This window comes from Ceratotherium simum, chromosome 9 (assembly GCF_057802395.1).
Source record: "Ceratotherium simum simum isolate JZ-2026a chromosome 9, ASM5780239v1, whole genome shotgun sequence".
NCBI classification, from domain to species: domain Eukaryota; kingdom Metazoa; phylum Chordata; class Mammalia; order Perissodactyla; family Rhinocerotidae; genus Ceratotherium; species Ceratotherium simum.
In genome coordinates this window covers 53979931-54248741 of record NC_141908.1, presented here as the reverse complement: position 1 = coordinate 54248741, position 268811 = coordinate 53979931, and the positions used below count along the sequence as shown (strand labels likewise).

Below are 268811 nucleotides of genomic sequence, written 5' to 3'. Positions count from 1 at the left end.
TTTAATTTATGTCCCCCGCCCAGAATATTCCCTCAACTTCAGCCACAGACAGATCCACCAGCCTTTGGCATCTCTTGGTGACTGCCTAACAAAACATCTGAAGCAGAACATATCCAACACTGAGTTCTTAACCTTCCCCCACCCTACCCTCAAACAGACTCCTTCCACGGTCCTTCCTAAATCAATTGATGACAACTCCATTCTTCCAGATGCTTAAGCCAGAACAACTTGATTGTCATCCTTGATTCCTCTGTTCTCACAGCCCACATCCAACCCATCAGGAAATACCGTTTGCTTTACCTTCAAAATAATGCAGAATTCAGCCACTTCTCACCACTTAACACTGCTGTCACCGTGATCTGTGCCCTCATCATTCCTCACCCACATTTCTGTATTTGCCTCATAACTGTCTGCTTCTGCCCTGCCCACTGCAGCCCACCCTCTGTAATACAACAGCTAGAGTGATGCTTTTCAAACATAAATCAGGTACAGCACTCTGCTGCTCCAAATCCTGGAGTGGCTCCTCATTGCCCTCAGAGCCAGAGTCCTTACAGTGGCCTACAAGATGGTCTGTTCCCCAGTCCCCATCCCCTGACGTCTCTGACCTCATTTTCTACCACATTCTTTTTTTTTTTTTTTTTTTTTTGTGAGGACGATCAGCCCTGAGCTAACATCTGCCAATCCTCCTCTTTTTTTGCTGAGGAAGACTGGCCCTGGACTAACATCCATGCCCATCTTCCTCTACTTTATATGGGACACCACCACAGCATGGCTTGACAAGCTGTGCGTCGGTGTGCACCTGGGATCCGAATCGGCGAACCCCGGGCCACTGCAGTGGAGCGCGCGCACTTAACCGCTTGCACCACCCGGCCAGCCCCTCTACCACATTCTTTTATTCGGTGAATGTTTGAGTGCTACTAGGTGTCAGTCACGGTTCTAGGCACTTGGAATATACACCAATAGCCAAAAACACAAAAACCCTTGGCTTTGTGGAGCTTATGTTCTAAAGAAGGTGGGGGGAAGGTGTTGGGAAACAACACAATAAATAAGTACATGGTATTTTAGAAGTGATAAATGCTAAGTGGAGAGAGAAACAGACATACCAGTTTTGCTGGAGAGCGTGTGGAGTGACATTCCAGTCTCCTCTCTCAGATTGACCCAATCTGAAGAGATGCTAAGAATCCCATGGCTATTTTTATTTTAAGGTACACATTCTAACAAATATGTTTGATGTAGATTACATGATATTAGATAAAAGATTTCATGAAGACAAGCTGATGTATTTCTGTAACAAAATTTGACAACTGAATGATATATTAAAAGATCAAACTCATGTTTGCTTTGACTTGAGAAGAAAGGTAATCTCTTGTCTCTGGTGGGTACTGTTAGATATAGTTTTGCTAATTCTACATCTCAGACTGTAGCGTTTAATGCTTGACACTAAGAATTTGTGAATATAATTATGGGAGAATCCTATTTACTCCTAGGCCTTCATCTTATATAAATATACACATGCACAAACATAGACGTACCCCCAAAAATACCTAGAAAACACAGTTATTAAAGCAGTTAGTTATACAATGAAGACAAATATTTAGAAGAAGAAAATTTTTAATCTGACATTTCTAGATTATCTTGACCACAGGATAATAGTTACTTTTGAAGCAAAGATATACCATTTTATTTGTGTCTGATATAGTTATGAAAAACATTTAAGTTTTTAATAGATACAGTTACGTTTTTTCTGTAATTCTCTCACATGGTTTAAAAAATAACGGTGCAGTTCTTTCCAGACTACCTGTAACTATAGATTGAGACTAGGTGTTCACTGAGGCAAAGAGCCTAGAGATCCTGGAGAGCTAGCATCCTATGTGAAAAGAAAACCTTACAAAATGTAGAATAAAGACCTTTCTGGAGAAATAAATAGTTCTACCATTTAAGTAAATGGTGGGTTGCCAATTACATATATTGCCATAGGAAAAATGTGATCGGTGAACATGTTTCCAAAATTAAAGGATTTATTAGTTTTAAAGGCCATGCGACATTGGAACCTAGAATAAACGAGAAAATATGCATGTTTTATTTCTGCTGTAGCAGTCCAAAGCACCAAATCAAACATTAATTGTAAAATTATCAAATATGTCACAGCACTCAAACTAGAAGTGTTCTGTTATTCAATAATGGACCAATGAGTTGCATCTTCTTTCGTTGAATGTACATGCAAATGTTTCCAATGGCTTTCTGAGAAGAGGATCTCATTAGTATACCTTTGTCACAGTCACAATGCCTTTCCTTGCCTCTTTATTTTGCTTTAGATTTTACATTTAAGACCTTATTCCTTGAGCTAGAATTTTTTGAACAAAACAGTTGCCATGGTTTTGTCATGCATTGCCTCAATTACTTGGGAAAGTATTTCTGATTCTAAATCTCATTTTTAACCATGTCAATTATGTCAAATAAGAGTTGGTTGATTTACTCTATTTACTTAATTTTACAGTAGGTTTTGCTTTCTGTGAAAGTAGACAAAAGAGAATGTTCCCCCAAAAGAGCACCTTTTAAAATTATTTTTGCTTTAATAATTTTTTAAAGCATGTAAATTAAAAAGAGAAGCTATTTTCCATAGCCTGACACAAAAATTAGGCAAAAATTATTTAATGAGGTTTACTTAGCAGGATTAAGATGACAGAGTTGTCTATTATGAGTTTCTCATAATTAGGAACAAATGCATTATGTGATGTTTATGAGGACAGGAGAAAATTTGTCAATACTATTATCTTCAAAAGTAAACCCTTCTGCATTATCTGTTAATGCTTTATTATCTATTTTGTTTGATTTGTTTTTTCCACCAATAATTTATTTCTGTGTAATTTAAACATGTAGCTAAGTTCCTCTGTCCATTTCTGGGAGGTGTGCTTGTAAAAATTCATTGTCATAGGTTCTAATTAACCTCAGTGGAAAAATGTGAAAAAATGAGTTAGGTAATATAACTATCCTAGCATTCATTAATTTGGGCATTTAAAAAATTATTCACCAGAATTATTGACTTTCCCCAATTGCTAAATTTTTAGGAAAATATTTCCATGACATCTTAATTTATTCAGCTCAGCTAACGGTCTCTGAGGTGACTTCTAGCACCAGGAGGCAATCTGCTGTATCATAAACAGCCATGTCAATAGCCTAAGTTAACATATAAGCAAAGCTCTTCAGATCTTTTTCATGGCATTGAAGACCAATTCAAATAAAACTGGCTACAATTCTTGTTTATGGACTAGAGTATATTTGTAACAAGGTAACATTAGATAATTTTGAAAATATCTAAGATATGCTTCTGTTGTCATTTTCATTTATGTGTCCTATTTATCTGTAGACGCTGTATAAGCACTTCAAAAGCAGTGAGCTTTGAAATTATTGAAAATGACATTGACCTATAATTTAAGAACTTACATAAAAGATATTTTTGTATGCCTCCTACAGTTATCTAGTAGTGCATAGGCATGTATAGTTTAAAATTTTTTAACCTCTTGCTGAAAGTTCCCCCCAATCTTTTACCAGAATTCCTAACATAAAAAAGAAATTAAGTTTCTCCCATTTCTCTTGCTGGTGAAAGTACTTATGAATATGGGCCCACTAAATGACAGGCCATGGAGGAGAAGAATTTAGTTAGTAGGTACCTAGTGAGCACCTACTGTGTGCTGAGGTGTTAGACTATAGGGACCACAGTAGAAATGAAGACTAGGATCCTACCTTCAAGTAGGATCGATTTGCAAAGACAACATATGTGTTACACCTATGACAGGAAATAATCACAGTCTACAATTTATGAAACAGGTTTTGTAAGTTCAAAAAAGGAGATAAATCACATTAGATTTGAGCTTCCCCTCAAATTATAAATGGGATTGAGCTAGAAAGACAAAGGGTTAGATAAACGCAAGTGTTACATTCAGAGGAGAGTGCAGAGACAGGAAGAAGAGGGTTAGGAGTGAGAAATGGTGTTGCATAGCTAGAATAGGGCTAGCTTATATAGGGTTTTGAAAGATGATTTAGACTAGAAAACAAGAAAACTATCGACTTGCAGAAAACAGACGTGAGGAAAGTGGTTTAAGACACCGACAACAATAGGAAGGCTGGCCACGTGGAAACCGGCTAACAAGCTGCGGTGATTCAGGCATGAGTTGTAACCAGGACTAGGAAGAAGAGCCAATAAGGAGCAAAAGGAATAGGTGTAAGGAATGTTTTGCAAGAAGTACCTGTAGAACGCATACACCAATAAGGGAGATGATGAAAAACAAAAAAGAAGACCTCATTTTTCAGGCTTGAAAGACTAGAGAATCATGGTGGTGTCACTTATAAGAACAAGGAAATGGAGAAAGGAAGCCACTTTGGAAAGGAAAAGTGATTAGTATTTTGGAGGTTAAATGTAAACGTCGAGGAAACACATAAAAATATAATAGCCTCGGGGCCGGCCTGGTGGCGCAGTGGTTAAGTGCGCGCGCTCCACTGCGGCGGCCCGGGGTTCGCCGGTTCAGATCCTGGGTGCGCATTGACGCTTGGCAAGCCATGCTGTGGTGGTGTCCCATATAAAGTGGAGGAAGATGGGCACTGATGTTAGCCCACAGCCAGTCTTCCTCAGCAAAAAAACAGGAGGATTGGCAGATGTTAGCACAGGGCTGATCTTCCTCACCAAAAAAAAAAAAAAAAAAAAAAATAGCCTCTATTGAATATACATTGTTTACTAAGGCATCTGCATTTATCTCATTTAATCATCATCACAACCTTATTATATTAGTAGTATTGTTTTAATAAGAAGAAAGAATTGATGACACAGACTTAGAAGTTGATAATTAAAATCCAGAGACTAAATTATCTTTATTTGAAAGATAAGATGTAATGGGAGACAGGCAAGTCTTGAATCATACCAGATGATTATAATAAGAAAGAGAAAAGGCAAAGTGGTCAGAAGAGAACCAGTATAGAATAATAATTTATTTCTATAGTGGTCTATAATTTATTAAGTACTTTTACAGATACTAACTTACCAGAACCTCTGACTGCTACGATGATGGCATTATCCCCATTTTAGATAAGAAATCAACCTCAGGGACCAGCCTGGTGGTGTAGTGGTTAAGTCTGCACGCTCTGCTTCAGGGGTCCGGGGTTCGTGGGTTCAGATCCTGGGCATGGACCTACACACTGCTCATCAAGCCATGCTGTGGTGGCGACACACATACAAAATAGAGGAAGATTGGCACAGATGTTAGCTCAGGGCTGATCTTCCTCACACACACACAAAAAAATCTCCCCTGAAAAATGGAACCCTGCTGCCCTGTACAGTTGGGTTTCAATGCTCCAGTGTGCACTATCCACATGATCTAGGAACCCAAGCTGAAAAATTAACAGGATACCTTTGGGGCACAAATGCAAAATCTCTACAAGTGAACATTCCTGCAATCCAGGTCATAATCAAGTGTCACAGGAAAAAAATTTACCCCACTAAAAATGAGCATATGTTAAAAAAAAAAAAGACAAAACTATAAACCAGGATTAGCAAACAGTAAATGGGAGGATTAGAGCACCAAGAACTGGAGCTACTAAAACAACAATCTGAAAGAAAATAAGTATGTTGAAATGATTAATGAATAAAAGAAGAAATCAAGACCCTAAGAAAAGAATAAGATAGTAAGAAATCTTCCTTAGAACAGGAAGATTTGAAAAATAATCAATAGAACTTTTACAAGTGAAAAAATACACATTGAAATTAAAAAGTAAATGAATATGTTAATTGTAGACTAAAAACAGATAAAGAGAGAATAATAAACTCAAACTAGACCTGAAGAAATTACACAGAATGTGGAAACAAGAGAGAAGTTAAGCGATAAAGAGTAGAATAAGAAGCTCCTACATCTGTCTAATAGGAATTCCAGGAGGAAGTAATTATAAGAACGGGAGAGATTATATTCAAAGAGATAATAACTGAAAATTATCTACAATAAATGAAAGACAGGAATTCTCAGATTCAAGGAACAGTTTATATAAAACTAAATCTCTACCTGGACACATCACGTTAATACTATAGAACACCAAAGACAAAGAGAAAATCTTAAAGGCAGAGAAAAGATACTATCCCCCAAAGGAATAGGAGCCAAAAAATGACAACTGACTTATAAGAGGGGTCAGAAGAATAATGGAATAATATCCCCAAAGTGCTGAAGAAATGCTGATATTTGTTAACACTGGGTTATTTACTCTACTTTGTGTTTAGGAAAGTTTCCAAAGTAAAAAAAAAAAGTTTAAAAATTAAGAAACACTGGGGCTGGCCCAGTGGCATAGTGGTTAAGTTCACATGCTCTGCTTCGGCGGCCCGGGGTTCGCAGGTTCGGATCCCAGGCACAGACCTATGCACTGCTTATCAAACCATGCTGTGGCAGGCATCCCACATATAAAGTAGAGGAAGATGGGCACGGATGTTAGCCCAGAGCCAATCTTCCTCAGCAAAAAGAGGAGGATTGGCAACAGATGTTAGCTCAGGGCTAATCTTCCTCACACACACCCTGAGAAACATTTTGCAATATTAATAATTCATTCATATTACTCAAATCTGTAAACATCAGGTCTAGATGCATGCAAGAATTGATACCAGTGCCCTTTATATTGGCAACTATATGGACATTGAACACTAGAATTGCAGTAAAAATTATAAAATATCAATAAGATTTTGTTAAAATTTCAATGTATTAAAATGATGCTTACTTAAATAATTGATGTTTGAAATTCATTAGTTATAATTCTATTTTACCTTTTCAAAGATAATTTTACTATTATAGGAGAAAATAATTTTTGAAAACAAAATTTTAGTTTTCGGTTTTTGCATTTATATAATTTTCCATTTTGATGAAGTTATATTTGAATTCTGTATACTTTGAATAATTGCTTTTAACCCTTTATATCACTACTATAAGAAGAACAGAAATTACGTGAAAATCTTATTACAACAACCTAATTAGTGATTTTATTAAAATGAAGGCCAGAATAAATATATCAAATGTCATAAATTTTGTTTTAATTTTCTTACTCATGTAAATATTATTGACTGATCAAACATCCAAAATATGTGCAACAATTATTACATACAGTTATCTTTGATATTCTGCTGACTCTCAGTCATATAAAAATAGCTTTACCTGATTTTTTTTCCATCATGGAATATATTTGTCAAGGCAGGAGGGTAGAACATATTTTATTTAATAGTTTGTTATATTAGTTTATAAACTTCAAATATCTGGACAACTGACATATGTTTGTACTTGGGCCCCAGACCTTAGAAATGTTACAGGCAGGCCTACCTATAAGGCCTCAGGTTTCAAGATGCTCTTCACTGTCTTTCATTTTTGCATGCACACTGGCCAATTTTCATCATCTTGAACATTGCTTGTCACTGTGCCAATGTGGGGAGGAAAAAGAGAGAACTCTTGAGGATCTCAAACCAGCAATTCCAGAGATCACAAATGTCACTTCTACTCACAACCAAGAACTAGTCACGTAGCTTGACCCAGGCACAAGGGGACCAGAAGTGGAGAACTGGGAGGTTTGGTCAGCCCAGTGGCGTATTATTTTCCTATTTTACAGATAAGGTAATGAAAGTGTAAGTAACCAGGGTCACACGGTTACACAGGCAACAGAGTCGGAATCTGAACACAGGCACTTGGGCTCTCGGGCCTGCGTCCTTAACCCCTGTGCTACACAAATCCTCTGGAATTTGAAGAAATTTTGGGACGTGCTCCAGACATGTGCAAGATGTGAAATCAGGGTTCAAGTTGATCTCAACTAAGATAGTTCTCAAGGACACAAGAAACCCCAAGTAATATCTGAGAGTAATTTTTATGGTGTCTGGACCCTAGAACTCTACATCCAGCCAAATTATATTTTATATGTTATTATAAACGTTACTGAGGACATAAACATCCAAATGTCTCTGGAGGTTGATTCTCTCAGCTCTTTCAGCAGCTTAGCAAGAAGCCTATTCAGCAGGTCTAAGTTAGCTCAGAAGAACAGGTTAATGCCAGAGGCTGAGCTCTGGAGGCTCCTTATCAGCCACTTCCAGCAGGAAACCCCACAGTTACATCCACCCATTGTTCCTCGGTCCTTTCCATCTTCCCTATGGATGTGTCAAGCATTTCGGGGCCTTTCCTCCTGGAAACTGGTCCACATGAGTGCAGTCTAGCCATGCCGCCCCAAGAGCACCCTTCTGTGGAATAATGAGAGCTCAGGGCACTGGAGCCCTGTGCTACTTCTCTGTAAATTGTTTTTCTCAATAAAATAATCTTAAAAATATATCACACGGCACCAGTGACATGTGTACGCATTCACTACAAGACACACTTTTGAACACCCAGGAACCCAGAATGTACACCACACACACACATTCTTTCTACAAAAATTACCCAGGGAAGAAAAAAAATCAGAATAAATAACTTACAAAACAAGAAGATCTGTTTTACCAGAAAGAGTTGTGAAAAGTAAAACCAGTAAAATGTGTAGTTAAGTACAAAATATTTGTGAGTTTAAGTAGAACAGTTTAAAGAAGTCTTAAAATGCTATGGGCATAAAGTACAAAAATTAATGATCTGGAACAAAAGCTCAAAATGGTTTCAACAAATCGTGAAGGGTATGGTGGGATACCGGGGAAGAATGAAACTGGACTACAATTCTTATTTTGTTCTGAGGGCTGATAATTGTCCCCAGTATGCTCCCCTGCTTAAATAGCAATAGAATTTTTAGTGGCACTTGGCTACCCAGCTACAGATTACCGTATCCGTCAGGCAGGGTCCATTCAGGAAAACTGAAACCATACTAGGTATTTAAACAGAGAGAACTTAATATAGGGAAGTAGTTTAATAGATGTTGGAAGACTGAAAAGTCAAAGAGTGAATATTGAGGTAAAACAGAAGTAATAACCTCAGGAAGCAGCCACAACTCCTAGGGCAGGGGGGACAAGGAGAAGAAATGGAAGTTCTAGATCCTAAAGGCACAGAGGAAGGGTCCCCCAGAGCAGTGACTCAGACCTCTGAGGAGAGGGTGATGAGGTTGGTTCTTTGAGTGCCAAAAGAAAGTGGAGACTGGAACCAGTTGATGCTACTGGGGTGCAGGACCATTCCCAGGGCGACATGAAAGGTATAGCCAGCAAATAAGGAAGAAGCAATTCCCTGCTCCCCTTCTCCTATCTGCCAGTTTCCCTCCACTCCCTCTTCTTGGTGGAACTCGTCACAAAGTCAGCTGACAAAGGAGAAATGCACTTTGCAGAGTCCCACTCTCAATATCAAAAACCAGAGTCTAGAAGGGTGGAAATGGATCAGAAAGACAACAGCTCAGTAACCGGTACACCTGCTATTCCCAGCCTCCCTTTTCACTGGTGCGGGCAGGCTATGAAGGTCTGGCTCATCGAATGAATAGAAATCATATGTGCAATTCCTGGGTCGTGCCCTTCCTCTTTTCCCTCTCCTCTGGCTGCAACGTCCACGCGGAGAGGAGCCACAGCGACCACCCAGATGAGGTTGACACCGTACAGATGGTGGAGCAAGAAAATTAAAAGTCTCTGTCCCTGAAGTTATGGAGTCACCATATACTGATAGAGAAACACAGACTTCAATAAGCTTCTTGAAACTTTAAGGCAATTTAGAGGAGAGAAAAGGAAAAAACTGATACAGCGGAAATCATGAAATTGAGTGAATGGGGGAAACAACAATAGAACGTAATAAACAAACAGTTGAGTGAAAAAGCAACCAATCTCCAACCATATCCTCTGTACAAGAGATACACATAGGGCCGGCCCCGTGGCTTAGCGGTTAAGTGCGCGCGCTCCACTGCAGGTGGCCCGGGTTCGGATCCCGGGTGCGCACCGACGCACCGCTTCTCCGGCCATGCTGAGGCCGCGTCCCACATACAGCAACTAGAAGGATGTGCAGCTATGACATACAACTATCTACTGGGGCTTTGGGGGGAAAATAAATAAACAAATAAAATTATAAAAAAAAAAAGAGATACACATAAAACAAAAAAAAGTTTGAAAATAAAGAGATGAAAAAATATGTTAGGGAAATGCAAACCAATAAACTTGGAGGTAGAGCAATATCAATATCAGGCAAACTAGCGTTCAAAGTCCAAAGTATTAAATGAGACAAAAATATTTACATTAAAAATGGTAAAAATCTATCAAAAATATAAAGAAGACTTCTCCTTCTGAACACATCACCAAAATATGTTGTAACAAAGTGAACCATGGATAAACTGGATCACGAGAATTTTTAATTCTTGAAGAGAAACTGAAAAGAAACTGGACTTAGCTTGTTACACAACCCAATTCCAACTCAATTTGATGTTCCAGTCATACTCTTAGACAGGCTAGCCCAGAATTTGAGAATGTATTCATAATTATTGGTGATTATCCACTTGAGTCTATGAAGCCTTTGTGAGGAGAATGGGTTTTCCCGTGAGGAGATGAATATTTCCACTGTCAGTATTCTGGGAACAGCTCAGCCCAGGCAGAGACAAGGCTGTGGACTGGAGGGCGAAGTGTCCCAGGGAATGGGAGGCATAGAGATGCCTGGGGTGAGATACTCCCAGCTCAGGTGGGCAAGAGTGAGGGGCCCGGGGAAGGTCTGGGCCTGTGTAGAAGTAGGGTTGTTTTTGTTGCTGTTGTCTTGTTGCTTTGTGCTTTTTGTGTTTTTTTTTTTCCTGTATGGTGTTTTTTCCATGATCCCTGGACCTTCAGGAGACTCTGACTAAGTCTTTTCAAATGTTCCCACTTGGTCTCAGCTTTCGCTGTGGGTGATTGAGGCAAACCTGGTGCAGGGAGAGTGCGGCAGCCTGGACACAGTCCAGCACCAGCGGGCTGAGGTGACCAGTGACCATTAGAGAGCCCTTGCGGCCTCTTAGCTCCCACACATCCTCAGGTCCTCTTTGGACTCTGTAATCAGATGCAGTTGCCATTGGCGTTGGCTGGGCCTGGTGCTCTGGGTCTGCAGTCGCCTGTGGTCACCCTGGCCAGAGAGGCTCCAAGCCCAGGACCTCACCACCAGCCCACCTCCAGCTCCAAGAGGAAGGAGTCCCAGGCAAAGTGCCCACAGCCCCTGGGCCGGGCTCCTTCTATAGCCAGATTTTCTTCTTTGCTCAATTTTCTGGGTGTAGGGGGAGGCAGTAGTATTCAATTCTTGATTTAGAGGAGCTCTTTAACCTGTGTAAAAGTGGCTATTGGGTACACAGGAGGGAAAGCCCCAAGTCTACCAGCTGTGGGCTCATCAAGAAGAGTCCTGGGGTAAACGCTTGGTCCCCAAAGTCCTTTGGTTTGTTTCTTGCCAACTGCTCCCTCACTGTGCGTCTGCTGTGGGCCCTTAGGGCTGTGATTATTGGCAGGGTTAGGTCAGGAGTTAGCACAGACGTGGAGAGCGCTGGGTGATTTCAGCACTTTGCCGAGCCTCTTTGTTTTCCCCAGAGGTCACGAGATGAGATGATTTTGCTTCACGGAATTCCAGAAGAAAGGACTGAAATTCCAGACTGGAGACCAGACTGAGCTGTCATGGGTGGTCCAATCAGAGAAACAGTGGGAGCAGGGGAATTGGATGACATGAGATGACAGATAACGGGGGCTCATTTGGGAGGAGAACAGGCTTTGGAGGCAGTAGAGATGGCTGAAGTCTAGGTAGGATGTTATGGGTTCCCTGCTGTGTCACCTCCACTCTTCAGCAAAGTCACAGAGTATCACAGAATGTTGAATGTGTTTGGAGTTCTAGGACAATGGAGAAGGGATGGAGCTTCACCTCTGGGTCTGGTCCACATCTGAACCAAGAAGGAGATCTAGACTCAGGAGCAGCAGCAGGAGAACATAGTGGGTGGAAGTAGGGGGGGCTTTTGAATTCACACAGATCCTTGAATTTGGGTTCAGGCCAAGTTTCATCAAGATTTCTGGAGAAGCACAGAGGCCCTAAGTAATGAAGAGTCTAAGGATATTTCTTGTGGTGGGCCCCAAATTAGCTTAACTCCTGGATCACAGGGACTGAGCAGGAAAACGATGGCACACTTAAGTAACGTGAGGTGAAATTAATAAAGGGACTATAAACGAAGGGGTGAGCAGGGCATGGGGATTCTACGAGTTCGGTAATTGGGGCTAGTTATAGTGAGAGCAAGGAGAGTTACTGAAAGCCAGTGGCAGAGAGAGCCGTGTGGAGAGGGCTGCCAGACAGATCCTGTGATATTCAGTTGAGAGCTGCAGCCAGCCCACAGTTACCCTCCAGGAAGGGACCTGGACAAATAAATATCTCCACCTCTTACTCCACCCTCCCTCCAATCTTCCGTCCGCTGGCCAAGCTCATCCAGAAGCCAGAGGACAACAGAACCTGTTCTTGCAGTCTATACAAGTCAGACCCCCAGAGCACAAAATAAGATGGAAATGGGTGGACGTTGGACCTGGGGTAGGGGAAGGAGAGCAGACAGAAGATAATCGTGCACAACTCCTATAGGTTATCTAGTTTTTCAAGCAGGAATATCAATGAATCTGAAAGAAAGAATGCACTTGCACTTCATATCTGCTATTTATCAAGCATTCTGTACCAAAAATTTACAACATTAAAAAAGAATTCTGTTCACCGTAACAACCCTGGGAGGCAGATATTGGTGTTACAGGTGAGAAAGCCAAGGTTCAGAGAGGTAAAGAGGCTTGCTCAAGGTCACAGAGCTGATAAGTAGCAGAATTAGGGTTCAAGTCCAGGTTGGCCATAGAAGGAAAGGAAGGCTTTGGGTTGATACATAAAATCCTATTTTCCCATTTCTAATGAGAGGGAAATGTGTCTACTTTACTTAAATGGTTGTTCTACTAGCTGGGAGTGCTTTCATTAGGGATCCATAATTTTGGTTTTAATGAAGTGTTTTTGTAATGAATTTGCAGAAGACTTGGTATGTCTAGCACAGGAGCGGTAGGCACTATTAAACGAGGAGACTAAAAAGGCTAGTAAGTATCTTTAGCTTAAAAGGAAATTTGATTTTCTTAAATATGAAATTTTTCTTTTAAAAGAACGGTACAAGAATTATAAATACAAAATGATTTCTCAATTAGGCAAACATTCGTACTTCCCTCTTAGATAAGGCTTGCGTCCTGCATCATTCCATTCCCTGGGATCTTTCAAGGGGAGAAAAAGACAGACCTACTCATTTCCATTTCATTTAAAGACAAATAGAACAGTGTGTAACACTTGAGAGAAGCCAAGTTTTCATTTATACCATAGCTGGTCTAGAAAATTGGAATTAGTTGGAAAGTAAATATTAAGACTGAAATGCAGCTGGTAGCACGTTTACTTTTCAGTACATTTCCTTCTGTAATAGGAGTTAAAAGCAAATTTCACTTTTGAATTAATTGAACAAAACGCCACCTAGTGGTAGCTGAAAATATTTTACAAGTTAAAAGAATATAAGTTTCTTTTGGAAAATGTGAAATCGATTCACTATCAGTTTATTTTATGATTGTTATTAACATATTAAAGGGTTTACATAGTTGAGTTTTTTTTTCCTGGCTATAACTGTAAAAAGCTGGGCAGATAAAATCCTGTTGCATCAATTATCATTGAATACTCCTTTCTACAGGATAGTCTCTACTATGAAGCCCAGAAAAATAGCCTTCCCACATTTCAAATTTTTCATTTTCAAAACTAGCATGTGATGATCGTTTGTTTTATTAGATCCATCAATGAGCCCTGCAGTGGACCTTCTCTGTAGAGCCCCAATAGTTGCCTCCACTCTTCTCAGAGCTTCTATCCACGCGCCCATCTCTCTGAAGGATGTGGCTGTGCCTGTTACTTCACAGAGAAAAGAGAAGCCATCAGATGGGAACTCACTCAACTTCCTGTCACTAAAGCTATACACTTGCCTCCTGTTAGGATCGAAGAGGTTTCCCCTCCCTCTCTGAGCTCCAGCCTAAGGCTTCCATCTGAATCAGGGTCTCTCTCCTCAGGCCTCCTTAGGCTGTCCCTCTACCTGCCATCTCCCCTCCTCTCCCACTGACTTATTCCCAGCTTTGTTAAAATGGGAGGTCTCCTCCACCCTAAAAGCAGACAAACCTCAAACCTATTCAGTGACCGCCTCTATCTTTAGCTCTGTTTTCCTTCTTTACAGGTCGTCTGCACTTGCCGTCCCCAGTTCTTTATCCGCCATTCATTCCTTAACCAAATGGAATCTGGACTCTCAAGGCCTCTGCAGCATTTACCTCAGGCGTCCGTTCCTTCCCTACTGAAGTGATTTTCTCCCTTGCCTTCTATGTCATCACACTCTCCTGTTTCCCCACCCCTCTCAGCTCCTGGAAGTGTTGTCTTTGTCTGCTCACCCTCTAAACACTGGTGTGCATTGGAGACAGCCTTCAACCCTTTCATCCGTTTTCCCTGGATGTTTAATCCCCTCCCACAGCTTAATTTATTGGTGTCCTGAAGGAGTCTGCAACCCATTAGGGCTTGCCACATGTACAACCACCTTACTGTTGTTCAGAGTATTTATTACATTCTTTTAATTGTTCAATTATACTCTGCCTTGTTGTAAAATGGAATCGAGGTGTAACTGTATCTACAAAAGTAAGAACTATGTGCTATGAGTTACACTGAACACTTTAAATGAATTATCTCATTTAATTCTCACAACAAACTCATGAATCATGTTCTAGTTATTTCTTCTATTTTGCAAATTAAAGCACTGAGGCTCTGAGCAGATAATTTTCCCAAGGCCACACAGTTAGAGAGTAATGGAGATAGGATTCTGTAATGGGATAATGTTTTAATATTAAATTATACAATTTTCATTTCTTTACCCTCCCCTTCCCCTCCTAACCACCAAGCAGTAATAGTTTTCTAGGTGCATGACCTACAGAGGAATGATGGAAACAGTCTAGAACAAAGAAGTTACAGCTCAGTTTTGACTTTCAAAACAGACATTTTAAAGCCTGTGGTAGAACAAATAGTAATGAGAGGCCTGGCTTTCTACTGCAGGAACTAAGCACTTGAAGGAAACAAGGATTCTTGCTATACCTCCAAACACTGAAAATTAAGCTTGGAAAATTAATCACAGAGTGGACTGAGAACCATCAAGAAGAGAAATTGCAGAACGTGACATAGAGGTCATGCTTCCTGGGTTGGGAGGAGCTTGGAAAGATTTGGGGGGATCAGGACACAACACACATGAGGGCCTATTCCTCGACCCCCACTTTGGGGCCAGAATTCTCATGTAAGGGAGTGGTGATGACCAGCAGATAGGTTTGGAGAAACTCCGAGCAGACGGGCTTCTTTCCTGCTTCCCAGTACATGGCAAAGAAAGTTGCAAGCCTCCTAGAGATACCCTGTGTATGGGATGGTGCCAGGACCACATGACCCCAGGATGTGGATCAGCAGTGGATGAGAGAGCTGTTTAGATTCATGCGCCCCAGGGAAGCTTCACAGAGGCTCAGACCCTCCAGAATGGGACAGGGAATGCAGCCAAGAGCTCCTGGACTCCAAAGGAGGGGCACAGAAGTACTGAGAGACTTGGGAGCCTGGAAGAGTCATAGGGTCAGGACAATGGGGTCTCAGAGAACCTGGAGGCAAGACTCATCAATATGAGCAGCAGAAACCTGTGTACAGTGATCAAGGGCCATGTGGCTCTAGGCCACAAGAGGGACAAGACCTCAGAGGATACTGGCAAAGACAGAAGGACAGCTCAGGGGCTTGGCCATCCTTCCTCATTGCCATTATGTAATCTGAGGTTCCCTCTGAGCCAAAATGTCACTTGAAAAGAACAGGATGGAGATGGGCAAATCCCCTGAAAAATGGAACACTCATGCCAAAGAAACCTAGTAAACTTAGCAGAGACCAGTGTTTAGGAGAGAGAAATTTAGGAGAGAGTGAGGTAAGAGTCTAGGTGTGCAACTGTCAGGGCATGGAAAAGTCCCCCACGTCACATGTCCTCTGGAGCTGTCTTTGTTTTTCTGCTTTGTCTCTTGGAGTGACCAGTCACAACAAGCCTGTTCATATGTTGAAGGACATACTGGAGTGGGATTCTCACCACTGCTGTTCATATTATTTTTGGTTTTTCCTCATTTTATTCTTTGTTTGGGGGTCAAGAATACTTCTTGGGTAGTAAGAAATAAAGTTTAAAAGCTAATTAATTTGAAACATTGGCTGTGAGAGTTTGTCTTTGCTGAGTATTTCTGGACATAAACAACTCAGGTTAAAGTAGAAGGCACTGGCTCCTTCTCTCAGTGTCCATTGAGTTCTTCCCTAAAATGCTAAGTTCCTCTCCTAGCATATGTTCTGGGGTATCCTTACTAAATTTTCCATCAATGCAAGTAAGCTGTGTGTGTATATTCCTCAAACCAAAGGAACCTGAGTGATTAGAACAATACAGAAACCAGCATCCTGAGCAAGTCATAGGGAACACCCCTCAGGGGGTGCAGCAGACACAGTGGTTGTCTAACTACTGGCATTCCCGTCCCTCCTCTTTGTCCATTGAGTCCTGACTTTGTTCAGGAGTCAGACATACATGTGCTTCAAGGAACTCTGGCCCCTACCAAAATCAATGTCTAAATGTGATTACTTTAGTGATGGGCTAAATTCTGTCCAAGAATAGGTACAGCAATGGCTGGGGAGGTGCTGGGAGGGGTTAGGAATGGCATCTATATTCATTTGCTATGGCTGCTATAACAAATTACCACAAATAGGGTGGCTTAAACAACAAAATTTATTGTCTCACAGTTCTGGAGGCTGGAAGTCCAAATTCAAGATGTCAGCAGGGGTAGCTCCTTCCGAGGGCTCAGAGGCTATTCCAGGCTTCTCTCCTTGGCTCGTAGATGGCCATCTTCACGTTCATATGGCTTTCTCCTTGCGTCTTCACACTGTCTTTCCTCTGTGTGTTTTTCCATGTCCAAATTTCCCCTTTTTATAAGGACATCAATCATGTTGAATTAGGTCCCCTCCTAACGATCTTATAGTAACTTGATTACCTCTGTAAAGATCACACCTCCACAGAAGGTCACATTCTGAGGTACTGGAGGTTAGAACTTCAACATATGAACTTTGGAGGGACACAATTCAACTCATAACAGTATCTCCTCCAGCCTTTGTTTTTGTTTTGTTTTGTTTTGTTTTTGTGAGGAAGATCAGCCCTGAGCTAACATCCATGCCAATCCTTCTCTTTTTGCTGAGGAAGACTGGCCCTGGGCTAACATCTGTGCCTATCTTCCTCTACTTTATATGGGATGCCGCCACAGCATGGCCTGACAAGCAGTGCATCGGTGCGTGCCCAGGATCCGAACCTGGGCTGCCAGTAGCGGAGCGCACGCACTTAACCGCTATGCCACGGGGCCGGCCATCCTCTAGCCTTTGGACATCATTGAGTCTGTACGCACCAGGCTGCCTTGTCTTTTTATTATGTCCCTTGGCAGGACCTGAATGTTCTGTCTCTCTGACCCAAAAATGTAGGCTGATAACTGGGGGACTTACCTTCATCCTGAGATCTCAGGTTACCCTTCCATGGCTACGTTGTGGGCCATCCTCACCCAAAACTGCTCCACTTTGGAACTCTTATGCTCAAACATCCTTCTCTCTGGCCCTAAACTCATATTCCTTCCACACCTCACTTTAATCACTCTCACCACACATGGTCCCCTCACATATTTCCTATCAGCCCCTCCTCCTTCGCCTTCACTGTCTTCTCTATCCAACTAAGATACCATGTCTGTCACTTCACTCCCATTCTGTCTGAGATTCTAAACTCATGTGCCTTAAATTTCTACTGCCCTGCCTGGCAGAACCCCAACCCTGCATTCCATTTGCCTGCCTACCTCCCTGTACTGACATCCAGCCTGGGGAGCATGACCAGAAGCTCCACACACAGAGGAGGTTGGAACTCCTGTGACTCCATGAACACCAACGTTGGCTGACCACTCAATGACATCCTCAATCCTTCTTCCCATAATTATTTAAATCATTCCTATTCTCTCTTTTCGTGAACAAAAGCCTTCCACTGACCTAGTGTCCCTGTCTACTACCACCCTATTACTTCTCCCCTTCTTTGTTAAACAATTTTCAAGTGATCTGCTTCTTTTATCTTCCATTCTCCTTCCTTTATATTCATGAGCCCACTCCTGTCTGGCCTTTACCGACACCCTTCCACTGAGCCTGCCATTGCCCAGATTTCCAACTGCCTTCATGTCGCCAAATCTAATGAACATTTTCCATTCTTTATTACACTTGGCATATTGGAAACATTTCATACCACTGGCCTTCCCTTCCTCTTAAGAAAATCTCTTCTTTTGACTTCTAATCACTACAGTCTCCTTGTTTTTCTTCTCCCTCTCTGTCTCCTTGATAGGCTTCTATTCTTATACTCCCCAAGTCTCTATTCTAAGACCCTTCTATTTTTTCTACTCTAGATGCTCTCCCGGGATGATCTTTTCCACTACCAATGGCTCCACTTACATCTATACACTGATGATTCTGCATCTGTATCTCTATCTTGGATCTGTCACCCGAGCTTCAGACCCAGATGTGCAACTGCCCCATGACCACCTCCACTTGGGCATTACCCAGGCACCTCAGACTTATCGTGCTTATCAACTGAACCTGTCCTCCTCCCTCATAAAATCTGCTCTTGCTCTTGTTTCCCCTGCCTCAGCAGATGGTACCCCCATGGGTAATGGCTCTAGAGGCAGACTACTTAGATTTGTAGCCCAAGTCCACTACCTTCTAGCTGGTAACTTTGGGCAAGTTACTTAACTTCTTTGTGTCTTGGTTCCCTAATTCCTAAAATTTGAATAATACTAGTTCCTACATCAGAGGATTGTGGTGAGTTTAAAGGGAAGAATACACATGAAATGCTAAGAATCGTTCCTGGAACATATTACATTCTCAGTAAGTTTGAGCTATTGATATAACTGTCCAAGTAAGAGTCCTAGGACTCAACCTTGATTTCCACATCTAATGAATCATAAAATTATTTTGATTTTATCTCCTTAATATTTCTTGAATCTTGAAAGGGAAGAAGTTATCAATAGAAGTGAGAGTAAACATATCTCTACTGCCACTACCTTCATTCAGGCCACAATTATCCTTCAGCTGGACCACTGTGACCACTTCCTAAAGGGTCTCTCATCTCCAGCACTGCCCTCCACCTGCACTTTTCCACACTGCAGCCCAAGTGGTCTTCATAAAACACAGACATAATAATACTTAAAACCATTCAGTCTTATCCTACTGCCTTCAAAAGAAACACACACTTCTTTGTAGGAGATACAAGGCCCTCATGAAGAGGCCTCTACCTACCTTTTCAGAATCATCTCTTGCCATTTTCAACTTTGCCTTCTAAGTGTTAGCTATAGGGAGCTGTTTGCAGGTTCATGAAAGTGACATATTCTTTGCATACATTGTTACTCCTCATCTAAGCTCTCAGCTTAGAGATCACTTTCTCCAGAAAATCTTCCTTGATCAACCTCCATATATGGTTGTGCAGATTGTGCCCTGAACAACATCTCTAGGGGTACTATACACACACACACAAACACACACACACACACAGAGTCATGCACCACTGGACGTTTAGGTCATTGACGGACCACATTTACTATGGTGCTCCCATAAGATTAGTACCATATAGCGTAGGTGTGTAGTAGCCTATACCATCAAGGTAGTGGGCTATATTTGTGTAAGTACACTTTATGTGATGTTCGCCCAATGATGAAACCGCTTAATGACGCATTTCTCAGAACATGTCCCTGTTATTAAGTAACACATGACTGTGTATATCACATATTCTTTATCTATTCACCATTGAGGGATACATAGGTTGTTTCCATATCTTGACAATTATGAATAATGCTGCAATGAACATGGGAGCACAGATATCTCTTTGATATCCTGTTTTCATTTCCTTTGGATATGTACCCAGAAGTTGGATTGCTGGTATTTCTATTTTTAATTTTTGGAGGAACCTCCTCCATACTATTTTCCATAGTGGCTACACCAATTTACATTTCCACCAGAATATAATATACTTTAATCATAAATCTGGTTAATAAGTCAATATCTGATTCAGAACAGTAATTAGAAGGGAAGAACATGACTGATTCAGTCAGGTACATTTAAGCAGGAGGAAGACACTTTATAAATTAAAACAAAAAATAGGAAAAGAAAGAAAGAGAGACAGGAAGGGAGGGAGGGAAAGAGAAAAAGGGGATCTGACTGCCTGAGGAAAGAAAGGATATGGAAAAACAATAAAACGCAGACACAAGAATTTAAGCAGCATAGGAATCCAGGGCCACTGGCAAAGGATGACCCATTGTGCCACCCTCAGTAGACCAGGAGGACATTCACTGCATTATGGTACAGTATAACCATTGATGTTCCCAGTGACGACTCTGGGCCACAAAGAAACAGTTCAATGATGCTCAACCCATTTGGTTCATGGTGTTAGAAAAGTATAAGACAGCTTAGAAGAATATCCATGCAATATAGAAGCCACAAGTCAACATGACAACATACCAAAATGAAAAGCAAAATCCATAAAAGCATGACTTTACAATAAAAGTGGAGGGGTGTTATTGAAGAGACTGTCCCAGGATAGATACCTTCGCCTGAAAGGGTTGATAATTGAGCCTAAAACCATGGTTCTCAACCAGGGGTGATTTTGCCCCCTGGGGGATATTCAGCAATGTCTGGAGACATTTTTGGTTGTCACAACTGGGAGGTGGCTACTGGCATGTAGTAGATAGAAATCAGAGATGCAGCTAAACATCCGACAATGCACAGGACAGTCCCCACTCCCCAACAAAGAATTATCTGGCCCGAGGGTGCCGAGGTTGAGAAACCCTGGCCTAAAGTATCTCTTGTTCCTTTTTTAAAAAATTTAATTCAGCACGAATAGAGGTTGATAGAGATCTGAGAGTAGTGGTGTAGAGTTGGGAAAATGTCACAGGATGTGGATAGTGTAAACTGTTACACATTCTACAAGCCCACAAAGTGGAGTTATTAAAAGAATTTCCTCTATCTTGGAATAATTTCAACTTGCATATTAAGCAGCTTAATTTGTCCTTTTCAGATTTTTTTTCCTTAGTGAACTGTGAAATTTATTAAGCAACCAAAAAGGTGACATTTTGGTCAGAATAACTTGTAGCCTTTTCTGACAAAGCGGAAGGCAGTGCTCTAAGCTCCCTCGTTGAGTCACATCCTACTAATCAGCCAATTTCTCAGGACACCACTCCTGGGCTAAGGTAGTTGGGTTACATGGATGATGCCACATGCATCTATGTCAAATGCGGACAGGCCTTCGGCATTCTGAAGCTGGTGGAGTCTTGGTGGGGGGCACAGGGGCTGAGGGGAGACACTTTCCCTTTTTTGAAGAAGGTGGTGAGGGAGGAGGGCCTACTCTGCAGAAAAAACTCCCCCCCTTGAGGTAACTGAATATCTACCCAAAGGAAAATGATAGAGGGGTAAAAGCAAGGGGATGGGTCTACTTTGTAATTTTTGCAAAGATTTCAACAGATAATAACAAGTCAAAAGAAACGTGTTGAAAATGAGAATATATAAATAGCACTAACACTATTATCTCATAAGTCATAAAACCCATCTCCATGGAGATAGGGGTCCTCACACTGGTCAGCATTCTATTATTTCTGTTTTGCGGTATAACCTGCAGAACTAAATTTAGAATATCTACTTGTTCAATTTTAGGTAGGCCAAAAAGGTAACTTCAGGCAGAACATAGCTAGACTACTATGTAGTAGGTTGTTGTAGAAAAATCATCATGAGCTCTGTTGCAAAAACAAGATTTGACTCACTTATGAATTTCTCCAACTATAAAATGAGGAAAATAAATGTCTGTATTGGAGAATTGTTTTGAGGATTAATAAGTTACATTAATTACAGTCCTTAGCACACAGTAAGTGGTACCCGTAACATTAATTGAGCACCTATTAAGTGTTAAGGACTTACCTAAACATCGTTTGCCATAAAGAAACTAGACAAAGAATTAGCTGCTTTTACAAACTAACTCTGCTATGTTTTAAGATACAGAAGTTGCGATAGCATCTATATTTTCAGAAACTTTATTTTATTTTATTTTATTTTTGAGGAAGATCAGCCCTGAGCTAACATCCATGCCAATCCTCTTCTTTTTGCTAAGGAAGATCGGTCCTGAGCTAACATCTATTGCCAATCCTCCTCCTTTTTTTCCATTTTTCTCTCCAAAGCCCCAGTAGATAGTTGTATTTCATAGTTGAACATCCTTCTAGTTGCTGTATGTGGGACGCCGCCTCAGCATGGCCGGACAAGTGGTGTGTCTGTGCGCGCCCAGGATCCGAACCCGGGCCACCAGTAGCAGAGCATGCGCACTTAACCGCTAAGCCATGGGGCCAGCCCATCAGAAACTTTATATACTCAATTTACAGACACCCTTTCTCTCTTTGTTTTCCACTTAGAGTACTGAAAAAAAGAATCCTATTTTTTATGGTTGGTTTTTTGTTTTAAGTCTTTCTTCTTCTCTGGCTTAAATTTTAAAAGTGATCACATTTCTTTATTTCATTAAATTAATAGCTGAAGACTAGAAGACAAACTATTCTAGGGCGGGCCCCGTGGCTTAGCGGTTCAGTGCTCGCGCTCTGCTGCTGGCGGCCCAGGTTCGGATCCCGGGTGTGCACTGACACACCACTTCTCTAGCCATGCTGAGGCCGCGTCCCACATACAGCAACTGGAAGGATGTGCAACTATGACGTACAACTATCTACTGGGGCTTTGGGGGAAAAATAAACAAATAAATAAAATTAAAAAAAAAAAAAAAGAAGACAAACTAGGGCCGGCCCCGTGGCTTAGCGGTTAAGTGTGCGCGCTCCGCGGCTGGCAGCCCGGGTTCGGATCCCGGGCGCGCACCGACGCACTGCTTCTCTGGCCATGCTGAGGCCGCGTCCCACATACAGCAACTAGAAGGATGTGCAACTGTGACATACAACTATCTACTGGGGCTTTGGGGGAAAAATAAATAAATAAATAAAATTATAAAAAAAAAAAAAAAAAAAAAGAAGACAAACTATTCTAATGATTTAGATTGGGAGCACTGCCGAAGAGGAAAATTTACTGCACTGAATGCCATTTGATGCCCGTGCTTCTGATACACCTGCGGGCCCGGTTTGTGTGTCTCAGCCAGAGACTGAAGAAAGAGGCACAAGGGTTAGGAGCAGGTCTAGTCTGCAATGGAAAGGCAAAGATGGAGCTTGGAACAAAGAACTAAGGAGAAACACTGTCAAGCAGGAACTTGCTAGCAAGTTCCAAAAACTGTAATCCAAACAGAAAACTGCGTTCTGGGGACCTGGCGTGTCCTCAGCTCTCAGGATCCTTGGTTTGGAGAAGGAGCAATTTCAAAGTCATCTTCTTGCTGCTGTCCGGGCAGCCAGTGCCCCGGGGAGTCTTAAAAGCATCTCTCACTTGCCCTCTTTTAATAACAGTGCGTTATAGATGTGATCAAAGAAGACCTTCACCAAGTCAGATTTTAAAATAGATTTTCAATCGATAATTAAAGAGGTACTTTGAAATGCCCGTAGTTTACATTATAAGATACAGTAGTCCCCGCTTATCCGCAGCTTCACTTTCCACGGTTTCAGTTACGCTGGGCCAACTGCAGTCCAAAACCAATAAATGAAAAATTCCAGAAATAAACAATTCATAAGTTTTAAATTGGGTGCTGTTATGCATAGTCGGATGAAATCTCTCGCCCTCCCGCTCCGTCCCGCCCGGGACGTGAATCATCCCTTTGTCCAGCGTATCACACTGTATACGCTACCCGCCCATTAGTCACTTAGTAGCTGTCTGGAGTATCAAATCAACTGTCGTGGTATCGCAGTGCTGTGTTCAAGTAACCCTTATTTTACTTAATGATGGCCCCAATGTGAGAGAGTAGTGATGCTGGCAACTTGGAAACACCAAAGAGAAGCCATGAAGTGCTTCCTCTAAGTGAAAAGGTGCAAGTTCTCAACTTAATCAGGAAAGAAAAAAAATCCTATGCTGAGGTTGCTAAGATCTACGGTAACTTTTATTACAGTATATTGTTATAATTATTCTATTTTATTGTTAGTTATTGTTGTTAACCTCTTACTGTGCCTAATTTATAAATTAAACTTTATCATAGGTATGTATGTATAGCAAAAACATAGCATATAAAAGGTTCGGTACTAGCCATGGTGTCAGGCATCGACTGGGGGCCTTAGAACGAATTCCCCCTGATAAGGGGGGACTACTTTTAAATGTAGTTTATAACCAAGAAATCTGAAAGCTATGGACAGATTACTGAGTGATCTACTGCAAATTATCTGAGGAATTCTGGGATGTCAAGCAGGGCCCAAAGAGAGTTTTGTTATAGTGCTGTAGGCCTGTCAGGAGAAAGTGGGAACCTTGAATTGAGATTCAGTAGAGTTTCAAGCTCTCAGATGGAGAGAGGGGATGGAGGGGGCAGGAGAAAGCACATCATCTACCCTAAGAGGGGAAGAACCGAGGAACGTGAGCTGCATTTGCAGACAGAGGCTCTGGACTGGTGTCCCACACACAGCCTGTTGGCCCAGCCCTGGAAGGAAGCTGACATGCTGAAAGACCCTGTGTAGTGGGTTGAATTGCGGCCCCCAAAAGATGTCCGACTGGAACCTCAAAGTGTGACCTTATTTGGAATAAGGGTCTTTGCAGAAGTAATTAAGGTAAGGATCTCAAGATGAGATTATCTTGGATTAGGGAGTGCCCTAAAGCCAATGATGAGTGTTATAGAAAGTGATGGAAAAGGAGAAGACACAGAGACACAAAGAAGGAGGCCATGTGAAGATGAGCCAGAGAGTGGAGTGAAGCAGCTGCAAGCCAAGGCATGCCAAAGATTGCCAGCAACCCAGAAGATAGGAGAGAGGCACGAATGGATTTTCCCTCAGAGCCTCCAGAAGAAACCAACCCTGCCCACACCTTGATTCAGACATCTGGCCCCCAGAACTGTGAGAGAATACATTTCTGTTGTTTTAAGCCATCCAGTTTGTGGTAATTTGTTATGGCAGCCCTACCGCATACCCTGTGTGGCCAGAAGTGCTGCACTCACTCAGAGAGAAGTTCCTCCGAATTTGGCTGAAAACTGTCATACCTGAATAAAACCACCAAAAAAGAAGCTGAATGCTAACTCTCAGCAGACAAGCAGAAGGCACGCGGAAATCAGGAAAACCAGCTCCTGCACAACCAGGATCACCACCTCCAGCAAGGGTCTCGGTGCTGGGAGCAGAGGCTGCTGTGACAGTGGTTATTGGGGTCCCCTGAGATCTGGGGAAAGGAGCCCAGGTCTCACAGAAGGGAAGAGTGGACATCAAGCCCTAAGGTGGCCAGGGGAGACCAAGAACAGAAACTAGCGCTGGCTAGTTAGCTGACAATGTCACACTTTAGGACAATGTGGCTAGGAAGCTGCTACTAGTTCTGCTACCTCTGAACACTTATTCAGACTGCACTGTTGTCGCAGTGAATAATTTCTCAACGGTCCCTTCTTCTTTACATTATTGCTCAAGAGTTAAAGTCGCAGGTGGCAGCATCCCATTGCTGAGCTCGGGGCCCCAGCTGCCCATGCTAACTCCTGGGGGATGGAGAGAAGGGTTACCTGCCTCCTTCAGGTTCTGTGATGGGAGCGGAGCTTTTCCCCACCCAGACTCACCCCATGGAAGACTCACTCAACATAGAAATAAAGTTTGGATGCGGGGTAGCCAAAGGAACTAACAAGCATCCACCATAGTGAAACTCGCGCAATGGAAACAAAACCGGGTAAGGGCTGGAACTCCAAACGCCCAGACCTGCTTCCCTGCCTGACATGGTCTGGAAAATGAGGGAAAACTTCATTGATTTGGATAACAATGATTTTAAATTTGTTTCCATTTCAACTGGGCAAGGGTGGACTGGAAAATACCTTGTAGGGCGTACTTGAACGGAAAAACGCACCTTTCACCTAACGCCGGAGGCCCGCGGAGGACAGGGGCGGCTGGGAGAGCGGCGGGCGGCTGTGCGCATGAGCGCGGCATAATTTAGACTCTGGGTCCACCTGCTGGTGCGGTTCTTCTACAAGTTCTCTCTCGTGGAGCCTTTCCTGCGCAAGGGTCGCATTTCCGAGCAGTGTGTGGGATTAGAAAAAGTGGGCCCAGATGCAAAGCATAGCGTGGGTTCCCCAAATAAGAGTGGGGAGGGGTGGTTAATCAAAAAGGCAGTTCTTGGTGGGTGGGGATGGGAGACTGGAAGCTGGGTGTTTTTTTTCATTTCAGGATATGCAAGGCACCTCAGGGCTGAGGCCGAGGATTTCAGTGGTTCTGAGACTGGGTGCAGAGTTGACACCGTGTCTCTCAGGGGTCTGCACCTCACCCTTATGGCCGGGACAGAGGACAGACGCCTGCTAGAGGCTGTGGTCCTGCAGGGGCCTTCTTGGAGGGGCTTCCTTCCTCCCCATTTCTCACACTTCTCCTCCCAGGGCCCTGTCAGCAGACGAGACGTTGCCTCAGCCGGTCTGTTCTCCTTTGTCTGATTCGCGGCTTCTTGGCTACGCTTCTCTCCTGCCCAAGACTTGTGTGTACAGCCCGGATCAGCCGAGTTTGATCACTGCTTCCTAGATTTCTGCAGCTTCCCTTCTCCAGCTTGAAGGCCCTGTACTTCCTCCCACCACTGCCAGGGGTCACCTTAGGGCTTCCTGTGTCTGTGCCCCACATCTCAGAGACACACCAGGGGTGATATTGCACAAGCTGAGGTTGTTGCTTTGGGACTAACACCACCAAACGACGTCAATGAATCCCTTGGGGTTGCTGCAGACAGACAGGCAGACAGGCCTCCTTGGCTGTCAGTGCCACGGAATGGCCCATCACGGCAGGTTAGAGAACAGTGCGACTGGGGCCAAGGCCCCTGGGTCTGACCACCCTCATTCACAGGCACAAGCCCAGCCGCAACCAGCTTTCTTAGAAATACAGTTTGGCTATGATTTAAAAACATAATCTAGGTTTAATTAAATCCAGCAAAATGTGCAAATCTTAAGCGTAGGGCTTGGAGAGTTTTTTGTGTGTGTGTGAGGAAGAGCAGCCCTGAGCTAACATCCATGCTAATCCTCCTCTTTTTGCTGAGGAAGACTGCTTCTGAGCTAACATCTATTGCCAATCCTCCTCCTTTTTTTTTTGCCCCCAAAGCCCCAGTAGATAGTTGTACGTCATAGTTGCACATCCTTCTAGTTGCTGTATGTGGGACACGGCCTCAGCACGGCCGGAGAAGCAGTGCATGGGTGCGCGCCCGGGATCCGAACCCAGGCTGGCAGTATCCGAGCGCGAGCACTTAACCGCTAAGCCATGGGGCCGGCCCCAAGAGCTTGGCGAGTTTTTATGGATTTATGTACCCATGTAACCAGCACCCAGATCCAGATAAACATGTGATTGGAGTTGGGAGTGAGAGTCACTTAGAGCCACTTCTCCAAGATGGGGGGGGGACAAACCTAAGGCAGTGGTTCTCAAACTTTAGCCTTCGTCAGAATCATCTGGAGGGCTTGTTAAAACACAGCTCACTGGGCCCCACCCCAGAGTGTCTGATTCAGTGAGCGTGAGGTGGGCCGAGAATTTGCATTTCTAATAAGTCCCCAGGGGCCGGCCCTGTGGCTTAGCGGTTAAGTGCGTGCTCTCTGATGCTGGCGGCCCGGGTTTGGATCCCGGGCGCACACCGGCGCACCGCTTCTCCGGCCACGCTGAGGCTGCATCCCACATACGGCAACTAGAAGGCTGTGCAACTATGACATACAACTATCTATTGGGGCTTTGGGGGGAAAATAAATAAATAAATCTTTAAAAAAATAAAAAATAAAAAAAAAAAAATAAGTTCCCAGGGCTGCTGATACTGTTCTTCAGGGCCATACTTAGAGAACCCCAGTGCTCAGGGATTGCCAGAAAGTGTTACTTAGGTTGCCTGGTATTTATAACCATACAAAGAAGGAAAGCTCATTAACAGAACAATTTTAATTAAAATGAATCAGCCAGGTACTTGGCTGATGGTCTTTAAATTCTGGCCTTCTATTGGCTGACCCAGAACCCTTTGATCCAGTCTCTGTTGCCAGCAAAGGAGTCAACAAAGTTCTAAGCATAGATTGGATCAGTACATTGCCTCTTTGAGACTCTTCACTGAGAATTAATCAGTGCTGAGTAGCCCAAGAGCTTGAAAGGATCAGTACGCTTTTAAAGACTAGAAGACTCATTCCACCCTTTTATAGTCAGAGAAGGGATAGTGATAAATTGCTTTGAGATCCTCAGAAGGAGATTAACCTGTCAGCATCTATTGTTAGGGCATTTTAAACATTTTTTAAAGGAGCACTGTGACATAAGAAATACATATTTGTTCTTTGTCTCCAGTTCCTGACAACACAGCTCCTAAAACCCTTGGAATCTGTGGAGAGTGATAAGTGTCTTTTGTGTGCTCATGAGATGACTGGTGCCCAGGGGCCCCTAGATAGCTTCAGGATGGGAGCTGGTCCACCAAGACATGAGTGATTTCTTTGTGTTTTCTTAGCTTGGGCTCCGCCAGCCAGTGGTTGTTCTGTGAGCAAACATTTTGGCAACTCTTTCTTTAGAAAGAAATGCATTTGCAGATAGGATCTGCACTATCAATTGTGTCCTCAGTGCCTCCAGGGCTGATAGGAAAGTGACCAAAATGAAAAACTGCAATCAGATGGATCACGAGGCTTCATCTAAGCCTCACACCAGGGCAGGACCAGGGCTGCTTCCGGGTCCTTCCGAGGCTGTGGCCACGAGTATCAGCAATAGTGAAAGTAGACTCAACACTAACCGCCTGGGCACCACCCTGAAGACAGGACCAGTTGGGGACAATCTGCCCTGGGAGGCAGCCGTGGCTCTGTCCACTCCCACGGGGCCCTTAGGGCAAAAGGCAACCAACACATGCAGCTGCTTCTACTTTCAAACATTGCAATTCTTTGGTCTAGTGTTAACCTCCTTTAAATCTAAAAAACAAAGTCTCCAAAAAAGAGAGTCATGTATTTTAGAATGTGAAATGAAACAGAGCAGTCGCGTATGACCCCTCCCTCCCACATTTAGGATTCGTTACTAACCTGTCCCTAAACTCATGTTCACCACAGTCCTCTTGGGGTCAGAGGCTTGCAGCTTTGTGAGACTGCTCTCTCCAACACCAGACAGCTCCCATGGGTAAAGAGCATGTCCTCACGCTGAGCTGGGGTCTGCCACCTGGGGCCTTCCACCCAGGGCTTCTGGAGCACATCAGATGAAGTCCTAGCCCTCCTGCACAGGACAGTGCTTCAAGTGTCTGAAGACTGTTATTTCGTCTTCTCTGAGTCTCCTGTTATTCAGAACAAGCATTCTGAAGGCTCTCAACTGTTCTTCAAATTACATGGTTGCTACACCCTCACTTTCTTCTTGCTCTCTACCAGAGACTCTCCATCCTGTCCAAGTGCTGAGTATGTACTCTTGATGAGCACTGAGCAGAAGACCTCAAGATTATAATCTTCCTTAATTGACACTACTGCTAGCATCGCAGTCTAATCTTTGAAAGTTTTATGATAGCCTTGCCATTCTATACTAGCTCAAAATGAACTTGTGGTCAGCTAACCCCATGCCACTCCCCAAAAACTCAGGCTCTTCATTATGTATGATTATTTGAGCCAGAGTATGGGACTTTATGTGTGCATGGTTAAATACTAAAAGACTGATTCTCGGGGAAAGGAGGCATCTCATCTAAGATCCCACAACTGGTAGCTCAGGTTTTAGCATATCCTTCCTCAACAGCACATCAAAGTCTTTTTCAATCTTGACTCTATCATCCAAAAAATTATCAGGATCAAAACGAAACAAAAATTTTAAAAAGCACTTGAATGATTCAGGCATTGTATAAGTGCTTTTTGTAAATTAACTAATACAGTCCTCATAATAACTTTATGAGGTAGGTCCTGTTACCATCCACATTTTAGGGTCGAAGAACCTGAGACACAGAAATGAATAACTTGCCCAAGGTCACAGAGGTGATAAATGGCAGAGCTAGGATTCACCCCCAGGCTGTCTGGCTTCAGAAGAGGTGTGCTTAACCACGATGCCTCTCAGAGCAACCTTTCCAGTTTTCTGTCTTATACAGATTTATAAAAATGTCTTTGATTTCTTTTTTTTTTTGGTGAGGAAGATTGGCCCTAAGCTAACATCCCTGCCCATCTTCCTCTACTTTGTATATGGAATGCTGCCACAGCATGGCTTGATGAGCAATGTGTAGGTCTGCGCCTGGGATCCGAACCCGCGAACCCAGGGCTGCCAAAGCAGAGTACACGAACTTAACCACTGTGTCACCGGGCTGGCCCCTGAAAATGTCTTTGATTTTAAGAGTGTGGTTGTTTATTTATTTACTGAGCACTTGCTGATTCCCAGGCCTTATGCTTGGCACTGAGTACACACGTACAGGACAGACAAGGGGAAGGTTGGGCACAGGGTGATTTCAGTCGTGAGTGACAGAAGCCTGGCTCAAACGAGATTAAGCAAAAGGATTTACTGGCTGATATATCCAAAGTATTAGAGGAATAGATCTTGGTTTAGAGGCAATGGGATCTAGAGGCAAAGATGCTGTGGCTAGGGGATGGGTGGGATTTGTTACCAGTAGCAGATGAAGGAAAGTCTGCCAGGCGGAGGTAAACAAGAGCCGCCTATGGCAGACGGAGGTCTTGGGTTACAAGCAACAGAGGCCTGTTCTGGCTACCTCAAAGATAAAGGGAATGTATTAGAAGGTCTGGGGTGGCTTGTAGAGTCATAAAATCAGCTCACCAGGAACAAGCACTAGGGCCGCTAGAGCGATCCAAAGGGCATGAGGTTAACTCACAGGCATCTTCCCTAGAATGAATCAGCACCAAATTTTTTTCCCTCATGTCTCTCCACTCAAGATTAATGAGATACCTCTACACACCAATTAGAAAGGCTAAACTTAAAAAGACTGACCATACCAAGTGTTGATGAGTGTGTGGAGGAACAGGAGCTCTCATACACTGTTGGTGGAAATGTAAAACTGCACAACCACTTTGCAAAACAGTTTGGTTATTTCTTAAAAAGTTAAACATGCATTTGTCATCTGACCCATCCATTTTACTCCTAGGTATTTACCCAAGAGAAATGGAAGCGTGTGTGTATACTAAGACTTGTACACGAGTGTTCATAGCACTTTGCTCATAATAGCCCCAAACTGGAAACAACACAAATGCCCATCAAAGGTGAATGGATAAATAAACTGGTATATCCATACAATGGAATACTACTCAGCAGTAAAAAGGAATGAACTACTGATGCACACAATGACATTATATAAAATTCTAAAAAATGCAAACTAATCTATAGTGACAGAAAGAAGGTTAGTGGTTTTCCAGGGGGAGCATCTAGAAGAAGAAATTATAAAGGAAAACAAGAAAACTTTTTGGGGTGATGGATATGTTTATCATCTTGATTGTGGTGATGTTTCATGGATATACACATATGTTAAATATATCAAAGTGTACATTTTAAATATGTACAGTTTGTCATATGTCAATTATACCTCAAAAAAGCTATTAAAACGTTCTCTAGGGCCGGCCCTGTGGCTTAGCGGTTAAGTGCATGCGCTCCGCTGCTGGCGGCCTGGGTTCGGATCCCGGGCGCGCACTGACGCACTGCTTCTCCCGCCATGCTGAGGCCACGTCCCACATACAGCAACTAGAAGGATGTGCAGCTATGACATACAACTATCTACTGGGGCTTTGGGGGAAAAATAAATAAATAAAATTATTAAAAAAAAAAAAAACGTTCTCTACAAAGTCTCCACTAAAGACTTGGAAAAGAGATGATAGTTGTCCTCCTCTCTGCCAATCACCACTACTGGAGAAATTACTAAATGGATGCTAATTTCTTTCTTTCTGTTTTTTTTGGTGAGGAAGATTAGCCCTGAGTTAACATCTGTTGACAATCCTCCTTTTTTTTGCTGAGGAAGATTGGCCCTGGGCTAACATCTGTGCCCATCTTCCTCTACTTTATATGTGGGATGCCTGCCACAGCATGGCTTGATAAGCAGTGTGTAGGTCTGCACCCAGGATCTGAACCTGTGAAGCCCAGTCCACCAAAGTGGAGTGTGCAGATTTAACCAGTATGCCACCGGGCTGGCCCCAGATACTAATTTCTTAATGTGTCTTTGGTAAGTTAGTCTTTGGAGATGTGGGCTTTAGTGGATGTGAAATGCCTTGGAGGAATACAACATTTAGTTAATGATTTCATACAGCCCAACATATTTCTACATAGGAAACTAGTGAATCAGTAAATCAGAATTTTTATGTTTGTAGGAACATTAGAAATCGTCTAGTTCCACTTGACATTTAGTAAGTGAAAAATCGAGAATCAAAGAAATAATTTGCCTACAGCTATTTGGCTAGTTGTAAAAAAATCATGATATAATTCATTTAAAAATTATTTTACTGAGAAAATGACAAGCCCCCTAAAAATAAATAACAATCTTGCCAGATTGTTCAATTTGTTTGACTGGTTTCTGCTTCTTCAATAATCTCACTGATTTATCCAATCTAGAGACACTCCTTTCCCACAGGAAAAATGGATGGGGAAGATGTGTCAGTCACTTGACTAATAGTGCCTTTCTGAATTTAGCTGTTTCTCCACCAAGGCCTGGATAAGGATTCCTTGAACATGGTGGCCTGGTGGTGGCTCCCATCCTCCTTATGTCGATGAACTATTAGGTAGAGTAATCATGTTTGTCTGATTTTATCCTTTGGCCTGTTTTTTAATTGATAAGGAACAACAAAACATATATCCAAGAGGAATTTCCGACAATCAGATAAATATTATTTGAATAGCAATAGTCATCAAAGTGCGTTAAACAATCTCCAATATAAGACATCTGGTTTATTTCAATAGCAATTTTGGCACAAGTTCAACTTTTTTCTATTAAATTTTGGGGACAAGTGGTTAACCTTTTGCAATACAATACAAAATAAAATAAAATGATAGTTCTAAAGCATACCTTACACAAAAATTGATTTCAGATGTATGGAAAATTTAAAACCATAAAAGTACTAGAATAAAATATAGATGAATATGGATTATACTTCTTTTATGGCATATGCTCAATACACGTCCCCTATTCCCTTCGAGAACTGCCCCCCTCATGATAACCCCCTAAGAGCTGGTGACTCCGACACTCCCTGGACACAGCTTATTCGTCACGGGCGTGGGGAAGAAGCAGGCCAACCTACTAGATGGACTGTGTGAATTAGCTTCTCTTTCCCATGAGTTGAAATCGGGCACAGATGCCAGTCCACTTTTCAGTGGTGCTGGAACTGGGGTGCCAACAGTATGGATAAACAATTCATCAGAGAAGAAGAGAGAAGAATGAAGCGGGTGCTTAGAGAGGAGACAGCAGGTAAGATCAGAGAAACGGGACGGACGCTTTGGTTCCAGGTAAGGTTTTGGTTCCTAGTTCTGGAATCTCATGTGGCCTGGTTAAAACTCCTACCTCTAGGTTCCAGTTTAAATCCCAAGTATGACAATGAATTTCCCTTCAATTAAGCCAGCTTCTGTTGCTTGCAAATGAAAAAGCCTAGACCGAAGCAACAACCTTGGCAAAATACTAAGTATATCACAAGCAGAACCCCTAAAGAAAAGTTTTTAAAAAATATGTCCTCATAAAAATAAAAAAATTATCTATCTAAAAAGACTCATAAACAGGATTAAATTAAAAGAAAAATTGGGGACAGAGAACTACACATATATGACAAAGAGCTACATTCCTATCATTGAAAATCCATAACAAAAGGTAGATATACTAACAGAAACAACAGTTAAAATAGGCCGTTTCCAATGGAAGAAATACAAATGACCGATTTATGTATAAAATGTTCAAGTGCAAAATAACAATGAAATACTATTTTTGGTCTTAGGCAAAGTCTCCTACCCGGTCTACCACTTGCAGTTTTGCCTTCACAAGTCTTTTCCTAACACGGCAGCCAGAGGGCGCCCTTTGGATCATAGGTCAGAACAGGTCACTCCTCTTCTCCAATCCTTCCAACGGCTTTCCTTCTCATCTAGGGAAAGCCACAATTCCCAGGACCATGTAGCAGCCACCATTACCTCACTAACCACATCTCTTCCACTCTCCCCTGTGCCCCCTGTGCTCCAGCCTCCGGCCTGGTTGCTGTTGTTTGAACACACCAGGTGTGATCCAGCCTCTAGAACTTGCTGTTCCCTTTGCCAAAAATGCTCTTCCCCCAGGTATTCTCGTGCCTTGTTCCTTTACCTCCTTCAAATCTTTGCTGAAAAGTCACCATCTCAGTAAAGGCTCCCTGATCCCTGTGCTTAAAAGGGACACCCCTCACCCCCTGCACGGCCTGCCCCCTCCCGTTTTATGTGTCTAGCACTTACCACCTTCTGGTATACAATACAACTTACTCACTTCTTTTAATTGTCCGTCTCTTCACATCTAGGATGCAAGCTCCACGAGGGCAGAGATTTATTCCCAGCCCTTAGTACAGAGCCAGGCACATAGCAGGCACTCAATAAACATTTGTTGAATGAATGAATAAAAAAACGATAATATCGGTGTTGTGCAGAGTCTGGGAAATGACTACTTTCATACACTATTGATGAGAATGTAAATTGGTGCAGTGTTTCTGAAGGATAATGTGGCAATTGGGATCAAAATCTTAAAAATATGTATCTCTTGTGTAACATTAATTTTACTTCTAGAAATTTATCATAAGGAAATAATATATTAGTTAGAACCCTTTTGGTTGCAAAAAACAAGAAGCCACTTGTGCTAGCTTAAGTAATAATGGTGGAGTGATTTATTACAAGGATGCATTATAAGCCACATTACAAAAGAAGAAGGGAGAACGCATTACGTGGGACATTTAGGCATCTCTGCCACACCCACTGTCTTAACTCAGGCTCCTCAGGAAACAGATGGAGACAGAGATTTGCATGCAGAAAGTTTAGTGAGCAGTGCTTTTTGAATCAATACTTTTAAGGGAGTGAGGAAAGGAGGACTGGGCAGAGGGCAAAGTTGAACTGTGATGCAGTTGTAATCAAGGCCACAGTCAATGCCACGGAGAGCTCTGGAGTTGTCCTGTATTGATGCAAGGAGCCCAGGTCTTTATGCCCACATATCAACCAATCATTGGATGCAGGCTGCCCTTGGAGAGGTTGTGTGATCTTGCTCTAAGCAGCTCCTTTAGTCCAAGGTTAAGTTCTGGGAAGTGACTCAGCTAACAGCCATCAGCAACAGACATTCCCGACATCTAGGGGAATGGGCGGGTCAGTCATGATGGGGAGGATCTGGGCAGCACACCACAGCATCTACTCTACCTACAGAACTGAAAGAACATTTACACCCCTCTAAGCCTTAGAATAAGTGGAACCAGACGCTTGGATGCTGTCAGGGCTCTCTCTCTCATATATTTTTGTCCCCATGAATCTCTTTCACTCTGGACTATTTTCTGTTTCTTAGTCCACATGGTCAAAGATTATTTCCAGCAGCCCCTTACTTAAACATTACAGCTTCATTCTCAGAGAGAGGGTAACTCTGAATGGCCCAGCTTGGGTCAGTGTCCATCCATGGACCCACCAAATGACTGTGGTAGGGGCTAAAGTCACACGGTACTAATATGTTGTAACCATTTGGATTCAAGGAGGCAAAAAAGGGGCAAATCCATGCTCGCATATGCCACACCTATAGAGTTGGAGGAAAAAAATCTCAAAGAATCTAAAGTACTTACTATAAAGTAAGATTTTCTGGGAACTGGTGTGAAAGAAAAACCTGACGACTTTGCAAAGCTTATTCCACTGAACTGCAAACAAACGAAACACGGAAAAGCCAAATACTCAGCAGTTATAATTAACCTTCTTATCTCCTGGTGCTCCTTAATCCTCTGCCATACGACCATGCTGTAAGTACAAACTTTAAGCAAAACCTTTCATTTGCTTTTGCCAAAATATAGGCTGGAGCAGGGCAAGGTAAACCACTGGCCAGAATGTTCTTAATATCCTAGCACGCTCCCCACTAGGAAGTCCAGCCCATAGGCAGCCTATTTGAAATCCCTGTATTAGCTTTTATATTTACATTAATATATTCAACTAACATTTGCTGAGTGCCTATGTGCTGGGAAATACAAAGACACACACAACAGAACCCTATCCTTAATGAGCTAAGAAAGGTAGAATGTGTGTGCATATGTGTGTATATTATTCACAAATACATATTTTATATATTTGCATATATATACTCAAATTATTATAATAAAATGTAAAATATATTTAGACCCATATTTGGACTTGAAGCACAGAGTTCTCTGGGAATTAAAAGAAAGATTGGTTGGGGCCCAGCCCAGTGACGTAGCAGTTGAGTTCCAGTGCTCCGCTTCTGCGGCCCGGGTTTTGCAGGTTTGGATCCTGGGCGTGGACCTGCGCACCACTTATCCAGCCATGCTGCGGCAGGTGTCCCACATATAAAGTAGAAGAAGATGGGCACAGATGTTAGCTCAGGGATAGTCTTCCTCAGCAAAAAGAGGAGGATTGGCAATGGATGTTAGTTCATGGCTAATCTCCCTCCCCCCCAAAAAAAGAAGGATTGGTTGCTTCTGGGTGGGGTGGCTTCATGGAGAATTTCATTTTAAATGATTTTTTTGGGACCTCAGCTGAACAATATCATTATATATATATTTACATATATATTTTATGTATCATTATGTATGTTGTTTGTTTTAACCAAGCACCTGTATTAGCATATCCTTATACTGCCATGGGCTGCACAGGCTTGACAACTAAAAGGAGGCCCTAAAAGAAGAACTGGCATTAAATATTTTCAGTTAAATGAAACTTGAACTCCCAACTTTGGGGGAGGGAAAAGAAGAGTGAGGTTTTAAGGCCCTGAGGGTCTGGGAGATTGGGAAGAACTGTAGAATATTGACGCTGTCTGGCCTGACTCCCTGATTCTAGGAGACGTCTGGGTCCAACCCTGATTACAATAAGACAAGCAAACACTGGTTCTTCCCTGAAGGAGACTGTACTGTAGGAAAAAAAAAAGCTGGAGAAATGAATTAGCCGTTTTGTTCCATTAAGGGATAAAAATATACGTTGAATGGTAGAAAGCCTAACGTTTCCCATCTTGGGGGGGGGGGCGGTGTGTGACTTTTTGGACTAAAGGGAGACTTAGCTTCACTTTAGAGGGAGAAACTTAACCTAATGCACTGACGATTGACAAGGGTGGAGAACACAGAGGTGTGGCCATGCTGAGTGAAGACCGGATATGAGAGCTTTTTCTCATTCTGGATGTTTTCTTCATTTTGTTAGGATTAGCACTTTATTTCACCCTGTCTCTGGAGGTTATCTTTCTCCCATTTGCATTGTTCCTCAGAAGAAACACAGGAAATACAGGAAGACATACCCTAAGACAGCTGGTTTCCCCTCACAGTTCAAGAGGTACTAGGCACTTACAACATTTTTAAAGCCTAGGAATCAGGATAACCCAAGCTCAGAAAATAAGGAGTATTAATGAAGTCATTCATGGATACAATAAACACTCAACAGGAGGTTGTTTATTCTACCTCAGATTGGAATTTTAAAATCTCACTTGTCAGTAAAATAAATTTCATCCTGGCACTCATCTGCTGAAGAACTATTATTTATTATTATTATTATTATATTTGGTGAGGAAGATTGGCCCTGAGCTAACATCTGTTGCCAATCCTCCTCTTTTTGCTGAGGAACATTGGCCCTGGGCTAACATCCATGCCCATCTTCCTCTACTTTATATGGGACGCCGCCACAGCATGGCTTGACAAGTGGTGTGTCAGTGTGCACCCAGGATACGAACCTGTGAACCCTGCACTGCCAAAGTGGAGTGTGTGCACTTAACTACTGCACCACCGAGCCAGCCCTGACAATCTTCCTCTTTTTCTTGAGGAAGACTGTCCCTGAGCTAACATCTGTGCCAATCTTCCTCTATTTTGTATGTGGGACGCTGCCATAGCATGGCTTGATGAGTGGTCTGTAGGTCCACACCTGGGATCCAAACCCACTGAACCCCGGGCCACCAAAGCGGAGTGTGCAAACTTAACCACTATGCCACTGGGCTGGCCCCAAGGACCTATTATCTTTTTATTTCTTGTAATTCTTGGGTGAACAATCTCTGGGCATTCTGGTGACACTGATGGTCCAATGACGGGCAGGTTCTAAGGACCCCTTTCCCTTCTTCCTCTTCCTCTCTCTACTGCTTAGCCAGCTATCTTCCACCAGAACCATTATCCAGAGAGATGTGAGGAAAAGAGCTGAAGGTTAACCCTCCCTCAGCATTTTAAAAATTTAACCCCACTCCAATTATGTAACGTTTCTTTCATTTGGCCTGCCCAAAACATATATAAAAAATTTCTATCAAAGCACTTTGCAAAACACTGAGTTCATAATAGATGTTTTAGGTATACATGTTGTTTGCTTTATTAATTGGATTTCATCTTTTTGTGTATCTGAGCTCCTGGTACACTATCATCATCAATAAATACTTTGTCAAATGAATAAATGTTTAATTCCTAAACTGGATTCAAATTGGAGTATCAACTGTAAACTCAATTTTTTCAATAGCAAAATATTTGCTTATGGTATTAGGCTAATTTTTACAATAAAGGGTCATCAATGAACAAGCTATACCAATGCATACGAATATGCCAATGATAAAAATTTGTCTGTGGCGAAACTTTTTTTGTGTGTGTGAGGAAGATTAGCTCTGAGCTAACATTTGTTGCCAATCCTCTTTTTCGCTGAGGAAGATTGGCCCTGGGCTAACATCTGTGCCCATCTTCCTCTACTTTATATGTGGGATGCCTGTCACAGCATGGCTTGATAAACAGTGCACAGGTCCGCCCCCAGGATCAGAAACTTCCAACCCCGGGCCACCGAAGCGGAGCTCGAGAACTTAACCACTACAACACCAGGCCAGCCCCTGGCTAGACCTTTTTATAGAGAAAGCTGGGTGTTCTAGTTAACCAAGTATTGCAGTGCTGAGTTGGAAGACCTGGATTCCAGGATTTACCGCACAACGTAGCTGTGAGGTTCAAATAAGAAAATGTATGCAAAGCATTTCACACAGTTCCTGGCACTCATTTTAAGCTGGGAACAATGTTTATTAGAATTTTGTCTTAGCCATCTTTCTTACCATCTCACCTTCTAATGAAAAGCCCAGATTTCTCAGCATTTTTTGTGGTGCAGAATCGAGATCATGGGCAGAGAAAGACTAGAACTGAGAGGCAGGAGGAAGATTGTTGCTGGAGGGGCCAGTTCCTGGATCCCCTGTAGAGTGAAGAATTTAGGTTCCAGTTGAAGGTTAAGGAAAGGAAACAGAAACCAGAGAGACCAATCTGTGGAGTAGGAAGTTGGGATGAGGGCAGTGCAGGAAGGCCATATAGGCTGAGGAGTGGCAGAGAATATGGGAGGTTTGAGAGTGCTCTTCTCCAGAACAGCTGTGGGCATGATAGAAACAAAGGAAAGGGGATTTGAAGACAAATTCCTGTGTGGTAAAATGTGGACACCCTATAACATTGTTTGTGAAATGCAAGTAAAGACTACAATTCCTTTTTAATTACTTTTGCCAGATGGACTTTTTATCAGAATGCAACTCTCTGCTGAGACTAGGCCATTTGGGGTCCTGGAATATATTCACCTGATGATAAGCTCCATCGCTAATAGTCAGTTATTAACATAATTACCACTTACCCCTGAATATTGTTTATGTAAATATGCTCCTATAAAACCTACCAGTTCCTCACACACAGCCAGACTTGAATCCCAGTTGAGGTTCAACTGGAAACCCTAAAACACATAGAAAATAATTTTCCTGATGTTGAATCAATTATATATTTTGAAAGATATTTAAATTATTTTGAAACAAAAACACGATGACAAAACAGATGGCTGATTTAATGGAAAAAATCCAACCGTTTAGTTGGCGTTGCATAGCAGGCAAACACACTTTACAAAACCATTGATTGCAATTTTTTTTTTCTATAGGTTGTGTCGGTGATGCCGCCATGTCTGTAGATAGTCTGGGAAGCAAATATCTGTGAGGTTAAAAGAGTCGGGCATTGCTCTTACGTTTGAGAACAGATTATTTAGTAAGGAGAGGACTAGTTGGCACAGGACTTGGGTCCCTACCTTCACAGAAAATTTGGCTTTTACTGAATGCTGAGGAAGATAGTCCCGATGGAGAGAGGAAGAAAAACCATACTTGTTGAATGTCCACTCTGTGCTTTATTTAATCCTCAGAACCACCCTAAAAGGCAGACATGTGTGAGTCGCCTGCCCAGCCCCTTCTCTCTCCTCCAAGTTGTATTTCTGGAGAATTTTTCTTTGGGGAATTCACCTCAGCCATGAGGTTTGGGAGGATTAATCCACTCAGGTTCAGGGTAGCCTGTGACTGGCCTGCACTCACCCCCTCTCCCTGGCCACAGCAATGATTCACAGACGGGCACGTATCCCCGTTCAGGCCAATGAGAATGAGATATTTCAGGACTTGTGCAAGATTCTCTCTTCCCTTGGATGGAGCAGTAGGACTATGTGATATCTAGAACCTCTGAAGCCATTTTGCAACCACCAGAGGAGAGTCTTGGAGATGCCGTGAGCAGGGAGACCCTGTGTTATAGGAAGACAGTGACTGGAGAAATGGGAAACTAGGTCCTTGGAGACACTTTTTGCACTGCTGGATCAGCCTTCCCTAAAACTCATCCTGACTCTGAGCTTTTCCATTACAGAGCCAGTAATTCCCTTTGTTTGTTTAAGCCAATTTGAGTTAAGTTTTCTGTCAATTGTAACCAAAAAGCTGCAAATCAAGTGATACAGAGAGTGCCTCTATTTTACAGAGGAGGAAACTGAAGTGCAAAAAGATTTAAAGCTGCCTCCAATCACATAGGTAAGTGAGAGGTGAAGCCAAGATTTGAAGCCAGATTTTTCTGACCAGTCTTCTTCAAGACCTACTGTGGTATTGGAGAAGTTCTAGGGAGGTAGCGGATGACAATTCCCCACCCTCAACCCTGGATTCAGGCAAATCCAGTGTTTTATAAGCTATATGTTTTAGAGGCTATGCTTCCACTCAATATTAAGAGGAAACAGAACATTCAAAAACTCTCTCTTCTACCATGCTTGGTTTCTACGTTGTGGAAGGTCCAATCTAGTGCTAGCCCTTTCATCTCTTTATGGCTAATATTCTTTCTCTATTTCTATTTTTTTTTTCCCCAAAGCCCCAGTAGATAGTTGTATGTCATAGTTGCACATCCTTCTAGTTGCTGTATGTGGGACTCGGCCTCAGCATGGCCGGAGAAGCGGCACGTCGGTGTGCACCCGGGATCCGAACACGGGCCGCCAGTAGTGGAGCGCGCGCACTTAACCGCTACGCCACGGGGCCGGCCCTCTTTCTCTATTTCTAACTCTCTAAAGTTTAGCCTCATTTTCCCAGGATATCAGTGGTTTTGAGTGACATATCCTGGAACTGCTTGAAATCTAGGCTCACTCAAAGTTCAGACCAGAATTGTAGAACTTGGTGATAATTGCAATAATAGGTGGGTAGAGCTTGAATTAAGAGCCGTTGTAATTCAGTTTCTTTCCCTTTAACCTATTCTCCACACAGATATCAGATTCATCCTTCTGAAGATCAGCCCTGACCATACCACTACACGAATATTTGCCAATGTCTACACCAGCAGTCTGCAAAGTAGAGCGTGCATACCCTTTGGGTAAGACTTCCATTGTCTTGTGGAAAGAAAAAGTAGAACTTCTATGTATAGTTATTAGTTATTTTTCTAAACGAGGAGAAAATTAAGCTTTATTAGTATTTTATGTACATATTGACACAGATTCCCTTATTCAGTTTGTATGTTGGAAAATCCCACATCACATGCATTATATTCAAATTATTCCGGAGGAAGAAAGGGAGTTCCACTATGGGGTGGGGTTGACAATGCAGTTGACATCTTTTCTCATTTGGCTCATCGCAACTTATCGCTATTTCACATGGCCAAGATAATTGGATTTATGGGTTATATTATATGCTTTTTAACTAATCTAATCCTTACCAAATGGACAGCTGCCTTAAAAAGATCCTTTCAAAGAAACCATGCATTGAAATTCATACTAATAATACAAGCACAAGGCAATGTAAAAGAAATGGCAGAACTGACATGACTCCTACACTTGGTGCAAGCTCTTTGACAGGCACATTATGAAGCAAAATAATGATGATATAATAAGATCTGGCTAGAAGTTGACGAAAAAGTTAGAAATTATCAAGAAGACTTTAAAATATGGATTTATATCATTAATGATAAACTTCACCTTAAGGTTATATTGTGCCTTAAGTTATTAGCTTAAAACAGCTTATAACAATGAGTATTGGGGGGGTACTCAAAATTTGTTACTGGAAAATAGGGCAATAAAAAATTGGAGACCAGAGTTTTACATAATTAATTCAAACTCCTAGTTGCCTCGAGCACTTGTAGAAAGCCAGCAGGGTTCAGATAACATAATAAGCATCAACGCAACAGCTTGCCTTGTACATATGTCTCCAACCTAAGTGTCTCGCCTCTCCTCCCACGAGTCCTTGCTACAGCCAAATTGTTCTGCCTGCAATTCTTCTCTCATGATCTGCCACCTCTTTCCTCAAGACTTTCATCACTCTCTTCCCTCTCACCTAAACCCCGCCTCTCCCTTTCTCTCTTCTGTTTGCCTAATTCCTGTCCATACTTCAAAGCACAGCTTCACCCTTCATGAAGTCTTCATCCATTTCATCAGCTGGAAATAATCTTTCTCTCCTCTGAACTCCCATAATATTTGTCTGTACCCCTTTTTGGCCCTTGCCATTGTCCCATTTATAAGTCTTATCCCCAGAGACTGCAAATTTTTAAAGATCTGGATACACGTTTGATTTATCTTAGATTCCTTTGCCAGAATCTAGCCCAATGCCTGGCACATCATAGGTCCTCAGTAAATATTTGTTGATTGGATGAAGGATGGATGGATGAATTCCAATTGGCATATTGCCCTAAATGTCTGATACAAGTCCTATTTTACAACGGTATACAATAGAGCTTTATGAAAAATCTATCACAGGAGTAGACAAGGTTTGAGCCCAGATTGTGATTTTAATCATGGAAATACACTTCTCTCTTTTTCAGCTCTATTTAATCAGAGATTGTGTAATTCTCACCCAGAATTCATAGCTATTTTGCTGATTTATAACTCACAATATAATCAACTGGAATAAGTCATCTTATTGTAGACACCCACATTAACCAGAAAAACCATGGCCATGTTAGGGAGATTTGATTTGTAGCCAAATCTGCTTATACTCTCTTGAAAACAAAATCTGGCAGAAATCCAAGTGCTCAAGTCAAATAGACATTTAGCTACACTGTGCATTAGATATGCCTGGTGACCTCAGAAAAATACAAACAAATGGAAATGGTGGCTTAAAGTACTATAATACGATTGTACTTCAGAACAAAAACTTTTACTTGAAAGCAGCCATAATCACTGTACATTTATCTAACATGTATTTGAAAACATATTTGATTTTAAGCCTATAAAAAAAGTCCAAAAGATCTGCTACACTATTTACCAGGAAATAAGTATTCTTTTAAATATGTATTAAAAACAGACTTTTTTTACCCTTTCTTTTTTCTTGGCCACTCTGACTAGTGGTCATTTTGACATGTCAAAATAAATTCTATCACAAAATTTAAAAAATAGGACTAAAATGCAGCTTTTAGATGATTCTAAGCTAGGGTTCAGCGTAATTCCTATGATCCCATCACCTACTGAACTAAAATTTCCTCTTCAAGCTGAGCAATTAACAAGAAATCCATTATCCTTGATCAGAAATAGAAAACCTTTTCATTCTGCTTTTGAATTCCAAATTTCCCCCCGTTCATACCTACACACACATACACATCCGCTTCTACAAATAGCTTCTTTTCACTTTGGAAATGATATAATAAGAAATGAGCAAACACTGCTCAGTAATATGCAATTCCTCAGTAATATGCAACTCCAAATCTGTGCCTAACCAGTCAACAGCCACCTCCTCTTTTAGCATAATTTTGGTGGGATTATCTTCTGCTATTATAAGAAGCATCATGTAGGGAAATTGAGAAAGTTTTCAATTCTTAAGGATTCTTATATATTTTTCAAATTTTACTTCATTTCTAAGATCCAAGATTATGCCTATGGATATAATTTAGGCACCTTCTGGTGGTCAATAGAACACAATTAACTCTCCTAAATATTGATTTGAATTATTTAAGCTTAAAGTCCAATTTTACAGCTCATGACATATTCTTTTTTTTTTCCTAAATAGTTTTATGGTGTAAATCCTTACATCCAAGGCAAATGCTGCTTCCGTTATTTGTATATACATGGCTTTGCCATGTGAAAGTGCTATTTATAAATCATGAAATGCCATACAAATATCAGGTAAGGTATTAATTCAGAAAGTCTCAGATAAAAGAGACGGGGGTGGGGGGTAGAGGGAGGGGAACTCATTCAGATTAAGTGTTTAAGGAAAATGTTATTAAAAACAGACCAAATCCATTCTAAACAAATTCACACTATGGAAATAAATACTTCAACTGGTAACATAAATATAGAGATAACCAGGATAGAGAGAATGTCACATATTGTAAATATTTTAAATAAATAATTTAAACCTTAATCAGTATAACTGATGAAGAGAAAATGTTTCTATTACATTAGTAGAAATATACTCTATAATTTTTTCTTCAACAGCAAACTTCTGCACTATTTTGGGAACTGTGCTAATAGCACTGGTATTCCTAGTGTTTAAAGCTGTGTTGACATGATAAAGTGCTATAATTTTAACTTGTTTTTGTGAGGCAGAAACCGCCTCATTAATTTCTGCTTCATTCAAAACTGAGGAACAAATCAGTGTTTACCAATGGGAACAAAGCTAAATGAGTAACAAAAAGAAAACCCAAAACACTTGTGATAAGCCATTAGTTTAAAACGTAGAAATTTTTTTTAAAGGGTTGTCTAAGTTCTGTTTAGTCAACAAAACAAACAAAAATGAGAAACCATTTTAGTAAATTTGAAATGGATTGTTCAGTGCGTGCTTTCACTTTTAATCCTGTTAAACCTGAAAAAAGGTTGCTCTCTGTAAAATAAATATAACGTTAGTATGACATACTGCAGATGAAATCACAGTTATCAATATTTTTATAAAATATGACTTCTTTATTACTCTAGGTATTTACGAAACTATAACATATGACTCTTAGACTTATGAAATATACCAGCACTTTAAATATATTGAATATTCAAATAAAAATGTCTTCTGTTTTATCCATAATCCAGTTAATTTAAATGTCTTTAAATACTGCAGAATGACAACTAAACCTAAAAGGGACATTAGAAATAACTTAGTCCTATCCCTTCATTTTACAAATGAGGAAGATAACACCAGAAAGGGTAAGACATGTGGTCTAAACATCTGAGTGACATAGCCAAAAAATCTGGCCCTTCTGGGTACTTGCGTGTTAAGCACAAAATTAAATCTTTGAATGAAAACATCAATGTTTTGAAAAGTCAATTCATTCTTCGCTCTTTTTAATAAACAATCTAAGGCACCACCCATAATAATCGCCCCCAAGTGGTTAACGCCCTTCCTTACATTGAATCTGTAGCCGACAGGCTATTGCTTTATGTCCAGCTAAGTGAGAAAAGAAACACACTCTCTTCCTCACTGGATAACACAGTATTATAGAGGAACACTGTTTTCAAGACATAGCACTTTGATCAAGTATAGAAAGCATTTTGTTAAAGCATCAAACCATTAGGAAGTCAATGAAAGGAATCACTTGTGGAAAGCTACAGGCTTCAAAAGGGAAGCACCGCAACATTCAGCTGTGTTGTTTCAAACAGTATCCTAAAAACATCTCTCTCCTTGGGGGGGAGCAGGGAGATGTCTGTGTGTTCTGGGTGTGGGAGCGTCAAGACTTGTATAAAAAAGAGGAAGGGGAGGGGAAGATCCCCACCTGAGCCCGAGCTGGGTCTACCACTAGGATTCAGCTGAGTTCGGCCACAACTAGTGAGTGCAAAGCTGGTCCAGTAACTAAAGCTTGTCTGTACAGATGGGAGGGTGAGCCTGAGCAAAGGGCTGTTAATTTCCCTCTGACTCACCCCCCCAGGATAACCTCCCAAGGGACAGAGAATTACCAGCAACCTGAGCTGTAGCACCACAACCTTGATGCTCTGGTACCTAAGAGAGCTTGACAGAAGAGAGAAAAGCTCTTCTCCTCTCTTCACCTGATCGGACAGTTCTGAGTAGACAAGCATGTGAATAAAGACTTTTGAAACAAAATTCAACTTCCCAAAGTACGCAAAGACCCAAACACACAAGATGGCTGAGGACAAAATAGCCCGTTGTTACTCTGCTTCTAATACTAAACAGATTTTTTCTTTGTAACTTCAAAACCATGTACCCTCTAAATTGGTGGGGGCTGCAGAGTAGGGAGGTAGTCAGGGAGAACACCAGATGCCTAAGATTTTCCTATTATTTCTGCCACTAAATAGGTGTACACATTTGGGAAAGTAGTTTGACCACTGGGCCCTCAGTTTCCTTATCTGTAAATCGGGGGAGTTTGGTCCCTTGTTCACAAGTCCATGCTTCTATGTGAAAGGGGAAAATTTTTAATTTTAATTAAAAAAGCAAAAACTTTCTGAGATTACAAAGGATATCTGGGAGCTAACCTAGGGTCCCCGAATAGTCTAATTGTGTGAAAAATTTCCGGTGAGTGTATTCCTGGACATAAGCATTTTTCCAGGAAGAGGAACAGTATTTCCACTAGAACCTCAAAGGGAAATTAGGTCTCCAAAATGGTTGAAGACCACTGGTTGAGACAGTAAATGGTGTCTTTAGTTTCTGATTTATCTGGTTGCAGAGCAGATCAGCAGCAATTTTACATGGTTATAAAATCTGTCCCACAAAGCCCTCTTGAGTTTCTCATTTATCTTCATGAGCTGTGTGTTTGTAATTTTTCATGAGCAGAAAGGCTGTTCAAAAATCAAGAGTCCTTTTCATTAAAGATTTTAAATTCTGGGGATTTCAAGATTTATTTTGATATTAGTGACTAAAGGAGAGCCATTTTATTACGTCAGAAAATTTCAAGCATACAGCATCTTAAACATTTGCCCATTCATGTTGAATTATTTTACTATTTCTTTTCTCTTGAGTTAACTGACGTGAAACAAAAGGCTTGGCTCCTCCTTCCAACCCGCTTTTCTTTTTCCTCTGTTTGAATCTGCTGTGAAATGATGATGAATTAACTGTGGTCCTACTGAAGTAGTAATTTTCATTTTTATAATGATTTTGATCCTCGGGATAAATTAAATAGAAGATATTAATATAATGTTCTTAAAAGAATTAGTTGAAAATTAGAGAGAAGAGGAAAATGACATTAAGGAATCTAAGGAAGTGAAAGAGGAAAGACGCAAGTAGGAAGAAATGAGAACCAGAGAAAATCTACATGATCAGATACTGAAGTAGTACAAATCGCTAAGCAGAGAAACAAGAAAAAAGGAGGAATTTTGTAGACAGGGGACAAATATAGCAACTATAGTATACTGAATTTTTGAATACATTAAATGAAAACGACAAAAAAACATCGTAACTGAGCTTTTCAAGAACATCTTTTGGTTGACAATCTCAAGGCGTTATATGGCTTCTCGTTAATTAAGGCAAAGACAGAGGGAGCAGAGAACATCACAGAAAGAAAGATGTTGCCAGCGATTATCAGATAAATGCAAAAAGCTCAGGGGAACAACCTTCTGTGGTAAAGGAGAAGTGCCAATCAGTGAGAAATGCTGATTTTTCCTGAGAAAAATCAAAGAGGTGTAAGGTGAAAGGGAGAAAATGAGGTTTAAGCATTGGCCTTGTAACAAATTATGTTAGCTAATCCCAGATGCTTTTTAACCGACTCCTGTCTCCTCACATACGACAATCTGATCAGGACTACTGCTAGTGGCTCTTAAGTCCAAATGGAAAGAAAAGCAACGTTCAGTGCCTCTGCTCGACTCCTGACCCCCTTCCCGTGTCCTGTAGCTCCAGGTCACGGGCTCCCGACTCTCCGTTAACCCCGAGGGCGCCAGGGGAGAGAGATATCCTCAAACGAACCCGATCCCCACATGACCCTGGCTGGGTCCTTGTATCCTTAGAGCATCCTCCTGTGACTCTTCCTCTTTCGAGTAAGAGCTCAGTTTTTCTCCCCTCAGCACCTCCTCAAATCCCATTCAACAAAAACCCTGGAATTTCAGCTGAAACGCACCACGCCCCCGCCCCAGCCGGGCCGCAGGAGGCCGCCTCGCGAGCGGCCGGGGCGGCTCCTACCCGCCCAGGGCAGGAGGGGCGCGCGCCCCCAGTCCCCGCGCGCGCCCGTTGCCATGGGAACGCACCCGGCTCGGGCGCCCGAGGTGGAGGCGGGCGGAGGCGCAGCGGCGGATCCACTGGGAGACGCTCTTGCAAGATGGCGTCTGCGAGACCGCGGGATGCGGAGTGAGCGCGCCCCGCCGGGGGCCCGAGGCTGCTCCTCTCCCCGCCGCCCCCGCCGCCGCCGCCGCCGCCGCCACTGCGGCGCCGCCTCTCCGCCTGCCCTTGCGCCGCGGCCGAGCCTCCCCGCCCCGCAGGTACCGCCGCCCGCGCGCGCGCTCCGCGTAGAGCACAGATGGCAGCGACAAGTGCCGGCTCGCCGAGGACTAGCGGGTCTCCCGTTGTCCGGGTGCGCCTGACAATAACGCGTAAATAACTTTTTCTTGCAGCGGCCCCCTGCGTCCCGGCCTGCAGCCTCCCCGCGCGCCCGCGCCCCCACCACGCCCCTCCGGCTGCCCGCTTCCTCCGGGGTGTGAGCGCGTCGGGCCGGTGCGGTGATCTCCGGCCCACCTGGGAGGAGCGCGTGGACCGGCGGGCGGCGGCGAGCAGTTGGCGAGCGCCTTTACGATGGCCCTGACCCTGTTTGGTAAGTGCAGCCCTTCGCCCGCGCCGCCGCAGGTGGGCCCCGCCCCGGGGCTCTGGGGCGGGGGCCCGGGGCGCCCGGGGAGGGGACGCCGCGCGCGGTGTCGGGCGCGGGCCGGGGCCGCGGAGTTGGGGCGCCCGGGGCGCCGGGCTCGCTCCCTCGCGCCTCTCCCATTGTTTCCTCTCCAGGCAGGGCCGATGGGCGTGTGCTCCCCTGGCCAATTCGGGGCTGGGAGGCTCTGAGGTCCTGTGTGTTTTGTAAACGGAGGATTCTTCACTAAGATGCCAACTTGGGAGCGAAGTTAGCTGGTTGTTTCCAAACCTGCGTTTCTCAAGTCAGTAAATAAAGATCCTGGAAAGTTTATTTATTTTGAACAAGATGTCTGTGCATCCCAACCTCCCTGTAATTGCCAAATGCATGTCTTGATTCCTATTGGATTTGGGGTTTTTTTTTGTCTCAGTATATTCTGTTGCAAACAAGAACAAGTGGTTAACTTATTTAATATTTGTTAAAATTGAAAATGTTTGTTCTCATATTAACGAATATGAGGGCAGACAGAAGAAAGTTGGTTACTGGAAGATAAGTAATTTCTGGAGAATATCTTTGAGTATTTTAGGAAAGAAATGTTATTTCTGTGATGTAACTGCTGCAACACTATTGTTTCAGTGGTTAAGACTTCAAGGTGTTTTTTTTCCCCCAGAGTCTGCAATGACAATGGGTTGGGAAGAAGAACTGAAAAAATACGTACACTGTTTCCTTTGACAGAAACTCACTGTGGTACATATGTACCTCACTTTAAGAAAACTCACTATGTGAAAATTTAGATGTTTGAAGTGTTCAGTTTTTCAAAGAAGCAAAGTACAGTGATGTTAACTGATAGCTACAAGGACAGGCTAAGTTACTCACAATATCAAGTTTCCAGTTATATTTTAATATGTCAATTGATCAAGCACGTTATAGGCATCATATACCACAAATGTTTTTTGATGTAAATACTTGTCTATTAATCTGTTGGAATCAAAGAGTTGCTTTTATTTAACTCTCTTATTTTATATATTAAATTTAGACCCAGAGAGCTTATTTCCCAAGGTCACATGGCCCTTTTGTGGCAAAACTGAGCTTAGAAGACAATTGCCAGTCTTCAGTCTGGGGCTATATTTACTTTGCCCAAATACTCACAATACTAAAAATTACATTTATTTGCTGTTGGTTCTCCGTAGGTGCTTTAAAAAAAAAGTTTCTTCTTTCTCTGAAAGAAATAATGAAAATGTCATTGTTGTTTTATAATGCCTTATATCTAATCTGCATTACTTACTAGAAGTATTTTCCTTAAGTGTGGACTTTTTTTGTACAAAAGCTAAAAGTGATGGAAGGTTTTACTCATAGTTGGTTGTTTCTTTTGAAGGATTTATCTTATGCTGTTGTAGCTGATACACAGCAGTAAGATTTCCAGAAGTAAACTTCTCTTTAAAGCTATTTCATTTTTTTTTTTTTTTTTGTGAGGAAGATCATCCCTGAGCTAATATCTGCCAATCCTCCTGTTTTTGCTGAGAAAGTCTGGCCCTGGGCTAACATCCGTGCCCATCTTCCTCTACTTTATATGGGACGCTGCCGCGGTACGGCTTAACAAGTGGTCGGTGCGCGCCCGGGATCCGAACCGGCAAACCCCAGCCACCTCAGCGGAGCGTGCACTTAACCGCCTGTGCCACTGGGCCGGCCTCTCTTTAAAGCTATTTCTGACAAAATCCATTTTCCTTCCTAAAAGGAAGGAAGTCTGCGTTTTCAAGGTTTGTTTTCAAAGGTAAGGTTTACAAATCAACCACTTTTAGAATGCTGAAATTCCCGATGAATAAAACAAAACGAGTGTGTGATAAGGCTCTTTTAAAAGGATTCCTAAATTATTAAGTCTTCAACTACTGAGGTGGAGATGAGGAAAGAAAGAACGTGGAATTTGACCTCTAGAAGAAAGTATGAGAAGCCACTCCCACCCCTCAGAATGAATCAAGTATCTTTAAAATTTTAAAGTCAACTTGTAGGAAAACAGAATTTAGTTTAGAAAATCCAATTTGGTTACAATTTTTAAAAACGTTTCTCTATTGTAAGGCAAAGTACACCTTTGTGCCGAAGCTATTCTTTCAGTGATGATAGAGGGGGAGCTGTTCTCAGGAGTGCGGTTGCACACCACTTATCAGTCATCTGAGATACCTGTTCAATATGTAGATTCCTTTGCCAGAGGAATGCCATAATCTGCATTTCTTGGGGAAGGGGATTTTAAAGGGACTCTCCTGTGATTCTTATGCACAGTCAAGTTTGAGAACCTTTGTATTTAAGATAAATACTAGATTTGATCACATTTGTCCAATTCAAAAGAACTTTTTGTATATGTTAAGAGCAGTCCCCAAGGGTTAGAAAAAATGGATTTTATTTTTATTTTATTTATTTATTTATTTATTTTTTTAAAGATTTTATTTATTTATTTTTTCCCCCCAAAGCCCCAGTAGATAGTTGTATGTCATAGCTGCACATCCTTCCAGTTGCTGTATGTGGGACATGGCCCCAGCATAGCCGGAGAAGCAGTGCGCGCCCGGGATCCGAACCCGGGCTGCCAGCAGCAGAGCGCGTGCACTTAACCACTAAGCCACAGGGCTGGCCCTGGATTTTATTTTTGATATTACTACTATTTGACGAGTTGGTCTTAGAAGTACCGCATATCTTTTTATATTTACTCTTAATAACCAACTTACAACAGAGGCTCAATGAAGTAATACAGTTCTGTGAGATGGTGGTGAAGAGAAGGTAGAAACAAGAAACTAGGTAAGTATGACTAATGAGTCATCAAAGTCAGAGCTCGTCGGAGTTTGTTCGTAAGCCTCCCCAGAGTAACCACTGCCAGGACCCTAGGTCATGTATCTTGGGTGTGTTGGTTAGGCCAGTGTCTTAAGTTTTCTTGGGCTGCTGTAGTAAAATCCTGTAGACCAGGTGGGTTACACAACACATTTATTTCTCACAGTTTTGGAGGCTGGGAAGTCTGAGACGAGGGTGCTGGCAGATTGACTGCCTGGTGAGAGCCTTCTTCCTGGCTTGCAGACGTCCATCTTGCTGTGTTCTCACATGGTGGAGAGCGAGGGAGAGCAAGCTCTCTGGTCTCTTCTTATACTGGCAGTAATCCCATCATGAGGACCTCCACATACCATCACCTGAGGGGTTGGGCTTCAGCAGATGAATTTGTGGGGGACTCAATTCAGTGCATAGCAGCCAGCAGTGGAGTCTAGTTTCTTTGCTTTGTGTTTCACATTTCTGTCCAGGTTTTTAATAATTGTATAGATTGTTCTTTTTATAGAAAGTTAGTGGAAGTTGGCTTCATTTTTAGAAAATGTAAAATATGATTTTACATTTATATACATTTAATTTTTTTCTGAAGTCTGTTGTAGGAACTCAATAAAATACTTGTCAAATTAAGCTGAAGAGTGAAGACCGTCTTATCTTGTCTTCACTGTTAATCACCTTTGCTGCTTAAAAAGATATTTTTAATGCAAATTTCTGTTTTATTCTGTGATAGAAGAACCTGACTCCAATCCTTCCTGATTTTACAGTCTCATTTGGAAGTTGAAAATGTGCATTTTATTTATTTTTTTTGCAGGAGAAGATTCACCCTAAGCTGTTGACAGTCTTCCTCCTTTTTTCTTCCATTTTCCCCTGCAAAGCCCTAGTACGTAGTTGTGTATAGTTGTGAATTCTTCTGGTTCTTCTGTGTGAGCCGCCACCACAACATGGCTAGTAACAGACGAGTGGTGTGGTTTTGCGCCTGGGAACTGAACCCGGGCTGCTAATGCGGAGCACGCGGAACTTGAACTGCTAGGCCGTCAGGGCAGGCTCCTCAAAAATGTGTATTTTTGAAGGTTCAGGAATTTGCAAGCATTTTTCTTCACATTTGAGATGAACCCACCCCTCAATCATCAGCATCGATATGAATAATTTTTAAATCCTCAAATCATAAAAATTATCCAAATGTAGTTTATATCTCACTCACCTTGCTGATTCATTCAACGAACATCTATAGCAGTGTGCAAGAGGCATGGTCCCTCTCTCCTTATAATTTACATTCCAGAACTATAGTGTTTGCACTTAACGACCTGTTTGCAGATAGACTTCGTTAGAACTTCCCCAGCAGAGAAGCACATGCCCTCTAAGAATTGCTGGGCTAGAAGGAAAGTCTCAGATCATCTAATTTAGGATGTTTTAGCTGGTGCACTTGACAGAATGTCCTGATTGGCCACACTGATAGAGCCCTAGGACAGAGCTGGGTGAAAAAACATCCTGCCAGGTTATCCCTTGGCAGGAATCTCTGTCATTTCTATCTAAATGGGGCTGTGGTTTACAGCTCAGACAAACTGATGAGACTGGGAACTCCATTGCAATCCAGCTGGGCTGGCTGGACCCTGAATCATTCTCTCCTCTGCCTGGGTAGAATTAGCTCTGGCGTTGCCCCCCTCCTCCTTTTTCTTTTTCCTCTCATTACCATTTAGTCACTTTTATCACTGCCATCGATCAGTCCTAGTCCTTAGCATTTCACTGTAATTTTTTACCTTTCCTCAGACTCTCTTACTGCCACGGAAATCTTTTCATTATGCTACTTTATTCAGTGTCTCTCACTACCCTCACACCTGCCTGTGGGCATCTTTGTAGAGGTCCTTGGGAGCAGTTAAATGGCAATGGCACATTCTTTGTGATGCAGTTAGGAAATTTTCTGATTTCCCATAACCGTTCTGACATTAAAATTTACTTTTAAAAAGACAAGTCGGGCCAGCTCAGTGGCCTAGTGGTTAAGTTTGCACACTATGCTTTGGTGGCCTGGGGTTCGCAGGTTCGCATCCCGGGCATGGACCTACACAGCACTTATCAAGCCATGCTGTGGCAGGCGCCCCACAAATAAAGTAGAGGAAGATGGGCACAGATATTAGCCCAGGGCCAATCTTCCTCACCAAAACGAGGAGCATTGGGAAGAGATGTTGGCTTAGGGCTAATCTTCCTCACGAAAAAAAAAAAGACAAGTCAGCTACACATTTTCGGTATGATTTATTTGACCGAAAGCTAATTTTATAGGAAACTCCCACTTGAATACGCTCTCTACTGACATTTTTATTTTTCAGACGTTGCTCAAGAAAGACTATGAGAGGGAGTTACCTAAGCAGCTGGGTGGTCCAGTGGTGAGAGCCCAGCTACTTTTCTTATACTGTTTCATCTTTTCAGCTGTCGGTAAAATCACCATCCTTATTTAAATACTTGTCCATATTCCTTCTCTTACTGGTGTCAAAAACTTAATATTTTAACTTTAAGTTTTTTTTTTTAATGTGTGGCGATTTGGTACAATGTAAGAGAGATAAAAGAATTGTTGTTGCTGTAACTCTGATAGTCACCATCTGTGTACAGTGTAAAAGGAATATTGGTGATGCAGTCTTTTGAGTCATGTCTGTCCCTGCAAATAATCACCCTATAAGCAGCCTAATCTTTGAAGATAGAAGATAGTGATATGTGTCATTATAAAAATTTGACAGATTTGTCGAGAATAGTTTCAACTTTTATTTATTTATTTTTTTGTGAGGAAGATCAGCCCTGAGCTAACATCCATGCTAATCCTCCTCTTGTTGCTGAGGAAGACCGGCTCTGAGCTAACATCTATTGCCAATCCTCCTCCTTTTTCTCCCCAAAGCCCCAGTAGATAGTTGTATGTCATAGTTGCACATCCTTCTAGTTGCTGTATGTACGACGCAGCCTCAGCATGGCCGGAGAAGCGGTGCGTCGGTGCGCACCCGGGATCTGAACCCCGGGCTGCCAGTAGCGGAGCGCACGCACTTAACCGCTAAGCCATGCGGCCGGCCCCGACTTTCAACTTTTTATTTATTTATTTATTTTTCCCCCCAAAGCCCCAGTAGATAGTTGTGTGTCATAGCTGCACATCCTTCTAGTTGCTGTATGTGGGACGCGGCCTCAGCATGGCCGGAGAAGCAGCGCGTCGGTGCGAGCCCGGGATCCTAACCCGGGTCGCCAGCAGTGGAGCGCGCTCACTTAACCACCAAGCCACGGGGCCGGCCCTCAACTTTTTAAAATCAGTATTTCTCAGCACTTTTTTAAATCATCCTCCATAAGAAGGCTTTTAGACGTATTTTCTTAATTGTTCTCTCCATGAAACTTTAATACCAGGGATATACTGTCTGTGGACTGTATGTGTATCTGCTTGTATATGCACAAAAGAGTAAGACTTTTTTTTTTTTTTGTGAGGAGGACCAGCCCTGAGCTAACATCCAATGCCAATCCTCCTCTTTTTGCTGAGGAAGACTGGCCCTGGGCTAACATCCATGCCCATCTTCCTCTACTTTATATGGGATGCCGCCACAGCATGGCTTAACAAGCGGTGCGTCGGTGCACACCCGGGATCCGAACCGGCGAACCCCGGGCCGCCGCAGTGGAACGTGCGCACTTAACCGCTTGCGCCACCGGGCTGGCCCCTAGAGTAAGACTTTTTTGACCCCTGAAAGCCAATTTTTGCCTCCTTGAGGGCAGTATTACCTCCATTGAGAATACATGTTTTAAAGATTTTTATTTATTGTATTTTTTCTCCCCAAAGCCGCAGTAGTTAGTTGTATGTCATAGCTGCACATCCTTCTAGTTGCTGTATGTACGACGCGGCCTCAGCATGGCCGGAGAAGCGGTGCGTCGGTGCGCGCCCGGGATCCGGACCCGGGCTGCCAGCAGCAGAGCGCACGCACTTAACCGCTAAGCCACGGGGCCGGCCCAAGAGAATACATATTTTAGACTAATCTAAAGCAATCATGAGAATTAGGCAGAAAAATACTGTTTGGTCATGCTTTGTATGTCATATAATAATAGTTCTGAAGGAATGACATTAATAAGTTATACATTTTTCATCAGATTAGTTTAACCTAAGAATTAACAGTTTACTATCATCTTGAGAGCGGCCATAACAAAGAGTTCCTTGCTGGGGCTGAGGTGTGGAGCTTTTCTCAAAGTCCCTCTAGTAATAATAATATCCTTTGATATGGGTAATTGATGTTTTCTCAATCTTATATGAAGTATCAGTAACAGCACCCTTAAAACTTTATCTGCAATATATAAACTAAATGAAGCCACTGAACTTTCTGTGTGAACCCAGTGCGAGACAAGTCCTCGAGCCTGGCCTTACAACCAAATTACCGGTGATAAGTCATTCTTACGTAGAAAATGGGTCCCATAAATGTTGTTTTTTATTTATTAATATAATCCTACTATCCTTTAAAAAAACAGAATAGGAAGAAACTAAGAAAACAGGATGGTGTGATCATATTTTTACATTGAAAGGTCATATTGAAAAACACCATGTTTGACAAAGTTACAAATATACATTCCTAATTTGGCTCCTTATTTTTAAAAAACAGAATGAGTACTTTGTGAATACACTAAAAACCACTGCATTGTATACTTTAAAAGGGTGAATTTTATGGTTGTGAAATTATAGCTCAATAGAGCTGTTATTAATAAAACATATCACCAGGGGCGGATGGGAAATCAGATTGAGTAGAAGGAAAATTTACTTCATGTAAACTGTCAAAAACAGAAAATGCTGTTTTTAAAAGAGTGATTTTATATTCAGGAACCTTTAGAACTTTTCATGTCTTTAGAAAGTTTTTTCCTTTTAGTCCCCAAGGAACAAAAAACAAAATTGGAAATGGATAGGTTAAAAACGCCCCTACCTGTTTTGAATGGTTATTTTAAATTTAGAAAAGTAAGCGCTTCTTGGAAAGAGTTAATGCCGACAATTGAGTAATTTGTGGGAGAAGGAAGATGAGTCAGGCCAGGCCTGCTGCCAGCTGCTTAGTGGCATGGCATGGAGCCACCCCATTGTGTTGTATCCAGCTGCACTGAAAGTTGTTCCTTTCCCTTTCCACTCTGACTTTTTACCTCTGGATTTCATTGGACTGTGTATATTTCACGGTATAAAGCGAGTAGAAGAAGGATGTATTCCAAGAAACATATCTCTGCTTGAATAGATTTTTATCGCCACAAACTTGACATTGCAAAAACTGAATGAATCCTCTTCTTTAAACTGCTAATCTTTCCTGATTTTCCCATTTCTGTCATTAGCACATGTCTTCAGCCCTTATAGTATATTCTTTCTGTTTTGTAACTTTTATATAGAACTTGGTTGTCATTTTTCAGCTCCTTCGTGGCTGTGAAATTACGTGGTCAGAGATGATGTTAGGATTTGAAGTAGCCTGTGCTAGGCAGGTGAGATGACAGGTAAGTGGTGTGGGTGTAAACGTCTGCCTGACCAAAATACTTCCCCTGCAGGCCTGCCATGGTGAATGAATTTTATACCATTATATTAAAATCAAAGCATGATTTTCAGCATGTTACCTGTGAGGAATAACATGCTAAATATAAATACTTATCTTCATATAGCATGAAAGAGTGATTTTAATTTATGGACTCAAGATCTTCAAGTAGTAAGACACGGCAAGCATTTTGGCTGAGGGAGCCACACTGTAAGAGGAAAGAAAGTGGCAGAAGTTTTTATTTAGAGGGTGGCACGTTACTAAGAGGGACCTGTAGGGGGTGGTGTAATAAGCAAAACAATATAAAAGCCCAGGACATTAGGATTAGGGGGAAGGAATGGATGATACTATAGACAGAAGGAAACAAAAACAAGAAGTGTACTATTTCGTAATTTTTCTGAGGAGTAGCTGTGAGACTTGGTATGTGTTTTCCTATTTCGTGATTTGTTTTCTCCTCTGTTCTATGAATTGAGGGCCTCATATGTGCCAGGTATATATTAGTTCCTGTCCTCAAGGAACTTCTGTCTGCAGTGGAGGGAGACAGACAATAAAAAATGGATAATGTGCCAGACGGCTAGTGCTATGAAGAAAAATAAAGCAGAGTGAGGGGGATGGGCTAGCTGTGTGGCCAGGTGGCCCAGGAAGGCCTCACAGCTAAGGTGGATTTTGAGCAGAGACTTGAAGGAAGTGAGGGAATGAGTCATGTGAAGTGGGCTTTGAGGCAGGGATGTGCTGGGCAATTCCGAGGAACAGAAAGAAGGGCAGCGTGGCTGGGGTGGAGTAAGCTGGGGGAAAGTAGTAGGAGGTGAGGACAGGGAGGTACCTGGGGTTGGAGGAGTGTTGGGGTCACAGACTCTAGGGCCCTACAACATGGTAAGGTCTTCAGATTTTACTCTGAGTGAGATGGGAAGTTCGTGGAGGATACTTCCCTAGCATGCAGTGTAAAGTAAATGGCTTAGATTCTGGAGTCAGAGAGCTACATTTAATCCATTTTCTGCCAAGTGTCAGCTATATGTTCCAGTCTCATTTTCCTTATATGTAAACAGGGGCTGTTAGTTCCCTTCTCTGATTCAGGCAGAAATAAATGAGATCATGTACATAAGATTCTTAACACAGTGGCTGAAGATACATAGTAGCTAGTATTATCACTAATATTATTGTTATTATAAACATTAGCAAAGATCCAAGATAGCAGCAGAGTTTCTCCATTTGTTTATTTAACATGTCTGTTGACCCACTTGAAAAACTGGTTCTGCAATATTTGTTTATGTGTGTGGCTAAATAATGCCATGTGCCATTGTAAAGTTTGTCTGAGGATGCTCTGATAGAGATCTGGTTTAGGGATACACATGGTTCAGGAGACCAGATAGACTTCTAGTACCGGACACTTGATACTTTCTGCTGCTCTCTGAAAATGTGGAAAATACACTGGCCAACAGGCAATGCTTGCTTCTCCTTTGGGAGGTAATCCGGAATATAATCAGATCTGGCCTCTGCCCTCATGGCACTTAAAATATATCAAGGACTGTAAGCTCAATGTCTAGCACATAGTGGGTGCTCAGTGCAAATTTATTGAGTGAATAAATGAATGAATGAAGAATAAACATATAATGGACTATCACTCTATATACATATCCTGTGAACAGCCTTGAATCAGTTTAAACATTTGCTTTCATTTATCTTTTTTTAATCCTTTATTATTTTGGGTTATTCTTGTTTGTTAGAGTCTATAATTGGAAACTTAAACCTGCCTCTTGGAAATTGGTTAGTCTAACAGTTCACTTCCCTACTTAAAATCCTCCAGTGAGTCCCCATCATCATTAAGATTAAGTCCAGATTCCCTAGTTTGCATATAGGGTGGTCAAGATAGGACCCCTGCTTACTCTGCTTACCTGGCCTCATCTCTTATTTTCTCATCAGAGGCTGTGCTTCAGCCATACTGAACTACTTGAAGTTTCCAGGAGGGATTGTATTCATTGTGGCTTTGGCACCATCATTTCCCAAGCCCTTCTTTGCCCTCACTCACCTCTACCATCTTGAAAAACTCAGCTTGAATAGTTATCTCTTTTGAGTAGTCTTGGTGAGTTACTTACACCTGTTCTGCATCCGAGGTGCCCTGTGCACATCTCTGCCCTACCACTTACCACGTGGCGATATAATAGTTACTTTATATTCTCCTGTCTTCTCCATTAGGTGAAGGGAATGCTATGGGAATACTATGGATTTTGTATCCTTAATAGCAGCCGCATGTCTGATACGTCCCAGCTACTTGATGGATGTTTGAATGAATGTTGGATATTACAGTAACCTACTGTATTTCTTAAATTTTGGAGTTAATTTTAAGGCCTGGATTCATATTTTAAGGCCTCTATTTTTCATTATTTTTTGTTTATTCATTTTTTTTAATGACTAAATGTGCCATTATGTTGTCCCTTGGTTCCGTACTGTAATATAGATTCCCCAACTGGAAGCTCACAAAGGCTTGAATGAAAGCGAAATCTCTCTGGGAGCAGATTCTTTGAGGTTTAACTATAGTATTACTAACCACCAACAGATGTTTCTAAATTATTTGGCATAATTAGATAACAAATTCCACTTTATTAAACTATTGTTCCTTTTCATTTCAGTAGTACAAAGGAATTGCACATAAATTAGCTAGGTTTCTTCCTGTTTTACCCTCACAGTAGGGAACATAATCAAATTGAATAGGAATTCAGTATGAAAATGGCTAACTTAACCTTTTAGAGGTCTGAAAATAAAAACAATAAAAACAATATAATCTTTCTCTCATAATAATAAATTTGTGTGCTACATGAACGTTCCTATTAGTTTTCATATGTTTATTTGGAGAGCAGATATAAACAACGGTTTAAACATTCATATTTTTAAATGGATAAAAGAACATTTTTTTTTACTTATTAATACCTCTCATTGTTCCAGAAAGAATTTGAGGTGGTTTACAGAAAGATACGATGCAGGAGGACTGAAAACAATAAGCATGGGAGTTCGTTTTTCTGTCTCGTATCATTCGTTTCTTCCTCTCCCCTGCATCGGTTCCCTCTGGTTCCAGCCATGCTGTCCTGTTCCGTGTGAGGAAGCCTGTCCCCAACCTTGGAGCCCTTTCAGCACCATCAGGAGTTGTTCGTGGCCCTCCTCTTCCCTGAGGTTTATTGAAAGAGCATTCTCTGTGCCCCACCTCCTTTTCCTGCATGCCTGCCCTTTTACCCTCGTCTACGCCGTCTCTTCCCAGCCACCGTGTTCTGTCATAGTTGGTTATGAGGGGTTTGTGAATGTCATTCATCTCTAGTGAAAAGAAAGGTTGACAACTGTCAAAGGAAAAATTTTTTTGACACTTTGTTAAAAGAACAAGGAAGACTTGGCCCAAGACTATGGCAATAGGTGTCAAGACTCCCAGTAGGAGGGAGAGATACAAGAAGATCCCCCCTCCGAATACAAGAAGAAGGGGGGATTTATAGGCAAGACGCAGATTGAGGGGTCGGTGGGTGGAAAATTACCAAGAGGAGACAAGGGTAGGGGGACTTCTTGCTAAACTTACCTAGCAGGATTCTTGCTGAGGGCAGGCCAGGGTGATCAGATATCAGGGTAGGGGATGAGGAATTAGATTAGTTATCAAGAGGGATCAGATATCAAGGTGGGGGGATTGTCTCTAAACTGACTTAGCAGAATTATTGCTAAAGCGGCTTTGCAGACCTGGCAAGTCTGAGGGCCAAGGTTGAGCCCTCAAGAAGAGGGCTGAGGAGCCTGACCAAAGTTTGGTCAAGGAGAGCCTCGTGTCACAACTGCCACTTTATGTTCTGCTTCTGTTTGACTGGACGTGCTTTATCAGTTAATAGCCAGTCAGCGGGGACTGCTCCTCAGTCCTCATATTTGATCTTTCTGCAGTATTTGATCTTTTTGATTGTCCCTTTCTTCTGGAAACTTCTTTCTCTTGCCTTTCCAGACATTGTGTTCTCTTGCTACTCCTTTTCTTCCCTTTCACCATTCCTCAGTGTCCTCTGTTTGCTCTCCTAAATGTCAGTGCTTTTCAAGAACTGACCTCCCTTCTCACTGGGGAGTATACAGGCTTCAACAGTGAGCCCTGTGGAGCATTCCCATGTCTCCATCTGCAGCCCTGCCCTTCCAGACCCTCCACGTCTCTAGCAGGATTCCTGCAGACACTTCAGACTCCACCTGTCCCAGCCCCAATCTTTACCTTTCCTCCTTCCGTCCTCTCTTCCCTTGCCTCTAATACCCAGTCAGCTGCTAACTCTTGCAGCTTGCTCTTTGCAGTAGCTTTCATATCTGCTCGCTCTTTGTATTCCACCTCTTGCTCTGCCCTGCCTTTCGGTACTGCAGTCCGTACCCCCCGCCCCCTGCCACCCATTCAAACCCATTCAAAAGGAATCCCTTCATCTTCGAATCCTTCGTCATTTTATCTGTGACTTTCCTGTGACATTTGTCAATGTGTTCCTTTCACAGTAGTTACATATCTTATCTTTATCATACCTTTCCTAGGCTGGTGGTTTCTGTAATAGGAGTCATTCTTTCTCATTTCTGTACTCACAGTGCTTAGCACAGAGCTTCACACATTATAGGTGCTCTGAAAATATTTGTTAAGTGAACAAAATAGTTCATAAACCACGTTACTTCTGTAGTTTAACAATTTCCAGGGTAGAAATATAAAGCATTCTTTAATTTTTTCTATAACTTTATATTGCTTTAAACTAGGTTAAGAATGGTAAACATCTCTCAAAATCTCGTATATTTTTGTTGCCTAATTATCTTATTTTCAGTCTTTAAAGGAAGAAATATATATATTCCTGCAATCTTGTTGCATATCAACGTTGTTTACTTTGGGATTGGTTGCTTTTGTCAGCTTTTTTTGAAAGTTTCTGGTGAAATTCTGGTTGGGTTTATACTGCTATATATTCTGTAAAATTCTTCATCCTTCTTTTAACTTTCAAAGCAGAGGAGAAGGGACCCTAAACAGTGTCGGCAAACACAGGACTGTTGATTCAGGTTGATTTGCTGGCTCTTTGAATATTGCCATGTGTCCAGCATTTAATGGGAAACAGAACCTTCCTGGTGAGGGAAATGGTGGGTCCTTCTGGTTTGATAGTTCTCTGCTCTTTTAGACTTTTTCAGGCCATTAACAAAGAGATGGTGAAGGGAAGCCCTTCCTTTTTCAAGCTCCCTTTCAGACCTTGGTGGGATAGCCAAGTTCATAGCATTTTTTGCATATTAGTTGTCCATTTAAAGAATGGCGCGTGAAGTGTTTTTAACATTGCTGAATAGAAGTCGCTAAGCAGTAGACCAAAAAACTCACGATAATGATTGTTTTTCAGAGTGTGCTGAAACCCCCAAAGAAAAATGAAGTCAGTGGTTTATAGGACATTTCACGTATTGCTAATAATATTTCATTTAATTGTGAAAAAAATTGACAAAACTGACTTTGCCACTCCTGTAAGTTGTTTTGGGTGTACTACCTTTTTAGGTCTTTGGATGGCATCTGTTAATCTCAGATTTGGATGTTATAAAGATGCTCATTTTATATGTGTGCGAAATATGTAGTTCAAGATGAGAACCATAGAAATGCAATTCATGTTTTTTTATTCATCATAATGTTTAAAAGTTAACCAGAGACCTCTTTTAAGTTATATTCCTTGAATGAGAAGTGATTCTCAACTTGTCAGTTCATTCTTTTAGTTGAAGTTAAAAGGATAAATTATTTCAAAAGAACAAGAAAAGGGAACAGGATGGATTAATAATACAGTAATGAAAGAAGGAAACAGACGTCACTAGACAATAGGGAGACTCGTGGAATACTCAGAGGCCTGTCATCCTGAATTTTCCAGACAGATGGCTCTGCAGTTCTCTGGAGAGACGTGGGCCTCTTTCTTGCGCTGCACACCCCCGTCCCCCCCATCTGCTGTTCTTAGGTCTCTCCAGACAGAGGAGCTCTTGCTCTCTTTTAGTGTTTCTCTCTCCCTCTCCCCCCCCCCACCCCGGTCACGCGCGCGCGCGCGCGCACCCCCACACCCCCACCCCCCCCCCACCACGACGTGTGCCAGCTCCGAGAGGATGGGAGGAAGGAGCAGTGACTGCACACTCAGGTCCCAGGACTTGATCCTTTGGGTCAAGGTGCCTTTCGACTTCACTCCTCTAATCGACATTTTTCTCCTTTCATCTTGTTTTTCAAGTATAATAATTGACCTTAGGAAAAACAAAAGTGTTTGAAGATTTAAAAAATGATTTTTTGAAGTAATTTTCACTTAATCAAAAGTTGATAAAAGGCTCAACAGAAAATGTCCAGTGTTTTTAGGTCTTATCTATTTTCTGTTACCAGGGGAAGAAGGAAAATATATTAATATTGACTAATTTGCGAAAGATCTGTCCCAAGGTAGTTTTATTCATTAGTAAGGTTACATTTAAAATAAATTTGCAGTTTTATTTATTTATTTATTTATTTTGTGAGGAAGATCAGCCGTGAGCTAATATCCAGGCTAATCCTCCTCTTTTTGCTGAGGAAGACCAGCTCTGAGCTAACATCTATTGCCAATCCTCCTCCTTTTTTTAATCCCCAAAGCCCCAGTAGATAGTTGTATGTCATAGTTGCACGTCCTTCTAGTTGCTGTATGTGGGACGCGGCCTCAGCGTGGCCGGAGAAGCCGCGTGTCGGTGCACTCCCGGGATCCGAACCCGGGCCGCCAGTAGTGGAGTGTGCACACTTAACTGCTAAGCTACCGGGGCCGGCCCTGCAGTTTTAATATGTTGCTTACTATGGATTTTCAGCTGCCATAATTAGGTGGCAAGGTACAATTTTTAAAAGTTGATATATTTATTTATCTTTTATTTTAAAATTAAACAGGAGGCTTATGGAAATATAATTAAACTGCATTTAACTAATAATCCCTAGATTGAGAGACCAAGAATTTATGGTAGGTAAATTTCATATAAATTTTTTTTATTGAGAAAATGCAGCAGCTTTTAATAATAAATAGCATAAAGCAGCACTTTTTCAAACTTGTGATTTTAAGGCAGACTTAGATGTGTTAATATAAACTGAAATTAAAGAAGTCTACCACTTTAAATCTCATGTTCTGTATTTCAAATTTATTTCCTTAAATTACATCCATCTGAAACTTTTTCCTAATTACAAAAATACATTGTTACTACTGAAAACTTGGATGAACTGATGTATTTAACACTATATTTATTATCTCTTTATATACTGTCTCTTTTCTAAAGAATTCAAACCAAAAATGAAGCTTAATAGGCTTGATATTTTATTTTCTAGTGCTGTATTATAAAAAGATTCACAGCCCCTGAGAAAGCTGCTATAGAAATATATATTTTTTTAATTTTATTTACATATTTATTTTCCCCCCAAAGCCCCAGTAGATAGTTGTATGTCATAGTTGCACGTCCTTCTAGTTGCTGTATGTGGGATGCGGCCTCAGCATGGCCGGAGAAGTGGTGCGTCGGTGCGCGCCCGGGATCCGAACCCGGGCCACCAGTAGCGGAGCATGCACACTTAACCACTAAGCCACGGGGCCGGCCCTGCTATAGAAATATTATCTCTCATATTGTCACAAGGCAACTAAATATATTATGGTAGTTATGTTGTGAATAATCACTTATAAAACTCTAATACGAAAAAATCATTAGCGACACTAGTAAAATGGTATGCTCTGGGCTAATTTTATTAAAACAGTTGTGGAAAGTTGTAGAAATTAAAAATGCTGTCAGATCTTAAACCAGCTTACACTTGGCCAAAGTAATGTTCTCCCCATCTCCCCCAAGTATCGAGTCATTTTTTTTCCTGCCGTAAAGAAACTGTCAAACCATTAACACAGAGCTCTCCAGTACTTCCAACCAGTGTTATGCTTGGGGTTCCCTTTCCAAAGCAGAAAGCTCTCTCAAAGGTTTGCATCTCGGAACATAGTTAAAAAATATGAATAGTCTATAAACCTCCAGGCATTGTTGCATCATCAACCAATAGCAGAATTGGGATCAGGCGCCTTTTAAGTAGAAAATTGGGGAAGACTCCTCAGGCGGTTAGCATTGCTCCATAACATGGTGAGATGTGAACCTGGATGCCGTATGCACTGCCCCTTTCCCCGCAAAAAAGAGTACCAGGAAACGAACCCTGAAGAAAAAATTAGGGAAGTTAGAAAGAAAAAATGTACACCAAAGGCCACAACTCGGATGCCTACAGTGCATAGACAATAGGGTATGTTGAGGAATTTCCTGATTTTAAATGTTGGCAGTTAATTTGGGCCTTTAAAAAAGCGCTCTGTGGGCCAAAGAAAACACGTCTTTGGGCTGGCAGTGAGGCAACCTGAGGCCACTGGGTAAATTTAGAATATTAATATTTCCTCTTTAATATTATGTGAAATAATAAAACCATACTATTTCTAAAGCCTAAAGAGAATCATATGAATATGACTGGGGCGTTTTCTTTCCTAATAGTCTTTCAGTTTTTCTGTTTATTTTTTCGTCTTCATATGTAAACTTTTGCTTATAAGACACTTTTTTGTAAACTTTTGTTTATAAGACACACGGACTCAGGCACACACCAACACAGTGGATCTATGGACGTATCTATTTATTAATTCCACTGAATTTTAGAATTCTTGATAACTTTTTCGATTTAGTTTTTATAAACAACGAAAGGCCTCTGTTTTGCAAGGCACTGTTCTGTGAATTTGCTGCACTACAAAATTAGGAGAGTTGTTCTAACTTCTCCACTGCCTAGATGCTTTTTATAAATTTAATTTTATTTATTTTTTCCCCCAAATCCCCAGTAGACAGTTGTATGTCATAGCTGCACATCCTTCTAGTTGCTGTATGTGGGACGCGGCCTCAGCATGGCTGGAGAAGCGGTGCGTTGGTGCGCGCCTGGGAACCAAACCCGGGCCGCCAGCAGCAGAGCGCGCACACTTAACCACTAAGCCACGGGGCCGGCCCTAGATGCTTTTTAAATTTCTTTGGTATATAAGATTCTCAAATTTTATTATCGCATAATGTATCTGTCTCTCCAGCCTAACTCCTGAGGATGTTGTAAAGATCAAATGTGACGGTTTGGCTATGAATATTTTTAGTGCTTTAGAAGAAGGATCTTACCTCAGATCCACAAATGCGCTTTATTATAGTTATTGGTATTTGGACTCTGGGAAATTAACCTTTAGTGAATACTTTGATTTAAATTAAAGTAACGTTTTGAATATTGAGACTGTTCTATTGAATGTTCATGATGATTTGCTTCTGGAGCTACACTGGTGAATAGAGTGAAAACATTTTCTAGGGAATCCACAAGATGGCGCTTGCCAACCTGTTTCCTCTGTTTTTCCTTAGCTTAAGGAAATTCAGCAGCAATTTAAGAACATCTAAATATTTGTGTATTTTAAATGCTAAAGTTTGGATTTCCAGAAAGCTTGACTCCTTAAAATTGATAAACTTCAATTTAACATTTTGAAGAGTGCTCATTCCTAGTAGAGGAGCTAAGAGTCTTTCTTGAAGATTTTAAGGTTATTTTGAAAACACACTGGGATCTGTATGATACGAAGGGCTGCCTTCATTCACTTCATTCGCCTTTAAACTTATTTTTATTTTTATTTATTTATTTATATATTTTTTTGTGAGGAAGATCAGCCCTGAGCTAACATCCATGCCAATCCTCTTCTTTTTGCTGAGGAAGACTGACCCTGAGCTAACATCTATTGCCAATCCTCCTCCTTTTTTTTTCCCTTTTTCTCCCCAAGGCCCCACTAGATAGTTGTGTGTCATAGTTGCACATCCTGCTAGTTGCTGTATGTGGGACACCACCTCAGCATCGCCGGACAAGCGGTGTGTCGGAGCGCGCCCGGGATCCGAACCCGGACCGCCAGTAGCGGAGCGCACGCACTCAACCGCTAAGCCACAGGGCCGGCCCCTAAACAGTTATTTTTAAAGAACTTATGTGATTTGTGAGACGTGTCTATATGTATAGTTTCTAGACAATTTAAAATATTGACATTTATAAGGACTTGGCCATTAGTAATTGTTCTGTTTTCTATTTAAAAACAGGAAGATATAGTTGGAATATAGTTTGGAATTTCTAATTATGAATGAGATTTAATAAGTAGAATAGTAATGAAGGGCACAGGAATCCACCCAGTTATAATATGGATTACATTAGGCTTCCTTTTTACCCCTATATGTTTAGCATTTAATTAATACTGTTTTACATGTTTACTGTTTACATTAATATTGTTATTAGGGAAGGAAATTATATTGAATTTATGTTGAGATTGGTAAGGGAAGTTTTATATTTGTTTATTGTTTTGTGAAATCCTGTCCGTAATTTCAGTGAAAAGAGCTATGTCCATAAAAGACTAAGATAGGAAAATAAATCCAGTAAAATTTAGTGCAAATTAGATTTAGGTCTGCAGCATTCCATAGTCTGATTTTTCTCAGCCTCATCATAAAAGTGGTCAAGCAGTAGGAACAAGCACATATCATGGCGTAAGACCACTAAAGGGAAATTTCTGTTGAAAACTGTCAGACTTGAAAAATCTAAATTGAAGCTTATAACCAAATATTTTAGATTGTTGTGAAAGTACTAATTTTTTCACCGTTCTTATGAAGGTTTGTAAAGAAAGAATCTATTATATATGAAGAAAGAATCACTAAATGTTTCTTTTTTAAAACAATTATTGTATGTCCTGGCTGCGAAGCTTGCACGATAAATGTGTTCTGTGGGTAGGCTGCACATTGAAGCCATTCCTTTGTTAGCTTGCCCTTTCCTATATCAGGGGTTTAGTGTTCTGTTTCAGATTGCCATCATTTACATCATACTGTTTTGCACGGGATCTCCTTTAAAAAGGCTTATAAAACACAATCTCTTTAAAATTCAGTAATTTTCATTGAATTTATGTAAACATTGAATTTAAGCTATATTAGTTTCTGAGCTAAGGAACTTCTTGAGAAACATTGGTCAGGGAAATGTAATATGGGAGCAGATGGAGGGGATGTACACATAGCACACAGAGCTGATTCATCTACTGGCATCTTTAGATAATGAGATCGTAAGATTTTATTTTTAAAGTGCTTTGATTGTTTTTCACTTGATAAAATGAAGATTGTGCTTTCAGATATACCCATTTCCAGTTATTTTTTCCTAGAAATTCTAAAAAACTTCTGAAAATGAAAAAAAAAATCAAGCAATAAAATTCCTTTCTTTTTCCCTGTCTTTAGATTCGTAGTCCACATTTGAGACCAAGTGAAAATTAAATAGCTCAAACAGAAATGTGTCCTTTGTGGGTCTTTTCTAGCACATCTTTAGAAAATGTAGACATGTGTAATTGTCAAGGAAAGGATTTGTCTTTTCAATTGGTCAACTGGTTGACTGACTTGTTTTTTCTGAGTGTATGAGTTCTAAAGCTTGATTCTAGACTTCGATACGTGTTACTCATTTCTTCTTCTAATCTATGTTAAATTTGTGTGTGGGACCTCTGTGAGATTTTTTTGGCCCATGAAAGGCACCATTTGAGATAATTATTGCTCCCTCCTCAATAATTGATCAGTAGAACTACTGACATTATATTAAGAACAATGGAACTGTAAGGAGCCATGTTTATTTATTCCTCAAGCATTTTTTTTAAAGTGTAGTATACATACGGAAAAATACATGATATGTAAGTGTATTTAAGCAAAAAATTAGTAAATAAGTATAAAAAATTAGTAAAATATAGAAGTTATAAGCTTGATGAATTACTTCAAAATGAACACATCTGAGTAACTACTACTCAGGTCGAGAAATAAAACATTACCAGCATCCTAGACAGTTCCTTTTGGAACCCCTCCCATCTCTATCCCCTCTTGCCTTCCCAAAGTTTATCACTATTCTGACAGCTAACACTGTAGATTAATTTTGCCTGTGTTTTTTTTAACAGCTTTTTTTTTTTAGTAGTGGTGATGAAATGCTTTTTAATACTAGAGTCTTTAATAGAATCCAGTTCAACCAAGTAAAATGCTTCTGAATCTTATGGAGGGAGGGGACTGTATATGTGAGGAAACACTATTTTTAAAATGTATTTTTAATTATAAATTTAAAAACCGAACACCATATTTCCTGTTATGTAACTCTCTCCACTGCTGGAAGATATCAGTAACACGTGAAGGTATGTGCTGTTGCCTCAGAAAAAGTGACCTACAGCAACATAACCTTGCATTTCTTTTCACACTATGCCACTAAAGGCAGAGGAGAATAAATCCGTGGGGTTAGGGACTGCTGGGGGACACTTCTGGGTCATGAACTGATAGAACCATAAGCATGACATTTCTTTGAACTAAATGTTGTATCTTTTTTTTTATATATAATTTTATTTATTTATTTATTTTCCCCCCAAAGCCCCAGTAGATAGTTGTATGTCACAGTTGCACATCCTTCTAGTTGCTGTATGTGGGATGCGGCCTCAGCATGGCCAGAGAAGCAGTGCGTCGGTGCGCGCCCGGGATCCGAACCCAGGCCGCCAGCAGCGGAGCGCGCACTTAACCGCTAAGCCACGGGGCCGGCCCTAAATGTTGTATCTTAAAAATTAGTGTGAATTTTGATAGTCTAGTCCATAATTTGTCCATTTTTAATGTTATTCCATATCATCAGATCATATTGCTTTCCTTAGTTAATGTACAAAATGCTGATGAATTGAGCTGTCTCTTTTGGAAAACTGCATTGAATTAAATAGTGTTCAGACTCATAAAAATCTGTTAACACGAATGAAGAATTTTTTTTTAAATTTCTTTGTGAGATATGTTTAGGCGGTCATCAGGAGGGATGCTGAATAGCCTGAGCAGTGTTTTTATGCTTCACATAGTGAGAGTTTCAGTAGATGCGTTATCTGCTGAGAAGTTAAATTGCTTTGTCATATGGAAAACTGAAAGTCACATATTCACAAGTTAACATCTTTTATTGTCTCAAAAAATATTTGTGAAAGGAATGTTTTCAGTGACAAAAGAGAATGGTTCTGTGAATGATACAGTGGCTTCTGGGGTGCTCAATGGCCTTGATGCTGAGAACCTTCACAAAATTCTTCCTGTTTTCTTTTTAGGCCAATCTCTGGGTATATGCCCATGAATTTTTTAGTTGATCTCAAAACTCTTACTTTATCATCAAACACTTTGCAAAATGACGTCTGCATAGATGTTATTATTATAAATATGTGAACAAAAACCAAATCATTAGAATTCTTATCCAACGTGAAGTTGAAGAGCCAGATGAGCTTCCTCAGTCAGTTGCTTAAATAGATCTTTGAGCACTTTAAAAGATATCAATTGATGATGTCACCTTTCTCTAATTTGGATTCCTCCTTTTGCCAAGTGTGGATTAGACTTTATCCAAAGCACAAAATTTGGCCAGATTTTACATTCCAAGGTGATTCTCAAACTGACCTGTATGGAAGCTTTAAGCAGTTTTTAAATTTTCAAATTAGCTTGAAGTTGAGCTTCTTACTTTATTGTTCCTAGCTAAGACATATTTTCTGTTTAGTTAAAGAATATCTTTGGGGTTTTTCCTTCAAAATTTACATGATTACAAATCACTGGAAGAGTGATAGTTTCATTGCAGGTTTATATATATATATATAAGAAATATAAAGGGTTAGGTTCATTTGCTAGTTCGCAACAGTTTACCCATTTAAAAAAATCATTATTTTAGTACATCTTATGTTTTTTAGATGACAGCTGCTAATTATTACTGATTCATTAGTTGTGGTTGAGGAAAAGCATAGCATCCTAATCACCATTAGGAAACCAGGTACACCTCATCTGACTTTCTTTTTTTAAATCATTTGTACTTCCAAATGTACTTTAAGCTTAATTCAACCTTTTTCTTTTTATGATGCATGCGCCCACTTGAAAACAGTTTTAAAATCATAATGAATACAGGCCGTAAAACTTAACATGCAAAAACAGGACTTCAGATATTTTTATGTTGTGGGAACTTGTGATATCAGAGAAGTGGAACTAAATGTAGTGTTTATAAACCTGATCAAATGCAGTTGCAGCGGGAAATTGAACTAATATGTGGGAGTGTGTGGGTTTTGGGTTTTTTTTTTTGTTTCAAATAAATAAGCAAAGAAACCAAACATTGGTTCCGAGGGTGAAAACTTTTTTTTTCTCCTGAATCTTGCTGTTGGGTCCTTCCCCCTTCTTGGTGGACTGAAGATAGCAGGGTTGTGTTGGTCAGTGCCTGTCTTTTTCTCCGAGCGTTAGCTTTTATTGCTCACATAGGCTTGACGACAAGAATAATACTCTAATAACATAAACATGCCAATAGTTCCAGTTATTTTTTTGTACGGAAGCATTTCTGCTCTTAGGGCTTTCATAATCTCCCGTTCCCCCAGAGAAGAGAGTCAGCTGGTGAATATAAAAATTCCCAAATTTTAAATCTCGACATAAAATTGCTTTAAAAAGATGTGCCACAGGGGCTGGCCCGGTGGCGCAGCGGTTAAGTGTGCACACTCTGCTGCGGCGGCCCGGGGTTCACAGGTTCGGATCCTGGGCGCGCACTGGCGCACCGCTTGTTAAGCCGTGCTGTGGCGGCGTCCCATATAAAAGTAGAGGAAGATGGGCATGGATGTTAGCCCAGGGCCAATCTTTCTCAAGAAAAAAGGGGAGGATTGGCATTGGATGTTAGCTCAGGGCTAGTCCTCCTCGCAAAAAAAAAAAAAAAAAAGATGTGCCACATTAATCCTGTGTATATCCTAAATATTGCTTTATACCACTTGGGTTACGGATGACCAGAGCCTTCCAATAGACAGGTTTCCTGGGTTGACTGTAGAAAAAAAAGAATGGAGGACTGAGAATCTGGCTTGAGTGATGTTATTAAGTCGATTTTGCCTTCTTTTAAGATAAATACTTAGCGTGTAATCCAGAAAACCTCCCATTGCTTGTGAGTATTTTATCAAATGAAATAATTACTCTGCGTATCAAGCACAAGTTGTTATGATTGATGATGATAATACCTCTCATTTTTCTATATCACTTAATTTTGTTTCCAAAGCACTTTCTGTTTCAATGTAACCCCACTGAATCCTATGTAAAGTATGCTGGGTGTTCATAAAATTCAGAAAATGGCAAGTCTGGGATTGAAATGGGCTCTCCTGGTATCCATGAGCAGCTCTATTTTAGCATTTCTCACTCTGCATTGTGGTTTTTAATCTCTTTCTTCAACCCTAAACTATGGAATTCTCAAGTATAGGAACTGTGTCTTACTCATATTTATTTCTGTGTAGTTTAGCCCTAGGTCTCATCCATAGTTGGTACTTAATACATGTTTGATGGGTGGATGAATAGATGAATGAGGTTTTATCTGATTGGTAGTGATCTGGATTTTCTTCTCTTGAGTCACTAAAAGTTTGGCTATCATTTTGATTTTCAGAGTATTTTGAAAACATTTTATTATTGTAGTCAGTCTGGAAGGATAGGAAATAGTATACTGAGAACGGTTTAAAATTATCATGTATTGTTAACTACATTTCACACTAGCAGAAGTTATTTAAGATGTATTTGAAATCTAGAATCTTTATTGCGTTTTGACAAATGCAAGGGCAAAAAGAAGAACCAGAAGTAATGATAAACTAGAACTGATTAGAGATGTATTTGAAGCCTGGAATTAGTATTTACAAAATGGATGTGTCTCCTAATGTGATGCGGTGGGAAGTGTGAATCATCATCTGTGTAGTAGGCTCGCAGAAATGTTTAACCTGAATTAGGGCTGACTCCATGAGTGTGTGACCTATACAGTCGCACAGGACTCTGCACTCAGAAAAATCTGCTTTTGGTGTAAATCTCTGCTGTTGCCATCTCGAAAATCTTAATAATTTTTGAATCAGGGACTTGAAAATTATGTAGTGGGTCCTGATCTGAGGCACAGGGAAATAATCACAGAGATACAGAATGTGGGCATTCTAGTACGAGACAAGTGGTCCAGATTTTTAAAAAATGTCATTGTCAAGAAAGATTTTTTAAGAAGCTAGAGGAGTGGGAATGTTCTTGGTTAAAGAACACTGTGGAGACCTGGTAACCAAATGTGATGCCTGAACCTGGATTGGATCCTGGATCAAAAAACCAAAAAAACCCAAAAGGACATTTTTTACATAATTGGGGATATTTGATGATATGTTTAAACCTTGATATACCATTAGACCACCAGGGTGTTTTGTACTCAATGTTAATTTTTGAGTTTCTTTTTTGAGCAGTTCTAACTATCTAAAGAACAAAGGAAAAATATTATTACTTATTTTTTTAATAGAACAATATCTCGCAATTACTGTGTGAGTTTCTTTATAAATCCATGATACACTAAGGGGTTTTTATGATCTTTTTCTTATATCTGAAGCATTTTGCCAGTTCATCATCCTAGGAATTATATTATCATTACTTATCAGTCATTCTCAATTATGATAAAAGAAAAAAGATTAACAAGAAGACAGAAGAATACTGCAGTTGTGAAATACGTGATCACTGTTGTGTGATCCTTCAGTTTTCTTTTTGCGTTGCCCAAAGTATTACATCATCTTTCAAGAAGGTATAAAAGAAGCCTGGAAATACTGTCTTTGTAGTTGTGTTTTGTTAAAATTTCATTGAACACGCTTCATTGAACATAATTGGAAATTTAGAATTTTTTTGTTTTCAGCCCATAATGGCAAAGAAAAATATTTTGACAGAGGAAGACATTTCACAATTATTAGATAAATCAGAAGATGAGCAGATAACAGCACTCTAGACTCTAATGATGATGGTTAAATTTATCATACAGAAGAAATTTCAGCATATAAATCATTGAATGGTGATGTCCAAGATCCAGGGTGGGCAAGCTGGCTTACTGCCTGTATTCCTAAGTGAAGTTTTATTGGGAACAACCATGTCTGCTCAATTACATATCGTTTATGGTTACTTTCCTACTATAAAGGCAGAGTTAAGTAGTTGAGATACAGGTTGTTTGGCTTGCAAAGCCTAAAATACTATCTGGCCTCTTACAGAAAAAATTTATCAACTAATGTCGTAGGTGAATTTTCTCAAACTCAGGAATTGATGATGAATAATATGTGTCTAAGGAAAAAAGGAAATAAGGTATTCAAATCCAGTCATTCAACAGGAAGGATTTTGTTGCATCATATTTTGCAGCAAGAATCTGAACCATCCTGTTTTGCTAATAAGACAGTTGACGTTTTTTCATCCTTCATGATGTTTATGCACCAAAATAATACCTGGTGCAGTTCTTAAGTGGACAAATACCTAAGACAGATGTCTGTACAAAAGTGACGGAAAGGAAATAGATGATGTAGAAATGAACAAATTTATGGGCTTGGTGGTTTTAATTAGTTTTGATAAATCTAAAAATGAAAGTTTTGCAATTATGAGTGAAGAAGATGACTCTCCTCTCTTGAACAAAATTAGGAGCCATCTGAGTTTTTAAAAGTGTTTTGTTTTGAAGATGCAAGTAAGTGTAAGAGGAAAAACCAGAAACAACAATAAGCTAGAACGTTAAAATGTTTTTGAAATATGAAATCTTCATTGTATTTTTTTTTGTGTGTGTGAGGAGATCAGCCCTGTGCTAACATCCGCCAATCCTCCTCTTTTTTTGCTGAGGAAGACGGCCCTGGGCTAACGTCTGTGCCCATCTTCCTCCACTTTATATGGGACGCCGCCACAGCATGGCTTGCCAATCAGTGCGTCGGTGCGCGCCCGGGATCCGAACCAGCGAACCCCGGGCCGCCGCAGCGGAGCGCGCGCACTTAACCGCTTGCGCCACCGGGCCGGCCCCTTCATTGTATTTTGACAGTGCAAATACAAGAAGAAGAACCAGAGCAATGACAAGCTAGAATCTGTTAGAGATGTATTTGAAACCTGGAGTTAGTATTTACAAAGTAGATATGTCACAGGCTCATGCATGGCAGTCGGTGGGCAGTTGCATTCAAAGAATGCTGCCTGGGGGCCAGCCCCCTGGCATAACGGTTAAGTGCATGGGCTTTGCTGCTGGCGGCCCGGGTTCGGATCCCAGGCGCGCACCGACGCACTGCTTGTCAAGCCATGCTGTGGCGGCGTCCCACATAAAGTGGCGGAAGATGGGCACAGATGGTAGCCCAGGGCCAGTCTCCCTCAGCAAAAAGAGGAGGATTAGCATGGATGTTAGCTCAGGGCTGATCTTCCTCACACACACACAAAAAAAGAATGCTGCCTGTTTGGGGCATATGATCTTCAAAACAGGAAAATATGGAATAAAATTTGGGCTTGCATGTTTAAATTTTTATTAAATGTCTAATATGTTGTTTTTCACTGTCCTTTTATTCTTACATCTGTAAATTATTCATAAAGTAACTTAAATATACAAAAATAAAAAAGTTTCATGGACCTAGGTAGTAAGTGGTGATGACTAGTTTTCCTGGCTCACAGAGGGCTAATTTCTTGGGCATGATAATGGTTTTGTGGTTGTGTAGGAGAGTGTTTTTATCTTTGGGAGATACATGCTGAACTATTGATGAGTAAAGTTTTGTGATGCCTGCAACTTGCTCTGAAATTGTCTGGGGAGATATGTAGAGAGAAGAGGGAGGAGAAGGTAACAAATGGGGCAGAACGTTAACGATCAGTGATTTTAGGTGAAAGATATACTGGTGTTCTTGTACTATTCTTTCAACTTTTTTGTAGGTTTGGCTATTTTCAAAATAAAAAATTGAGAGAAAAATTCACAGAAATGAAAATTTAACTCTCAGATGAAAAAGAACCATTCTCCCGCATTCTAGCCCCCCCATATACTTTCCTTTTAGAAGGAACGCTTGCATTTATGCTATAAATATATATATATATTTTTAAGGTTTAGTTTGGCTTGATTCTAATGGTATCAGCATTTTACTGCTGAGCAGTAGAGGCATGAAATGGTGAATAATATGCATTTGTTTGCCACTCTGAGTTTTCTTAAAACTTCTTGTGCTTTCAGAAGATATTACATTTACTAATAAAATTCAGAAATTATTTTCCTTGTCTATTAGGCAAGTTTTTTAGAACAGTTAACTCTAGCGGGCGATCTAGCTTGTGTCAATATGTTCTATGTCCTTTTTATCATTTCTTATGGCATATTCACATACAAAATCAAGATAATTTTCTTTAAAATTACAGGCACATGTTTTGTACTGAAAACTCAAGTTTTTGAAATTGTTTATTTCATATATATATATTTGTGCATCAAAGAAACCAGTCTCATATATGTGTGTATTAATGATATGAATAAAATAATATTATTTTACCTTTATTTTTGAGCATTTCATTGTTGCTGGGAAAACATGATTAGCATATTTGCATTGACTTTCAAGGATATACCAAATATTTAAAAATTTATGAGAAAACAGAATTTGATCTAATTGTCACTTGTGAACTGTAAAAATTCATTTTTGTTGATATATTACTAGAATTTTAAAAGCCTTATTAGAGATAAATAATTCTCTCCTGCAGACTGATAAAGGCACATGAAAATGTTTTTCTATTGCTGTCATTTCTCTGTGCTTGATGTTGGTTTGAATCAGATAAGTCTTTTTTCATTTTCCAGTGACAATGACCTTTTGTTTTCCAATCCTAGTATTGAGCATCCTTGAGGGCATTCTAACAATGTTAGTGCAGTAAAGCATGCAGACAGTATTTTAAACAAAATGCTTGTTCACAGCTGCATGACATAAATCACTCAGTCTGCTTTTCGAATAACAAATAAGATTGCTTATTAGAAAGCTGCATCAAGTCTGGAGTGAAACAAAAGAAGATTATTTAGATGTTTAAACACAAACTGATAGCTAACTCTTCATTTTGGTAAACCTATTAGACTATATAACATTTCATGGGTGAAGTATCTTGGGCATTGGCACAGTGTTCTTTCTGAGTACTGAAGTAGAATTGGGGAAAAGAAGAAGTGATATCTTTTAAATAAGGACATTTTGGAAAATTCTTTAAAGTATGGCATCTTGAGAAACCGTGGTAGTCCTCGGTTCCCATTAGAGCTGGTAGGAATTCATTGAGTTCTAGCTCGTATACAAGATCCCTTGTACTGCTGTAACTCATACATTTCTTCATGTGACTTTATCCAGTACCTGTTTTTCCACTGTGCTCCATGCTTGATTTTATATATATAGAATTGTCATTTTTTATATATAAACACATACATATATTATCATTTATATGTCACATATTGTCATATATATATAAAATTGTCATGTGCATGGGGGTTGAAATCATATCAGATAAATGTTGGCTGGATTCAAATTGGACAGCGGGCTCCACATCACATAACACTTTTTGTTAAACTTTTTGCCATTCATCCTACAGAAAATGTTCAGTAGCTTAGGAAATGCTCATTGCAGAATGACAAAAAGCAATGTTACTCTGTAATGGGTTAGGTTATGGCATCTTACATGTTCTGAAAACTGTATATGAAAATCTTACTAGTGACATCTACATTTCTGTTCCTAGAAATTTCCTTAATATCAGGTACCTCAAGAATCAAGTTAAAAAATTTTTTTTGCTAATAATAATTAATAACAGCTAATGTTAATTTGTCCAATTGACTTGCCCAAGGTCAGACTTAAAATTAGTAAGTGCTAATAGAAGCAGGTTTCCAAACCCCCAGAGCCCACGCTTGTAACCACTACCCTGCACTGCCAAAGCTAGTAACACAAAGTGAGGCATGTTCTCATAGTCAGTCCTGAAACTCACACCAGTCTGGCAAACAACGTATAATTCCTCTTCCTCCTAAGTACCCAGGGGTGAAGCGCCCAGGCATCCTTGTTCTTTTGCTTATTTGATATGTTCATGGAGAAATATCCCAGAACATTGTTTCAATCATTAATTTTCCTGACCCTGATGGATATATTGTCAGCTTCTGTTCCAGGTTTCTGCCCTTCCTAAGAAAATTGTGTTTTGTGACAGGCCTTTGAGCAGCCTAAGTTGGTCCATTGCTGTCATGCAAGACCACAGTATTCTGTGGAATCTAAAATACTAATAACTGTGTTTCATATGCGTGTTTTCTGTTTTATGATCTAGCAAAATGTTGAGTCACTGTAGTTCTGTGTACCGTATGTTGAAGCATGGGTTATGATAGGAAGGAGGCATGGTTGGACAGCAGCCCAATCAACTCTGGAAAATACCGTTTTCCATTGCTGCAGATATTGTGCATACTAAGAGGTTATATTTTTCTATTTCTGGTTTTCCATATGCATAACTGAGTCAGAATTTTTCAAACCTTCTCTCTAATAGAGTTATATAGCTTAATTCCTCAGTCTCAACACTGAACGTATTACACACAGATGAACACCAACCTGACTTTATGGCCTCCCTTCCTTCCTCCCAGTAAGGAGAACAGTTCCAAGGTTCACCTTGCTTTCTCTGCCTTAACTTCCATTGTTTGTCTGAATGCTGCATTGCTAAAACTAGGGCTACAACTCTGCCACCTACTTCCCCTTCTTTTTTCCTTTCCAATCCTAGATCACTCATTTTTTAAATCACTGTTACCAAACCAGGTTAATTTTTGCCCGCCGCCCAGAAAGCCAAACACCGAGACGACGAGATTGCAGAGAGAGGGTTTAATCACAAGGCAGCCAAGCGAGGAAAACGGGAGAACAAGTCTCAAATCTGCCTCCCCAAAAATAGGGACTCTGGGATATTTATGGGGTAGGGGGCAAAGCAAGGTGGTCTGAAGTGTGGAGATAGGTGACCGGAGGTGAGGAGAGGTGAGGTAATTGATGATCTGCGCAAGCGTAGTCAGACTTCATGCCTCTTCATAGGATGCATGTTCACAAAATGGCATTGTTGGCATGAGGGTGGAGTTTTTAACCCCTTAACGTCAAAGGGTCGCTTATCAGACATGTGCGCGGGCTCAGTTGATGGGTTGGTGGTCTCAACCGGCCTGAAGTGGACAAGGGGCTCTAATTCCTGAAAAACAGCTCAAACATCTATTACTATGGTGACCCAGGCTTCAAGAAGATGTTATCTATAGGAACCGAGTGGGAGTCAGATAGCATATTGCCTAAATAGCATAGTTAACAGTGGGCAGGGGAACAACCAAAAGCTACAATCAGTAATTGCAAAAAGGAAAAGAAAACTTTAGTTCCTAGCCACTTCATCATCAGTGGCTGTTTGCTGGTTTCATCACCCCTAACAAAAGTGATCCATGGTTTAAATATTATAGGAAGTGAAAATTTCAAGATTGTAGAAAGTATATTTGCATATACTTTTTTTTTTTTTGTGAGGAGGACCAGCCCTGAGCTAACATCCAATGCCAATCCTCCTCTTTTTTGCTGAGGAAGACTGGCCCTGGGCTAACATCCATGCCCATCTTCCTCCACTTTATCTGGGACGCCGCCACAGCATGGCCTAACAAGCGGTGCGTTGGTGCGCGCCCGGGATCCGAACCAGCGAATCCCGGGCCGCCGCAGCGGAGCGCGCGCACTCAACCTCTTGCGCCACCGGGCTGGCCCCATGTTTGCATATTCTAACAGGAATTTTTAGCTTAGGAAAATTTGAAATTGGGAAGGGATTAGTGTTCTTGACCGTACGGGACTCCTTAAAATTTAGCAGCCAGTAAATGCCCTTGTTACTAATCAATCAGGATGATGAAGCTTCAGGATATCACCCTACTGTGGGCCTGAAAGGAGGCACTTCTTAGAGTTGATGGATTTAATGAGGTGGAAACTCTCATTGGACATGGGAACCAGAGAATATCCTAAACATTTCATTGAAGGTTATACTCAAGCTTGAGCTACAGGGAAACAACAGAGCAAGAAGACTTTAATAGCATCATGAATGAACCTGAGCATAAGGGATATGGCTTATCTCTGCTATCCTTGGAAGCTGATCTTGACGTTAAAGAAACATCTCAGGGATTTTATTATTCACTCTTCAGCCTAGTGATAGTTGTTGTATCCTTGTGGGCTACGCTTGAAATATTTCCTCAAACATCTACATTCTGCCTCTGAGAAGTTGTCCTGGCCTTTCTTCTGCTCACATGAACCTCCTTAGGTTGTCTCCCTTCAGTCCCCAACCCAAAGGGCTTTGTATTTTGGCTCCTTCTTATTGCCTTGATGTTTTTAAATGTAGTCACCTGGCTTTGCATTGTTTATCTTGTTTCTAAACTAGCATCCTTTTATGATATTGTCAGTAGTGGTTAGGAGCATGCGATCTGGAGTCACATGATCTCTTGCTCAAGTACTGGCTCTGCTGCCTGTGACTAAACAAATGCCTTGATCTCTTCCCAGTACTGGTTTTCTTATCTATAAAATGATGATAGTAATAATACCTACTTTATAAGGTGGTTGTGAGGCATAAATGAAATAAGTGTAAAAGCATTTAACAAAAGCCCAGCACATTGTAAGTGTTCAGTGCAACAAAATGTACTGCTATCTACTAGTTATTGTCTTAGGCCAGTGGTTCTCAAACTTTTTAATTTCAGGACCCCTTTACACTCTTAAACATTATTGAGGGACCTAAGGAACATTTGTTTATGTGGGTTATATGTATTACTGTTTACTGTATTTGAAAGTAAAATTGAGAAATTTAAAAAAAAGATCAATTGATTTAAAAATAATAATAAACCCATTACATGTTAGCAAAAACAATATTTTATGAAAAATAGCTATATTTTTAAATGTAGTGAGAAGAGTGGCATTCTTTTCATTTTTACAAACCCTTTAATGTCTACCTTAAAAGAAAGCTCATATCTGTAATCATCTGTTGCAATATGTTTTGATTGTAGTATATGAAGAAAATCTGATCTCATACAGATATGTAGTTGGAAAAGGGGAAAATATTTTAATAATATTTTCAAATAGTTGTGGATATTTTTTCATACTACACCAAAACTTGACAAGTGGTAGTTCCTTAAAGGTAAATTACAGTGTAGACTCTGAAACTATTTCAATGAACATTTTCTACTCTGTTACGTTAAAATCCATTGGTCTATCGTGTACTTTGACTGGATCTTTTACCCACGCTTTTGTCATTTCAAAAATGGTAGTACATTGAGTTGGGCAAATCTTCCAAATGTTAACACATTTTATCATACAATATATCAACAAATCACTTTGTTTAATATCACCATCGATTTCATCAGAAAAGTCTTTAAATATTAACAAACTGTCAAGCTCATGGTCATGGATACAAATTTCCCTAAGTTATAATTTTCACTTGAAAGCTTGAATTTTATGACTGGCAATGAATACTGTCAGTTATTTTCCTTGAAGTGACAAACTCACTCTGTTCATTTTCAAGAAAATATCTGCCAGATACCCAAGTCTGCGTAGTCCTAGTTTGTCAGTCATTCTTTCCGGTGAAATGGTGTTTATGAAAATTGCAGCTAGTTCCGCTCACAGCTCGCATAATCTCACATGTGCTTTTTCTCAAGACACCATCAGACGTCAGGATGCAGCAGATGTGCCTAATGGTCACTGCCTGTTTTGTCACACAGAATATTAGAAAGACACGTACTCAAATGTCGCGATTTAGTAAAATTAATACTTTTTAAACTGCTTCATCAAGGAAATTCTTAAGTGAAACTGAATTTTTTGTTTGTTTGTGAGGAAGATCAGCCCTGAGCAAACATCTGATGCCAATCCTCCTCTTTTTTCTGAGGAAGACTGGCCCTGAGCTAGCATCCATGCCCATCTTCCTCTACTTTATATGGGACGGCGCCACAGCATGGCTTGACAAGCAGTGTGTCGGTGCGCGCCTGGGATCCGAACCGGCGAACCCCGGGCCGCCACAGTAGAGTGCGTGCACTCAACTGCTTGCGCCACCATGCCAGCCCCCTGAATTTTTTTTTATTTTATTTTATGTTGGACAATCCAATTTTTTTAAATTGATGTTTTAATAGTTTATAACATTGTGAAATTTTTGGTTGTACGTTTTTGTTTGTCCATCACCATTTACATGTCTCCCTTCACCCCTTGTGCCCACCCCCTACCCCCGTTGCCCTTGGTAACCACAATACAGTTTTCTCTGTCCGTGTGTTGGTTTATATTCCACATATGAGTGAGATCATACTATGTTTGTCTTTCTCTTTCTGGCTTATTTTGCTTAACATAACACCCTCCAGGTCCATCCATCTTGTTTCAAATGGGACGATTTTGTCTTTTTTTTATGGCTGAGTAGTATTCCATTGTATATATATACCACATCTTCTTGATCCAATCATCAGTTGAGGGACACTTGGGTTGCTTCCACTTCTTGGCTGTAGTGAATAATGCTGCAATGAACATAGGGGTGCAGAAGCCTCTTTGAATTGTTGAGTTCAGGTTCATTGGATAGATTCCCAGTAGTGGGATAGCTGGATCATAGGGTATTTCTATTTTTAATTTTTTGAGGAATCACCATACCGTTTTCCATAGAGGCTGCACCAGTTTGCATTCCTACCAGCTGTGTATGAGGGTTCCTGTTTCTCCACATCCTTTCCAGCATTTGTTGTTTTTTGTCTTCATGATTATAGCCATTCTAATGGTCGTGAGGTGATATCTTAGTGTTGTTTTGATTTGCATTTCCCTGATGATTAGTGATGTTGAACATCTTTTCATGTGCCTATTGGCCATCTGTATATCTTCTTTGGAGAAGTGTCTGTTCATTTCCTCTGCCTGTTTTTTGACCGGGTTGTTTGTTTTTTTGTTGTTCAGTTGTGTGAGTTCTTTATATATTATGGGGATTAACCCTTTGTCAGATACATGTTTTGCAAATATTTTCTCCCAGCTGGTGGGTTGTCTGTTCATCTTGATTCTGGTTTCATTTGTCTTGTAGAAGCTCTTTAATCTGGTAAAGTCCCACTTGCTTATTTTTTCTTTAGTTTCCCTTGTCTGGGTAGGCATGGCATCCAAAAAGATTCCTTTATGATCAATGTCAAATAGTGTGTTGCCTATATTTTCTTCTATGAGTTTTATAGTTTCGGGTCTCACCTTCAGGTCTTTGATCCATTTTGAGTTAATTTTTGTGAATGGCGATAGCAGATCATCCACTTTCATTCTTTTGCATGTGGCTGTCCAGTTTTCCCAACACCATTTATTGAAGAGACTTTTCTTTCTCCATTGTTATGTTCTTAGCTCCTTTGTTGAAAATTAGCTGTCCGTATATGTGTGGTTTTATTTCTGGGCTTTCAATTCTGTTCTATTGATCTGTGTGTCTGTTTTTGTACCAGTACCACGCTGTTTTGATTACTGTTGCTTTGTAGTATGTTTTGAAGTCAGGGATTGTGATGTTTCCAGCTTTGTTCTTTTTTCTTAGGATTGCGTTAGCTATTCGGGGTCTTTTGTTGCCCCATATGAATTTTAGTATTCTTTTTTCTATTTCTGTGCAGAATGTCATTGGGATTCTGATTGGGATTGCATTGAATCTGTAGATTGCTTTAGGTAATATAGACATTTTAACTATATTTATTCTTCCAATCCATGTGCATGGGATGTCTTTCCATTTCTTTATGTCATCATCGATTTCTTTCAATAATGTCTTGTAGTTTTCATTATATAGGTCTTTCACCTCCTTGGTAAGATTTATTCCTAGATATTTTATTCTTTTTGATTCAATTGTAAATGGTATTATCTTTTTGAGCTCTCTTTCTGTTAGTTCGTTATTAGCATACAGAAATGCAACTGATTTTTGTAGATTGATTTTGTACCCTGTGACTTTGCTGTAGTTGTTGATTATTTCTAATAGTTTTCCAATGGATTATTTAGGGTTTTCTGTATATAAAATCATGTCATCTGCAAATAGTGAGAGTTTCACTTCTTCGTTGCCTATTTGGATTCCTTTTATTCCTTTTCCTTGCCTAATTGCTCTGGCCAAAACCTCCAGTACTATGTTGAATAAGAGTGGTGAGACTGGGCAGCCTTGTCTTGTTCCTGTTCTCAGAGGAATGGCTTTCAGCCTTTCCCCGTTGAGTATGATGTTGGCTGTGCGTTTGTCATAAATAGCCTTTATTATGTTGAGGTACTTTCCTTCTATACCCATTTTGTTGAGAGTTTTTATTGTAAATGGATGTTGTATCTTGTCAAATGCCTTCTCTGCATCTATTGAGATGACCATGTGGTTTTTATTCTTTGTTTTGTTGATGTGGTGTATCACGTTGATTGATTTGTGGATGCTGAACCATCCTTGTGTCCCTGGTATAAATCCCGCTCGGTCATGGTGTATGATCTTTTTAATGTATTGCTGTATTCAGTTTGCCAATATTTTGTTGAGGATTTTTGCATCTATGTTCATCAGTGATATTGGCCTGTAATTTTCCTTCTTTGTATTGTCTTTGTCTGGCTTTGGTATCAGGGTGATGTTGGCCTCGTAGAATGAATTAGGAAGTGTTCAATCTTCCTCCATTTTTTGGAATAGTTTGAGAAGGATGGGTATTAAATCTTCTTTGAATGTTTGGTAAAATTCACTGGAGAAGCCATCTGGTCCTGGACTTTTATTTTTTGGGGGGTTTTGGATTACTATTTCAATCTCTTTACTTGTGATTGGTCTATTCAGATTCTCCATTTCTTCTTGGTTCAGTTTTGGGAGGTTGTATGAGTCTAAGAATTTATCCATTTCTTCTAGATTGTCCAATTGGTTGGCATATAATTTCTCATAGTGTTCTCTTATAATCCTTTGTATTTCTGTGGTATCCGTTGTAATTTCTCCTTTTTCATTTCTAATTTTATTTATTTGAGCCTTTTCTCCTTTTTTCTTAGTAAGTCTGGCTAAAGGTTTGTCAATTTTGTTTATCTTCTCAAAGAACCAACTCTTTGTTTCATTAATCCTTTCTACTGTTTTTTGGTCTCAATTTCATTTCTTTTTTTTTTTTTTTTAACAAAGTTTTTTTTTTTTTTTTAATTTTATTTATTTATTTTTTCCCCCAAAGCCCCAGTAGATAGTTGTATGTCATAGCTGCACATCCTTCTAGTTGCTGTATGTGGGACGCGGCCTCAGCATGGCCAGAGAAGTGGTGCATTGGTGCGCGCCTGAGATCCGAACCCAGGCCGCCAGCAGCGGAGTGCGTGCATGTAACCACTAAGCCACAGGGCCAGCCCTCATTTATTTCTGCTCTGATTTTTATTATTTCTCTCCTTCTGCTGACTTTGGGCTTTGTTTGTTCTTCTTTTTCTAGTTCTGTTAGGTGCAATTTAAGGTTGCTTATTTGGGGTTTTTCTTGTTTGTTAAGGTGGGCTTTTATTGCTATGAGTTTCCCTCTCAGGACCGCTTTTGCTGCATCCCATATGATTTGGGGTATGGCACATTTTCATTTTCGTTTGTGAAACTGAATTTTTTTTTAAGTGATGACTGATACACCCCCCTGAAAGAGTCTCAGTGATCCACAAGGGTCCACAGACCACACTGAGATTTGCTGCTCTAGGCGTTAAGGATACAGTGGTGTGAAAAACAGACAAAAGAATCCCTGCCCTCTTGAAGCTTCCATTCTAGTGGGAAGAGACAAACAAAAAGCAACGTAATTTGGTAAAATGTTAGCATTTTAGATAGTGATAAGTACTAGAAAGAAAGAAACCCAGGAATTTATGAATTGTCAGGGGATTTTGAACTTTTCTGATAGGGTGACAGGGAAGGCTTCACTGAGAAGGTGACTTTTGAGTGAGGAACTGAAGCAGGTGAGGGAACAAGTCATAGAGTTACCTGCGGGGAGACACGCAGTCCGAGGGAACAGTAAGGTGGAAGTGTGTCTCGTATGTTTGATGAATGACAAGGAAACCAAAGAGACTAGAGAAGAGTGGGTGAGGGGGAGAGAAGTAGGAGATGAACTCAGCAAGATAAGAAGGACAGATCTTGTAGGTCTTCTAGGTCAGTGCTTCTGAAAAATCAGGTGCATGCACAAGACCTGGGGATCTTGTGAAAATGCAGCTTCTATTCATAGTTGGGTCCTACAGTTCTGCATTTCTAACAGATTATGAGATAATGCCAATGTTGTGGTCCTCTTTGAACAGCAATCCTGTAGGCAGTTGTAAAGAGTTTTGCTTTTATTCTGAGTGACACAGGAAGCCATTGGAGAGAATCTAGTGGAAAAGTGTCATGTTCTGACTTATGTTTTAACATGATCAGCCATAAATATTAATAACAGTAGTGGGTCTGTAATCCCTTATCCAAAACCCTTAGTAACAGATATGTGTTAGAATTCAGAATTTTTCAGATTTTAGAAAGGTAATACATTTTGTAATATATATATAGTATATTTTATAACACCCAGCAGTGTCTCAAACATCACTCTGTAATCACACATTAATATTTCTGCAGTGAAACAATGAACAGTCACACTCAATGGAATAAATAACGACTGAAAATATTCTCAAATCCATTCAGGTGAAGTTTTTGCCATCAAATGAGTTATAAAGAATTTAAAAAGTACTTTCAGGTTCAGCTCAGACCAGGATTTGCTGCCAAATGAATTATAAAAATGCTTTCACTTTTCAAAGCGTTTGGATTTAGAATTGAGAAAAGGTGGGCCTTTGTTGCTATTACACTTGCAGTTAGTTGCTCCTTCTGTCTCCACACTGCAAGAGCTTGTTTAACACAAATAAGTCCATGCGCATGTTCATTTTAGGCCTTGTTGGGTGCGGTTGTTGGCAAGAGAGACCACAACCCCAGATCTTTTATGCTCTGGGTTCTGCTCTCAAAGGAAGTAAAATAGGTACCTATCAATTTGGAATACAAGTTCCCATTTCTGAAGAGTTTTAGCGTCTTGGCAGCCTATACTGTCATGTGTACAGTCAAAGCACAGTTAATTAAAACATGCTGAGCATTTTATTATACCTTGGGACAGTTAGCATGTGCTTAGAATTACCCAACTCTGCTCATTTGTGGTAGACACAATATTACTTCCATATCTGACTTTGCTTTCTTTCCTACAGCTGTGAGCTGTCCTATTCCACATTTGGTTCTGCATCTTGTAATCTAAAGCATACTTTTCTGTGTTCGTCAGAATCCACTTTTTTTTTTTGGTGACTTTTTCCCAGAGAAGTCCAACTTAAAAGAAATGCATTAGGAAATTATCATAAGATGAGGAATGTGATCTTTTCCTGTTTCGTTATCTGTGATGTCAGAGTATTAATAATAGGAGTGTTATTTCTCTTCTCCATAGAATTTCATTTAAGGGCTAGTACACCCTGTGTTCTGAGTACCTGTTCTCTTGATAAAGTTTGAAAGCACTGATGTAAGGCAAGACTTGGAAAGGTTGCTGTTTTAATACTTGCTGGCAAATGACATATTGACTCACATCACTAGGGAATCCTCTATTCTATGAATCTCTCAAAAAACAATGTACATTCTAATAAACACATTAGATTGCATACTCCTAAGCTGAAAATATGGTGATAGATTCCTTTTCCAAGGGCAAGGATCCAAGTGAGTCACTGCTACCAAACTATGTTGGTGTATGGGAAATGCATGGGTTGGGAATAATTCGTCCCAAAGGATGAATAAGAACAGGAGAAAAACATTGTTTTCAACTTTTCCTTTGAGAAAAGAACAAGAAAGAGAGATACTGTGTCTGCTGAAGGAGGTGTGGGCATTTGAGACAACTGAGTTCTAGTCCTTAGGTAACTGAGTAGGAAGATCCCCACTAAAAGTATAGTTTTAGATGGTTATTTTCCAGAACTTGTATTTGTAAAAAAATAAAAATTCTGCGAAGAGTTTTCGTGTGGTTAACGTTTTTAATTTCTGTAACTTCAAGTGCTCTGGATGGTTAAAAGTCTTAAGTTGTTGGATATGGAAAAAGTATTCATTAAGTATACTTTGTGTGTGTGTAGTGAAATGTATATACTGTATAGTATATTTTTTTAAGGATGAATCACAGGACTTCATAAAAAATTAATTTATTACAGTTTAATTTTACACATGTGAGATGCAAAGAAATCGAGTAGAAGGGTATGCTTGACTGCCATTGTTGGGTTTTGTGTATTCTATTTTTCGTGGTGGGGGGTTTTAGAAAATGTATCATGTTATTAAAGGTGAGATTTTTTTACTTACCTAACAAAATCCAAATGGGAGCCATTTGGAGATGTTGAGTAGTTACTGAGAGGCTTGGTAGGAAGGAGCTAAATCTCTTTTCAGAGTTCTCTGTTAGAAACCTTGTGGTTAAGTGGGCATATCCGAGAACTTGGTGTTAATATGTCAACATGTTAGGATAAACATTACCAGAAATTATCAGATCCTTTAAAGAGAAAACCTCAGAGAGATATGACTTGTAGTCTAGAAAAAGAAATAGTAGGTTGGAAAATGACAACCTTTACCTTTGAATTGAGTCAAATGACCCACTTCTTGTATATAGCTTTTTGTTTCCAAGAGTATAGTGAAAAGATCTGAGTAAGCAGAAGGACTTTGTTTGTGTAGTCTGTCTGGGAGGTCTGCCAAGTTGGTTAGAGGAAACATTGCCTAGGTCTTTAATAAAAGGTCAAGCTTGAGTTTTAAAACGGAGAGGTTTCCAAGTTTGGTTCTCATTCCATTTAGGAGGGTTTATTGACCCAAGCTATGGGTTCGTGGTGAAGAGTTGAGCACTGCATTTGCAAAATATTTGTGTTTGGAGGTCTTTGATGAAGTTACATGTGAGCACTGTAGTTACACTGTCTCAGAAGTTTTTTTCCATATATTAACAGTTCTGGGTCATTATTCTCTGAAGAATTAAAAACAATTATCTTTGGTTTTAAAAATGGTTTATTTTTGTGAAAAGTGTATTATGACACATCAGTTTTTAACTTGAAACAGTTTTAAATGACTTCATTTCTTCCAAGAGTGAATTGAACTGACCTCATTTGGCCATGACTTTGCAGAGGGAATTTTAATTATCTTAGTTGAAAAGCTTGCTTTGCAGATTTTGAAGCATTTTCCAGGAAAGAAGTTTAGTCAGGATATGAGGTACCTGGAAACCTAGCGAAGCTCTTTTTTATTTGTTTCTTCATTAGGTTAGGATTGTGTATGTTATTATAAGCCTTTTAATTTTTTACTGCGAATTTTTGTATTCCAAGGAATGTATTTCTTTTAGAGTAAGAAGTTTAGTTGTTTTCTTTCAAATGTTAACAGTAGTAATTGTTTGATATTTATTGTGAACTTTATGCCCTTGTTCTTTTAAAAGGTCACTTTATAGTAAAATGGGGTTTTGTGGCCACAAGCATCCCATTATCTGGGTGTGCCAGAATGTGGTACAGAAACAGGCCGGCAGCATGAGGGGTTTATTAGGAATGCCTCGCATTTTCTGATGAAAGCAGGGCAGGCAATCTCTTGCCAGTTGGTTGAAAGGTGAGTCTTCATTTGAAGGGAAGGCATGCTCTTTTTCTTGTCAATAAATGTCGTTCTTTTTACCGAAATCAAAATTGTTAATTTTCAAACCAAAAGCAATCTGAAACCAACATGCTTTAAAACATTAATCACATAGTTTTTGAGTGTTCATGCGTCATTAGTCTAAACCTCGTTTAAAATGCAACGTAGTCCTTTTTGAGAGAATCCATTATATTGTTAAAAAGTTGTAAAAGCCTTTTTGGTTTGAGCCTAAAACAATAAACAGCTTAAATTTAACCTTCTAGTCTGTTCTAGAATGAACTATTTATTTTTTAAAATAAAAAATTAAGCAGATTTAAACTTCGTCAGAGGAATATTGTTCTAAAACCAAAGAATTCATAAGACATAACTATACATTGATACACAAAACTATATAATAAAAAGAATGAATTTTTTGTATGTGGTTTTCAAAGGTCAGTCATTTTCAACTACATCCATAGATATACTGAATGTAAATAGGATCTAATTGGAGAGAGCATAAAGATTTACTCAATCATACACTGTTTTAAATAAACCTAAAAATTTAGAATAGGATATTTATAAGTAGATTTAATCTTGCCAATCAATAAATGAACCACTTTAAGTACCTCCCCATTAGCCCTAATATTGTAAATTATAATATCTTATCAAAGATAGTATCCTAGATATATTATGCTAAGATTTTTTTAATCATTGACTAAAGGTACAGATAAGTATCTTGAAATTTTTAATATTTATAGGAAAAATGAATGTCCTGAAAATATTAATATTTAGAGGAAAAAAGCACAAAAGAAAATTATAGGCAAAAACAAGTTTAACACTAAATCTTGTCTAAAATGTGTATCTTTGAGTTTAAAAAAGCAAGAAAAAATTGGAATCGTTTTTCATAAACGTGATAAAATTTGCAAAATTAAGATTTCCTTGACTTGTGATTCTAGCAATTAACCAAAAGTAAGAGAGAATTTAATTAAGAAACTGTCGTGTTTTCCATAATGAATGCTTGCCATTCAGCAGGGAGAAGAGGTAAATGAAGACCTCCAAAGAGACTCTGAGGGGGAATTGAGAGACTTTAGAAGGAGATTCTACATTTATTTATTAGGTATAAATTTGCCAGAAAGCTTGTAATTGATTTCTAAGCCTCTCAGACTGGAAATATGATTTCTCTGGTAGTGTATTCATTTCAGGAGCCCACTTAGAACAACTAGAACTTCCTGTGGAGTTCCTTAAATGGGACTTTTCTCTACGTGAATCAGTGTCCATGTTTTTCTCTTCTTATAAATAGTTAACTTATACTTTCTGTTTTTAATAGTTTTTTTGCTCCCTAGCACAAATGTAATATATTCATTATATAATTAAAAAACTACATAGATATATAAGAAAAGTAAAAATTACCACCTTTTGAGAAGGTGAGAAAATCACCTAGAGAAGCCTTTTTCCTCCTCGTTCTGGGAGAGGAAAATGCCCAATGACCTAGGGCATCCATTGTATGTATTAAGTTAACTTCTCTCTGTTCTTCTAGAATGACATTCTAGAAGTTATCTACCATTCCTAGGAGAACTGAGAAAATATCACTCAAATTTTCTGTGTTCTGTGGTTCACATGGGGAACCTCCATGAGAAGGGCTGATCTAGAGATCACTACTGTTACTTAAATTCATATGTGCCATTCTAGATCTTTCATACCCTCTCTCCTTGTCCCTCTGCCCCCGTTTGTACACATACACATTGACATAATCACATCTTTTCTTTCATTTATAAAAATGCAATCATACTGTACATACTAATCAACTTGGCCTTTATTTTCCATATAGTTTAAAGATCTCATGTTTTTCTGAATTTATTTGTTTAAATTTTTGCTTAGAGTCACAGAGGAGAATGTCTCAAACCGAACCTGTCTTCTTACTCTCCCACTTGTTTGGACATAGAGCTGTGCCTCCACTTTCCCAGGTCTTGCCTACCACCTGTGATTTTTGAGCCCATTACTCTCTCCCTCCTGTAAGGCTTTGCTCCATCAGGTTTGCTTGCTGTTTCTTCTACCTTTGGCCTTCCTTCTGCCTGGCTTGTTTTCTTTGACTTGTGAGACTTGACCTGGGCCCTGCTACAGTATTGCTCTCAGACTTCTGAGTGTTTAATGGGAAGTAAGTACAAAGTGGAGAAAAACACATGGTGCATTACTTATGGATGTTCCCTCGACAACTCAGCCCTGGTTCCCTCCAGTGCCTGAGTCTCAAGTTTTCTTCAACATGCTTTTTTTTTTGGTGAGGAACACTGGCCCTCAGCTAACATCTGTTGTCAATCTTCCTCTTTTTGCTTGAGGAAGATTGTCACTGAGCTAACATCTGTGCCCGTCTTCCTCTATTTTGTATGTGGGACGCCGCCACAGCATGGCTTGATGAGTCGTGTGTGGGTCTGAGACCGAGATCTGAACCTGCCAACCCTGGGCCGCCAAAGTGGAGTGCAGGAACTTAACAGCTGTGCCACTGGGCTGGCCCCTTCAACGTGTCTTTTATTTCAGCCACTTTGCATTATATGCAGTTCCTCAAACACTTCCTGAACTTTCTTGTTTCTGTGCCCTTATTCACTGTGTTCCTTCTTTTAGAATGTTGTTCTCCCTCTTCCTTCCAGTCTCCTTCCCTTAGCCCCTTGACTAAAAATCATCCGTCGATGAGAGCCCTTGTCAGATGATACCGCCTCTGGTTTGTCTTTCTTGACACTCTGGCCAAAGGTAATTCCTTCTTTCCTTCCATTCTTTCATCAGTTCAGCAAATACTCACTGGGGCCCTATTCTTGTCAGACATTTTGACAAGATGATGGTTATTATACTCTTATGTATTACTCTTATTATATTACCTTGTTTGTAAATAATAACACCCATCTTATTTTCCTTACTGCCCTTGAAGGCATAAACGATATCTGGACCCACCTTGTAACTAACACTCTTATTCATAGAAAGTGTTTAATACATATTTATTGAATGAATGAAACTTTCTGATTATTTCAACATTTCTGTATGCCAGCATAACTTTGAAGTTTATGTAAAATTATTTTTTGTGTAGATATGAAAAGTATTACTGACAGTTAAAAGCAATGGAGAAAATCTTTTAATGGATTTTGTGGGTGTGTTCTTAATTTAAACACTCATCCATACCATGCTAAGATTATTTTAAGCAGCTGTCCCTGAGTTTTTTAAGATGGTTTTAGGATGAGCTGTCGCTGAGTCATATGTTGTCTGGCTGTCATTCTCAATCAAGCTCTAGTGATGGAAGTCTGTCACATTTATGTGCCTGGTCTGGGTGGATTTTCTGACAGAATCAAAACGAGGTGATGAGAGGAGCCCTTGAGACCTCCAGCTGAAGGCAGATCACAGACGTCTGGTGTTATTGGCCCTTGATAACTTCCTTTGAAGAAGCTGAAGGACTTTGAACTGCTAAAAGAACTCATGATTTCCTCTTATGTTCTCTTCTTAGTTAACTTTTATATTTCTTCTGTTAGAGGAAATGTATCTTACCTCACCTTACTCCATATCCTAGACATGCCAAGGAAATCATGATTTAAAACAGCTGTTCTCAAAGTAAGTCTGGGGAGCCCCTGGGGGCCCCCAAGTTTTCTCAGAGTTTCCACAAAGTCAAAACTATTTTAATAATAATAATAAGACATTATTGGCCTTTTTCACTCTCATTCGTTCTTGGTATCTAGTTGAATCTTCCAGAATGTACATGGCATGTGATATCACAACAGATTGAATACAGAAGCAAATATGAGAATCCAGCTGTGTTCAATTAGACCAGACATTAAAGAGATTTACAAAATGTAAAAAAAAATTTTTGTTTTGAAAAATAGTTATTTTTCATAAAAATGTTATGTTAAGATATGATAGGTTTATTATTTTTTCATAAATTAACAAATAAATACTATTAAAATTTGTTTTAATTTCTAATATGGTTAATATCGATAGATACTAAAAGCTCCTTAGAATCCAGGTCTTTGAAACCAGAAAGTTTGAGAGCCACTGGTTTAAAAGATTTAAAGAGAATAGACTTTCTAACATTAAAAGGTGAAGTCCTTTTGATGTAGTCAAGGTGTCTTCAAATTGGAATATATCGTAATTGATTCTATCAGTTTCCAATTTTTGGGCATTTAAGTTGAATCCAGTTTTTTAGTCTTAAAAGTAATAGTGTGGTAGTATTATTCTGTATTAATATTTTCTTAACATCCTTAATTATTTTACAATAAATTCCTAGAAGTGGAACTACTGGGTCAAAAGGTATGCAGAAGGAACTGACATGACCTGTTATGTAAATTTGGGAGCCTCCCGTATTTTTCTATTAATCAGTGCCCTAATTAGCAGGTATCTTCCTCTTTAGGTGGTCTCCTCCTCCAAGTCTGAATGCCGGGACGCTTACTCAGTCCCAGGGTGGTCCATCCTCTTCCAAATGCCCCAAAGAGAACTACAGTATAATAGTACACTGTGTATCTTCATTCTCTGTATCACTTTCTGTCAGTGTTGAAGACCAGCCTTGTATTGTTTGTTGATAGTTGCTTGTCTAACTACTGCTAGGATGCCCTTTTTGGTCAGACCTGGCCCAGGTCAAAGTAGTGACCCCAGTTGGAGGTCAGGATTGCAGTATGTTTGTTTACATGCTTATATTCAAGGATTCAGTGCGCCAGGAGGCTGAGGTCAGAGACACTTCTGGCATCATGCTGGGCCGGAATCTGTCTTCCCTAATAAACCCATAAGCCCTTTGGTGACCCTAGCTCACCAGTTTCAGTTAATCCATCTTCAAAAGTCATTTTATTTCAGGGGTCTCTCTGCCTTTTCTTGGCAACGGAACTTGGTTTGGGCTGTGTGTTTCTTCTGTGGCAGAACTCCCTAACTTGGAATCTGAGGAATCGAAGATTGCGGTAATGTTTCTTCTTCCAGAAGGATTTAGGGTACTGGAGAATTGGTCTCCCCGACTCTAGCAACTAATTATACATATCAAGAGGTTGAGGCATGTTTTTCTAAGCCATCAACTTCCCCTCCCAGTGGGCCCCTTTCCTCTGAGTCCTGAGGACAGTGATGCCCGCCCTTTGCCTAACATGGTCAACAGAAAGATCCATGCCAAGGTAACCTGAGGTCTCTACCCCTAAACATAAGAAAGACTGTCCTAATTTTTAAATGTTCCCCTTCCAAGAGCATCTCATTTAAGCTCTGCCTTAACAGCTGTGTGTTACACACTTGTAAAGGCTTGTGATAGCTATTGCCAGTTGCTCTCCAGAGAGGTTGTGCCAGTTTATGCCCCCATCAGCAAAAACTGGATTGCTAGGAAAAGACTTCTAAAACTGAAACTGTGCTCTTAAATGTCAGTAATTAGAATTGTTTTAATATTAAAGGAAACTCAGACTTTTCTCCCAGTATTTCTTGGTTATTTGGCCACATAATTGTTATCTGTAGCATCTTAAATAAAGTCTTCTATAATAGAGTAGCTAGATGTACAGGGAAGAACAAAATAATAAGAAGAAAATGCACGGCTGAAATCATTAGCAATGGCCTGAGGCTAATATGGTAATATCATTGTGTTTTTAAATTCACTTTTGGTAAAAGCAGGAGAGGGTACTCATTTAATAAAGGTCTCCTGAGTGCAAGGTGCTTTATGTATGATACCTAATTTAATCCACACAACAGACCTGTGTTGTTACTATTCCCATTTTAGATGAGACCGTTAACTCTATTTTATAGATAAAGAAATTAAGATTCTGAGAGGTAGTAAATTTCCTAAAGTCACACAGCAAGTAAAGATTGATGTTCCCCTAAGAAAACCCTGTCTAGGACTAGATACATAATTCCCCAGAGACAGGACTTGAAGTATTTGCCTCTTTCTCTCTCACCTTCTCCAAAGTCCAAGTCCAGAAGGCCCTCACTGCTCAGGTACAGGCTTTGCATAGGGTTTGCAAGGAGTTAGGGCCAACTACGAAGTTAGAGGGCACTGTCCCGAAGCCTTTCCTCACCTCTGACACCAACTGCAAGTTGGAGGGGGTTCCCCCAAACCGCCCTCAGTTTCGATAGTTCTCTAGAAGGACTCGCAGAACTCACTAAACGCTGTTATGGTTTATTACAGGGAAAGGTTACAGATTAAAATCAGCCAAGGGAAGAAGTACGTAGAAGGCAGGGTCCAGGAGAAAGGTGGAGCTTCCCTTGTCTTCTCTCTGTGGAGTCAGTATGCATACTTTTCCCGCATTGATGTGTGACAATACACGTGGAGTATTTCCAACCGAGGAAGCTCTCCCAAGCCTTGAGTTCAGTTTTTATTAGGGCTTTATTACGTAGACATGGTTGATTGATTATACTGTGTGACCCAAAGCCCCACCTAAGTCATATTGTTACTCTGACTAGCCCAAGGTTCCCAGGCAAGGAAAACTCTCTCTTAGGAGCCAAGGGCAAAAGCCAGACCTCTTTTGGAACAAGGTTAAATTCTTTACTACACTGGTCCCAGGCTGGTTGAGGGCCTTCTGGCTTCCTGACCACACATCGTGACTTCCACACGGTGGGTCAGGAGGTGCCTGGTCTCTGCAGCTTGTGCTGTTCAGACCCTGGCAAGAGGCCGAGATGCACATGGAATATGGGCTAGTGCCGAGAGAGTGAATATACACTCTCCCGTTAAACCCTGAACCAATTTAGGATTGAATGACTATAACAGTGTTCATATGTCATCAAAGAAATCACAAAATAATTTGAATGCTTACAGGCAAAATTTTCCTAGTATTAAAAATATATAATTGAATTAATTATAATTTACTTATTAAGACAAACCTCAACATAATTAACCCCCCCCTGAACACACACACGCACACACACACATCCTAGCAAAGTAAATATGTATGTATCTGTGTTTCACTGTGGGAAGGTCGTATTTCATCCTAACTTTATGTCATTACTAGGTGAATTCACCTGAGTTGGCAGTTTTCCTAAATAATTGCTCATTCATGTACAGTCAATCCTCATTATTCACGATTCTGCTTTTGCAAGTTTACTTACTTGCTAGCATTTATTTGTAACCCTAAAGTAAATACCTGTGACACTTTCATGGTCATTTGCCAGCATTCATAGAGTGGCAAAATATTTGAGTTGCATGACCCACAGATTCCCACCTGAGGTTGAACCAGGCGACTCGCTGCCTTCTTTGTTTCAGCTCTCATACTGAAAACAGTGTTTTTTTCATAGTCTATTTAGTGCCGCATTTTTGTGTATTTTTTATTGGTGATTTTCTTGTTCAGCATACTGCTGAAGTGCTCTCTGGTGTTTCTAAGTGCAACAAGGCTGTGATGTATCTTGTGGAGAAAATAAATGTGTTAGATAAGCTTCACTCAGGCATGCATTATAATGCTGGTGGCCATGAGTTCAGTGTTAATGAATCAACAATATATACTAAGTAAAGTGTCTTTAAACAGAAACACACATGAAATAAGGCTGTGTATTGGTTGGATGATGAAAATGTACAGAGGCTCGTAGGAACCTAACTTGGTTTTCCCCAGGAGCAGTGGTTCAGTATTTGTCAATTCAGTGTTTGTGGTGACTTTATAGAATGTAACTACCACAAATAATGAGGGTCAACTGTATTTGCTGGATTCCTTCATCCATCATTCATTTATTCATATAATCTTTTATTTGTTTTTTTGAGAAAACATATTCGAACACTTCTACTGGGTGTCAAGCATTTTCTACATGACTTAGGATTTTCTTTTATGTTCTTACACCTATCATTAGTAGTTTTGCTGTAGCCCTCTTACTCACAGTGTTTGTGTGGTTTATGATAACACATCATAAATGAAGTGTGGGGTTGCATTTTAAGGTTGGGAGTTGGAGGCTGAACGTTTTGAGTCTATGACCATTTTTACTTGAGCTACATATGCTAGATTGCGCCTTCTCAATAAACGTTCCAGGAATTTTCCTGCCTCCTTGGAGACCAAGATTTTTAGCATCAGATTCCTTAATGGGTTCATGTTGGATGCCAGCAGAGCCAGGTGATGTGGCTGGCCACACCTTCCCACACCAAAATGCTGTGTCTGCTGGTTTGGCTACCTGGCCTTGCGGGCAAGGCTTTTGGGTGGCAAAGTTATTCCTCAGCTGTGCACTCCTGATGAGAAGCCACACCACGCTGGCCTCTCTCCTTTCTCTAATTCCTCCATCTCCCTCATGTGTTTGTGTTTCCATTTCTTTCCACTGCCGCTTCACACTGTCTCCTACATCTGCACTCAAGCAGAGTGAGGGGAAATGGGCTTGAAGAGCAGATGTTTGCCTCATGTTCTTTGTGGCTCCCTGGATACACTCTCTTCCATTGGAGTATTTCTCATTTCCTGGCTTTGATTGTCCAGGATGTATGAGGACTGAGATCTGCACCTTGCTGCTCTTCTCTCCTGATGTTAGGGAAACCAGTTACACTGGAATCCCCCAAATGCGATGGGGGAAATACAGAAATACGCTTTTGAGGATTAAAATTATCTGGTCAATTTGACTGAAAAAGAAAAATTCCAATGATTTTAGGGATCTTTCAATGAAATAATCATGGAATTAAGCCCAAAGAAACAAAGACTTTATTGACTTGTGTCTCGGTGACTATAAGAAATGAGTGTCAGCGGTAAAAATTAATTTGGATGTTTTTATGTGATAAGCAGTTGAATAACTATAATAACTTTCTTTGAACATCTTTGTGAAACTGAACTCCAAGAAAGTAAGGACCAAGACTAAAAAACCTTTGAATGCCTTTTAGTGCCTAGCACAATGCCTAGCACAAATAGACCTCAACAAATATATATTAAATGAATTAATAATTAAAATATCTCATTTAAAATATAAATATTCAGTAATGTTAATTTGATGTTTATTCTTTCAGATACAGATGAATATAGACCTCCTGTTTGGAAATCTTACTGTAAGTATACAAATAATTTTAAATTGGGTGGGTTATAGTGCTTTATAAGTAATATAAAAATATTAGGATCATTAGTTAGGAAGGTTCATTCCATTTTGTTCCATTACTGAAAAGTTAGTTCACAACAGGATTTGGCAATAGCATAGAAGTAATTGTGAGGAAACAGGAGTATTTCTACCAAGTCTTTGTGTGGTTTGCGTGTCTAGAATGCATCTCATCCCTCAGAGCTTGCATGGAATTCCATATCCAACTTGAGACCTCTTATTGACAATGGCTGATAAAACTAATTTGAGGAGAAGCTAGCTGAAAATTCAAGCAATCTAATTGTTCTCAGATCCTGATTATTTATATGAAAAAGGAATATATAAATGATGATGTCAGAAGGCCATCTTGATAGAATGAATGGGTGAAAAGAGGCAAAAGAAGTGTCTTGTTTTTTTTTAGGCAATTGCTTTCCCAAATATAAAAGAGAGACGTTTGAATTCTGTATTACTCTTTAAACTTTGCGTTAGAATAAAAATTTCTTCAAAGAGCCTGGGTTCTTAGTGCTTTATTTTTTTTTCCCTTCCTTGTTTCCTAGAGAATATTGTTTCATCAAGTAAAAGATAGTTCAGATTTTTTAAAAGTGGAAATAGGGTTAATATAACCAAAGTAGTTTTAAAAGAAATCCACGAATGCACTATTGCAGAAACTGGCACTGTAAGTTTTTATTTGTTGTCTATAGAGTTGGGTAAGCTCACCTAAGAAACGTGTGCTTTAAATATACATTATTAACATCTTTGTAAATGTTATTCTAATTTTGATATTTGTAAGTTGCTGAAATTTGCTGGCTGAAGGAGCAGCAATTCAGATTCTTGTTGATTTCATGTTCCCAGAACAATAGATAGTTTTAATAGGTTGCTACTTTGGGCTAATTATAGTAAGCAAAATAGGAACAGTCTCTAAAAATATTGCCGTGGATGCTTTTCCTCCTACCCCTGCTGCTGCCTTTTTGTTTCTGGGGAGTATAGTTCAAAGAATGTATAAAAATGAGTAATGTTCTTTACCTCCAAAAGGTTTTGTCTCATAATCTCGTTGGCAGCCAGTCTATTTAAAATTCTTCTTTGCATTTTCTAGTTTCAGTTTATCTTTGTTCCCTTTGCTCTGACTTGCACTTTGCACATTTTTATATCAGAGCTTTTATGAAGCCTCAGGCTGCTATTGAATCATGGTGGTTATTTTCCCTCCTGAAGAATATTGATTACTAAATGTAATATATGCAATTTGTATTTTCTGTATCTTCAGATGTCTTACAGTAGCTATCATTTGTTTTTTTTTAAAAAGTGGCATGTTTCCTTTTTTGGTGACATTTCTGCCACTAAGTCTTTTTTTTTTTTTTTGTGAGGAAGATCAGCCCTGAGCTAACATTCATGCTAATTCTCCTCTTTTTTTTTTTGCTGAGGAAGACCGGCTCTGAGCTAACATCTATTGCCAATCCTCCTCCTTTTTTTCCCCAAGGCCCCAGTAGATAGTTGTATGTTATAGTTGCACATCCGTCTAGTTGCTGTATATGGGACGCCGCCTCAGCATGGCCGGAGAAGCGGTGCATCGGTGCGCGCCCGGGATCCGAACACGGGCCACCAGCAGCAGAGCACACACACTTAACCGCTAAGCCATGGGGCCGGCCCCTCTGCCACTAAGTCTTATAGTTTCTGTTAGTAACTTCAGTGCCTGAGTTCCTGCCCCACCCCCCATCGTTTTAATAGTAGAAACAGGGAGGAAATTATTAGAATAGACTTTTAATCTTACCATCAAGTGAAAAAACTACCAATTCAAGGAAATTTTATGATTAAACTATGTTAAAGCCAAGTGGAAAGGTTCATTTTTAAAACTGGTCATGTCAATTTTTCTTATAAAATCATGGTATTGTCTTCCAAGAATGTGAATATGTGCAAATTTTAACTAATAAGAAAACATGTAAAAATTGCATTCTAATATGGAAGTAATTGCTATGATGATCATATACATTGTTAAATGTGTTTGTCAAAATTCTGATCCTGAAGAAATTATGATTAGGTTGAGTTTTTTAATTTGCTTTTCGTTTGTTTGTTTGGTCTTTGCCATTATCAGACAGTTTTGCAGTTTTATATTCCGCTAGCTGTAGATAATCTCCAGTAAGATATTTATTAATAGTATCCTAAAAAGTTCGTCTGTTTAGAAGTCTGTGCATTTTAATGGGAAAAATTTTAAAGACTGACAGTCCCGTCCCATTGACACCCTTATTTCATCAATAGAGACTGGAATTTTTTTTTTTTTTTTTTTTTTTTTTTTGGTGCAGAAGATTGATCCTGAGCTAACATCTGTTGCCAGTCTTCCTCTTTTTGCTGAGGAAGATTAGCCCTGAGCCAACATCTGTGCCCATCTTCCTCTAAGTTGTATATGAGATGCCGCCATAGCATGGCTTGATGAGCGGTGCGTAGGTCCCCGCCTGGAATCCGAACCAGTGAACCCCAGGCTGCCAAAACAGAGTGCGTGAACTTAACCACTGCGCCACCAGGCCGGCCCCGAGACTGGAATTTTAAATAACTGGGGTAGTAGGCCCTGCCCAGTACCCTTAATAATTGAGCCATTTTGTTTAATTCCGAGTCTAGACCTACGTATGTCTTGTTTAGAACTGATAATTGGCAGTAAATTTTATGACAGTCTTAGGGACTGACAAACCGTAATGCAGTCATCATCTTCTCTGTGATGTGACTTTAATTTTTGTAATTAAAAAAAATTTCTCAAAATGGTAGTGAAATCTAAATGGATTGAGATTTTTAAGAAATCAGATATGTCAGTCCACATAGGGAGGTACAAGCAGAACAAAAACTATTCAGAATGTTCTGGTTGTTCACTTATTATGTATTAAATCTATAAAACTAAAGGGGACAGTTAAATTTTAATGTCGAGACGCAGCATGTTAAGGTTTTTTTTTCTGTCTTTAGCATGGTGGGATCTGAATAGCTTTTCACAATGAGAGTCTATAAGAAACTTATTTTTACTGTGATCCTTTAAGAAACTTACTTTACCCATGCCTCTGTTCTGCTTTCTGATTTTGGTTCACTTGAGTTTGTGGAAATGTAATTCTAAGACCTTACAAGTACAAAACAATAGGAAAATAGAATTAACAAGAAGTCTAAGTTGAGGTCACTCTTTTTAAATAAATAGTTTTATTGCTTTTAGATACGTATTGCTTGAATTAAAACAGAGGCCTAACATGTAATAAATGAGGCAAGCGAGTCAGGTGGGGGTGACTGTGAGAAAGTAGAGCATGGGTGCCCTGTCTGTAGGGAGTAGCTCGTAATTAGCTTCATTTTATTGTGGTCACTTAAAACTCTGGGTCCGATGTTGTCACATCTGCTGATTTTTCAAGAGAAGCTGGAATTCTCTTCTGCTTTGGTTGTTGTTAAATCTCTTAATTTTTAAATGTTAAAAACAAATTTAAATTTAGAAAACAGCAAGCAAAACACTTGCGAGCCAGTTTTGACCTCAAGATACCAACTTGTGATTTCTGAACTTGATTAACAATGTATTGTCTCTGAGTACTGAGAAATTCATTAATAAATATATAAGCAGTGACACTTCTAAGATGATTGAAAAGTGTTAACTACTTTAAATTATATATCTTCTCATCTTGAATTTAACTATTAATTTTTGGTGAATCATTTAATGATTGTGCAATTGAAATTTCAGCTGAGTTCCAGTTTAAATTACTAAAAATTCTAAATTGAGAAGGGCCTGAATTAATTAGTCTTTATTACTGTGTATAGTTTTTTAATGATCCTTTTGATAGGTGTTCCCTGAATTCGTATGTTATATTCAGTTATATAATATCCAAAGGCCCACTTTATGTATTATTTATAATAGACTAACCATTGGTAGCCAGTGAGGTGGCGTTTGTCTAAAAATTTCTTCTCTCCGTGAAACAGAACTGTACCCTTTGAAACTCTGATTAAAACAAAGGGTGAAATTCTCATGTGACAATTACTCCTTTTTTCACACTGGCTTATCTTAATGTTTGCTTACTGAGTAGGTAGATGCATGTCTGATGATAACCAGATACCACAGTGTTTGTACTTGGAATCAAAATCAACATTTTGCTTTCTCTAGTAACTTTTAATGTCCTTCTTGACTACCACTCAATTCTCATAATTGAGTTTCCATAGAGGACAGCACTTTTCAAAGCATTTTCTTGATAAAGGAAAACAACTGATCTTTTGAGAATTAACTGATAAAGCAGAAATGTGAACTGAATTTTCACGTCTTATACAGTTACCAATATGAAGGAATGGCCCTGAAGAATCCTCCCTTTTTGAAAGTCATGTTTGAGCTTCTCTAGGGAGGATGGAGATTTACACATATCTCTGGGTGATACACATGTGCTCTCACTGTTGGGACCAGACACGTTTGGTTTCAGTGCTCTCCTCCTTCCCTTCCCCATCTCAGAATTACTCCCTTCATATCATCTCTTTAATCTATAAAAATGTATTCACAGGAATATTTTTGAAAAACTAACTCTCACAATAAAATATGAGTATCTAAAACTATTTTAATTTATTACCTCTGTTAGAGATTTTTGCAACCAGGAAGAAAAGGCAAAGGAATACATTTCTATCAGTAAAATTTCAAACATTATTAACTGAGACTGTGCTTTGGTTTTGATTTTTTGAACAGTAAGTCTGTATCTTCTCAGTACCTTTTAAATTATAGCATTACCATGGTGTTATGTTTTGGTGATAAACTCAAGATGCATCCTGGTAACCAAATATTATGGTAAAGAATTTTATGTATTAATATCAGTCACCTACATGTAATAATAGCTAATCTTTGAGTGTGTACTATGTGCCAGGGACTATTTTAAGTCTTTTACGTATCGTAAGTTATTTAATCCTTTCAGTAATCTATGAAATAGAAACTATTATCCCCATTTTACAAATGAGGAACACTAAGGCACAGTATGCAGTGTTACTGGCAGAGCCCCAGTGTTCAGACCCCAGGTGGTCTGGTTCAAGAGTTCAAGTTCTTAGCCACAATGCTATATCGCCTTTACACAGCAATACAGAACAGTGATGTGTGTTTGTGGATGTTCTCAGTATATATATTGTGTATATACATATATGTGGTTTAGTTGTATATATTGTCTAATTGTATATATTTATATATGTTCCTATGATATGTATGAATGAATATGGTCAGAGATGGAGTCTATATAATGATATCCAGTTGAAATCTAGTCATTCTTTATCTGACAACCTCAGATGTCTGGGTAGTTTTATGTTATGTTGACAAAATGTTTTAAGTATTTAAATATGGTCTTAAATTTAATTATATGTGATTATATATGTAGAAATAGAAAAAAAATTCCCTCCCAGAGATAAACTTAGACATATATAAATGTACTTTCTCTGATAACCACACATTGTATTCATTCTTTCTTCATTTCAAATCAAAAAGCCTGACTTGAGGCTAGAATGTCATGGTATCAGTATAATTTTCACTGATCCATTTTCAGACACCCTAAAAATTATCCTCTCCTCGGCAAGTTATATCAGTACCAGAATTCTTTCTTTTGCTGCATTTGCCCTAGTTGAAGCAGTAGTGGTAACTTTGACTCAGAAATTTTGTTTTTAGGGGAGATTATCTTTGAAGATAGATGTTCACAATATAAAAATGGGAGAAAAACAGCATATCTGTTACTTCTAGCCTATAAATCCTAAATTTCATTTCAAGTTTGACACTTAATAGTGTGCTTTGAAAATATATAACCATTATTTGTTTATATCAGAGACATGCTTTATGTAATACATCCACAAAAATTAGGGAAAATGAATGACCAGATTATGGAAAACAGAGCCAAATATCCAGTCGTGATTGGTTATAAGGTAAAAAGACACTTGTGTGGATTATGATTTTTCTATTTGTGCTTGCTCCTGGGCTTTCGCTAAATTTAGTTTGGTTTACTTTCTTGGCTTTGTTTATAACAAATTTTAATATAATAAAAAGTGGGACTGCACCACAGTTTTATTGTAAACATAAGAAAGCAGCCAGTTTGTGATTCCTAATATAGGCTGATGTTCTGCGTAAGAGACACTGACATCTTTTACTTTCTGCCTTCGCAGTGTATCAGCTGCAGCAGGAAGCCCCGCATCCTCGGAGAATTACCTGTACTAATGAGGTGAGCGTGATGAAACGGTTACAACAAAATGTCTCTCAATCCTCTCTTCCCCAAGCTTTGCCTTTCCTGAGTGGCTCGGTTATTTGTGGGATTAACCGTTTATGCTAGTTAGCATCCTAAAATTATAACTTGAATGCATTTTTCTTAACATTCTTCTCACTTGAAATAACTGCTGCTTCTTAATGGACTGTTTGAATATGACAGCGTAGTTTTAAGTGATGTTAGTATTCTTTTTCAGTTAATTCATACATTTTTCTTCCATTTTTTATGTTTTATTCTTTTTAAAGCAAAGTTTGAAGGCATCATTGTACCATTGTTGAAGTAATTTTTCCATTAAAAAAAGATTTAAATCATGATTTAAAAAATGGGCAAAAGACATGGACAGTTCACCAAAAAAGATATGTTAAATGACAATATATGAAAAGATGTTCAACTTCATTAATAATAAGGGAAATGCAAATTAAAATACATGGAGAGCCAGTTTCCCCTTTCACATTGACAAAAGTTCAGAAGCTTAGGATATCCTTAGTTGATAAGACTGTGAGGAAACAGACGCTCTCATATATTGCTGATGGGAATGTGAAATGCTACAACTTGATGAGGATTTTGTAATATCTAACAAAACTATACCTGCATTTACCCTTTGACCTACCGGTCCAAATTCCAGGGATTTACCCTGATGAATTACTGTACAGATATAGAATAACATATGCTCAGAGTTTGTCGTTGTAGGATTATTTGTGATAGCAGAATATTGGGAAAAACCTAAATGTCTGTCCACAGGAGACTGACTGACTCAACTGTAATACTAGAAAGAATAAGGAAGATTTCTGTGAGCTGATATGGAATGATTTCCAGATACAAAATGTGTGTATAGTAATTATGATCCTTTTTTAGTAATAAGGAAGGGAAAATAAGAAAAAAAACAAAGCTTATTTTTGCAAAAGAGAAACACAAGAAGGATTAACCCAGAGACCAGTGTAAAGTTAACCATAAGGAGCGGGTGAGGAGCACTGTGGAGGGGTTAAGGATGGAAGTGAGACTTCTCTGAGGATGTGTTTTTATATAGTTGTGACTTGTGAACTATGCAAATATTTCACATATTCATACAACACAATTAAATAAAAATGATAAAAAAGCAAACCCTAAAACTGAACACGAATAGAAACAAATGAACTTAACAAATTTATAACATGATCACCAAAAATTAAGTAGCTTTTAAACATATTATTCTGACTGTACAAACTTAGAGGGAAATATTTTAAGAACCATAACCTACAAAAAGATCTTTAACCCTACTTAGTAGTTTGTTGTTGTTAGTGGTATTTGTGTAGTAATTCTAAAATAATTTTGTGTGTAATATAGGATAGAGCGCTGTTTCCTACTAAAAGGAGCCATTGCTCCTTAGAGAATGTCCTCATCCCAGAACATGGGCAGAGAGATCCTGGAACATTTTGTTATGTCAGAAAGCAAGAAAGGCTCAAAAACGGATGGGAACATGTCAAAAAGACATAAGAGCCCACTTGAAGGGTTCCACAGGCAAAATTTGGGACAATTTGACATCAAAAAGAATAATGATAGTAATGAATTATAGTACATTGAAGGAAAAGGGAATCTATAAGTCCATAATGATACTTAAAAGAAAAAAAAAACCTAGCCCAGTACAAAGAGAAAAAAAAGAAGGGGGAAAATCTAAAGTTGCTCTTTACAATAGAATGGTGGCTAAAAATATAGAAAGAATGATACTGATTTACACTAATAATAATTGAGTTAGGCAAAGATCGTCATTGGATATTAGAACCATTGAGTGAAAGATGGCAGGTGAACAGGATATTCATACGGTCTCACCAATTATTTGTGAATTGCAAAGAGAAAAATACATCTTTATAGTGGAGAGATCTGGCAGTCACATTCTTAGCCAGGTGATCGAATTTAGCACTATCTGTGATGGGACAAACTGACGTGTCTCCTGAAGTGATGCAGTGAGACATATACAACGTCACATATAGTATTTCTGCCAAAAATGTTTAACTTAAATCTGTTTATGAAGTATGAATCAGACAAATCCAGAATGCGTACATTCTGTAAGACAGCTGTCCTAGGCTTGTAAATAATGTCATTTTCCTAAAAGAAAAAACAGGGGTGGGACTGTTCTAAAATAAAGGAGATTAAAGAGACATGCAAACCAAATGCAACGCATGCACCTTGATAGGGTCCTGGAGCTAGATATGTATCTCTCTATCTCTGTCTCTATCTCTCTCTCTACTTAAAGCTATATACATTTTAGGTACAATTGGAGAAGTCTGAATATATATTAGGTAATATAGAATCATAATAACTTTCTTAGATGATATACTATTAAAAAGAATTGCTTCTCCATTGTTTAAAAAAATGTTGAAATGCATTTTGTTATTGTGACATCTGATTTAAAAAAAACATCCAGTAGCTCTGGAATTATTTAGTTAGTCATAAAGAGAATCAATTTAGGGGCCAGCCTGGTGGTGTAGTGGTTAAGTTCACATGCTCCGCTTCGGTGGCCCAGGGTTTGCAGGTTCAGATCCTGGACGCAGACCTATGCACCACTTATCAAGCAATACTGTGGCAGGCGTCCCACATATAAAGTAGAGGAAGATGGGCATGGGTGTTAGCCCAGGGCCAATCTTCCTCAGCAAAAAGAGGAGGATTGGCAACAGATGTTAGCTCAGGGCTAATCTTCCTCACACACACACAAAAAAAGAGAACCAATTTACAAAATTAGGCAGGGATTTCAAGACACTATCTTTTAAATGTCCTGTTGCAATTCAAATACATGTAGATGTCCAGTCTGCATAAGTATATGTGTGGAATGAGTGTGTGCTTGGTGATTGCATTTCCTTGCTACCGTGCTGTGATCAAGGATGATGAAATAGTTTTACATGTAGTGAGAATTTTTTTTTAAAATGCTATTTAATAAAATGTTCTATTTTGTTTCGTACTCTGACCAGGCACAACCTTTTAAAATTTGAACTGAAAGTGAGATATTGGCAGTAGTTCTGTGAAAAGTCCAGAAGTATTAGTAACACAATTATCTTAATGAGAAATATCTATATTTTGCCTTTCTCAAAAGAATTTAAGACCACACAAATGAAGACGTAATAAAAGGAATAAAAAAAGAAAAGGTGAGGAAAATAAAAAAGAAACAACAAATATGCTAATTGATTGCAGTGCTGATTGAGGATCAGTATAATAGTGTGAAAGAAGATCACAGTAATAAGTACATAACTCTTATGTACTGATCAGAAAGGCTGGTAGGATCCAGTTTTTACCTGAACTAAATTATTTTTAAAAATCATGTAGGTTATTATGTGGAGTACATTTATGGATGTTATATACAGTGATCAATTGTAGTTTCACAGCCTGTGCAAAAGTGGATTGATGGTTGTTTTTTACAGCAGTTGCCACAACATTATGGAGCAACAAATCAGTGAAGCTACTTTTTAAAGGGCTAAGCCGATGTGGTCCAAGTGTATAGCCTTCTGGTGATCTGCCTGATGCAAAGGTACAGCATGGACTACTAGGAGAGTGGATGGCTCTTAGAGTTTCTGCAAATGATTTCTCTTGATTTAGTTCTGTGAAGTGGTTGACTGAATACTGCCATACCCTAGACCGTCATGTTCTATGCTGTTGGCTAAAGGAAGGCATGCAAACATTGGGAAATCAGAAGAGCAAATGGTACAATTGAGATTTTCTTACTTAAATTGAGGAATCTATTCATCGTTTTCCCTGTGGTTAGTTTTCTTTCACAAGAAATTAGCAATCATATTCTAGTGGCAAATTGGTGGGCACAGAAAGCTGCTCCACGTGCAAAAGAATTTACTGTGGACTGGCTCTTCTTGCAGATTGTAACCGTCCTCACACATTATTCGAAACTGATGATCTATTAGTTACTTAAGTTTGACTGCTTAATAAAGATTAATTTATGCATGCATGAAATCTGTATATTTATTTTGGAAATCAGTGATGATAACAACTTGTTTCTATATTTGACCAGTCTCTCTAGTGTTCAGTGTCTTCCTGTTTTCACCAGGTGATAACTAAAGGGCAGTTACTAAATAGGGGAAGTGGCTTCCTTTTAAAGAAATGACATTCACACTCAATATGGTTCTAGTGATTAGATTTATAAATATAGAAACCGAAAGTATTTATAAGCCACTAGTGCTAAGGGTCTACTTATTTTGAGCAGTCGTCAGTCCCATTAAATTCTTATAAAACAATCAGATAACTTAGATATCTATTTGAAATGAAAATAAAGGATTAATCAGTGAGGTGGAGCTAACCTAAAAATACTTCTTGGAGAAAGAAAGTTTCCGTGTTAGTCTTGATTAGATGATAAATGTTTGGTTTGGAAGAGCTAAAGGTTCTTGGGAGCGATGAACAATAAGGATAAAAATGTAGAGAGGAACCAGCTGATATTCAACCTCAAATATTTAACTAAGGAATTGGTTTGGGGACATTAAGCACTAAGTGGCCGCAATGTCTTAAAGGAGAAAAAGCAACAGGATTTAATTACCACTGAAATGTGGAGAGAAAAAGAGAAAAGTTAATACAATAGGTAAGTTGATGGTTCTTTTAAATAAAAGTGATTAATTATCTATGGATGCTAATTATAATTATAAAAATGGATCCAGTGCCTTTAAGGACATTACTACAGTTGTGAGAAAGAGAGAACTGACTGTTCATTTGTTCTCTATGTGCACATTTCCATTCCCTTTTCTTCTAACTGTCGCATTGTATCACAGATCGTTAATTCAGAGGCTGCGGAATTATGCTCACCCAAAGGAGCATATATGTAGTGACTAGCCATGTCTGTGACCTTCTCTCGTGGTCTAAGCCCTTAGTTCTGGTGATGAACTTCATGTTCTGCTCTTTCTCAGCTGAATTTCTGTTAGCATTCTTGAGACCAAGATGTGTAGCACCTTATTTTAAAACCTGCATTATTCAACTGTTCAAACAAATCATAAATTATTGGAGGCAGAATGCTAAAACACAATATATCTAATAGTAAGAAGTAACATAATTTGACAGAAAGTAAAATTATATCTAATGCATTTTTTCTAATTTCAGAAAATCGTGCCACTTGTCATTGTGAATGCTAAAACATAGAAGGCTTTTTATTAAAGGCTGTTGTTAAGAGAAAATTTTGAAATTTAAATATAAATAATCCTTTTAAGGGGAAGGATGTCCAGGTCCACAACTGAGTATTTTAGGCATGCTTTAGAAACCAAGCAAATACTTAAAAGCTTGAAAATGATTTTTAATAATACTGTTATGATGCAGTTGTATCGTATGGTGGAGTTAATTCTGAAGTTAACACATAAAGTGAAAGTCTTATAGAATCAGAATTACCCTTGGAAATCCCTTATCACCCATAAAGTAATGGTACATATTTTTGTTTATACAGCTCTGTAGCAATATAGATATGTATAAATATATAATTTATTCAGTGAAATACAGTTCATAGTAAATATAAAATATATCCTTAGGTGATTTTTAACTATGTAAAAAATGATTTTCTTAGTTTATGTCAAACACCTGGTTGAATTCAAGTAAATGTATATATGTGTGTGTGTGCATGTGTGTATGTATACAGAGAGACAGACACAGGTATAAATTGCATAGGCATACAATATATATATTTAGATAGAGATATCAAAGAAGTTCTGTATCTTTAATTGATTCATACTAATACTATATAAATCAAACCAGTTTGATATTTGACCATTCTTAAACATGAGGCTTTGGAATGGACACACTTTTTTTTTTCCTGGCAGCCAAACAGTGGGAATGTAGTTAGAACTTTTAAACACATAAAACCAAGTCTACTCTGTGTGACCCATTTTTGGAGTTGGTGTTGCAGGAGCTGGAGAGCAGTTTTGAGCATAGCTCCTCATTATTGTAACAACCGCAGTTGTGTTTTTCGAGGCTGGGTGGTTAAAGCTGACTCAGGCTGGACAAAATACGCCAAACTCAAATCAGGGCTGTTAGCGTAATGAGAAATGTAGAGAAAGTTACATATTTTATATTGTACTCTAATTTTAGCCACAATACCAGTTAGATGTATATTTGATATACATTTTGCTAGCACGTGTTTTTAAAAAGTTTCTCTTCAGATCTGGTTATAGAAGTAGGAAATTGCCTGTAATCATTACTTACCTGTCTCACCACAGTGGATTATATCCAGCACCTGGCTATGGTGTGCAAGAAAGACTGTTAAGTGTTTATTGAATGAGTAAATGAGTCGTGTAATTTATTTTGCAACACAATGCTCTTATTACATGGTTTACAAAAACGTGTGTATTAATGTCTGTATCTCTTAGAGAGGCTCCAGTTCTTTCTGTGACATGTATATATTTATTCATTCAACCGGTATTCTGTGAGAGAATGCTATCTGCTACGTCTTCAGGATTCAAGTCAAATAAAGCAAGACCCCTCTCCTCAAGGAGCTTACTGTCTAGGTGGGGAATGGAGCAGTAAATCAGCCATTGCAGCAGAGTTGGTGGCATTTACCTCCTTACATGTGTGTGGAGTTCCTGTGGCCCAGTGCACAGTACATGAGGGAGAGTGGCAGATGAGAGCAGAGTGCTGAACAGGCAGCACTAATACAGACTTCTGTGTTCTAAGCTTAGGAGTTTGGACTTCATCCTCATACCTGTGGGAAGTGAACCTGTTTTTTGTGTATGTGTAAGATTAGCCCTGAGTCAACATCCGATGCCAATCCTCCTCTTTTTTGCTAAGGAAGATTGGCCCTGGGCTAACATCCATGCCCATCTTCCTCTACTTTATATGGGACACCACCACAGCATGGCTTGACAAGCGGTGCATCAGTGCACACCCGGGATCTGAACCTGCGAACCCCAGGCCACCAAAGCCGAGCGCGTGCACTTAACCACCGTGCCACCGGGCTGGCCCCAGTGAATGTGTTTTAAGCAGGAGAAAAACGTGATCAGATTTAGGCTTAGAAAGCACCTTCTGACTGCAGTGTGGAAGATGGGCCAGGGGGAAGGGTGGACATTTTAGAGACAAAAAGACAGGTTTAGAAGGGATTACAGTAATCCTAGTGAAAAGTGATAAAGGCATAGAATAAGACACTGGTTCTGGGAATAGCCAAGAGAGACGGGAAACAGGAGTCTGGAAAGCAGTAGAATTCACAGGACTTGGTGACAAGAGAGTCATGGTTGAATGAGAGGGAAAAGTCTAGTAGATGTTGGGGAACCAGTCAACTCCCTCTCATGACCCTCTCTTATGTCATGCTTGCTTGGCAAAACCACAGCCCTGTTTAAATCTACCTCTGCCTGCTCTGCACCTACTCCCAAGAAACTGAATGTGGCTGGAGAAAAAGAAAGTGCTGACCAGGCTTCGCGTTACATTATGAACCTCAAGTTGGTACTTAATGCTCCCTGAGAGTCCTACTGCGCTTTCCTAATCCATTTCACCCTTCTCGTTTCCCCTCAAACCTCCAATACCTTACTCCCTCTCCTCTCAGGTCATAATCTTTGTCTCCTGCTTTACTCCTGATTGAACCAATCAGAAGAGAACTTCCACCACCACATCTACTCACCTATCAGCATTTGGGTCCACATAGTCTGCATTCTTGCCCATTATCATAGATGGTAGCCAGCTCTCCACTATACTAGATCCCATTTCCTCTCATCTACTCAAAGACATAATCCTAGCAATTCCCCCCCACCTCCTGCCACTCCTCCTCCGTCATCAACAGTTTTTCTCTTTATGCAAGATCATTTTCATCAGCCCACAAACATCCTATTATTTCTCCCATCTTAAAAACTTCTCTTAACCCTACTTTTTCCATCTGCCCGGCCCAATTTCTTTGCTCCTCTTTGTCGAAAACATTTGAAAGTGTTGTCTGTACTTGCAGTCTCCAATCCTGCTTCTCCCATTTTCTCTTAAACCCTCTCCAGTCAGGCTGTTAGCCACTATCACCCTTGAGAACCACTTCTCAAGGTCACCAGTGACTTCCACCTTGCTAAATCTAGTGGTCGGTTCTTCTCTTGCTTATCCTGTCAGCAGCTCTTGACATAGGCAAGGATGCTTTCCTCCTTGATACACTTTCCTCACTTCATTTCCAGGACATTACGGTCTTTTGGTTTTTCTCCTGTCTCCACAGTCTCCTTTGCTGGTTCGTCTTCTCTCTCTGACCTCTTGATCTAGTGCTCCAGGGCTCAGTCCTTGATCCTCATTTCTTCTTGACCTGTGTTTACTCCCTGATGATCTTACTGGGTTTAGGTTTTAATACAACTTATATTTCTAGTCCAGTCTTCTCTGCCAACGTTCCAGACTGTAGACTCAATTGCCTGCTCTACATCCTCCCTGGGAGGTGTAATAGACATCTCAAATACAACGTGTGGAAGACAGAACTGAGCTTTGCCCTCGTCCCCAAACCTGCTTTTACCACAGCCTTCCACAGCTCAGTTGATGGCACTTCCTTACTTGCGGTTACCCAGATCAAAAACCATGCATCATCCCTGAATTTTTTTTTCTTTCTCACTACCCCACAATTAATCCATCAGGAAATCATATTGGGTCTGTTTGCAGAATATGTGCAGAATATTTCCAGAATCCTACCACTTCTTACTATCTCCGTAGCTACCATTCAGGTATGAACTGTGGAAACTGCTGGATACCCACCAAAATCCATTCTTCCTTTCTTGGGAAACCTGGCTAGACTAAATTTCCCTAGCTTCTTTTAGATAGTTATGTCTGTGTGTCAGTTTTCTCTTGTAGAATAGAAATGAACTTTAATGCCACACCCATTAAAACTTTCTACCTATTATTTTCCCTTCGTCTTGGATTCAGATAAAAACAAGGAGATCTCAACAAGGAGATGGTGGAGTTACAAGATGGAAGATATCTGGTTGTAGGACAGTTGTCTTTCTGACCTGAATACTTATCCAGGAATGTCATATAAGCAAGAAATAAACTTCTATTGTGTCTAGTTATTATATATAAAAGTCGATTTGTCATAGTAAATTATTCTGCCCTAACATACAGTAGTCTCTCAGTTGTGTAACTGAAATAGTTCTTAACTGATCTTTCCCCTCGTAGTCTATTCTCATCACAGAATGTTCTTTTTAAAACTCTAATCAGATCATGTCACTCTTCTACTCAAAACTGTGCATTGGCTTCCCATTTCACTCCAGAGTAAAAGCCAAGTCCTTACAATGGCCTATAAGGCCCTGTGGAGTCTCCCATCCACTTCGTTTTGCTGTGTTCATCTCCTACTATTTCCCCATCCCTTCTTCTCTCCCCCATTCTGCTTCAGCCACACCAGCCTTGTTATTCCTCATGTACTCCACCAGTATTCCTCTCTCCGAGTCCTTGCACTAACTCCTTTTTCTGGAATGTTCTTCTCTCTAATATCCACGTGGCTAATTCTTACATATCCTTCAAGTCTTCTCAAGTCTTCCCTTCTCAATGAGACCCATCCTGATCACCGTACTTAAAATTATGCTTTGACACTCTCCATCATTTCCAATCTTTACCTATTCTACTTTGTTTTCATAATACTTTCCATTTTGTAACAGACTAGATAGTTTACTTATTTAGTATGTTTATTGCTGTCTTCCCTTCCTCAGGTAGGGCTCTTGGTCTGTTTTGTTGATCAGTATTTCTCAGGTGCCTTGAACAATACTTGACACATAAGTAGGTGTTTATAAAGACTTAAGTGAATGCATGGGAGGTACAAAAGCACTTGTTTTACACTTAACTCTGTGTTAGAGGACATATTCTGCTAGGTGGGAGTGTACGAGTTTGGTACAAGAGTGGGAGGAAAGCACTTTAATTGAAATCGTAGCTTCACTGCTGATCACCACTATGTGCTGACACAGCCTATAGCTCAACTTCTGATTCTATGAAAACAAAGATTATCGTGCTCGTATATCTCTTGGGTGTTATGATGATCCCTTATTTAACACATAATATGCTTTGCAGCTGGAAAGCGTTTTTTATAAATGCTGAGTAGTAGTACTGAATTATTAAAACCCACTATTTTAAAATCAACCTATCACTCAAAAGCCTTTTTTTTTTTTTTTTTACCATATTTTACTTTTGAAATTGTCTTTTAAAAAGTGTCATCTTTTGCTTTTGTTGAAAAATCTGTGTTCGTAAGCAGTTGGGTAGTAAGATACGCTTTGGTGTCAAAATCTGTAATAACGTTGATGGAGAAGTACATTTATAAAGTTGGAGATCACAACTACAATTCCAAAAAGAACCCCTTTACCAGTTAACTGGTATATAAACAGATTAGTAGTTTCCACCTCTTTATCCCTCCTACCTAGAAGGTACTTGAATCTAAGGTGGGAAAATGGTGAATACAAAGAAGTTTGTTTTTAAAAATTTACCTATTATCCTTTTCTAATGCTGTCTACTAATTAAAAAAATAACCGATCTCAAGAAGCTGAATAACTGGTTTTCAGCAAGTCCCGACGTAGTAATTACAGAGCTTTACAAAACTCTAGATATTCCTTATTGAATTTGTAAAATCTGACAGTAGATAGAGAGCTAACCTAGTTGGCATGCTGAAGATTAATGGTTTTCTTAGATAAAATCTGAAATAGAATGGAAAGCAAGCTGCATTCTTAGTACTTGTAACTTTGGTCTAAATACCCTCAGGAATGCCACAGAATTGAGGAGGAAGGCAGGCACCTAGAATTTTATCTCACTATGAATGGAGAATAAAAAGTTAACAGTCTTTGTAAGTTCCCTGACATTTCTGACTTCATTTTTCTCACCTTTTCCCTACAAGTCATTTCCAACTTTGTAGTTCTTTGGTAAGCACTTACTCTCACTATGCTGGCAGTACTTTTTCTTCAAGTTTTTGTAAGTTAATTTTTTTGGTTGTTGAAGCTTAACTGTTATCCACGTTGATATTTTCTACGGTGTAAAATGCAATGAGAAAAAACAATAATTTAGAAAATGTAGTGAAGAATTTGTGCTTCAGTGGAAAACTGCATTGTCTATGTGCAGCGTATCCTTCCAGGTTATCTGATTCCAGTCTTTCATTGTCTTTGAGCTGTTTTAAAACTCCTCTCCGTCCTCCTTCTTTTCCTCCCCCACCCCTCCCCCCTTCTCCTCCCCCCTTCTCCTCCCCCCTTCTCCTCCCCCTTCTCCTCCTCTCTCCTTTCACTCCACTCTCCCTCCCTCCCCTCCCCACTGACATTAACATAGGAAATTAAAATAGATCCAAAGCTGGAGTTAACGATTGACCGACTTACTAGCCTTTAATTCAGAGTCAGCCACTGCAGGAAGCAAATACCAAATGTGTATTTTTCTCTCTTTCCCCCCTTCTATGCCTCCAAACACCTGAGCCTTTTTAAAAAACAATGCAAAACAGAATCTTGACACTTGAGAGTGTTTTTTTGTGTATAGCCTTTATATACATACTCTGGGCTGCTGCCTGAAAAAATAGTAATATGTGTCCAAGGTCATATTATTTCTTACAGTTTCATGTATGTATAGCCTAACTTTTAAGAAGCATCATATAGCGTTCTAGACTGGGTTTAAAGTGTCTACCTACATGTACTGTTTTTCACAATGTTAACAAGTAAGGAGATGATGATTTCTTGTGACTTCTGACCAAGTCAGGACCACTGTTAGAAAAGAGCATCATTAAACATTTTGGAAATTTTCTAAATGTTCTAGTTCATTATTCTAGTGGCATTGCCTCCAGAAGTACATGTTCTTTAAATGTGAATAAATTTTTTGGAACAGCTGTTTTGAACTCTAGCTGTGGAACAGAGTTTCCCTAGTGAAAGAAGTAATCTGAAAGCTGAACCTATGGCGTCGTAGGGGAGGAGGGAAAGGAATTCACATCTGTAATGCTTTTATTGTTTGTTTCTGCTGTTGTCACATTTCCTTTGGGGAGTAAAACACTTCTTTATTAAACAAGTTCTTGTTTTTGTGGAAAATAAGATATGAGAAATAAGACTTTAATTTGAAAGAGGGTGGTTTGGTGAATTTGATTAAAATGTTTTATGTATGACGAAAATAGGTCATTACTTACAAAACTCTACAGTAAATATTAATTTAAGGAATTTCATTGATATTTAAAATATTATAAAATGACATCTACAGTTTAGTTATTTATTGAATTCTTATATTGTATAATGCACTTTAAGTTATATTCAGTAATGGTAGATTAACTTAAAGTTTTCTTTCTATGGTGGCGTGACATTCAACATTTAAGCAAAACAAGCTACAAAACATTTTATGAGCACCTTTTATTTTTAGTTAAAAATCTTTTCTGTTCTCCTTGTTCCCCATTTTTCCTACCCATGATATGGTTTCATGAAAAAATGTTAACTACTAAATATAGGAAATTGGAGAATGCAAAGCATGTAATTCAACACAAGTACTAATTTAAAATCATGACTGACTTAGTCACATTCACTTCAGCCAGTTTGAATCTGTAAAAAGTCCCTTGACTATTATTATGAATTTTAAAAACTTAGAAACAAGCATACAAATGTTTGTGTAAGCATAAATACATTTTTATTTTTTGCATGTAACATTTAAATTCCCAGTTTGATGTATTTGCAAGTAACCTAAGTTGGGATAATTAATAATCATTTTAGTATTACTGACTAACTCTTTAATTGATTATCAGAGTAATGCTACACTATCTGTGAGTTTAAAAAGACTATTCCAAATCACTACTGAAGTAATGATATCTTAGACATCAGCAAAACATCTAAATGTTATTGTAGGGGAGGAAAAACTCCTCTACCCTCTTAGGTTCGGTGTCTGGGGCCTACAAATTAAACTGACAAAAGGGATATTAACAAGAGGGAATGTTTATTTCGTATGCACACAGGGGAGAAAGGGCTTACAGCAGATAAGTGAAAACCCCAAAGAGGCAATTAGACCCAGGATCTTATATACCATCTTAACAAAGGGTGATAAAGTGTGGAAAAGAGACTAGACAAAGGAAAAGGGATTTGGGCTTTTCAGGGTGGTGGTAAGTTGTGAGAAGGTGATTAGGAAATGTGTAGTAAATAGGGGTTGTTTAGTAAGGTTTATTATGCAGACTCCAGTCATCTCAGGGGGTAAGAGTTGTCTCTGGAGTCATTCCATTTTCCTCCTATTACAGGAGAGGAGGACACCTTTACAAATTGAAATTTCCTTTATAAATGTAAATTTCCTTTATAAATGTAAATTTTCTTTACAAAAGGGAAATTTATGCCCTGACAGAAAGAGGGAGGGCAGATTGCTCTTCTTATGTCTGCTGTTTCTTAATTGCCTTCAGCTGAAAATAATCCTTATGCCAAAGTGGCATGTTTTGGCGTGGTGACATATTCTGATCCTCTTCACTATCTACACAAGAGAGAAAAAGAATTAGTTCAAGTTCTTGGTGTCTTTTTTGGTGAGGAAGATCAGCCCTGGGCTAACATCCGTGCCCATCTTCCTCTACTTTACATGGGACGCCGCCACAGCATGGCTTGACAAGTGGTGCATTGGGCCATGCCCAGGATCCGAACCCGTGAACCCTGGGCTGCCGAAGCGGAGCGTGCAAACCTAACTGCTACACCACAGGCCCGGCCCCCTAGTTTAAGTTTTAATTGACATTTCCAGTATAGAAATGCAGAAAAGATGTAGTTTGTTTGTGAATTTTATTTTGGGCTTATTGCTTATTATAAAAAAGTACTGTGTTAATCATCAATGTTTACCTAATTTCTTTTAATTCAAAATTCTTTTGGGTAAAGCAAAATAATTATTCAGTAACATAAGGCCAAAATCAATTGTGCTATAAAGATGATTACTTAGGCAATCAATGGAAGCATATTGATTTACAGGACTTAATGCAGGACTATCAAATAAGTAATCAGGGCCAGCCCCAGTGGCCTAGTGGTTAAATTGGGTGCACTCCACTTTGGCGGTCCAGGTTCAGTTCCTGGGTGCAGACCTGCACCACTCATCAGTGGCCATGCTGTGGTGGTGGCTCACATACAAAAAGAGGGAGATTGGCAACACACGTTAGCCCAGGGCAAATCTTCCTCAGCAATAAATAAATAAATAAATAAATAAATAAATAATCAATCAATCAGTATTAGTCTTGGATTGCCACACCATTTGTGGCCACCAGTCCCTCAGCCACCACCACTTCTTTGTATTTGTCCAGGATTTTTGTCAGTGAGTAGAACGTATTCAAGAATCTTCCTTTCTTTTTACCTCAGTCCCATAGGTCCAATCAAGTACTTTACCTTCAGCCACCAGCAAAGATCCTATGATTTGAGGGAAAGACCATGATCTCCTCTTCTCAAAATGTTGGGGGACTCTGTTGAGGGACCCCATTCTAATGTGTCAAGGCTCCAATATTAGATTGCACAAAAGTTAATCTTGTGGTATTAGCTATATAAGTAATGCATGAATGCATTCTTTATTAAAAAATTATATTACAGATAATACTAAAGTCTCTTTTTTGCCCTTCCCATGGGCCCCCTCAGTTCATTTCTCCCCCACCTTCCTAGAGGTAGCCATTTGAATTTGGTATCTATTTTTTCAGATCTCTCTCTATGCTATAAATATTTATTATAGTATTGTGTGTGTGTGCGCTTTTCCTAAACAGTGTTACACTGTATTATTATTCCATAACTTATGTTTGTATTCAGTGGTTTGTCTTAGTGACTTCTTCATGTTAGTCCCTTTAGATCTACATCATTCTTTCAAACTATACCTATTGTTTATTCTATAAAGCAGTTTAGTTATTCCCCATTGGTGTATATTTGTTATTTCCATTTTTAAAATGACTACAAACAGTGTTTCAGTGAACACTCTTATACATTTCTTCATGTGTACATGTGCAAGTGTTCCTCTAGAGTAAATAACTGCTAACTGGTAGTAACTGCATAATTACACCAACACTTATGTGCCTTATAGAATTTGGCAGCTACTAAGTAAACAGTTTTTTTACTTATCTTAACTAGCTAAGTTATGTGCCATCATTGAATGGGTCTTATATTTTCCTTCATGCTGCTGCACTCCACATTTTTAGTTGAACAGAGAAAGATATTAATTATTGTAAAAGAGGGCTTGCTCTTATAGCATTTTAGCCAATTGGCTTTCCTTAATTAGGATGGTTACTCATATTTAGATGAAATCCAACTTGGGAAGAAATCACAATGAAGTACTTAATTAAAAACATTCAGGTAGTCATTATGGAGGAAAGCCTCCTAGAAGGTAAAATATTTCAAGATTGTTTTAAAGTTTATCCTCATTGTTTTCATTCATCCTTATGTAAATACTGAGAGTGCACATTTTTAGTTTGAATGGACACTGCAAAATTATCCTTCTGGATAGCATTTTATCATATAATACTGTAGAACCTTAAGTTAATTCTTTAAGTTAAGACTTAAGCATTGAATTTTCATCTCAAAAGCAAAGATTTGCTCTCAAGCAGATGCATGACCACACTCTAATAAGCTTTGGACCTAAAAATAGAATAACCATCATCTGTAGCCGTAGGGACCAACTGGCATATTTTTAGTACACTGAGTTTCTTATGAGCAGAAAAATTATGCAATAAGACCAAATCAGGTAGAATTTACCTTGAGAAGATCAATAACCTGACTACAACCTCAGCAGAGAACAGAAGATTCCTGAAGGGTAAAGTATTATATAATATAATTTTCAGGAAAAGGTAAAATCATATTTCTCCTACAGATATGAAGATGACACATGTTAAAAAATTTATTTACTCATATGATACAAGGAAACCAGGCAGATATAATCAATTCAAAGGAAAAGTCAAAATAGCACAAATTTATATGGAGTCAAGGAATGTTTAGATGAATTGCAAATAGAGACAAAACTGGTTTTTCCACGGCGGGGCAGGCGGGGGCAGGGGCGGGGTGTGTAGAAAAGTGGTCAGTTAAACCACTACCACACAGGAAGAAGTTATCTACCAGTTATCTACCACCTTGTTCCAAAATAGCTCAAAGACAGTGGAGTGGGCTGGATAAGCTAGTAGTGTATGCTGTAGATAATGCATAGTTTTTCAGTGAAACACAAAATTTTTTTCTACACTATGAATAAATATCTCAAGTTTGCTGAAAACGGTACCAGATCTTGATGACCAGTAGGTAGGTAACCTAGACTTGGCAGTCAGGCTCGGTACAGAGGCAGGGGAGGTAGTCACTGAAAGGACGGACTTGGAGTTGCTTTGGGAACTGCCATATTGAACTAATTCAGATGAGTCAGTGTCAAATAGACAAAGGGTTTGGGCCCTTTTTGCTATTCCCGAGTAAGAATCCCCATTTGAGCTTGGGCTCCACCACTCTGTGACCTTTAACGAGTTATCTAACCTTGCTGATACTGAGTTTCCTCATCAAGAAAGTGAGAATGATAAAACTGTCTTAGGAGAATGAAGTGGAATAATTCATATCTCATTGTGAGGATTAAATGATCTTCAAATGTAGTTAAAACACATAGCACAAACTCAATAAAATTCCATTCCTGTGATTTTGCAGCTAGGCCTGGCTTCTTGTCGTTCAGGACCCAGTTTAAATGTCGTCTTCTCAGAGAGGCCTTTCCTGACCACCCAACTTAAATACCTCTTTAGCCCTCCTTTGTACATTACCCATTCTTATTTTCATTGTAGCACTTATCACCATTTCCTGTTTTCTTGTTTCTTTCTTTAAACTTCTTTATTCTCTGTCTCTTATCATTAGAATGTAAGTTTCAAAAGGGTAACAATTTTTGTCTTATTACAGTGATATGTCCCCCTTCCAAATAGGACAGTGCCTATCACGTATTTGCCATCTAGTAAATGTTTCTTGAATGAACAGGGCAAATACGCCCTTTCAGTCTACCCCAGTAGGAATTACTTAGCATCTTTTCTGCTGGCCCAGTTTTTAGCTACAGCCCAGCACACTCAACGTGAAAAGCTAAGGGAGATGAACTGTGATGAGGGAAGAACTGATGGGAGAGCAAAAGGGCAAGATTATATCCAGTTGTTAACAGAAGGGGTTATGGAGTAACAGGAAGGAGAGGATGAGAGAAAGCCACAGTCTGTTCTGACACAATTGTAGCATTAAGCTTTTGGATGTTTTATTTTACTTTTTGGATAAAGTAATGTAAATATTTTTTCAGATTCATAAAATTCTAGAAATGAAAGATAATTTAGTCCAACTCTTTTTTACATACACGGTGTTTTATAGATAAGAAACAGGTCTGAGAGATGAAGTGACTGATCCAAATGCCACAGTTGATCTGCTGAAAGAACTGGGACTCCAGATTGCTTTCCTAATCTTATTCTAATTCTTTTTCTTTTTTTTAAAATTTTATTTATTTATTTTTTTTCCCCCAAAGCCCCAGTAGCTAGTTGTATGTCATAGCTGCACATCCTTCTGGTTGCTGTGCGTGGGATGTGGCCTCAGCATGGCCGGAGAAGCAGTCTGTCGGTGCGCGCCCGGGATCCCAACCTGGGCTGCCAGCAGCGGAGCGCGCGCACTTAACCGCTAAGCCATGGGGCCGGCCCTCTTTTTCTTAATATATGCTTTAGTTTGTCACATATACAAGATGTTGAGTAATGTTCTGAATATTTGCATTTTCACAAATATCCTTTTTTTTCTTTCCCAATAGGTAGAAAACAGACCAAAGTATTATGGAAGAGAGTAAGTATGGATTATCAGAAAATATTTTATAGATTGGAATATGTAAGAGAGAAAGGTAAATGGATGCTTTTAGTGAAAATAAAAGCAAGATGGAGATATTTAAATTGGGATGAGTAGAATTAATTTTTCTGATTATAAGTGTAATCTAGTTGGTGAAAATACAGAAAATAGACAAGTATAGAGAAGAAAATAGAATGGGAAAATGTATGTGCAATAATGTTAAAATAAAGATGTAAGCCATATAAGTAAATAAAAATCCTGGATGTATATGAGGAAAAAATATATATAAAATATATATATACACTACCCAGAAATAACTAATGTTAACAATTTGAAGTATTACCTCCCCATAAAGCCCCAGTAGATAGTTGTATGTCATAGCTGCACATCCTTCTAGTTGCTGTATGTGGGGCGCGGCCTCAGCATGGCCGGAGAAGCGGTGCGTTGGTGTGCGCCCGGGATCCGAACCTTAGTGGAGCGTGCGCACTTAACTGCTAAGCCACAGGGCCGGCCCTGAAGTATTACCTTTTGAAGATCTATTTTCCTAAGGGTTTTTACAAAATTGAGATATTATACATAAAATTTTTGTAGCCTGATTTTTCCATTTAATATTAATAATAAGCATTTTTCTATTTTATGAAAAATGTTGTAATAATTTTTAAAGTCCTTAATTCTTCTGATTGTTAATAAAAACAGAAATATTGCCCTTTGGGGAAATGAATAAAAATCACCTCTAATCCCATCATTCCCCAAATAAAATCATTTGTTTTTCATGACTTGAGATTGTATCAGATAAACAATATTGTATATAACAAATATTTTTAAATTATTTAAAATTCTGTTTAAGTTTCAAAACTCTTGTAAATAGAACATAGGCACTTATGCATTGGGGGAGCCACTGCTGTTCTTTATGGTTGGCCTATAATTTAGTCATTTCTCTGTTTTTGGCATTTAGGTTGCTTTTAAACTATATTATTAGAAGTAACACCATAAGAAACATCATGGTGCATAAAGCTTTTTCTGGGGTAGAAATTTGGGATCAACTGATATGAATAGTTTTAAGGTTCTTTAAATATTGTTGTCAAGTTTTGTTCCAAAATTTGTTTCCTTGAGTGGGATTTTCTTTTAAATTAATTGAGTTTTTTAAAACAGATATTAAATTGTACTAACTTTATTAATTGATGTCATATAAACTTAAAATAATATACCAATATGCTAATCGAATAGTATGTGTTACTACTAGGGATAGGTTACCATCTTCTTGCTTCCAGCAGAGTCAGAGTGGACCTCGTTCTGAAAGACCAAGGAATTTATAGAGATAAGAAATTCCGGGAGGCCATTGACCTAGCTGTTCTAATTGTCATGATTTGACCATACCTACCATGAACTGTTTTAAGACTTAAATTGAGAAAGACTAAATCATTTCCATGAGAAAAACTCCCCAAAATTGACGCTTGCCCCCTAGTAAGGTTCCTAAATTATTTGGGTGCCGTTTCAGCACCATTTAAATTTATCATTCCAGATTCAAGTGACTTGTTTTTTTCGTACCAGTAAAAGCTGCAATCAGTTTCATTTGAGCAGTCACTCAATTTAGTTATCTTTGAGTTACTAGAAGGGCATAATGTATGTATAAGTTCTTTGTATGTTGTAAATCACCATACAAATATAAGATGGTTTTATATTGTTAATATTAATCATCAGTCACCACTGACATTTTTTCTTTTTCAGCATTTTATGTCACAGTGTTGTAGATGAATCTACTACGTTTGTGTAAAGAGTGTGTTATGTTTATTCTTATTCCTTGTTTTTTCTTTAATCAAAAATAGGGTTTTAGCAGGGAGTGAAAGCCAGTATTAGAGTTGTTTGCTTTTGGCTGGAGTATCCAATGATGCAGATTATGCACATTATTGGGCAATCATGCCAATTAAGGGCAACCCAGGGTCCTGGAAAATTGCCAACTTAGATTCTGAGCCAAAATTTTAGAGCAATGCCACTGGTGTGAAGAAAGGAAATGGGACACATTTCTGTATATTTTCTAGCATGTCCATATGGTCAGATGGCTACATAGGAAGGTAATTGTCCTCTTGAGAGAGGTGGTTGATCTTCCCTTAGACGGATGTGAATTTTGATTTCATGGTAGTTAAATGAATTGAGAGCTACTTTGGTGCTGTTCATCTCTCCACCGAGAAGCTGGCCAGGGGCCAGGCCCAGAGAAACACAAGCACAGTTAAACCCAACTGCTCCCCTTCAATTATATGGCAGGACTTTGTCTGGAAAACAACAGGAGAAGGTGGGGGGTTTGTTTTGTCTTGTTTTATTGGAAAAGGTGGAAAGCATGCAGTTTCTGAGTTGACTTTGTTTCTTAGGTTTCATGGCATGATCTCCCGAGAAGCAGCAGACCAGCTCCTGAGTGTGGCTGAGGGGAGCTACCTCATTCGGGAGAGCCAGCGTCAGCCAGGAACCTACACTCTGGCTTTAAGGTTGGTTATGGACCTGTAATTATAACTGTACTTCATTTAAAACCCTCTTAATAGAGGGCTTTAAATTTTAAAAGCATCCAGCATGTAATTGAATTGGTTCTTGTTTTCTTGGGACCTAATTACCATTTTAATAGCTTTGAGACCCTTAAAAAATTCCTAGTGAATGGGAACACACAGTAATTAAGAATTGAAAAACTTTTCAAGTATTTTTATTGTAGCTACTTTCTTCTGTTTCTTACCGTTCTCTCCCATCTGTCCTGCTGTGTCAGCTCCCATCTATTTCTTGAATAAGGAAAGGAACTAAGAGAAAAGACCTGTGTAACTCATAAAATTAAAGCCAATGTAATGTCTCTTAGGTTGGCTTTTGGTTGAAGCAGCTTTTCTTGGGAGCTCTTGGCTCTTTCCTATCAACTGAACTTTGCCTAGCATTTTGGCTGTTCATAAATTTTAGTACAGTGCCCAAAAACAAATATTTCCATTAACCCTGCAGTAACATCAGAACAGTAATAAAACAGCGTGCTTATCCATTGTGCTTACTTCATGCCAGGCCTCTAACCTCATTTAATCTTCACAACAACTTGAGGATGTATGTACTGTTACCATCTCCACTTTACAGATAAGGAAACAAGGGACCTAGATGTTGAGTAACTTGGCCAATGTCATACATTTAATAATTCATGTAGCTGGTATTTGAACCCAGACAATCTGGCTTCAGAGTCTGTGCTGTTAATCACTCTATGTTGCTGCCATTCTAAAGGCTTCGAATAATTATCCATTGTCTTTCTTTGTTCATTCTTTCCTTTGTTCCTTCGTGCATCCATTCATCCATTTAGAAAAGACTTCAAGATAGAGAATTCCTAAGAAAGAGGTCATAGAAATGACATTTCTTTTGGTAGCAACAGCCACAAAGAGAGAATATAAAGATGATGTTATTACTTAGAACTCTAATATGACCATGTCTAACTTCTTCTCCAGTCACTTATGCCTGTTTGAGCAGGGACTGTTCTTATTCCCAGATTAAATATTAATCTTTCTGATAAAAAGAATAGTATAATTCAATATTCTTTCATACTGAGTTCTGGATCAATTACATACTTGGAGAATAGAGCTTGTTACAGGAGTTCATGGAAATTTGCTTTTTATGGAAAATTATAAAATGTAAATCCCTCTTCAATTACCTAATTAATTATATTGTTTTTGAGATTTAAATTGTGATATACAGGGAAAAAAAATCTGGGCTGGGAATTTAAATACCTATTCATCTTGCCACTAATTGAACTAGAACACTGATTTGGGGCAAATCACAGAATTTCTTGAAGTTAGTTTCTTCACCTGTCTACCCCCAACATGTTGTAATTCTGGGATTCTGCAACACCACATTTCCAAATAGTCTGGTCGTCTGAGTGTCTGGAGTAAATAAACCTTGATGCTAAGGCTGGTGGACGAGAATAAGGACAAAGGAGGTGGGGTGAGGGGAGAGACAGAAATCTGCAGAGCGCTCTCTTCCTTTCCCCTTTGTTGCCGTCTCCCCTGCCTCCTCCAAGATCGCATAGTAAGTTACAGAACTGGAATTTGAACTCAGTTTTGCCTCAATGCAAAGTCCAGGTACTTTGTATTATACACGTTGCCTTTTGTAATGGCTATCATGTAGTTTTCACTGACTGACACCAGCAGACGCCCAGGGCCAAGGATTTAGTTTGGAGAAAAGTAGCACCCGAACCCTCCAAGCTCCTCCTCATTCCCACCCTCTCGGCCTCTCTCATGCCACTCAAGGCTTCAAGTTTATAATCACTTCCCATCCACTTTAGCCCAGGACGTCCTAGATTTGAAATTGGAGGGTAGGTGAACCTGAGACTCATGAGAGTGCTGTTAATTCACAGGTCCCGGGTAACATACAGCCTGCCTTTTGTTATTGAAAAATCACCATAAAATTGACAGAAGGAGAAGAAAGAGTAGTGAGTAAAAGTGGTTGTAGTGGGGATAGGGAATTTGTGAATATGCATTTTGAGTAATTTATATGCTGAAATATGATTTTCTTGTTCTGAACTAGATGTATGTCAGGGAAGTGTTAAGCTGAATATGAAATAGAAGTTACGTTGATGCATCTATTATTCTTATCTGATACTCCCCATTTCAACTAATGATTCTCCTAATTCACATTAATTTTTTTGTTTTTAACATAATGCATGATCCATTGGGGGAAGCCAGTTTGATACTTTATAGCCATCAGTGTTCATTATGCATTTACTGTGTTAACCAAGGACCCTAATATTAGGAATAAGGTGCCTTGAACTCAAGTTGCTCCTTAGGCACCTGAACCTCAATATGTCCAAAACTGAACTCGTCAGTTTTCTTCCCAAATATATCATAACATGTATATTCCCTTTATAAGCTGGTGACACTGTTATTTAGTCGGTCCATAAGACGGAAAGCAAGACACCATTTTTCTTTTTTCTCTTAGTTCTATTTTAAGATGTTTATATTCAGTCAGAGGCCCCGACCTACATCATATCAAACACTATATTCCATAGCAAATATATATTTTTTGCTGTTAAGATTAATGGTTTTTTTCATATAAATTGCTTTTGAAATTAAGTTTAGTTTTCTAGTTTTCCTTTTGTGTTTTGGAGTCACACCTTTGTTTTTCATATTTCATACCTTTTCATAGACTCTGGAAAGCCCAGGGTACTATATTATCTAATAGTTAAGAGGACTTTTTCTTCTTGCTCATCTCACACAACCAAACTTAACAATCTTTTATTTCTTAAGTATTTCTCAAATTCTCCCCTTTTCAACATCAAGCCACTTCCTGAACTAGTTCAATAACTATCTAAGAAATCCCTCTGTATCCAGCCTTGTCCCCTCTAATGTATCTTCCTCAGTGTCAGAAATGATCAATCTTGAAATCTGATGCAGTGATCAGCAAAATTGTAGTGTTGAGTAGGGCACAAGGTTTCAAAGAACACACCTCCCTCCATGATTGGTGTGTCCCCCATACTTGTGGGGGCCTAATCCTTCACTGAGCATCTTTGTGTATAATGTGAGGTATTATTTAGGGGAGTATGTATTGTATGTGTGCTGTCACAGTACTAATTTTCTGCAATCAGGAAAGAGATTCTCATGGTATGGCATGGAAGATCGTCTGTGCTTGATATCTTACTTTCCCCTTCCGCATCAGCTTCTCCCATACTCCATCTCAGCCTGAATCTTAGGCCAGACCTTGTCTGACTTCTGCCTTTGCTCATGTTGACCCTTGGTTCAGGAAAAATGATTGTTGCTCCATGAAAGTTTTTTGTGCAGTGGAAGCATACAGACAGGCATCCACGTGGTTGGAGTGTGTAGTTAAAGATAAGATGCTACCTCAGGCACCAGATTAGACCTCATGAAGCATGAAGTGTTTCATAGTGACTTCGGGATTTTCTGTATGTGGTTTTGACATTTGCGTTAGCTATAGTTTATTGAGATGTTGTGGCATAGATCAGTTCCGAGTAACCAAAAATAAGAAGTTTGGTTGAAAACATTTTTCTTCATGATTTTCATAGTTTTAGAACTAATTCTTTAAAAAAAATTTTATGTCATTCTATAATTTTTCTCACTAAAAGTTATTAGGTTCAATGTTGTACATGTAGAGTGACAAATGAAAATGAGTAGGACCAGTGCATGTTTTGTATTATCCTTTTTATTAAATGTTAAGTTTATCAAAAGAATACTCGCAAGAAATATAAAAATTATTAAATATCGTGATACTATAATTGTTAAGTGCCCAGCATGGATTTTAAGAAACAGCCATTGCCTTGGGCGTCCCCTGTGTCCTGTCCATCCCCTCCCTCTTCCATCCTGCTTCCTTCTGGCCCTCACATGGGCAGCCTACCCTGATTAGCATCCCCTTGCTTTTCTTTATGGGTTTATAACATATGTTTTCATCCTCACATAATATATTATTTTGATTTCATGACTTTTGAACTTTATATAAATAGAACATGTAGAATGTATTCAATTTTTTCACTCCATTTATGTTCCTAAGATTTATCCTTGCTGTAGAACATGGCCATAATTCATTCTTTTTCATTGCTATATAATAATCCATTAAATAAATATAATAGTTTATTTATCCATCCTGCTATTGATGAATATGTGTGCGATTTCTAGTTTGGGGCTATTAAAAACAGTCCTGTTGTGTATAATAATCTTGTAAGTGTCTCCTGGTGCATGTTAAGATTTTCTCTAGAATATTTACTTATATGTGAAATTGCTGCTTTTGCTTTATTAGATCTTTTGCTTTATTAATAATGACAATTTTTCCAAAGTAGTTGTGCCAGTGTTTACTCCACAACAGTGTATAAGAATTCCTGTGTTTTCCTTTTAGCTTTCACTTAATGCTGTCAGACTTGATGCCATCTGATGGTGTCTGGTGATTAATTTTCATGTCTCTGATTCCTAATGAGATTGAGCATCTTTTCTTGTTTATTGACTGTTTATATTTTCTCTTCTGTGAAAAGGCTGTTGAGACCCCTTACCTCTTCTTCTCTTGGGCTGCATGGCTTTTTCTTGTGGATTCATAAAAATCATTTGTTCTGGAGACTGATCATTTGGTATATATGAATTGAAATATCTCCTCCAAGTTTGTGACTTGTACTTTATTTCTATTTATGGTGTTTTTAATTTTAGCTGAAGTATATAATCCATTTACATTTAATTTAATTACTGATGTATTTTGGTTTAAAATATTACTTATTAGTTATTTTCTATTTGACCCTCCTGTTTTATGTTTTTTTGTCTTTGTTGACTTATTTTGGACAAATCAATTTTTTATTAATCCATTTTTTCTCTCTATTAAATTGAGTTATATATTCTTTTACTGTTCTTTTAATGATTAAACTTGAGATTACAATACTTGTCCTTCACTGACTTATATTTAATATAAATGATTACTTTTACCACTTTCCCAATAATACTGGAATCTTAGAAAACGTTAAACTCCATTGACCTCCCTCCTGCCGTCTATGTTACTATTTTCAGATGTTTTATTTCTACATATATTATAAAACCCCACAAGACCTTATTGTCAGTATTTGTCTATATTTACTCATATATTTATCCCCTCCATTGTTCTTCACTCTTTCTTTCAATTTTGTGTTTCTCTTGGGATTATTCCTTCTGCCTGAAAAACTCCTTTAGTGTTTCTCTTAGTGAAGGTTTATTCATGATAAATTATTTTCTGACTTTTCTAAAAATTTTCCCTCTGAACTTCTAACTTCTTGCCTTTTATCTCTCTGAACTTTGGTTTGGACATTTTCTATTGACCTATCTTCCAATCCACTATTCTGCTATTTTTGATATGCTGTAAATCCATCCATTGAATTCCTAATTTCATATACTGTGTTATTTAGTTCCAGAATTTTCATTTGCTATTTTTTTAGATTCTAATTCTCTGATGAAATTTTCCATCTTTTCCTGCGTTTTCTCCATCTTTCTCTATATGTTCTTGAACCATGACCTATCAAAACAGTTTGCTGTAAATAACTGATAGAATTACATAAGCACTGTACCATAAATTCTTGGAAATAGTGTAATAGGAAGGTGAAAAGACTAGTGGAGAGCTAAGATAAGTGATCATATGAAATGACCTTTTAAATATCTGTTATCTATTTTCTCATTGCCACCACTGTACCTGGTAAGAATCTAATGATTTCTGCATGTAAGTCTATATCACAACCCATTCAGAACAATTTTTCTCACTATTTTTATCTGAAAATTTTATATCTTTTTAAATGGAATTGCCGTGAGTGCAAAAAGGTCTTTACTAACTCAACAAACTTATAAATAAAATTTTGATCCTAATAGCTATTTACTTTTTCTGCGTTAACTAAAACGTGCAAGTAAGTGGATCATAGCTGAACATTAGGATCTCACTATTATTCCGCCTGAGCCATCCATTTAATGTGGGGCATACTTGCTTGCACTTTATCCAAGAATTTTCTTGGAAATATTAAAAACACCTCTTTATATCAATATTGCACAGTTAAGGTGGCATCAGGACTAAAGTTATGCATTACTTTGACTTATTGTGTTGTCAACACTGGTTCCGTTTGATATAAAATATCCCTTTTTCTTTTTCTCTTGTTCATTCTTACGAAGAAGAAAAATACGATCTTATGTATGTATTTTATTAAAACTAGAAAAGAAAGCTGGAATAAGAAACATTTAAAACACTAATGACTTAAACAGGAAACCTTTCAGTGTAAAGTAGAGGTTGAAAGAGAAGAGGAAGGTCAGAGAGAATAAGGAATTGGGATTTAAAAAATCTATCACAAAATAATTGCAATTACTTACTCTCAGTGTTAGAACTTTGGAAATGAAGCTGTACTATAGATTTTAGAGTCTGACAAACGTGAGTTCTCGTTGCCTGACCTTATTATATATATTTAACCTCTCCGAGCTTTAGTTTCCTATTTGTAAAATGGAGATTATAATTCCATTATTTCTGAGAAGAGACCTTTTAAAAGTCTGTAATTAGCAGCATCCCACTTTCAAGAATCAAATTCTCTTATCAATTGAGATGCCTTCAGCTGCAAGTATTATCTAGTATTCAAAATAAGCAAGGTCTACTGACTTAAACCATAAATTATTTAAGGAAATATTTCACATAATGAGAAATTCAGAAATGCAATAGCGTGGATGATCAGTAGCCCAGTGATGTTATCAAGGATTTGTGAACTTTCTGTTTCTCTTCATGGCCGCTCATGGCGTCAGCTTCAGTCTAGGGCTGGTTTTCCTTTCGGTCAAAAGGTGGCTGCCAGGAGCTATCAGAGTTGTGTGTTTCCTTGTTTATGCCCAGCATAAACTCCAAGGGAACTTCTCCTCTCATGCAGTATGCATTGTTCCCTCAGGTTGATCAGGGCAGTGCAGGTCTCCCTTTCCCACCCCTGGCCAGTAACTGTCTGCAGGGTAATGCATGTACTGATTGCTTGTCTAATCAGCACCTGCTTCTAGAGCTGGGAGATGGGATCAGCTTCTTCCAGAAGACAAGGCTTTGGGAGGAAGTCTGGATGACCAAACAAAATCTGGTTTTCTTTTCTTGTTTTAAAAAAAAGAAGTTTGGAGTGAGGAGGGAAAATGGATTCCAGTTACACAGTACAGCATAGTAGGTATTCATTGAAGTCGTTTCCTTGTTAGACAGTGAGCATCAATCCATGATGTAATTCTTCAAATCTTTTAGTCCTTTAGTCCTGATCAACCTCTTATTAAAATAGTATATCCAGTTTTAGCTTTGGTAAATAGTAAGAAAATCTGATATGAGTTCCAAAGAAAGATTTAGATGAGGCCAGGCACCAAAGTTTTGTAAATTCTATTTTGATAATGTTCTTTTGCATATAATATTCTTTTTTTTTTTTTAAAGATTTTATTTATTTTATTTTTTGCCCCCAAAGCCCCAGTAGATAGTTGTATGCCATAGCTGCACACCCTTCTAGTTGCTGTATGTGGGACTCGGCCTCAGGATGGACAGAGAAGTGCTGCCTCGATACGCACCCGGGATCCGAACCTGGGCCGCCAGCATCGCAGTGCGCGCACTTAACCACCACGCCACAGGGCCGGCCCTGCATATAATATTCTTAAAACTTGATTTAAAATATTTTCCAAACTGACTTTAAAGTAATTTAATATTTTAAAGGTGATATGGAAAACCTACTTATGTTGATAGTTTTAGCACCGTAAAATCCATAGTACTTTTGACTAATACGTACCTTAAAATATTTATCCCTGCTGTGTCACTAATATGTGTCAAGGCCTTTCTTGGAAATCAGGGGCTTGGTCTTCATTGTTAAATTGGGTAATTAACATAATCTCCCAGATAACCACATCATCAAAAATAGTATTTATTGGGCTTCTGTGTTCTGCCAAGTACTATCCAAATGAGTCAAGAAAGAAGACATTTAAGCTGCCTCTTAAAGATAGAGCCGGGTGGAAGGATAGGATGTGATGAAAAATGAGCATTTTGGTAAGAAGAAATAGCCAAGGAAGGGATATATGGAACAGCATGGAACATTTGGTGTATGGCAGGCTGCTGAGGCTTGGGACTCTAGGAAGTTTTAGCTGTAAGTGTGCCAGGACAGCCTGGTATTTCATGCTTAAGAATGTAGACTTTACTGTAGGAAATGGGAGACACTGAAGACTTTTAATAGAAGAGAGTTAGGGTTACATTTGTAATTTAGAAAGATTATTGTGGGAGCAATAAGAATAGTGAGTGGAAGGGGTGGTGGGAACTAAGTTTTACCAGAATTATTTAGGTAATTAATTCAGTAAGCAGTTTTCCTTTGGTTATGGAAAACTTACCTGTAAAAGGGTTTCTAGATATCTTATTGATTCAAAGGCCTCCCTCTGAGGAGAAATGTTAACTCCGAATATGGCAACTCCAGAATAGTTCTGTTGAAATCTGACTCATTTTAGCTCCTCTACATTGGAAGAGCAAGAGAAGAGCAAGATGACGTGTGTGCAGGAGTCGTGATGACCCCAGTTCTGTATCTGGATGTTCCAGGACAGATGTGGACATGTTCCAGGGAATGCCATATACCCACAGTGCCTGGCACTTCCCGTTGATTTTATGCTGACCAGCATTTGGAATTATTTGGAAGAATGTTGGATAATGGAAAACAAATGAGAATTTAAAAACTAAGAAAGCATAATGTTTGGATATATTATATTTTCTTTTAAAAATAGTCGTATATTTCTTATTTGATCAATTCCAAAATATAGCCTATGTTCATTTTAAAACAAAATTCACTATACAGGACAGTATGTATAGTATCATACTAGTCAGGTGTATATCTATTGTGTGTATATGTAAGTAGAAAGAGGGCTAAAAGAATGATCACCAAGGGCTGGCCTGGTGGTGTAGTGGTTAAGTTCCCGTGCTCCGCTTCGGCATCCCAGGGTTCGCTGGTTCAGATCCCAGGCACGGACCTACACACCGCTCATCAAGCCATGCCGTGGTGGTGTCCCATATACAAAATAGAGGAGGATAGGCATAGACGTTAGCTCAGGGCTAATCTTCCTCACCAAAAAAAGAAGATCACCATAGTGTTCATCTCTGAGTGATGAACTTAAAGATGATTTTTACTTCTCTGTACCTTTTTGAGTTGCCTGGTTGTTATTATTTTTATTATTTTTACAATGCATGTGTATCATTTTTACAATCAGACAAAATCAATAGGGCTATTTTCATTTTGAGAAGAATCGAAGACACTAGCTGCAACCGTGGGTCAAAGTGGAAGATAATACCTCCTAAATCTCTGAAGATTTGACTGTAAATGGAATGTGTCAACTTTTTAAAATAATTGGTCAGAAGAAGAATCGGTCAGCCGTGTGGGGGCAATAGGAAGGGCAGTCACAGGGACCAGTGTTCAGAGTCCAGGGTCTGTGGGAGAGGGGAGACTTGGCCAGCGGTGGCAGTGCTGTCTCTAGTATGGCAATGAATACAAGGAACCGTGTGAGTCTCCCTGCCATTCAACGTTATCAGTTGGATTTCTTTCCTGCAGTACTTCTCAGAGCCTATGAGTATTGTTCATAGAACTATACTGCATTTCCCAAACTCATTTGATCATGAGACCCTCTTTTCATGGAATCTCTCTGTGAAGCGTGTTTTGAGAACTATTCCCTTAAACATTTGGTTTACTCATTTCTTCTTGCTTTGGACCTCATGCTCACCAAGCAGCCTTCTGATTAATGGCTTCTCGTGCGGTCTGTCTACAGGGAGAGAGAACTTAAAATATATAGGCTGAGTATTAAGAGCCTATGACTTATCTCTCATTTTCAGTTAACAAATTAGAATTAAATCCTGGGAGTAGAGGGAAGAAAAGAAGGAAGAAAATCTACCAGGGTTCTTCTGTTTGGGAAGTTCGGATAGACACCCTCCCCATTTTTTTTTCACATCCCTTTTTGATAAATGAACCTAAAGGACTTCTTGCTCAAGTGTTAAATTGATGGAGAAAAAAAAATTAAGGGCTAATTGCTTCACCAATTCTCCTCTTTCTGTTTTCTGATATTTTTCCTGGACCAAAAAAGATTTATCTGCTGTCCAAAGAGTGTTCTGAAACATCTGCCTATGGCAACCAAGCTCTGTTTCTGTGTATTACAAAATTGCAGCCTTTTTTCTAACTTTATTTGCAAGCTTAGCTTTTGCATGTGATTGTATCTTACTCTTTTTTTAAAACCTTTTTCTTTTTTGTAGTTATAAATAACATACCAAGTCACCCATTTAAAGTGTACAATTCAGTGGTTTTTAGTGCATTCACAAAGTTATGCAACATAATTAATTTTAGAACATTTAATCACCCTAAAAAGAAACCCCATACCCATTTGCAGTCACTTCCCATTTCTCTCCAACCCTCACAGCCCCAGGGAACCATTAACCAACTTTTGTCTCTATAGATTTTTACATCCTGGATATTTCATATTAATAGAATCATAGATAATATGTGTTCTTTTGTGACTGGCTTCTTTCCCTTAATGTGTTTTCAAGATTCATCCACATCGTTGCTTGTATCACTACTTTATTCTTTTTAATGAATGAATAATATTGAAATAATGTTCCAGTGTTTGGATATATACTACATTTTGTTTATCTGTTCATCAGTTGATGGACATTTGAGTTGTTTCCACTTTTTGGCTATGATAAATAATGCTGCTATAAATAATGCTATTATGAATAATACTGTTTACAAGTTTTTGTGTGGACATATTTTTTTATTTCTCTTGGGTGTATACCTAGGAGTGAAATTTCCTGGATCATATTGTAACTTGAAGTTTAACATTTTGAGGAACCGCCAATTTTTTTCCAAAGTGGTTTTACCCTTTTACAATCTCACCAGCAATGTATGAGGGTTCCAATTTCTCCCCTCCTCGCCAACACTTGTTATTATGTCTTTGATTTAAACAGTGGATGTGACATCCTAGTGAGTGTGAAGTGGTATCTCATTGTGGTTTTGATTTGCACCTTACTCTTGAATGGTACTTCATTTTTCAGATTTTTATGCTCAGCATGGTTTTTATTCACTAGTACTAGTGTTTCTATTCAAACTTCAGTTCCCTCGCAAAAGTACGCATATGTAGCCATGGGTTTAAAGCAGAAGGTAGAGAAATCAAAAAAGCTGATTTCAAGATATTTCTGGTTTTTGTATTTTTAAGGCACAAATTCCACTGAACATTTCATTTAGGGTACATTGAGTTTCAGGTACATTTTGGGACTAATCAATAGGAACTTTGATTTGAGATACTTCTGACTCTGGCTGTCTACTTTGCAAAGGGAAACTGGTATCTGACTTGTGTGTCTGCTTTAAGGTGCAGTAGGAAACATACCAGGTTGTCCTAATTTAAGATCTGTTCCTTCATAACCAGATACAGCCTCAGAAAGTGTTGATAATGTGCCTCCCTTCCTGTGAATGATTGCCACAGCCAAATATTTTATTAATGGACTTAATGGTTTTATAAATATAATAATAGTTAACATTTACTGAATATTTCCTGTGCCTGGCACTGTGGTAAATATGTTATGTGAATTATCTTTCAGTATGTTCCACTACTTGTACATATTGTGGCACCTATTAAAAATTATGATGTTGTATGGTACCTGGAGGTAAATGCACGAGGCTGATCATGGCCACATGTGACTGGCCCAAGGGCTCAGCAGCATCAGACCGTCCCGGCCTCTGAAAGGGCTGGACAAGTTTGATATCTTGTAACCTCTAGCCTCTATTCATGGCATACAGGTTGGAAAACTCAGTTTTATCAAAATAAGCCCATGTGGTAGATACTATATTTTCTGCATTTTACAGATAGGAAAACCGAGGCTTAACTTGCTCAAGAACAAAAAGCATAGAAACAGAGAATATAACTTTTTAAAAATAGTATCCAAAAATAGTAAGAAACCATGCAGCACTGTATATAAGTTGACAAGGGATATGGCACAAGAATAAAGTCTTAGCTTGTAAATCAATGAGTTTTTAATAATTAAGATTTTTAAGTTATCAACACATTATCATTTTTATAAAGCAGATAAACTTTGTCTAAAGCCTTTAAGGATGAGATTTACTCCAACTAAAAAGGGTTAACTATTTACCCCCACCAAAAAAAGAGAAAAGCCAAATTAAGTGTATTTAAAGTTTAATAAAATTTAACAATTTAAACTAAAATTCCATTGTAAAATCATTTGGTGACCATTTGTACTTATAAATGTAATTTTATAGTACATTTGGATAACTTATCAAAGAAAAAAACAGCAATAATCATCTATAAAAATAATAGCATATTTGCATCCATGTAATTTATTACATCTCTATTATGATTTTGAAAACAACACCTGGATGTAGTAAAAAATTTTTTTCAAATCAGAGAAGTGTGTATAATGATAAATTACATTACTTTCCCACCACTTACTTCTAATTCCACTCCCTAGAGGTAATGCCATTCATAATTATTTGTCCTTTCAGAAATTGGTTGTGTATAAAATATACATATATTTTTATGGCATGTATATATATTGTATTTTATTTTAAGTGGTAATTGTTAGGGGGTGGCTAACCATTACAGCAAAGATGGTCTCTAGTCTTTGCAGAGATCTGCCCTGTTATCTGCCTGGTTATATAGTTATGTGATAAACAGCTGATGTCTGACAAAAACCATCAATACTTTGTTTATTTAATTTTGGCTGATGGTTGGTAGTTTAAGAACATGTTGAGCCAGATTCTGCGAGCTTAGCTTCAGTGCCAGTGATGGCGTTGATGACTGGTGACAGAATGGACAACAAGATAATGAAATGGGGCTCCTCTGTATTATGTAAATGCAACTGTGATTTAATATATTGTGGCTTTGGGTTTAGAATGGTAATAAGATTCCATTAAGCAAGGAATTCCTGTGAGATTCTTATTTAATATTTACAGCTCTGAAGACTTAGTGTGAAGAAACTATTGCCACTGTATTAGAAAATGCTAAAATGCATTGAAGTAAAAAAATGTAATTTGCTCATGATTGAAAAGAGCCAACAATTCTTAATTGACTCGCAGAACATTTGATTGACTTATAAAGTGAACTCGGCCAAAGAATTCCTGGGTAAAATCGGAGAATTATAGCAGATATTGGTAGAGGGGCTTTCACATTTTTTAAATATGAAGATTGGTAGAAAGCTTTTTTCATGTTTAGGAAAAAGGATCAAAAGGCGCTGGGAAGGATTATGCTGCTGGTAGGCGTTGACTTGTAATGTACTATGTGTTCTTTTGATCCGATAGCTCATGGTAGGTTTAGTTGGTTGCCATGGTTTCATTTCATTTCCTACAAACCTTCTTGTTGTGCTATTTGGAATAAGTGGAAAATAATGTTCTGCAGAATAATTTTTCAAAAATGCTTTTCTGCTTCTCTTAGTTAAGATTATGAGTCACTTTTGGGAAAAGTTATATATATCTTGGATATAAGAGTAGGTGCTAACACATGACAATAATAGAATTTAGTAGTCTTGCAGTATCAGAAAATTGATACTGATAAAAAGGATAGCATAATTTTCTTAAAAATGTAATCAGTGCCATCAGCTTTTAGTAAACAGTTTATATGAAGGACCCTCAGGTCAAGAATGCTTTAATAAAACAAACTATAGAAAGTAATTGGTATCACACAGTTGGGTGTAGGTAGTTTAATATAAGGCATCCTTTACTTGAAAAAAATAGACGTGTTCCTGAAAATGCGTCACAAATTGAACCATGTTGTAAATGCACATAGCTGTTTAAAGAGATTATTTAGTTTTTCCCTAATATATATACAATACAGAAAACATTAAAAATGTAGAAAAGCAGAAAGAAAAGCAAAAACTCTCCTCTAATCCTACTACCCAGAGATAATCCGTATTAAAATTGTAGTGTATGAAATTCTAGTACTTTCTTGTGTAAAACAAAAATGGTTTCATACCAAGTACACTGTTTTATGGAATTCTTTTTCAGTTAGCTGTATATCATGAGCATTTTCTGTATCAATAAATACGTGAGAAGTTTGCTATTTGAATTAATTCTTCATAAGGTCGTTTTACCTCCCAGTCTTTTTTTTGTGTGTGAGGAAGATCAGCCCTGAGCTAACATCCAATGCCAATCCTCCTCTTTTTTGCTGAGGAAGACTGGCCCTGGGCTAACATCCATGCCCATCTTCCTCCACTTTATTTGGGACGCCGCCACAGCATGGCTTGCCAAGCGGTGCATCGGTGCATGCCTGGGATCCGAACCGGTGAAACCCAGGCCACCGCAGCGGACCGCGTGCGCTTAACCGCTTGCACCATCAGCTGGCCCCCCCTCCCAATCTTTTTAAACTCTGATTTTCACTTATTATATTTATTTGTTTAAATTTAAGTCCATTGTAAACTTTTGTTTCTTTTTAATGTGCAATAGAAAATATGTACAGTGCACAAAGGTTGGAAACGAAAATTATTACCTATAGTCTCATTGCCCCCAAAATAAATATTTTTTGGCATTTTTAAAAAGTATTTCTTGTTGCTTTGTTTTTAAAAAATTGTAATGATACTCTTGTGGGTGCTGGGGATACAAGGATGAACAAGACATTCAAGATCCCTGGCCTTACGGAGTTCATCAGGTAGTGAGAGGGTTAGACTTTAATGAAATTGTCCCACAAATACCAAGTTAAAAACTGAGGCAAGCATGATGGAGGGAAAGCGCAGGGTGGTATCAGTGTATAAAGGAGAATCTGATCTAAATCCAAGGAATTGCAGTCAGGCAAGGCCATACTGAGAACGTAAAGTCTGATTTGAGAACTGAGGGGTGTCCGAGAGTGAACTAAGGGAAGAACTAAGGGAACTAAGAGAGGGTGAGGGAGAGAGCGCCGGGCAGAAGGACCAACCAGCATGTGCAAGGGTGCTAACGCGAAGCCAGCCAGGTGCCAGGTGTGTTTCTCAGCTGAAAGCAGGATGTGCTGGGGGCAGAGAGTAAACTGGAGAGTGAAGGGATGAGGCTGTGTGAAGGATTTTGCTCTTCGTCCTAAGAGCCATGGCCAAGTTTTAAGCTGGGTTGTGATATGACACAAGTTGGAATTTCTTTCTGGTTTCAGTAGGAATACCAGCCAAAGGAGGGCAATAGTGAATGCGCACAAAAAAGTTACTTGTTACGTTTTCTCTTAGTGACCTATTCAGGTCCATTGCTCAATAAATTATTTATGTATTATGTATGCAACCATTTATTATATTTACTCTGCAGGCTTTCTCTATTTTTGTTGGTTTTGACATAAAAATATTTTAATTTTACATGGTTACACTTTCAGTGAATCTCTTTTTTAATGATTTATTCCATTCTTCTTTAGCCCGGAAAGCATCACCTCCACAAGAGATTTGATAGTTCCGTTGGTCTTCTTGTAGATTTTGTGATGTATTTTATACAGTTAACTTTTTAGTCCCCCAGAATAATTTATTCTGATATCATATGAGGTAAATATTTCACAAACTGTATTCTATGGAATACTTTTTTCAAGATATTAATGGGCATCACAGAAGTAAGGTAAAATAAATTTAGGAATTGGTGCATACTATATCCCTCTCCTAGAGGTTTTTTTTAAAGACTCTGAGAAATCTTACAGTAAAACAAAACAAACACACATATACACAGAAACTGACAGTAACTGACAGTTTGTTCAGCTTTCTGTAAGTATGTCCCTAACTTTTTGACCACAGATAGCACTTACTAACATCTCACAGAAAACCACAGGACATAGTTCTAAGTGCGTGTATTTGCTAATTGCTAACCAGTGGTTCAAATTCAGTTGAAGTCGTCCTTTCTTTCCCAATTGTTGAGGATTATTCTTAACATCATACTGCTATTGACTATACTGTGGAATTTGACAAACTTCTCAAAATTGAAGTTACATTTACTTTTCTTATCCTTAAAACCTTAGTCAGAAAGATACGCTTACTCATGTAGATCAAGTGTTGGCAAACTTTTCCTGTAAAGGATCCAATAGTAAATATTAAAGACTTGCAGGCCAACTGAGAGTATTATGCAGGTACTTATATAGCCATTTAAAATGTAGCTATTTAAATGTATAAAATCCATTTTTAGCTCATTGACCATGCAAAAACAGGCAGTGGCCTGGATTTGACCAGCAGGCTGTAGTTTGCTGACCCCTGATACAGACCCTGTCTGTGTTATTGCTACTACATTTGGAAATCTGTGACCTCCTTATGCATTCTAGAGTTTATATGTATATATACTGGGTCTTGGCCACAGGGACAAGAAAATATTTACAGGATGTAATGTTTTTACTTTCACTTTGCTTTTGTCGTTCAAATATAATTCCTATTGTTTTTATCAATGATTTTTTAACTTATAGCCATCTAATTTGTATATGCCGTATCTGTCCTCTCCTGAGGGCCCTACCTTTTCAGTTACCAAAATTTTTCTGCTGCTAGGCCTCCTTTTTCGTTCAAAAAGATCCTCCTGGCTTAAATGCACATTTAAAAGGAAATGAGGAAGGTGGCAACACAGAGTGGGAGCCTAGGAGGCAAAGGAGCCTGTCCCGCTGGCAGACCAAGAAGTTTAAAGCTCTGTAATTCCCAGAGAATTTTCCAAGCAAGTCCAATCCCCAGCAAAATAAATTATGCTTTTGATTTTTACTAAATCATTATAACAGACAAATAAAAGCATATTTTGGGGTGGTAACATCCAGGTAATGGAAAATATTTGAGAGACTTCCTGTCTACATATTTTTTTTTTAGCTCTTATTTATTTATTGTCATAGAATCTTTTTTTTTTTTTTTGAGGAAGATTGGCCCTGAGCTAACATCTGCCAATCCTCTTCTTTTTGCTAAGGAAGACTGGCCCTGGGCTAACATCCATGCCCATCTTCCTCCACTTTATATGGGACGCCGCCACAGCATGGCTTGACAAGCAGTGCGTCGGTGCGCACCCGGGATCCGAACTGGCCCCTTGTAGAATCTTAAGACAAGACTAGTTGGTGGCAGCTGTTGGGAGAAAGTTGTTCATAGTATCACTTTTTAAAAATTTTAGATTATACTCAGACAGACATGACCTCAAAAAGAAAATCCCCAAGTAATATAAACAAAAGTAGACTATCTTTGCATAAGGAATGAGATTGGGATTAGGTTTGACTACAAGTAACTGAATAAGAAGTGACAATTCTCATACAGAATAGGTGTTTATTTTTCTCCCACATTCAAGACATCTGGAGGTATTTCAAGGCTGGTGTGGCCCTCTGCAACGTGAGAGATCCAGACTAGTTCCTTCTTTTTGCTTTCCTGTGTGTGGATTCCAAGTTTATCTCATGATAGCTGCTGGAGCACCAGGCTTTATATCCACATTCTGGCTAATAAGAAGGCAGAATGGGTGAAGATCAGTACCACTTTCATTTAATTCTCTTTGGCTGCTCCTAACAGCAAAGCAGGGGAAGCTGAGAAATGTAGTCTTCAGTTAGGGAGCCATGTTCACACCTGAAAATCAGGGTCTGTTATGGAGGAAGCAGAGGGAAATGGACGTGGGGAGACTGTCAGCAGTCTCTGATGCAGAAGCGATAGACGGGTTTCTGTCTGATTTTGCCTTATTTAAAGGCAAGTCATCCATTTTGGGAAATGCTGAAAGCTGGTTCTTTCCTTTTTTTCCCTTTTTCCCCATATACCTCTTTTTATTGATAATCCCAAAAGAAAACAGATTGTGACCAACCAGAGGAGCCTATTCTCTCTAGGTTGTCAGAGCTCTTGTTTAGCAAGCTTTCAGTTCCATTGCAGTTATTTATTTATTTATTTATTTATTTATTTATTTATTTATTTATTTTTGTGGGTGTGAGGAAGGTTAGCCCTGAGCTAACACCTGTTGCCCATCCTCCTCTTTTTTGCTGAGGAAGATTGGCCTTGGGTTAACATCCGTGCCCATCTTCCTCTACTTTATGTGGTACGCCTGCCACAGCATGGCTTGATAAGCAGTGCGTAGGTCTGCGCCCGGGATCCAAACCTGTGAACCCCAGGCCGCCGAAGCGGAGCGCACGACCTTAACCACTATGCCACTGGGCTGGCCCCTATTGTAGTTATTTTTGTGTTTTTATCAAGTTACATGTTTCTTTGTTTTCAAAAGAAAAGTATGTACATATATATGTAGCTCAACTAGCCACTAGATAGATTGATGAAACTTTTCGTTGCTTTTATGAACTAGTATGGGAGAGGAGGTACACTTTTATTCCATGGAGCTGAACTTTGGAGTGTTTTAATTTCTTCTGATTATCCTGCCAGTAGAACTAACATGTCTTAGACATGTCTGAAAAAATATGTATTTATGTATATGTATCTCTCATATACACACAGATTTCTTTCTGTAAATATTGTTTTGTCATGATCCTAGGGCAAATATCAATCTTTTGTCATTTATGCTACCAGCTGTTTAAGGATAGGCTTCTGCCCTCTCAAAATACAAAAGAATGAATGCATTTTCTCTCAGATTATAGTGTACAAAATGATAAAAATGCAGTAAGTATGCAAAGTGATTAAGATATTGACTATTTCAGGAAAAATCACGTTTCCATTCTCTAAATTTCAGTGGATTTCAGAAACTGGAACATCCATTTTGAATAAGAAACGAAGTTCCAAATAATTATCCAGCTTTTTCTAGTCAGATTTTGCCAGAACACACAGATTTCACAATTTCAGAACACACCAATTTTAGAATTTGCCAAAATATATCAATATAAAATGAGAAAAGAAATTCCTTTTTTTACTTCCCTCCTCCTTCCCCTATTTTTTCATATTTATTTATAAGGCATTTCATTAAAGTTATGTATATGATTTGAATGTTGATATGACATTTATAGTATAGATAAATATAATTTATATCACTATATGATAGGTGTATATTATGTATATGGTTGGTGACATACATTAAAATTTAACTAGTTGAGTCTGACATTTGACCAACAAATATGAATTTTGAAGATTTATTGATAAGCAGAATTAAGTTCAGTGGTGTCAGAAACATATATGTTAAATTCATGACTTGCCTAATTAAACTGCCCTCCTTGCCCCAGCCAAATGTCAAATGTCACAGCTTTTTAGAAAACTGTGGCTTAATTGTATTTAGTTCAAAAAAAAAACCTAACAAAGGTTAGGAAGAGGTAACAAGTAGGTGACATTATGTCTTGAAAACAGAAGGAAATCAAGTATGTACTTATGATTGGGAAGAGGGAAAAGAACACAGATGAAGATGTGAGGAAAAGAGGTTTGTGGTTTTCTCTTTTACAGACTTAATCTTTGTCATATCCAATACATAGAGAAGTTAATGAGTTACGTAACAGTATTCAATTCTATCTCAGGAATATAAACCAATCTCTTTATACTCAATTGGGGCTATAATGACTATATATAGATCTCATGTATAAAGGAAGGGGTGTGTGTGTGTGCGCACATTTAATTTTAGATTTGGTCTCTGACTTTTCATTTTCCAACTTATGTGAGTAAAAAATATTGAAGCCAAAAATAGTTAAAGACTTTATAAATGTCTTAAAAGCATCCAGTATAGGTGTAGTTTTAATTAATTAGTGAAGCCTTTGTTTCCCCTTGCACGGGAAATGTTTCAGTCACATTTGTGTCTGTCCTCTACTGACTGAAAATATTAGTAAACCTTCAACTGTCAGTCAGAGTAATTCCTGTGAATTGATCTTAGGGGAAGATGGAAACTTTGCATATATACAATTAATAATTATAGTACTATGACTTTCAGATTTCAGAAACCTCCTCTGCTGTACATAGGGATAATTTTTCAAATAGCCGTGTGTACAATATATGGATTAAGGGTAATACCCTCTGTTTTCTCGTATGAAGAGCTGTATGTGGATTTGTTGAGGAAAGGGGAGTTATTAATTTGTCTCAGTGAATTGTCCTTTTGGTACTTCTAATCTGCACCCTTGTTTTTCTGAACTACATATGTGAGTGTATATATATATATATATATGTATATATATATCTTTTACCCTCTTAATTTTTAAGTGTGGATTACAGTATTGCTTACTTTATGCACATTGTTGTACAACGAATCTCTAGAACTTTTGCATCTTGCATGATTGAGATGGTACCCATTGAACAACAATTCTCCCTTTCTCCCTTCCCCCAGCCCCTGGCACTCACCATTCTCTTTTCTGTTTCTATGAATTTGATTACTTTAGATTCCTCATAGAGGTAGAATTATGTGGTGTTTATCTTTTTGTAATTGGCTGACATTTTCTTTATCCACTCATCCTTTGATGGACATTTAGGTTGCTTTCACATCTTGCCTATTGTGAATAATGCTGCAATGTACATGGATATGCGAATATCTCTTTGAGGTCTGTTTACAGTTCTTTTAGGTATATATCCTAAAGTGAGATTGCTGGGTCATATTGTAGTTCTATTTTTAATCTTTTGAGGAAGCTCCATATTGTTTTCCATAGTGGCTGCACCATTTACAATCCCATCAGCAGTGCACAGGGGTTCCAATTTCTCCCCATCTTCGCCATCCCTTGTTATTTTTTTTTTTTTTTTTTGATAGTGGCCATCCTAATGGGTACAAGGTGGTACCTCATTGTGGTTATGATTTGCATTTCCCTGATGATTAATGATGTTTATCATCTCTTCATGTGCTTGCTGGCCATTTGTATGTTGTCTTTGGAGGATTTTCTATTCAAGTCCTTTGCACATTTTTTTTTTTTAATAATTTTATTTATTTTTTTATTTTTTCCCCCAAAGCCCCAGTAGATAGTTGTATGTCATAGCTGCACATCCTTCTAGTTGCTGTATGTGGGACGAGGCCTCAGCATAGCCGGAGAAGCGGTGCGTCAGTGCGTGCCCGGGATCCGAACCCAGGCCACCAGCAGAGGAGCGCGCGCACTTAACCGCTAAGCCACGGGGCCGGCCCCTGCACATTTTTAAATTGTTTTTTTTTTCTTTTTTGAGTTGTATGAGATCTTTTTATGTTCTGGATATTAACCCTTTATCTGATACATGGTTTGCAAATATTTTCTCCCATTCTGTAAGTTACCTTTTCACTCTGTTGATTGTTTGCTTTGCAGAAGTTTTTAAGTTTGATGTAGTCCCATTTGTCTGTTTTTGTTTTTATTACTTATGCTTTTCGTGTCATATTCAAGAAATCATTGCCCATTCCACTGTCATGAAGCTTTTCTCCTGTGTTTTCTTCGAGGAGTTCTATAGTTTCAGGTCTTACATTTAGGTCTTTAATCCATTTTGAGTTAATTTTTGTAAATGGTGTAAGATAAAGGTCCATCTTCATTCTTTTGCATCTGCACATCCAGTTTTCCCAGCACCATTTGTTAAAGAGACTATCCTTTCCGCATTGTGTAGCATTGGCATCCTTGTCAAAGATCATTTGACCCTATATGTGAGAGTTTGTTTCTGGACTCTCCATTCTGTTCCATTTGTCTGTATGTCTGTCTTTAATCTGGCTAAGTGCTTGTCAATTTTGTTGATATTTCCAAAAAACCAACTCTTAGTTTCATTTATTTTTTTTTCATTAGTTTTTTATTCTCTATTTCATGTATTTCTGCTCTGATCTTTATTTCCTTCCTTCTGTTAACTTTGGATTTAGTTTGTTCTTCTTTTTCTAGTTCCTTGAAGTGTGTAAAGTTAGGTTGTAGATTTGAGATCTTCTTTTTTAGTGTAGGTGTTTATCACTATAAACTTCCCTCTTAGTACTTTATGTTTTTGTTTTTGTTTCAAGATATTTTCTAATTTCCCTTATGATTTCTTCTTTGACTATGCATTAGTTATTCAAGAGTGTGTTCTTTAATTTCCACATATTTGTGAATTTTCCAGTTTTCCTACTGCTGTTGATTTCTACTTTCAGTTCATTGTGATTGGAAAAGATACTTGGTATGATTCAATCTTATGTTAGTCAAGACTTATTTTGTGACCTAACATGTGATATATCCTGGAGAAAGTTCTCTGTGCACTTGAGAAGAATGTATATTCTGCTTCTGTTGGATGATTGTTCTGTATGAGTTTGTTAGAGCCACTTGGTCTATAGTGTAGTTCAAGTCCTCTTTTTCTTTATTGATCTGTCTAGTTCTATCCATTATTGAAAGTGGGGTATTGAAATCTCCTACCATTATTGTGTTACTGTCTATTTCTCCCTTTAATGCTGTGAATGTTTGCTTCCTATATTTGGGTGCTCTGATGTTAGGTACATATATATTTATAGTTGTTATATCTTCATGGTAAATTGACTCTTTTATCATTATATAATGTCTTTTTTTTTTTTGTCTCTTGTGACAGTTTTTGACTTAAAGTCTATTTTGTATGAAATAAGTATGGCCACCCCTACTGTCTCTTGCTTACCCATTGCATAGAGTATCTTTTTCTAACCATTAATTTTCAGCCTGTGTGGGTCTTTACATCTAAAGTGAGTCTCTTGTAGGCAGCATATAGTTGAATCTTTTTTTAATGCATTCATCCACTCATTGTCTTTTGATTGGGGGTCTAATTCATTTATATTTCAAGTAGTTACTGATAGGGAAGGACTTACTATTGCCGTGTTAATTGTGTTCTGCCTGTCTTCTGGCTATTTTGTCCCTCTTTTCCTCTCTTGCTGCCTTCCCTTGTATTTCATTGATTTTTTGTATAGTCATGCTTTGATTCCTTTCCAATTTTCTTTTGTGTATATTCTGTTGGTATTTTCTTTGTGGTTACCATGAGGCTTACCTGAAACATCTTATAGTTATAACAGTCTCTTTTAAGCTGATAAAACTTAACTTCAGTTGTATCCAAAAACTCTTTTGTATCTCACCACCTCCACTTACGTTATTGATTTCACAGATTACATGTTTATATATTGTGTATCCATTAACATAGTGTTATAATTATTTTTATGCTTTTGTCTTTTAAATTCTATACCAGAATTAAGAGTGCTTTATGCACCACTGTTACAGTATTCTGTATTTGTTGGTGTAATTACATTTACCAGCAAGCTTTATATTTTCATATGCTTTCATGTTGCTGTCTAGTGTCTTTTTGTTTCATCTTGCAGGTCTTCCTTCAGCGTTTCTTATAAAGCAGGTCTAGTGATGATGAACTCCCTTAGCTTTTGTTTATCTGGGAAAGCCTTTATTTCTCCTTCATTTTTGAAGGACATTTTTGCCACATGTAATATTCTTGGTTGGCAGTATTTTTTCTTTCACCAATTTGAATATATCATCTCACTCCCTGCTGGCCTGTATGGTTTCTGCTGAGAAAGCCACTGGTAATATTATAGGAGCTCCCTTGTACATGATAGTCCCTTTTCTTGTGCTGCTTTCGAGATTCTCTCTTTGTCTTTGACTTTTGACAGCTTGATTATAATATGTCTCAGTATGGGCCTCTTTCATTTCATCCTGGTTGGAGTTCTTAGCGCTTCCTGAATTTGGATATCCATTTCTTTCCTCTGCTTTGGAAAGTTTTTGGCCATTATTTCTTCAAATAAGCTCTCTGTCCTTTCTTCTCTCTCTTCTCCTTCTGCAACTCCCGTAATGCATATATTGGTCAGCTTGAAGATATACTGTTAAGTCCCTTAGGAGCTTCACTTTTCTTCCTTCTTTTTTGTTTTTGCTCCTCTGTCTCAATAATTTCAAATGACATATCTTCAAGTTTGCTGATGCTTTCTTCTGCCTGATCAAGTCTGATGTTGAACCTTTCTAATCATTATATTCTTTAGCTCCAAAATTTCTGTATGGTTCTTTCTTATAGTTTCCATCTCTTCGTTGATATTCTCATTTTGTTCATGCATCATTTTCCTGATTCCATTTCATTTAGTTGTCTATCTGTGCTCTGTTTTGGATCATTGAGCTTCTTTGAAGAAAATTATTTTGAATTCTTTGTCAGGTAGTTAATAGAACTCTTTTTCTTTGGGGCTGGTTTCTGGAGATTTACTTTTGTTCCTTTGATTGGGCCATGTTTCCCTGGTTCTTCATGTGATTTGTGATTTTTTTTTTCCCCTGAGTTTTATGCATTTGTAAAAACAGCCACTTCTCCCAGTCTTTACAGACTGGCTCTATACAGAGGAGGACCTTCACCAATCAGCCCAGGTAGAGAGTCTGAGGGCCTGAGTCCTTTTGCTGGGGGATGTGACTTCTCTGGGCTTGTGCGTGTGATTTCCCAGTTAGAGAGGTTTGTCAGTTTCTTTTTCAGGACCTTGTAATTTCTTGTACCTGTGCCTGTGTGTGGTACTGCAAGTTCTCTGGTGCTAAAGGAGCAAGCTGCCCTGCTCTCCTTGTTCTCAGTAGCCCTTAGACATCCAAAGTATACCAGTTCCCTGTAAGCTCTCGGAATTAGGTGAGACAAATACCAGTCCCCTGGGCAGCTTTCTGAAAAGCCAGAATATTGGACACACGCCCCACTCTTCTTCCTTTCTCCTGAGGGAAGACTAATAAGTTGGGCACCTTCTCCTGATTGTGCCAAACCATGCCACCCTCTGTCTGGGACACCACAGGCCCTCTGATGCCTGCAGCAAGCTGCCCCCAGTCTTCCTTGCCTTCAGCACCTCCCAGGCATCCAAACTATGCTGGTTCCATTAGCACTCTGAATCAGTAAACTGGTCCCCCAGACAGCCCTCTGAAAAGCCAGAATATTAGACACATGTTCCACTCTTCTCCTCCCCAACCGCCCACAGCACCTAGAGAGCTGCATAACAACCTTTTGGTCAATGATGGACCGCGTATACGATGGTGGTCCCATAAGATTAGTACCATATAGCCTAGGTGTGTAGTAGGCCATACCATCTAGGTTTGCGTAAGTACACTCTATGATGTTCACACAACAATGAAATTGCCTAACGACGCGTTTCTCAGAATGTGTCGCCATTGTTAAGTGATGCATGACTGTGCTGTAATTTCTTAAATGATTTCTGGAGTTCTTATAAAAGAATTTTGGTCCCTATGTTGTTAATTTGGTGTCTCTTGGGGGGAGGAGCGAGACCTGGGACTTCCTATTCCTCCATCTTGCTCTTATATATGTTTTATACACACGACCTTTATCTTTTTTTTTTTTTTTTGTGAGAAGATCAGCCCTGAGCTAACATCCGTGCTAATCCTCCTCTTTTGGCTGAGCAAGACCAGCTCTGAGCTAACATCTATTGCCAATCCTCCTCCTTTTTTTTCTTCCCCAAAGCCCCAGTAGATAGTTGTATGTCATAGTTATACATCCTTCTAGTTGCTGTATGTGGGACGCGGCCTCAGCATGGCCGGAGAAGCGGTACGTTGGTGCGCACCCGGGATCCGAACCCCGGCCACCAGTAGCAGAGCGTGTGCACCTAACCGTTAAGCCACGGGGCCAGGCCACACGACCCTTGTCTTATTAAATATACTGAATGTTTCTTCTGGGTTGTCCTTCCACCCCCACCCCCCCAAATTGTCCTGTCTTCCCTGAGTCTAGTAGAACAGCTCTCTTGTGAATATCTCATGTTATCCTCGGGCTAAAATAGCTGCCCTATGGCTCTTGTCATCATTCTGAGTGGGTGTTCCTCCCTCCTGCTCCCCATCTGCTCGCTTCAGACAATTGTGTTAGCTTCTGGCTCTGCTTCTGCTCTCTGTTGTGATCATTCTCCAAGCTAGAGATTGGCTCCTTCTGCTAGATCTTTCAAAATTTTTCCTAAGGGTTCCAATAGATGTTTGCTGCCAGGTTTTTAGGCTCACTTAGAAATCTATTCATGACTCAGGTATTTTTATTTTTAGAGATCGTACCTAATGTGCAAGAGTATCTTTGAGTCTCTACTGAATACATTTATGCCTGGTACTGTTGATAACCTGGTTATTAATTTATTTTCTGAAAAAACCTTCACGTGTTCCCTGAGTATACCTAGGAACAAAGTACCACCTACAGTAATAATCTATTTACATGTCTGTCTGTCTTTACAAATGAACTGAGGTCCTCCACGGCAGGACCTAAGTCTTACTCATCTTGGTTTCCTTGAACCTCATGCAGTGCTTGGTGTATACTGGACTTATTTAATAAAATTGCATTGGATAATTGTCAGACCTAGAATACTTCCCTGTGACACAGTTGTTTGCATAAATAAGGAACTAAAGAAAGCCATTTTTTGTTCTATTATTGCTCTTATCTGAGGATCTCTGAAGTGGACAGATATTCATGATTCCTTTGCTTTGTTGCTCTGAAAGATGCATAACTCAATTATTGGGCTTTTGATGACCTTTAGTGGCTCTGTGGTGTTAAATCAGTATATATGTCAGTGGTTCAGAACATGGCTTTGCAGTCAGACAGTCCTGGATTTAAACTCTGGTTCCAGCATTTTCTGTATGATTTTGGGATAAATTACTTACCTCCCTAAATCTCAGTTTCCTTATCTATAAAATGAGGATGTAATAATATTTATCTTATATGTATTAGAAGGGTTATTTGGGATAATGCATGCATAGTGCCTAGCACTTAACACTCAAAAATATTAAATAGTATTATTAAAACGAATACACACAGATACATTGTGTGTTACATTTTAAGCCTTTTAAAAAACCTTTTACTTATTAGCCGTTAAAAGTCAGCAAGTGGCAACTGTGGCTATGTTGATAATTCTTTTTTTCCAGCTAAAAGTTTGATTATATCTGATGCCTGACATCTTCATTAGAGACAAGAGGCTATTTAAGAACAACCCAGAAATAGTAGCAATTACAAATTGGTTTATGCCTTTTCCACAGCCTGAAATCCTCATCTAGCTGTGTTTAAAATCTTATGAGAACAGTATCCATCAATTTAAAGTAAATCTTTATGTTAGAAACTGAGACATCCAAACACAAAAGAATATATGCTGTATGATTCCATTTATATAAATAATAGAAAATTATAGTGACAGAAAGCAGATAAGTGGTTGAATAGGACAAGGGACAGAGAGATCAGCTGCAAAAGGACATGAGGATACTTTGGAGGGGGTGTGATAGTCTCTGTCAAAACTCATTGAATTGTGCACTTTAAATGCATGCAGTTTATTGTATGTAAATTATATATTAATTGATTTTTTATGACATTTTTATGATGCATTTTTGTAGTAATTTGCTAATAGTTAATAACCACTGAGTAACAAACTTAAAGGTATATACTTAACCAAATTTAGGGCTGCCTCTGCTCATCTACAGTAACATCCTTCTTTTCTGGAGGGCAGGTTGTTGGCAACCTCACGTTTCCAAAATATGGCTGAGAGTCTGGAAATAAGTGGAAATGCCTTTGAGTGGCTATATAGCCGCACAGAGCCCATGTGTTTATTGCAAAGGAATGCTCAGTAATCCCCATTAGAGTCTATTTAGTACAGCTTTATATAAAATATTACTAAATCTTCTTGTCTTTTTTCCAAGCTTACAGCAGATTTAAAGTAACGAATTAAAAGGTGAACACAGGTGATGACCTGCAAAGAGGATTTTAAAAACATAAAACTAGATTCAGGAAGTAGCAGTTCAGTGATGGGAGGCAGCATCAATCAGAGAAAGGCAGCCCAGTATGCTACAGGAGCCTCTGGGCTGTGTCTGTATTCAGACACTAACATTTTAGTAGTATCTTCATGAAAATGAACCTGAGTCTTCGAGAACAATATTAAATTGTAGTCTGTATATGATACTTAGAATTGTGTCGTTTATACAGAAATGATTAAATAAAAGCATTTTGTTGTTTAAAGGAATTAAATTGTAGGAATCTGGGAAACATGTATATGAACATGTGTGTTTGTGTTTGTACACACACACACACACACACACACGCAGAGGCACATATAGAACTCATGCTTTTCTAAACTTCTATTGTAGTGTGACTTTTTATCCTGAAATAGTAGAGACTCATGGAAACAAGATTTTAATAAAGTGGGACTGATCACCAACTCTTGAATAAGCCAAATCTATTGTTATTTATACAAAAATATTGATTGTTTCTGGACATACCCTGGTTTTTAAAAGATTATAATGTGTGTATAATACTTTTCTTTAAGTAAACATATGCATTTACTTGTTGACTGGACATGACACTTAATACTGTTTCTCTGATGTAATAGTAAAATGAAAACAGAGGGTAGCAGAAGTTATTATAATTGGTTCACCAACATTAGAAAAGTTGTTTTTCATTTATTTACTCCTAATTGTCAATATGGAAAGCAGTTTCGTGTTACACAGATCATCACACCAAGAGCATTACAGCTCTGTAAATGACAAACACTGTATCATGATAATTATCACTTTTTAAAAGATTATGCCCAACAAAACTCTAGTAGTCTGCTTATATTTTGGCCATTCTATATATTACTCACATTTACTTTTTAGAATGCTTTTTATTGTCATATTTAGCTGGCCAACTTAGGGGAAGGTATTAATGAAGCCCCTCCTAATTCTATTCAACCCACTTGCTTAGGGCCTAATATGTGCCAAGCACCGTGCTAGTCTCTGGTGCTTTAAAAGTAAAACTAATACTTCACTTCCATGGCCCAGGTTTGGTTCCTGGGCACAGGCCTACACCGCTCATTAGTGGCCTTCCTGTGGCAGCAGCCCACATACCAAATAGAGGAAGATTGGCAACAGATGTTAGCTCAGGGCAAATCTTCCTCAGCAAAAAAGAGGAAGATTGGCAACAGATATTAGTTCAGGGTGACTCTTCCTCAGTAAAAAAAAAAAAAAAAAGTAATAACCAATTCTTAAGGACTCAGGGCTTTCTAAAGTGTTTGGACTTTTTCTTGTAGGCAATAATGAACGATTAAGTTTTCAAGAGGGGAAATGATGTCATATGATTTCTCTTGGAATAAACTCTGGTGGCTATAGGCAGATTAGGTGGAGTTGGTGTAGATTCAGAAAGATCAATCAATAAATAAAAGCTTAGATGTAGAGGGAGATTGAAGAATCTCAGATGATGATAAGGTTTTGGCAAAGTTGAGTGTGTAGGTGGTGGTTTTGTTAAGGGATATTGGAGAAGAAATGGTTTTCTGAAGGGGGAGAAGAACTAGAGGGGCTTGATAAGTTTGGGGACCTATTGGTTTGGCAGTGCTTAGAGATGCCTGGGAGAGCAGTGTACATGGACTTGTGTTGGGCTAGGAAGCCTTCTAGGGAGAGACTATAAAGCAGTCCTTACTAATGGAGAAAAGGAACCATTTTACTTTAAAACAATGGATTGAGTTTTTTTTACATTTATTTAGTTTGGGGTTTTGGGTTTGTTTTTTTATTAGCCTGCCTATTGACTGTTTAGGAACTTGAACCTCTTAGTTGCTGCATCTGTAATGTGAAGGGGTTGTTAGACTGGTATTTCTCAAACTTTAAGCCATGTAGGAATCACCTCGGGATCTTGTTAACAATGCAGATTCTGAATCTGAAAGTCTGGGGTGGGACCTGGGGGCATGGATTTCCAACAAACATTAATATTACAATCGCAAAGGTCTCTTCTGTCTCTGGAGTCTCATCTTTCAGACTTAAGATTTTTGTAAAGTAAGAGAAGCCAGAATTCTTACACTTTACTCATTCAGCATGCATTTTTATTTCATGATTGACAGATGAACCAGTAGCTATGGGTAAGGTTCAACAAAGCACATTTTTAATTAATAGCTCTGCCGGGCATTATATAATGTTCCAGAAAATTAAGTCATTCTTTCTTCTTTCATATATATTTGATTGGGTCATATGCATTTAATTATCTTAACATGTACTCATTTTTTAAATCTTTCGTTATTATTTAGTTAGCTATCAAGTTGAACAGTTGATTGAAATAGGAGGTGCATTTTTGTGATGGTGCAAATTTGTATGGTACATATACCTTCTTTTTTGCAATGACATTGACATATACTTCTTTAAATAAATTATGTTTTCCAGTCTTACTGAATCACTAGTCAGTATGGAACACAGTATTACTGACTGTGTTACAAGTACAGGAAAGCAGTAAGCTTTTATTTGTTCATGTTTTTGATGGTGACGTCCATTGACTTACCCCTGACATTCTGCGTAATGCTCATTGGTTAAGAGACTATGAGGAAGGCTGGAGCTGGGGGTTGGGAAGAATGAGTAGGTACAGGAAGAAGAGATGAGTAGGAGAGAGATTTTACAAATTTAAAAATGTAAGATACTTTCACTAAAAATATATACGAAAGAGATTTTACCAGTCAATAAGCTTCTGCTTGAATTTAAGGGACTTTTAGGGCTTGGTTCTTTGGGGCCTCTTGAAGACCATTTAGTGTGGTGAACAGGTCATCAAACCTGGCCCCACTTACCAAGCCTTTGCTTGGATTTGGTTTCATTACAACGGTTCTGTTAACTGGTATCCTAAAGACGTGGAGGAACTCATCCACCAGTTCATGATTAAGAAAGATTCAATGCATTTCATGGAAGTGAAATTCTAATAAATATAGTTGTATTGTGAAAGGTGACCATTTATTAACTTAAGTAAATTCCAGGCATTTCTTCAAGGTATCAATTTTTAAAATGTAGCAGTTTTTAAATTGCTACTACTAAATGCAGTATTTGTGGGGAAAAAAAACAACCCAAAATTAACATTATCATTCATTGGCTTCTAAGGACTGATTTTGAAAGGAAGCTGTAACTTTATATCAAGAGTGTCTCTCTGTTGTCTTTAATTTAAACAACAGCTTGTCTGGATAGAATGTCCTTACTGTATTTTTTCTTACCACTTTATGATTATCACACATTGTTTTTGACATTTATTGTGACTGTAGAGAAGTCTGAGAACAATCTTGCTTTTACCCCTATATGAAGGTGACACTGTTTCCTGCCTGGTTATCTGAAAAATTCTTCATTTATTCTTCAAATTTAGTAACTTAAACCAGGATATGTTTTAATGTTGATAGTTCTTTAATAAACTTATCCATGAAACAGTGTGGTCTTTCAGTCTTGAGATTTAGTTCTTTCTTCCCTTCTTGGAATATTTCCCAAATGATATTTCTGAGCTATTTTTCTGTTCCATTTGTTGGCATCTGAACTTCAGGGACAATTTTTTCTTTTTTTTTAAAGATCTTATTTATTTATTTTTTCCCTCCAAAGCCCCAGTAGATTGTTGTGTGTCATAGCTGCACATCCTTCTAGTTGCTGTATGTGGGACGCGGCCTCAGGATGGCCGGAGAAGCGGTGCGTCGGTGCGCGCCCGGGATCCGAACCCCGGGCCGCCAGCAGCGGAGTGCGTGCACTTAACCGCTAAGCCACGGGGCCGGCTCAGGGACAATTTTTTATGTTGGATTTTCTTGGTCTTCTATGTCTATTACCTACTCTCTAATTGATTTACTCTTTCATTTGTCCTCTGCATCCAATGGGATTATTCAAGCCTTACCTCCATGCCATCAGTTTGCTTTTCAGCAAATTGATCAATCTTATTGATCCTATTTCCCTACCATTTCTAGTTATTTATTAGATTTATTGTAATATCATTTTGGTATCAATTTGTTTTTCTTGGCCCCATAATCTCCCTTCATCTCATTCTTTTAAAAAACTCATCATTGGGGCCAGCCCTGTGGCGTAGCGGTTAAGTGCACACGCTCCGCTGCTGGTGTCCCGGGTTCGGATCCCGCGTGTGCACCGAGGCACTGCTTGTCAGGCCATGGTGTGGCGGCGTCCCATATAAAGTGGAGGAAGATGGGCACAGATGTTAGCCCAGGGCCAGTCTTCCTCAGCGAAAAGAGGAGGATTAGCATGGATGTTAGCTCAGGGCTGATCTTCCTCACAAAAAAACAAAACAAAACAAAAAAAACCTCATCATTGAATTTTATTATTAAATTTATATTCTTAAGTTCTGTAGTGTAAAGCACTTATAGGGGATTTGTTTCTGATTGCTTTTTCTTCCAGACTAAGGTCCTCAACTGTCCTTTGGATGCTGTATTCTTTGCTTTTATTCTTTAAACAAATTTATTGTAAAATAAAACATACAGAAAAGTGTGTAAAACTTATATGTACAGTTTTAAAAATGGATTACATTTAAATATATATAAACCTATATAATCTGTACCACATGAAGATATAATATATTAATGTTAGTCCAGAAATTCCCCGTGTTGCCCTTTCTATCGTTATCCCAACCTTCCACACTACAGTTAACCACTGTTCTCACTTTATCATTACCTTTTTCATGTTTTTCTTTATAGTCTTACCACCCGTATATATATTCCTATATAATACAGTTGGATTTTTGCCTGCCTTTGGATTTTATGTAATCAAACTACACTGTATGTATTCTTTTGTTACTTGTTCTTTTTTCCCAACATTATATTTTAAAAATTCATCCCTGTTGTTGCATGTATCTGTTTTCTTTGTTCTATAGTATTTCATCGTATTAGTCAGCATTCTCCAGAGAAACAGAACTAGTAGGATGTGTGTGTGTATGTACAAAGATAAATATGTGTATAAATATGTGTGTCTAAATATAAAGATATTTATTATAAGGAATTGCCTCTTGTGACTGTGGAGGCTGGCAAGTCCAAATCTGCAGTCTGGGCCAGCAGGCTTGAGGCTCAGGAGAGCTGACGGTGTAGATAAAGTCCAAAGGCAGTCTACTGGAGAATTCCTCTTGCTCAGTGAGGCCAGTCTTTTTGTGCTTTCAACTGATTGGATGAGGTCCACCCAGTTATGGAGAGCAATCTGCTTTACCCAAAGTTCACTGAATTAAATGTTAATCTCATCTGAAAACACCCTCCAAGTTGACATATAAATTAACCACCACAGTATGTATACCACAGTTTTTCTATTTTACTGGGAATTTACATGATTTCTAGGTTTAGGCATTTTGGACATTGTTGCTGCTGTGTATGTATATATGTGTGTGTGTGTGTGTCTCCTAGTGCACATAATTATTCATATTGTCTGGGATATTACCTGGAAATGGATTGCTGTGCATGGGGTATGCATGTATTCAACTTTACTAGATAATATAAAACCCTTTTGTTAAACAGTATGCCAGGTGTTGGTTATATTAACTTCTCTCTATCCTTGCTGATGCTTGATATTGTCAGATTTGTTAAATTTTGCCATTCTGAGGATTTAATTTGCATTTACTGGGCTACTCTTTGAGCATCTCTTCATGTTTACCCTCTTGGTGTGGGCCTACTTTTGTCCATTGTGTAAACTTGTGTTCTTCAATTATGACAAATTTTCTTGAATTGTCTCTTTTTTTTTTTTTTTTTAAGGCAGGCTTGTCTTTTTTGTGTGTGTATATGAGGAAGATCAGCCCTGAGCTAACATCCATGCTAATCCTCCTCTTTTTGCTGAGGAAGACCGGCTCTGAGCTAACATCTATTGCCAATCCTCCTCCTTTTTTTTCCCCAAAGCCCCAGTAGATAGTTGTATGTCATAGTTGCACATCCTGCTAGTTGCTGTATGTGGGACGCGGCCTCAGCATGGCTGGAGAAGCAGTGCGTCGGTGCACGCGCACTTAACCACTAAGCCATGGGGCCGGCCCTTGAATTGTCTCTTTAATTTCTTCCCCTTCTGTTTTCTCTGTTCTTTCTTTCCAGAACTTTTATTATTTAGATGTTGGACTTCCTGGATTGATTCTCTATCTTATTTTTTCTCCTATTTTTCGTCTTTTTGCTCTTCTTGAATATTTTAACTTTATCTTTCATTTTTTCTTTTTAATATTTTCATTTATGCTATATTGCCTTTTTTCTACTTACTTTTCCGTGTATTCTATATTTATTCCTTTCTTTACAGCATCCTAATGTTTCTTGCTAAATCCAGTTCAAGAATAGAAATAGGAAACGTCCTACTTTTGTTCCTTTGAGCATATTAATAATTTAAGAAAACTTTTCATTTCCTTGCATGGTTTATTTCCTCCAACTTGCTTTGATTCTGTTTGTTTATCCGTCTTTGTCCATCATGAGGGAGATTTTCCTGAGGTGTCAAGTGGTCCTTGGCTGACTGCTCATACTTAAGTTTATTTGGCACTAAAAAGCTGACCACTAGTTCTGAGAGCTTGAGAGAAACCTGCCAATTAGAGAATGATGTCTCTGTTCTTAAGTCTTTTTAGTTGGGCTGATCAGATTTCCCAGGTAAGAAGTTTCCACTTTCCCATAAGGAAGGGTACAAGCCTTCTGGGAACCTGGTGCAAGGAGAGATGGAGGTCTCAATAGTCAGTGTTTAAAACTTACACTTGGTTTTCAGGACGGTACGTTTGCCTTCAACTCTGTCTGGTGTTCCTCAGTTCAAAGTCTCCTTGTTTTACCCTATCAAGAGAACAGAACTTAAGTCTTCCACCAGAGTGGGGAAGGGGTGGCACTGGGGACAAGATTGGAAAGGGTTGGGGAAGTATCTAACTGCCTCTTAAACAGACCTTCAGCTAGTCCTTCTTCATCAGCTCCAGCTTCCAGAACTGCCTGGAGCCACCTTTGGAGGTTTAGTGAGGCACATTGGTTTGTTTCTTTCCTGAAGATGATTTATTCTGCCGAGGGAATGTCATCATGAGTTCACATATTTTAATACTTTTGCCCCATTTTACCATCCAAAATTATATAGCAAGATAGACAAAAGTAATATCCTAACAAAGTTTTAGATGGAGAAAATATTTTAAAATATTATATAGCTATGTTCTCTCTTTCTTAGCCTTTCTTAGTTAATCCATCTAAACTCATTTTTTAGTGTTTAGGTCAAGGCCTCTTCATATTCTTGTCTCTATTTTAACCTGTCTTCCCAGAGTGTGTTTCTGATTAGATGAATTTATGAGATATTTGTGTTTTGCCATTAGATTAGCCTCTTTGACTCTGGTAAACAATACACAAATATATGGTTATGACAAATAAAATTGTTTTTGTATGTTGGTTTCTGGAAATAGTTCTAACGTTTTATTGTTAACTTAGACAAGTGTGTTGTATATATTTTGTTTTCTGTTTGTTAACAGAAAACATCTGTTAGCTTGGAGCTTTCCTTTGAAGAGATACTTCCAAATACTTTCGCTTCAAATCAGAACTAATTCTTGGTTTTAGAAAAAGTAAAGTAAAATCCCACAGGCTACTCTTTACACATATTTTCATCACTTTGTACCTCCAGACTGAATTTTTTATGCATGTGATTTACTTGCTAAAAAATAGAAAGGATGGTATTAAGGGTTTTGTTCACTTTTTAAAGCTAGATGTTAGAATTATATATTTTGAAATTCATTTGAATGCAACTGGGCGCAGCATTAAACAGCTTTTTAAAACATGAAAACCAAAACCTGGAATCACTGGAGAGAAAGACATTTCTAGAAACTGGTAATTATGTGCAACAGTAGCAGTTCAAAGCAGATTATCCCAATCTTTCTTTTCTATTTCTTAACTATAGTACCACTTCGGAGAATTTTTATTTTGTTGAACTCTATCTAGGTGAGAGTTGGGCCTATGCAGTTTCAAACATGTTCACCAAAGAATGAACAGCTATTAAAAAAGCAAGGGCAGGGCAGATAATAAATATAAGAAAAGATGAACAGAAAATTTTCCTATAGAAATGGAGGGAAAATGATTTAGCTTTAATAGTTTTTACAAATCAGTACTTTGCAGTCTAGAGTTCAGCAGTTGTCACTAGATCCATTTAACGTGTCCTGCTTTCAATCTGGGTATATTTGCTGACCTTCTTCGAATTCAGAGACCTAACTCCTAAGGCGCAGTGGCAAGACTTGCTTCACTCCTCCCCTGTTTGCACTCTGTTGTAGTCTCACTCTGTCTAACCAAGGAGTATAAACTTTTCCAAGGACATCCAGAAGAAAAATTCACAAAGAGTTCCTCCTTGCCTTTTGTTGACTGTAAAATCAACCTTCACAGAGATGTTCCTGTACAACCGGTGTTACCAGTTATTTATTCAACCCCCTTCAGTGCATATTTATTGAACATCTTTTCTGTTTTACTTTATTGTTTGATAACTCATTCTGTCATTCTCTGCAGAGGCCTAAGCTAATGGAGAAGGAGAAAGGGAACTACCATTTGTTGAACTTCCTATGTACTTAGCTTTGACTTAAATATTCTTATGTAATCCTCACAACCATGTGGGGTAGGGTGATGTTATTTCTGTTTTCTAGATGCAGAATCTGAAGAACGATTTTCCCAAAATCACCCAGCTAAGAAACAGCAGATCCAGAATTTAAACTTACTCTGTCCGATGCCAAAGCCTAAGGTTTTCTGTTAATGCGTAGGGACTTGCCTGCCCCTGGCCAAACCCTATTTCAAGACTGCAAGGCTGGTTTTGTACTTAGACATGAGCAGATGCTCTGGGATCTTATGTAAGCATAAGTGTGTGTGCTCTGAGATCTTATTAAGCAGTGAGTTTCTTGGTTTTCATAGTGTGAAGAAGATATTGGATTCACTTGGTTTCATGAGTCACTGAACAGAAATGTAACTTTTCTGTATAAGAACAAGGTTTTTATACCTTTTTTCACATTTTGATAATCATTTTTTAGAAATCAAAGATGAACTTTTTAAAATTCAGCATTTCATCTTGTCTTTGTGTTGACTGATTTTTTACATTTGTCTATTTCCCATTGAGGTTACCAAGGGAGCGGGAACTTTATTATGAACTACCTAGTATTTTACAAAGTTCCTGGGTGTCTTGTTAAATGTTTGTTGAATAAATGACAATCTTTAAGTGGTAAACTTTTAAAAGAGAGGATTCTTTTTTTGTCCTTAGATTTGCAATCTTCCTTTTCATGGCTCTTTTTTGTAGAACAGACGGATCCATTTCCCATCTTGCTCAGAGATTTTCTGTCCTGTCTTTCAGATCAAGGAAGGAGAGAAGTCTCTGTCAGTCTGTACTGTGATGCTGTTCTTTGTATAACTTCCAAAGTAAAAGAGAGGGCAATTCAGAGTAGGCAAAGAAAGCTTACAGTTCCTTTAGTAAAAATAATGCCACTTTTTAAGAAAAATCAGTCACAATTCCAAAATTGAAATTCATATTCTTGTCCTTTGAGCTTAAGTTTTAATTAACCCATATCATGAGTTAGTTTAGTTGTCTGATCAGCTCCGTTAAGACTGGAAGTTTGATTGGACTGGCAGCCTAGAGCTGAAGTACAGGCTGAGGAGGGATTGGGAATTAGGAATTATGCATATGGTCTCTTGAAATCACTGAGTTGAGAAAGAAAAGGACAAACTTACTTACACTTTTTTGCCCAATAACCTAGAGGTAGCCAGGAAATCCTCACCTTGGATGGATTAGAAATAGCCACATTGTAAAGCACCAGGAAGTCTAACCCGAGACTTCCGCTCTTTCAGGCTGACCATCCCAACCCAGGAGAGGCCAGTTCAGCCATCTTCCCTTCTGCCCTATCCTCCCATACTTCTCCGATTTCAGAAGACAATTGAGTATAAAATGGCTGCCACCATTGCTTGGATAGTCCTTACTTTAAGTGCTATGCCCATTGTGGAAATCCCCACTGTAAAATCATTAGCCCTGCAGGAGTAAGATGGTTTAACCTCTCGTTGAAATGCCTCTGAATACAACTGAAATATAAAGGGACTTAGTGTTAAACAATGCTATCAGTGTTTATTGTTGTAAGAACCTTATAAAAATTATAAAGTAGCTTTCCATGTTTATCCATGACAAATAATGTATATTAATAAAGAGGAAATAATCAAAGCAGTATATTAAACTGAAAAAAGCTTTTATATTTAACTTTGTAGAAATTTTACCTTCCAAATTTTTAGATTTACATTATAATGAAAATTTACTTGAAAGAAGTATGTCTTTAACATGGGAGGAAAATAGAGAATGGGAAAGTGGAATTATATAGATCATTCACTTGAGGGTAAATCAAAATTTAATTGCTTTTAAAGAACCGAAAAGTGGATAAATTTTATTTTAGAAGAAGGACCAGCATAGATAGAACGTTGGATTCTAGATTAAATAATTATTAAAGTCTAATTTGAACTGCAGAAACAGAGATACCTCACACCATTATAAAACAAATTTTGTTTTCTTTTTTAAGGACAAACTAAAAGTGAAATCTTTAGAAGTTTCTAACTCCTTTCCTTCTGGAATATAACTTATACTAGAATAATATTGTTGCATAAGTTCGTAGTCCTATTTAAACACTTTACTAAAACAGCTATTATTTTAGCATTTTTGTTCATCTCTGTTCTGTGTATTTGTAACAGTGAAATTACAGTATCCTTTCTGATTTGTTTAGTGTTAATTAGGTTCACTCGGGGCTACCTCGAGGAGACCATGATACTGGCCCTCGGTGCCTTTTGGCATCAGCTTTCATTCAAGTCAGGGCACGTTTTTGCCTTTGTCTTCTTGCAAGGACACTGATGCTAGTCCTGCCAACTTGGATCCATTTCAGAGGTTGGCTACAGGAAGCAAAATAACTGAAATTATCATAAAAGTAAACCATTCTCCAGTTTTTAAAGTATGTCACCAAAGCATGACCCAAAAGTGAAAACAGAATTTCTAGAGTCCGATAGTTTATGACTATATGCTGTATATATAGTAAACATTTCTTGCCCAGACTCAACAAGCAGACACAGAAGAATGACTATGTAAAAGGGAAGAACAAGTCCTTGACCCATGGCTAGAAATAGCAAAAATGTGTTTCTGTGCCATCCTGCCCCACTGTATGACTCAGGTTCTGGAATCAGTTCTACTTTAAATGATTGTTGACGTCATACTCAGGTGAGCCCTAAATGGAACTTTCCCATTAAAAGTCATAAATGCTGAAGTCTAAAGTACATTGAATATTTTTATGAATAAAGTTGAAGAGAACATGTTAATGTAGAAATTTCATATATTATGGAGTTGACCAATTGAGTATAGAATGTGTTGTAATAGGATATGAGGTTCATTTTCCCCTGTTTTTCCTACAGGCATAATGAACTGGCTTAAAAAGATAAATAAGAATAAATTTTTCCTTCTAGAGTAGGCGTGGTTTTGGCTAGTTATTCTTAGTTGTTGCAAGTTCATTCTTTGTGTTCAAAAGTTTAATTTTTTGTATTTCAGACGATTCATAGAAATTAGCTAAAGTTTATTTAACAAACTGAGAAGACACACACAACAAAGCAATAGTTTTTTGTTTTTGTTTTTTTTTCCAGAAAGAATTCACTTGCTTACTTTTCTTAAAAACATCTTTCCCATTTCATTGAGGCAGATTTGGAAGTCAAACCAGAAACTTCAGGCTCTACTACGATGGAAAGCACTTTGTTGGGGAGAAGCGCTTTGAGTCCATCCACGATCTGGTGACTGATGGATTGATTACTCTCTATATTGAAACCAAGGCAGCAGAATACATTGCCAAGATGACGATAAACCCCATTTATGAGCACATAGGATACACAACCTTAAACAGAGAGCCAGCATACCAAAAACATATGCCAGTCCTGAAAGAGACACATGATGAGAGAGATTCTACAGGCCAGGATGGGGTATCAGAGAAAAGGGTAAGCTACCATGAAACCACACTTTATCTTCTTCTGTTCGGGATCCTTCTAAGAAAGGCATTGTTGCCAGAAGAGATTGACTTTTCCATGGTCAACTGAGATTGACATCTCACAGCTTTGAAAGGATGTACATTTTCCTTAATGTGTAGTTTCTTAATGTGCTGCTGAGTTTTGTGTGTATCTAATTCTTGTTCAGTTAAAATATGTCAGGTATATTTTTGTACTCTTGATTATTTCCTGTTTTATCATAGTTTTAAAAATATGTTGGAAAATGGCCCTAGTAAAAAAGTTCAGGGGTTTTGGTCAGAAGCATAACTTATGGTCAAGAAAAGATAGCTATATTACATAAGAAATTGAGCAGTTGCATTATCTATCAAAATTACTTTTTTGTTTCCCTTAAAGATAATTCACTTTATAGATAATTCTGTTCTTTAGCAAAAGGATATATATCCATATTTTTTAAATACACATGATTAAATTCAGTCTATCAATAACTTATACTATTTTGAGAATGAGTCAGTCTTGAGTAACAGGAGGATTTATCTCTTTATGGACTCTTAAGAAGTAATTAAATCAGGAAGATTTACTTTCTTTAATTGTAAAAGACAATTTAAGTTTTTCCTTTGTTATTTTTAATTGTAATATATTTAAGGTTAACATCAGAGGTTTTAACTCCTTGGCATTAAGATGATTTTACTTTGAAAATTATCCCTAGCTTCCCCCTCACCCCCAAGAAAAGAATTTCCTGATGTTTTATATTGTGTGGGATTTAGTTGGGGGCATTTTATGTATTCTAACTGGAATTTCATTAATTCATTCTTATATTTTCGAGAATCTTCAGTTGCCATGTTAAAGAAATGCAGTATTGTATAGTGGTTTGAGCTTGGATTCTGTCACCAAATGGATTTGTGTGCAAATTCTGCCATTTTACCAGTTGAATGAACTTTGGCAAGTTACTTCATTTCTCTGTGCTTTGACGTTCTTATTTGTAAAATTGTAATAATAATCAAGTTGTGAGGATCGATTGAATGAGATAGTACGTGTAAAATAATTAAATGGTGCTTGGCACGTAGGAACCACTCAATGTGAGTTTGGTGGTAATGTTATCATAACAGCCCTATTACCTCAAGGCAGCATCCTAAAATACTTCCAGTTGTCTTGGAGTATTTAGGTAGAAAATGGAAGTTTTAAATGTTCATTGTCCAGCCCAAGTTTTAGTTTCTGGCAGATCTTACTTAGAGCAGCATTTTGTGGCTACAGAGAAACCAACATTTTAAATTACAGACTGTAGAAAATTTGTAGAAAATTGTTTTTTATATGCTCATATTTGTTAGGAACCACAAATCTTTTTTGGAAGTAACCAGAATTTAGAATCCTAAATGCATGCTGTATTTAATATTGTTCTTTTCACTCTCTAATTCCCATTTTCTCACTTTTGGTTATTTTCCATTCATGGCACTTTTCAATAATGCTTGTATTTAAATATCTAATACTGATATTACGTGTTACACAGATGTGCTAGAATATTTTAAGTTAACATTTGTGAAGTATTTTTAAAAATGTGTACCTGTGAGTCTTTCAAATTTGATCAGCCTAATGATAACCTTTGCTAATGTGTTCTGTATATGTTTTTCAACATCAAGGGATTTGAGCTAACGACATTTAGCTATTTAACATTGGGCTACTCATTTAACTTCACAGTGCCTTAGCTGCCCCTCCTACAAAGTGAAAATAATATTCACAGAGACAAGAGACTGAGGTAGATAATACCTAGAGGACCCTTTTAGCTCTAAGGATCCATGATTTCCTGTGGATTCTGGCAACATTACATGTTACGTTACCTGGATTCTCTTGTGCCGATGGCCAGTGATAGCTACGTAGAGTGAAATAGCTGGTCTGGAAAAAATCTCTCTCCAGTAGTACATAATTAAGAATCATTTTAAAAATTACTCTTTGCTTTAAACTGCATGCATCTTAAATCTAGTTGGCTTAAAATCTACTCACTCAAAAATAGATTTATTTTATTTACAGGTGTCATCCAACAGGACAGGGATGATGACCTGTTCAACAGCTTGAAACATTGATTCCCTGTCACAGTGGATGACATTTGTAAGTAAAGACTATCATTTTTAATTAATTTAAAATACCTATTGACACAAGTATGGTTTAATACATATTTTACTGGGTCCTGAATAGCTAAGCCCTTCTTGTCCAGGACTCCTTTTTCTCAGAGGCAAAAAGTGTTGGTTTTGCAGGAGTTAGTATGCTATTATGAAAAGGATACTAGTGTTGGAATTAAGAGCTAGGTTCTAGTTAGACTACAGGAGTTGATTTTATGCGTCACTTTGGGCAAATTGCTTCACTTCTCTGAGACTGCGTTTCTCCACGTTTAACAGTTGGGCTTTGAACTAGATGATCTCCAAGGTGTGTTTCTTACAATCTGTGATCCTTCAAGGAGGGTGGGGTTGTAGGAGACAACGCAGGACTAGAAAGAGCCCCAAAGTGGGGTCTTGAAAGGTGAGGTCTGGTTTTAGCTCATCCACCTGCTCACTGTATGACCTTGAGACAGTCGCCTAGCCTGTCTGGACTTCAGTTTCTTCATATATAAGACAAGGAGTTTCCTACAAAACATTAATTTTATAGGATTGTAATAAATACTTACTGCAGAAAGGGTTCTGTGCTCAAATGGGGTTGATAAAAAATAAGTTTATGTAGAAAACTTAACTGTTTCTTTTCTGTAGGCTTCTCAGCTTTGTTAGTGACCTAATGTGCGTTGTTACTCTCCAAAAGTGCTCTCAAATTTGTCTGAACCACCCTGCCACTATTCAGAGCATTTTAGAAAAATAATGTTACATGAAACCCGCTTTGGGAAATGTTGAACCAGATGATCTCTTAAGGTCTTTCCTTGTTCTAAAATTGAAGGAGGAGAATTCCACGGGTATTTTTTTTTCAGTCCTTAAGGAATAAGTTGAGCATCTGAGCTTTTGTGAAAGGTTAGAAGGATGGTTTTATGGCCATAAAGTTTTTTTGCCACAGGAAGTAAATCCTGAAGATTCTTAGTCATCCCTAGGAAATATGGTGGCCTATTGTGAGGGGAAAACTTTTTTTTCCAGGTAATATTTATGTCATTTTTCTCATTAGCTACTTAAGTTGCTTCCTCAGTTTGATATATCAATTAGAAACTTAAAAAAATTTTTTGGGGGGCCAGCCCTGTGGCCTAGTGGTTAAGTTCAGTGTGCTCCGCTTTGGTGGCCCGGGTTTGGTTACCAGACGCGGACCTACACCGCTTGTCAGCCATGCTGTGGTGGTGACCCACATACAAAATAGAGGAAGCTTGGCACAGATCTTAGTTCAGGGCCAATCTTCCTCAAGCAAAAAAAAAATTTTTTTTCAAAAAATATTGAGAGAGGGGCCGGCCCCGTGGCTTGGCGGTTGGGTGTGCGCGCTCTGCTGCTGGTGGTCCGGGTTCGGATCCCGGGCGCGCACCGACGCACCGCTTCTCTGGCCGTGCTGGGGCCGCATCCCACATGCAGCGGCTACAAGGATGTGCAGCTATGGCATACAGCTATCTACTGGGGCTTTGGGAGAAAAAATAAATAAAAATTATAAAAAAAAAAATATTGAGAGACATTAAATCACAAAGTTGCAGGCTGTTGAAAAGCCAGACTTCTCTTCTAAAATGGCTTAACTTTAGCAGTCCACGCTGGCCAAGAGCCCAGCTTTTATTAGTTACTTGTTAAAAATTTATCTTGGAACTGTATTTCAATAGTTCCTTCTTCTAAGTAGTGATTTTAATATATTTACTTCAACAGATACTGGACCAATGGCTGAATGCAATAGTTTTTATGATAATTTTACTTATTAATAATGTGATTTTAAATCCCCAAAAACCATGCTTTAGAAAATATCTCATATAACTGTTAATAATATAAAATGTCAAAGAAAATATATAATTTGCATTTTAGAAGACATGCTATTAGTCAGTCAGAACTCTGAATCTAGCCAGGACCTCTTTACTTCTGGATTTAGTCATCTAAATTCCAAACTGGCCTCACAGGTGAGGATGACCTGTGATGGAGAGTGTGCAGTATCGCTCTGTGTTGGTTTTATGAAACTTCGCCCAGCTTTTAGCCTCTGTGTGTGTGTGTGTGTGTGTGTGTGTGTGTGTGTTCTTCCTCTGGAATTTTGGAATGAATGCAGTACTTGGCATATTGTTGTATTAATTGATTCTTAAGGAACTTCTCTTACATTTATTTTATTTATTTATTCTTAAGGAACTTCTTTTACATTTATTTTATTTATTTTTTTAAACAGTTATTTTAATTTTATTTATTTATTTTTTCCCCCAAAGCCCCAGTAGATAGTTGTATGTCATAGTTGCACATCCTTCTTGTTGCTGTATGTGGGACACGGCCTCAGCATGGCCGGAGAAGCGGTGCATCGGTGCGCGCCGGGGATCCGAACCCGGGCCGCCAGCAGCGGACCGCGCGCACTTAACCGATAAGCCACGGGGCCGGCCCTCTTTTACATTTAAATTCCATTGTGTAAAGACTTCTTTGGGGATCATCAAACTGCATACGTGTTGAAAAGCCTTGTGAAATTTGAAGTGGAAGTATGATTGAGGCCCTGCCCCAAACTGCCATAACTACTGGAATTCTTTGGATGCCTCCATAAAATGCCAGGAGTCTTTGTCCCCTGGAATAGCAAAAGGAGTACAGGCAGTCTGGTCTGCTAATGGTCTTAGTCTCCCACAAAGCAGCTCTTCTAAATTTGCTTTAAAAAATATATAGCACATTATCTGTGTCCATATAATCTCAATGTAGAAATCAGCAGGAAGGCCATACTTAAACTTAATCATTATAAAAGTAACAATACCAAAGGAGTGGGTGGCATGAAGCACTCTGCAGAAAGCTGCATTTGCTTTCTTGATTTTGTGCTTTCCCAGGCTTTGGAGCCTTTTTTTCTCCTTCCTTGTTCCTCCCCAAGCTCTGATCCTCTTGTTCTCCTTTTTAGCCCAGCCTTATCTACATCCGTCCCTCTCTCCCCCAGTCACATTTACGTGTTCAAGTCTCCACCGTGGCTTGTTCAGGGTTAGGATCAGTTGTTCCAGGGCTGGACAGGGTCCTAGAGAACTGCCAGATGTGCCCAGGGTCACTTATTTGCATTAAAAATCCAGTTTAGTAATTTATGAGGAAGACGACAGTTCCATACAGAACTTCTAATAATGGGTTTATCCTCCTCTGTAAACATCATTCTTAAGAAATCAAGTAGAGTTTAAGGAAAAAAAGCCTACATGGTCAGTGTATAAGTATGTATTCGTCTGTGTGGTCTTGAGCAAGCCTTAACCTCCCCGGGGCTCAGTTTGCCCCAATTTCTAAAATGAGGACTATGGATGCCATTGCACTGGTGGCTATGAGTATTAATGAGATTTTGTAAAGTAGCCTTCCTTGTAAAGGTAAAGTGCTGTATGGTGCATTGTTGCACTCTGGGATCAGATCGATCAGCTACCAGATGCCCGTTCATGGGTCTGAGTACTAGTCCCCCAGCCTTTGCTAGAAACAGCACGTTCAGGTTTCTCTTCAAGATCCATCTTTTCAGTACTCGAACTGCCTTCTGCATTCCCAAGATAACATCAGAAGGCTCCTAATTGATTCATCAGAAAAGTGGAGTTTCTCGTTGAATAATACTGTGATACCTCTAATTGTGTCCAATCAGGAAGCATGTGTCTTTGCTCAACAATGTGCTAATGACTTTTAAGGCTAAAATATGTTATTTTCCTATGGTATTTGCATTTTAGTATTGACCAGTATTTTAGCTCTACTTTCCCTGAATGTTAGACAAGTAAACCCTTCTTTCTGCTTCCCCGCCTGTCAGTGAACTTTTATTGAACGCACGCTCCATGTTGAGCCCATTAGGATCTCTCAAATTTCCCATAACTTCTAAGTCTACCTATTCTCTTCACTCCAGCTGGGTAAATCCTCTCCTTCATTTGCCTTAATATCTTCACACTTCATTTTCTAAATAGTCTTTCATGAGCTATCTCTATAAACAAATTCTTCTTGTCACTCAGAAGTTACCTTGGAATTTAAGCAAGTTAAGGGCATGGCAGAAATATTGTCCCCATTTCTTCTTTAGTCTCCTGAAGTAACTCATCTCCTGTGAAAATTACTTGCATTTAATTCAGCACTTATTGCTTGCCTCCTATTTGTAAGGAAACAGGCTAGGCTCTGGAAGGGATAAAAGATGTACAAGATTGGGGCCGGCCCGGTGGCGCAAGCAGTTAAGTGCATGCGCTGCGCTGTGGTGGCCCGGGGTTCGCCGGTTCAGATCCCGGCCACACACTGATGCACCGCTTGGCAAGTCATGCTGTGGCGGCGTCCCATATAAAGTGGAGGAAGATGGGCACAGGTGTTAGCCCAGGGCCAGTCTTCCTCAGCAAAAAGAGGAGGATTAGCATGGATGTTAGCTCAGGGCTGATCTTCCTCACAAAAAAAAAAAAAAAGAATGTACAAGATATAAGCCCTGCCTCGAAGAACTTACATTTTAATGTTTTCACTGTTTCTATCTTATTTAATTAACACTTAGATGTCTTGAGCGGGAGGCACACTGCCTGTATCATCTGTATAGTGTTATAGGAGTTCAATAAATATTCAGTTGGACTTACTCCGATTTGAATTTGCTGCTATGATAGCCCCGCAGATCACAGGAAACACTTTTGTAGACAAGAACATTAATTTTTCAGAATCATGGAATGGAAATTAATATGACGTTGACATTCCACCCCAGGTTTAAAGCTTTATTCCCTCAATGTTATTTCACTTTTGATTTGGCACCTTAAGTTTTATATAAATAGTTGTTGACTGACTAAATGAACAAATAAATGAGTATATTTTATGAATTCAGCCAGATCCAAGCCCTAATATAAACTAGTCCTGAGACTGAGAAAGAATAGTATAGTAATTGGACTTGATTTGGTAGTTTATATTTTTCTCTTTAAGACCTCAATCCTTAGAATGTCTCTGTGAGGTAGGGAGAGCTGTTTCTCGTTCCACAGATACAGCATCTGAGGTACAGAATAATTGTCTTTGTGACATGAAGTAGTTTGTGAGGGTGGTGACTAGATGCACCTCTTTAGGGATATATTCAAAGAAGCCAAGATGGCAGAGTGGCATCTCCCCAAACTCATGGTCATCAGTCGTGTGTTCGGACATTCTGGACCCCACCAGAGAATCTCATGCTTGTAATGATTAAAGAAAACTCAACTGGGGCCCAGGAAATTATTTGCGTGAATCTCATCTGTGCTTCCATCTTATCACCCACAGGAAGGATTAGTAATTGAAAGCCATTAGGGAAAACCAGATGGGAAGAGGAAGATAGGAGATAAATATTAGTTCCCCAGCTCCAAAGAACCAGGCCAACGGAAGACCAAATTGTAATTTTCCAAGCCAGCTGCAGTTTTGGAAGGTTTCTGTATATGGGCCAATTAAACAAATAAAGTAACTCTTAAATTACTGGTTTGAGGATTGGAAAAGGAAACTATTAGAAATTCTTTCACAATTGCTATTTCAGAGTCTCTAGCATTTTAGTGGGGAAATAATCATTAGTGGCAAGATCCCCATTCATTTAACTTTGTGAAACAAAAACCAACTCTCGTGGCTTTAGGAGGGTAATAGCATTTTGGGGTCCAAAGCAAGTGGAGACTATCAAGCAATCAACTGGCCTTCCCATCATGATGCTCACAGACTAACTTTGTGGTCAATTATAAAAGAATCAGCTCTCCAGTTTCAGTAAATCCTTACATTAGATCTCATGCTGAATGATTTGGATTGGTAATTTTCATCTTATGCTTTTTGCTCCATTGTATTACCCTTTATATTTGGAGTCATTTCTGTTTTCTGCTAATATTTAGACCTCTCAGAGACTGGTAAGTCGTAGCTATGCCCTGAGCCTTTCCTTACTCATGAGAACGTAATTGTTTTTATATGGCCTCATAAGTTAGTCCTTAACTCTTTTGGGGTCTCCTTCAAGATAGTATGACTGGTCAAAAATGCTCATACTTGAGCATTGTAATAATTAGATTCTCTCAATAAGAAATCATGAACATCTGTAACAGCTACTCCTGCTCATGTTCGTTGCCGGCTTTTCAGTGTGCTGCTACATTCTTTTCGCTGTGGTTTGTTCAGTAACTTGAATGAGTCAGCCCTTTCATCCTCTATTTCCTTAGCTTCTAAAACCATTCAGTGAAACTTCACTCAGTGCTATAGTTTTCCTGATGACCTAATTTACATGATTAAATTTTACATCTCATACAACTTAAACATTTTCCTGGATAATTTCTGAGTTACTGCAGCTTGTACTTGTTGACCAGCAACGTTTAATAAAAAGTCACCTTTACTGTAAAATTTCCCTCCAAAAGCGGAAGCTTTTCTATACAAGCTGCAGCTTGTTTAACGCATTCTTAAGAGATTTACACCTGCTGTCCTTTCGCCCACTCAACAGGAAGGGGTCCCTGGTGTGGGTAGTTTGCTGAATAACTTTAGAATGACTTTGGGCTGCTGCCCAAGTTCATAGTGAGGAAAAAACTATAGTCCCCTGTCCCTTGAGAAAGTTCTGGTTTTCCTTGTAATGGAGAAACTCTACAGATGAGCCTATATCTCTTTTATAGGCTCATTTTCCAAGAATGTTGATGTCAGCTTTATTGAGATGTTATTTACATACAGTAAAATGCACGCAGTTACACGTACAGTTTGATGAGCTTTGACAAATGTATCCACCTGTGTAACCACCAACCACTACAGTCAAATATACGACATTTCATCACTTCAGACAGTTCTCTAGTGCCCCTCCGTAGAAAATCCCACCCCCACCCCCTGCCCCAGGGCAATCACTGATTACATTTATATCAGGCCAAGAAATTTTTTTTAAGTGTTGATATGACAGGTGACATCCTATTTTATGTTTTAGTTTTCCACATTTGTAGCACTCCTGACTGTCATCTTTTCTCTTTTTATTATAAACACATCATCTTATTATCTAAACACATTTCATTTTTTTTATTTATTTTTTTGTGTGAGGAGGACCAGCCCTGAGCTAACATCCAATGCCAGTCCTCCTCTTTTTTGCTGAGGAAGACTTGCCCTGGGCTAACATCTGTGCCCATCTTCCTCTACTTTATGTGGGACGCCACCACAGCATGGTTTAACAAGCGGTGCATCAGTGTGCGCCCGGGACCCGAACTGGCAAACCCCGGGCCGCCGCAGCAGAGCGCCCGCATTTAACCACTTGCACCACCAGGCCGGCCCCTAAACACATTTTAGACGTAAAATTTATCAGGTCTTTTTTTTTAGGGAAATATGAGCAACAAGGGAATTATTGGTGGGTAGTAGTGATTGCAAGGCATTATAACTTGTTGGAGGTTTCAATGCTATCATTATGGACTCTCTACTTTTTAATCTGTAATAGGGACTTCAGTAAATTTGGGTACACAATGTGAGAGGATTCTTAGGTACAGGGAGGAAGATCTCTGCTGGGATCTTGGACCTGAGCCAGAAGCACTTAGCCAGCTAGAAGGCGGCCAGCCCTCCTTTAATCACTGGCTGTCCCATTGCCATTCCTCTCTGGCCTGGAATAGGTCCCACAGGAGGTATTAGTCATAGTCACAGTTGTTGGGGAGAAAGAGTGTCCCCTACTTTCTGAATATTAACAGTATCACATGGTACCAGGTGTCACAATGAGAAAAACTACCATTTCTGCTTTCCCCTCCCAGTCTACTCAAAGGAGAAAAGTCATTGTTTGTGGTAGTGGTATGATTCCAGAATTCCTGTAGAACACCACTAAAGCTTTTTTTTTCTCCAGCTTTATCGAGGCCACGAAAACACTTAGATTTCTCTCCCTAGAATCCTTGAAAGCTTGTAGGTGCAACCCACTCAAGAGTCCTGTAGACTAGAGAGTTCTTATCTGCCCAGTCCCAGGTGAAGAACGGCATTCTCTTGTGTAAGAAGCCCCCATGGGTGGACTGTGTGTCCTGGAGACATGGTTATAACTTTTCTCCTGTCTTCCTCAGAAAAACCTATTGGAATGTGAGTGAATGAGGGGAATGTTAAAATAAGCAGAACCTTGACTTCACTCTAATTTCTTAAAAATAGGTTAAATCATTTGCATGTTAATTTTGGTAGTCGGTTTCAAGGCACTTTGACTAGAGTAGGCCTTCCAGTGATCTGGAATTGCTCCCTAAGCAAGCAGGCCTCAGCGGCTCAAAAACTCTTTTTGTGACCCTCTTTTGGAACTCTGCATAGTTTGTTGGCTGCATTGTGGAGGTCTAGTGTTTCTTAAGGCCGAGAGGACTGGGAATAGTGGTGGCGAGAGGAGAGTACCAGAGTGTGAAAGTAGTAGAGAATTGTAGAAATGTTTTATTTGCACCGACTAGCTTGTCATGTTATGCCGATATATAAAAAGGTGATATTCATGAACAAGTCCAATCGTGTTACCTAAAACTGTTCTTAAATTTTAAAAAATGAATCATGTATTGATATATCTAATTAATGAATTTAAGAGAGTTTTTTCTTTAGTCTTAAAGAAATACATATTCTTTATAAAAAAATTTGAAAAATGTGAAGTAGAAAAATAGAAGAGAGGGGATTACTCATAGCCCCACCATCCAAAGATGACTGTATGTTAACATTTTGCTGGATTCCCTTCTAGTCTTCCTATGCATAGATTACTTTAAACTTTTATATTTTTATTATACAAGTAATTCATGTGCATTGCTTACAAAAATAATAAAGCAATGAAAAACAATAAGAATGTAAAAATCACACCAAATCCCACTATTGACAGATAACGTAACCAATAATACTCTGCTGTTTATCCTTCCAGAGATGTCTGTATGTGTGTGTATGTGAGAGAGAAAGAAAAAACATGTTTCTTGTATATAAACTACTTTGTAATTTGCTTTACTATTAGGTTATGAAAAATCTTTCCATGTGAGCAAATGTATTTCTGCTTTATTTTACAAGTCTATATAATGTTCCATTGTTTTGATATATAATAATTATTTATCCAGTCTCTTAATATGTTTTTATTCATTTATTCTATAAATATTAATTAAGTAGCTGATTTGGGCTGCTGTGCCCAGTATTGAACAAGACAATCATGGATCTTCTCATGAAACTAATTTTCTGTCTTGTACACCTAGAATATTAAAAAGAAACTTAAAAATTATCATCATTTTAAATGATGAAGAAACAGGGGTATAGAGAGAGAAAGTCTTTTTGCCAGGAAATCTTGTTCTTAAGTGATTGGTAACCAGTGCTCTTTATCCTGCATGCTGTATTTTTGTAGCAAATCTTCCTTAAGTAATCTTTTCTTTAAAACATTAAGTAAAAATGTTTTTTGCTTAGTTCAGATTAGGATTACACTCTATAGAGTCATTTTAATAGACTTTCTAAATTCAGAAATTTGTTTATTCTTGCAAAATAAATTTTTCCCTTCAAATAAAAGATTTATTTCCAGAACATTTAATGCTCTAAAAATCAGTATTTCTTTAGGAATAAGGATATCCAAAAATTTAAGTTTATAAGTTAATTAACTTTGGGGATAAGTTAAAAAGCATATACAGTTCTTTTTCTTGGAATACCATATCTTTAAAATGTACAAAACTTTTATATGAGAGAAATGTATTTCTGTGTTTGTTGAATATAGAAAGTTGTACATTAGCTTCATATAAAATCGTAGCCAAGCTTGTCTATTCTTTAGAGTTACCCAGTTCTAAATTAATGAAGCGTTTTGAGGGGAAAGGATTTTCACATTTTCTGTCTGCGGCATGCATATGGGGGGCTTAGCTGGAACTATTATTTAAACTAGAACTATTTTGCTATCTTGCAGACATAACATTCTAATTACCACTTATTTCAATGTGAATAGTGATTTCCCTTTGTCCCCTTATAGATGAAACCCCCCAAAATGCCTTTGCCTAGTTAATGAATATGACAGATGCTTTTATTTGGAAGCAGTGTTCATGGTTAGTTCAAAGGAGGTGATTTTTTTTCATATATATATATTTTTTTTTAATTCATAGTGATATTACATTGTAAACAAGTATTTTTAATATTGTACTTGGCTTTATACAGAAATATTCTAAACTTTTAAGCTTAATTTATTTTTCTCTCTAAGACAGAATACTTAAATAATAATAGATCTTTAACATTGAATGTGGTGTTAAGACTCATGAAAGCATTTCTGTAGCCGTGGATCCTAGTGTTTGGTCAAAGCCTGGGAGCAGTCCACTGCATCTGGTTCAAATGCTATCCTTATGCTATTCCTTTCCTCTCTTAATTCCTTATTTTGGAGATTTGTTTTCTGCAAAGATCAACCTTTACCTCAAATAGAAGCACTTCAAAAGGAGCTTTGAGTATCACATACTATCTCCTATTTATCCAGCCATTCCCACATACAACACCCAAAACAACCAAGTTTTTTATTGTGCATCTCCTTGGGACAGGAGATCTGGATCCTCATCTTATGACTTTAATGGTATCACTTTAAGCATGTCATCAACCTCTCTGGGCCTCAGTTGTAAAATGAAGGATTCAGCTTCATGGATGTCATTCAGGTCCCTTCTAGCTATCATGATTCACAACCCATAAGTTCTCTTTGTTAACCCTCAAGAGGTTTTTCTCTTTTGTGAGGAATATCAGCCCTGAGCTAACATCCACACCTCCTCTTTTTGCTGAGGAAGAGTGGCCCTGGGCTAACATCCGTGCCCATCTTCCTCCATTTTATATGGGACGCCGCCACAGCGTGGCCTGACAAGCAGCGCGTCGGTGCGCGCCCGGGATCCGAACCGCGGGCCGCCAGCAGCGGAGCACGTGCACTTAACCGCTACACCACGGGGCCGGCCCCCCTCAAGAGGTTTTTCAAACTTCAGGTTCTGTACTTCTGAGAACTTATTATTCTAGGAGGTAGAACAGGCAGGTTACAGGCTTGGCTCAGGTACTGACTAGGATTGTAAGACTTTGAGCCAGTGACCTAATTTCCTTTGGCCTCAAGAAATTGAAGGTATCTTCTGGCTCCCCAGTTTATATGTCTAAGGGTTATAAAACTAAGAATAGTAATAGAAATGACTAATACTTATTGAGCTTCTATATGTCAGAAAGTGTGCGAAGTCCTTTACCAGATTATCTCCTTTAAACTTTATAGCAATCCTTTTGAGGGTAGGTATTATAATAACACAGGTATCTTTGGAGATGATAGATTTATGGTGACTTATCACAGGATTCTACGGGTGTGTTTTAATCGTGCATCCTTTATTTTTAAGAATGAAATCACAGAGGACAACCAGACCCCTCCACCAAATACCCCTTGCTGTCATCATAGAGACTGAACATTGGACTGTATTAGTATTTAGACTAAGTGGGTCACTGTATTTTGAGTAAGTGGATTACTGAAAAGGGAGAAGTTGGGGCCAGCTCAGTGGCGTAGTGGTTAAGTTCACGCCCTCTAAGCGGTGGCCCAGGGTTCATGGGTTCAGATCCCAGGCGTGAACCTATGCACTGCTCATCAAGCCATGCTGTGGCGGCATCCCACATACAAAATAGAGGAAGACGGGCACAGATGTTATCTCAGGGCCAATCTTCCTCACCAAAAAAAAAAAAAAAAAAAAAACGAGAAGTTAAAACACCTGGAACCGTCCAAAGGAAGTTGAAGTGTGGTTTAGATGGGCACTTCACCCACTGAGGTGTGGCACTCTAGATCTGCAACTCTTATGTTCAGTTGTTAAAATAATCTCTTATCAAATGTTAAAAGAATAAAAAGATTCCAATTTACAGATTAAGAAAACCTATGACTATGGAATTTTTTAATATAAAAAAATGAAACAAAATATCCTTCCTTATAGTGTAGCTTAGTTCTCTGACAATTGCTTGTGTCAAATGCTACCCTCTTTAAGTACCACAGAAATGTAGAAATCCAAATAGTCTTGTTCTTTTCCTAGGAACAACAAAAATAAATAAAGGATTTTATACTTATGTGTTAGTGTAAATCGTACATAAATGTGCAAAGCTGTCAATAATTCAACTTGTGAATTTTAAATCACAGTATACTTAGTAGAATGAGATCTGGATAAATTTCTTCAAAGTTTTGATAATTGAACCAGATTAAATGATTAACATAATTTGTATATTAATGAAATATATTGGTAACTAAGATTTAGAATAAAGCATGTCACATTTATTACATTTAAGATGTCAGCACACTTTTACATTTTCAACAGTTGACTTAAATTCAGGTTGACATCTTAAGGTTTTCATATTTCAGCCTTCAAAGTGCTTATTAGCATTTCATTGTCAAAGTTGAGGCTTACTTAGCTCTTTGAAACCGACAAAAGACCTCTGAGTTGACAGTCACCTCCTGAATAAACAAGATTTTGAAGGCAGTTCAAGTGTTTTTCAAATCAATACTTGAGAGACTATATGTAAAATTTAGTGTAGAGAGTTTATTATAATTTAGAAGCAGAAAAGAAAAATGAAGCAAACAAACAAACCCTCTCAGCTTTTTAACAGAATTTGACAGTTTATTGTTTTCCACGGGATCTCTCGATGAATAAGGATTAACATTCATAACTATAAAAGAAAAAAGATATTACTTATGATAATACTTTTTAGAAATAATGAAGTAAATTAAAAAAATAACTTTAATGTAAAATAAACTTTTGGGGAAGTTCTAAAGTATACAGTCATAAATAGTTTTTGTTTAAGGAGCCAAATCAGATCAATGTTCTCACCAATGAAGCTTTATATACAATAGAGATGCTTTCGGAAATTTTGATTCAGTAGAATCAACATGGGGCCCAGACATCTATTAATATATTTGTCTTTGTGTATACGTGTGTGGGAGGGGGTGTGTGGGTGAGAGAGAGAGAGAGAGAGATCCTGTTGCACAGTAAAGGTTACAACTAATGAATTAGATCAGTGGTTCTCAAACTTTTTGGACTCAGGACCCCTTTACACTTCAGAAATTGTTGACCTCAAAGGACTTTTGTTTGTGTGACTTATATCTATTGATATTTACTATATTGGAAATTAAAACAGATTTTTAAAAATACCTATTACTTCATTTAAAAAACAATAATAAACCCATTATATATTAACATAATAGCATTATTATTAAGATAACCATATTTTATTAAATAAGTTTAATCAGAAGAGTGGCATTTTTTACATTTCTGTAAATCTCCTTATTGTGTGTCTTAATATTAGGAAAACAACTAGATTCTCATAAGTGCTTCTACATTCAGTCTGTGGTGATATGTTGTTTTGGTTGAAGTACATGAAAAAAATCTGACCTCATACAAATATACATTTGGAAAAGAGAGGAGTATTTTAATAGCCTTTTCAGATAATTGTGGACAGTTCTCTTTGATATCACACCAAAACTGGATTATTGGTAGTTTCTAAAGGTTACTTGCAATATGGAATCTGAAACCTTATCAATAAGCATTTCTTATTGTGTTGCACTAAAATCCATTGGTCTATCTTGAACTCTGAATGGATCTTTCAACTATGCATGATTCTATAACATCGTGCATCTGTCGTTTAGGAAATACTGGTTCACTGAGTTATGTAGGTCTTCCAAATATTGATACATTTCCTTATAATGTATCAAAAAAAATCACTTTTGTTAACATCATCAATTTCATCAGAAAACTCATTTAAGTAGTAGGAAGCTGTCAAGTTCAGGGTGGCAGACACAAAATTTCCAAAATTCTTATTTTCACTTGAAAGTTTGAATTTTATCATTGACTGTCAGTTGTTTTCCTTGAGGTGCAAGGCTCACTTTGTTCAGTTTTGAGAAAATGCCAAGTCTGAATAACCAAAATTTATGTTAGTCATTCTTCCAAGTAAAAAAATGGTATTCTATGGAAAAAAGCAGCTAGCTCAGCCTGCAACTCAAACAATACTCTCCCTCGAGAAAACCATCCCTAGAAGGAACCCAGATATCTTTTACATCGTTTGGTATGAGGCTCTTTCTCTTTTATTTATTTATTTTTTTTTATTTTTATTTTTTAAAGATTTTATTTATTTATTTTTCCCCCCAAAGCCCCAGTAGATAGTTGCATGTCATAGCTGCACATCCTTCTAGTTGCTGTATGTGGGACGCGGCCTCAGCATGGCCGGAGAAGCAGCGCGTCGGTGTGAGCCCGGGATCCGAACCCGGGCCGCCAGCAGCGGAGCGCGCTCACCTAACCACTAAGCCACAGGGCCGGCCCAAGGCTCTTTCTCTTTTAGAAAGTTTTTCAAATGTGGAGGTGTAGAACTCTAAACAGTATAATCCACAGCAGAAACAACAGAGGAGATAGAAAAAAAAAAAAACCTGTCTAAACATGTGACCCACAATAACTAATTATGCTATCGTTCATTAAAAGCAGTACCATTGGTATAAAATAATATGTTGAATTCTATACTTAGTATCTCAAAGACCAGGTTCTTTTAAAATTGGAACAACAAAGAAACAGTATTCCACTGATGACATGATTTGATATTTCTAACAGTGAAAAATGTAATAAAAGCATCCACTTAAAAAAAAATCTACAGCTGATCCTGCAGGAGGAGATATTTTAGGCAAGTTTTTTTTTACATCATACTTTTATTTTAATGTCTTCCTTATTAAGACATGCATTTGCAAATAGTTTCATCTTGCAGTTTTCTAACAAGTTATGCATTTGAGTTCATGGGAAGAAAAATAATCAAACTTTAAGCTTACTAATGGTCGATACTACCCAAATTCTGTTTTACTTCTAACACTTTTTTGGAACTCATCATTACAAAGTATTTTTATTCATCCATAAATTTTCATGCACTTTGCACTATGCCTTTGATATTGGTTGTTTTGATCCTGCATATTAATTTAAGCCACAATGATTCAACAATCTTTAGAACTGAAAACTGCAGTTCATGAGTCCTAAGCATCCTTTGTACTTCAGGTGGCACCTGTTCTCTTAACACAGCAGATGTTTTCAATTCAGTCTCATCCTTTAGTCAGCTATGTTGCTAAGATACCTATGTTGTCACAGATTTTCTCTGTAACATGTTTTCAGTTCATATTTGCATACATTTCGGCTGTCAAATGAGGAAACAATATTTAAAGTGCCTTTCTTCCTTGCACCTCTGGCCAGCCTTTACTTTTTTAGAACTGAGCTGTAAGACACTTAAGAAATGGCCATTATAAGAAAATGGCCATTTTTTTGGTATTAAATCTATTCTGGCAGTATTGTAAGGGCAGGAGGCTGGACTCATTCCGACAGGCATTTGTCCATGAGTCTGAAGAAAAATTCATGAGTGCCATGAACTTCGTGTCCTCATTCATTCCACGTTTAGCATCTTGCTTTGTTCCAAGCATGGTGATAGCAGTATTGACATCACCACCACTGCCTAGGTTCTGAGAGCTCTCTGCGTGCTAGGTGCTGAGAAGGCGTGCTTTATGTCCATTCCGTACATTCTACATCCATTATCTCATCTCATCCTCCCTGCAACTCTGTGAGATAGGACCACTATCATTCCGATTTTACAGATGAAGAAACAGACTTCTCCTACGATCCCATAACTAGTAAGTAGAGCCGAGATTCTTGTACAGATAGTATTTACTCAAGAGCCAAGCTTTTAACCACTGAACTATACGTAGCACTGAACTTTAGTTAAAATTTTTCAAAAAAATGTTTTAACTCTATGGAAAGGGTGATTAGGCAGATTAAGGAGGAGGATTTATAAATGGCTGCTCCCCGTCTGCATTGTTTCTGGTAAGAGGACTGTATGAGGTGATCCGCAAACTACCCTGTGGTTTGGGCATTAAAAGGCTTTTGAAGGCCCATTCATATTGTAAGAAGAGAGAGATCTGGGGTGGCGAGATTGGTAGAAGTCACCTGTTTGAGTCTCAGAAGGACTGGGAAAGGAGGAAGCAGCTTGGGAGGAGGGCATAGACATAGATTTCGTGAATAAATTCAACCTTTGTTAGGAAATAATTATTAGGATTAAAAAAGGATGAAAAAATCCATTACCCACCCAATATTTATCCTGATTATTGTTAATTCATTAAATATGTATTTATTTGTTTAACATCTGGTCCTTGTGAAAATAGCATGGGGCCCTAATCTCTGGTATTCACCGCAGTTTCACTAATGCCTAGAACATAGTAGATACTTAATAAAATATTTGTTGAATGAAAACTATTTGAGAGTCTTGTATTGTACATATACACTTTGACCATTTCTGTATTTTCTTTTAATGAATTTGTGGGCTATATAAAGTATTTACACTTTCTCAGGCCACATCTCCAGAACCCCAAATCCTTATTTTTTAATACTATATTCTTTTAAAGATAAAATGCATCCTAATTACTCACTGCATTGGCCATTCTGGAATCTCTCTTATAAGACTTAGTTAATTGTTTACCCATGAGATTGGAATGGCTTTCCACCTTGTAAATTATGTATGTGTGTTTGGTGAATTTTAATGGAAAGCTTAATTACCTATTTCTAAAGACAGCTTAATTAGTTGCTCAGGAGACTATTCTCTCAATTCATTGGTTTGGAGGGTAGTTTTGTTGATTGGTTTTTATTTAAGGAACAGAAAAAGCCAATGCAAAAACAAAAACAGGCATGCTGCTCCATGACTCGCCTTGAAGCCCTGGTAAACATTTGACAAAGAATCTGCATGTATCTAAGTAATAGCAACGTATCACTTTACCCACCACCATCAAAATAATGAAACAGGCTTTTAAAAATGCCAGAAATTAATCACCAAGGCTGACCTTACTTCTGTGTATGTTATAAACCATTTGTCAGGCTTAGAGCTGAATTGGGGGTGGTCCTTTTCAGCTGTGAATATTTCTGCTTGCTGATGGTTCTGGGTCTTTGTGACCGTGGGCCTTACTTAAGGCAAGAGTCAGGCTCGTCTCATGTTGGGTGATCACATCCCCAGGGGAGCACAGCGGAGTGGGGAGAGGATAAGGTGTGAAGTCAGGAGGCCTGGGTTTCCATCATGGCTCCTTTGTTTACTGATATCTCCCCCTAAGCAAATACCTTAGGATCGCTGAATTTTCTTTCTGAAAAACGGGAAGGTGAGGATACAAGAAATAGTGTGTGTGACTAAGCACTTTGTAGAATCTAAACCTCTGTGTAAGTGCTACTGATTTGGGGGCAGTGCAAGAACTGGGCCTGGATTTTTTTTTTTAACCAAACAGAAGAATATAGTAATTAAAATTATTGTAAAGTAGGGCTAGAACAGGATTATTAAGGCGGTTACCTCCCAGATTACTTCTTGCTATGCACCAGGGCCATTAGAATCAGGCTTACTGCCATAAGGGGCCTCTGAGGCCTCCCTCAGTCACCCAAGACTGCTGTCCTGAAACTAGATTGTGAATTTACTGCTACTTGGCAGGGATATATGCCAAACCTAAAGATAAATATGACACATCTTCCTAGAGTGTCAATTTTACCCAATAGTAATTGATTGCAAACATTTTTATATTAACATTTTTATATTGGTTTATTATGGCGGAACTTAGCCACCCCTGGTGCCTGCACGTTCCTGGTCACTGTTGGTCACTGTTGGGGACATTTTGGTGGAAACGGTAGTAAAGCACAAGCCTAAGCTGGCCAGACAGCCTTAAATGACATTTGGCCGTACCAACCTAAGATCTTCCATTGCTCCTTACATTGTCTCCCATTAACCTGTCCTTTGTGGAGGAGGAGAACGGCATGGTGAAGCCCTCTTGATACATTAAAGTGTCACTAGAAGATAGATGTTAAATCATCCTCTAATCTTTTCTTCTTCCTCCTCGCAGCAAGTGTGACTTGCTGTGTCTTATTCTCTAGTGTACTCATCATTTGTGTGCCTGGTCCAGATGCCTCAGATCGCTCTAAAGATGTCGAGTTCCGTACGAGACACTAGTAGATAGATAGATAGATAATTAGATTCCTTTACATATATTATATATATAAAAGAAATTAGATTTATATATATATATGGAAGAATCTATTTCTTATATAAAGGAGAGCATTCAGGTTAGAGGTTGTTAAAGTTCTCAATTTTATTAGGATCCTTTGAACTAATAGGAATTTGTAGATGAAATACTATGGATATGATATGAAAAGTTTATTTTAGAAAATACCCAGGTGCAAGCTATTTTTATTTTTTTAACATCATTATCTTGATGTAAAGCATGCCATGTAGCAGTGTCATTACAAAGAAAAGACAAGTTAATGTCTGGCAGTGAGGTGAACAGTGAACACATCTATGAATTATGTCCATGCTTAGATGTCTTCTCAGGGTAGTTGTTTATGAAAGTTAAATCTTTTACCTTCAGGCCACTCTTGCCATCTTCAAATAATAAAAATGGGTTTTCAAAAGTGAAGTATATTACTTCACAAATATACTTGATACCATGAGTCAACATTTATCTTTATTGAGGCTTAAAATGAATATTAAAATAAATTATTAATTGGAATATTCTAATCAAACTATGCATATAGGAAATAAACTTTTATAACTTAAAAAAGTCGGTGACAGATCCTTTTTAAAATAACCAAATCACATAGCCTTTGCTCTAGCCTAATCAGTGGAAGTCACTAGAGGAATGAGAAAACTAAAAATAGGGTGCCTGGCTTTTATTCTGGTACACTGGCTTGCTTCTGTTAAGTTGGTGATTGCAAAGGACTGAAATAAGCTCACATGGCAATTTAAAATCTGAAAATACTCGTAATGTCAATCTGAGTCTGCTTTTTAGTTGTATTTTCCATGTATATATAACAGCTAAAAGCTTTTTGAAAAAGTCCATGATTCAAGAGTTTTGCACTGGATTTAAAGTCCCTAATTGTTGATAAAGTGTTAAAACTTCTCTAATTTCATCTCCTCTGTTGTTACAGAACAACAGTAGTATTTCTTTAAGTCTGGGTAATAGGTATCGAAAATTTGGGTAAAATAAAACCCAAAAATGTTAATGATACATTTCCCTGTGTAGCCCCTCAGGTTCATGTAGGGCGAAAAAATTGAGAAGTTCCCATTGAGGCTCATTTCAGCTTTTCGCTGGGAAGAACCAAGAAAGAATGTTATGATCATCACCATACAACCGTCACTGCCAGTGGCCAAATATTGGCGAGTGTTAGGTTAGAATGTTTCACTCTTATTATGTAATTTTAAGCCAGCCCTGGTGGTCTGGTGGTTAAGACTTGGCGCTCTCACTGCCGCAGCCTGCGTTCGTTTTCTGGTCAGGGAACCACACCACCCATCTGTCGATTGTCATACGGTGGTGGCTGCATGATGAATAGCAGCGGAGCATTGTCTGACACGGTGCCGGAAGGTGAGAGAATGGCGCAAAAAGACTGGGCAGGGTTCAGCTCTGCCATACACGGGGTCGCTAGAAGTCAGAATTGACTCCAGGGCACTAACAACAAACGTAATTTTATATGTATTATGTGTATATCTTAACTTGTGGTTACATAATTCAAGACAAGAAAACATTGTCCGTTTATTTTATTTTGTCTGTGCAAAGTACCTATGATATAAGTTATCATTGCATCAGGGCTACAATCTAGTATCCTTATACATAATTCAAGACAGGAAAACATCGTCCGTTTATTTTATCTGTGCAAAGTACCTATTATATAAGTTATCATTGCATCAGGGCTGCAATCTAGTATCCTTTAAGAACTTGTAAATGAAAAAATAAGACTGTGTTTTATGAATTAACTTTGGGATCACCACCTAAGATATTTGAGCAGAGATAATGCAAAATATTGGAAAGAGACACCTAGAAAAAGGAGACTCAAAGAGGTAGACGTGCTTATGTCAGTCTGAGCACTGACAAAATTGAGGGAGCCCCCACTAGGTGGACACTGAGTGTTCTAGTCCATTGGCAAGGCCATCCTAATCGTAGAGGATTCAGCAGATGTCTTAGCTCTATGCATCACGTATTCAGTTCATCTAACCCACTCCACTTGTTCTGATTCCATTCTCATCAACTTCCTAATAATTTTTTGTTTCCAGGTAGATATGCTACCAGAAAAGAGCATGTTGGTCACCCACTTTGTGAAAATTATATCTCATATCGTAGTATAAACTAGACAGCTGTCATTCTGCTTTTACCTGTCAGTTTCATGAGCTTGGTGTTATAATGTAGTCTCCCCTTGAGAAATAGATATGATCTCCTTGTGTTGACAAATCAAGTTTCTAAGCCTACAAGACTAGTACCAGATAAAAGCCTGTAGTAAATTAGCCGGAGCCACCTGTGGGGACTCACTGGAGATAGCCAAGCTGGCCATTCCCACATAGACACACACAGATCTTGACATCCCACATAGACACACACAGACAAAAGCCTGTAGTAAATTAGCCGGAGCCACCTGTGGGGACTCACTGGAGATAGCCAAGCTGGCCTTTCCCACATAGACACACACAGATCTTGACATCCCTGTGTGCTGAGTGAGTTATGAACCTTCCTTTTTCCTTTTGAATTTTTGTTAAAAATATAGAGAAGACCATGGAGTTCATTTAATCCAGCTGGGACTTAGAAAAATTCAGTGACTTGGCTGGTATCGGTCAGAACCAGGCTATGGCCACTCCAGCCCTGTGTCTCTGGGCCTGGCCTTCTTCATGTGGATTGCAAAAGACTCCCTTAAAACTGGTGCCTGGAGATTTTGATCATTTCTGTTGTTTCTTGTAAGAATAAGGAATGCAGGGCTGTACTTTCTTGTTTGCATTGTGTGTTCAAATGTCTTGTGTTTATAATTACTGCATATGAGTCTGTCAGGGAACATGGTAGAGTGTACAGAGTTTGGTAGTATCAATGTTAATATAGTGTAATTTAAATTTATTATACACTGAAATGAATGCATTGATGCACCTTATTGTTATCTGTTTAGATGGATATTATGTTAATGATAGAGGAGCTATGTAATGAAGATGAGTTAGGAATTATGATGTGACTGATGCCAGTAGCATAAAAATTTAGAGTCCTAGGAGGATATAAGAGTTTCCCATATGACATAAAAAGTTATTTATCCTGACATAACTTAAGGAATTTATAGAGTTCTGTATAGAAGTCTCTAATGTTTGACTTAAAATGCATTTGAAAATTTTGATTAAGTGATGAATCTGGTAGATAACTATGAATTCAAATATAAGCAGTACTAAAATGGCTAGTAATCTGAGGAGTACTAGAATGTAAATGATCCAGAAATTTATTCAAATGACAGCCTTTCAAAATTGCATGTTAACAACAGGTAATATGAGAGGCAGGATAGTCTAGAGGAAAGACACAGAATTGGAAGTCACATAGACCTGGGTTCAAATCCTGTTCTCACCATGTTCTAGGTAGGTGATTATGGGCAAGGTACTTACTCTCTCTGAGCTTCTGTTTCTTCATCTATAAAATGATACCTAGCTTATTGATTGTTTTAACAACTAAATTACATCATACATGTAAAGCATTTACTAATACAGTGTCATGTGGTTGTCAGTTAATGAATGTCAGCTGGCATATTGTTAAGTACCTTGAAACATATTCCACTCTTGGCTCTAATGGAAAGAAATTCAGTTACAAATTATAATTCAGTGGACAAAGGTATGAATAATCTGTGTATCTAGAGTGAGCTGAATTTGCTTGGATCTACAAATCTTGATATTGGAAAAGCTGTGTTGTTTATATCTCGGTGTTAACATTTTATAGAAATTGCAGGATTTTGCTAAATCTAAACCGGTGACTCATATCACCCAATAGTTAATCCAGTTACTCTTCATCTCCCCGAGCCTCAGGGCCATCCATGCCAGCTAGAACATTCCTTTATGGTGCTTTTTGGATAGAGTGTTGACTTAGCTCAGTTAACCTGGAGCATTGTGCTCATGAATCTATGGTATCATCGTGATGTTACGGAGGAGGTGGCTGTTTGTGTGAGGTCCTTCCGATTTCCTAGAGAACATTCTTACTATTAATGAGTCCTGACATTTCAATAATTGGAGATTTATTCTTTTGGCCTAAGTCTTGGTCCCATATTAAAAACCAGATATTTGTGGAAAAAGAAGTGTACTATGAGGAAAGAAGGGGAAACTTCTGTTTATTGATTACTTTCTGTGCCAGGAATAATGCAAAATGCCTCCCACATATTATCTCATTTAATTCTTAGTAATTCTATAATGTCAGTACTTTTAATCCATTTTACACATAAGGAAACAAAGACTGAAGTAAATTAGTAACTTGACCCAGGACATGCCACAGCCGATAGATGACAGGGTTAAGGGCAGCACCTTTGTCTGGCACCATTGCCCATGATCCTGTTGTGTTATACTTGGTGAAACTGAGAGGCTAGCTCAGCACAAATCCAGTATTATTACTAGACAGACAACAGGGTAGTGGGGTCAGTGGTGGAAATTTCTTTATTTTAAAAACAGCAAATGTATTCTTCTCCAAGGTCACCTATTTCCCCCTTCCGTTCTTTATTCCTCACATGACTCCCACCCCCACGCACCATCTTTAAGGTCCACTTCTCTATATTACAGATGGTCTGGACAAAGGTAGAAACAGAGAGAGTTGTGGAATCTGCCCATTCTCCATCTCTTTTTCCAGGCTAGTCACCTTCATTCAGGTGAGCATACAGCAGTGATCACAGTATCAGTGATGGCTGGTGTCAGGTCTTAGACAGGCCAGAGATTCCCAGTCACAATAAAAAGCTAACTATGGCTGGTGTTTCCAGCAAGAATGACCTTGTCATTCTAAACTGCAGGGTATGCGCCTGCCAGTTTAGACCCCCACCCAGTTAAGCCATTTTCTTTTATTTTATAGAACCAGAATTTGAGGGGCCCTGTCCATAACACCTCGGGTCTTTCTCTTGCTCTCATTATAAGGTAGCAGAAAGGGCTGTCGGGCTTTGGAGACAAAAGACAGGGATTCAGATCACAGACTTTCCACTTCCTGACTGTGACCTTGAGCAAGTTACTTTGTGAGCGTTTCTTCATCTATAAAAATCTATATAGAACATTTTATAGATGAAGAGACATGTATATTATACAACATACTCCCAGGACTGTGTGACAAATAAACAAGACAACGATCGTGAAGCATCAAACCTTGTTCCTAGCTTCTTAACAAATGCTGGTAAACTCCTTTCTTTTCCAGTTTCCACCCCCCCTCAACCCTGCTCCTTCATCTGACATACATGTCGTTATATGCCTTTTAAAAGATAGGATTAGAACTAGAATTTGGGAAATTTGGTGGAGACTATAATACAAAGGGAAGGGCAGGAGTTTCCAGACATGTTTGTATGGTATAAACAAAAGCAGATTAATCTACTAACTCCTGGAGGTCAGAAACCCGTGTCTTATACTACACAGCATAGCCTACAGCTAATTATTTGTCACAGCACTCCTGTCATACTCTCATTTATTGAGTGCTTGCTGTCTGCAGACAGCCTTTTCCTCTTTCATGTGTCATCCCCCTCAGATGGCCCAGTAACCTATCCAGTTGGTATTATTATTCATAGTATGTAGATGAGGTAACCAAGGCACCAAGCACATCTCCCAAGGTCAGGATTCAAACTTCAGTGTTGCTGATATCAAATCCTGTCTTTCTTATTGTAGCACTCTGCCCCCTAATAAAAATAGTTGCCTTCCTTTGATTTTCTTCTTTTAACCAAATATTTATTGAACCTTTATTAGTGCAAGCTACTTTGCTAGAACTAGGGTTTGTGCTAAGATGTATAAAACCCAAATCTATAGAAACAGCTACACAGGTAACTGTGATATGAGGTAGAATGTGATAATCTCATAGTTAATGAACAAGTGAAGGGCTCTGAGGTTCATAGATGGGTGAGATCACATCTAATTGGTAGAAATCATCAGAGGCTTCATGAAGGAGGGGGTGTTTGAATGGAGCCTTGAGGGCTGTGTTGCCTACTGCATGTACTGCATGCTAAACTTGAGATCTAGACATCTTAATTACTATTACTTTTTCTTACTATCCACTGTTACTCACTGCTTACTGTCTTACCATCATTGCTCCTCTTCAAAATTGAAAGGAGAAAATACCTAGAGAAATCTCCTTGAACAGAATCAGAGAGAAGAAAACAACTACCCTCAGACTCCATAGTTTCCTCTCATTTTCTCGTTTAGGTAGATAAAGCATAAGAGCCCAGCTCTTATCTACCACCTACTAGATGTGCAGTTTTGGGAAGTTAGCTTCCCTGGGCCTCATTTCTTTCACTTATAAAATGAGCATAATATATGCCTCATAGGCGTTTTTCTATGGATTTAATGGGATTCTATATGTAAAGTGCTTCAGTGGGTGCCCAAAACATAAGTAATTAATAATCAGTGAATGATAGCCATAATTAATAGATGCTATAACTGTCTAAGTAGATATAGCCAGATAAATATAAAGATAAGTGATATACATTTGTCTGGAACATCAGAACGTTGGTATTGGTTTTGAGTTTTAGAGTTAGCAGCTCTCATGACTTGAGCTCTTCAGCAAAGTTAATGCAGAAATGCATTTGCAGCTATTGAAGGCATCATAGTGACCAAACCCCCAGCCCTCTGAGGGTAGCTAAGAACTTTTTCATTCTGAGCTTCTGTTTTCTGTCTCCTTACTGCCCTAGGTAGCTGCCCAAGTTGTAAGTATCCAATATTTCTTGATTAAGATGAAAAATTAGGAAGGACAGTGTGACTCTGCAGAGTCTCCAGTAGACTTTGCCTCCTAATGACAAAATGTTTGCTTTTATCCAGCAATGAATTTTCTGGATAACTCTACCATGCGTATTTTTATGCTTTGGTTGAATTTTAGTTACTACAGCTGAAGCACTGGGGATAATCTATAATAAAGGACCTGGATCAGAAATAGGGTGGAAAAAAGCTAATTGGGTGACATGGCTGATTGTTTTCTTTAATTTAGTAACTTAAACATTAAGTGTTAAACATTGTGGAGAAAAAAAAATACTGTTAAATTTGCCTTTAGAGTCTCTGTTTTTTTCTGGGGCCTACTGAGATTCAGTTAAGCCTCGCTTTAGGTCATACATGACTGAAGAGTTGGTTGGCCTTTATATTTTTAGTCATCACATGGTAAACTAGGTCTAAGCTGAAGAGTAATGTAGGTTAGGCAAGGAAAGGTCTTTCCGTTGTATTTCCTCTTGAAATGAGAGCATTGTTTTGTCCCATATTAATCACATGAAGAAGTAGATTTGTGGAAATGAAACTTCTGTAGATGTAAATATTTTCTGCCTTTTATTTACCTGGAGATGTTTCTAAAAGAATAAACCATGTTAAAAGAAGGGATTGTACACTCAAGTAAGTAAAAAAATATTTGGGGATGTTTAGAAAATCAGTCATTCAATATTTCCAGTATTGAGCATGGTTTAAGAACCACTTCATGCCCTAATTAAACTGGAATCTGCATTGGGCACATGCCCCCTCTAGCTTATGAAATCTGAGATAAATTGTTTGCACTAAGCAAATGGACTGAATTCATTTAAATATAGAGTTCTAAATTCTTTAAATACAGTGTAACGTTAGAATCATAGTGGGTTAAATTTAATTACTGTAGCATGAGGAAACAAATGGGAGATGTTTAGGGAACCAATGTGGGAAAACTTAAGTTTCTTACAGCACCTTTGTAAAAAGTATAGGACTTGCTCTTAAATGGAGCTGGCTTTGAGTCTCTTACGCAGCACCCCCCTTTCTACATCGGCAGACAACCATCCAAGAGTCCTGTCAGCACAGTTACACTACATCTGGGACCTGTGTATGGGAGCAGTTATTCCCAGCTGGCCCCCACTGTGACCTGGCATCAAGCTCTTGAATGAAGAATGTTGAGACTAAGAATTAAAATAATGGTTGGATCTATTTAAGTATAGATCCACAACAAAACTACTCATGGCCGGGAGACAGAACTGACCACTCCAGGGTGTTAGCATATTATATGAATGCTCTTTGTTCTACATGAAAATAGTACAATACCTAGTTAAACTTGTTTTCTTTTTCATGAAAATACTTATCAGCTTTTGTTCATCTTTAATAAAAATGGGTTTTAGTTAACTAACCTCAGTCCATATGCACAAAAGAAGATAGAGATCAGCCTTCCATAATTTACCTGGCAGTGGTGCATTCTTTTTAAAACCTAGTGCTGTATGTTCATTTTCCTTTGCTTTTAATAGGTTAAAAAAAAATCCATTTTGTAATGATGCATGACTCATTCATTGCTCCTTGTCTTCCCACTGATTTTTTTTTTTTTTTTTTTTTTGTCTTGAGCCAGCAAGAAAATCTTACATGAGAGGAGGGAGAAACAAAGACAGAGTGAGTTGAGGAATACAGTACTTAAATACTGTTGCTTGATTTTCATTGGTTATCTCCTTTCTTACGGTGACCAGTCTAATCCAGCCTTCCTTGTCAGATCCCTCCCTTCCCCCACCCTCTGCTAGGGACTTCACAGGGTGTCTGTTGCTAGAAACTGATTGCAGGCAGTATGTAGGCATCTTTCATTCAGAATGGACATTAATATATTGAATAGAGAAGAAAGCTTTTAGAAATGTATCATTTGTCAAAATTGCAGGGCTTTTAAAAAGGAATAGTGAGATGCTGAATGTTTTGTATGTTAGCATCGACTCTTTATTTCTGTTCAGACTCTAAGTTTTCAGAAACTTAAATATAGAACCCTTTAAAAAAAAAAAGGAAGAAAGAAGAATTTTTCTGGTTAGTCGACCTCTTTTTAAGAAGTGCTTCATCATCCTCCTCCACCTCTCGGTGATGTTTCTCTGCAGCTCTCTGTAGGTTAGAGTTCTGTGCTGCCTGGTGGAATGCTCATTTGTTAGCTGAATAGAGTTCATCGACAGACATAGATCAATATAGGTTTTATTTCTTTCCTGTGAATTCCAAAATGCCATCCAAAGAGTCTTGGTCGGGTAGGAAAACTAATAGAGCTGCAGTTCACAAATCAAAACAAGAGGGCCGTCAGCAAGATTTATTGATAGCAGCCTTGGGAATGAAACTGGGTTCTCAAAAGTCGTCTGTGACAATCTGGCAACCTCTGAAACTCTTTGCTTATTCGCAGTTGACATCACTTGTTAGAAGAGCAACTCTGAAAGAAAATGAGCAAATTCCAAAATATGAAAAGGTTCACAATTTCAAGGTAAGAATATTTGTTTTTAACCTTTTCTTATAAGAAAGGAAATGCACATTACTTGAAATATATAATATTAAAGGAATATCCTCTGATGTCTTTTTAAAACTAGGATGACTGGACTAAAATGTTCTTGCTATTTAAGGAATGAAACATGTTTTAAGCATGATTTTATTTAAGGAATAGCTGAATAAAAGCTAATAGAATCCAACCCCATTTTTTCTTAATGCTGATTTAGTATTCTGTTTAATCAGTGTATACTCGGTGGTAAAAGTCTTGACTGATGTTAAAAAGGTCTCATTTAATGACATTGGTGTTATTTTTATTTGTGATGCAAATATGTCTAACTACCTTTGTCGGATATTTCATGAGAAGATTAGATCTTATCTCTGTTCGTTTCTGGTAAAAAGCTTTGGATATAAGAGGCATGGGCTTTTGCATCTGGATTGAGCAGATGGTCTGCATGTCCCATAGTTTCTGTCTTTTCTCCTCTGTGAATGAGTTGACCATGATGAAAAGAGGATGGCTACCATGGGACTGGTGATGTGCTGGCACTAGCAGCCTCTCTTCACTTTTTGAGTATTTTTATGCTTTCACCTTGTATGTGTCTGTGTGTAGTTTTTAATTATTGTGTTAGTGTGGTTTACCAACTATACTTTAATCATCTATCATCAAGGTGATATGTGTGTTGATTCAAGCTGTGCGTAGATCTTCCCTGTATTTATAGCATGATATGAGGCCTCAAAGTTCAGTCCTTTGCAACCTAATTCAGAGAACATACAGTGTGGGGCCATGCATAAGGAGATCCAGTTAGACTGAATGGGTGGATGCACTGGCATTTCTATAGTAACTTCCCAATAGTTATACAACTTTACGATGAAGTTCTTGAGACATGAGTATTTTTAGTTCAGACAAAATGTCATTAGTTTTGATTTTAGGGGGTATCTGGTTTCAAAAGATGATAAAGCTAGAAACCCTAATCTTCAGTTTAATTATTAATTTATTCAACATTTATTCAGCAGATAGAATGTACCAGGCTCTGTACCTAGGAAATTTCATTCCAAATTTGTAATTCATCCTGATTTTTAACACTAGCATTTACTCAAATGCTAAATACCAAGCCCCCAACATGCTCTGCTTTTTTCCATAGTGAGGAATAGATTTTTATGATCTTCAGATCATTTTGGGATAGAGGATAAATTCCCAAATGTATGGACTGTGTAAAGATTGCTAATATTTCAAGGTAAACCAAACAGCATTTTCTTCTGCCTCTTTGAAGATATTAAGGACCTTACATTTCAACCAGTATCTTGGATTTAAAATGAGATTAAGACCATTCACTATGTGCATCCAGTCTCAACCACATCTTCCATTTGTGAACCCTAACAATACCTGCAGGTTACTAGGCCTCACTTTCTTCTTGCATGTTATACAAGCTGGTCTTACAGGATCTTTGTCAGGAAAATGACCCCAAATATATCCCTTTGCAGATATAAAGTTATGTGCATGTTAGGTCACAAAAATAGCCCTTTAGGTTCCTAAGCAAGAAACTGATCATACTGTTTAGAAATGGCCGAGATTTTAAAATAGGTTACCTCCCAAGATGTAGCCTCTGGTGTGTTCAGCACGAACAGATTGACCTAGTAAGGGTTAAGGGTGCCGTTTTAGTGCTAAGTTCATTGTACATGCTTTCTCTCCATGTTGATTAAAAGCACATAGTAAGGCTGTTCAAGGATTTGCATAAACAGGCACATTCTCTCTCTCTCTCTCTTTTTTTTTTTAATTAACATATGGCTTCAATGAGCAAATTGTATACAACCAGAAAGTGCTGACTGTGGGACCAATTGTGACTCTTAGCTGGGTACCCAAACTGTTTTAAAGATACTTTTCTTTTAAAAAGACACATTAAAAAGTAGAAGTCTGCTTCCTTCTCTGGAGCTGAAAAATTAAAACCAGCTTGGGCTTCCTGTTTAAAAAAAAACAGTATGCTCGGGAAAGAGCTCATGGTAGACAGTGAGTTGCATTACATATTTTTTAGAGTTGCTAATAAGGTCGGAAGTCTCAGTATTTGACTCTTTCCATTGAAATTACTGTTTGTTATTTTAAAAAATGTTTCTGTGGGGTGTCATTATAAAAAAGAGAAAAGAGGTCCGGGGGAGTCATACTTGACTTCCGAGAACATCCCCAAAAGAATTCAGACTGTGGCAGGAGCCGTTTTCTCCCACACAAGTGTTCACAGAAGGTCACTGTGATATGTGAGTGTGTGCAGTTCAGAAATGTATTGTGGGAAAAACCCTGAGCGTTTACATAATGCTCGTTGTTCACGTGGCCTTGCCGCTGCCTATTTTCTATGTTGGTAAAAGTGTGTTCTGCCCAACCACCAGACCACTCACCAAAGCCTCATTTCACTGTAGTTTTCTTTTTGCTCCTTGCACTGCCTCGTTATGTAACGTGCCTCTGTGGTGTTGGACAGCTGCCAAATCTCATTTCGGAGGCTGAAGCCAAGAGTGTCTTATACCTTTGGTGAAAGCATTCAGCAAGGTGAAATCCAAAAAAATCAGCTGGGCCTAACTTCAGACAGGTGTTTGTTTTTTGAGGTTTTGTTTTGTTTTGTTTTTTTAATAGAAAAGGAAAAAAAAGGCAACAGGAAGGCTTCCCATTTTGCTGTGTTATATAACACTTTTTCCCCCCCTATTATTACTTAAAAGGATTTGATAAAGAATCTATCACAAGAAAGATAGTTGTCTCTCTTAGGGAGATCGTCATTTGAAAAATAAATGTACCATATCCTTTAAAAACCATTACCCTATAAGTTGTCAACATAACTTAGAGTGAAAATAATTTTAACTGTCTCCTGGATCAACCTCTCATTTTAAGAACTGCCCTTATCCTAACACAGCAGAGAAAGCGAGCAAGCAAGTGCTAATTTCCTGAGCAGACTTAACAACAAAAACTCAACTAAACAAAAAAACTCTGATTTTAGGGTAAGACATGGGCACCCCACCAGCAGTGACTGCATCCTACATCTGAGGCTCTGGATAGAAGGATTACTAAGACCAGCCCTTGCCCTGGGAGTTTGCTTATTATTTGGATGACCTTGGGCAGATTGCTTCATCTCTCTAAACCTCTGGGTCTACACCAGAAAAAATTGAGTACCTGGTATGTGTAGGTACATGGTAGCCACTATTTTTGTTATTACAAATTACCCCTAAGTAGGTATTTTTCTGAATCCATACCAAGATGTTTTTCTCACCCGGTTGCAGAGGTCCTTTGCAATTGAGAACCCTGGCCTGATTGTGGGGGCTAAAGAAAGCTCTTGCTGCTTTCTTAGCTCCAGGCAGTTAGATGTTACATAAGAGCAGTTGCATTTTCATGCACCGCAGAACGCAGTGAAATCCTCTGTATTTTTTTTACTCCCTCCAAATTAAACTATTCAGTGTTTCATTTGGTATGTTTAATTCAGATAGCTCTATAAAATAAAATCAAGATTACATATAATAATAATAAAAGAAACCTGGCTACTTAAGCAAATTAAATAATTAAAAGAAAACAACATTAAGAATTATAGTGAGTAGATACTTTAAAATGTGAGTTTAGTTTTTTTTTTAGGGTAGTCTTGAAGTGGCGACTGGTTGATTTTAGAGTTTCAGATACTCGCATTCTGCATATAAATGAAAGATGTTATGTATTATTTAAATAGATTTAATGTTACCAAGTTACTGTGTAAGCAGTGAATCCTGAAATGTGAATTGATACTGTAATTAAAATAACACTATCACATGAACCTTACAATATTTAATAAAGTTACTGATTCAGGACATACTGGGATAAAGCGATAATAGTGAACCCATCAGTCCTAACAGACCAGACATTCTGCTGTTTCACAAACTGAAGGGTAGAAACGGCCAGCACGCCTGCTGAAAGTGGTCTTTCCTTTCCTTTGACGGACACAGACAAATCCAAGCCCTATGCTCTTCATTTGATTCACATTTGAAAATAAATACCAAATGAACCAACAAATAAAAGTAGATTTAGTATGAAATGTGGAGTTAAACTACATGATCTGTAAGTTTTCTTTCAACTCTAAAATTCTCTGATTAAAGTATATTAAGAAGCATTAGATTTGTTAATATTATTAATATTATATATAATTAATTATAATTAATATATTAATATATTGATTATATTAATTACTCAATATATTAATATAATATTAATATTATATAATATAAGTAATTCTATTTTCCATCATTAAAATTTATTAAAGTCCACATAGAGACAAATTTTTAATATGTTGATTTTTTAAAAGAATTAAGCTACATGAAAGCATATTTTAAAAAATTATTTATATGGTCAGTGAAATGTCATATTCAAGGACTGTGCCTACCACCTCCTTTGTATTATCCCCACCAGCCATCACAACACCACCTCCCATGTCTTTTCTGCCTCCGTTCTTCCTTCCCCTGTCTCCATTTCTAGTAAAGTGCTGAAGAAGCGTCTGTCGGGTGACTAAGTAAATGAGCACACAGTATGGCATGGGGGACCTTTGCTGTGGTGGCGGGGGGCGGTAGTTGTTGTTGTTATTTTGAAACCCTTTCTCATGGCAGCAGGAAATTTCAGCACAAAAATAGATTCTTTTAATGATCTTGAGAGCTGTATTGTTACAAATGGTTTTTTTAAATCACATTCATGTGAGTTTTGAAAATGAAATAAAACCCAAAATATCATCATGTTATCTTAGATAGTGGAGAATCTGTGTTCACATTTTACCTGCTCAGAAATTTGAATATTGTTTTGAATTAATAGTAATATAAAAAAAGTTAAATGCAATATGACAAAATGGAAAAGGCAACCTGGAATGTCTCATTACTAAGCTTCAGCAGTAATGTCACTCATCATTGCTTCTCCTGTGGAGGTGAACATGGAGTGTCCAACATAAACATTTCAAAGGAATAAATAATGTTTTTCTCTAAATAGGAGATTAAATTGAATTATTTATTTTGATATTATACATATATATGTATATATATGTGTACACACACACATAATTCCTGATTCTTAATATGGGTTACTTGCAAGAGAAAATAAAAATAAAGATCAGTGCATAGCGGGGGTTCTCTCTGCCTGGGGCAGTCAGACTTGTAGAGGGCTGATGGAGAGAAAGTAGGAGTACAAGATCGTCTGTAAGGTCCCTGTAGGCGTTGTGTTTCTGATGCTATCTGGTAAGTACTTATCAGATGCTGTAGAAGCCAAAAATACCTAACGTACACTGCTCCGCTTTTTACTTTTGCCCCTGCTGGTGGGGAGGAGGACCACAAAGACTTACCATGCACTTTCATCCAGGCCTCTGCCCTGCCCCTCAACTTTGTGGCCCCCTTGACCTCAGCCCTGTGCATCCTTCTTATGTTTTGTAACACTGGCTGGGGAGCTGGTTATGACCCCTTGAGTGCAAATCTAGATCATTCAGGTCATTGGAAAGATTACTGCCTGCCATTAATAATCCAAAAAGAAACACTTCACAAAGTTCTTGTTGGTTTGTACATTGTTGCTTATACTTCTTCACAGCCATTTTATGGGGCTAGAGAATTTAAAATGCTATACTTAACTCAAGAGAAACCTTGATTTCATGAATTAGAAGAATTAATATTGCTAAAATATCCGTACTACCTACCTAGATTCAACGCAATTCCTATCAAAATCCCAATGACCTTCTTTACAGAAATAGAGAAAGCAATCCTAAAATTCATGTGGAATTAGAAAAGACCCCAAATAGCCAAAGAAATCTTGAGCAAGAACAAAGCTGGAGACATAATACTTCTTGATTTCAAAATATATTACAAACCTACAGTAATTAAAACAGTACGATCCTGGCATTAAAAACAGAGATACAGACCAATAGCACAGAATAGAAAGCCCAGAAATAAATCCACGCATCTGTGGTCAACTGATCTTCAACAAGGGCGCCAGGAACACTAAGTAGGAAGAGGATAGTTTCTTCAATAAATGATATTGGGAAAACTGGATATCCACGTGCAAAAGAATGAAATTGATCCCTTATCTCACAACATATACAAAAATCAACTTGAAACATATTAAAGACTTAAATCTAAGCCCTGAAACCAAAAAAACTACTAAAGGGAAAAAAGGTAAAAAGCTTCTTGACATTGGTCTGGGCAATGATTTTTTGGATATGACACCAAAAGCACAGGCAACAAAAGCAAAAGTAGACAAGTGGCACTACATCAGACTAAAAAGCTTCTGCACAGCAAAAGAAACAGTCAACAGAGTGAAAAGGCAGCCTATGGAATGGGAGAAAATAGTTGCAAAGTGTATATCTGATAAGGGGTTAATATCCAAAATATATAAGTAACTCATACAACTCAATAGCAAAAAAAAAACCCAATTTAAAAATGGGCAAAGAGGGCCGGCCCTGTGGCTTGGTGGTTAAGTGCGCGCGCTGCGATGCTGGCGGCCCGGGTTCGGATCCCGGGTGCGCATCGAGGCACCACTTCTCTGTCCAGCCTGAGGCCGAGTCCCACATACAGCAACTAGAAGGGTGTGCAGCTGTGACATACAACTATCTACTGGGGCTTTGGGGGCAAAAAATAAATAAAATCTTTAAAAAAAAAAAAATGGGCAAAGGACCTGAAGAGACATTTCTCAAAAGAAGATACCCAGATAGCCAACAAGTATATGAAATGGTGCTCAGCATCACTAATAATCGGGAAAATGCAAATCAAAACCACAAGAAGATATCGCCTCACACTTGTTAGAATGGCTATTATCAAAAAGACAAAAGATAACCAGTGTTGGCAAGGATGTGGAGAAAAGGGAACCCTTGTGCACTGCTGATGGGAATGTAAATTGGTGCAGCTATTATGGAAAATTATTGAGATTTCTCAAAAAATTAAAAACAAAACTACCTTATGAGCCAGGCCTAATGGCCTAGTGGTTATTAAAGTTTGGCGTGCTCCGCTCTGGCAGCCTGGGATCGGTTCCCTGGCACAGAACCACACCACTCGTCTGTCAGTAGCCATGCGGTGGCGGTGGCTCACACAGAAGAATTAGAAGGACTTAAAACTATAATATACAACTGTGTACTGGGGCTTTGGGGAGGAAAAACAAAAGAGAGAAAGAGGAAGATTGGCAACAGATGTTAGCTCAGGGCGGATCTTTCCCATCAAAAAAAAAAAAAAAATTACCTTATGATCCAGCAATCAGTTGCCTTTACACTCTGTTGATTGTTCACTTTGCTGTGCAGGTTTGTCATTAGATGTAGTCCAACTTGTTTGTTTTTGCTTTTGTTGCTTTAAAATTTGGAGAGAGATTTGGAAGTTTGTCTTTCTTACTTGGAGACTGTTAGTGGAACTTACGGAATTAAAAAACAGAAAATATTAGAGAGTGGTTTAAAATTTGGGGAGTGATTGCAAGTTTGTCTTTCTCACTAGGAGGCTGTTAGTGGAACTTATATTAAGTGTACTATTTATTTTATGTAACTAAAAAGCAAACAATTTAAAAAAAACCTCAGGCCAGCCTTTGAAATTAAGATGTAGGGTTGCCACTTTAAACAGCTTACGAAGGAGCCTGACTCTCTCTCACCAGAACCTATCCTGGTTCTTATTCCCAGCCCGTATCCTAAGATGAGACTCTCTGGCAGACAACTACATCTAATGTGGCATTGATTATTTCCAGCATATGTGTCCATCCTACTGACTTAATGTTTTAAAAAATTTAGTATCTCCAAAATCTATTCCAAAGTGGAGAACCAGCCTGCCATGTGACTCCCAACACAATGACACGTGAAGGATGTAAACCCATAGGAAGAACACATAGTTTTAAAAAGTCACTTCTTCCAAAATTCTGTTCTCTCAATACTTTAGTTTATGTGTGCACACAATAATCTAACCTTCAAGGATTGGTTTCTCTGACATTTGGAACATATTGGTATTTTAAGAGCAACTTTTCATGGTCACTTGTTTCATATATATCCATTCTCCCCTTTCAGATTTAACTGAGGATTAAATCTTAGTTCTATTCTGCTTATTTTGTGAGTTAATAGGAGAGATACATAGGAAATATTTCATATCTCTACTTTTCAAAACCTTGTTTAATTGACAAATTATACTGTCATCCTTCATCTTCTTTGTGGCCCACTATGTCAGCATTCCTCAGAGAACAAAGAGTCTTACTTAGGAGTGAAGTCTACTGTGGCTTTAGTAAGATAGTCGAAGCATGAAGAATATGTACATGTCACAACATCTTACCTCAGTTGTTTAGCTTGTCAAGTTTCCTGTGTCTCAGTACACTTATTATCATCATTAGTCGGCATTCATTATTTGTGTGTAATAGTACGTGACACAAAAATATTGCCTTCATCAAAGAGCCCAACGGGCAGAGAGAAGAAGGTGATGCATATGCACCAAAGGAAGTGAAATATAGATCTAGGAAAGGTTTTTTTTTAAGTGAAGAGAATGCATGCAAATACTGATTTTTTTTCTTTCTTAAATATTTTACCACGGTACCGCTGGCATCTGAGAAACCACTACAAATTATTTTCCTGATAAACACCATACCAATGGTTTTATTTCAGGTTTACTAACCCCTCTTCTTAAATTATCTTAAGATTCTTCTGGTTGCAAAATAGGAAAGCTAGAAAGGAAAGGAGAAATAGCCCAGCTGTGTTACACTTCTGAAGAACATCATCAAGTGCTTATTTTCTATATTTTTATATTCTTTGGGGAGCAAAAATAGAATTAGGTGTGTTTTCTGAAGTGTTATCCAGACATAAAAATTAAAAAGAAAAGGGGCCAGCCCGGTGGCTTAGCGGTTAAGTACGTGCACTCCACTTGGGTTTGGATCCTGGGTGTGCACCGACACCCCACTTGTCAAGCCATACTGTGGCGGCGTCCCATATACAGTAGAGGGGGATGGGCACAGATGTTAGCCCAGGGCCAATCTTCCTCAGGAAAAAAAAAAAAAAGGAGGATTGGCATCGGATGTTAGCTCAAACCTCCTCACACACACAAAAAAAAATTAAAAAGAAAAGAATGTATCAGTTTTTAGGTCGTGGGAGCCAGAGGATTCTTGTCATATTAGGTGATATTCTGCAGTCTATTCTAGAGAAGATGTTTTGGCTATCTATGTGAATGCATTTCCCCAAATCAAGCCTAAAATGTCAAGCTCACTCTTTCTCTTTTGTAGAACTCTCTTTGTTTGGAGTTCCAGCCCTTACATGTGCCACACTCTGATCACTGCTTGTGATCTGCCTCACAAGCTCCCACAGTGCCCTTGATCATAAAGAGAAGGTCCATCTCCAGGAGGCGTGCAATTTTGCTTTGGTGGTTGCTATTATAGCTCATTACTCCACAGTTATATGACATTGCTTCAGTGTGTCTGCTTACAAATCCATTTGGAACCCATGGCTAATATTTACCATTTGATAGAACAGTTGGGAGACTTTCCCTTGCAATTGTCAGAAAGCCCAACCCATGCTCACTAAAGCAAAAAGGGAAATTATTGGTTCACGTAGTAGGAAAAGTTCAGTGTTAGTTGAAAGTATCCTTTGACCCAGGACTTAAAATGCCACCAGAACCCTATCTCCCAGCTGTGTCTTCATTTTTAGGCTCCCTCTAGTGACAAAATGGCTGGCAGAGGCTCAAGCTCTATATATTCCCAGATTCTAATCAGCTGCAAAGACAGACTATGAGCAAAGGGGCTAGGCCTGGCAGGCACCACTAGGTCTAGTTCAGGAGAATGGAATGTGCTGATTGGCTTAGATCTAGGTCACATACTGTCTCCTGGAGCTGGGGTTAGGGTCAGCTCCATACAATTCCCATGGATTGAAGACTATTATCCAAAGATAAGACATTTAATTTGTGTGGCTAAAACATAAGAAATGTCCACTACAACATTAAATGACAGACAAAATCCCCAGTTACAAGATCCTAGTGTACAGCCTACTGAATGCAACACTGTTAATGTCACACCTTGCTGTGACAAATGTGCTTGTAGAGCATGATAACAAAGGAATCCTGAAGCAGTTCAGCCTGTATAAGGGACATTGAGAATTACTGATTAAGCTAATGTCATTTTACACGTGTAGAAACTGAAGCCCAAAGAAGTTGCAGGTTCAAGCTCATCAAGTGAAAGATCAGTTTTAGAAACAAGAATATAATTTGAACTTCCATTTTCAGCCATGATGGGGGAAATAGATATACCTTCCCATCTTAAACAACTAGCAAACCAGAAAAAGTATATAAAACAACAGTCAGACATTGAACAACAAGTATTACAGTACTGTTGTACCTGAAAGAAGGAACACAAACAAAATGAGTCTTAAGGTTATTCTCACTTACTGTCCAGGCCACAGCACATGGAGGGGGAATCCAAAGAGAGCCCAGTGGTCTAGCCAAGTTGAGGACACAGAGATTGGAGTCTGGTGAGGCAAAGCAGCTAATATTTGTGCGGCAGAGTTCCTGAGAAGACAGAGCTGTACACAGAAAGAGCTCTGGAAATCTGCCTAGGAATCTTAAGTTTTTGACTGAGTACTTATCTACACATGCATGAGAAGAAACTATCGGGAAACCACCAGAAAGCAATAGGCTGAACAATTACTGAAATTCACCCAGGGCTGAGAATAGTTTTACCCACCAATAGGAGTGGAAAGACATCGTCATACACAAGGCATTGTTTAAAAGTCCTCAAAAGAGTATCATGTTAGTAGCATGACTGAATTAGCAGTAGACTAAAGGCTGCAGTGAGGAAAGAAATGGAAGCTATTTAAGACTATCTAAATGGACTCTCTAGAGATGAAAAATATATCTGAAATGAAAAATACACTGGTTATAATAGTATTAGCATATTAGGCACCACAGAAGACAAGATTAGTAAACCAGAACATAGCAATAGAAATTTGCAAAATGAAAGAAAAAATTTAAAAAAAGAATGAACACAGCATCAGTGACAGGTGGGACAACATCAAGCAATCTCACTTAAGTGTAATTGAAGTCAGAAGGAGCAGTGGTGGGGGGCCAGGGAACAGAACGATTATTTGAAGGTATAATGACCAAAAGTGTTGTAAATTTGATGACAACCCAAAGACCAAGAAGTGCAGTGAACTCCAAATAGAAGAAAATATGAAGAAAACACCCCTGCACATCATAATCAAAATTCTAAAACCTAGTGCCAAAGAGAAAATTGTAAGAGCAGCCAGAGAGAGACAGAAAGAAAACCAGTCTATGGGAAAGAACAGTTTTCTTCCTAAAGTGGTCCTTTGCCTCAGCCTGAGAGGTGAAGTTGTTCATCCCTCACATGTGATAACAAAATGTATAGAGGATGCGTCTAGGATCTAGAAGTTACACATGTTCAATTTCTCTTGAACTTTGCTTTCACATTCCAGCTTCATAATGTGTTTATAGTTTTATGGCTTTATAGGACTTTATTTTTTATTTTTTTTTTTTTCCCCCAAAGCCCCAGTGGATAGTTGTGTGTCGTAGCTGCACATCCTTCTAGTTGCTGTATGTGGGATTCGGCCTCAGGATGAACGGAGAAGTGGTACCTCGATGCGCACCCGGGATCCGAACCCGGGCCGCCAGCATCACAGCGCGCGCACTTAACCACCAAGCCACAGGGCCGGCCCGGCTTTATAGGACTTTAAATGTGCACACTCACAGGAACACAATGCAAAATTTTTTTACAGAAGATAAATGATTTTTATACTACTGTTTTCTTTATTAACAACTGTAATTAAAATTTGAAATAATATTTTACGTATCTTACGAAATTTTTTAAAAAGCAGCAGGAGAAGGGGAGGAGAATACATATTTTTTACAGATGAATAAAGAATGACAGCAAAATTCTCATCAGAGACTATGCAAGACAATGAAGTGACATCTTCAAAGTACTGACAACAACAACAAACTATCAACCTAAAATTCTATATCCAGCAAAAATATCTTTCAAAAATGAAGACAAAATAAACATATTTGTTTTTTAAACAAAGAAAAGCTAAGTGAATTCGTCACCAGGAGATCTATACTTAAGAATATTAAAGGAAGTTTTTCAGACAGAAGGAAAATAATACCAGATGGGAAATTTAGATCTATACAAAAGCATAAAGAATACTAGAAATGGTGAACATGTAGGTAGGTGTAAAAGATGTTTTTTCTTCATTTTAGTGTCTTTTAAAGATAATTGACTGTTTAAAGCAAAAATAGTAATATATTATGTAGTTTATACCAGTAAAATATATGACAACAATAGCATAAAGTACAGGGTGGGGAAGTGTAAGAATCTTACATCTGAAGTGTATAATATTGTTTGAAGGTAGACTGATAAGTTAAAGATGTATATTGTAGACCTTAGAGCAAATTCTAAAAAATAAAATAGTTAGAAACTAATAATGGAGACAAAATGGATTCATAAAAAAATAAGCAATTTATCTAAAAGTATCCAAGAAAAGAGAGAAATAGGAACCAAAAACAAATAAAATATAGAGAAAACAAAAGCAAGATGGCAAATTTAAACCCAATCATATTGATAGTTACATCAAATGGAATTGGCCCAAACATTCCATTAAAAGGCAGAGGTTGTCAGATTGGATAAAAATTCAAGATCCAACTGTATGCTATCCACGAGAAACCCACTTTAAAAAAAAGAAAAAGTTAAACCAAGCAGACAGTAATTCAAAGAAAATTGGATGTAAATATATATAAATAAAAATATGTATAAAACATAAATATATATATTTATATTAAACATAGTTTTCAGAACAAGGAATATTATTGGGAATCAAAAGAGTAAAATTCATCAAGAGGATGTAACAATTTAAAATTTATATGCACCTAATAACAGGTTCAAAATACATAAATCAACAACCAAACTGAAAAGTGAAATAGACAAATCTATAATTATAGATGGATATTTCCACACTTCTCTCTCAATGATAAAACAAATAGACAAATAATAAATTTTAGTAAGAATATAGGAGACTTGAACAGTATCGACCAGGGCTGGCCCGTGGCTTAGCGGTTAAGTGCGCGAGCTCCGCTGCTGGTGGCCCGGGTTTGGGTCCCGGGCGAGCACCGTCGCACCGCTTCCCCGGCCATGCTGAGGCCGCGTCCCACATACAGCAACTAGAAGGATGTGCAGCTATGACATACAACTATCTACTGGGGCTTTGGGGGAAAAAATAAATAAATAAAATTATAAAAAAAAAACAGTATCGACCAATTTGACCTAATTGATATTTATAGAGTATTCTACTCAGCAGCAGCGGAATACACATACTATTCAAGTGAACATGGAAGATTCACCAAGACAGACAATATTCTGAGCCTTAAAACCAGTGTCAATAAATGTAAAAGGATTAAAATCATACAAAGCATATCCTTTTACCACAACAGAATTAAATTCAAAATCAATAACATATCTGAAAAAATTTCTCACATATTTAGAAGTTAAACTTACTGCTAAATAACTCATGAATTAAAGAAGTCGTCACAGGAGACATTAGAAAATATTTTGAACTGAATAATTTGAAAAATACAGCATATCAAAATTTGTGAAATGTAGCTAAAGTAGCACTTACAATGAAATCTATACCATTAAATGCTTATTTTAGGAAAGAAAAAAAGTCTTAAATCGGTGAGCTAAGCTTCCACCTTAAGAAACTAGAAAAAGAAGACCCATTTAAACCAAGTAATAGAAGGAAGGAAATATTAAAGATAAGAGCAGCAATCAATGAAATAGAAGAAAAACAATAGAGAAAATCTGGATCTCTTTTACTAGAGCTTTAGAAAGAGTTTTAACTACATAGTTTAATAATTTCTTGTGCATTTTAGCCAAACCTTTTTCCTAGTATATTATAGGAATACTTCCATTCATAGCACAATGTGTATTAACAGTACACTTCTTTAGATGACATTTTTACAACCAAGCCAAAGAGAAATTGAAATCTGGTTTTGTGGAAATGTTAATATTAGTACAGACTTGGCTTCGAGGAATTGTGGGTCTTAAGATAGTGTGGATTGGTCTGTGGCTTTCTTGGTTGCTCAGTGTTCAGTTTACTTATCTATAATGTGGGTATAGAGATTATCTGTCAGCCAGCTGTGGATTGTACAGTGGTTTTTATTGCACAAACCAAGTTGATTCATTTATTTTCCTATTATACTTTCATAATATAACTTTAAGAAATTGGTATTTTAAAGTATTGATTCACTGTGTTGGTTTTTTACGACTGATATTTGACTGCAAACTTATTCATCCAAGCGGTGAAAGTAAACTTTCAAAGTAGAAATGTTTTTAGGTTATGGCATTTGACATTTTTAAACTTTAACCATGATTCAATGTAGAGGTGAAGTTTTCCCTTAGAGCTCCTATGCAAAGAAGAGAAATTTGCTTCTGAAACTTAAAAAAAAAAAGTCTCAACATTAAAATTATAGGTTTTCTAGTATTTTAAACACCCATGTTTTGAAATGGAAAGTTTTTGAATTACCAGTTATATTGTTATATTATTTATTATACAATCTGTACCTTTTAACATAAGTAAATTAACAATAATAATAATAATAATAAAAAGAATGTCTTGAGAACTTTGATGTTTCCACTGCCTGATTCCTGGGTTTCAAATTGCTGGCTCTGTGGAAGGGGCCACTCTTGCAGCTTAGAACAGAACACGGACCTCAGAACCTGCTTGTGTTCTAGCATTAATATGGTTGTGTGTGATTCTAAGCAAGTTCACTTGTCTGCACTACATTAACTCAGCTGTTTATTTTAGAGCTATTTCTCCCTCACTGGCAAAGGGTTGATTTGGGGTTGGTGAGTGGGGTGCGATGGGGATAGGTAGATCATGAAGGAAGCCATCAAGAATATTAAACTTTGTTAATAAGGTCCTATATAGAATTTTGATGAATGAATTAAATGAATGGAATTGATAATTCATTATTTTTTCTGTACACGTTTAAGTATTTTACACACCAATCAATAAAAACCACTTTTATAATGTTTTTCACATGGGAGCGGAACTAAATTATTATATTGCCCTATTAATTGCCCTGCTAGTAAAGTAAGACTAGTGTTGTTATAGTCTGACCATGTTCTGTCAGCTTTTTCCTAGAGTTATTTCTCATATTGAAGGGGATATCATTTATTTGTGGTATGACCAATGTATGTCTAGTGGGCTTTTATGGTATCTCCCTCATTTTTGAACAGTTTTCTCACTCTTGAAACATTAGGTCACTGATTTCTGTCATTTGTCATCCTTTTCAAAATGATACTTCTGTGTTAACTACTTGTGTGCTTAAGTACGTGTCTTAGCCCTGCAGCAGCTAGTTGTGGAAGCTGTTTGCCCCGGGCCCCTTTACCAACTGTCACAAAGAACCTCCCCCGTTCTGTCTGCTGTCGGCCACTGTGTGCGCCCCTCCTCCTATTCCAGGCGCTCACAGCGCCACGCATTGCTTAAAGCCACATTTCAGCCAGTGCCTGGTGTATTCCTTCTGCCTTTCCCGCCATGGACACCACATTACATAGCCATTCCATCAGGACACGAGGAGTAGGCGTGGCCAGCCTGATGTCAGTGCTGGTGGCTTAACCAGTCCCAAACTTCACTGTTTGTTACAGATTTTTCCTCTAAGAATTTTAAGGCCACTAGTAGTTTTGACTAAATTTAATTGAATAACAAGGCAAGAAGGTATTGCTTTGATACTCAATATACTCCTATTTTAAGTACCCCTTCCCCAGCTTTTTCGGCAGGGAACCCCTCCACAATTTTATGTATTTGTTGTTAATGATCATAACCAATGTTATGCATCCTCTTCTCATGACTTAATAGTATAAATCAAAATACTTTAACTGAAGTGGCAGAATTAGGACCAAAATTCTAAATTTCAAATCTTTTGGATCAAAATTAAGCCATCTTGGTGAGACTAAAATTGATTACTTAAAAGAGTACATTCTGATTGCCCTAAAGATAAAAATTTAACAAAAAAAAAAGGAGAAAAAGCCTTTTCTGCCCAGCTGCCTGCCTACCTACAGTTCTTTCATTTTGGTTTTGATCATCTGTTCCCTCCTTTCGTCACCTGATACTGCGCTGGAGAACTGACTCATCAGAGCCTCCCAAATGAAGAGCGGCAGCTGAAAGGTCATCCCCACCTTCCCAAGCAAAATCTCATTTCCCCTAATGTTCTCATCGCCTCCGCTGTGGTTTACATTTACACGGGCTTTGCAGGCATGCTCCTTGGCTTTGGCGTTTGTGCTTATTTCTAGAGGGAGTGTTATGGCTCTGAAGGAATAATGAAGATATGCTGAATTTTTCTCTCTCCTCCCATAGCATGGATTTCTTTTCCACTGTTTCTATTACCGACGTTCAAACTGGAGAGGTGAACGTCAGAGATACAAGAAGCAGACGTGCTGGTTTTCTTATAGAAGCCAGAGTTTTGGTCAGTATAACCGTAGGCCCAATTGAGAATGGCTTCAGTTTTTACCTAGGTCAGTGCCCGGGAGACAAACAACCCTTGGCCTGTGCCACGTGGGCCCCTCAGTAGCCCACCCATCTCCCTACCTGTCCGTCCTTTTCAGCCTGGTTCTGACCAGGGCCTTCTCTATGACAGGCTTTATTGGGGTCTATTAATTAATCCAGTCTTTCATCTCTGTTTCAAGGTGATTAACATGAAAGGAGTTGTTCGTAGGTGAAAAGCAATCTCAAATGCCATGGTAATAAAGTTGTCTTTTTTCCAGTTGCAAAAGAAAAGAGGGCTTTCAAACTCATTGCTATGCTCTTTGTTCTTGAAGGTATAGTGCATGCCGTGTACTCTGTCACTTTCATCAAGATGTACCAAAAGCTTTGGAGATGGCCTAGAAAAAATATCTGTGGCCAACTTACAAGGTTGCTTTTCTCAGGACCATCCCTGACCTCACTAATAATGCTGTATGCTGAAGCTAATTGCTCCGTGGATTATCTTACCAAAACACCCTCCCCAAAGGAATCCTTTTTTAATAAATTGATCAAGTGATTTGTTTAAATAACTCTAAGGAAGAAATAGTGCTGTTTATAAAGGAATATATAAGGAAGTTTCCCACCTTATAAAGCCAGTGTATATCATTAAGGTCATAGAGTAAACAGCAGAAACAGAGGCGGCTTCTGCTTGTAAGAAACAGTAAGTAAAGTGAACGTCATAGAATGAAGTAAGATACTACGAACATTTCATTCGTCACAAGACCACTGACCGCTGTCTGTCAGGCTCAATAATAAGAAACACAGACAAGAAGCCAGGAGGTTTTGTTTGTTTGTTTGTTTCCAAAAAGGCCTTCAGAAGGAAGACAGATGACACACTTTCTTGACTGACATCCAGTGTTAGCAAAGTTCTTATCAGATTCCTCGTCCACAGCTAAGAATCATTGAATGGAAAAGGGAGAAGGGGGTGAGAAAGAAGGAGAAAGAGCTGACAGCCTTGGAGAATAAGAAGAGATAGGAAAACAAAACACGGACTTATGAAAACATAAAAGTCTGGGGCCATTTAGAATAAAATCCTATAAAAAATGACACATGGAGATGTCACTTAATGAGTGTCTGTCTTTAGACAGGGATAATATTGATTCCCTGCGTGCCGACCAGCTGCAGATCTCTGAGGGGCATCCACTACATCTTAGGGCATTCCAGGTGAGGTTGCTCTCTGTTATAATCTAGGGCTTCGGGCCCAAACCCCTGGTCCCTTGAGAACCACTCCAGGCCTCCTTTCTCCCAGATCCCACCCTAGTTCTTTCTTAGCATCCTCCTAAGCAGAAAGAATCCCCAAGGTGCAACTTTTGGCCTTTTAATTATTATGCTTTGAATGCCCATTACGTTCTGATTTAATCACTTTAAGACAGGTAATCAGAATACAACTCAATCTAGTAAACAAAGTGGTCTGCAGGAACGGCACCGTGTTTCCATTGTGCTAGACAGAGCAATACAACTGGAGAGCTATTCTAAGTTGGGTAATTTGTGCAGTAGATTTTTTAAAGATATCTTTTTCTGAATTGGTAAAATACGTGATAGAAATATCACTGATTATGTAAAACTGCTTAGAAAATAAAACATTTAGATAAAACTCAAATATAGCACAGTCACCCTTTTAAAAAGAATTTGTCACTTTTTTTTTAATGCGCTTGACACTGTTATAGTATGACTTCAGTGTCATCCAGGAAAGAAAGTTGCCTTCAAGTCCAGCAGCGCTGCTCTGAATTTCCAGTTCAGAGTTCCAATTCCTATTCCCCACTTCCCCCAAATTCCTCATTTGCTTAATAGCTGAACTTCCGTCCTAATGCACAGAGACTATAGACCGTGAACTCCCTTAGCTTTCTGGCCTCCAACTCCCACCCCCTACTTCTGCACAGCCATGCTCTCCCCTCTTACCCTTTTTCCACCTCAGGAGAAGGGAAAAGTAATTTTCCTCTTATTCAAAGCTAATCCCTCTGCCCTGGATCTCATCTCTATCTGACGCCTTCAGGAACCTTACAACATGAGTTACCTCCTCTTTCCCAGGAATCTTCAATCAGCCGTTCCCTTCCCCTGTTGCCCTCCCACCTCACTTGCAAGGTGGGAGTTCAGATCTTGAGGTCGGGTCCATGTCTCTATTACCTGGACCATGGCCATAGCATCCTATCTAGTCGGTCTTCCTCCAGCCTTGCCCCCTTGACCGTGTTGCTCTCCTTAAAAATCTTGAGTGGCCCTGCATTGCTCACTGGGCAAAGTATAAATTTGTAGGCATGGAAAGGGCCGTGTCTGCCCCTCTTGTCTCTTGCCATGCCAGTCATTCCCGCTCTCACCCATCCTGAACTTCCTTGCAATGCTCTAAACATCCCATTGTTTCACTCTTGCTGTGTTTCTTTTTTTTTTTCCTTTTTTTTTTTTTTTTTTGGTGAGGAAGATCAGCCCTGAGCTAACATCCGATGCCAATCCTCCTCTTTTTGCTGAGAAAGACTGACCCTGAGCTAGCATCCGTGCCCATCTTCCTCCACTTTATATGGGACGCCACCACAGCAAGGCTTGACAAGCGGTGTGTCGGTGTGCGCCTGGGATCCTAACCCGCAAACCCCAGGCCACGGCAGCGGAGCATGCGCACTTAACTGCTACGCCACTGGGTAGGCCCCTCTTGCTGTGTTTCTTTGATTTCCTTGAAACAGCCTGTCCTAACGTACGCTGCTCCAAGATGCACACCCCCGTTCGGTCCCACAGGTCACCTGGCTGACCTGCTCACCCCGTCAGCTCTTGGGTTGCATCTTATGCCTGAGCAGGCCACTACTCCAGCTGTCCTCACACTGCAGACACTTTCAGCAGAGCATTTTCACACTGCATTTAACAGGAGAAACCTACGGTGAATTCCTTAAGGCAGTACCCTTTTTATCTTTGTATATGTCGTCACTTAATAAATGTTTATGGATGAATAAAAATGATTAATGAACTAAGTTTGTTTTGATGACTTCTAGGGGAATAAAAAAGGCTACAATATTCAATTTTTACAAATGCATTCCAGTGTCATGGAGTCATAGAGGTCACAAGACAAACAAAATTTAAGAAATATGAATTTTAGATATAAAAATTCAAAAGGGAATCCGTTTAAACTGTGTTATACAAATAGAAATTTAGTAAGCTTCTGGTGCTTCAAGGCCTATTTCTAGAATAGTTTCCTGGAGAGCTATATAAGCTACCTTATAAATGGTTTAAAAAAACAAAATTAAAAACAACAACAACAACAAAGCAGCCCCAAATGGCTCAGGATGCCTTTATAAAAAGCAGTCCAAGAAGGGAATGTATAAATAACAACTTCCTAAAGATTGCTTTCTGAGCTACACGCGTGATCCTTTAATTGGAGAACACTGGGCCTGCTCAGATGGTTCAACCTTTTCTTCAGCACATGTCATGTAAAGAGATGTCTCGAGAGCTTCAAAATGCCACATTCACTGCTGCTTCTGTGAAGGTGAGGAGGGGAACTGGTCTATCATAACATCTCAGTACTCAGTGCTGTTTGCCAAGAGCCCTTTTCTGTTTATTTCACACCATCTACTCTGTTTTTGCTCTTCCAATGTAACTTTAAGACCCTTTATCGTGAGATAACTGGTGGGTACAAAACGGGGACTTCCTCCACACTTCTAGTCCGTTTTTATTAACCTTACCAAGTTGAGTGATACTGGACTATCCTGATATCTGGCAACCTGTAAACCAGTTTGTGTCCCGAGAACTTTCCCTAAAAATACCTTCACAATTCCATAGCTATTTCGTGATTATATAACTTTTTTAATATGAGTCAGTGCTATCCATTTTACTCATTCCTCTCCGAGTAAAGCAAGATTGCCCACCTCATCCAGTTTTATTCACTCTAGAACACAGATAAACACAAAGACATCACAGACTATCTGAATGTTCATCTTAGGCTCTGCTTCAGGAACTCCAGGAAATGCTTTCAATGTACAGGCTCTGAACATCATTAACAATCCAGAAGCAACTGTGTCTGCATTCCTGATGCTTTTCCATAAAAGACAGAAGGGATTATGGCTTTCTTTTCAAAATCAACACGTTTTGTATTCAAGCTCATTTGGCAGTGACCAGAGTCACAAGCACATACTTAGATGGAATGAACCCCGGGTTATCCATTGCAGCCTTAACATGGATATTTTGGCCAGTAGTAGTATTTTGAATTCTGACATAACCGTATTTCATTGATTCTAATATGTACTTTTTTTCATTTTAACATCTCTGAAATTGGGATTTATTTTATAATCAATGGCTTGTCATAATTTAATTGGCATGGTTTTTCTAAATGGAATGTATGTGTCTTACCTTCAATGTAAATCTTACATTCAATAGCATCTTAAGTTTGAAAAAGTAAGTTATATATATGTATATATGTCTTAAAAATCATTTACTTGGTTCTGATACCTATTCAGTACATACATAGAACAGTAGTAAAAATGACAATCTTAGCTGTGAATTTCATTATTTGCAATAGCTATTTTGGCAGATATTTATGTTGGAATCAAATTGTCATACTTTGTGATTTTCACTCTCTTGTATTACTGTTTTCCGCAGGAGGAAATCATATATATAAGAAATTATCTCAAGTAAATGTAATTTGATACAAATCAGTGACTTCTTTGTTCCATTTCCCTTTTCTTTTAACATTTCTTGAATGCATTTTCAGCCAATATTTGCTTAGAAATTTTAAAGTGTTACTGATAATATTCAAAATTTTTTTTCTTTTATTCTTTAGTGGTTGGGGTTTGGATTCATTCCTTCTCTGTTCTACCAATATTTTTTCATCTGAGTTAAGCTAGAATGCCTTCTCTTTCCTGTACATAACGGTTTACAGGTATCTTAGCATTTGAATCCTCTCTTTGGAGAATCCTTTCTTAGGGATAAAGGAATCAAATGCAGTAAACCCTTCCTGAGCTGGAATGATTAGTGAATAATTACTATACTGCAACAGAGTTTCTGATTAACTATAGTTTCTGCAGTTTCTAAAATGTATTCATTCTCTTTGTTAACATAAGTATCAAATGGTTTCGAACAGAAATTGGCCCTTTTTGATGATTCAGTTGTGACCAGTCACTGTGTCACCTTTAACATCTGTGGCCCTAACTGAGGTCACAGAGGACAGAAGGTGGATCATCTGACAAAATCCTTACTAGACCCAAACACACTCTGCACTGCTCCTTATCCTTCCTGTTGCCATAGCTCTCGAAAATGCCAGTGTGTTTGTACAACATATAGATGAGGCTGTTTACAGCTAGAGGGGACTGATTGGAAAACTGCACTGTGGACATTGTTTTCAAAAGTAAATCACAGAATATTGGTTTGGTTTATCCCCATTTCTAAAACAAAGAAGAAATCAAGCTCTGAAAGAAATTTCAACTGCTTGTCAGTTCCACTCAACCAAGGTTTTTCTGAATGTAACCGTATCATGCCTCCTCAGCTCTAACTATGGATTGTATGTTGGTGCTTTGACAGGAAACAGTCTCCTCATCCGTGTGTTTCCCCTCTGGCCACTTTGTCCCTCCTCTTTTTCAGGTCCATACATTCAGAGGGCCACACTGGTGTGAGTACTGTGCCAACTTCATGTGGGGTCTCATTGCTCAGGGAGTGAAATGTGCAGGTAAGAGCTCTTCCCTCTTTGCTTTATTGAGTAAGTTATGAGGTTATAAGGAGATTTGCTGTTATACACATACAGTGGGCTGGATCCCAGTTTCCTCTTAACACACATGCAGTAGGCTGGATTCTCAGGCAGCCACTTTGGAAATCAGTATTTTATCTGCCTTTAACCTTCTTGTACGTAATGGGCAGCAGACTAGTGCTCTGGTATCAGTCCGTTAAAATAAGAGAAGTCAGCTTGTTCAGAAAGTCTGATAAAGGAAATAAAAGTAAAGCAGTTATATTTAATTCTTGCCTTTGATGTTACAGTAACTAAATTTATAAAAATGATTTTTTTAAACAGCAGTGTACAAGGACCTATGATTGTTGCCTTGGAAACTGAATTTTAAGGATAACTTGTTAAGCTAGATCTTCCTTACTAAATGTTTGTGAAATCAAATTGAAGCTTTAAAAATCTGTGAATTTATCTTCAAAGATGTTTACCAAATTCTGAAAAACGACTGAGTCACTAATATTTTGTTTGTGACATTTTGAAATCTTGAATATGCCAAATCCTTTTTATAAAATATGACCATAGTGGTTTTAGATTTAAATTAGAAACTTTTAAGATTTACGCACAGAGAAATAATCAACTCAAGGCTTTATTGAAGTGCTTAATGAAATAAGTAGTTATTCACATCATGTGAAATTCATTTGTATAGAACAACCATACTGATTATTGGCCATTTATTCAAATTGCTCTGAATTCTGGCATAGGCTTAAAAATAATCATTTAAATTTTAAATGTATAGTATTTGGTCATAGAAATTTCCTTCTGCTATTTAAATTGTAAAACTAAAAAATATCCTCTTACAATATCCTCTTACATGTCTTTTAGCATGAAGCTTAACACTAAAAACGTATACTAAAAGTAAACCATTTCAAAATGGTAGCTGTAGTAATTCTATCAAATTTGTCACCGTAAAAATCCACATTTCTTGGGCCTGCCCAGTGGCGCAGTGGTTAAGTTTGCGCGCTCGGCTTTGGTGGCCCAGGGTTCGCGGGTTCAGATCCCAGGCGCGCACAGATGCACCGCTCGTCAAGCCATGCTGTGGCAGTGTCCCATATAAAGTGGAGGAAGATAGGCATGGATGTTAGCCCAGGGCCAGTCTTCCTCAGAAAAAAGAGGAGGATTGGCATCAGATGTTAGCCCAGGGCTAATCTTCCTCACACACTCAAAAATAAATAAATAACAATCTTTAAAAAAAAAATCCACATTACGTTCGTGGCGTGATTTTTTTTTTCTTTTTTCTGGTGAGGAAGACTAGCCCTGAGCTAACTTCTGTCGCCAGTCCTCCTCTCTTTACTGAGGAAGATTGGCCCTGGACTAACATCCATGCCCATCCTCCTCTACTTTATATGTGGGACACCTGCCACAGAATGGGTTGATAAGCGGTGTGTAGGTCCGCGCCCGGGATCCAAACCCAAGAACCCCAGGCCACCGAAGCAGAGTGTGTGAACTTACCTACTGTGCCACTTGGCCAGCCCCTTGTGGCATGATTTTTAATGGAATATTTTTATTGTCCATTATGCGCAGAAACTTCTGAGGTCTGATTTTTCTCATTTCTAAATTGCATTTTCTTTGAACAGCAAGGTGCAGTATGCATTGCATGTGCATGTTCCAAGTCACCGTTTTTTCAGTTATCATCCCGTTAGCATCAATAAGGCTTTAATAAGGTTCCAGGCATACATCACTAGCTGGATCCAGTCAAGGACCTCCCTGCCACAGGGAGCGATGAAAATTCCCCCATGTGTCCACTTTGAACTGTGCAGAGGTGTCCATCAAGGAGAGCCTCAGCTCAGATCCAGTCTGACCCCTCTGTCATCCTACAGGGATAACAGCCCCATTTGCTAGTCTCTGCCCAGAGAGTAAATGAAAATAAGGTAATTATTCTGGATAGTGACCCAGAGTCAGGATGAGGAACTGTCCTTAGGAAGGCTGTGGTTGAGCCTCTGAACTGGAGGGGAACACAACAGAACATCAAGTGTTGGTAAAGTGGTGTTGTTAAGACCGTCTACGTTGTTTTGGTTTTTCAAAGGCAAATAGAATTCTCCCAAAGCACAGATCAGCTGCTCAAGGACTGGGCGTCTCAGCTAGCCTGCTTTGCCTTTCTGACGCAGCCTTGACCAGCTGAGACTCTCTACCAGTTTCTTAGACACTTTATGACTGTCACTAACCTAAAAGCTTTTCTTTTACTAGAATAATGATGTGTATCATTCATGTTTTGAAAGAGTGAAGGCCATCTACATAAGAATTCTGAGTCAGCTATTAGCAGAGGACTGGGTACAACGTGTGTGAATAATCTTTGGCAGTATGCTACAATCCCAAATAGTGTTTGAAAGAAATGTTTTAGAACATTTATGATAGTAATAATATGAAGGAAAAGGAGAAAGAAAATGATTCACCTCATCCCACAGCCACCCGCATTAATAGCCCCCCACCTGTTGTGAGTAAAGGGCAGGAATTGAAAGAAAAGCCTTGAGGGGATTTTTCATTTTATATCTTGTCCTTAAAAGCACTATATTCTATGTGATTTGAACCATATTAGTGTGTAATATAAGAGCAAGTCAACCCACTTTTTAAAATGTGGAAGGTTGGGATTTGAATTCTATTTTCTATGACAGCTAATTACATTTGGATTGACAGTGGGATTCTTAGATCCTGACCCTCGAGCCATCCCCTATATCTAAAACAGCATGCAAAGAATTAAGAATTTCAAGAGAGAGAGAACTAACTGTGGAAGCCTGAACAACGGCTCCCCGAAGATGTCCACTTCTTAATCACCGGAATCTGTGAATATGTTACCTTTCATGGCAAAAGGGACTCTGTGATTCAGTTAAGGATTTTGAGATGGGGAGATCACCCTGGATTGTTAGAGTGGGCCCAGTGTAATCACAATCACAAGAGTCCTTATCAGAAGGAGGCAGGAGAGCCAGTCAGAGAAAAAATGTAAGGACAGAAGCAGAGGTCATAAAAGAGAGACGATGCTATGCTGCTGGCTTTGAAGATGGAGGAAGGGGGCCATGAGCCCAGGAGTGCAGGCAACCTCTAGAAGCTGGAAAAGGCAGGGAAAGAAACAGATTCTCCCCTAGAGCCTCCAGAAGGAACACAGGCCTGCCAACACCTTGATTTCAGCCCAGTGAAACTGAAACCTGGACTCTGACCTCCAGAACTGTAAGATGTTAAACTGTTGTTGTTTTAAGCCACGTTTGTGGTAATTTGTTACAGCAGCAATAGGAAACTAATACACTAGCCACTAAACATTGAAGGTATTACTTCCAAGGAAAAATGGCAGGCTTACTGGCTGTCAGAAAAGAGACATGTTTATCAGCCTCTGGTTGCTAAGACAGCTTGCTTTGTTCTGATTTCTTTTTTCAAAACCCACCAAGGCAGAAGAAAGCTTGTCAGGAATTGTTAAAGGAGTGTTTGCCAAAAGCAGCAATTTTGTATCCCACCACCCCCTCTTTTTTTTTTTTTTTTAAACATTATGTAAAGTTTTGGGTGGTGTTCCGATTGCCAGGCTGGCAGAGTTGCTGTAGCAATCAGACTGAATCCAGCTAATAACAGGCAAGCTGTCCCTTCAGGACCTAAAGTTCTAGGCTTGCTGCTAAGCACTCCACAGCCAGCGAGGACAACGGAGGGAGCAGCAGGGACCATCATGAGAATGCCAGTCATTACAGACGCGATCTCTTCAAAACCCCACAACACAAGGTTCCATAGTCGGCTCATCTGCCAATGTCTCCCTTACTCTAGCCTTCTTTAAAGTGAATAAGATGGGGGCCGGCCTGGTGGCGCAAGCGGTTAAGTGCGTACGCTCCGCTGCGACGGCCCGGGGTTCGCCAGTTCGGATCCCGGGCACACACCAATGCACTGCTTGTCAAGCCACGCTGTGGCGGCGTCCCATATAAAGTGGAGGAAGAAGGGCATGGATGTTAGCCCGGGGCCAGTCTTCCTCAGCAAAAAAAGAGGAGGATGGGCAGATGTTAGCTCAGGGCTAATCTCCTCACAAAAAAAATAAATAAAGTGAGTGAGATGATGTTGCAAGGGAATATCTAACTGCAACTTGGGAGTGGTGATCCTCCAACTAAAATATTCATGACCCGCGTGGGTAGCCTTTAAAAGTGAAGTTCAAAGGATCGTTGTCATTCAGGGAATAGCTTCCCAAAGAATTTTTCCTTTCTTTATGAAATGTAAGCTTATAGGTTAAAGTAATCTCTTACTATTGTATAATCATTGAGATTACCAAACATTCCTCCCATCCAAAAGACTGTTATTCCACCAGCATTCCTGAATTATTTTCATTTTAGCCTTACTAGAATATTCTAAGAAATTAAGCTGGATAATAATTGTTGTAAATCAAACATGTCACCTTAGCATTGGTTATTTATTCAAGTGACTTCATTTTTCTAGTGTATCGTTATCGTTGCTGCCAGCCCCCTAAAGGAAACAGCAGCAGTTTAATAAAATGTATTTATTGCTTCAAGTATACACGTACTTAACACTTTTGGATTGAAGAAAGGAAGTGGAAGTAATGTCTTTTATTTTAATTACTGCTTTGATTATACCTACAAAGTTACGTTTGTCCTTGTAAGCCGGTGAGAAATTGGTTACGCTTGACACTTTCATGTAGCCTCTTTTAATTGAAAGCAATATTTTCATAAATATCCCAAAGAACAAGGTATTCTTTTTAATTTTACTTGTGAAAGTAATAACTTCTGATGCATGTTAGAAATGGGCTATTCCCATAGGTTTCTGTGCTTTCTAGATATAAAGCATATATGTTTTTTAGAGAAATGAAGCTCCAGAAAATCTGAGCATAGCCTAAAGTTAGTAGTCTAAGCAATAGAAATATTTTGTTAATAAAAGAGTAAAATGTGATTTGAATTTTTCATTCCTCCTTTCATATATTTATTCTATGCTGCTTAACTTGAGGAATTGGGAGGGGGAAATGTGGTTTAATAGTAACATAAAAATAACCTACCAAACCAATGGATGCAACAAATGAAATGATCTTTTATGGACCCTTTTTTTTTTTTTTCATTTATAGTGTAGAGCTTCTCTGGGAGAAATGGAACTATATAGGAGTTATATGACTTTAATAAATAAGTATGAAAACCAAATAAAGTCTTAATGGGAAACTGAAATATTGATATACTGCTAGTCCCTGAAGCAGCAATTTTCAGAGCAAGCTCAGGGCTAGTATATTGCCCTGTAAACTTACGAGTATAAAGATGCTTTATTTTAATGACTTTGCCCTATCCTTTGGTCTTCTGAAGGACATTATATGCAACCCTGCCAAAAATTTGGCCTTTGAAATTTATTTCTACAATTGAGCATAATATATTATCCCATAGTTTCATCTTATTCAAATGGAAGAAAGAATGTTAGTTTAAAAAACATTTCCCTCTTCCTGGGGGCTGGCCTGGTGGCATAGTGGTTAAGTTTGTGTGCTCCGCTTCGGTGGCCCAGGCTTCGTACGTTCAAATCCTCGGCGCAGACCGATGCACTGATCATCAAGCCATGCTGTGGCGGCATCCCACGTACAAAATGGAGGAAGGTGGGCACAGATGTTAGCTGAGGCCAGTCTTTCTCACCAAAAAAAAAAAAAAAATTCCCTCTTCCTTCACTACCTAAATCTGAGCTCAGTTATCACTTTATCCAGTTTTTACTGAGTCACAAACAAACATAGGAGCCTGCCGATGTTAAAAACAGGAGATGACTCCCAACGTTCAAAGGGAAATGTTAATGTGAATATCAGGCCGTTAGTGCCATTCAGATGTTTTGATATTATGTGGATGCATCAAAACTTTACTGTTTTGCTTTGTGCTGGATTTCCATGTAGAGTGTATACATAGGGAAAGAATAAGACAAAACAAGAATATAATGGGTAGGTTTTATCACTGCTATTTGAAAGTTCTGCCAGATCAATCATATATAGATATCTATAGCAGACTCATTTGAGGGAAACATAGCAATATCTTTTAAACTCAAGTATATATAAGTAATAATGGATAGAATACGCAGTGTTGAATAAGATGTTGAAAACAGCAAATTCATCTTCAACACTCAAAACAGTAACTCAAGAGTATCGGGTGTACTCAGTGGGAAGAGCACAGGCTGGGAGTCAGGAAGGCAAGGTTTACATCTCATTCCTACAACTTTCTATCTGAGTAACTCAAACAAGTCATTTAGCCTCTCTGAGCCTCATTGTCTGTGTCTGTGAAGTGAAAACATTGGGATAGGTTGTTACCAACATCCCTTTCCAACTGGATCTTGACCTCTGTGTACCCAAAGTATGAGGCACATCAACATTATTATTAGATTATGAAGCTTTGCTGACTTTTATACTTTTAAAATACTATGTAAGAGTTTTTCCAGTGCTAGATGAATAAATGTGTTTTGTTTTATTTCTCCCAATAGTTATAACAAAAAACCCTGGACAAAATATGTACATCCACTATCAGAAGATTCTGAAAGTTGGAGAAAGGAAGGAAGGCTAACTAGGGAACTCAGGACTCAAGGAACATCAGCAAGTTGTCTGATGGTGTTTTGGGTTTTGTGGGGTTTTTTTAATCTACTTTGTATCCACCCCGGGCGCTAGAGAAGCCCACAACCTATAAATGCCAACAGGCACAGACCAAAAATAATCCTGAGAAAAGCCTTCTCTTCCTAGCCAAAGCATTGGGAAAGGGGCAGCCCAGCCGGACAGAAATCTTTTAGCCATACCTACCATTCTCCATGTGAACACCATGAAAAAAACCACCTTGCTGCCCCTCCGCAATGGATGCTGCAGCAGCAGTCTGTGGGTGGAACCCTGTTTTCCACCCCCACCCTGCATTAACAAGGGTGCACCTCTCTCCTGTGAGTCTATGAATAGAGCCCTATCTTCCATCACCATCTTGCAATAAGAAAAGGACACCCCTCTTTGGTTCTGCCTGTGGGTAGGACCCTAACTTTCATCACCACGGTATCGCAGAAGCAGCCCCCTCTCAGCCCAAGTCTGTGGGCAGAGCCCTGTCTTCATCCCTGACCTGCGGTAATGAGGCAGCTGAGACTGTGATCAGGACTCTATCTTCTGTGCCCACCTTGCAGTTCCATGCAGTACAGGACTCCTCCTGAGCCAGGTCTGTGAGCAGACCCTGCCTTCCATCCCCACCCTGCAGTAACTAAGAGGTGGCCCTCTCCCTCCCCGGGATGTAGGGTAGACACCTGCCTTTGGGTAACACACAAGTAGGGTAGGCAAAATAGCATTGCAGTAGCATTACAAAGGCTTTGTAAACTAGGTTGACATTTTTTAAAAGATTTTATTTATTCATTTTTTTTTCCCCCCAAAGCCCCAGTAGATAGTTGTATGTCATAGGTTCACATCCTTCTAGTTGCTGTACGTGGGACTCGGCCTCGCGTTGGACGGAGAAGTGGTGCCTTGGGGCGTGCCCGGGATCCGAACCCAGGCCGCCAGCATCAGAGCGCGCACACTTAACCGCTAAGCCACGGAGCCGGCCCTAGGTTGACATTTGAACCACAGCCTACAAAAGTGAGCCAGGATGTGCATTCTACATCTAAACAGGTTAACTACCTGCTAGAATTGAAGAGTTCATGAAACTGGACCACTACCTGATACCAAATAAAATAAGAAATTCAAAATGGATTAAAGACTTGAATATAAGACCTGAAACCGTAAAACTCCTAGAGTAAAAACATAGGCAGTCAGCTCTTTGACATGGGTGTTAGCAATATTTTTTTGGACCAGTCTGCTCAGGCAAGGGCAACAAAAGCAAAAGTAAACAAATAGGGTTACATCAAATTAAAAAGCCATTTCACAGCAAAAGAAACCATCAACAGAACAAAAAGGCAGCCTACTGAATGGGAGAAGATATTTGCAAACCGTACACCCAGTAAGGAGTTAATATCCAAAATATATAAAGTACTTACACAACTTAATATCCAAAAAACAAACAACCAGATTAAAAAATGAGCAGAGGGCTTGGATAGACATTTTTCCAAAAACATACAGATGGCCAACAGACACATGAAAAGATGCTCAGCATCACTAATCATCAGGGAAATGCAAATCAAAACCACAATGAGATACCACCTCACACCTGTCAGAATGGCTAGTATCAAAAAGACAAAAAAAAATAACAAGTGTTGACAAGGATGTGGAGAAAAGGAACCCTCATACACTGTTGGTGGGAATGTAAATTGGTGCAGCCACTATGGAAAACAGTATGGAAGTTCCTTAAAACGTTTAAAATAGAACTACCATACAATCCAGCAATTCCACCTCTGGGGATTTATCCTAAGAAAATGAAAACACTAATTTGAAGAGATATATGCACCCCTGTGTTGATTGCAGCATTATTTACAATAGCTAAGATATGGAAGCAGCCTGTGTCCATCAATGGATGAATGGATAAAAAAGATATGGTATATATAATGGAATATTATTCAGTCTTAAAGAAGAATGAAATCTTGCCATTTTTGACAACATGGAGGGACCTAGAGGGTATTAGGCTAAGTGAGATAGGTATATATAATGGAATATTATTCAGTCTTAAAGAAGAATGAAATCTTGCCATTTTTGACAACATGGAGGGACCTAGAGGGTATTAGGCTAAGTGAGATAAGTCAGAGAAAGACAAATACTGTATGACTTCACTTATATGTGGAATCTAAAAAACAAAACAAATGAACAAACAAAACAAACAGAAACAGACTCATAGATACAGGAAACAAACTGATGGTTACCAGAGCAGGGACAGGTTGGGGAGGCAGGAGAGATAAGTGAAGGGAATTAAAAGGAGCAAGCTTCCAGTTATAAAATTAATAAATCATGGGGATATAAAGTGCAGTATAGGGAATATAGTCAATAATATTGTAGTAACTTTGTATGGTGACAGATGGTAACTAGACTTATCACAATGATCGTTTCATAATGCATATAAATATTGAATCACTATGATGTACACCTGAAACTAATAGGATGTTGTATGTCAATTATACTTCAATTTTTATAAATAAACTATAAATAATAAAATCGAAGATTTTAATAGGAACCAGAGTCTTGTAACACTCAAAATATCCAGGATACAGTTCAAAATTACACTTCGTACCAAGAACCAGGAAAATCTCAACTCAAGGGAAAAAAGACAATCAGCAGATATCAATATTAAGAAGACACAGATGTTGGAATTTTCAGACAAGGAAAGCAACTGTCATAAAAATGCCCCAACATGCAGTTATAAATGCTCTTGAAACAAATGAAAAGAAAGATATTAAAAAAAAAACTAAATGGAAATTTTTCTAACTGAAAAATTTATTAACAAATAAACTCACTGGATGGGTTCAGTAATGGAATGGAGATGATAGAGGAAGGAATCAGTGAACTTGAAGATAGATCAATAGAAGTTTTCTAACTCAAACCAGAGAGAGAAAATAGATTTTAAAAAGTGAAAAAGCCTCAGACCTGTGGGACAATAACAAAAGATTTAACATTTGTGTTGGTGGAATCTCAGAAGAGGATAAAGAGAGGTTGAAAAAGATAGCTAAAAAATTAATGGCTAAAAAGTCCCCAAATTTGGTGAAAGCAGTCAGAGAAGAATGATGCATTACTTACTTGGTGATGCTATTATGTAAATGAGATGTGTTAAGAACACCGTAGATGCAGAAGCTCTATAACCCTAGTCATCCAGGTCCTTTTCAGGACCTAGTATTCACATCTGACAAACCAAGAATTGGCTGGGAGTTCAACTTAGCTTCTGACCTTATGCTGATTATGACAATGCCAGATAATGAACCCTGGGGCACTACATAGGAAAGGCCTCTCAAAATGTTGTTTCATTTTTCTAAATAGTAACAACAATGGAGTCATGGTAAACACTTATAATTTACTACATGTAAGCATTTCATATACATTAACATTAAATCCTCATGAACCTAATAATAGATAATAGAACCTAATAATAAATCTAATAATAATAGATAAGTACTATTATTCCCATTTTATATAACTGAGGCACAGAAAGTTTAAGTAACTTACTCAAAATCACACAGCTAGTAGATTCTAGATGTAACTCTAAATTATAGAATTTATCCAAAACGTTAAAATGTTTAGGGGAAATGAGGTCTTTTAAGTGGACATTTTCCCATTGATTTGCCTTATGATTGAATCAGAAATCTTATGTATTATCTAATATAGATATAAAGAGGGATTTGGAGTTTGGGTTATATAGTCATTTGGACGTTTTTTAACTATACAGAATGGTGTTGGGTCATTTTTTCAGATAATGTAGGTTGAGCTCTTTGCTCTGGAAGCCTTTATGTATTCAAAGAAGAAGCTGTTCTTCTTTAGTGCTGATGGTGTTTGGGCACTATTAGCACTGGCCATGCCATCTCCAGTGCTGTTCACTTACACACATGCAAAGACTCAGCTTCCCTCTACACCTAGCCTGTCTTTGCACATGGGAGGTGCTCAGCACATGTGAATTCCTCCTGTAGAGTCACCAAAGGCCTTAAGTTCTTATTTCAAAGTGGCAGTGTCTACATGTTTAATGAATGATTCCATTTATAAGTTTTGGCTAATTGTCCTTGTCTCTGTTAATTGTTACTACTACCATATATATAACCAGATTGCAGCTTTACCAAAAGTCATAATAATGATGATGATCACCAGTATTTGCCTAACATTTTATAATATGCAAAGCAGCTTGAATGCATTGGCTCATTGATTCTCATAACAATTCTGTGAGGTGTAAATGCTATGCTCCCCTTTCTGCCAAAACAGCAAGCAAAACTAAAGCTTGCCCAAGGACCACAGACAGTGGTCATAGCATTGTATGATTTTCAAATTAGTTTCATTAAGACCTGGCTATAAACTGCATATAACCCACTGGGATTGGATTTATAAGTCAGCATCAAGTTTCCATGAACTTAAAAACAAATGGGTTATGTTTTAAAAAACATAAAGGTGACATTTATTTTAGTTAAATTATTCAGCTATGGTGTATCACTCTTCAGTCTAATTTAGCAAAATATTTATATCCCTCTCTATCCCTTCTAAAATTCCATTGTGTTTTTGTTGAAAATAAAATGTCTCAAAATATTAACTAGAAAATGTTTGGATTCTGGTATCTTAGAAGTTATAACCCAGTAAAATTACAAAGCAAAGGAATAACTTTAGTACAGGAATATGGTATAAGTGTTAAAATCGTGGACTCTAAAATCATCCATAGGCTTGAATCCCAGGTCCAATACATACTAAATGCATGGCCTTGGGTAAATTACTTAACACTTTATGTGCTTGGTTTCATCGGGTTTATAAAGTGAGAAGATTAATAGTACCTATTTCATGGAGTATTGTGAGCGTAAATGAAATAGTAAATGTAAAGCACTTGGAATAATGCTTGGCATTAGTAAGCTAGTAATAGTAACAAATAATAACTATAGCTATTTTTAGCTCTAGATGAATTATATATTCATTATCTCATATATACATAGAGACAGAAAAGATTATGAATAGTTATAAATATGAGCAGCACCATTTTAATTGGGCCCCAGGATACTCTTACTTTCAGAATTCCAATTTCACCTCATATCAAATGTATTAAAATGCAGTTATATCCCACATTAAGTAAAATTTTAATGTAACTTTAAAGAAATGGATAAATTTTTAATTGGCTAGTTGGTATAGTATTATGTTTTGTAGACGTTTAATTAAACACTTATTAATTTGGTTAGGTTTGGTTTGTTCGTCTTCTCCTGAGATCATACGGCAAGTAAATGATAAAGCATAAGCTAGAATTCTGGTCTTCTGGCTTATAACCAAAACTTTCCAAGAGAAAAGATGGGAAGAATGTTTCCTGACTCTGCGGGAACTGCTGGAAGCTAGTCTCCTTTTAAACCTAATTCAAACTGGAGTGTCTTGCCAAAATAACCACTCCAGAATGCTCAAAACTCTGAAAATAATAATGAATTTTTCCTTTCTTTATTTTTTTAGATTGTGGTTTGAATGTTCATAAGCAGTGTTCCAAGATGGTCCCAAATGACTGTAAGCCAGACTTGAAACATGTCAAGAAGGTGTACAGTTGTGACCTTACAACGCTTGTGAAAGCCCACATCACTAAGCGGCCCATGGTGGTGGACATGTGCATCAGGGAGATTGAATCTAGAGGTGAGCGCTTCCGGTGTGCTCCAGAGCAGTCGTAATTCACCGAGAATGCGAGTCCTAACGCCTGTCTTGATGCCTCACTGCACAACCCAGTTATCTTCTTCTGGAAGTTTAGGGAGAATGATTTCAGATGTCAAATGATCTGAAAGTCTGAAATGAATTAATTTAACAAATAATTAAACAGCTTGATTTCAAGGTACATTTAACAAGTTATAGGAAATCTGCTTTAAAAGATATTTATGGTGATGCTTCCAGTCTGTAAAAGTTGACATGTAGGTACCAATTCATTTTTCAGTTTTTATATTTTTCTTAGGTCCGAGAAGCAAAGGTGTAAATGGTTTATTAGAACTAACCTAGACCAAAAACCGGAGCTGCACCCTAATCCTTCTTTCCAACTTGAGAAAAACTGCTGCAGGCCTAGTAATACAGTTTATCTTAGTCTTCTGTTATGTAGAAGAATTTATGGTGTAATTGGGGTGATGAATTATTTCCCTTAAGACTTAACATATTTGATCTAATTAGACAAAATGATGAGCCGGATTATAAATATTCAGGCGACAGCAGGTCAGAGTTAAAGAACTGTGAGTGAGATGGCTTTATTTTAGAAGAAAAGTGTGAAGAGGTTTCTAAACATGTACGTTTCACCCTTCTTGCTGACACATTCCTCCCCCAGCCTGAAGTATAGGAAGAAGTTAAAATGTGAAAAAAAGGCACAATTTCAAAGAAACTACTTAGCTCCCTTGCTTTATTTTACAGGTCTTAATTCTGAAGGACTGTACCGGGTGTCAGGATTTAGTGACCTAATTGAAGATGTCAAGATGGCTTTCGACAGAGGTGTGTTCCTCAGCGTGTTAACTCAGGACAATAATACGCTTTGCCGAAAAGGCGCAATTTATGTTATTCTTTGCATTATTTTTCTAAATCGTTGATGATTATTATATCAAATAAAAAGACTTAGCTTATAATTTACTATTTATTTTTTTTTATTTTAGTTGTAAGTATTAAACTTAAATTTAATGGTGAGAAAGAAGCATAAAATTTAACTGTATTACCAATATTTGAGTATCCAAGCCTGGTCCATGTTCACCAAAATAATCCAGAGCAATTAAATTTACTGAAAACCATAGAGAAAAAGGCAGGGCTTGGGGGGCGGGAAAGGAATCTAAGTCATTACAGATCTCAGACTTCCCGGGTTTGAGTTGGCCCACCTCTCTCTGCCTGTCCTCCAAGCTTCCCGGGCATCCTTGGCACCATCTTTGACTGAGCTGAGACCTAAGTCCTGGTTCGTGTGTGGTGGACAAGAAGCTGCGAGAAGCTGAGGACTTTCTGGCACAGGACCCACCCCACTGTGGGAGGAAGGGCTCAGCCAAAGAAGGGCTCAGTGGGGATTATTTTCTTTTAACCAATATTTAAATTAAGATTTGTTATCATGGTTCTCCAGTTTGTCTTTGCTTTAAGTGCTGGAATAAGGTGGTACCAAAGAGAAACTCTCTACCAAAGAGTTGTGAGCTTGAATACAGAAAGTAAAACAGAGTAAGAGTTGTGATGTTTTAAAGAGCCTCTTTCCTTTGCAATATATATTTCTAGTTCCATTACACCCCTCTCCCGTCACAAACCTCCTACAGCCAAGAGAGGCAGAAGACAAAAATAAATTAAATATTACTACCACCTGATGTGAGGACCTCTGGGCCAGCCAAAGTATTGATAAGATCAAAGAAGCTGAGGTGAAGTAATGGTGTGTTAAGTCCAGATAAGCATCCAGAACAGCCCTGAGTCAATGCCTGACTGAATGTTCAGAGGCATCTCTTTTTCTCTGGAAGGGAGCAACTGAGCATGTCATACTCAGCCACTGGTCATGATTCACAAAAATAATTCAACACTGACAAAGAAACTGAATGTTTCCATGGGGCCCAGAAAGCAAATAAAGGACAATTTCATCTCATTAAAAATATGAGACAACCTTTTTTTGCCCTGAAAACACCAATCTGATTGAAGAGTCAAGAGCTGAAAGTTATGAGCCAGTGAGGGAACAAAAGATGTTATAGACTGTGCTGCTGTGTTATAGCCCTACTTAGAATGTAATATCTGTGTATCAAATTCCAGAATCTGTTTGTATTATTTTAAAACAGATGGAAGAGAATACATAGATTCTTATGAAAAGCAGGCTTTAAAAGTTTAATAATAATATACATACTAAGTCCCAGAGTGTTAATCTTTTAGGCTCCTAGCTTTTTAAAATCTGTTTTCCATTGATTCATTAACTCAAAAATATTTATTAAATGGCCACTATGTGCCAGGCATCATGTTCTTTACCTTAGCTATCGCAGTATCGTGTACTATGTACACTTGGTCCTTGCACTCATGGAGGACTCGCATTAAAAAATAATCACACAGTGGTTATTGATTTTATTTTAATAAATGCCACAAAAAGAAAATATTAATAACTGGGCAACTTAACCTAGTCATTAAGGGTAGATGCTGGAGATTAGAAGAGATTTTCTCAAAGAAGAAATATTTATGCATTTTTGTATAAAGGATGTATTTTGGTTGAGTAGCAAAGAAACAGGATATGTAAGGCCCTGGCAACAGAAGAGGACGTACAAAGGCCCTGAGGCTGACCTTGTCAAGGCACTGAAAGGTGCTGTGACTTAGAGAGTAATAAGTGAGAGGAGAGTAGACTGAGATAGAATGAACACAGGGTTTTGCCATAGAAAGAATTATCTGACTGGTAGAAGATACTCAGACCAGCCTCCAAATTCTGTTTAACCCATCATATAGCTGAACTATAAGAATTGTGACTTTATTTTACAAACCAAAAATTGAACTGTAGCCTCTGATGAGACACGATTTTTGAAATCTGTATTCTCATAGGAAAATAACTAAAAGATATTGGAAACAGGAACCGTGTAACAGAAGAGAAGGAAACTTATGCTTTCTTTTTTCCTGAGTAAAAATTTCAATAGAAGTGATATTTGCCTTTGTCTCTTTTCTACCTTCCTTTGTGCTCTTTTTAAAATAAACCTGGACCCCTTCTCCAGGTCCTTAGGCCCCCAGCACCTACATGCTTCCCTAAGGTCCCCCAGTGAAGCAATCTGCATTGCCTTTTCTTTCCAGAAAGTGCTCTATCCCAATTTGCACTGCCACTGCATATGATTTCAACCTAAGTGTGAAAGATGGACACTGATGACCTAATGCACACTTGAATGTATGTGTCTGATAGGCCAAGGTATTTGCATTTTAAAAGAGGCTGCTTTAAAAAAAATAGACTTTATTTAGAGCAGTTTTAGGTTTACAGAAAAACAGAGCAGAAAGTACAGATTCTTCATATAACCCCTCCCCTCTTGCCCCTGCCCACAGCTCCCCCATTAACATCTTGTATTAGTATAGTACATTTGTTAAAATTTGTGAACCAATATTGATACAACTAAAGTCAATAGTTTACATTAAGGTTCACTTTTTATGTTGTACAGTTCTCTGGATTTTGACAAATGCATAATGTCATGTATCTACCATTACAGTATCATACAGAGTAGTTTCACTACCATAAATATCCCTTGTGCTCTACCAATTCATCCTTCCCTTTAACCCTCTGAACCCCCGGCAACCACTGATCTTTTTACTGACTATAGTTTTGCCTTTCCCAGAATGTCATATAGTTGGAATCAGAGAGTATATAGCCTTTTCAGACCGGCTTCTTTTACTTAGCAATATGTATTTAAAATTCCTCCATGTCTTTGCATGGCTCGCTAGCTCATTTCTTTTTATAGCTGAATAATATTCCACAGTCTGGATGTACCTCAGTTTATCTCTTCACTTATTGGAGGACATCTTGGTTGCTTCCCGTTTTTTGGCAATTATGAATAAAGCTGCTATAAACATTTGTGTGCAGGTTTTTGTGTGGACATGAGTTTTCAGCTCCTTGAGTAAATAGCTAGGAGCACGGTTGCTGAATTGTATGGTAAGAGTAGTTTAGCTGAGGAAGAAACTGCCTGTCTTCCACAGTGGCTGCTCCGTTTGCATTCCCACAGCAATGAACGAAAGTTCCTGTTGCTCCACATCCTCGCCAGCCTTTGTTGTTGTCAATATTGTGGATTTTAGCCATTCTAATAGCTGTGTAGGGAAGAGGCTGCTTTTTACTCCATAGCAATCTTTCATAAGCCAAATGGAATAAAAGAAATCTAGTATAAGATCTAGCTCAGATCTACTAAATTAAGTCTTTAGTAGATGAAAATTCAGGTATTTTAGTGAAGTAAAATACTTAGTGCAGGGGAGTGCAGAAGGGGCCACTCTGAACGAAGGCCAGCTTTGCTTGAAAGTCTTAGGGCCCAGCACCCCTAAAATATTCCTGTATTTTATAATCGCTTGTTGTTATTTCAATTCTCGAAAGTTTTGTTTTGTTATGCTTTTTTACTTCCCGCTACCTCCTTGACCCCCAGGACTCAGGCAGGATCCAAACGTTCCATGTGGGAGCTTGGGGGCTACAAAAGCACGAAAACCCCAGGCTTGGTGCTGGGGGCCTTTCGTGAGCTGCCAGTGCCTCTGGTGTTATTTTTCACATTCTCTATGTTTACTTTAAAAAGGAAGAAAGCAATCCCACATTATTCCCCTAGGAATTCTCAAGTAGCCATGAAATTTAAGCATATTTCTGTTGACCTCAATCCTCTCCTACTTTCCCCTCCGTAATTAAACATGGAACAATGAGTAACTTCAGAACAGAAAATTCAAAAAAACAGATTTTGCTTTTCACAGAAAATTGATCATTTATATAGATCATTTAGCACACTGAATTTGATGTTAAAACTGGAAGCATTGCTAATCTTTAAAAACTGTGTACAAAAATATGTCATTTATTAAAAGAGTGCTGTGAATCCAGATACTACTTTTGTTTCTTTTAACCTCCTTCAAAGATGGTGAGAAAGCAGATATTTCTGTGAACATGTATGAAGACATCAACATTATCACTGGCGCGCTGAAACTGTACTTCAGGGATTTACCCATTCCGCTCATCACCTACGACGCCTACCCGAAGTTTATTGAATCCGCCAGTAAGTGTGATGGGCTTTCGCAGTAGCCCGACAAACGGCCTCGTCGTGGTGATCAGTTCTCCTCTTTTTCCTGCTGAGTATCTCGAATGCATTTTATGAAATATTTCCCCCTCGCCTCTCTCCATGGTTAATATACTTGCAAGAATTTTGAACTCTTTTGTAACGTAGGTTATTTATGACTTTTACCCTCAGAAGCTTCGTTGGAATGTGCTAAACCTCATTTTCCAAAGGAAAGTTAATGCCAGTGCTCCCTAGATGTGGACCAATCCTTTTGTAAAATAAAATAAAAGTGAATAACTAGAAAAATAGAATTGAAAAAACAAGACCAACTATTTTGTTATTAGATTTTCAACAAGCATAAAAATTTGTCAGATTGCTGTAAAAGTTTCTAAATTCTTACCCTCAATTTCTATACTTATCCTGTGACAGACCATTAACAAAGAGTTTGCAAACTGGCACTTGTCCGTAGATCATACTTTAAGGAGCAAGAAGTTATTTTTTAAGTTCTAGCTGAGATGAAAATGAGAAAAAGTAAAGGCTTATTTGCCAAATTTTATTTATAGTGTAAAAATCTTACCTGTAATTCACACTTCCTTTTTAAAGAAGGGAATTCTTAACAGATTTTAAGTGCTGGCATTACCATTTTTTAGAAAAAATAAGCTATTTCTGTCATTTGCTATTCTCTCTTAAAAACCACATGTTGTCTTGATCTTTAAATAATAACATCACTTCCTTAGTAACAATGATTTGCTTTTCGACTTTGAAATTTCATGAAGTACAGACTTTCTTTGTTCTGATTTTTAGTTTCCCCTTCAGAGCTTTTGTTGAGAATTTTTGTGGTTAGTTCTACGGAGTCCTGATTTCTTACGGGTCAGCTCAAGCGCTCATGTAACGAACACTCCTGAGAATTACACTGCTTTCTGCAAAGTTTTGTGTTAGAAGCGTAGAAGACTCTAGATCTCTTCCGTAGGAATTTCAGTTCTCTCATTTGGGGATGGATTCAGTGCCGATTATGAAAATTATCTGGGGGAGCTTAGAGGTTCTTGTTTCTGGGGCAGATGTTTCCTCCTCAGAGAGATAAGTCAGATTGCCATGAACCTGGAAAGCACATGACACACACTGACATGGTGAAGGGCTGCTCAGTCCCTGGTTTGCTCTGATCCTGGTGGGACAGCACTGGGGGCCCAACTGCACGGTGTTCCTATCCCCGCATTGCTTGGGAGTAAAACTGAAGCTTGGCTTCTGTGCCTAACCCAAGGGTATCCACATAGCAGAGGACAGAGCCATGATTCATACCCTAGTCTTGGGCTCTGCACAACCACCTTCTTGACTTAGAAGAAAATCCAAGTTCTTCATATTGGATTTCAAGGCCTTTTGCCCCACATTCCCAAATTACCTCCCGCTTCCCCACACTCACCCTAGTTACTGAGGAGGACCTCCCCTCTTTATTATTCTTCCAAACCATTTGTCACTGCTCTGGGGTTTGTGTCTGAAACAGCCCTCTTGTCTGAAATCAGCAGTCTCCCTTATCTCACCCTCAGAGAGCTCTTGAAAGCACGTCGAAAAAAATACACTTTCCTAAATCAAGGTAGAAATTCCCTCTCCTTATAATTTCAACCGTGTGATATGTAATACCAGAAATCCTGGCATAATACTTATACACAACAGAAACGTTTACTGTATATGTTTGATAGTGATATAATTGTGGAACGTTGTGTCCTTGTACGTGTCTTTTCCAGCAGTAGAGTCTGTTTCATTCTTTAGACACATAGATAAAGCCAGTCTCTGCTTAAGCCATGCGCTTATCTGTGTAGGCAGATAAGGAAGATGAGGGAGGCTGAGATTTATAGAGCATATACTTGGTGCCAGGAATCATGTCAATCATGCTTGACATCCATGATGTCGTTTTAGAAACAATGAGATGTTATAGGGTATGAGGAAATTGTCCAGGGTCCCATCGCTAGAGGAGGTGGCACTGGCATTCAGACCCACATCTGTCTACCATCAGAGCCCTTGCTCTCTCCACTCTGCACACTGCCTGGCTCCCGTGATGGAACAAGGGACGAAAGACATACACAGAGGAGGAACACGGGAGGGCAGGAGCCCCTTCCAAATGAAAGACAGAGTCTGCTGACCCTTCCTGAGGCAGGTGCTCTTGAACTTTTTCTCTCAGCCCCTAAAAAAACTCGGGTCATGTTCTTAGGTCTCAGGTGGCCCTGGCATATATTAGCATCCTTTGCAACAAAAAAATCAGAGTTCGTAGTAAAGCTTTCTCTCGCAAAAGCTGTTTGAGCTCTGTTGCAACCTCCCTTGGAGAACCTGCAAGTTGAAAGCTGGGAGTGGTGGCTACGGGAAATGAAAAGCGGATGCAAGGGTGGAAGAGGCCAGGGCATTCTATCTAAGGGCTTGAAGATCTGTGCAATGCCCTGGAAACTCCTTTATGACCCATCTGGAAGTCTTGGTCTACCGGGCCCTTCTTCATCACCCCCTCTCCCCACCAGTTAAGAAATTGCTGCCTTACAATAGAAAGGCCTAGAACACGAGGGCTTCTCACAGGCCTGCTCAGTAACCCAGCAGTCACGGGTACTTCCTGACCATGGTGCAAACAGCACTGCCAAGATGAACTCCTGGTAGGACTGAATGTGGACATCTTCCACTGGCCAAGGAGTCTCAGAGCTCTGTTCCCAGAAGGTCTTAGAGAAGCTACATAACTCAGTCAGTGTGTAACCTTGAGTGAGTCAGATAAACTCAGAAATAAAACCCAGGCTTCTTTGTCCCAAATCACTTAAAATTTCCTGAAGAGAAGCCTGGGAATGAGGACTTGCTGAGTTTTTCCCTCAATTCTGCCACTGATTCACCCTTTTGTGTGGCTAAGTTTTATTCTTCTTGTATTTGGGTTTCTCTTTTATAAAGAATTAAGAATATGTAGTTCAAAAAAAGAGCTTTTAACTAGATCTTGATACAGGTTCAGGGTGCTTATTTCCTGCCCCCACGAGTCCACGTTTCCAAATCCTTCCAGACCCTCCTCAAATGCCCTCTCTTCCTCTTCTCTTTTCCTCTCATCCATGTTCCATCTCACTCTCTCCTCTGGATTTCCATTACGCGTCACTGGGACCTCTTTTCCAGCCTCTTTCCTTCATGTACTCATGTCTTGTCTTCCCTACTAGATTGTAACTCCCCTAAAGGCAGGAGTTCTCTTGCTCATGTTTATTTTCCCACAGTGCCTGTGATAGTCCCTTGCTTACATAATAGGTGCTCAATAAATATTTGTTGAATGAGCAAACATTTTATATTGAGAACCATAGGATCTTAGAGTTTTTAGATACTCTAAGGGGTCATGTAAACTAGACTTCCTTCTACAATACATTCTTTTTTAAATAGCCAGTAACTGCAAGATCGCTGCTTTTCTAGGCAGCCAGTCCACTGGTGGACAGATGTAATCGTTGTAAAGTCCTACTTGTGCACACCAGAAATCAGCCTGCTTTTAACTCCCTCCCATTGGCAGTGGTCCTATATCACCCTCTTCTACATGCAAGCCTTTCATATATTTGAAACAACTAATGATGGTCATTCATCTCTGAATATGTTCCATTTTGCCTGTCTCCCTCTTAAATTATGCTGTGGTCTTCTTAGGGCTAAAGATTTGTGTTCTCTGAAAATTGATCATGGGTAATACCCCTCTAACTGGACAAAAAAAAGAAATTAATTCCAGAGAGTAATCTCTGTCAATTTAATATCAGTATATGCAAATGAATTTTGTCCTATGTTCCCAAATTTGTATCTCCAGTCTGGACTTCTCCCTGAACACAAGATTAATCCACAGTCGGCGTGTTCATTTGGATGTCTGAAAGACATCTCAGACAGACCCTGGATCTTCCCCACCAAACCCCCTCCATCCATAATCTTTCCCATCTCAGTGCATGGAGGCTGCATCCTCCCAGCTGCCTCAGCCCAAAACTTGGCTCATTTTTTATTTTTTTCCTTCTCTTACATCCCTCATCAGGAAATACTGTGGTCTCAAAATATACCCAACATCCAGTAACTTCTTATCACCTTCATGCCACCACCTGGTCTAGGCTAGTGTCATTCGTCATCTGGATTTTTGTAATAATTGCTAGGATGGTCTTTCTGCTTTACTCTTGCCCTTCTACAGTCTGTTTCCCACGTGGGAGCCAGAGGAGAGAGACTGTGAAAAATGTATGTCAGATCGTGACCCTCCCTTGTTCAGAACCTTCGCATTTCTCTCAGTAAATGCTAAGCCCTTAGAATAGCCTACAGCACCTGACATGAAAGGGTGCCCAGTTAGCTTTCTGACCTCACCTTTTACCACTCCCCTCTTTGCTCACTCTACTGCAGCCACGTTTGGCTTCTCGCTTTTCCTCAGACATTACAGGCATACTCTCCCCACTGGATCTTTGCATGGCTGTCCCTCTGCCTGGAACCATCTTCCCCTAGATTTCCATGTGGTTCATTCCCCCAACTCCCTCAAACTCTGTACTCAAGACCTTCTTTCTCATTGAGGTCTATCCTGACCACGTCATTTAAAATTTATCCTGCTGTTTTTTCCATAGCACTTGCCTCATTCTAATATAGTATAAACTATAGGATATCGTATCCATTGTTTATGGTGAGTCACTCTCCAATAGAAAGTACACTCTCTGTGAGAGAGAATTCTGTTTGTTTGCTAGCCCACCAGTGCTGTCCTTAATTTCACACTATCTCAAGGTTCTTCCTACAAAGACTAATTGTGGAAGTCAAAAGGAAACTGTTACTCTTTTTTCAATTTCCAGAATAGTGTGGTTTCACGTTAATCAATCTTGTGGTAAAAAGTCTGCATTGCATTCTTCTGATTATCCTAAGTAGTAGAATATTTTTGTGCTTTGAGGGTAGATTTGACTTTTTTATATAGTGCAAAGTAGTTTAAAACTAAGTCTAATGAATAAAGGCAGTAAATATTGGATGATATTTATCTTGGTTTAAAAAGCGTGAATATCAATTGATAAGACTTTGGCAGGAGTTGCAGAGGGCAGTGGGGTGGCTTAGCTTGTAGACCATCACTGAAAGGGGATTTTCGAAATATTTTGAACAATGCAACATCCCTTAAATATGTCTGTAATGTTTTAAGATGACCTCATTTGAGTTTTTATCTGTGTCTACATATGTCTGAATTTTTTATAGTTAACATCCTGTATATCCAATTTCCATGGTACCCAGACTCCAACACACTCAAGTGAAAAAACCAGTGTTCCCCCCAAAAGTCCAAGTAAATGGTATTGCCACGCTGAAACTAAGCGTTGGGAAATCTGAGACTTGAACTTTAAAAATATTTTCCAAAGCTGTGGGGCAAGGATCTGTGAAAAAGCATTTCTTACTAGTTTTGGAAGATCACCCCAAGAAAGAATTAAATGAACCATTTCTACCAGTTGTCTGTTAAAGTTTTTCTCCTTGGTATTCAACTTGCTGCTTTAGAAATTATGGATCCGGATGAGCAGTTAGAAACCCTTCATGAAGCACTGAAACTCCTGCCGCCCGCCCACTGCGAAACCCTGCGGTATCTCATGGCGCATCTGAAGAGGCAAGTTACGGACTGGGAAGCTTATGCTCGTACTGCACCCAAACTTTAAGAATCAAATGAGACAAAAGGAGAAGGAAAGGACAGATGATCTAGTGAATGAATAAAGAAATGCATAGCTAGATTGTCTGCTTGTGTGAAATTGCACAAGTTGAGAAGGAATGCTAAAAATATTCTGCACTGCAATACGGAATGCAGACTTGACTCTGACATCAGTGCATTTGTAGTTCCAGGCTATGTTTGCGAATAGGCTAGAAATGCCTACGTTTCTGCCAAGGACGTGCATGAATTTTTGTGGAAAGGGCTGTAGCTATGAAGATGCTAGCATTAGCGTAATCAAGAGCAGAGCAACCCGAACGTGAGGGCTCAGGCTCGCTTTTCTCACTTCCTGCTCCAGAATGAGCGCTTCAGACTCGGTGATGGGATTTCAGTTATTGAATGACTGTTGCCAACACTGAGAAGTGCTGTAAAAAACAGTGGAATAAAGTAAGAGGAAAAGGGAAGAATGAAAAATCAAATATTTCAGATAGTTCTGGTGTAATGTTTTAAAGTGAATGGTAGTGATGTAGCTTTATTTCCCTGCTTGGTCACCCTTCATCTCTACCAGTTAAAGCAAAGTTTTTAAAATTTTATGACCAAGTTTTAGTGGTTTTAGGATTTCAAAATATAAGACCAATCAGACACAAAAAAGACAACAGAACTTGACATCTACTTTGTCTGCCTCTAGGCGTGAGTTACCCAGAAATGAATATTTAACTCATGATGCTTTAACAAGTATGTGTTTTCCCTCTTCAAAAGCACCATGAGTTAAAACTTTTGTTTAATTTGCTTACAGCTTCACTTGTAAATAAATTCACGTTTGCTTCATATTTGGATGCAGTTAAGTACTCCATGTTAAAACAGGGAATAACTCTCAAGTGATAGTCTCTGTGCCTTTGCTGAGGCGGTAAGAGTAATACAGACACTTACACTCCCCTGCAAGGTTGCTGACCCTGAGCCATTTCCTGTTAATATCGCTACCACTCTCGCTGTAGACAATCAGCTATTCAGCTGGCAGAAATACTCTACGGAGAACAAGGTAGCCAAAGTGGAGGGAGAGCTGATGGAACAATCAAGACAACCAGTCTCTTCTCTATTTGCAGACATACCCCTGCAGCCCTAGGGTGTGGCAAGAGAATCCACAAATAGAACTGAATCCACACAGTCCGGCACATTAACTCAGGCTTAATCTTCAGCGATCACCAGAAGTTTAAAATATTTATTAACGTAATTTACTTTAAGGAAAGTCAGTACTTTGAAGTTAAGGAGAAGTACAGAGAAATAGCCTAGCGGAAGAGTTGATAAGTGGGCACAAGGCTTTGTTGTGAATCTTGTTTTTGTTTTAGTGCCAAAGCACAGTGAAAAACCCCGTGGCTTACAGGAAGTCATACTCCTTTCATTGTGTTTTCCAGAGTGACCCTCCACGAGAAGGAGAATCTTATGAACGCAGAGAACCTGGGAATTGTTTTTGGCCCAACCCTCATGAGATCGCCCGAACTTGACGCGATGGCCGCGCTGAATGATATACGATATCAGAGACTGGTGGTAGAGCTGCTTATCAAAAATGAAGACATTTTATTTTAAAGTTTTAGTTTGAGGGGGAAAAAAGAGATGTTTTACAGATGAAGGAATGTTTTATAGTAATTTAATTGGTTCTTATAGCTGAATTATTTCTCGGTTAGAGGTTTGGGCGTATAACCAGATTAAAATGAAGGAACTTCCCGTTGTTTTTGTAGCACCGCTCAGCTGTCCTTGTAAAACAGTGAACACGCTTTCCAGTTCTAGTAATCCTGGGTGTTCATCATGTTAAGAGAAACTCAAGCTATTGCATGATCAGCCCTGTTTGGCAAGAGAACCCCATGCAAAGGAGACAACCAGCGTGCACCGCCTCTTCGTCCTGGGTAGTCTGTGGTTGTAATTCAGCATGTTTCGCAGAGTAAATCTGTCGTGACTTCACTTTTGGGTCCTATGTCATTGGTTTCTGATGCTTATATAAACATGCACACAAAGGGATAGACCAGCCCCTCTGGCTGCTGCATTGCCATAGACTATAACATATGCCTACTTTTCTCAAATGCTTTATCTCTGGTTTCCCTTAGTTCCTCTCTAACACAGTACTTTCTTTCCAGCAAGCAAAATGTGTTTCCAGATTTGTTACTTTAGTAAATTATCCATACCAATAAAAAAGTACAACGCAGAGCATTTTCTGTTAAATTATTATTGGTTTTCAGTTGTAATTTTGTGTTTTGATCTGGCATGCATTTATTAATTAATTAAATTTGACTTTTAGAAATCAAAAATATTGAGAGTTTACTTTCTTCCCGTGATTGAGAGTATTTGGAAAAATGTGTTTGGCCATTTACTTAATAACTGAGTTTTTCCTCTCACCTCTTGTTTACTATTGAGAGTTTTGTGTTGAGCTCCTAAAAAAGACAATTTAAAACTACTTAGAAATAGAAAACCCATTCATTGGATTTATTTGTCTTCTTGCATACTCTGGCAGAAATCTAGAATATTTTCTCGACTTTTTGGGAGCAAGGGCAGACAGGAGTTCCTTCTAGAGCCATCAGAAGAAGAAAAAAGGCTGAGTGAAAAGAGTACTTTTCTAAGCATTTGGTTTGTCAGAAATGCATGACGTTGTCATTCAGTTGAGCTGACAGCGCTGCCCAAGCTGAATCCCAGATAGCAGCCTGACAACTGGGGAAGGGTGGTTTGCATGCAGGGATATGCCAGGAAAACTAGGGAATGGGCCTGATACTGTCACTAGACCCTGTGTGACTTGGAGCAAATGACACTCCAGAGTCTGTTTCCTTGTCAGATGAGCGTCAGTCCAGAACTGCAGTTCTATCCTACTTTAAAAAGTAACAAAAAAATAGAAGACACGTTTCCATTTTTGCCATTTCAATCCTTAATACTTTCAAGACTAACTCAAAGATAATGGAAACTGACAGAAATAGAGTTTTTCTATATTTTTGCCCCTAGGCTATAATAGGAAATTGGTAGTATGTTTTATTAATGTTTATATTCAGAAAAGTATGGTTATTCTGGAGATAGTCCATCACAGCCATCCTCTCAACCACAGTCTCCTGTGAAGAATGTCATTGCACTAAGCAATATCGGATACATTTATTAATAAAATACAGAAATTTGTTTTATATAACAGAAAATTTCTTTGAAATGGAGGCCACTAAAAGGCACTGCACGGGGCCAGCCTGGTGGCGCAAGCGGTTAAGTGTGTGCGCTCCGCTGCGGCGGCCCGGGGTTCGCTGGTTCGGATCCTGGGCGTGCACCAAGGCACCGCTTGGCAAGCCATGCTGTGGCAGCATCCCATATAAAGTGGAGGAAGATGGGCACGGATATTAGCCCAGGGCCAGTCTTCCTCAGCAAAAAGAGGAGGATTGGCAGATGTTAGCTCAGGGCTAATCTTCCTCACAAAGAAAAAAAAAAAGGCACTATGCACTAAGGGAATGCTTTTGACTCATGAAATACATTTGTCAGAGAAATCGGATCACATGGAGCTGTCCCTGGGTTAGGTAAACCTACCAAACTGCTGTGTGCTCATGGCTGCAGTTCATTTTGTACAGTCCTTTTAAAGGAGAAATTCACTTATAAAAGAAACATACTTTATTAGAACGTAATCACCCTATTTTTTTCCTAAAAGGAATAGATATGGTTGACTTTAGAGTAAGCATTTATTAGAATTAGAGGTATTTCTGGAGCAGAAGCAATGCCTAATATGATTAAATATTAAGCAGATGTTCAGATAAAGTTCTGAGGATGTCTTCAGACAAGGTTACCATTGACCAGGTCTGTGAACAAGTGCACTTGGTGTGGTTTTCAACAGGTGGGTATGCGGTTCATCCCTCCAGGATGTGCAGAGACATGTAACAGCTGCATCATCTGGGAGCACTCTTGGGGTGTTGGGTGACACTCCTTGAAATGAAGAAACAATCCCCAGTACCTTAGGGAGGTCCTTACGCAATAATTAACCAGAGTCTTTCACACACATCTTTCTATGACTAATGGGAGATTTCTTAAACCATGACCTTTAGTGAGGAGGCAGTGGTTTCTGTTTATTTCCACCACAGTCAGGAGTGGGAGGAAGGACCAATAAACCTCTCCATGATCCCCCACAGATTTAGCAGCACTACAGATACTCCTGCCCTGAATGTAAAGTCCATTTCTTCTCAATTTTCTATTTATAGTTTTAAAGAGATTATTGAGAAATCAAAGATTTTCCCATCTCTATATCTTTTTGTTTGTTAGTTTTTAATGCCAGTTAGTTATACCAGCTGATCAGAGGAAGTAGTTCTTTGCTGAATTGAATTAAAAATGTGTCTCTAGGGGCCAGCCTGGTGGCCTAGTGGTTAAGTTCGCATGCACCACTTCAGCAGCCCAGGGTTCACAGGTTTGGATCCCAGTGCAGACCTGCACACCACTCATCAAAACCATGCTGTGGTGGCGTCCCTCATACAAAGTAGAGGAAAATTGGCTGGCATGGATGTTAGCTCAGAGACTGTATTCTACAAGCAAAAAGAAGATTGGCAACAGGTGTTAGCTCAGGGCCAATATTCCTCACACACACAAAAAATGTCTCTAAATGGAAGAATGGATGTTTATCAGAATGTTTCCAGTTACTTGATGAGCTCAAATGTGAAGGCCTCTGAATAAATTAGGTTCAGGGTTCCAATGCTATTCATTTTTAACAAAATATTTTAGAGTTTATAGCCCTAAAGCTGATTAGGTATTATTGGTAAGCCCACTTATCGAGCAAAAAGGGTTTTTTTTTGTTTTTCTTTTAACGCACATTGGAAAAGCAGGATACCCAAAACTCTTCTCCCAACTGTATATTTTAGTCAGTGGGACGATTACTTCTTAATTAAGGAACTCTTTAAGTGTCCATATAATGATTTGCGTATAACAACTGTATGGCATTCACATTTGTCTATTAGTGTCAAGTAAAAGGCATTTCCTTTTCTGAGCTGAAGTAATAGTGATCTTTGCATACATCATTATCACACATCATACTTCCACTGGACATATGGACAGGTCTGACCCTTGACTGGCATGCATTCTGATGGAATGCAGGAGAAGGCTAAGAGGAATATAGCATTGTCAGGGATCTGTCGGCTTCTCTAATATTTAGAGATCTAGTTCTCACTTGCATTCTCTCTCCAAATGAAGCCCAGACCTGCGTGCCCTGGTATATCTGCACTCCTCATGCCGCACCCATTTCCTGCCTGCTCCCCCTGGGCCAGGCACTGTGCTAGACCTGGGAACAAGATCAGTTCCAGTTCTCAAGGAACTGACTGGGTCAGTTTGGCCTAGCCAAACTTGGATTTTGTTCTCTTTCTCATTGAGCATCTTATTTCCTATGGGCCTCAGCACTAGACATCAACAGGAAGCTAAAACAAGACAGCGGTGGGTGTGTTTGCCTTTCTTTGGAGAAATGTGAGCTCACAAGCCACACTCTTATAATCCCATTTGATACTTTTTTTGTGTGTGTGAGGAAGAACAGCCCTGAGCTAACATCTATTGCCAATCCTCCTCCTTTTTTTTTCCCCAAAGCTCCAGTAGATAGTTGTATGTCATAGTTGCGCACCCTTTCTAGTTGCTGTGTGTGGGACACCGCCTCAGCATGGCCAGACAAGCGGTGCATTTGTGCGCACCTGGGATCCAAACCCGGGCCGCCAGTAGCAGAGCGCGCGCACTTAACTGCTAAGCCACGGGGCCGGCCCTCCATTTGATACTTTTAAGTTGAGCATAAGCATTCATTTGACCAGTAAGAAAAGGATATATGACATGAAAATGACTTCACACGGACCCAGTGTGAGCTTATTTGGAAGCATCAAAAGCATAACTACTTAGCTGCCTGTCCCTGTGGGTGAGTGTGTGTTTTCTGGAATGGGACCACAGAACGTGAAAGAGCCCCATCACGTCATCGTCTGCCGTGGATTCACTAGCCTCTAATCTCCCTGCGTCACGTGAGGCTAGGCGATGGTGCTGTCAGTCCATTGCAGCCAGGTGCACTTAGCTCATTTTGGCCAATTCCATACGCAATTGGTGGTCTTTCTGGAACAAGAGATGGTCTCAACCTGACAGCTCCGAGTCTCACCATTTATCTAAAACAGACTGACTATCTTCACATTTCCCAAGTAGTAATGAAGGAAAAAAAACTGAAGTTGCTTTCCCTTAGTTTTGTATAGTCAAGGAATTAGGTTATAACTAACACATCAATTAGCAATTTTATTAATAAATTTATATTAATATTTTTATTATAGATTCAAACATTTGTTGGTTTCAACATATTCTCCTACCTTATTAAAGTCATTAGGGCCTCTCAGCAAATACTTAAATAATTTTTAAAGTAAAATTATTTCGCTAGTCCTACATGTCACATGGGGATCTCACATCAATTGATATTTCACATATTGAGACCAAAAATCAAGAGAGAGCTAAGCTAAAAATTATGATTCATTTATCACTGTGTAATTTAAGGAAAACCCTGATTTATAAGTTTTATTGTTCTCCACTGAAGAGATTATATTTTAATACAGTCTTTCAGTGGTAACATATTTCACAACGTAAATGTTTTTCTTTATTGCTTATTCCACTGAATAGCACAAAACAACACAAGAAGTACAAGCGCCATGTTACTGACCTAGAATTTGGAGCCCTGGTGAACACTTGGAAGTGTGCTGTTTAGATACAGTCACAATTGTATTGTAGCAGATAACAACAGCATGTGAAGCTAGAAATCTTAGGGTTGTTTTCCTAGTTCTGAAACATAACTACTTAACTGCCCATGTCACTATGGTAACACAAAAACAGAGAAGGTAATGTTTAGAGATTAAAATGACTCACTGAAGGAAATTAGCAAAAAGGACCTTCTAGAGGTGGTAAAATCTTGTATATTTGGGATGTTCTGAAAACATAAAAATCTTCTGGTTTTCATTGTCTTGATCTTAGACCAGTGAGTTCCCTCTGATGTGTGTACTGGTACAGCTTGGGAACAAGCCAGGGTTTGTCCATGCAGAAAATCAAGGCCTAGCCTGATACTTGGATGGTTATCCGTATGAGGGAACATTTTCCTAAGACAGTTTTTATTCTTACCAAAGAAAATTCATAATAGTGAGGAATAATTCATTTTTTAAAAACAATATGCAAACTATGTGAGGAAGGAGATGATATGGGCATACAAAGGTTAATTTCAACTACATGAGTGCCAGCACTCTGTCCCAAGATCCTAGGAACATTGTGACATCAAAACATAGAGTGGAGGAGGAGTAAAAATGTTGAGCTTTAGAATGCTTTCAAACTTATCATCTAAGACTGTTAAATAGATTGTTATAAGTTGTTTTATGTAAGCCTCATGGCAACCACAAAGCAAAAACCTATAGTATACACACTAAAGAGAAAGGAATCTAAGCATACCACTACAGAAAATCATCAAACCACAAAGGAAGAGAACAAGAGGAGAAGAACAGAGGAACTACAAAACAGCCAGAAAACAATTAACAAAATGGAAATAAGTACACACCTATCAATAATTACTTTAAATGTAAATGGGCTAAACTCTCCAATCAAAACATATAGGGTGGCTAAATAGATAAAAAAGCAAGACCCATCTCTATTCTGCCTACAAGAGACTCACTTCAGACATAAGGACACGCACAGACTGAAAGTGAAGGGATGGAAAAAGATGTTCCACGCGAACAGAAACCAAAAGAAAGCTGGGGTAGCTATGCTTATATCAGACAAAATAGACTTTAAGACAAAGACTATAATAAGAGACAAGGGCATTACATAACGATAAGGGGGTCAATTCAGCAAGAGGATATAACATTTGTAAATATTTATGCATCCAACATAGGAGCACCTAAATATATAAAGCAAATATTAACAGACCTAAAGGGAGAAATAGACAGCAACACAATAATAGTAGGGGACTTTAATACCCCACTTTCACCAATGGATGGATCATCCAGACAGAAAAATCAATAAGGAAACATTGGCTCTAAATGACGCATTAGACCAGACATATACAGAACATTCCACCCAAAAGCAACAGAATACACATTCTTCTCAAGTGCATATGCAACATTCTCCAAGATAGATCATATGTTAGGCCACAAAACAAGTCTTAATAAATTTAAGAAGATTGAAATCATATCAAGTATCTTTTCTGACCACAATGGTATGAAACTGGAAATCAATTATAAGAAGAAAACTGAAGAATTCACAAATACGTGGAGATCAAACAACATGTTACTGAACAACCAATGGATCAAAGAAGAAATCAAAAAATAACTTGAGACAAATGAAAATGGAAAGATAACATACCAAAATTTATGGGATGCACCAATATTCTAGGAACAGAAGAAGCTGTTGATCAGCACCAGGAGATGGCCTTAAATATAGCCATAAATGTAAGGGCTCCAGTCCCTCAGCCCATTAGTGGCCTGCTTCTCTGACTCTACCCTGCTTTAGCCCAGTGCAATGGTTTTTAAACTTTAGCATCTTTCAGAATCACCTGGAGAACTTGATAAAGGCACCACCTCCAATTTCTGAATTAGGAGGTCTGGGTTGGGGCCCCAAAATTTGCATTTCTATCAGGCTCCCAGGTGATGCTGATGCTGCTGGTCCCAGGATCACAGTTTGGGAACCACTGTCTTAGTGCTTCTCAGCCCTGGCTGTACATTAGAATCACCTGAGGGCCTACTGCAGGCCAATCGAACACTGTGGACAAGATCTGGGCAGACAGTTCTCTAAGTGATTCAAATACATCCCTGGTTAACACCCCGTTGGTGTGTTAAAACGTACCCTAGATTTGTTTTCCTCAAGTATGGTAAAACATGCAGACATGGAGATGATTGTCACAAAGGAGGAAGGTTATGGTCACAGATCCCTAGAAGCAGGAGGCACAGCGCCGGTGCAGGGCCACATGGTGACAGACCAGTCAGTCAGGAGGCAGAAGAAGAGAAGGCAAAGCATGGCCCAGAGCCTTTATTGAAATTCTCTGAGGAAAGAACAGGTGAGGCAGGGTAGGTTCCCTGAGTCAGTAGGATTGGATAGTTGCAATGATTTCAGGGGGCTCTGGACTATAGACGTGGTCCCTAGTTGCCTGGTATGTGACCCTGAGGTGACTTTGGGCAGGGGGAGTACTGGCTTGATGTGTGCGAGTTTGATAAAGGAGAGAGTTGGGCACGTGGGCTATGAATGGATTTGTTTGTATATCTAAGGTACACTTGCAGGGGAGTCTTTTGCTATCTCTAGGAATTAGCTAGCCCTGGGAGAGGCTGTTTCTCCAGAATCAAGGCCTCAAATGGCAGAGCATCAAGAATACAGAAAATAGGAAGATACACTCAATACAGTTGGCTACCTGTTTCCCTTCAGAGTCTCACCTCCTGGTTTCTGATCTAAGTCTGACTCTGTCCTCAATACTTTCTTTTCTTACTCAAATTTTATTCTAAATTGCATAGCTTAAACTAAATCAGATGTTAAGTCAGAAAAAGGTGAGTTCTAACATGAACCATGCTAAATCACTTCAAGAAGGATCCTGTATTTCCCAGACTGTATTTGATGAGACTAGCATTCCACACAACATAAGAAGTATGAACTGTGCTGAGAACTACGGCAACTTGCATCAATCTAACACAGCCAGAGTCCTAAGGGCTGAGACCCCTCGTGTCAACATGACTCAGCTGTTAGTTCCAAGAAACCTTTGTTCAAGGAAGATAAGACTGTTAGCTTCGGGAAAGTCCTACAGATCAATTTACCTGAGACAACAGACTGCTCACCTGGGCAAACAGCTTGCTTGTCAAACAATAACGTACCTGTCAAGACTCCGTACAAGACCCTTGCTATATTCACCAGTCTTAAACCACCGTATTCCATTGCCTTGAAAGACGCCTCTTTTAACCACTTGAGCCTAGACCCTTAAAACCCTACAAAATCCTCCCCAGAGGATCCCGTTCTGAGACACTGACTAGCTGCTGTGGCGCTTGCCCTTACTGCCTTGAGTTCTCATCAACTTAGTTTTGCTTTATTAGGAGGTGGTCTGATAACACATTGGGGAGCTGAATGCATTATTGGGGAGTTATTTCAAGAACAAAGGGCTCTGTAGTCAAATAAGCTTGGAAAATACTGTAGACCAATTCCACCTTAATGGAGATTGCAACCATGTTAGCATAATAAAACTCCTGGAAAGTTCTGCATTTAAAAAAAACAACTTTAAAAGATTAAGCAAACTGGCAACTTGTGGATGGGAAGCCTTGTTTTTCTGCAAACTTACTAACTTCTCTAGGAACATTTTTCCCCTTACCACCAGCTTTTAAAACACTGATTTTGGTACAGTCATGAATGATTCATGAGAAATTAAGGACTGCTGGGCATATAAAGTATAACCCTGACATCCTGAAGCTAATGGTGAGTGGGAAGGGGCCCAGACTTCCCTACACTGGCGTGTCCTCAGCCCGCCATCAGAGCCCCTGTGCTGGGCTGGCAGCCCTGTGGAGGGGAGTTTCCACATTATTAGTGGTTTCTACATGATTAATGAGGGAGGGTTTATTGGAAACCACCAGTCTGACTACAGAGGGCCGTTCACTGAGGCTCCCCAAACAAGGCATCCATCCATTTTGTCAGAGCAGGAGGAGCCAGGACGCCCTCTGGCCCTGGACTCCCAAAGCCACTTGGCCAGGTGCATACTGCGGAGCACCGTGCTTTGCACAGAATGAGCCTCAGTGAATGCTCACTGGATAACAATTCCCATTCCTGGTGGTGCTGCTGAAAGATGGGAGGCAATCCCCATCTAGTGCCTTCCCAGCCTTCTCGGAGGAGGGAGGAGACATCAGTCAGGGCAGTCAGGGTGGCTAACTTCCCTGGAGTTTCCACTCTGGGAACACCCTGGTTTTGTCCCAGATCTGAGAGAAGAAATTAATAAATTATCAGAGAATTCCGGGATCCAATGCATTGTTTGTGAAACAGGTGGCCAAGCAAAGAGGATGACTGACCTCACAAAATCAAGGTCATTCAAATTACCAATGAGCCTTTTGCCAGTGTGTTCCTTGATGTCCTCATTAAAAATTAATCACTATTAATATTAATTACAGTGATTAAGAGGAAACATCTGTGAAGACAGGCCTGAACCCTTATAGCTCTGGCTGGCTGTAGCAAGATAAAACAGAGCTGCCAAAGAGAAGCGGCTTCATCATCTCACTTAAAAAAGAAAGGAAAAAAAGGAAAAGAAAAAAATAACCTAAAATGCTTAAATAGCCTAAAACCTAAAAATGCCTAAGCTAGGACCTCAGGTCTGGGTCCTGGGGACAATGCTTCTCCCCCTCTCCCCCTCCCTCTCCCCCTTTCTTCCCCCCCCCCCCTCTCACTCTCCCTCTTTCTCTCTCCCCCCCATGCCATCTTTGGCTTGCTGCTCGCTTCTCAGATTGTGTAGCTGTCGGTCTGCAGAGGGAAGACAAAGGTTTTCATCCTGTAAAATCCATACCCCTCCAGGTCTACTGAGCTGAATGTGGGTTCTGCCAAAGTTGTTTTTCCTTGCCTACACCCCGTGAACCAGTGTTCTTTCTTCTTTTTCCAACTTTATGATGGGAGGAAGCAAAGAGTTTGGTGGAAGTTCATTCTGAGGGGGAGCTGGCAATTTCTCATGAGGAATAAATGCCAAATGGCCCTGCATCCCTCTGTAGTGGGGAGTTGAGATGCCTTGGGGGTGGCCCAGCAGAGGACTGGCCCAGTCCAGCTTTAGCCTAAGATGCAGAGAAACTCAGCCTGTTAGGAAGCACTCCCCCCACCCCGTCCCCATCTCCCTTTGTAACTGCTCAAAGGCAAGGAAAAGTGGTCAAGGAAAAAAAGCCCTGTGAGCCGCCAGCAACATGGGTAGGTGCTGTCTCTCATGCGTGTTTTTATTGTACCGAAAGCCTGGCCCAATCAGATATAATGCAGAGGGCGAACATCCCAAGTCAGTTCCTCGAGTGCCCTCAGCTTTCTACAGTGTTGTGGGAAAAAAGACTTCAGGCCTGGAATTTAAAAACAAAACTTGCTGATTATAGAAACTGCATTGCAGGAGAGATGAAGAGAATGCTGGCCAGCCAGGGGCTGGAGGCCCTGCAACATGGAAATTGCATGCTTTCTTTTCTACCCACAACCCCCTGCAAAACTTTCCTTGTGTCAGCAGGGGAGAGGGACTGCAGGGGAAGACGGGCCTCCGGCCACTCCCATAGGGAAGGGGAAGGTGGCTTCATCATAGATCGGCCGTTTAAAAGTGCTTTATGAAAGTGGTACTGAGGGCCAGCTCGGTGACGCAAGTGGTTAAGTGCGTGCGCTCCACTTTGGCAGCCCGGGGTTCGCGGGTTCGGATCGCAGGTTCGCACCGACACACCACTTCTCCAGCCATGCTGTGGCGGAGTCCCATATAAAGTAGAGCAAGATGGGCACAGGTGTTAGCCCAGGGCCAATCTTCCTCAGCAAAAAAGAGGAGAATTGGCATCGGATGTTAGCTCAGGGCTGATCTTCCTCACAAAAAAAAATAAAAATAAACCATATTAAAAAAAAGTAAAAAAGGAAGTGGTACTGAGAACATTCATTTGAAAGAAGTTCTTGTTCTGAAAGATCAAAGGGAAGGTGACGTGAAACTCTATGAAGGGGCCATGATATCTGTTCAAGGGAATGAAGCATTAAGGATCTAATTATTTGCATTTCTACTGAATGCAGGACTCGCAGTTCTTGTGATGACCGAGGGGCTGATTTTCTGGCCAGCAGCACAGAACTGTTGTGAATCCCATCCACTTCTCCCAGCACTCTGAATCCCTGAGTAGGCTGCAGGGGTCTTGCATTTCCACTTGCCCCAGAGTCCCCTGCCTCTCAGTGACTTCCAGGAGGAGCTGATCCCCTGCTGCAGGTTAGATGGGTCTCCAGGCATGTCCATTAGAGACCAGAACAGAGCCCTCAGCCAGCAATCCCAGAGCCGTGGAGCAGCCTCGGGGGTGGTATCATCTGGGCCCCATGTGTTTACCGGGAGGGGCTGAAGAGCTGAGGCTTACAAATGGGTGAGTGACCTCGCAGAGATGTGTGGTCACGGTGGAATCTGGTTGCCATGGGGATGTGAGGTTTTTTGCTCAAGCTGTTTGAGAAGCAAATTTTCCATCGTGTATATGTAAACATATTGCAGCATCTTTAGTTTTTAAATTCATTTTCATTTTCAAATAACATCCAAGGTGGGCTCATACGGTAAAAGAAGAATTATAAAAGGTAATTTCCCAGGGGACAGCTCCTTGGAGGGTATCTGGGGTTCAGCCTCTGTTTAGGCATGAGCGTAGGAAGGAGAGAGCGAGGCTACTTTTCAAGAAACAGCAAAGTCTACCCGGGTCATTTGGGGCATCTCCAATGTCACATGGGGCCCAAGAGTAGGAGGGGCTCCAGAGATAGGCCAAGGACAGCATTTTCTTCTCCTCCTTCAATCTTCAACAAAGAAATTTTACCTTGTTTTCTGTCTTTCCTGTTATTCAGTAAATGACTCCACAGCCCTATCTCTCTCCTCTAGCTCAACATGAAGGAACAATTTTTTGAGCCTGTCTTAGTCAGTTTGGACTGCCAAAACAAATTACCATACACTGGGGGATTTAAACAACAAACATTTATTTCTCACAGTTCTGGAGGCTGGAAGTTGAAGATCAAGGTGCCAGCAAATCTGGTGTCTGGTGAGGGCCTGCTCCCTGGTTTACAGATGGCCGTCTTATATCCTCACATGGCAGAGAGAGGAAGCAAATTCTTTTGTCTCATCTTGTAGGAGCACTAATTCCATTCAGGAAAGCTCCATCCGTGGGACCTAATTACCTTCCTCAGGCCCCACCTCCTAAGACTGTTACATTGGGGGTTAGGATTTCAACATATGAACTTTGGGGGGACACAATAGCCCCTGTGGACTTTTCCTGGTGTGTGGTAAAATATACATAACAAAATTTATCATTTTAACCGTTTTTAAGTGTACAATTCAGTGGCATTAAGTACATTCACAAGTACATCACCACTCTCTATTTCCAGAACTTTTTTTATCACACCAAGCAGAAACTCCATACCCATTAAACAATGACTCCCCGTTCCCTCCACCCCTCCATCCTTGGTAACCACTATTCTAATTTCTGTCCCTATGAATTTGCCTATGCTAGGTACCTCATATAAGTGGAATCATGCAATATTTCTCCTTTTGTGTCTGCCTTGTTTCACTTAACATAATGTGATCAAGGCTCATGCATGTTGTAGCATGGATCAATACTTCATTCCTTTTTAGGGCTGAATAATACCCATTGTATGTATATACCACATTTTGTTTATCCATTCATCTGCTGATGGGCACTTGGGTTGTTTCTACCTTTTGGCTATTGTGAATAATACTGCTATAAACATGGGTGTACAAATATCTGTTTGAGTCCCTATTTTCAATTCTTTTAGCTATATACCCAGAAGTGGAATTGCTGGGCCATATGGTAATTCTGTGTTTAGTGTTTTGAGGAACTGTCATGCTGTTTTCCACAGTGAGCCTCTGTGGACTTTTGATCAGTGTGTTTCCTGGGACAGATGAGGATTGTTTTCTAATGGAGTTTGGCGATGAGCATCATTATATTTATCTTTTAATTCTCTCGTATTCGCTCACCTATTTTTCTCCGAGGGTTTCTGCATGGCTTCTTTTTTATTTATTTACTTATTTATTGTCAGCCCTGAGCTAACATCCATGCCAATCCTCCTCTTTTTGCTGAGGAAGACCGGCCCTGAGCTAACATCCCTGCCCGTCTTCCTCCACTTTATATGGGACGCCACCACATCACGGCCAGACAAGCGGTGTGCCGGTGCGCGCCCTAGATCCGAACTTGGGCCGCCAGCAGCAGAGCGCGCTCACTTAACCGCTACACCACAGGGCCGGCCCTTGCATGTCTTCTTAGTTCAGTTCTCTTCTATACTGTTTAGACTATGATGTGTCTGGAGGCAGCAGACTGACGATCTATTGATTGATTGATAGACCTAGACTAGCAACAAGAAGGGGATGGGGAGACTCGTCTTCCTGGTTTTCCAAACCCTCCTGAGCCACTCCATCGATCCAACAACACTTGGTTTCCACTACTCACCCGTGGGGACCTGGGCATCTGGTCAGGCAGGCCTCTTCAGCCTCCCCTGACACTTTGTGAGTTCCTGCCACCTTTTACAATATCCCTTCCTACATCACAACAGCCTCTCCAGCTCCCCACACCCACTTCTGTCTCCACCCAACCCATCCTCAGGACTAGCAGAAGCTGATCTGCACCACACAGCCTTCACAGAGCTCCTTCTCCTAAGAACTTCCCCGGCCCTGGAAGTCTCTATAGCCTGGCCTAGTGTTTTTACTGGTATTTCTAACGTTTTGTGTTTTTGGGGGCAGCACATTCCCTACCCCGACCCCCAGCAGTATCTGATACAAGGCTAAGCTCATAGTAGAACTTAGTAAATCAGAGCATACTGATTTATGACCCTGGTCAGAGACTTAGACAAAGATGCCGCTTGAGGTCCCTGAAATAAAGGAAGCCTATGGGTAACGGAAGAGGAAATTGTAGACATGGAGGCTGGACAATCCCTCTGCTACATTTTGGGGTTTTTTTCTTTTTAATAGTTTTGTTGTGAAATATAACATATTCAAAGCAGCACATGAAATATAATTGACCAGTTCAATGAATAATTATAAAGCAAACATCCTTGTCACCACCACCTAAATTAAGAAGGAGAACACTGCCAGGTACCCAGGAGCCCCCACTACTCTGGGAAACCCTGGCCGATTCTGACTCCTTCCCTTCCCCCTGGGGTAACTCTATTCCAAATTTTATAATCATTTTTTCCTGATTTTTTTTTCATATTTTTACCACTTTAGTGCGCGTCCCTAAAAAATATGATTTAATTTTGCTTGCTTTTGAACTTGGCATGAATGAAATGGTGCTGTCCATATTCTTTTTGGATTTGCTTCATTCATTCGACTCTATGGTTGTGAGTTACATCCATGTCATTGCCCCTAGCTATGGTTAGTTCATCTTTACAGACATATAACGTTCCATTGTGCAAGCATAGCTCCATTTATTGAGGGCATATATGCTATAAAGGTTGATGGACAGTGGGTTGTTTCCAGTTTGGGCCTATTAGGAAAAACACTCCTGTGATTATCCTCATACATCTCCAGAAGCAGAGTGTTTGCCCAGGGGTGGGATTTCTAGGTCACAGTGCCTATACATCTTCACCTCTACTAGATAATGAATATCAACCTGTTTTTCTAAGCGGTTGTGTCATTCTCACTCTCACCCCAAGTGAGAAAATGCCTGCTGCTCCTCAGCTCTCCAACACTTGGAAAATGCTCTGCAAATCCACATACAAGGAGGGCCTGCCTATCTATTCTACTGGAGCTAAAAATGTTCAACAGACACATCCTTGACATTAGCAACCTGCAAACCCAGGGACCCTTGGAGATCCTTCCACAGGAGCCGCATCCCAGTTTTGGGGTGGCAGGGGTAGGAGAAGTATGGTGTAAGAACAAGAATCTTATGGGCCAGTCGCTGTCACCTTGGGGCTGTGAACCACAGAGCCCCAGCCAGTTACAGACCTGGCCAGCCAGTCATAAGACGTACATCAAAGGCTCAGAATGCCGCTAGCTGTGGTTTAAACAGAGCCCAGGTGTTGCCTGCAAACTCCCTCTCTGCTCCCCACTGAGCTGCACACCTGCCCTGACCTGGGCTTCAGCAGGCAGCCTCAGCGTGACCAGGGGAGCAGGGGCGTGAGGTCAGAGTCTTGCTTGGCCTTGCCAGCTGGGAGCACTCACTTGGGCTCTGTGACTGCAGCTCACCCAGAAAATAGAGCAGAGATGCTGTGCTACTCAAAAAAATGCACCTCGTTACCACAGATTTCAAGCAACGGAGGTAAGTACAAAGAAGAACATGAACAAGGGCATTTGAAATCTCACCACCCAGAAATAACTATCACAACCATTTGGTCAACATCATTCCAGATATATTTTGTGCAAATATACAAATGAAAGGATGGAAGGATGGATGGATGAAGGGGTGGATGGGTGGGTCGATGGGTGGGTAGATGGGTAGATGGACACAAGTCATACGTATAATTCTAGAAAAAATCCTCCTGTGCATGTTATTTGAAAATAAAATTTATTCCTTCTCTTTATAAATTAATATTTATTGGTTTCTTCCTCTAATTACAAGAGTAAGATATTCTCAGTGCAGAAACCTGGAAATCACTGAGCATAAAGAAAAAAAAATTCATCTGCATTCCACCACCAGAAGATTGCTATTAATCTATCTGCATATGTGTGTATATACATACAATGTAATATTCATTTATTTGTAAAGCCTTTATCAAAATAGCACAGCAATGCACTACTCTCACCCACCTCCCATGGCTCCCTTTTAGTTTTTCTTACTGCCCAGTGGCCAAGGGCTCCCCGGCAGTGCTGGCCTCTGGGTCCTAGCCTGGGCCTAGGCAAAGGACTCTCTCGCATCATCAATAATAACCAAATCTCACACTTCTCCCCAAGGACCCAAAAGGACCAGGGGGCCAGTCCTCATTTGTCACATGGTAGGTGGCAGTGTTTTGATTCTCAGCTTGGCCACAAACAGAAATATGCACAGGAGACAAAGGCAAACCCAACGTTTATTTGTGGTGAAAAGCAGGATATAGATCTGCATAGCTCAATCCACAGAAAAGATCAATGGCAACAATTTTTTAATAGTAATTACCACTGTAACTAGAATTTTATCATCAGGGCAATAAACTACATTAGTGCCCTCAGAGTAGACACTGCAGCTCAGAGTGATGGTCTCAGAAGCAAAGCTGGGTGACTGTCCACCCAGATCAGATGTGGCAGCCCCTTGTATGGTTCCCAAAAAGCACAAGATGAGCCAAAAGTTGAGACCAAGTATCACGTCTCCATAGCTACAAAGTCTTGAACCAAATTTTAAAACAAACCATTTAGAAAATAGAAACAATAAAATTCTGCTTCAGTCTGTCCCTAGAGCCAGCTGGGGGAGTTACTTCTCCCTATGAAGTGACCTGGCCTCCGTGCTCCCAGCACCACCACCATGGCCAACACACAGCCCAGGAGGCATCTGGGCCGGTTGTCTGGACCGAGGCTCTTGTGAGAGGCTTTAATAGGGCTTTGGAAAGCTGGATGCAAAGCCTTCTAGCTTCTTCCCATGCTACAGAGAGGTGGGGCTGCGTTTAAGTGGTCATGAGGCCATGTGTTCATTGCTCCAGCCCCCAATCCCTCACTCCTCTCTCATTCCAGTCTTCCTGGTACCCCCTTGTTGTCTAAGAGCCTCATGTGATCCCTAAACCCAGAGCACCCACCACCGCATGCCCTCCCCACTCCCCTTCATTAAAATCTCTGCAACTCCCATCCTTAGATCTGCCCCATAGCTCATCCTTCAGTAACCCAATGGCCAGCTCTGTGCAGGGGATTGAGCTGTTCATACATTACTGTTCCCAGGCAACAGGAGTGCATTTCAACTGGGTCTTTCTGAAAGCAATGCTGTACTCCAAAAATGTGGCCCCCACCCGAAGCTGCGTGCCCCGGGACTGGTTGATGGGGCTCTGCTTGGGGCATGCTGACTGTGGGCACCCTTGGATCGTACTCTGGAGGGGGCTACCTACACCCTCCATGCCTGAGCCCAACCTGATTTCCAAGGAGTTGGGGAAGGGAGAAAAGCGAGAGGGCACCTCTCCATTCCTGTCTCGGCCCCTCTCTGTGGGGGTGCAGAGCAAGCCTGCTCTGTTCAGCCCAGCCACAGCACCAGCTGGTGAGCTTGCCAGATCTTTCTCTATCCCCCATGCCACCTCCTCCTCTCACCTAAAAAGGGAGGAGAGAGGGGGAGGAAATGCTGCCTTTTTCTCTTGTGCTGAATTTATCCCAACTGCAGACTGACTGCAGAAGCTAGGGGGAAGATACACAGAGAAGTCTTGTTATAATCTCTCAAAATCTTCCAGTGTTCTCCAGCCCACTCCATTTTCTTCCTACCTGGTTGGGGGAGGGAACTCTGCCTGGCTTCTGCTGCTCCACCCTGCACCATCCTACTTCCGGGGGAGCTTCAGACCCCAGCTAAAGCTTTGTTTCCCATGTTGGGACTGAGAATTTTGACAGGTGTTTAGCATTTTCTAACCAGTTCTCACCTTTGCCTTGACCACGGGTTCCACTCTTCCCCTCTAAACTCTCTCCAGAGCAATGGCACATTTGATTTTGCTTCATACCCTCCTCTCTCCCACCAGAGGCTCTAAGGAGAAATATAAAAATGGTACCAGCTTGAGAGAAAAAGAGAAGAGAAGGGCCAGGATATCCACCAAGTAGAATATCAGGCTTGGACCAAAGGTGGTTGGGTGTAGGGCCAGGAGAGGAAAACCTCCAAGGGGTAGGATGTCATCTCCTTTCAGCTTCAGTAAAGCCCATTGACGATATAAGAGCAATCAGTAGTTTCCCTTCTGGAACAGAACTCAGTCATATGGATGTTTGTCATGTTGCAGTGGGGCACTTGGCTACTTAGGGGCACCCCTGGACTTGAGTGAGGAGCCAGAGCTAAGGTGAGGCAGGAACCATGAAGGAGCACTGTGGCCGAGGGGTGGGGTCCTGTGCCTGCAGGGCCCGAAGGCAGCTGTTCCAGCCACAGCAGCCAGGTCCAGCCCCAGTGGTACCCGGGGGGGCTGCAATGTCTGGTGGTCCCCAGCGGGGGTTGCAGAGTCCCTGCAGGGCTGGATTCTGGTGTGATCTTGCCCGTGGGCCTGGCTGTGGCAGAACCCTCATGCTTCCCAAGCTCGCTCTCCAGCCCGCCCTGAGCCATCCCACTGCCATTTGACACCCTCCTTTTCTGCTTAAATCAGCCAGAGTTGACTTCTGTTGCTTACGGGTGAGAGCTCTGGCTGATTCCCCAAGCCTCTGGGCTGTGATTCTAGAGACTTCCATCCTACTTCTTTCCAAATGCTCTCTGCCTGCCCGAGGCCAGAGTAGACCAATTCCACTAGACACTTGAGCACACCATACGTCAAATGAAAAGGACATAATCTTCCAAGCCTGGCAGCAGCCCTGCCATCCTGCCCTCAGAGCTTGCTTGCCCCAAGTGGCTTTTCTCACCAATCAATGAGTAGATTGTGGAATAACATGGTCACATGGGCAGTTGAGGACACCTGAAACAACAAGGCCACCAATCAGGGTAAAGCGTGACCTCCTGAGAAGCCCCCTGGACCAGTCTCAAGGTTATTCCTAACCTTGTAACTTTCATTACTAAAAGCAAGGTGCCCAGAGCCCAGCGTGCCTCTTCCAGCATTACAGTCCACATTGCAGTGATTAAGAATCACCATAGCCTCATTGTAATAACAATTCAAAACCTGGGCAAGTATTTCCTTTTGTGCTTGCCCTTTGCGTGGGTATTTTTCTCTCTCTGCACAAGCTTTTTGCACCTGCCTGGCAGCGTTAATTATTTAAACCGAGGTAGGGGTGGGCCAGAGCATACCTTTGTGCCTTGAAATTAGTTGTATGCTTCTGCTTTCAGGAGAGTCAGAACGTATGATTCCTTAGTGCTTGTGAGTAGGGTCAGATAACAAGAAACAAAGGGATTCTTAAGTCCATCCAGATTTTGTGGGGAGGGAGTGGTGGAGAGGACCAAGGGGCTGTACTTGAATTAAGACCTGGATGACTCCTTTTGACTATCTCTGGCCTCAGAATAAAACTGCGATGCTCCAGACTCAGAGGCCTTGAGCAGACAGAAGCTGGTCTCTGATTGTTAATCTTCGAAGGCCATGTAATTCGTCCACAAAGGGGACGCTGAAGTAGATAGAACGTGTGGGCTCTGCGAGAGTCCACCCCCTGGGGTCCCCAGGATCCCACCTTCCTGACGACATCCAGATGTGTCATTGTTCCATGGGTCTGATCAGCTGTAGAACGTGCTATTCCCATGTTCCCAGGATTCATCTGAGTTAACTCTGTTACTAATTGGGTTTGTAGCTGGCAGTGGTGACATGGAAAAAAGGTTTTGTAGTCAATTATGTTCTCCTGGAACACACAGGAAGGGGTCATCCTGTCAATGCTGAGGTGGCTCTACCTTAATGAGCTGCCCCAGACAAAGGCACAAAAGGACATTATCGTCCCTGAGTACCTGTCTTTAGTGGCTTCTGTTGAACAAGAAGTTCAGCTCTATCTGGGCACTGTGCAAACTGGCTTTACTGCACTTTCAAATTGCCTGCTTCCCATGGAACACATCTGAATGTGATCAGGTGCGTTAGAGCCACTTTAAAAAATCATCCCCAAGGAAATGAAATGCGCAAATGCTTTCCTGCAGCCTAATGACGGAGGGCTTGGTGTAACTGCGCTGAAGCCGGGAAATGGACACTCACGGTCCCCACCGCCCCCATAACCCAGCCACATGGCACACACCTGGAGGAAGAGAAATGGAATTCTTCCTGCAAGGTTTTTTTCTGGTCCAGAACAAATCATTCTTCAAATGTTTTAACATCCTGAGCGTGGGTGGAAGCGATGCTTACTTATGTCTTATGGAAAAGATGGTGTTTTTATAGAAGAATCATCTAGCTGACTGGGGTGGTTACAGGAAGGGCTGGCGGTCACTCAGTGAAAACAGTAAGGCCTTGGCTTTTTTTTTTTTTTTTTTTGCTTTGGGTCTTGATGGGTCAATTTCTGTCACTTTTTTAGAATACTGGGGGTTTCCAAACCTCTGCCCCAAGGACCTAGAGGCACTTCCTGTTCACAGGAAAATGGAAAGGCAGGGAAAGCTCCACATTAATTCCTCAGAAACAGGCCACCAGGGCCTGGGAGTGGCTGGGGAGGAAGTGGGCTCTCTCTGGGGCAGGACCCTCTGGGTGGTGGGGAGCCCCAGTGGGAGTGACCTTCTGAGGAGGTGGCTTCAGTCACAGGCGGTGGCGGGAGTGAGCAAGGCTGCGGTCAGTGCGTGGCGAGAGGTTCCATGCAGGCGGGCAGTAGCCAGCCTGAGCCGTGCCAGGCCAGCCCGGGCCTGAGGTCGGCCTGCCCTGTGTTTGCCTCCAGGATCCCATGACCAGCCTGTAAATGTGATACAATTTGGTCCAACCACTCCTGCTATGGGAACTGGAACTGCATATTTCCTGCCTTTCATCTTGACATGTTGGGGATGAATATGTCAAAATAAGCAAACCGCAGCACCGTCACTGGGGTAAGGGCCAGGGCCGTGGCTCTGGGGATGCAGGGAGGGCTCCAAGTGAGCTGTGCTGAGCAGCCTGCGGGTGACAATAGAGAGGAGCCTGGGGGCATGTTGTACCAGGCACCATCTGCCCATGCCAGGCCAGGTGAGTCCTTCTGCAGGCCGGGGACAGGGAAGTTGCTCAGACAAGGTGCACAGCCTGTGTGGGGACATATGCTGTGGTTGTCAGAGCCAGATTGCTAATTCTGGGTTCTTTCTGGGTAATGCTGGGAAAGCTCCACGGCAGAACTTTATCATTAACCAGAGAGCATCGGGTCCTCCCTTGATCTCCTGCCAGAGTGGATTTTTGGAGAGGAGCCTGACTTTGAAAAGGCAAATTCAGAGAACATAAAGGCAGACCATGAACACACCAAGCATGACTCTGGAGTGATGAAAGTGATTTTTTAAAAAATCAAATGTATCAGAATTTATGCCCCCAAACATGTGTCCTGTATCATCTCTCTGGGAGTGGCAGGGAGAGAGGGAAGGGAACGCATGTATCCCATTCGAATCCAGGGGGAAGAGTTACCTTATTGAAGTGTGAGAAAATTCAGGACACAGTAAATACAGGTTGGTTACAGGTCCTTGTAGAGCCCAGTGCTGCCTGGCTTGTCTGAATTTTCTCCTTAATTCCAGTTTGCTTTCTCTCTCTAGCTCCTCATCCCCATCCTGCATCTTCACCCTATCACGGACAGCCAGGTTTGTCCTTCAGCCTCTCATCCCTGAAGGCATGGATCTTTCTCCCTGATACCAGGTCCCATGTAAGGATTTAAGCCACATTCCCAGGAAGCTCCCTGATATGTGTCCCTTGGGTCTCTGACAACGACCTCTCATTTCCAAAACCTGCTTCCCAGTTCTTCCTTGAAATTAACCCAACCCCATTCCCTTGCTCTCACTTTCTTAGCTTCATTCCTCTGACTCTTTCCTTGCCCTTCCTAAGCCATCTGGGAGGAGGCAGACGCTCTGTCTCCATCTCAGGGATGAATTCCATCTGCAAGATATCAGTCTTCATCCTTGTGGTACGAGAGGGGTCTGTTTGGGGAAAAAGGAATATACAAACCCTGTGCAACTGGGAGGTGAGGATGTTTGTCACAGAGCCAGACCCTGGAAACACATTCTGAAGGTAAGAGTTCTAATAAATGCACGAGATCCTCTGTAACCAACATGCTAATTAGCCTTCAGAATAGAAAAGAGCACAGAAGTATAATCCTCCAAATTTGCCAATTATTCTTCTCTAGGAAACACAAGCCGAAGATCAGTCTTTGTACATTTTTGAGAGGCCGAGCTTGAGGGGCTCTCTGAGAAGGGTCAGACCCTTCGCCGTAATTGAGAGTTAGCTGAATCAGGCCCGGAACTGGCCTGGCTGGAACCAAAGACTATCACAATCAGATCTCAAATTAGTGACTCCTTGTGGTGCATTTCTTCCCACCCAAATGTATCTTCCCACCAAAATGTGTCCTGAAAGCCCTCAGGGCAGGAGAAAGAAGGAGAAGGCCAGGTAATGGGACAGCAGTTGTTTTTCCAGGACAAGGAGGCCCTGGGTCATCCTCGGACCCGTCAGTCCAGTGAGTCTCATGCTCAGAAAGGCTTCTCAGGCCTGCCTGGGCTCCTGTGTCTCTAAGGGGCGAGGACAGAGGAGGGAGCCAAGGCTGCGTGTGCTGTTGTACGAGTCATCACAAGGAAGCTGGAGAGGCCGCCGGATCCTCCCTCACGCTCTGAGCTCAGGTTCCCCAGCACCAGCCAAAGCTGCCTTTGTCTTTCTTGAAATGAAAAACAAGCCACATAAAGTTGAATTTCACCAAAACAACTTCAAATCCTTCTTTTAAAACAATTTTACAGAAAAATAGGGAAAAGGACCGGCCTGCACAAAATTGGCACCACTGTTTTGTGAGCCCATTAAGAAAGAAAACTGGTTTTATTCCTTTGACATTTTGCAAGGATTGGGAGGAGGGGATCAAGGCATTGCATAACATTCAGTTAGGAGGCCGGAGATCTGGAACTGTATGGAATTTCCCCCGATTCCAGCGGGACACGTGCCCTCTGAAGAACAGTGTCTCCAGTTTTGGGGTAGGACTTCACATGTAGCCTGTATCCTTTACCCTGCAGTGATGTCCCCCAGAGCTGTGCTTCTCAAACATGTCTGCTGGGGGCGCTCTAATGGCAGAGGGGGATGAATACATCCCCAGGGGCCCAGGAACTGATCAAAAGGGCCACAAACAGCCTCTGTCTTCTTCGAGGTCTTGTATCGTAGACATTCACGTGAGTTTTGCATTTGTATTTATTTTCACAGGAAAATCAGGCTTTATACTCTTCTTTGGTTGAATCTAGGCTATAGTTTTGGGACTGGACCACATAAAGACAGGAACTGAAAGCCTGGACCAGGTCAAGGGCAGGAACTCTCTCTCAGGGCTAGGACTGCACCTGAGCAAGGTTGTGTTGCCTACAGTGGGCAGACTGGTGAGGGGCAGGGAGTACACTAGCGGGGTGCTATAGGGTCATCCCCATCCAAGGTGGAGACTCAGGACCAGGAGCTGGGAGGTGCGATGGCCAGGTGTGGGAGGGTCATGGGGACGGTTCTTGCAGTATGTCCTTGTGCTACAGGGAGCTCCTGCCCAGCGCAGGCTTAGCTGAAGTGAGAGGGAACTTCCTTAAGGGCTCTGCCCACGCTCAGATTGTCCAGGTTTCTCAGGATCTCATCTAACAAATGGGTCCCATTCCCTTAGGGCTGAGGTTTCCTTTTCTCCCAATAGTCCTTCGAGTTCCTGTCCAACAGCAGAGGACTTGACAGGCGATGGGAGCAGGCTTTGGGCTGCCTCACCTGGAGGCCAGGTGGGGCTATGTCCCATCGCTTTCCCCGGATGAATGTCATCATATTTTTTTCTCAGCGTCACCAGTTGGTTTCTGACGGGAACTCTGACAGCTAAACAGACACACTTCTTGGTTCACAAGTTGTTATTCTATCACTGTAAGTATTAGTCAACATTTGGTTTTTAGTCATAACATAGCTAATGCATAATTTTGTTTGCTTTACAGCAAATTAAATAAAGAATTGGCAGCACCTTAAATAAATGGTTAAATTGATTAATTTTTTTTCTTCCAAGTCTTCGAGTAAAATTGAAGCTCCAGGAGCTCCAGACACGCCTGGGGACAGCCAATGTGCCCAGAGTTGTGACAAAACTAAGCTAGTGCCACTGATGCATTGAGTCAGGGTACACAGAAGGGATGTATGGATGTTGGCAATTTAAATAGTGCTGATCATGGCCATATAATAGGCCAATGTACTTAAAATGAGTATGACAGATGAAATAGTGCTTGAATAAATGTCAGTCTTGGCTAACCAATCTTTAAAATGGAGTTGATTATGAAGTTGACACACATGTTCTAATTTGTTGTAAGGCCTCTATAACAAAAAGAAAAGGTAAAATTCCATAAATATTCAAGTACATCTGTACTCTTTTCCATTGAACTGCAGAATACTAAATACTTCTGTCAGTTGTGCAGTAACATACAAGGCCATCCTCCTAAACTGTAATTAGCTAAGTGGTCCCAAGACCAAATTACATAGTACTTAAGAAAATGATGAAAATGAGACTGTAGGCAAGGTCACAGTTGATCAGTGCACTTGGCAGGTTTATCCTGTGTATTGCAGGCTTTCACTAAAGAAACTGGCTCCTGTATTTATGATTTTATAGGTTTGGGGATTAAACTAGAGCATGCTTGGATCAGTCTCATGTGCAGAATCCTCATAGGATGTTTCATTGATGTATCAGAAACCCTTACTGAAATCTCTTTGATCTTTGCCAGATTTTTACCCAAAAGGATTCAGAAGGCTTTCCTTGCTTTGGAAAAGAACAAGGGCTGACCCCAAGATTACTAGCTCTTTGATATTTGGCTACTTTTTAGCCAAAGGGATGTTCGAGTCTTTGTTAGAATCATGCACTAACAGTTGGGGACAACTAACACCATTGTCTTAAAGGAAGGGGGAGGGAGAGGGGAGATTCCGTTGAAAAACTCCAACATTTTTTTTTTTTTTTTTTTTGTGAGGAGGACCAGCCCTGAGCTAACATCCAATGCCGATCCTCCTCTTTTTTGCTGAGGAAGACTGGCCCTGGGCTAGCATCCGTGCCCATCTTCCTCCACTTTATATGGGACCCCACCACAGCATGGCTTAACAAGCAGTGCGTCGGTGCGCACCCGGGATCCGAACCGGCGAACCCCGGGCCGCCGCAGCAGAACGTGCGCACTTAACCGCTTGCGCCACCGGGCCGGCCCCAACATTTTTTTTTTTTTAATTGTCTGCTTTATGATATTCTGAAATCCCTGAAAAACTTTTATCTTTGGCAGTTTTTAAGGTGAAAGGTTTATTGCTCATCATTTTTCACTGTAGTGAAAATGAATGAATGAGTGTAATGAATGTAGTAACCATCCAGCTAGAAACGAGGTTTCAAAGGCTACCTACAGTTACTGGTTTGATTGCATTTCTTGCACCAATGCAATTAAGTCCACTGAAAGAAAAGAAAAAAATTCCATTGTGGAAAAATGCATGAGACAGATATTATAAAATACTGTAATATCAGTGCAAGGTTTTTTCAGAAGTGAGTTCTTTATTAATTTTATATTTGATAATTCCTGTCACTGTGTCAACAGTAGAACATTCTTGGTCCACATTAAAACTAATTAAAAGTTATTTAGAGAACACAAGTGAATAACAATGTTTAACAGTTAGCACCTCTCAGAATAGAAACCCAAACAGCTGACAGAATGGAAGTTGAAAAACATTCATGGTTTGGACTATTTCAGATCACAGGGAAGACTGAAGTTTGCTTATGTAACCGATGTAAAGCCAGGATCCTACTTGGTCCAGTCTTGGCACTGGTCCAGTCCTGCAGGAAAATATTACTGAAAACAATTCACATCTTTTCTGTCTCTGGGGAAAATGTCAAAGTAGGAGTGTGCTTTAAATATCTAACAAAGCTCCTTAAAAATACCGTTTGGGCTTCTCTCTCGGTTTGCAGTTCCCTGACCAGGTCTCTGTCCTCCTGTTTCCCCTAACCCCTCCAGAGACCCAACCTGAGGCTGTTCTCTCCCCGCTCCCTCGTTCTCTGCCTCAGTTCTTCGTGTGTCATTCAACTTGGCCTCCCAGGCTTCTTTAGTTTTCCTTCAGATTGCCATCACCTAGACTCCGTGTGACAAAGAAAATTTCCAGACGTACTTTCTGTTACAGGCAGAGGGTAGGAGTAGGACACATTTGATTTTGCATCAAATTCATTTTTCTTAATTTATGTCTGTCCCAGAGAATATGAGAAGACAGTTGCAGAAGAATTTTGCTGTCAAAGCATTTCCTGAATTAATCAAGTGGTTAGACCCTGGAGATGAGGGGGCCAAGGCCTCTCCTCGGTTCTCGCTAACTTGGCTTTGTCTTATAGTCACAATTCACACTTCTGCTGTGAGTCAGCTGTGTCACAATGTACCCCAGAGACAACATATCCTGTGAGAGAATTCTGACTTTTTTCCTCCTTGTACTTTATGTATATATAAAAATCTTTCACTTAAGCTTTCCTTTTAGAAGGAGGAGATATATATATATATTCTAGTTGTTCTAGATGGAGCAAGGGTGGGAGGCAAGAAGCAGCACCCTTTAGGCCACATGTCCACCTTCCACCTTCTCTCTTCCTCCCCCTCTTTTGTGACCACCTCTAAGGGGCTTCTTGGAGCACAGTGTGGACAATGAGTATAGGGAACAGAGCACCATATCTGGAATCAGGAATATCCGATTCCTGTCCTGGTAAGCTCTGCCACTTATGGCCTAAGTGGGCTTGGACACATGAACAGAACACCCACCCTCCTGGGTTCCTGTGAGAGTGAAATGATGGACAGCGGATCTCAGCCAACGGTGATTCCCTCCCTATCATTAGTCTCAAGGGGACATGGAGAGAGTAAAGCTGGATGGGGGCAAAGCCCTCCCTGCCCCTGAAAAAACAGCACCAAGATGGGGCGGAGCCATGGCGAGCGGGCAGCGACCTGTTTGGTATGTCATAAGAAGCATTTATGTCATCCAATGATTCCTACAAAACTATCAGCCTAGACTGCAAGGTACTGAGCTTGGCTGAAAAAAAGAAAATCAAAAGAAAATGACCATTTCAAACAGTCTGAGACAACAACAGAGGCAGGTCGGTTGGTATAACTGGACAAAATCTCAGGGCCTGAGGAAGACCAGATTCTCAAATGAATTTCATTTGGCTCTTGAGCTGTCTGGTGTGGAGTTCCTCAGAACGGTAAATGCTGTAAAATGGAAAATAGAGTCAGATTCTCTCAGGGGCTGAGAGCTGACCCCTCTTTCTTGACTCTTCTGAGAGGAGACACTGCTCCAGGGGTCCGTGAGAATGCACCTGAGCAGCCTGCCTCCCAGGAAGGAGCCCACTGGGCTGGCCTGCAGGGTGTTTTCGGGTGGACAGTGCCTCTAAGGGCCCTGGGGACAGCGCAGCCCGGAGAGCTGCCTTATCCAGACAGGGCCTCGCGGCTCCGCTGTCGCTTTAATAACCGACTGTTGCCACCTGCTGGCCACTGAATGGAGGTGCTCGGCGCTGGAAACGGGAGGGTTTGGCTAAGGGGAAGCCAGGCTTCGGGAGCCGCACCAAAATCTAGACGCAGACTGAGTGTCTTCTCCAAAGAAGTGACTTGGGAGAATCCACAATTATTCCAGTCATTAAGCCACACAAGAAGAGGGACTTTTATAAAAGTGATACCCTTCATTCATGCATTATTTAATTAGTCAATTACAAACACTTTGGTAGTGCTAAACCAGGTACCTTGCAAGGCGCTGGGGGTGATGATAGTCACACCTCATTCTATCCCCAAATGACATTGTCCAGTGTGATCTTTTACCCTATCCATTGAATTAAGCTTTACATTCATTCATTCCCTCATGAACATTTTTTTGTGTGTGTGAGGAAGATCAACCCTGAGCTAACATCTGATCCCAATCCTCCTCTTTTTTTTTGCTGAGGAAGATTGGCCCTGAGCTAACATCCATGCCCATCTTCCTCCACTTTATATGGGATGCTGCCACAGCATGGCTTGACAAGCGGTGTGTCGGTGCACCCCCAGGATCTGAACATGCGAACCCCGGGCCACTGAAATGGAGCTGGCCCAGCCTCATGAACATTTGTTGACTGAATGCCCATGCGACAGGCTCTGGGGCAAAACCTGTGGACACAGCAGTGAGCAAATACAGGCTTTGTCTCTGCACTCACTGGTCTGCATTCGAGTGGAAGAGACAGACATTAATCAGATAATCACACAAATAAATGAAACAGTATGCAACTGTGATAGGCGTAATAGAAAAATAAAACTGGGCCCTGCCTGGTGGCACAGCGGTTAAGTTTGCAACTTCTGCTTCGGTGGCCTGGGGTTCTCCGGTTCAGATCCTGGGCGTGGACCTACTCACTGTTCATCAAGCCCTGCTGAGGCGGCGTCCCACATAGAAGAGCTACAACTCTGCAACTATGATACACAACTATGTACTGGGGCTTCGGGGAGAAAAAGAAAAATAAAACTGTGATAAGGGCAGGTCTAAATGACTTTGATGGATTCTAAAATGGACATTTGGGCTATTTGATATGCATTAAAATTATTTAGAATGTTTTCATTCTTTGACCGAGGACTTCCACTTTTAGGAGCTTAACCAAAGGCAACAATCAGAAAATTGGGCTAATTTATATGTATAAGGATATCCACTGCATGATTTTTATAAAAGCAAAAAAATAAAAATAAAAAAGGAAACCATCCAAATGTCCAAGGACAAGGGGTTGGTTAAACAAATTATGGTGCATTCAAAAAATAGAATATTCTGCACCATTAAAAATGAAAATGGAGAGCCGCATTTTTGACTAGGAACATATTTATAATATATTTTGCAAGTTATAGAAAAGTATGTATAGTAAATCCTTTTTTTTTTTAATTTTATTTATTTATTTATTTTTTCCCCCAAAGCCCCAGTAGATAGTTGTATGTCATAGCTGCACATCCTTCTAGTTGCTGTATGTGGGACACAGTCTCAGCATGGCCGGAGAAGCAGTGTGTCAGTGCGTGCCCGGGATCCCAACCTGGGCCAC

General features: G+C 39.3%; 1 protein-coding gene across 3 annotated transcripts; it reads left to right on the top strand.

Moving 5' to 3' along the window:
• The first annotated feature begins 48616 nt into the window (after window positions 1–48616).
• On the top strand, window positions 48617–240667 carry CHN1 (chimerin 1). 3 transcript variants are annotated; one of them, XM_004426645.3, is made up of 14 exons: window positions 48620–48769; window positions 48902–49098; window positions 98584–98622; window positions 104763–104818; window positions 122453–122484; window positions 124851–124964; window positions 164026–164314; window positions 193397–193474; window positions 215508–215592; window positions 227624–227797; window positions 228551–228628; window positions 232702–232839; window positions 238309–238414; window positions 239863–240667. In XM_004426645.3, exons 2-14 carry the CDS (start codon window positions 49080–49082, stop codon window positions 240032–240034), a joined length of 1380 nt encoding a protein of 459 aa, XP_004426702.1. In that variant the 5' UTR covers window positions 48620–48769; window positions 48902–49079; the 3' UTR covers window positions 240035–240667. The 3 variants fall into 3 exon arrangements, with proteins under 3 accessions (XP_087291536.1, XP_004426702.1, XP_087291535.1); XM_087435410.1 differs by lacking the exon at window positions 193397–193474 and having other exon boundaries at window positions 48617–48769; XM_087435409.1 differs by lacking the exons at window positions 48620–48769; window positions 48902–49098 and adding an exon at window positions 56003–57390.
• Window positions 240668–268811: the final 28144 nt, after the last annotated feature.

Bases quoted from the DNA above. Each gene is read 5' to 3' on its own strand.
- CHN1 (XM_004426645.3), top strand. The intron at 98,623-104,762 runs GTAAGTATACAA...CTGCCTTCGCAG, and splicing joins TCCTGTTTGGAAATCTTACT to TGTATCAGCTGCAGCAGGAA. The intron at 232,840-238,308 runs GTAAGTGTGATG...TTGCTGCTTTAG, and splicing joins GAAGTTTATTGAATCCGCCA to AAATTATGGATCCGGATGAG.